Raw genomic sequence first — 288,358 nt, 5'->3', positions numbered from 1 at the left:
AAGTATTTAATGGGACGCCACGGTGGCTATGAGATGTTGGTTACCTCGCCTGGTACACAGGAGGTCGTGGGTTCGATCCAGACCCTGACGCCTGCTGCTGCTGTATATTTGGAGTCTGCGTCTCTCTCATCATCATCACCACGGTGGCTATGAAATGTTAACTACCACGCCTGGTACACAGGAGGTCGTGGGTTCGATTCCGACCCTGACGCCTGCTGCTGCTGCTGTATATTTGGAGTCTGCGTGTCTCTCTCTCCCCGTGGTCGCGTCGATTTCCCCCCGGGTTTTTCCCTCCACATTCACAAACACGCGTTACGAGTGTTTTGTGGCTGCTGTACATTGCCACGTGCTGATAAGCCGCGCTTCGTCGAGTTATCATTTGTGATAGCCAGGTCGATTCTGAAACCAAGCGACGTAGTAGCTCGGTGCGCCTTGGCTGGTAAAGTAGGAACAGCACTAATCGTCTAAGTTCATTGGCAGTGGGCTACGGTCGGCCTGGCGCCAGGCATGGAGGTTGGGGGAGAGAAGTGCGTCTATAGGTCGCGATGAGACATCGGTGTGGTTCTGCGGGGATGGTGTGTGTGTGAGGATGGTGTGTGTGTGTGTGTGAGGATGGTGTGTGTGTGTGTGAGGATGGTGTGTGTGTGAGGATGGTGTGTGTGGTGTGTGTGTGAGGATGGTGTGTGTGTGTGTGGTGTGTGTGTGAGGATGGTGTGAGTGAGGGTGGTGTGTGTGTGTATGTGAGGGTGGTGTGTGTGAGGATGGTGTGTGTGAGGATGCTGTGTGTGTGAGGATGGTGTGTGTGTGTGAGGATGGTGTGTGTGAGGATGGTGTGTGTGTGTGAGGATGGTGTGTGTGTGTGTGTGAGGATGGTGTGTGTGTGAGGATGGTGTGTGTGTGTGAGGATGGTGTGTGTGTGAGGATGGTGTGTGTGTGAGGATGGTGTGTGTGAGGATGGTGTGTGTGTGAAGATGGTGTGTGTGAGGATGGTGTGTGTGAAGATGATGTGTGTGAGGATGGTGTGTGTGTGAGGATGGTGTGTGAGGGGTGTGTGTGTGTGCAGGGAGGGTGTGCCTGTGTGTATGTGAGGGTGGTGTGTGTGTGTGAGGATGGTGTGTGTGAGGATGGTGTGTGTGTGTGAGGATGGTGTGTGTGTGTGAGGATGGTGTGTGTGTGTGAGGATGGTGTGTGTGAGGGGTGTGTGTGTGCAGGGAGGGTGTGCCTGTGTGTGTGTGTGTGCAGGGATGGTGTGTGTGTGTGTGTGTGTGCAGGGATGGTGTGTGTGTGTGTGTGCGGGGAGGGTGTGTGTCTGTGTGTGTGTGCGGGGTGTGTGCGTGGGGTGTGTGTGGGGTGTGTATGCAGGGAGGGTGTGTGTCTGTGTGTGTGTGTGCAGGGAGTGTGTGTCTGTGTGTGTGCGGGGAGGGTGTGTGTCTGTGTGTGTGTGTGCGTGCCGTGGCTCGTAGGGCCGGGGCACTGACGAGGGGGTGACATTGACTCATGTTTGACCTTGTGGTCAGGAAATATTTATCTCATGCATGTGGAGGACCCAGATGACTCAACTCAACTAAATTTTGTATGTTACCAGGTAAGGCCCATTGAGCTATGTAGATATTTTTCAGAAGCGACCTGACCGCAAATGATAGCCTCAACGTGGACATTTATGACGTGGAAATGTAAAGCAGACACATGCTTTAAACGCCGTGACGTTGATTCTAAATGTGGAGTGGAAAAATCGGAGGACCCGGAGAAAAATCCACGCGACCACAGGGAGAGAGACACCGCAGACTCCAAATATACAGACGTCAGGGTCGGGATCGAGCCCACGACATCTCATAGCCACCCACGACCTCCTGTGTACCAGGCGAGGGAGTTAACATCTCATAGCCACCCACGACCTCCTGTATACCAGGCGAGGGAGTAAACATCTCATAGCCACCGCGGCGCACACGATTTGTGGCATCACCAAGACGAGGGGGCTCGGGCAAGCCTCGTTAATCCAGCAGTGGAGAGATACAAGCCGACAACTTCCATTGCATTTATTATTTTATCACGTGCATCGTGACAACAACGGATACCTAAAGCACGACACGCACACACAACTGCCGATATCTTAACAAACACAACAACACCCGAACGTAAGAGTCAAAGAGCGTGCAAACATTTGCACCTTTGCGAATGGGAGCGTGCGTCAGCGATCCCGGGGCCATCTATCGGCAGCGCCAGATTCACGGAGTTGAACGCGCCGATTGTTTTCATTCTGCACGAGCCGCAAACACGAGACGGCGGGTAGAGGGGGGGGCTTGGGCAGGCGATGTGGAGGTGAAGCTGCAGCAGCAGCAGCAGCACGTGGATCTCTCTCGAGCGGCAGGAGGAGGAGGAGGCGGCGTCTCCGAACGGGCAAGAGTTTTGCGCGTAGCCGGGACACGTAAACTTTGTCCCAGGTGACGCTCAACCTCCCTTTTGCTTTCAGAAGCTGTTAACAGGCTGTAGAATAATGACACGTTTTCTTCTTAACCGATGCAAAATAAAGTTACGATTCATCGCCGCTCGTGAGCAAGCGCGCACGTGCGCAGCTGTTCTAACGGGATGTTTTAGTTTTTTTAAAGCCTCGGCACAGATTATGTTTGTCTTGATGTGTGTCTCGCTCGGCGTGTCTCTGCATGTGTGTCTGCCTACGTTGTTTCCGTGTCTGTGTTTTATCAGGAATTCTTACCCGATGATGGCTACTTGTGTTGCAACCGAAACGTCGTATTCTATTATTTAATTTGATTTTCTACGTGACTTTACCTAAAGAACCAAAGAGTGATTCGTTTACGACGCCAGACGTTCGGGAGTTGTTGTGTTTGTTAAGGTATCGGCAGTCGTGTTGCGCGTGTCGCGTTTTAGGAATCCGTTGCTTTGGATTGCGTAAAAAAAATACTTGATTATTTCCCTTCTACGTGACTTTACCGAAAGAACCAAGAATATGAATCCCTGCAGTCACGGAAGCTTTGAAACGAAATTTCGCGGCGGTTGTTGATCTCGACTGGGATTCGAGCGAGTCCTCGGTTGACATTTCTGGGCGGAAGCCGGAGTGGAGCAATGCGCGAGCCAACGTGGGTTTCATCGGCCGTGGGTTTCATCGGCCGTGGGTTTCATCGGCCGTGGGTTTCATCGGCCGTGGGTTTCATCGGCCGTGGGTTTCATCGGCCGTGGGTTTCATCGGCCGTGGGTTTCATCGGCCGTGGGTTTCATCGGCCGTGGGTTTCATCGGCCGTGGGTTTCATCGGCCGTGGGTTTCATCGGCCGTGGGTTTCATCGGCCGTGGGTTTCATCGGCCGTGGGTTTCATCGGCCGTGGGTTTCATCGGCCGTGGGTTTCATCGGCCGTGGGTTTCATCGGCCGTGGGTTTCATCGGCCGTGGGTTTCATCGGCCGTGGGTTTCATCGGCCGTGGGTTTCATCGGCCGTGGGTTTCATCGGCCGTGGGTTTCATCGGCCGTGGGTTTCATCGGCCGTGGGTTTCATCGGCCGTGGGTTTCATCGGCCGTGGGTTTCATCGGCCGTGGGTTTCATCGGCCTCGGGTTTCATCGGCCGTGGGATCCCGCCGCGTTTCACGCGCCATTTGGGTCGCTCGTGAAGTTGACGAAATCCACGCCAGTGCCGGATGAAGCTAGTGCGGCGCCTGTAGCATATGATGTTATAAAGGGGCCCTAAATAAAAAAAAAACATCAATATTAAAACACACATTTTTTACTTGCATAGTAAAGTAGTTGTATTTTTTCATTCGCCATACAGCCAGATAATACGACAAATCGCTAGCCTTAAACACCCAGTCGTTCATAAAAGTTGAAGGCGGTATAGTACTATAGTAATAGAGCAAGTGCAGAATCACTAAACCGGAATTGATAGCTTTAAAGTATTTAGCGCAGGGCCCTTGAAAGTGCGGGAACTGTAGCTACTACTACACGTGTAGCTACTACTTATGTAGCTACTACATGTGTAGCTACTACATGTGTAGCTGCTTTTGCTACTAGGCTCATCCGGCACTGGACCACGCGTCTCTCCGAAGCACCACGCGAGACGATCCACTCCCGAGAGCACCGTACGTCCATAGCCTACTCGGAATCACCGATACATCACCACCACCACCCCCACCACCCCCACCACCACCTCCACTACCACCACCTCCACCACCACCACCACCTCCACCACCACCACCACCTCCACCACCACCTCCACCACCACCACCACCACCATCTCCACCACCACCACCTCCACCACCACCACCACCACCTCCACCACCACCACCCCCACCACCCCCACCACCACCACCTCCACTACCACCACCACCACCTCCACCACCTCCACCACCTCCACCACCACCACCACCACCACCACCTCCACCACCACCTCCACCACCACCTCCACCACCACCTCCACCACCACCTCCCCCACCTCCACCCCTACCCAGCCGCCTAAAAGTGTAAGAACCCATTCTGGATCAACGCTTTTTGTCAGCTGGTAAAAAACGTTAACGGGATATCTGCCCAGCCGGCAATGTCCCGAAAACAAGACACGTATTGAAGGGCCAGCAGAGGAACCACCTGGGCTCTTGGCCTCACAGACACCGGATTTGCGCTCAGCCGTGATACGGAGCCGCACATCGGAGGTGCGGCCGCTTACTCCATAATTGGAGAGCTTAGAAGTGGCCGCGTAATCGTGACTGCTGTGAAGTGCGACCCCATCGCGCGCTTTCGCATCAGGTACAAAATGATTTTATTTTGGCGCCCCGACACTTCGCTGAACGGCTCCTCCAGACTCAACGTACATCGCCGCTCGACTCGTTTATTCATTCGCAATTGCCATCGGAGAGACCTGAAGGCAGCGTGCAAATGCCTGGTCGCGCACGAGAATGCATTGGAGGAGTCACGCTCTCTTCTGTTTCGCTTAACACGTTTTAGTGGGGAAAAGGATAAGATGGAAAGATGACCTTGGATTTTGACCTTCGTTTTTTTTTTGGGGGGGGGGGGGGCAGGTAAGAGCTCAACGGAGACGAGGCGTCTCATCTTTGATGGGACACCCACAAGCGCGGAACAGCAAAACGACCTCCTGTCAATGAACGTGAACAACCAGCTTGTTGTCCCGTGATGCACGTACAGCCGTAGACGAATCCTCTTTTAAAAAAATACCGCACGCGAGGAGGAGATGAGCGCAGTTGGCTACGTTCGGCGCGGAGCGAGACGAAGTTCAGCACACATTGTGACGTGCTCTCGTGCAGGACTCTAAACCGAGGGGGCACGTAAAGCGCAATTACAGCAAACACAATCCACGCTTCACCAACATCCAACTGCTCCTGCTCGCTTACAAGCAGCTGCCCCGGCTGTTTATTTAAGGGGAATGCTATCCGAGAATTCTCACGGCACGCCCAGGTCCCGCTGCCTACTGCTGGCACAATAAACGACGAGCTACCACCCCCCCCCCCTTCTTCCTGAATGCATGTTGGGAAGCGTGCTCACTGCCGGCTGTGACGGTGCTACAACAATGCCCGAAGGATGCGGCTGAGACTACAGTATTAAAAAACAAAGACAGATCTCTGTGTAATCAACTCCACCTCGCTTTGTTGACAAACCTGAAATTCTAGACACCGGCGAAATTATCTCCTCCCACTTGCACCTGCATGGCCATGCCTCTGGACCTAACTGTATACTGGACGTCTCTAAAAAAAAGCTTTATAGCTCATTGAATACCTCTGCGGTATAAATATTCTGGTTATTCTGATACAGGCGTCCCCCCCCCCCCGCATAACGCGCGACATGGGAGCCTATTTTATCGTACAAAAATAAAGTATTTTATTATTTTAGCACTGTATTTACAAAATACATGTAATCCTTAATGATAATACTAACATTACCAAAAAATACTTAATAAGGAGTTTAATAACAACAATTAAGATTCAAAAGATTGCTACTTACGAAGATGGCTTAATAAGGAGTGTAATGAGGAGTCACTTCGGGGTTTCTTGAACGCTTCCGTGAGCTGCAGCGAAGCCGGCCAGCGGCCAGCGATGCAAACCGAGAGACGGCAGCCCCTCGACCGACCACGACGACGACGGTGGTGGTGGTGGTGGTGGCTGCGCACAGCGCGTGACTCGGGGCGATGTCGTCCGGACACGATGACGCAATTAGAAAAAAAAATGCGTCTGTGTGTTTGTGTGTTGTGTCGGGGTTTTTTTTCTTTACTACTTTGAAGTTTGTATCGTTGGCAAAAAAAAATATGTTGAGAACAAAAATTAAGTGAGCAATTTAAATATATATATTTTCTCTCTTAAGCGCGTAACTGTGAAACGCAACGCTTAGGTGCGAAGTACGTCCCGAAAACATGCATCGCGTTACTGCTAATGTTTTTGTGATCATATTCCATTAAAATCTTGACTTAAGGCTTTCGTGACTGCAGGAATTCATATTCTTTGGGTCTTTCTGCAAAGTCACGCAGATAGGTTGTTATTTTGTTATTTTCTTTGAACCTATCTACGTGACTTTACCGAAAGATCCAAAGAATATATATGTAATTCCATTTATTCTGGCCTCTGGCCAAATGTCAATGTGACGGTGTTCTCGCCACGACGAGAGGGCCTCAGGAGAGAGAGTTCGTGTGGTTCCTCCTCCTCCCTTGACAGAGCGCAGACTCCAGTGGGTGACGATATCAGTTGCATGGCCACAATCGCACTCCTGTGCCTTGTGTTTCATTCCTCATTTGTGAAGAAGGTGTGCGTCTTTGTCTCTTGTATTATTAATCGTAATATTGTAATTTTATTTAGAAGTGAGTGGTGATGCAGTGACTAACGCACTCCACTATATAACCCACCAGGCGACTCGGGTTTGATTCCCTGCCACTGATAACATCGGTGTGGGAGAGTGATATCTGCACCCAACACACACTAACCAGTATGGTGAAGTATGGTCAAACAGCTCCCATGACCAACTTAGTATGGGGAGGCTTTCATCAGGCAGTGGATCGACAGGCACCTGTAAATATGAAATATTCACAGAATCATGTTCAATATTATCTTGATATTTTTTTTCCACAAGAGCCTCACTGAATCTCAAGAGTACATTTTCAGGGGGGCATACAATGGGATGTTTGGCCGATTCCATTAATGATCGCCTTGAAGGACAGAGTGGACAGGATTTACCCACCACGACAAACGATTGGATAATCTTATCTCAACATTAAAAATGCACCACCACCAAGTGGGAAACAAAAAGTGATCATTTTTCAATTTTGTTTTCATTATTCGGGGAGGGAGGGGGGGGGCGATGAGTCGACTAAAACGCCGGGATGAAATCCGCACCGTAAGGGAGTGGCCCTCTAAGTGGAGTCCGTGACACACGCGGGACTCACGAGGGCCTTGCACCCTGAGCGAGTCGGACCGCATTCACGGCCTGCGTGTGGCACGCCACGCGTCTCGGCCGACACGCCGAGCGCAACCAACAACGATGAGTATTGATACTCTTTGGTTTCATTCGGTAAAGTCACGTAGGTAAAATAAAAATAAAGCAATTAAATCACGACGTTTCGGAGGCAACACAAGCTTCCGTCTTCAGGTGGAACGCTGCATCAAGTGGGGAGGCTCTGAGAGCCTCGAGCTTAAATACAGGTTAAGGGGGGGTAGGAGCTAAGCAGGGGACATTGATGGGGTGCGGGGCTAAGTGAATTCGTCTTTTGTTATGTTGAGGGTGCGGGGGATGCGGTGGGTCACTGCACGGGGGCAATGGAAAAATGGAAACAAAAAATGGAAAAGTTCGGAAAGACAATGCTGTGTGCTTATGAGGTAGCTAAAGGTTTGACTTGGTTTATGACATATTTCCAGTGGTTGCTTAATTTAAAACCACCCTCTCGGTTGACTGACTGTTCCACCTGAAGACGGAAGCTTGTGTTGCCTCCGAAACGTCGTGATTTAATTGTTTTATTTTCTTTTATTTTATCTACGTGACTTTACCGAATAAAACCAAAGAGTATGAATCCTTGCAGTCACGAAAGCTTCAAATCTAGGATGAGTATTTAGTTTGTTATTCACACCGGGTAAGTGAGTGCCCACTGAGCTCCCTGGCTCTTTGTCAGATGCGACCCGGGCCTATCACGAATCATAACTCAACGAAGTCGCTTATCGCGTGGACATTTGTACCAGCCGAATACTCTGAACGCGGCGTGACGTTGGAAAAATCCACGCGACCGCGGGAAGAGAGAGACGCCGCAGACTCCAAATATGCAGCAGCAGGCGTCACGCCCAAGAGACGCAGCCGCGGGCGTCACTCCACTGCTGGATGAGGGTCCTCTCCCCCCCACACACACAACAACGGTCGTGGTGCGTGGGGAGGGTTCTTCCAATGATCACACTCCACGGAGCCGGTTGAATGCGGCTTGATGACAGCGGGGAGCGCAGTTCGGTACAAAAGTGGACTTTTTTTTCGTCTTTTTTTTTTCGTCTTGCACTGCCGCTCTGCTCATAGCGAACCCACCCCCCACAACCCCCGCAGTGACCGACTTCACCGTATTTGTTACGCGTTGTGGTCACCGCGCCCTCCACACTCAACCCTGCTGAGATTCGCAGATCGGAGGAGGATGTGGTTGTGCACGTTGTCGACGATGAGGGCATTAGGCCCACCACGTGGTGCATCCAGAGGGAGGGGAGATGTTGGTGGTCTCCGCCCTCCCCTCGAGACCCTGAGAATTTGTATTCATTGATACTTGCCAGGCACATACAATGAAAGTTATATTTGTTTTAAAGCTTTCGTGACTGCAATGATCAATCTTCTTTGGTTCTTTCGGTAAAGTCACGTAGAATGAGAATAAAATAATAAATTTATAAAATAAAATAACACTCCAGCGCTGTCCTACCAGACAGTCTCGTCCCTTCACCTGATGAAGGCCGCTTGTGTTGTGGCCGAAACGTCGTGAGAATATTATTGGGTTATTTTATTTTATCAATTTATTATTTTATTCTCATTCTACGTGACTTTACCGAAAGAACCAAAGAAGAGTTATATTTGTGTTAAGGTAGGGTTCGAGTTGAATTTTTTTTACGTTTCGGGACTGCCCCCACAACCCCCCTCCTCGCCCCTGACAAATGTCTCGATGTCTCGATCCGCCTCTGGGCCCACTTATGTGTGTGAATTGCGTGTTTCGGGCAACACTTGCCGGATCGGGCAGAGGGAAGGAGGCGACCGCGAGCCGTGTTGCTATTAAACTTCACGTTGGCCGTGAAAGTTTAAAAGCCTCGGCCGCTCGAGAGGTGAGTGTGAAGAGTGCCGGTTTTCGACGCTCACTTAATGTGCGTGATACACGGTTAAACATATCACAGATTTATCATCACAGCGCACGACAAAGTCTTAATGGCTGCGTATTTACGGAAAATGTTAAATCACCGCTTTGCCCCGGCATTAGCCCCTCCCCCCCCAAGCCAGCCCTCCGCTCAGTGTTGGCAGCCGAGAGTCGCCGCAACCGAGGGGATTAAAAAAAAAACCCCGAAGCAATCATCCTGATTACCCCAGCGTGCCCCTACCCCCAGCACCGCAAATTAGCAACAAAATGAGTGGAGCGGCATTCCGCGTTGATCCTCTCGGGCTTGCAGCGTTCGAAGCACCGGCACCATCTGTCACGGGTGCCACGCGCGGGGTTTACGGGGGGGCCGATCGCTCCTTTGCCCCCCACCCCCCCCCCCCGTAAACATTTGTCCGCAATTTGACTCATTTACCACCGACCTGTTGGGTAAACGTCCGTGGGAGGAGGGACGCAGCGTCTCGTCGTGCCACCACCGCGGATGGTTCCCGTGGCTGTCACCAGGGGGTGGGGTGGGTGGAGGGGACCCGGGGAGAGTTCTCAGCCGTCGACGATTTGACAACATACTCTTTGGTTCTATTCGGTAAAGTCACGTAGGTAAAAATAAAATAACAAAAATAAAAAAAATAACATCCAACGCTGTCCTCTGGACAGTCCGGTCCCTTCACCTGATGAAGGCCACTTGTGTTGTTGCCGAAACGTCGTGATTTTTTGTTGTTTTATTTTTTACCTACGTGACTTTACCCGATTAGAACTAATGAGTATGGATCCTTGCAGTCACGAAATCTTCAAATCTGGATTTGACAACACCGGCGAAGGGGGGGGGAGGGGGTGGTGGGGGCGGCGTCGTTCTCGACAAACGACGTCGCGGGCGTCGTCAACACGCGGACCGAGCTCGAGTCGATGACGCGTCGCCGGTTCGCCGCTTCAAGCGAGAACGTTCCGAGCCGCGAAGTCGCGGCACGAGGATTTCACGACATTCGCCAACGCGGAGTGACGTCACCTGACGGCTGTCCGTCTCCGGATTACGATCGGCGCTTTTGCTCGCTTGTTTTCCCTTCGCGTTTTTATTTTATTTTGTGTCAGCCCAGTGGGAATATGGGGGGGGGGGGGGGGGGCTAAACAGAACACGGCTGACTTGAGTATAAACAATATTATTCTTACTCTTGTGTGTAACTCCTAAGCCTAGCAATTCCTCAACTCTCTCTCTCTTGCGTAAGAACTTCACTGCCAATGGGTGGAATCTCACCTGGGTATAATGCACTGCGATGCCTGCCCATACTTGTCGTGGGAGTTATCTGACCATACTTCACCACGCTGGTAGGCCCAGGATCGGTTCAAATATCGCTCGCCACGGATGCAAATCGTGGACAGAAACATAAGTCAGGTGACCATACAATTTGGTTCTTTCGGTAGTCACGTAGGTATAAAATAAAATAAATCACGACGTGATTTAATTTGTGTTGCGCCCGAAACGTCGTGATTTATTTTATTCTATACCTACGTGACTTTACCGAAAGAACCAAAGAGTATGGATTCCTACAGTCACGAAAGCTTCAAATCAGGTGACCGTGTTCAGAGCACGGCACACTAACCACTGCACCACCAAATAAATAGAACTGTAATTCATATGTGACGGAGGGAGGCCTATCTATCCATAATATAGGGGGGGGGGGTTTGGCATTGAATGGCAAAACCAAATAAAATAACACGAGCATTGAAACTGCCCAAGTAATTAAAACGATCAACATACCGTGCATTGCGGGAGTAACTGATAAACTAGCCAGATGTTTGGAAAAACAAACATCCGAGTCAGATTTGGCACGGTAAACAAAATACAGGAATTAATGTCTGGTACAAAAGATGTCTTAGGGGCCATCCATTTAGTACGGGCGCAAAAATCTGTCAATACTTGACCCCACCTCCCCCTCCCTGTACGCACGCGGACTTTTTACACCCCCCCTCCCCACCTGCGTACGTACAGCCTGACGAAACCCAAACCCCCACACGTCCTACAGAACGGCCGATATTTAATCCACGCAGAAACGATCAAGGCTTAATAATATTAACGTGTTTAAGCAAACAGATAGTTCGCCGCCGGACTATCTAACTCATTTGAATGCCAATATAGACAAATTATTATCGAGGCTTCACCCCCCTCCCCCCCCCGTTTCCTATGTGTACATTGTCAGTAGACCCCCCATACACAAGCGAACGCGTTTGGGTTAACCCCCCCTCCCCCCTCCCCTCCATGCGCACGTACGAAATGAATGGCCCCTTACCGAAGCTATCAACACAAGGTGTGTACAGGATTAACTGCACGTGTGGCAAATGTTATGTTGGGCAAACAGGACGAATGTTCAGCACGAGACTAAAAGAACATCAGTGAAATATTAAATACTCCCAAACGCAACTGTCAGCAGTAGCAGAACACGCGTGCCAACAAGGACACTCAATTGATTTTGATAATGTTGAAGTTCTGTGCAAAACTAGCTGCTACTGGCCAAGACTAATTAGAGAATCTATCGAAATTGAAAGAAATCAAAATAACTTTAACCGTTCGGATAGCTACCGTCTTAGTGCTGCGTGGAAGCGAATCATCAAATAATACAAAGTTTAAATGCATGCCTTTGAAGGGCACCATACTTCACTAGAGATTACCGTTGCTAGGGCTACTTTAATAAACACAATAGACAGGCAGGACAAGTTCAAAGGGCTCACATAATGCACATGCATAATGTACGTTGCCTCAGTAATCCCCCCCCCCATCATTGTGCAAGAGCGCAGAAGCGTGGTCACCACATCTACGCCTCTATATAAGGAACAAAACAGTTAAGACTTCTCCACAAATCTGCTGTCGCCTGATGAAGCTAGTTGTAATCACTGGCGAAACGTCGTACTCAGATTGTAAATGTTGTGGCTTGGCTCTCCAATACACCGGTGTGCTTTACTAGTGACGAATTGGCCACGTTCTGTTTACGTGACAACCCTTACTAGTTGGGCTGTGTCGGGTGGTGGCGGATATAACGACACATTTATATATTTACGCGATCTAACCCCCAAAAAAACCCTCTATTATGGATGATATTGGTCGTGAAAGCCGACGTGTTACACTACGGCCTATCTATAGAGTTGGTTTTCTTTTAATGCCACAGTGTTATTGACGGACGTGTTGAGATAATGATTCGTGCGCACGATGTGTGCACTTTTATATGTATATTCGGTTTGTTCGGGTTTTGTGGCATGTTGGATGTTTCAGTGAGAGGTGTACGTGACCCTGGCGGAGGCGACCTTACGGGAAACTTCTTTTCCTTATTATTGATCTGTGCTCGCCGCGGCCGTCTCTGCTCTTAGTTTATCTTCGCTTCGTTTCCCTCTGCGTGGGTGTTTACTTCTTTAAACATTTCACTTTGCTTTTGTTCATTTTAGTTGTTGTTGTTGTTGTTGTTTTTTTCACCGAGGCCGTCCTGGCAAATGAGACTCGTCCCTGCCCTGTTGAGCTTCTCAACCGCGTAAAGAAAAACACGCACTCGATTTTTAGACAACGTCTCACAACAATGCCAACGGTAATTCCCCATAGCCCCCCCCCCCACCGCCGCCTTGCTATCCCCCACGCCACGTCCCCTCGTAGGGGGACCACGGGAGGCACCGCCGTCCGTTGCACGATGGGAGCTGTCGCTCTGACAGCAGCAGCGGCGGCAGCAGCAGCAGTAGCAGCAGTAGCAGTAGCAGCAGCAGCAGTAGCAGCAGTAGCAGCAGCAGTAGCAGCAGTAGCAGTAGCACCAGCAGTAGCAGCAGTAGCAGCAGCAGTAGCAGCAGTAGCAGCAGCAGCCAAGCTGCGTTCGCGTTGAGCTGGCGCCGGGTGCCTTCTCGGTGGACATCTGTGCAAAAAAAGAGAGATGCTCTGTAGCTCATCGACGGATTCCTCCTGCAGTGTGAATTCTGAGTCTTGATTCTTTCACGGCCCCCTTCTCGCCGCCCAGTGCCGGATGAGCCTAGCAGCAAAAGTAGCTACACGTGTAGTAGTAGTAGCTACGGGCCACGCACTTTCAAGGGCCCCGCGCTAAATGCTTTCGAGCTATCAATTCCGGTTCAGTGATTCTGCACTTGCTCTATTACTATAGTACTATACCGCCTTTAACCTTTTTTGAACGAGCGGGTTGTCTAAGGTTAGCGATTTGTCGTATTATCTGAGCTGTATAGCGAATAAAAAAAATACAATTACTTTACTATGCAAGTTTCAAATGTAATGTGTTTTAATAGCTACGTGTTTTTGTATGTATTTATTTAAGGCCCCTTTATAACATCATATGGTACAGCCCCCCCCCCCCCGCACGTGTCCCGCGTGGGGTCGCGACGTTTCGCTCTCACGTCGGTCTCGTGAGCCGCACCTTCCGATTAGCGTCGGTTGGGGGCCGTACATAAATGACGTCATGCACCTTGGGGGGGGGTGGGGGGGGGGTCAGACATTTGTGACGATGTGTGACGAGGTGGGGGGGGGGGGGGTTTGAGAAATGTGACGTCACATCAAAACGCGCAACTTTAAATAAATATAGACAACACGTTCTACTTAATTCAGTAGACTTTTTAATAAATGTTTTCTCCAATAACATCAGAGTGCGGCGCCACATTAAATACGCACTACAATGACAATAGTTTAAAGCGATTTGAAGCATGTTTTTTTTTTGGGGGGGGGGCAGAGCTTTGTGACGTCATATTTGAGGGGGGGGGGGTTCTGACATTTTGTTACGCCGTGTGACGAGGGGGGCGGGGTCAAAAATCGTCCAAAATCGCGTGACGTCATTTATGGACGCCCCCTTGGCTGCGTACGGTGCGAAAAATAAAAGGTTCCAACGTACGTACGCACAGGAAGGGACTTTAACAACCGAATCGAATTCACGTTCGTGTAGGGGCTCCCAGAGGCACGTGCAGAGAAACGTCGGACATCGTGCCAAAGAGCAACACGCGGTACAACCGGATAACACGCGCAGCAGCACAACGGCGAAAACCTATACAGCTGTGTCTACACCAGGAAGGCCACAAATGGGACGTGGATAGGTGCAGTGTGCAGGCCGTGAAACTGCACCAGGGCCCACGGGCCGGATCTGAGGGCCATCATTTAATTGCCATGCATCGTGGGCCCAACCCGAACCACGCGGCCCCACTGACGGAGAGGAACGAATCTAATTCATTATCTTACAGATGCACATGTTTTGCTGCGGCGGGACATAATATTCATCACAAATTAGGGAATATTTACTTTGAATTTTTTTTTTACCGTGGTCGGCCGCTTTGTTGGTGTGGTCGGTTGGCGGTCTCCATTTAAGCCAGATGAGAACCCCGCGAGACAGCAAAGACTCTTATTATATATTCTTAGCTCTTTAAAATAATATATAAATATATATTTTATTATTTTATTGTTTCCCTTCAACGTGACTTTACCGAAAGAGCTAAGAATATGAATTACTGCAGTCACGAAAGCTTTAAATCAAAATTTAAAGCAAAGTCTCTTGTTCGCCGAGCTCACGTGGACCAACAAAGTGAGCGCAGCGCAAAAGCGGGATAATTTTAAAATAAGTGATATTTAAAACAAAACTTTAAAAAAACACCGCTTTTATGAAATGTACTAGTAACGGAAGAACTCCACGACTCCAGGAAGTGGCCCCGAAGCTTGCCACAACGTAAGGGGACCGTGGCCAATTACAGCCAACGTTGGTTGAGCGTGGACAATTAGACCCAAGCCGAAACATAACATATAAAAAATAATGTTTAAAAATATATTTTTTATGCTAGAATGTAGTATTGTCATCAGTATGACATAAGTATACCAAGTTTACAGTCGATACCACATTGGGAAGTGGCTTAAAATTGAGTTACAAGATTTGAGGATACAACAACAACAGACAGAGTGAGTTCAATGAAAGCGTGGAATAAAAACGACAACAGAGAGAAGCAAAACGGCCTCATCGTCGAGCGGCCGACCTGCACGGAGCTCTCTCCGCTGCCACCAACGAGCGTCAAAGCACTCCGCCCGATAGGCCCCGAACCCGAGACCGCGCCCGCTGCCACCACCACCACCACCGCCGCCGCTCAACTGGAGCAGAGCTGCCCTGTGCAGCGCCTAATTGATTGGGTCCACCGCTGCTCACGCCTCGTACACACAGCGGGTCCGGCGCACTCCGCTCGGGTCTCGTCGGCTTCACGCGGTTCTCTCCCCCCCACCCACCCCTCTCCCAACCCGTGGAGGCCATCAGCAGCATGACCTCTTGAACTGCTGAGGACACGCAGGCGATTGTTGAGGAGCGTATTAAGGCCAAATGTGACGGTCGGTTGACAGACTGACATGGCAAACGCGGACGCGCGCGCGTGCGCATTGTCTGGAAATGAAGACGTGATGTCTGCGTTGTGCCCGTGTGTGTGTGTACACAGCCCGTGTGTGTGTGTGTGTACACGGCGTGTGTGTGTGTACACGGCGTGTGTGTGTGTCCACGGCGTGTGAGTGTGCGTTTGAGTGGGGATGCGCAGTGCAGCAGTTAGCGCGCTGAGCTATGGACGAGGTGTGTGTCCAGAGTTCGATTCCCGCACACGGCCACCAACAGCAGTTGACGATTATCTGAACCGGTCCTGGACCTCCCCGAGGTCAACTCAGCCTCAAAGTGAGTACCTGGTGTGCGATGTGTGAACATCGCCACTCGGGAGACAAAGGCGGCCGGGCCTCGTGCTGTAGACCCACCCCCCTCGCGTGCGGTGCGGGCCTTCATAGGTGCTCGCTAACAGCACTTGTCCTAAAAGTATGTTAAGGCTACACGGGGGATCTTTGTGTTTGTCTTTGTGCGATTGGGAGCGGTGGCGGTTTGGTTAGTGCGCTGCGCCACGAGCTCGTTCCCCACCCATCGATGGCAACGTCAGCGCTGAACATCGCCGGGCCTTCTCTCGGTCACATTTAGCCTTAAATGAGTTGACGAGGAGAGGTAAAGGAGACGGGGCGTTTTTGCTAGTCACGCTGCCATCCCCGTGCGCCGTGACGGCCTCAGTAGGTGATCGCTGACGGCACGTGTCCTCCGCAGTCTAAGCAGCGGAATGGAAGATCTTTGTCTTTACGTAAAACCGCTACGCGATGAAGTGACGGCACTCACGGAGACGGGGGCTGCGTTTGCGTCTTACAATTTTTTTTTCTTTCCCGGAACACCCTGCGAACATCACGAGCTTATTTTAGCATCAATTCAAGCGCCCAGAAGCCCCAGCGCAGATCGCAAACACTGGAGCGAGTAAGCCCTGCCAGCATCTCGTAGCTATAGTCCTGCGTTTACTATTCACCAAGCCACATCGCCGGAGGAACTAAATAGGCACTATACCCACGTGTTCATTTAACGAAACTGCATTGTTACTCTCCGGTTCTATTCACTCCAGCGCTGTCCTCGAGACAGTCTGCTCCCTTCACCTGATGAAGGCCGCTTGTGTTGTGGCCGAAACGTCGTGATTTTTGTTGTTTTATTTTTTACCTACGTGACTTTACCGAATAGAACCAGAGGGTATGGATCCTTGCAGTCACGAAAGCTTTAAATCTGAAACTGCATTGGTATATTGCGCATTAAATACTCATCAATCAAGAAATCTACACTGCTGGATGAACACCTCCGCCAAGCCATCGCCATCACACGTGGTCTTACAATGCGACAATCTGGTTCCTGCACATGAGCTGGACATCTGTGAAAAAGAGCTTTGTAGCTCATCGGGTTCCTCCTCGAGTATAACCTCACAGATTCCGGTGGCTTTATTTCACGCTCCATGTCCGTGGTAAAAATTCCCTCCACTGTTAGTCATCACCACCGGCCATCAGATGTGGCCGGCACAAGCCCACTTTTCTTCACGGTCGATACGATGTCAGCTGGCGTGCGTATTTCCTGTAATCCACGCGTTTATCATCCTCTGTAATTACAAACGTGCACGTGTCTTTCATTCAAATAAAATACTACACTCACCGTTTGCGCCAGTTTCCTTCCCCGTGCAAACACTCATTAATTGGCCGAGAGCACCTTCATGTGTAGAGGATCGCAGAGCTTTGGGCAATTGTTGGCGCCGGCTCACGAGGTGGCTGCCTTCCTGCTTGTCTGTGGTTTCCTCGCCGCTCTGAGAGCGAGCGAATACTGTGCATCTGTTCATCTACTGAGGACACACGCATTGGCATGCATGTGTGTAAGAGTTGTGTATAATTGGTTTACGTAACCCATGGAGCCACTCGAGGCTGCCGCATGCACGGCAATGGTCAATCAAATTTCGACCTGAATCGGGGGTGTGGGGAGCTCGTCACACCACGATTCATTATTAGGAGGCTCTAGAACAGGAGAGGCCAACCTGTAACAGACCAAGAGCCAAACAGTATTCGTGATTTCTGCAAAGAGCCAAGAGCGGTGGTGTAGCGGTTAGCGCAGTGACGATTATCAGAACCTGAGGTCGACTCAGCCTCAAATGAGTACCTGGTGCGGTGTGTAAACATCGCCACTGGGGAGACAAAGGCGGTCGGGCGTGGTGCTGGCCACCCACCCCCACGTGTACCGTTCCGGCCTTCACAGGTGCTCGCTAACAGCACTTGCCCCTATAGTCTGTCAAGGCTATACGGAGGATCTTCGTCTTTGTATGCATTGAGAGTTTTCGGCACAGCACGGGATACATTCACTATTTATTATTCGCTGATACTGTGAAAGTGCGTGCGACGTTATGCCCCTTCGGTAGAGCTGGATTTAAAGAACCGCATGCCGCTGCAGTCTAGAAGGTGGCCAGGTGACTCGGAGGTCACAGGGTCGAGCTGCAGGCATTTGCCCCAAAGGTCCAGGCAGCCACCTGTGATGAACCTGGGTTCTCGAGTGTAGCGAGTTGATGATTCCAGTCCAGTCACCGATGACTGACATAGAGAGACCCATAGACCTATACAGGGAAACACATACACTTACATAGAGGCCCCATAGGGTCAAACAGAGACTCATACATTCGTATATACTGATACAATTATTAAATCCGGTCGCCAATGCCAGCACCACGCCCGGCCGCCTTTGTCTCCCTCGTGGCGATGTTTACACACCGCACCAGATAATTATCATCACTCATCACATTAAAGTACACGAAAAAAAGACGCATCACATAAAATTGGGCTCTGCACAAAATTCGGCTAAACTCCAGGTCTGAGAATGAAAAAAATAATGTTTGTGAATGACAAACATGACTCTCGCGTGGCCAGGTGGGATAGAAAGTGCCGCTCCCTGCATGGTGAAGCAGGGAGCGGCACTTGAAGGTGTCTCAGAGGCAGCTCAACGGTATCCGCTTCCACGCGCCGTTTTCTTGACACGAAGAGATGCTGGCACCGATCTGCGAAAGATTCGGTTGGATGATTGGTCTCGGGACATCACACCGACAGCACGGTGGGGATAACATCGTGGGAAATTGACAAAATGATGAATAGCCCCTTGCACTCGCCATCCTTCAAAAGTGCCCCACCGCTCATCGCATCTCCAAAAGCGACGCAAAATTAAATCGCCAAATAATTCCACAATGCGTTGCACGCACGTGCTGCCCCTTTAGCGATGCTCTTCGCCGAAGACAACGTGATTTTAAAAAAAATGAAAACGAAAAGATACATTGTTGAGCAAGATGTAAAAGACACAGATCCCCGTGTAGCCTTAACAGTCTGTTGGGACAAGTGCTGTTAGCGAGCACCTACGAAGGCCGGCACGGCACACGAGGGGGTGGGTGGCCAGCACCACGCCCGGCTCGCCTTTCTCTCCATGGTTTAGATGTTTCCCCAGCGCACCAGGTACTCATGTGAGGCTGAGTCGACCTAGGGGAGGTCCAAGACCGGTGCTGGCCGCAAGGGGCGATCGAACTCGGGCCGCCGGGTCCGTATTGCAGCGCGCTAACCGCTACCCCACCGTTCCGCACAAGATGTAACCACCAGCGTCTTCCATCCTCCGGCACGTTACACAATTTGGTTAAGTCAGACTTTAGTGTTCCAAGGTACACAAGACGTAACCACCATCGTCTTCTCTCCTGCTTTAGCGAACCAACGGTCACAGGGTAATTGGTGTTGTTTTTTTGACGTAAGGCAAAAACTATTTCCTTGAGCACAATTAGGTAAGAAATGACGCTGCTCAGCGCTGCAGTATAATCGATTGCAATATTACACCCCCTGGCTCTGGCAAGCGAGAGGAGAGAGAGAATGAGAGAAGGGAGAAGGGAGCGTGCCGTTCGCAACATCTCCCCCTCTCCTCCTCCTCTTCCTGGCTCATTAATAATGCACGGCGGGTGTCTTAGAGGCTTTGGCGGCGGTGGGAATCCCCTGGGGAAAGACTCGGTTCTAATGGCTCAGCGCACTCAACTCCCGACACCAGAACGAGAGAGAGAGAGAGAAAAACATTCCCACTGCCCGGTCATTCAGAGGCGGCTTTTTTTTTAAAGCGCCCGGTGATTCAGATGTCAATGTTTTTTTTATTTTACGGTTCCAGATGTCACACAATGTCTCTCGTTTCGTACGCACAGCGATGTCCGCCAGGGATGTGCGCGTGAAGGACATGAACGCGGTCTTTGCGGATGCCAGGAATTGAGCGTCGGATCCGATGGGGAAAAAAAAAACACCCAACAGGCCACGATTATTTTTTTATTTTTTTTTATTACAAACCTCTTCGCCTTTCACGCGCATCTCGGAAGAGGTTGCGTTGGGGAGCGGCGGTGGCGTCAGCGGTCAGCGCTACGCTGCACTTACGAACCCGGCCATCCGAGTTCGATTCCCGCTCACGGCCACCAACACCGGTTACGATTATTTGAGCCGGTCCTGCGGGTCCTCCCCGCTTAGGTCCACTCGGCCTCAAATGGGCACCTGGTGCGGTGTGAAAAACATCGCCACTAGGGAGACAAAGGCGGCCCGGCGTGGTGCTTGCCACCCATCCGACCTTCATAGGCGCTACTCGCTTGCAGAACTTGCCCCAACAGTCTGTTAGGGCTACACGGGGGTCCTGTGTCTGTTCGGTATACTTTGGCCGGGTCATTGTGTTGAAGCTCTATTAGCGGTCACGCAAACGCGCTCGCCTTTATTTGTTGAGAAAAACAACAACAACAACAACGACGACGTTCTAATGAACATAATATCCTGATGATCAAATTGTCCAGATGAAAAACAGCCGCTGTAAATGAGACAGAGAGAGAGGAGGGGGGTGGAGGGGGGGGTAAACGCGGGATCCATTTAACCCACAGAAGCAGCAGCAGCAGCAGCGCCAGCGGTCGCGGCAACTAAATATTTAATGAACGCGACGATGATAGTTAATGCATCCATTAGAAATATGAAGACCACTGTACCGAGATAGACAATGCACAGAGACACGACTCTCGCTTGCTTTGTGCATACAATGTGTGTGTGTGTACAAGGTTAGATCACCCACCCCAACAACAAACCTCACCCCCCCTACCCATCGAGATGTAATTTTATTGTTCGGCTTGGCTCAGAGACGGAACAAGTGTGCAGGAACAAGTGTGCAGGAACAAGAGTGCAGGAACAAGTGTGCAGTACAAGTGTGCAGAACAAGTGTGCAGAACAAGTGTGCAGTACAAGTGTGCAGGATCATGTGTTCAGGAACAAGTGTGCAGAACAAGTGTGCAGAAACAAGTGTGCAGAACAAGTGTGAAGAACACGTGTGCAGAACAAGTGTGCAGAAACAAGTGTGCAGAACAAGTGTGCAGAACACGTGTGCAGAAACAAGTGTGCAGAACAAGTGTGCAGAACAAGTGTGAAGAACAAGTGTGCAGAACAAGTGTGAAGAACACGTGTGCAGAACAAGTGTGCAGAAACAAGTGTGCAGAACACGTGTGCAGAACACGTGTGCTGGAACAAGTGTGCTGGAACAAGTGTGCAGAACAAGTGTGCAGTACAAGTGTGCAGAACAAGTGTGCAGAACAAGTGTGCAGAACAAATGTGTAGAACAAGTGTGAAGAACAAGTGTGCAGTACAAGTGTGCAGTACAAGTGTGCAGAACAAGCGTGAAGAACACGTGTGCAGAAACAAGTGTGCAGGATCATGTGTTCAGGAACAACAGTGCAGAACAAGTGTGCAGGAACAAGTGTGCAGAACAAGTGTGCAGAACAAGTGTGAAGAACACGTGTGCAGAAACAAGTGTGCAGGAACAAGTGTGTAGAACAAGTGTGGAGAACACGGGTGCAGAAACAAGTGTGCAGAATAAGCGTGCAGAACAAGCGTGCAAAACACGTGTGCAGAACACGTATGCAGAACACGTGTGCAGAACAAGCGTGCAAAACACGTGTGCAGAACACGTGTGTAGAACACGTGTGCAGAACAAGTGTGCAGAACACGTGTGCAGAACACGTGTGCAGAAACAAGTGTGCAGTACAATTGTGCAGAACAAGTGTGCAGAACAAGTGTGCAGGAACAATCGTGCAGAACAAGTGTGCAGGATCAATTGTGCAGAACAAGTGTGCAGTACAAGTGTGCAGAACAAGTGTGCAGAACACGTGTGCAGGATCAATTTTGCAGAACAAGTGTGAAGAACACGCATGCAGAACAAGTGTGCAGAACAAGAGTGTTGAACACGTGTGCAGAACAAGTGTGCAGTACAAGTGTGCAGAACAAGTGTGCAGAACAAGTGTGCAGGAACAAGTGTGTATAATATAAGGATCGCTTTCACATTTTCTGGCAATAAACCAGGAGGTGTTAACGATGTTAAAACACCAAACAGAAACCTTTTTGCAGGGAATCGCGTCTGCATTAACCACACGGCACTTGTGCTGAGCACGCACACGTAAAACCATGCTCCTGGTAATTGAATGATCCTTCTGGCGGTCCCGCCATGAGGAGCGGTGCCACCCCGCACACGCACGGCGACCCAGCGACTCTCACTACTCACTCTCTGTGACACTGACGGCTGCTCTGTGCTGCTTCCAGTGTTCAGGGGCCTGCTCAAGGCGAGGCTCCGCCTGGAGCACGCCATGTACAGCGAGGGAAAAAAAAAGTATTTGATCCCCCTGATGATTTTGCACGTTTGCCCACTGACAAAGAAATGATCAGTCTATAATTTTAATGGTAGGTTTATTTGAACAGTGAGAGACAGAATAATAACAAAAAATTCCAGAAAAAACGCATGTCAAAAATGTTATAAATTTATTTGCATTTTAATTAGGGAAGTAAGTATTTGACCCCCTCTCAATCAGAAAGATTTCTGACTCCCAGGTGTCTTTTATACAGGTAACGAGCTGAGATTAGGAGCACACTCTTAAAGGGAGTGCTCCTAATCTCAGCTTGTTACCTGTATAAAAGACACCTGTCCACAGAAGCAATCCATCAATCAGATTCCAAACTCTCCACCATGGCCAAGACCAAAGAGCTCTCCAAGGATGTCAGGGACAAGATTGTAGACCTACACTAGGTTGGAATGGGCTACAAGACCATTGCCAAGCAGCTTGGTGAGAAGGTGACAACAGTTGGTGTGATTATTCGCAAATGGAAGAAACACAAAAGAACTGTCAATCTCCCTCGGCCTGGGGCTCCATGCAAGATCTCACCTCGTGGAGTTGCAATGATCATGATAACGGTGAGGAATCAGCCCAGAACTACACGGGAGGATCTTGTCAATGATCTCAAGGCAGCTGGGACCATAGTCACCAAGAACAATTGGTAACACAATACGCCGTGAAGGACTAAAATCCTGCAGCGCCCGCAAGGTCCCCCTGCTCAAGAAAGCACATATACATGCCCGTCTGAAGTTTGCCAATGAACATCTGAATGATTCAGAGGACAACTGGGTGAAAGTGTTGTGGTCAGATGAGACCAAAATGGAGCTCTTTGGCATCAACTCAACTCGCCGTGTTTGGAGGAGGAAGAATGCTGCCTATGACCCCAAGAACACCATCCCCACCGTCAAACATGGAGGTGGAAACATTATGCTTTGGGGGTGTTTTTCTGCTAAGAGGACAGGACAACTTCACCGCATCAAAGGGACAATGGACGGGGCCATGCACCGTCAAATCTTGGGTGAGAACCTCCTTACCTCAGCCAGGGCATTGAAAATGGGTCGTGGATGGGTATTCCAGCATGACAATGACCCAAAACACATGGCCAAGGCAACAAAGGAGTGGCTCAAGAAGAAGCACATTAAAGTCCTGGAGTGGCCTAGCCAGTCTCCAGACCTTAATCCCATAGAAAATCTGTGGTGGGAGCTGAAGGTTCGAGTTGCCAAACGTCAGCCTCGAAACCTTAATGACTTGGAGAAGATCTGCAAAGAGGAGTGGGACAAAATCCCTCCTGAGATGTGTGCAAACCTGGTGGCCAACTACAAGAAACGTCTGACCTCTATGATTGCCAACAAGGGTTTTGCCACCAAGTACTAAGTCATGTTTTGCAGAGGGGTCAAATACTTACTTCCCTCATTAAAATGCAAATCAATTTATAACATTTTTGACATGCGTTTTTCTGGATTTTGTTGTTATTCTGTCTCTCACCGTTCAAATAAACCTACCATTAAAATTATAGACTGATCATTTCTTTGTCAGTGGGCAAACGTACAAAATCAGCAGGGGATCAAATACTTTTTTCCCTCACTGTACCACACATGCCGGTGATGTGCAGCGCGTCTTCTTCGAACGCTGGGGAGCCGGAAAAGCCCCTCTCTGTACCAGCGTGGACGGCACCCCCCTCGTGTTCACGTTCTGAAGCGCTCGCTCGTCACCGTGGCGTGCGCGATCACAGCCACCACGACCACGTGGATTTCATTTTGAGTTGTGCGCAGTGCATTTAGCGCCACAGCACGCGGATGCACAGCGTTTGTTATTTGTTGCTGGTGACTTTGTGTGTTTCATATCGGAATCACCTCCAGTGCTGTTGCTGCTAGCGGCAATAAAAGTTGTTTAAAAGTCAAAAGTCTCGCTTATTCTCTCTCTATCTCTCTATCGCTTACTCTCACTTAGTCTCTCTCTGACTCTCTCTCTTAGTCTCTCACTTAGTCTCTCTCTGACTCTCTCTCTTAGTCTCTCTCTGACTCTCTCTCTTAGTCTCTCTCTGACTCTCTCTATCTCTCTATCGCTTACCCTCTCACTTAGTCTCTCTCTCTGACTCTCTCGCTTACTCTCACTCGCTTACTCTCTTACTTAGTCTCTCTCTATCTCGCCTACTCTCACTCGCTTACTCTCTTACTTAGTCTCTCTCTGACTCTCGCTTACTCTCTCTCGCTTACTCTCTTAGTCTCTCTCTGACGCTCTCGCTTACTCTCTTACTTAGTCTCTCGCTTACTCTCTCTCGCTTACCCTCTCACTTAGTCTCTCTCTATCTCTCTCGCTTACTCTCACTCGCTTACTCTCTGACTCTCTCTCTATCTCTCTCGCTTACTCTCTCACTTAGTCTCTCACTTAGTCTCTCTCGCTTACTCTCTCTCGCTGACTCTCTCACTTAGTCTCTCTCTGACTCTCTCGCTTACTCATTCACTTAGTCTCGCTCTGACTCTCTCGTTTACTCTCTCTCGCTTACTCTCTCACTTAGTCTCTCTCTGACTCTCTCGCTTACTCTCTTACTTAGTCTCTCGCTTACCCTCTCTCGCTTACACTCTCACTTAGTCTCTCTCTATCTCCTCGCTTACTCTCACTCGCTTACTCTCTGACTCTCTCTCTATCTCTCTCGCTTACTCTCTCACTTAGTCTCTCACTTAGTCTCTCTCTCTATCTCTCTCGCTTACTCTCTCACTTAGTCTCTCACTTAGTCTCTCTCTCTCTGACTCTCTCGCTGACTCTCTCACTTAGTCTCTCTCTGACTCTCTCGCTTACCCTCTCACTTAGCCTCTCTCTCGCTTACTCTCTCTCGCTTACTCTCTCACTTAGTCTCTCTCTATCTCTCTCACTTAGTCTCTCTCGCTTACTCTCACTCGCTTACTCTCTCACTTAGTCTCTCTCTGACTCTCTGACTCTCGCTTACTCTCTCTCGCTTACTCTCTGACTCTCTATCTCTCTCGCTTACTCTCTCACTTAGTCGCTCTCTGACACTCTCACTTAGTCTCTTTCTATCTCTCTCTCTATCTCTCTCTATCTCTCTCGCTTACTCTCTCACTTAGTCTCTCTCTGACTCTCTCGCTTACTCATTAACTTAGTCTCTCTCTGACTCTCTATCTCTCTCGCTTACTCTCTCTCGCTTACTCACTCTCGCTTACCCTCTCACTTAGTCTCTCTCTGACTCTCTCGCTTACTCTCTCACTTAGTCTCTCTCTGACTCTCTCTCTCTGACTCTCTCTCTATCTCTCTCACTTAGTCTCTCTCTATCTCTCTCACTTAGTCTCTCTCTGACTCTCTCTCTATCTCTCTCACTTAGTCTCTCTCTGACTCTCTCGCTTACTCTCTCTGACTCTCTCGCTTACTCTCTCACTTAGTCTCTCTCTGACTCTCTATCTCTCTCGCTTACTCTCTTACTTAGTCGCTCTCTGACTCTCTATCTCTCTCGCTTACTCTCACTCGCTTACTCTCTCACTTAGTCTCTCTCTGACTCTCTCGCTTACTCTCTCTGACTCTCTCGCTTACTCTCTCACTTAGTCTCTCTCTGACTCTCTATCTCTCTCTCTATCTCTCTCACTTAGTCTCTCTCTGACTCTCTCGCTTAGTCTCTCTCTGACTCTCTCACTTAGTCTCTCTCTGACTCTCTATCTCTCTCGCTTACTCTCTGACTTAGTCTCTCTCTGACTCTCTCGCTGCTCAGGCTCCCGCCGTGGCCACTTGCGCAGCGTGATCGGAGGAGTCAAAACTAACAGCGACCGATCATTGTTTTTTATTTATTAAATAAATTAAAGTTCCGTGTTCAAAGTCTTCACGGTCTATAACGAGATCCGGCCACCAGAGCTCGATGTTTTTTGTTTATCCCGGCGGCGAGGTTCATTGCTGGCTCCTGGCTGATCCGAGCCAGCAGAGCGGGTTATCGCGCTGCTGGCGATTATGACTCCGCCAGCGTTCAGATGTTACTGAATGTTGAACTTCTTTCGCACCGTACGTAGCCAGCCGTGCTACATCGGGGGTAGAGATGATGGAGGCGCTTTCACCCCAGCGACCACCTCTACTGTGGACGATGCACACACCACGCCGACACAAAGGCTTCCTGCAGCATCTGGCAAGCCAAGCACTGAAGGCGGATAATTAAGAGCACTTCTACAGCGATACGCACAAGACACTCACTTACCCACACACTCACTCATCCACAGATTCACCAACTCACTCACCCACACACTCACTCACCCACACACTCACTCACCCACAGACTCACCCACACACTCACTCACACACCAACTCTCTCACCCACACTCACCCACCAACTCTCTCACCCACACACTCATCCACAGACTCACCAACTCACTCACCCACACATGCGCACATTCACTGACTACCTCACCAATTCACTCACCCACACATGCACCCACTACCTCACCAATTCACTCACCCACTCACTCACCCACGCACCCACTCACTTACCCACGCATCCACTCACTCACCCACCAACTCACTCACCCACAGACTCACCCACCAACTCACTCACCCACAGACTCACCCACTCACTCATCCACACACTCACCCACACACTCACTCATCCACACTCACCAACTCACTCACCCACACGTGCACACATTCACCCACTACCTCACCAATTCACTCACTCACCCACTCACTTACCCACCAACTCACTCACCCACACACTCACCCACACACTCACTCATCCACAGACTCACCAACTCACTCACCCACACGTGCAGACATTCACCCACTCACTCACCCACTCACTCACCCACCAACTCACTCACCCACACACTCACTCATCCACACTCACCAACTCACTCACCCACACATGCACACATTCACCCACTACCTCACCAATTCACTCACCCACTCACCCACCAACTCACTCACCCACACTCACCCACTCATCCACAGACTCACCAACTCACTCACCCACACGTGCACACATTCACCCACTACCTCACCAATTCACTCACCCACTCACCCACCAACTCACTCACCCACACACTCACTCACGCACTCACTCATCCACAGACTCACCAACTCACTCACCCACCCACTCTCGCTTGTTGTTGTAACGTGGACATGTTTGTGGTTGTGCTGCGTAGCTCGCTCTCCGCCGTGTTTCCGGGTCGTGTTCCCGTGTTTGTTCGGCGCGATGTCCGACGTTTCGCACTACGTGGCTGCGTGGGGAGCTTATGCAGGAGTTGAATTAATTCGGCGAAGAAGCCAGTCGGAGTTCGCGAAGTAAGCCCAGGCGCGGCACAACCGGAACCCATCACCTTTATTTCGACTGCAATAGGAGGAATCCGATGAGCTATGAAGCTCTTTTTACACAGACGTCCAGTCACAGGGTGGGGCAGCAAGTTAGAACAACACAACAACAAACAACACAACAACACGACAGGAGTGCAAAATAGAGAAAAGCTCAGCAAGTCACGAAAAATATAAAAAATATATATGAGGACGAATTGCATAAATACATTCCTGCCGATTTATCAACACTAATTGCAAGCTTGGGCAAGTCAGCAAAACAACAACAACAACAACAGTCCTAGACCACACCAAGACAACAACAACAGTCCTAGACCACACCAAGACAACAACAACAACAGTCCCAGACCACACCAAGACAACAACAACAGTCCTAGACCACACCAAGACAACAACAACAACAGTCCTAGACCACACCAAGACAACAACAACAGTCCTAGACCACACCAAGACCACAACAACAACAGTCCTAGACCACACCAAGACAACAACAACAACAACAGTCCTAGACCACACCAAGACAACAACAACAATAGTTCTAGACCACACCAAGACAACAACAACAGTCCTAGACCACACCAAGACAACAACAACAACAATAGTTCTAGACCACACCAAGACAACAACAACAACAGTCCTAGACCACACCAAGACAACAACAACAGTCCTAGACCACACCAAGACAACAACAACAACAACAGTCCTAGACCACACCAAGACAACAACAACAACAACAGTCCTAGACCACACCAAGACAACAACAACAACAGTCCTAGACCACACCAAGACAACAACAACAACAGTCCTAGACCACACCAAGACAACAACAACAGTCCTAGACCACACCAAGACAACAACAACAACAACAGTCCTAGACCACACCAAGACAACAACAACAGTCCTAGACCACACCAAGACAACAACAACAGTCCTAGACCACACCAAGACAACAACAACAACAACAGTCCTAGACCACACCAAGACAACAACAACAGTCCTAGACCACACCAAGACAACAACAACAACAACAGTCCTAGACCACACCAAGACAACAACAACAACAATAGTTCTAGACCACACCAAGACAACAACAACAACAGTCCTAGACCACACCAAGACAACAACAACAACAGTCCTAGACCACACCAAGACAACAACAACAACAACAGTCCTAGACCACACCAAGACAACAACAACAGTCCTAGACCACACCAAGACCACAACAACAACAGTCCTAGACCACACCAAGACAACAACAACAACAACAGTCCTAGACCACACCAAGACAACAACAACAACAATAGTTCTAGACCACACCAAGACAACAACAACAACAGTCCTAGACCACACCAAGACAACAACAACAACAGTCCTAGACCACACCAAGACAACAACAACAACAACAGTCCTAGACCACACCAAGACAACAACAACAGTCCTAGACCACACCAAGACAACAACAACAACAGTCCTAGACCACACCAAGACAACAACAACAACAACAACAGTCCTAGACCACACCAAGACAACAACAACAGTCCTAGACCACACCAAGACAACAACAACAACAGTCCCAGACCACACCAAGACAACAACAACAACAGTCCTAGACCACACCAAGACAACAACAACAACAGTTCTAGAACACACCAAGACAACAACAACAACAACAACAGTCCTAGACCACACCAAGACAACAACAACAGTCCTAGACCACACCAAGACAACAACAACAGTCCTAGACCACACCAAGACAACAACAACAACAGTCCTAGACCACACCAAGACAACAACAACAACAGTCCTAGACCACACCAAGACAACAACAACAGTTCTAGACCACACCAAGACAACAACAACAGTCCCAGGCCACACCAAGACAACAACAACAACAGTCCTAGACCACACCAAGACAACAACAACAACAGTTCTAGACCACACCAAGACAACAACAACAACAACAGTCCTAGACCACACCAAGACAACAACAACAACAGTCCTAGACCACACCAAGACAACAACAACAACAGTCCTAGACCACACCAAGACAACAACAACAACAATAGTTCTAGACCACACCAAGACAACAACAACAGTCCTAGACCACACCAAGACAACAACAACAACAGTCCTAGACCACACCAAGACAACAACAACAACAGTCCTAGACCACACCAAGACAACAACAACAGTCCTAGACCACACCAAGACAACAACAACAGTCCTAGACCACACCAAGACAACAACAACAGTCCTAGACCACACCAAGACAACAACAACAACAGTCCTAGACCACACCAAGACAACAACAACAGTCCTAGACCACACCAAGACAACAACAACAACAGTCCTAGACCACACCAAGACAACAACAACAGTCCTAGACCACACCAAGACAACAACAACAGTCCTAGACCACACCAAGACAACAACAACAACAGTTCTAGAACACACCAAGACAACAACAACAACAGTCCTAGACCACACCAAGACAACAACAACAGTCCTAGACCACACCAAGACAACAACAACAGTCCTAGACCACACCAAGACAACAACAACAACAACAACAACAGTCCTAGACCACACCAAGACAACAACAACAACAGTCCTAGACCACACCAAGACAACAACAACAGTTCTAGACCACACCAAGACAACAACAACAGTCCCAGGCCACACCAAGACAACAACAACAACAGTCCTAGACCACACCAAGACAACAACAACAACAGTTCTAGACCACACCAAGACAACAACAACAACAACAACAGTCCTAGACCACACCAAGACAACAACAACAACAGTCCTAGACCACACCAAGACAACAACAACAACAGTCCTAGACCACACCAAGACAACAACAACAGTCCTAGACCACACCAAGACAACAACAACAACAACAGTTCTAGACCACACCAAGACAACAACAACAACAACAACAGTCCTAGACCACACCAAGACAACAACAACAGTTCTAGACCACACCAAGACAACAACAACAACAGTCCCAGGCCACACCAAGACAACAACAACAGTCCTAGACCACACCAAGACAACAACAACAGTTCTAGACCACACCAAGACAACAACAACAGTCCCAGGCCACACCAAGACAACAACAACAACAGTCCTAGACCACACCAAGACAACAACAACAACAGTCCTAGACCACACCAAAATACAGTTCCTCAATAAAATCGCACACCAACATTTAACCATCGATACACGAGGCAATGATCAAAGTAACATCCGTAAGCTACGCGCACACACTCCAGTCTGATCTGCTGTTTTTATTTAATATTTCAAGGGGTTTCTTTCGTCTTCAAATAAACACAATATATTGTTTATACATTCGAAGTGACGCAGCAGTTGGCACGCGTCATTCGCGATCCAGTCGAACCGGCCACCGCGGCTGACAGACCTTGGAATGAGTTTATTCATCCACCGTGGCCCTCCTCTTCCTCCTGTGGGTACAAAGGGCTTACAATTCGCTGGCAATTGTCGAGGGGAACATTCGTTTGTTCCAAAGCTCCCACTTCTAAATACACCGCACGCTGTGTAATTGGGCCGCTTGCGATCGGGGGGGTGTGGGGGGCCCATGGATAAGTGAAATCGCTCGCCGTGATTTGACATCGCCGAGAGAGAGAGTGCGCGCGCGCGTGTTTGCGTTTGCTGCGGTAATTTATGCAAATAATTAACCCCATTCGATGCGCTAAATAAAAAGGTGACATGCAACGCGTGTGTGCGTTGAACTTCTTTCGCACCGTACGTAGGCAACTGCGCTAATCGAAGGTGGGGGGGGGGGGGGGGACAACATGCTAGACAGAAAAGCAATTTTAAAGAAAATGGTGGTGGCGACCAACATTATGCGAAACTAAATCGGCAAAAGGGAAACTTTTAAAACCACTTTCGAAGGCACGAGAATAATGTTAAGTCGCTGGAATAACTTTTTAGTTTTTCTTCCGACGAATGCCTGCGACTTGACTTTCCAGATATCAGAGGGCAATCGTTTGTGGGTTTTAATGTTGGGAAACGCGACCACAATATTACGTCGCGAGATGTGTTGGGAGTCGATAATTTAAATTGTCTGCACTATTCTTAGCCCCCATTATAAATCGAAGCCTCTGGCTTTTTATTTATGGAGAGATGCCTCGCCCTATCTGTTGATAACGATGACATAAAAAAATATGTAAATCATAAACATTTAGTTTCAACAGTGGCTGTAAATGTTTTAAAAAAAAATAGGTACAGCGTGATAAAGTGACATGGCCCCGCGGAGAGGGGAGTGCGCCCGCCGCTCGCTATGGAGGTTCGTGGTTCGCAACCGAAAGGCTGCACTGGTTAACTGTGGGGTGTACTTAACTGGGCAAATACGCCCCGTCTGCTTCACGCAGTGGACGTTCAAGATACCGACGCCGTTGTAAATGAGAAGGCCATTATGTGCCGGCGTCTTTGTCCCAACAATTTGCTAAATTGGGGAGAGAAAAATAAATGCCCGAAAATGACTCAAGGATGGAATTAGACAGCGCCACGTCGCTTCCTGCCGGCAGACTAGCCCCGTCTGTTGTCAATACCAAAAGCACCTATTTATTATTATCATCACACTCTCCGATAATATCGGGTCGTACCTCGTGTTGTTAGGCAGTTGTCCGACGTTTCGCTGAACGCGCCGGAAGCTTCATAATGAGCGGGCGCACACGTTCACACGGCGCGTGGACGATGTTTATCCATTGCCTTCCCTTCCCGTAAAAATACCTTTGGCAGCTTCAGGAGGGGGTCGTTGGTGTAGTTTTGAGATTCCTCCTCCACCGTTGAGATTTAAGCGCAGACTGCTGTGGTTCACCGATTGGTCAACAGTTTGGGTCGCACGGCCACACTCGCACTACTTTGGATTTTGCCTTTCATTAATTTAGGGTCGCGTTTGAGAGGCGCTGAGCTGCTCTTAACGCGACAGCTCGCTCTCGCAAGTTTGCCGAATGCAGTCCGCGGTGGAACGCACGACAATACTTGGACAAAACCACCGCTGCTGGCTCGCCTCGACGGGTACAGGACAACGGGGGTCAGCTGTGCGCGTGTGCGAGCACGCTTTGCGGGTGGGTGTACACCTCGTGTTTGTTGAAGGAATAATAGAAATTACATAAATAAAAGCTTCCGCTAAACCAGTGGTTCTTCACCTTTCCTGCAGTCAACACCCCCCACACCACCCCCTTTGGTTCTCAGAAAGGGCATCTCGCCGCCTCACTTTCAGCCAATTCACACAATACAAAGGCGGCGACCACTTCCACACCGCCGGCCAATTCCATCGCACGGATGGACGTCGGCCAGGAAATATCGCTCCGCCAGTCTCCCCCGGCTGCTGCTGCTGAACCCAACTGAACCCTATGGGAGCCTGAACCTTGCTCTATGAGCCAATGATTAATATTGAACTCTATGAGAGCCATAATCTGGCCCTATGAGCCTGTGATTAACACTTCACTCTGGGAATCTAAGTCTGCTCTGTGAGCCTCTGAAACTAGCAATGCACCCTATGGCAACCATAGTCTGCCTCTGAGTCCCAGTGATCAACAATGAGCCATAATGGAGACCAGAGTTTGCTCAGTGCGCGTCGTGAGATAAATACTGAAGCCAGTGGGAGCCCGAGTCAGGCTCTCCTAGCCTCAATGATGAACACGGAGGTACCGCTCTGAAACTGACGGTCAATCCGATCGCGCAGATGGGACATCGGCCAGCGTGGAGCGCCGGTCTCCTCCCCGAACCTCCTTCCGCGTATCTCGCCCGCGCCCAGCGACATCGGCAGGCCGCCCGGAGCGGCGACTACTGCGGGGAGTGGTGGTGGTGGAGGCGCCCTGACCACCACTCCCGCACAGGAAAAGGCACCGCGAGAACGCCTTGGCGGCTGCCTCGATCCTCGCAACTGTCCCGCAAGTCCCCGCGCGCGCCGTCGCACCGCAGAAATACAGCGGAGAGGCCGCCACGCTCCCACGAGAGAATGGGCGACTGCGTCCGTGCGCGCGCACGGCCCTACGCTCGTTCGAGGCCGGGCAATTTGCCCGAAAAGCACTCGATACGCGCAACGGATCTGCATCATCCACTGCGCCGCGGAGTTATGCCGGTACAGTTAATCTCCCTCCGCGCTGCACGAGAGCCAATGGAAGAAGGTGGAGTGGGATTTTGTTGTCGTTGCCGCCGCTTTACATTGTTAATATTCCGGCTATTTTACGCTTGCCACGGTGCGGGTTAATCGACTCGCCGCCTGCTCGAGAGGGTGCCGGTTCCGATCAATATGTAAAACTCTGCTTAATGAGATTTTTTTCTTTAAAACGTAGCCCATTACGAGTGCGTCAGGGTCACGGTAGACAACATTTTTGTTGCTTTCGTGCTCGCACAGAGATGCACTCGCCGTAATCAGACCCACTGTGACCAGCACTCCACTGCCGAGAGGTTGCGGGCCGGCAGGAAGGGACGAGGTCAAAAGGGCAATTTTCCCCGGGGCCTCACACAAAAGAGTCCCCCTCCCCCCCCCCACACACCCCGTGCCTGGGGTTGGTGGAATGTAAGAGAGGGGGGCACCACGCGGCATTGCTGCCCCCAGTCCACCAGGGAAGCCGTGGGCAGCCCTGGCCTTCCCGAATGTTTTTTAGCCAACAACTCTCCCCCGCGAACGTGTCGTCGGGCTCGGTCGCCGATTGTTGGGCACCGTCGCATGATAGTTTCGCCGCAGGTGCCGGGAGCTTCTTCGGCAGTGACACAGCACAGCCGCTCAAACAAAAGCACAAAAACGCAACTGGTGTTCGTTCACTCGCGTTGCGAGCGCCTCCCATCGCGAAGGCGATGACAAAACAGCGGATCGCAGTGCTGAGCAAAGGGATCCGGGGTCGTTACTACTACTACATACAGTGCATTGCCCATTCCTCCCGCGTCACCCGGCGCTGTTTTTTTTAAAGATTATTGGGGTTGAGGTGCCTGAGGCAGAGTCCTAAGAAGGGGGCTTTCTGTGATAAGGGAACGCAGTCACCGAGGGGAATGGATCCAGGCTGGGCCAGACGAGCGACACAAACACAACCAAGGCAACAAGCGAAAGTTCTAAAAGTGCACAATGTATTACAGTATTATATACAGGGCTGTTTGTGTCTTTTATTCGGTAAACATTACTAGACACGGTATAATTAGCCGTCCATTTAAGAAAACCAGTAAAACACAAACGAGTACTGTACTGAGAGAAAAAAACCAACCCGCATCACGTTAAACAACAAACTGGGCAAACCAGTCCATTAAATATGGCCTTCACATTTGCATTTGCAAATAACAATTTTGCTGTACAAAAAAAACCAACGGGACAACGTTACAATTCATGCACCGCGTAAGACAAAGCGAGGCTGGGCCAGGATTCAAAATCCACGTCATATTTCCCCCCCCCCCCCCCCCGTTTTGCGGACAAATAAAATAATTAACCAAACCGGCTGCCACCGTCCACATCGGGAGGGCACGCAACGAGATAAGCCGATTGGGGGGGGGGGGCGCTTCCCAACGAATTTCCATCGCAGGCAACGGTGCAGCAACACCCACGGCGCGAGCCATCAGTGGCATCACCCGCAACAAACGCCGCCTGCACTCTCTGAACCCGCCGTGGCCGCGCACAAAACGGCGGGGCTCGGCATATAAAACAAAGCCGGCTGCTCCGCGGCATTCCCCTACGGGGGGGGGGGGGGGGGGGTCTCGCAATGCCGCCGGTGGAAGGGCGAATTGCACCACAAATCCGAGCACTTAAATATTTAACGCTTCCGCGACCGCGTGCGCTGGCTGGGGCGGGCGCCGTCGCATCCCAACCCGAAGGAGGAAGCCGGTTCATTGACCCGCCGAATCGAGGGGGAGCGTCACCGCCGCCCCGCCACCGTCCCGCACCCCCCTCTGTAATTAATCCGCGGCGGGGATGTGCGTGGTCAGACGAGGTACGGATGCGAAGAGCTACCAAAGTCTGAATATTTGTTATCGTGCGCCGATCACCGAGTCCATCCGCGACGATCATCGCCCGCTCGTGAACCCCCACAAGACGTTGATCATTAATATTAAAAAAGGCAACGGAGCGATCGTTCAAAGCTCACATCGGGATTGGAACTGGTCCTAGCGGGGCAGAAATCACTCACACCGGGGGTAAAAGCACAGCTGCTACCCCGCACCCCCCCCCCCCCAATCACGTCCAGGAGATGCCGACATGAAGAGCACAAGAGGTCTGTGTGTTAAATGTTCGCCACTGAAACCAGAGTAAGCACAGCTAGTGGGGCTCTCACACGGTACTGCACGCGCCCGCACGTCGTCGGCAAGAGGCTTGCGTTATTGAAAACGAGCGGACAACAATTGAAAACAAGCAGCCGTGCCGAGCTCTTAGCAGCGTTACGAAACGAGCAGCAACACGCGCCATGTAAACGTCATTTGGAAATAGCGCCGCAGAGAAATGACTCACCCATACCAATGTAAAAAAAAAACTATGTTTCTCAGAATGTATTTATAGCTATGATTTGATGATGTGCAGTTCAGTGATAGGCATGCCAGACCACAGGAAGGGTTTCCTGCATACTAAGCATCGCAAATTGTTTCTGTGCGTACCAGTAAAGCTGCGATCAACTTATCAAGGAACATTGCAATAGCCCAGAACAGAAATGCCCTCTGCTCTATAAACACCAAGAGCCGAGCCTTATACAGAGGTCACAATTATCGCGAAAAAAATATTTAACGGCCATCCACGTGTCTACGTTTGTCTCATCATGTGCCCATAAAAAATGTAACACAATTCAGGATTTACACACAAACGCTTGCAGTACTGGAACAAACATAAACGAATATTCTCCTGTGTTTACCAAGTGTTAAATACGGTTTATGTCAATTTGGGGCCGACTTTGTGCACAGCGCTAATGACTGCCTGCAGATATGCTCAACCGCGACGATGACAGGCCTCGGATCGCCCGGTCACGAATATAACACGTGGTGTGCGTACCACTGCCACATCTAAGTGCACCGCACGGCCATTTAAACTTATGTACACAAACACATTTATACGCAACTTCAGTATTTACAGATTCACCACCTGCGCTCAAAAAAGCGCTGGCCGTTCACAAGCTTTAATTTACACCAAGCCGCTTCCGTTGTGCATAAAACGCAAAACGTTCACAAAACATGATCGACGGTATACAAATAAAGTACTTTGAAAACACCCACATCATATATATAGTCTCTATAGTATGCAACACGGAGGGTTCTGTATTTAAATACACAATTGCTATCGGTATGACGAGTATAATAAGTTCTTGGTCCATAGTATGCCACTCTTTTAACGAATTCCGTCAAGTACAAACGGATCATACTCTCTGGTTCTTTCGGTAAAGTCACGTAGCTAGAAAAAAATAATAATTTACAGATTATTATTGCACGTGTCTACGTTTGTTTCACGCGTCCGTCATCAGGTCATCAGGTGATGACGGAAACTGGTGTTGCGACCGAAACGTGTCCTTTCATTTGATTTTTCTACCTACGTTGACTTGACCGAAAGAACCAGAGAGTATGGATTCCTGCAGTCACGAAAACTTCAAATCAAGATACAAACGGATTGCGTTGCAAAGATCCCGATATAAAACATCATAATGTATAAGTGCCATTCAGCTACATCGGTCAGGAAGGTTCAGGCCTCAACGCCGCAACTGGCGAAGCAATGCGAGCGGCAGGAAAGGGGGCGGGCGGGGCGGTTTGTGAAGTTTGGAGCTGTGCTCTATTTTAACTCGAACAACACGGACAACTTTCGCCGTAACCTCCCGCTGCTCTTGTCCCCATGCGCGACGCCTCTCCGCTGCACCTAATCACCTTCCGTGCCGTCACATGCGCCCGTCAGAAGCGGAACGCACCGCTAATGCCCGGGCCATCGCTGTCAGTCCCTCTTAACGACAGCAACAAAAAAACGCCATCGACAATAACGGCGCGGCGACCGACCACGTGCGAGCCCCGGCTCGGCGACAGGACGCAGCCAGTACCCCGGCACGCACCAACGGGGCCCACCACGGCCGCTGGAGGCGGCGGCGGATGCGGCGCCCGGCGATGAATCTCGCGTTGTCGCGGCGCGAAAGCTGCGCCCGTTGGTTGCTAACGCCAGCGCTCTGCCGCCGCACGGGACGCTTTCAGCCGGCGAGGGCTTTACGCTGTGCTCCACTTGGGATAGATGCCAGGAGATAGTTATCTCCAGTTTTTTTTGTTGTTGTTGTGCTTAGCGGTTACGCAACCGATTCTCACAATGGCACGGTGTATTTTGGAACCCGCAGCGAATACGCAGAAACCTGGCGTGCAAATGCCTTCCTTATTTTCACCGACGATTGCCCGCAGACTCGCGAGGAGGGGAGGAGGTGCAACGCTACCTTTGAGGTTCACATAAAACTCTGAACAAGAGTCCAAAAAACCTAAATAGGATTCCACCCGCAGGATCATATCAACAAAATATTAACCATTTACACCCCCCTCCCCGCCGCTTCAACCCCCCACCCCCCCCCCCCCCCCCCAAAATGTGAGACATCAGGAGGTACCCAACATGAGTCATCAAGTAGGCGTGAAATAAAGCACAGGGGTCTTTTTTTAGATCCATATCCATTATGCCTGTCTGCCTGTCTGCCTGTCCGACACCTGTGCATTACCTGCGAGTGGCAGCATGCAGGTTGCAAACTGCAACGGCCTCCTGCATCTGTGGGTGGTGCAACTTTCTCTCCCTCTGTCTCCTGGTGCTGTGCCAGGCGCTAGGATTCCCCCCCCCCCCCCCCCCCGAGGGTTGGGTGGAAATCGCAGCATGCGCGCGAGTGGGCGCCTGCTGGTGTCGCGAAGGAACCCGGCGATTTTAGAGCAAATTGCCGACCAAAATGGGGGGGGGGGGGGGGGGGGGAGGGAAAGGGAGAAAATTGTCCTTTGTGTGTAAGTCGATGGCTTTTTCTCGCTTTCGCGTCTCTCCAGCCCCCCGCTCCATCGCCGCTTGGCGTGCGCCGAATTTCTCAGGCTGAAAAAGGGAGACAGGGGGGTGGGGCAGGGAGGAGAACAAATATAGACTTTAAGTACCGCTCACGCGAGCACCGCAATTGCCAGTTAATGCACAAGCTTCACACGCAACTCGTCTCCTCCGCAAAGAAAAATACAGGTGGTCACAAACTTGAGCACGAGGCACAAAGAGGTCAGCTCACCTCACTGTTAGAAACCTCAGAGCATCGCCGATTTATAAGAGCAGCAGCATTAAAAGTCGGTGGCCTCTCCGCATTCTCCATCGAACGTCACATCCTATTGTTGAAATGCGTGGGCTTTATGAATCGTGGTTATTATTACGTCAAAAGGAAGTCTCTAAACAAAGAGTGGAGATTTGTCATTCTCATTTAATATCTCATTCTCAAAACGGTCTACCTGCCCCCTAGCCCTCTCCGATGTATTTACAGAACACCTTTTGCCTTCTCAAATCGGGAGACTTGCAGTCATCGAAAATGGTGCAATTAGTGACCGCAACTTTCAACACAGCATTACCGCGATGAGAGCACACGTCTGCAATGAAAGGTGTCGGGCGACGCAATGACCGGACGCTCACCGGTGTCTTCCCTACGCCTTGGAGGCAGAATCCTTGCAGTTGTTGATCGACGGCGTGACCATGGCGGAGGTGAAGGTCACGGCAGGGAAGATGGCAGAAGACACGGAAGAAACGGCGGCGACTTGAGAAATGAGACACGGCGTGACGGGGACGATGATTTGATCTGCCCTGTGACCGGCGGCACCAGGGAGCGCGGAGGCGACCGTCAGGGTCTTGGCGATGGGCGCCAACGACAAGGAACCGCGGGAGGTGGCAGCGCCGGGGAGGCCCACGGGAGCCGCGACGGGCGCGGCGGCCGGCAGGACGGACAAACGTGGGAGAGTGGTGGGGACGGTGGCGCCCGCGGCTTTGCCCGTCCAGTTGCTGACGTTGACGACCGGGTGAGCGACCGATAAGACCACGGGGTAAGCGAACGTGGGGACGGCCAGAGCGCCGGCCGGCACGGCGGGAAGCGGGGCGGCGGCGACGGTGGCGGTGTTGACGGCCACGGTGTTGACGGCCACGGTGTTGACGGCCACGGTGTTGACGGCCACGGTGATGGCGGCGAACGAGTCGGCCACGAGCGCCCGCTCCAGGCGGCGCCGTGCCTGCTTCACCCGCTCCTCCTGCTGCCTGCCGTGCACAACATCGGGGGCGTAAAGTTACGTCGACGCCCCGTCGGCGAGACGCCACCGTGCCCGCCTTCAACCCACAAGGAAAGCGGTGAACGCTGGCGGCGGAGTGCATACATCGGGCTGGCAGCGCCATCTACAGGGCTCGCGTGTTCTCCGGGGAACCAGAGCGCCGCTCCGCAGGCAAATTGGATGAATCGATTAATAGTTTACCAAGCAATCAAAGTGAAACTTAGGAGCCTCATTAACAACAATGCCCTTAAGTAGCCGTAATTACGTTGTTGCAGGTTGAGCATCCCTGCCCACGGGCACCGCGCCCGAGCAACGCTACGCGGACGCAACGGTACAAGCCGCCGAGCGCTCTCACTCGCCTGATGTCGTCCTCCGTGACGACGAAGGGCCAGTGGTCAGGGTGGCCGGAGTGGCCGGGTGGGGCCGCGCCGACCTGCGAGGGCGGGCGCGCTGGCGCCGCGAGACGGCAGTAGCACAGCGAGTTGATCACGACCACGAGCAGCGAGTCCAGAGAAGAAGCAGAGCTCACGCCTGTCCACGCGCCGGCACACGGTAACAGCGGCCACCGCTTTGTCATTCAACTCGTTTTCGAACCGAGACGTCAGCGAGTTGCTGGATGGATCCCGTTCACCCGTGAATGCGCAAGCGGTTCAGCGTTGATTTTATTTAGAGGCGAGCGCTGTTGTTTTTATAGACGTTGTACTCACCGCAGAGAACCGTAGCGACACGATCACACTACATGATAGCTGGCGCCAAACTGTGCCACATGGCAATGTGGCAGCCTCGGTACCGATAAAGTTATTTTATTTAACAGTTTTCTTCCGGAACAGGAAGAAAAACTGAACGGGAAAGGGTTAAACAGCGATGACGTTTAGTCTGTCGATGCATGCTCGTAATTACGCTGAGAGACAAAGAACAACCTAATTGTCAGACATTAACAGGTTAATTGCGTAATTAACTGGAAATATGAAAATTGGGTGGGTTAGGGCAGGTCACGTCGATAGACGGGACGATGGCCGAAGGTCAAGAATGTTGGAGTAGAAGCCAAGGAACGGAATACGTCTGAGATTTATTTCTAAATGGAGCAATGAAATCAGCTCATGCAAGGTGCTGGGGTGATTATTACATTGAAATCCACGAGAGATGGCCACGGCTTAGGGGAACCTTAATTCAGCAGTGGATTGATCATGGCCAATGATGACAATGATGATGTTCAGTCATTGGTAACCGGGCTGAGACCATCAACTGACTGCGCTAAAATTTCGGCTTTGGGAATTAAATAAGAATCTGTTTGACTGTCACGCGACAAACATTAGTCTTGGAGGCGGAGAAGGTGGGTCACTGCTGCCTATTACTGCGTGGATCAAAGGTCACTGGAAGCGATCTCAGAATTAGTTCTGCAATATCCATGGGCCATGATATTTTCGAAGGGTTGCTTTGCTCCGCGAAGATTCCCAACAAATACTTTGTCTCATTACATTAGGCGCCGATAACATTGGGGAAAATTATATATTTTTGAATTCGCGGTAATGTCATCAATACTTCTGTGCCAGGCTAGGTGCACTCTGAGACCATGCGACATCGTAACGAGTTGCTCAGCTCCACGAGTTTCCAAACAAATACTTTGTCTCATTACATCGAAGCTGACAACATCGGGTTAAATTATTTCTTTATTTTTGTCAATTAGCAGTAATGTAATCAACACTTGTGTGCCAGGCTAGGTGCACTTTGAGACCATGTGACAAAGCAAAGGCTCACTGGCAGCTCGTGGGGACAGAGCAAGGTGTTACAGGTTAATTGACGTGGATGACTGGCGCATTCACTACACGCACCCACCCCCACCCACCGTGCCAACTCATTGCTGGAGGGCAGCTGCAACCAGCTGCTCACGAATGCTTTCCACGAGTTGCCCCCAGAGAGAGGCCAATCTTGTCCTAACTGGTACCAGCCATTAGCAACTCCATTTGGCTTCAGGTCCACACCGTCCCACATCGGCCCATTGCTACATATTCTTATAATTACTATTACAGTGGTTTACGCAGGAGGGCCTCAAAGAGTCTCAAGACTCATTGTCTTACTGCCATGTGTTCGCGGTACGGGAGGTGGGGGTGGTGAATGCTGCCAAGTGTAATCCCAAATGAGTCATTTTCAGGTGATGTTTCAGTCTTGGGATGTTTGGCCAAAACCAGTTATAATTTACAGTTTTATTGTTTTAGCCATGGGAGGAAGCTGGAGAACTCAGTAAGAAAGCCATTCAGGACAGAGGAAGAACATGCAAACTCCAGACAGAAAGGTGCCCGAGTTGGGAATCCATTGGCGCCACGGTGGCAGGAAGTCATGGGTTCGATCCCGACCCCGACGCCTGCTGTATATTTGGAGTTTGCATGTTCTCCCCGTGGTCACGTAGATTTTTCTCTGGGTCCTCCGGTTTTCCCCTCCACGGTTAGAATCAACGTGCATTTAGAGTATTTGGCTGCTATAAATTTCCACATAAGCTACTTCGCGTTGAGCTATCACTTGTGAAAGCCAGGTGACTTCTGAAAAAGAGCTATACAGCTCAGTGAGCCTTACCTGGTAACATAAATTGATATATATTTTCTAAAGAACCCAGGCCCCGATTCCTGTGAGGCATGATCGTTACCAGAGTGCCAACCTGCCGCCTTCATCCAGCCCCCTCTGTTCGTTAAAAAAATAAGCGACGCTTGGGCACGCGGTGGCTGGGCGTGCAGGCTCCATGACCCAACCAAGACATTCTCATTAGCTGTAAGAGTCCACTGATAAGCATATAAAAGTGGCAGGCACTTGCCATTCGATACTAAGTGACGATGACATCGCTGCTAAGTAGCGGTGATGTCACCATGTCGCATAGGTCAGAATTGCTGCACTTTGAGACCACATGCAGTGGCAAAGGCTTCCTGGCAGGTCACAGGACCCAGATGTTATTGATTAACGGGCTCGGGTGACTTGCAGATGCAATACCCACAGTGCCGACTGGGCCAACTTACCCGAGCACGCACAAAGATCCCCCGAGTATCCTACATAGGCTGTCAGGGCAAGAGCTGCGTAACGAGCACGCACGCAGCACGCACGCACACACGCGCGCAACTGTTGGCGTGTGTGTGCGTACGGAAGACCGGACGCTCGCGTGCATGGCGTGAGCGATCGAACGTGCGACCGAGATCGGTCACGAGTGTATACAATCACCCCGAGCGTGAGCGGCCACAGCAGGGGCGTTAATGGTATGTGTTCAAGAGCGCAAGACAAATTACCGGGGGGGGCTGCGATGGCGGTGATTTATGGACAACCCAAAGCGAGACCCCCACCTTGTATTAACCAGGGGTTGTGCACGGCATTGATGACCTCGCCGACGATGTCCACCGTGCTCTTCCCCTCCATCTGGCCGCCTTGAAACAGCTGCAGCACCAAAGTTCACGTCAACAGTTCAAGACGATCAATACCCATTCTATTAGGTGAGAACGTTGACGCACAAGGGCAACAAAATAAATGTGGCCTCCTCGGACAGGAGAGACACTTTCACGAATGATGAGTTGCCTGCTCGCTCAGCTCAGCCGCTAATAGGCGCAGGAGCAATATCCCTCCAGCCGCCGGGTGTCCCAATATTTTGTGTCGAGTGCCGCATTGAGCGATAAGCATAGAACTGCAGGCCACAAACATGGAACAAATGTGGAGATAGGAGACAGATGTATTTGGAACTGACGTCAGCGATAGAAGGGATTCTTTCAGCGAAATAAAAAAGTATCTTCTCTTGAAGGGCACCGGTAAATATTTAGATGTGAAAGCGTAAGAGCAACAGGTTCTGGCTTGCCGAGCTCATCCATAGGAGAAGGCCCTGGTAGGTATCACGCAGAGGTCTCGTGCACAGGCAGTGAGACAGCCCGCCACCAGCATTCACTCGGTGCGGATGACTGGGAGGTCGACCGTGTAGGGCAAGGTTATGTGTGTGTGTGTTTTACCTGACAATTTGTGTGTGTGTGTTTTACCTGACAATTTGTGTGTGTGTTATGTGTTTTACCTGAAAATGTGTGTGTGTGTGTGTTGTGTGTGTGTTTGATCTGACAATTTGTGTGTGTGTGTTTTACCTGACAATTTGTGTTTGTGTTTTACCTGACAATTTCTGTGTATGTGTGTTATGTGTGTGTGTTTTAACTGACAATTTCTGTGTGTGTGTTGTGTGTTTTTTACCTGACAATTTGGCAATGGAATTTACAACGCTTTTCTCCACAAAACAGGTTGGTAAACGCAAAAAAAACAGTTCACAAGACAGCCGGCCAATTCACCTTGGAGAACACAGGAGAGGTTTTAGAGCTATAAATAGAAATGTGAAAAAAATTAATGCAATTATCGTTGTGCTGGCACAAGCACATAAAGCGGTCCGACTGGTTCGCCCGGCAAACGTTCGAGACTAAAACTCTTCTGAAATACATTCTGACGTGACGACGACCCATTAGCACGTGAAGGAAACGTAACTAACCCCGTTCAAATCAATCTTGCTATTTGTGGTGATCACAAGATGAGCAATCGCCCATTTTCCAGAATCAAATTATTTCTGCGCTCATAAAACAACCCCACCCCCGCTCTGGCGTAGCGTCCTGCGACTTAGGCCTCGTTTTTACAGCGGCGTCTGGACTTGCGCTGCCTGCGATTCGATGGAATGTTACACGTAGCTTATTTCTCATCCACTCTCATTCACTGCATCCAAATCGAATGTATTTTAAATGATGTTTACATGTGTGTGTTAAGCAACAAGTACATTTTTGTCCTGGTTATTAATAGTAATATGATTTGGGTTTTTTTTATTTTCTCCCATCTTATGAAATATACAATTCTATCCAGCCTATTCATTGTCCGTTAATGATTCCTTCGGGGTGAAGAACATTGGTACCAGTTCGTGGGGAAGTCATCAGCGGTTGCCCTACAGAGAGACTCGCCACCGCCTCGAGCCGTCCCTCTCTCTCTCAACCCCCCCTCCACGCACTCTCAGCTCCAGCAACCAAAGCACGTCTGCTAAAGGGCCCAGTCAACCATCTCTCCAATCACTCATTCTCCTCTGCTGCCCCCAATGTCTGGAACTCCTTTCCCCCAGCCTTCTGTGCTGTCGACTGCCTGCCCCCAGGCTCAAGACCTGCGCTTCACCTCGGCCTATGACTGCCTCTACAACAGTCGAAGGACCGTTTCTGTACAGCAACTTTAGGTGCGGTCACATTTGGATGCCAAATAAATCTTAATTGTGTTGCATTGCAAGTTGGCCACACATCCCAATAAAAGACCCTCCCGAAGAGCAGTCTTGGGATTCACTGAGGCTGAATCTGGCTAATAAAGGGTATTAATAATATAGCCAATGTCGTAACTGTTTTCAAAACCCCTTGAACCTGTGGTTAAATGACTCATAGGTCAGTTATTTCTTGCTCAAATAATCATTAAGATTCCACGTTCCTACAGTAAGGGAAAAAAGTATTTGATGCCCTGCTGATTTTGTACGTTTGCCCACTGACAAAGAAATGATCAGTCTATAATTTTAATGGTAGGTTTATTTGAACAGTGAGAGACAGAATAACAACAAAAAAATCCAGAAAAACGCACGTCAAAAATGTTATAAATTGATTTGCATTTTAATGAGGGAAATCAGTATTTGACCCCCTCTCAATCAGAAAGATTTCTGGCTCCCAGGTGTCTTTTATACAGGTAACGAGCTGAGATTAGGAGCACACTCTTAAAGGGAGTGCTCATAATCTCAGCTTATTACCTGTATAAAAGACACCTCTCCACAGAAGCAATCAATCAATCAGATTTCAAACTCTCTACCATGGCCAAAACCAAAGAGCTCTCCAAGGATGTCAGGGACAAGATTGTAGACCTACACAAAGCTGGAATGGGTTACAGGACCATTGCCAAGCAGCTTGGTGAGAAGGTGACAACAGTTGGCGCGATTATTCGCACATGGAAGAAACACAAAAGAACTGTCAATCTCCCTCGGCCTGGGGCTCCATGCAAGATCTCACCTCGTGGAGTTGCAATGATCATGAGAACGGTGAGGAATCAGCCCAGAACTACACGGGAGGATCTTGTCAATGATCTCAAGGCAGCTGGGACCATAGTCACCAAGAAAATAATTGTTAACACACTACGCCGTGAAGGACTGAAATCCTGCAGCACCCGCAAGGTCCCCCTGCTCAAGAAAGCACATATACATGCCCGTCTGAAGTTTGCCAATGAACATCTGAATGATTCAGAGGACAACTGGGTGAAAGTGTTGTGGTCAGATGAGACTAAAATGGAGCGCTTTGGCATCAACTCAACTCGCCGTGTTTGGAGGAGGAGGAATGCTGCCTATGAGCCCCAGAACACCATCCCCACCGTCAAACATGGAGGTGGAAACATTATGCTTTGGGGGTGTTTTTCTGCTAAGGGGATAGAACAACTTCATCACATCAAAGGGACGATTGACGGGGCCATGTACCGTCAAATCTTGGGTGAGAACCTCCTTCCCTCAGCCAGGGCATTGAAAATGGGTCGTGGATGGGTATTCCAGCATGACAATGACCCAAAACACAGGGCCAAGGCAACAAAGGAGTGGCTCAAGAAGAAGCACATTAAGGTCCTGGAGTGGCCTAGCCAGTCTGCAGACCTTAATTCCATAGAAAATCTGTGGAGGGAGCTGAAGGTTCGAGTTGCCAAACGTCAGCCTCGAAACCTTAATGACTTGGAGAAGATTTGCAAAGAGGAGTGGGACGAAATCCCTCCTGAGATGTGTGCAAACCTGGTGGCCAACTACAAGAAACGTCTGACCTGTGATTGCCAACAAGGGTTTTGCCACCAAGTACCAAGTCATGTTTTGCAGAGGGGTCAAATACGTATTTCCCTCATTAAAATGCAAATCAATTTATAACATTTTTGACATGCGTTTTTCTGGATTTTTGTTGTTGTTATTCTCTCACTGTTCAAATAAACCTACCATTAAAATTATAGACTGATCATTTATTTGTCAGTGGGCAAACGTACAAAATCAGCAGGGGATCAAATACTTTTTCCCTCACTGTATGACAGGGGGGCGAGTCCATCCAAAGGACAACCACTATAAGAGGTTTTTGTTGGGTTAGATCGCGTAAATATATAAATGTGTCGTTAATGCACATTCATATTGTATGCTGAATCAGTAATACCCCCCCCCAAACTTTGAGCGCAGAAGCGTGTGGTCACCACATCTACGCCTCTACATAAGGAACAAAACAGTTAAGACTTCACAAATCTGGCTGTCGCCTGATGAAGCTAGTTGTAATCACTGGCGAAACGTCGTACTCAGATTGTAAATGTTCTGGCTTGGCTCTCCAATACACCGGTGTGCTGTACTAGTATACTACATTATACACTACACTATACACGAGTGCTGTACTAGTGGCGGATTGGCACGTTCTGTTCACGTGACAACCCTTACTAGTTGGCTGTCGGGTGGTGGCGGGTTTTAACGACACATTTAGATATTTACGCGATCTAACCCAAAAAAAACCCTCTATTATGGATGACATTGGTCGCGAAAGCCTACGTGTTAAAAAGGACAACCACTGTTGACTTCTCTACAAATCGGTACAAATTTTATCGACCCCGGAAAGATGACGGGCCGAGTCAGCCCCCCGCAAGCAGGATGTGAACTCGCAAACCTCCGACTGCGAGCCTCCCACTCCACCGCCAAGCGACGCTAGCGGTGCGTAACAGCGAACACAAAAGGGCCCCCCCCCCCTCTCCTCCACCCACCCCACCTGTTTGATCTTGTCCAGGATGGGCACCTCCTTGAACACGATGATGCGGGCGAGCCTGGGCTGCACGAAGAACCTGGTGAACACCTGATAGGGCTGCTTCACCACCTCCTTCTGTATGCAACGAGACCACCACGATGTCATAACCCCAGCTGCCGAACGAACTTGTGCCAGCAAAGGGGAGATCGGGGGCGCTCGGTGAGCCCTGAGGATCCAACGCACGACGCCCCCCAACCGCGGGGCACTACAGGGCCCATTGCCTATTTCACGACTCTCACTCTACCTCTCTGGACTATCTATGTGCTCTGCAGAAGGGCCATTGACCGAAGTCACCTATTATATATACAGTAAAACCTTGGATTGTGAGTAACTTGGTGTGTGAGTGTTATGCAATACGAGTAGTACGTATACACGCTTTGTCTGCCGAGCGTCACGTGATCACAACTGATATACGAACGCTTTGGATTACAAACTGGTTTCCGAAACGAATTATGCTCGCAATCCAAGGTTTCACTGTATATAGTTTTTTTAAGGCCACAGTGTCATTGACGAATGTGTTCATTAATTCATTGTTATCTGTGCTTGTGCACCACTGCCGACACAGCTTCACCAAATAATTTGTATAAAGTCAGTCGCGTTCAAGCGAGTGTAAAGGAATGTAAGATTGACGTTCATCACCTTCTTCAACTGTTAATTCGTTCACATTCATTGGTCTGCCTCAGGCCGCCGCAGGCTGTAGTCACGCTACTAAATTATTCCAGTCCGCGTCTTCATACAGACTTGTTAATTTCGTCTCGTCAAAAGTCGATCGTGCTCCGGTCTCTGGTTGGCAGTAATCGTGGTCATCATCGCGCTTGGTCATTTTCATCCACTCACAGTCATCATCGACCAAATTAAAACACTGCTTTGACAAGTATTTTTGCTGTTAATTAATTCACAAAATTTACACTGGGGGGGGGGGGGGGGGCGAGGGGGGGGGGTGCAGTCATGACGAGACTGCACTTTGAGAAGCGATGCTCTGTCAAAGCACTGCCACAGCAGAAAACTGAAAGTTACAGACAGGGAGATCTTACCTTCACGGCCAAACCTGACTGCGAGTTGGTGTGTTGAGCGCCATGCTCCGTCTTCCTCAACTCGGCTGCAGCAGTTGTGTGTGTCTTGGTAGAGGTATATTTCCGGATGGAGTTTTTCTGTCCGGTGGGAGTGCGTTTGATGGCGGGCTTCTGCTTGGCGGGGGGTGTGCGCTTGGCGTGTGCGTGTTTGACGGCGTGCGCGTGTTTGACGGCGTGTGCGTGTTTGACGGCGTGTGCGCGTTTGACGGCGGGCGCGCGTTTGATGGGGGAGCTGGGCTTTTGGGCCGGAACCGGCTTGGTGGGTGAGTCAATAACTTTTAACTTCTTCTGCAAAGAAAACAAAAAATAAGTATTATTATTATTATTATTTTAACACCCAGCATCATTTTCAGAAGCGCAAATTGGTAGCAGGGACAGGTTATTGCTGGACTGTAAAAAAAAAAAAATTGCAAGAGCAGAGAGGTCAAGTTTAGGTTTCAAAGTTGGTGATTTAGACATGGGTCATGTGTCTCTGTTATTGCACAGGTCTGAGAGCCGTACTTGAAGAAGGAAACCAGAAAACGAGCTTCCTGTCTGTACAGGTTCACGCGGAGGATACTGGGAATCCATGAAAGGCTTGGGGGCAAGCAGCTTGGAAGTTCAGAACATAACAGGGCCAGCGAGAGTAGTAGATGTAGTCAGGAGGAGGTTGTGACGGGTGGGTACAGAACCGTGGATATTTCTGCACTGCCCTCTAATGCCCACAACGCGTACTACACCTATTGTTGGGTTCGGAGGACACCAATCAACTATCTAGGTTAAGCCCTGCTTAGAATCTGAGGTCTGATGGGATCGGGAGCATTACATGTCATCTGGTCACAGAGTGAAACAGCATCATCATCAGGATCCATGGGCAGAACCGTGAAGATGAAGAAGCAAAATCGTATGCGTGAAGATATAAACCAATTTCTAAACAGAGCAAAACACATGTCATGGCAATGGGCGACTTCACACCAATGGTAGGTGAAAGGTGCAGAGAAAAGCAGATCATTGGTGAAATTTGGTAGTGGAGTGAAAAGCGACACAGGAAAATGTCTACTAGGTTCCGTCGTTGCCAGCAGGGAAATTAAAATCATCAGCACCTTTTTTATAGAGACAAGTCTCGAAAATGAACATGCAGGAGCAAAAACAGAAAGAGTCCTAATTAAATGTAACACGTGTTGGCTATCGTGATCAATATTACGATTCGTAATGGATTTTTGGATCAGCGTGAGTAAAATAACAATGTGTGTCGTAGACTCTCCTCCACCCGACACAGCCAAATAGGTAACGTTGAAAACAATGAGATTGTTAAATGTTGCGGATCGCCTACAATGGCCTATAATGGCTCTTCTTCATAGCACACAGAGAGGCCAGACAGATGTAGTGAATGATAGTTGGAAACTGCACTATACACCATGGGGCCCTGATAAAATATATTTTTTAAATGTTGAAAGTTAATTGTGGCATCAATACGACTGCGAAAACCTCCTCTTTGAAAGATAAACGTTTAAAAAAATATGTTGAACTTTATGAGCAATGACAGACCCATTAGCCTCTTATCACACTTATATAAACTGCTCACAAAAGCCACAGAGAACTGAATAAGTCAATTTAGTGAGCAACCATACAGGACAACTGCCGCTGACCTCCCCACAAAGTGGTACTCATTTTGACACCAGGAGGATGACGAGCTGAGTCAAACCCCCCTACGATAATTTTATTTTTTATTGAACAAGAGCCGGCTACAGAGCGTGAGCGGTAAGGGGGGGGGGAGAGGTACAAATATTCTGCGGATGAAAGCCCGAGGCCAGGTGCTCACGGGCAGGAGGGAAGGAGGTTGGGCTCTCTGCCCTACTCACGAAGGGACAATGATCGGGAGCATGGTATATTTAGGGAGGGAAAGGCGAGGAAAGGGGGGGGGAGGAGGAGGGACCCCTACGAGGATTTTAACTCACGACCTTCCGACTGTGAGTCGCTCACTCCACCACTGAGCCACCGGGCCAGTGTGCAAATTACACAATGGGATCAACAAGTTACCTCCTGCTGGCAATTATAAATCATTGATTCGGAAGGATTTCCAGATACAAACACTGGTTCCAATATCACCGGTCAACATCCCAAAGCGGGGCTCCTCCTGAACATGTACTGTTATGTTTAGTTTCATAACGTGTCGTTCATGCAATTTGTTTCTCATAATCGAGGAGCAATCACAGACAACCTGGAAGGCAGCAGCAGTCCGGTGGTGAGCCAGCACTACCAATAATAGCCCAAGCTCTGCAGTCCTCTATATATACAAGATGAACTCTTGCTGCACACACACCGGTTGCTTGTGCTTGGCATCCGGCGTGAGAGGGCGCTTTCTGTAGTTGGGGCTGTTGTGCCAGGGTCCCGTCATCGTCCCTGTGCGAAAGTTGAAGTTGGAGAGGTCCATGACCTTTTCCGTCGCCTCCACGAGCTTCAGCTTGCTGCGGAATCGCTCCCCCGTGGGGCTGCGGGCCACGGGGAGGAGACGCAGAAACGGACAACGCGCGATTATTTAGATCATGATCTTGATTTAAAGCTTTCGTGACTGCAGTAATTCATATTCTTAGTTTTTTTCGGTAAAGTCACGTTGAAGGGAAACAACAAATTAATAAAATATATATAAAACAATAAAAAAAATCTCACGACGTTTCGACCATAACTCAAACGGTCGTCTTCAGGTGTGTTGGTTTGCATAAATTTATTTTTAAACGGTGCATTTGATAAACCATTTCAGGTCTTAATTGATTGCTCACGCTTACAGTGGCTTTCAGACAGCATACATTATAAAAAATGTCGTCTCCCCCCTCCTCTTTTCAGAATATAGATGGACTAGTCCTAAATAAACTGCCAAATCGTTGCGCGTGGCGCTAACGTTTTTGTAAATAAATAAATGCACCGTTTAAAAATAAATGTATGCAAACCAACACACCTGAAGACGACCGTTTGAGTTATGGTCGAAACGTCCTGAGAATTGTTTATTGTTTTATATATATTTTATTATTTTGTTGTTTCCCTTCAACGTGACTTTACCGAAAAAACTAAGTATATATATCATGATCGTTAACTAATTGGGGACGAGGTGATTTGTCTCTTTTTTAATACCACCCATTATTGTATTGTCAGGGGTGGAGCGGTGGCGCCGTGGTTCACGCACTAGACTGACTAGATATCGGTGAAAAAGTGCTTCATAGCTCATCGGATTTCTCCAGGATGAATAAAGATTTTGATTCTGAGACCTGGGGTCAGTCTGTTCACAAACTGGTACAATAATCATCTGAAACCTATTGTGATGTTTCTGTAAGTTAACTTTGCTATGAACAGTTTGTTTAATATGTGCGAGCTAACTTTTCTTCCAGGAAAATGTATTTAATTTTATATTGTATCTTTTTAAGCTCTGCTTTTTTACTTACTTTGTAAGGTGTTTTTTGTTTGCTTTCCTTTCTATTTGCGTCATTGATGCGCTTTTGTTTTTATGTTACCATTGCGAGAGTCATTTTGGGGACCCAGGTCGCTCTTGAAAATGAGACTGTCCTGGTCTCTTGAATTCTCATGTGGTTAAACAATATCACATTTTCATGATCTCCCACATCCGTATATCACGACTGCAATTAAAAAACTAAGGACCAAATTCAAATCTGGACGATCCCCTTTCATTTGATATTTTTGTTTGTCAAAAACAATTTTTGTTACATTAACGGAGAAATTGCAACAGAATTGTGTTTTGACTGCCTCACCGTCACGTGAATCTGGCCCGATATCCAAGTCGTAACTTGACCATGGTTAATTTGGGGTTATCAAGACAATTATTAGCAATAGGTGAAATTAATAGCCTCGTGACAAAAGCACGTGGAATACGCCCAATCTTGGAAGCTAAGCTTGCTTGAGCCTGCAAGCATGTACGGGCGCCACGGTGGCAAAATGTTAACTATATCTCCTAATATAGAGGTCGTAGGTTTGATCCCGACCCTGATGCCTGTATATTTCTAATTTCCATGTTCTCCCCGTGGTCGAGTACTATACATTTCCCCATAAGCCACTTTGTTGAGCTATCATTTGTGACCAGGTGACTTCTGAAAAAGAGCTATATAGCTCAATGGGCCTTACCTGATACATTTTTTTGAATTGTAAGTGCTTAAATGGGTGATCACAATGCATAAAACACGATCTTTTTTTATAAACTGTAACTTATGTTCTCCACAATGCAACAGTTTGTCATATATCTACGGGACTCTTTTTGCCAGTATCAAGAATAGCCTTTACCCTTTCCTTTCCAAAAATAATAGACTTTACCCTTTCCTTTCCAGAAAGGGTAAAGCCTATTATTCTTTCATCAGGCTGTCATATATAGTTGTGGGGATACATGGTGCTTCTTTTCTCTCCGCCTTCACCAACCCGCCCTGACCAGCGTGATGGAACGTGGTCAAATAAAGCTGGCCACCAGCACGGGGTGGCGAGGACCTCATCCAGCAGGGGATTGACATAAGTGGCCAAAAACATTAAGACAATGACTTTTACATTTAACGTGACTGATGTTGACCGTAAAACATCCCTCATACAAGCCTCGATAAAATACATAATGCACGCTTTTATTGGTCTTCTACTCATCGCAAAACGTTGTATAAAACTGAAAGCAGCCTGCCAATGAGTGCTGCCAACACGCAACGGGGCGATTTAAACACCTAATATTTGTGCGCTTGTCAAACGAGTGCCAACAGCAGGAGCGTAAAATGTTCAGAACACATTATGCCACTGTCTCTTCGATCGTGTCTTTTGCCATCAAATTTTAAAACCCAAACTATATGCATTTCTGCTGCATTGGCCTTATTTAGAACCGACCGTTCTCAGGGAGCTTGTAAAGTAATACAGTGATGTGTACACCACACAGCCCCATGGCAAACCGGCTGCGTGTTTGTGCACGGCATCGCGACGTGGTTGGCACGGCAGGGCGGTGCGACAAAATCCATAGCTGCTTCTGTACTTCAATGCCTCCACACGTCGATGCTCCAGACCCTGACTGAAAGGGATCGGGAGAACTTCATCCAGCAGTTGACACAAGCTAAGGGGTTGCACGTGGGAAAAAGGTTCACACGCACTCCAGCACGCCTGTCTCCATGTACTCCCTCCTTTCTCCTCTCTGTGGACCCTGTCCACTCAGGGTTAGGTGGTGGTGAGGGGCAAGTGATCTACCTCAGTGTTCTTCACTGTCAGGGGTGGGGGGGGGGGGCACTTTCGCCGATAAGACGTCATCGGTGTGAGCGCCACCATGCATGTGAAACCTTTGGGGGGTTTGACAGCAGCAGCACGATGATGATGATGGGGGGTGTGTTCACATCTGTGTATTGTCGGGGGCCGCAAGTCAGGGGTGGCACTAAAGGCCAACAGGGGTGGCACTAAAGGCCAACAGGGGTGGCACTAAAGGCCAACAGGGGTCGCACTAAAGGCCAACAGGGGTGGCACTAAAGGCCAACAGGGGTGGCACTAAAGGCCAACAGGGGTCGCACTAAAGGCCAACAGGGGTGGCACTAATGGCCAACAGGGGTCGCACTAAAGGCCAACAGGGGTCGCACTAAAGGCCAACAGGGGTCGCACTAAAGGCCAACAGGGGTCGCACTAAAGGCCAACAGGGGTCGCACTAAAGGCCAACAGGGGTCGCACTAAAGGCCAACAGGGGTCGCACTAAAGGCCAACAGGGGTCGCACTAAAGGCCAACAGGGGTCGCACTAAAGGCCAACAGGGGTCGCACTAAAGGCCAACAGGGGTCGCACTAAAGGCCAACAGGGGTCGCACTAAAGGCCAACAGGGGCCGCCAGTGGCCCGCGGCCCTTGCGATGAAGAAGAACCTTGCTATGCGGTCATGAAGAGTTGTTCAATGGAACTGGTAGATTCTTCTGGTCCCTGATGCCAAAGTGACATCACCAAAGCATTGGTTACTAGGCCCACGAGAACCTCAATACTGATGGAGAAAAAAATACGAAAAACTGGTGAACACTCGTGAATATGAACACTCATGACAACGAGATGGTACACGCCAGCCTACGTTTGAATTTCGGAGACATTTTGACGACAGCGAGGAGAATCACAGTCTTTGTCAGTCGCTCGTGTTTAAACCCGTCGCGACTGTGACATATTTTAGCCTGATGAAGACTAATCTAAACGTCTCATTTATGGAATTATAGGCTGACGTGCCACAACCTGTTGTCACGAGTGATGAATGAACGGATCAATGTGAAGTGATGGATTAACTGATGACCGATTAAGTAAATGAACAAATTGTAGTACAGTGATCCATTTCTTCACAACAGTTAACCGAGTATATAGAAATCAATGGATCCATATCTCAGAGGAGTGTTAAAAGATGTTATACGTGTGTTGAGATTGATGGGAGACTTGCAGAGGCTTGTAAATAAAATGTTTTTAATTTGAGTTGGGTATCTAAAATGGACCACCCTACATATCAATAGATCAAATCTTCCGTGAACTGATGCGAGCTGATGATGAAGAAACTGCTGCGTGGAGGCTAACAGCGAGAAGCAGCCATAGGTGGGGTGCTGACCCCGTGACCCTGATCCCCTTGACCGTGATCCTCCATGACCTTGAACCCAATGACCCAGATTCCCCTGTGACCCCTCTCCAATGCCGCTGATCCATCATGACCCTCACAGTCCCATCACCCCGAGCCCCATGACTCCCGATTTCCCACGGCCCTGACCCCGTATCTGGCGAGTTGAGTTCTCGGCCCCTCCTATGGAAGTGTCTCTCGGCGTGAGACGGCGCCACCACCGAGGGGCGGCTTCACTCGGCGCCCGCTTGGGGCATCGCGACCGCGGCTCCGTGCTGGGTGGGTGCGTGGGGTGGTGGTGGTGGTGAACTCTGGCGACTCGGCATTCAGTTGCGCCACATTCCACAATCAAATCATAGTTCCATAGTTCCATTTATTTTGGGTATAGCCCTGTGAGCCATTCGGCTCTTGAATCGGGTGCAACCGCAACAAACAAAAAACATGAACAAGAAAAACATCTTAAAGTGACCATGGTGTGACTGTGCAAACAGAAAATCCAGGAAAAAACATCAAAATATTCCTGAAATAGCACCGTGTACACCACCAACGCTGTGTGCAAAAATCCCAGTGGGATGCAAGTCAAATAACAACAAGACAACTAAGATTAAGGCCATCAGTCTAACTCCGTACCACAATAAACAAAAACATGGCCAAAAACATTCACGGCTCGTTTTGTCAATCCACTGCTGGATGAGGGGGGGCTTCCCCACGCCGTGCGGGCAATGGGCGGGGGTTTATTTGACCAAACTTCAGCACGGCCGGTCAGCAGTGCTGGGTTGAAGGCGGAAAGACATCGGCCCGGTGGAAGCTCCCAAGCACAGCGAGTGGACCTGACGACGACATCCTCGTCGCCGCCGCAGCTGCTGCTGCCTCCTTGCTACCCGTGGCCTCGCTCACCCAAGCCCCGAGCGACCCCTGGGCCCGGCTCCCTCAGAGAGCTTCACAATCGCCGCCCGCCCCAAAAATTTGTTTAAAAAAACACCCCCCCAACATTTTGTTGTTGTTGTTGTCAAAAACGCCTCCAGGCCGCCTCCATTGCCCAGCGCGGACTAGGCGCAGCCCTCTCGCCAACTGGCCGAGGGAACGTCCGGGCCCGGCTCGCGTCCGGGCCCGGCTCGCGTTCCCCACCGCCGGGGAGCGATGTCCGAGCGCGCCGCCGCCGCCTCACGACGACGGCGGCGGCGACTTTCGAGGGCCGGGGTTGAAAGCCGTGCGTCGCCTTCCTCACGCCCGGCTCTTTCCCCTCCCCTTTCAACGCCCGCCCGGCTGACTGCGCGAGGCGGCCGCACCTGTAGTAGTAGACGTCCGTCTTGCCGGCCGAGGCGCCCGACTTGCGGTACACCTCCTCGCGCGTCCATCCCGGCCCGAGCGCCGCGCACTCCGCCAGCTCCTTCGCCTTCATGGCCGCGGCGCCGCGGCTGCCTCCGGGAGTCTTCGTCGCGGACCCTCCACGCCGCCGTCGCCGCCATCAGGCGGCGCCTCATTGGCCGGAGCGCGGATTAGCGGGGCGAGGCACCGCGGCGAATGTCACCACTGTCTGTCTCGCGCGTGTGGCCGTCAGCACCACGCTTCGCTATCAACTCCCGTGACCACCCAAGGGTTGTCGCTCACGGCCGATTTATCTGGACCGGCACTGGGCCTCCCACTAGGTCGACTCGGCCTCGAATGAGTGGCTGGTGCGTTTGCGTAAACGTCGCCACTGGGGAGACAAAGGCGGTCGTGCGTGGTGCTCGCTAACACCATTTGCCCCTGCAGTCTACACGGGGATCTTTGAATGTTTACACGCTTGCTTGTAAGTCACTGTTGTTGTTGTGTCCTCAAATCTTGTAACTCAATTTTAACCTACTTCCCAATGTCGTATCGACTGCAAACTTGGTATACTTATGTCATACCGATGACAATACTATATTCTATCATTAAAACATATATTTTTAAACATTATTTTTTATATGTTCCGTTTCGGCTTCGGTCTAATTGTCCACAGTAAACTCACGTTGGCTGTAATTGGCCACGGTCCCTTACGTCGTGGCAAGCTTCGGGGCCACTTCCTGGAGTCGTGGAGTTCTTACATTACTAGCACGGTACATTTCATTAAAGCGTGGTTTTACAAAAGTATTTTTAAATATTACTTATTCTGTGTAGTGGTTGGCACAATAGGGGGCACAGGTGGTGCATCGGCCAGACATGGTCAGTCGACCCCCGTGGCACCTGCTGAGCCTCGACGTGCACCTAGCCTGGCACAAACACCGTGGTGACTTCACCGCCACTCAGCTGTTGTTGTTGTTGCTGTGTAGCGCGCTGCGCTGACAAACCTGGCGACCCGAGTTCGATTCCCGCTCACGGTCAACACCGGTGACGATTATTTGAACCGGCCCTGGGCCTCCCCTAGGTCGACTCAGCCTCGAACGAGTACCTGGTGCGGTGTGTAGTAAACACCGCCACTGGGGAGACAAAGGCGGCCGGGCGTGGTGCTGGCCAGCCACCCCCTTCGTGTTCCGAGCCGGCCTTGATAACAGCACTTGCCCCATCAGTCTGTTAAGGCTACACGGGGGAACTTTGTCTTTAGTTTTTTTTGTACGGGCACCACACTCACGAACGCCCGCACTCACGAACCCGGCTTCCATGGAAATTAAAACATAAACGCCTTTAAAAAATGTTTTTTTTAAACAGCGGTTTTTTAACTCTTGGTTCTTTCGGTAAAGTCACGTAGAAGGGAAACAATATATATATAAAAATATATATTTATTATTTTATTGTTTCCCTTCTACGTGGTGACTTTACCGAAAGAACCAAGACTATGAATCCCTGCAGTCACCAAAGCTTTAAATCAAAACGGTTTTCTTTTAATGTATTTAAAGCTTTCCACGGGAAGTGGACGAAATCTTGATGACAATATTTAACCACGACACACAAACAGAGGAATGAACTTTTAAGAACTTTTTTTTCCACAACTTCGTTGAACTCGCCTTCGAAAAGTGCGTCAATGATGCTGCTCCCACAACAACAACATGTGGCGCCCGCTTCTTGGGCGAGGCGATTTCAGAGTTTAGGGACCGCGGCGTTTTTCACCTACTCCAATTAATATTTAAATAAGAAGCCGTCCAAACAAATTTGTAATTGCTTTAAAACATTAATTGATGCCGATTTTGATGCAGGCATGCATTGTCAACGGATCTGAGTACGTGTGCAAAATGTGGAATTGATTGGACAGCGGGAAGTGGACGAAATTTTGATTACAAAATTTGACCACGACAAACAGAGGAATCCAGTTAAGTAAAACCGTTGAATAAAACAATTCCAATAAGAAATGGGACTTTTTACATCGAAAAAAATCGCAGCCTTTGCGATTTGCTAAGGGTCCGTCCATAAATGACGTCACGATGCGTGACGAGGGGGGGGTGTTTGAGAAATGTGACGTCACATCAAAATGCGCAACTTTAAATGAAAAATATAATTGTTATAACAACACTCCTACTACATCAGAGTGCAGCGCCACATTAAATACGCACTACAATGACAATAGTTTAAAGCGATTTGAAGCATGTTTTATTTGGGGGGGGGGGGGCAGAGCTTTGTGACGTCATATTCGAAGGGGGGTTTGACTTTTTGTGATGCCGTGACGAGGAGGGGGGGTCAAAAATAGTCCAAAATCGCGTGACGTCATTTATGGACGGCCCCTAATCGCATTGTTTCAAATTGCGATTTCGGTCGTCCCGAGTTCGGTTCCTGCTCACGGCCAACACCAGTGACGATTATCTTAATCGGTACTGGGCCTCTCCTAGGTAGACTCAGCCTCAAATGAGTACCTGGTGCGGTGTGTAAACATCGCCACCCGGGAGACAAAGGCGGTCGGGCGTGGAGTTGGCCACCCACTCCCTCGCGTGCCGTGCCTTGTCAGCCTTGCTAAGACTGTGTCCGTGTATAGTACAATTTATATTGCTGCACTGACCTCTACTGACGACATGGCCAACTACAAATGCATCGAGTATTGATAGCTCGTTACTGCACGGACATCTATCCGGATAAAGAAGAAATAAGTAATATTTAAAAATACTTTTATAAAAACGCGCTTTAATGAAATGTACCGTACGAGTATTGGCAGAACTCCACCACGACTCCAGGAAGTGGCCCCGAAGCTTGCCACAACGTACGGGCACCGTGGTGATTCACAGCCAACGTCAGTTGAGCGTGGACAATTAGAGCGAAACCGAAACATAACATATAAAAAAATATTGCTGATTTTTTTTATTTTTAATGATAGAATATAGTATTGCCATCAGTATGACATAAGCATACCGAGTTTGCAGTCGATACCACATTGGGAAGTGGGTTAAAATTGAGTTACAAGATTTGAGGATACAACAGAGTTGAGGATTCAACAGACAGAGTTAAATAAAATCGTTCTATAAAAATCATGCATACGCATGGAGTAGGTAATGATTTCCAACATGCGCTTGTCCTCGGAAGAATGTAGCGATAAAAAACACTCGGTAGGGCTCTCGCTCCAGGCACGCGGGCACAATAGTCGGCTGGGCGGAGACGACGTGGGGCCCAGATGGACCACGGATCTGCGGTGGATCTGTGGTGGATCGGTGGATCTGTAGATCTGTGGTGGATCTGCGGTGGATCTGTGGTGGATCGGTGGATCTGTAGATCTGTGGTGGATCTGTGGGGGATCTGTGGGGGATCTGTGGTGGATCTGTGGTGGATCTATGGTGGATCTGTGGATCTGTGGTGGATCTATGGTGGATCTATGGTGGATCTGTGGTGGATCGGTGGTGGATCTGTGGTGGATCTGTGGTGGATCTGCGGTGGATCTGCGGTGGATCTATGGTGGATCTGTGCATCTATGGTGGATGTGGATCTGTGGATCCGCGGTGGATCTATGGTGGATCTGCGGTGGATCTGCCCGGGAGCTCGGCTCGTTCGCTTTGCTCGCGTGGGGGCGTCCAGGATGCCGGTGCGGCTTCTTTAAGCGCCGATTGTTTTTAATCTCTCTTTAAATGTTGAGCCAGCCCTTTGATCAATGTTATCGCTGTTGCGTGGACCTCCGAAATATGCAGTGCTTGTTGAACTTCACACTCTTGGTTGAACTTCATATTCCTGCAGTCACAAAAGTTGTAAGCCTGTTGAACTTCTTTCGCACCGTAAGCCAACCGCGCTAATCAAAAATGCGGGGTGAAGGACAACGAACTCGACACAAAAAGCAGCTCTTAAGATTCGTATAAGTATGTATTGTAAGACCTTGGTGTGAAGGCCTTTCCCAACATGATGAACCCAGGAAAGCCTTACCGGGTTTCAGGACTCTTCGTGCTGCAAGGGAGCAGTGATTGCTGTGTCATGCCGATTCCAACGTCGTCATTTGTGGGTACTTTTTCAGATTTTACAAATTCGGAACGTAACGTCGGCACCCACGAATGCCGAATCTGGCGAACGTCGCGGGATCTTTAACGTCCACTCTGAAGCAAGCAGGCGGCGTGCAGAATGGTTGCGGGTCATAAACCCGAAGTGTTCGTCGATCTCTTATTCTACTCCACCTCCTCCTCCTCCTGATTCGATGGATTGTGACGATTAAATATTGTTTTTTTGTAACAAGGGGGCCGTCTATAAATGACGTCACGCGATTTTGGACGATTTTTGACCCCCCCCCTTCGTCACACGGCGTCACAAAAAGTCAGACCCCCCTCAAATATGACGTCACAAAGCTCTGCCCCCCCCCCGCCCCCCGAAAAAAACACATGCTTCAAATCGCTTTAAACTAGTCATTGTAGTGCGTTTTTAATGTGGCGCTGCACTCTGATGTTGTAGGAGAAATCATTTATTAAAAAAAAGTCTATTTAATTAAGTAGAACGTGTTGTCTATATTTATTTAAAGTTGCGCATTTTGATGTGACGTCACATTTCTCAAACCCCCCCCCCGTCACACATCGTCACAAATGTCTGACCCCCCCCCCCTAGCTGCGTGACGTCATTTATGGGCGGCCCCCTTGCTCAAAACAATGTGATCCAAACAATAGAACAGGAGTTGAGGTTGAGTGGAGAGCTTCTCGTCATTTACAGCAAGGGTCAGAATTGATTTGTGGCACTTCTTTCAGACGGCTGATGGAGATGGAGAGCAACAACTACAATTTCACATTCAGACAACCGCGCCAGGGGTCGCGGAGTTGGACATCGCTGCGATGTCTCCTTCATATTCGTGGACCGGGCACTGCGTCTTTTATACGCACGGTCTTTTCTGGATGACCACAGTCGCACCACTACTCTTGGAGAGTTTAAATTTGTGCATCAGGTATCCGCATCTGCCGTGGTTTGTGCAGTGGATGCGTTTTAGGGGTAAACCATTTTTTAAACAACGGTTTTTTAACTCTTGGTTCTTTCGGTAAAGTCACGTAGAAGGGAAACAATATATATAAAAATATATATTTTTATTATTTTATTGTTTCCCTTCTACGTGGTGACTTTACCGAAAGAACCAAGACTATGAATCCCTGCAGTCACCAAAGCTTTAAATCAAAACGGTTTTCTTTTAATGTATTTAAAGCTTTCCACGGGAAGTGGACGAAATCTTGATGACAATATTTAACCACGACACACAAACAGAGGAATGAACTTTTAAGAACTTTTTTTCCACAACTTCGTTGAACTCGCCTTCGAAAAGTGCGTCAATGATGCTGCTCCCACAACAACAACACGTGGCGCCCGCTTCTTGGGCGAGGCGATTTCAGAGTTTAGGGACCGCGGCGTTTTTCACCTACTCCAATTAATATTTAAATAAGAAGCCGTCCAAACAAATTTGTAATTGCTTTAAAACATTAATTGATGCCGATTTTGATGCAGGCATGCATTGTCAACGGATCTGAGTACGTGTGCAAAATGTGGAATTGATTGGACAGCGGGAAGTGGACGAAATTTTGATTAAAAAAATTGACCACGACAAACAGAGGTATCCAGTTAAGTAAAACCGTTGAATAAAACAATTCCAATAATAAATAGGACTTTTCAAATCGAAAAAAATCGCAGCCTTTGCGATTTGCTAAGGGTCCGTCCATAAATGACGTCACGTACCTAGGGGGGAGGTGGGTCAGACATTTGTGACGGTGTGACGAGGGGGGGGGTGTTTGAGAAATGTGACGTCACATCAAAATGCGCAACTTTAAATAAAAAATATAATTGTTATAACAACACTCCTACTACATCAGAGTGCAGCGCCACATTAAGTACGCACTACAATGACAATAGTTTAAAGCGATTTGAAGCATGTTTTATTTTTTTTGGGGGGGGCAGAGCTTTGTGACGTCATATTCGAAGGGGGGTTTGACTTTTTGTGATGCCGTGTGACGAGAAGGGGGGGGTCAAAAATAGTCCAAAATCGCGTGACGTCATTTATGGACGGCCCCTAATCGCATTGTTTCAAATTGCGATTTCGATTTGAAATCGATCAATCGTTCAGCCCTAGTGGGTGGTATGCTCCGAACCCGGTCGTCCCGAGTTCGGTTCCTGCTCACGGCCAACACCAGTGACGATTATCTTAATCGGTACTGGGCCTCTCCTAGGTAGACTCAGCCTCAAATGAGTACCTGGTGCGGTGTGTAAACATCGCCACCCGGGAGACAAATGCGGTCGGGCGTGGAGTTGGCCACCCACTCCCTCGCGTGCCGTGCCTTGTCAGCCTTGCTAAGACTTTGTGTCCGTGTATAGTACAATTTATATTGCTGCACTGACCTTTACTGACGACATGGCCAACTACAAATGCATCGAGTATTGATAGCTCGTTACTGCACGGACATCTATCCGGATAAAGAAGAAATAAGTAATATTTAAAAATACTTTTATAAAAACGCGCTTTAATTAAATGTACCGTACGAGTATTGGCAGAACTCCACCACGACTCCAGGAAGTGGCCCCGAAGCTTGCCACAACGTAAGGGCACCGTGGTGATTCACAGCCAACGTCAGTTGAGCGTGGACAATTAGAGCGAAACCGAAACATAACATATAAAAAAATATTGCTGATTTTTTTTATTTTTAATGATAGAATATAGTATTGCCATCAGTATGACATAAGCATACCGAGTTTGCAGTCGATACCACATTGGGAAGTGGGTTAAAATTGAGTTACAAGATTTGAGGATACAACAGAGTTGAGGATTCAACAGAGTTAAATAAAATCGTTCTATAAAAATCATGCATACGCATGGAGTAGGTAATGATTTCCAACATGCGCTTGTCCTCGGAAGAATGTAGCGATAAAAAACACTCGGTAGGGCTCTCGCTCCAGGCACGCGGGCACAATAGTCGGCTGGGCGGAGACGACGTGGGGCCCAGATGGACCACGGATCTGCGGTGGATCTGTGGTGGATCGGTGGATCTGTAGATCTGTGGTGGATCTGTGGTGGATCTGTGGGGGATCTGTGGTGGATCTGTGGTGGATCTATGGTGGATCTGTGGATCTGTGGTGGATCTATGGTGGATCTATGGTGGATCTGTGGTGGATCGGTGGATCTGTGGTGGATCTGTGGTGGATCTGTGGTGGATCTGCGGTGGATCTGCGGTGGATCTATGGTGGATCTGTGCATCTATGGTGGATGTGGATCTGTGGATCCGCGGTGGATCTATGGTGGATCTGCGGTGGATCTGCCCGGGAGCTCGGCTCGTTCGCTTTGCTCGAGTGGGGGCGTCCAGGATGCCGGTGCGGCTTCTTTAAGCGCCGATTGTTTTTAATCTCTCTTTAAATGTTGAGCCAGCCCTTTGATCAATGTTATCGCTGTTGCGTGGACCTCCGAAATATGCAGTGCTTGTTGAACTTCACACTCTTGGTTGAACTTCATATTCCTGCAGTCACAAAAGTTGTAAGCCTGTTGAACTTCTTTCGCACCGTAAGCCAACCGCGCTAATCAAAAATGCGGGGTGAAGGACAACGAACTCGACACAAAAAGCAGCTCTTAAGATTCGTATAAGTATGTATTGTAAGACCTTGGTGTGAAGGCCTTTCCCAACATGATGAACCCAGAAAAGCCTTACCGGGTTTCAGGACTCTTCGTGCTGCAAGGGAGCAGTGATTGCTGTGTCATGCCGATTCCAACGTCGTCATTTGTGGGTACTTTTTCAGATTTTACAAATTCGGAACGTAACGTCGGCACCCACGAATGCCGAATCTGGCGAACGTCGCGGGATCTTTAACGTCCACTCTGAAGCAAGCAGGCGGCGTGCAGAATGGTTGCGGGTCATAAACCCGAAGTGTTCGTCGATCTCTTATTCTACTCCACCTCCTCCTCCTCCTGATTCGATGGATTGTGACGATTAAATATTGTTTTTTTGTAACAAGGGGGCCGTCTATAAATGACGTCACGCGATTTTGGACGATTTTTGACCCCCCCCCCCTTCGTCACACGGCGTCACAAAAAGTCAGACCCCCCTCAAATATGACGTCACAAAGCTCTGCCCCCCCCCCGCCCCCCGAAAAAAACACATGCTTCAAATCGCTTTAAACTAGTCATTGTAGTGCGTTTTTAATGTGGCGCTGCACTCTGATGTTGTAGGAGAAATCATTTATTAAAAAAAGTCTATTTAATTAAGTAGAACGTGTTGTCTATATTTATTTAAAGTTGCGCATTTTGATGTGACGTCACATTTCTCAAACCCCCCCCCCCCGTCACACATCGTCACAAATGTCTGACCCCCCCCCCCCTAGCTGCGTGACGTCATTTATGGGCGGCCCCCTTGCTCAAAACAATGTGATCCAAACAATAGAACAGGAGTTGAGGTTGAGTGGAGAGCTTCTCGTCATTTACAGCAAGGGTCAGAATTGATTTGTGGCACTTCTTTCAGACGGCTGATGGAGATGGAGAGCAACAACTACAATTTCACATTCAGACAACCGCGCCAGGAGTCGCGGAGTTGGACATCGCTGCGATGTCTCCTTCACATTCGTGGACCGGGCATTGCGTCTTTTATACGCACGGTCTTTTCTGGATGACCACAGTCGCACCACTACTCTTGGAGAGTTTAAATTTGTGCATCAGGTATCCGCATCTGCCGTGGTTTGTGCAGTGGATGCGTTTTAGGGGTAAACCATGAGCTTCGTGGAAGGTCAAGCCCGGGGATCTTCTGCGTTGAGTCTTCTACATTTGTGGCACTGACAGCGGCCACGGGAGGACTTGTCCACACGAAGCCCCCTGGGACACAAGGCAGCAGTCGGAAACGATGCCTATACTGTACTGATGACTCCTAACAAGGGTGAAACCGGCAAAACGCAATTGTCTTGTCTAAATCGAGGCTGTGTGTCATGTATTCTACACCCAGTCTGGTGATGTCACGTGATACACAAAGCATGTTGCGAGGGCCCATCCGATGGTCATATCCAGATCCTATTGCCACCCAGAAAATCCCCGTGTGAATTCGTACTCATACGTGTAAAGCGTGCTGTTCCAGCACAGTGCGTACTTAATGTTTGGACTGCATTTATCAACTTGCTGCTATTTTATTCAAGCCACTGCCATGTGTATTTCAAACACGCAAATCCATTACACGGCAATTACCATTCATAGCTTAAATCTCACAAGTTCCATTCCTGAAATTTTAAGTGCAATATGCCCAATTTGACAGCCAAACATTGCCTTAGAGATACCACCCTTATTGATGTTGTTTTAATTGGATGTTCATACCATACATGGAATGCATGTATTCAAAATAAAGCAATCTGTGCATCTTTTACATATGGCAGATGTGGAGCTTCATACTGGCAATGCTTCATTTTCAGGGTCTTTAACGTCCACTTTTTAGCAGTGGGCTTTGGTAATGAATAATGCTCTAAACACAGTCGCAATTTAACAATGCATGACAATACAACAAATTTCGAAAAAAAAACCTTTGAGTCTCAAGAACCATTTTGAGGAGGGTCTTACATTCGGATGCTTGGGCCAATTCCTTTCTATCGAGTGTTTTGCGAGTAAGATGAAACCGGAGAACCTGGAGAAACCCCACGCATGCGGAAGGATAACACCCACAGGTCTACTGATGGGCTCATAAACCCACTTGCGTTGCTGCCACCGAGTCACCTTCTCAGTCCAGTGAGTTTTTGGAGCTTCCACAAATACACGTCACCCGCTGACACTCGTCTCCAAAGCGACAGATTCCAGGCACGAGCCGGTGACAATGCTCTCGGCTGACCTCCTCTGACGTTCCAACTTCAACACCCCTCGATTGCCACGAACAAACCACCGAACCAAGGGAGTGGCGGCTGACCTTCCGCGCCACCCCCGACACCTCTACAAGCAGTGGAAGCTCGGGTCCGGGCTCGTAAGCAACACTTTAATTCCGTTCACTTCGCTGCAGAGATGATGGCGACGATGAATACACGGGAGCAAAACCATGGCGATGGCACGGAACATTCGTGTTTTAAGGCAGTGCAAAACCACGCTACAACTGTGGCTCACTAAACTCAGATATCAGGTTCGCGAAGGAGTCACAAGCAACCGTCCGTTATTCAGCAGCGCACGCACAGCTGCAGGACCTCGCGGGCCGTCCGCACTCGGTAAGGTGCGTTCTCCTCTTTGGCTGCCTTGGGTTCGGCTGGATGCACGGGCAGGAGAGTAGCGGGGGGGGGGGGTGGAGGTTCCGTTTAATATGCCCGTCGTATAGTTCAGCTCGTCGCGTTACGCCGTTGCCTATTATCTTCCCATTCAAACGTATTTATATCAGCAGTCTGTGCATATACAGCATTGTAGATGTGTGTGTGGGAGAACAGTTGCGCAATAGTTAGTAAACCACATTGCGAACTTGCCGAGTCCGAGTTAAATTCCCGACCACGGATAAACGCAAGTGGCGAGTGGCATTCGAACCTGTTCTGGTCCCCCCCCCCCCCGATCCTTTCAGCAACCCACACTGACCTGCGTGGTGAAGTATGGTCAAACAAATAACCTCCAAGACTGACATGGCATGTGGAGGCCTTCATCCAAAAAATGTACTAACTGCTGGAAATTATTAAATTAGTTGTGATGTGTTGATAGAAGATGCGTGCACAAACGCACGTGCGCATTTGTTTAAATGTTCACGGCGCGAGCCGAGTGTAACGACTTGCTGGGGTGTGGACTCGCCGGCGGTCTAAGTAGGTGATGACGTTTGTCTCTTGCTCTAACACGACGCAGGCGAGCACACGAGATTGTTTACAATTGTATTTCTGTTTTAAATCGGTAGCTAAGTAAAACCTGTCATTCTGTTTCGTGGCATTTATGATTGTGTTAGAATTTTGTTCTCTAAAGTGCTCTAAGAAATCGACAATAAATCAAAATCTCTCAATAAATTCCTCCAGCCAGATGTACTGAAATATTTACGAGTTAAGAGTCGGCAGAGTAGTTGCAGTAATGCCTCGCCCGTTAGTCTCGTGTCAATTTTGAGGACTGGTCGACACGCTGACCTCACAGTGTATATGTTACTTCTCTAAAACAATGGTCAAGAAGAGTGCTTTGCACATACGGGGGATTGCTGCTGTGGCTACGAATTGTCCATCGAGATTTATCCGGTGTGAGTCGCTTCAATATCACGACGCCTCACTGAGCAGGGCAACACAGAGGAGGAGACGGGAAAGGGGGCGGCGGTGGTGGGGGAGGGAAAGGGGGGGGGGGTGCTAGTGCGGGCCGGCGGGCGGGCGGGCGACCGGCCGCTACAGTTCGCTGGCCACAGTCTCCTCCCTCCGTTCAGTCGGCCGCTCGGCACAGGAAGTACCGCACCGGTGGTCCGGGGAGGTCATCCTCCCCTGGCGTCTCCGGTGCAAAGGACAGCGTGAGGTCCACGTACCGTCGCTCCGTTTGCTTTAGCAGCTTGTTCATGCTGGGCACACACACACAAGACACACAGAGGCAAAGATCTCCCAAATAGCCTTTTAACGGGGCAAGTGCTGTTAGTGAGCACCTATGCAGGCCGACACGGCAAGTGAGGGGCGGGTGGCCAAAACCACACCCGGCTGCCATTGTCCCCCCCACTGCTGACGTCCACACACTGCACCAGGTCCTCATTCAAGGCTGAGTAGACCTAGCGGAGCACCAGGACCGGTTCAAATATTCGCCACAGCTTTTTGATCTTGCGAGTGGGAATTGTTCTCGGAGCCGAGTTCATAGCGTGGTGGGCTGACCGCTGCACCACCGCTAAGCACAACCGCTCCACTCTTGAGAATACTTAACCTTATATTAAATTGTTATATGTTGTGAATGAAGGGCCACTGACAAGCTGTGCATGAGCAAGAGTAGATTTTTTAAGGGCCTCGACATACCGCTGGTTTAGCTGTGAAAAAGAGCTTTATAGCTCATCGGATTCCTCCAGGATAAATACATATTCTTATTCTGAGACATGCAAGGATTCAATGATTAAAGTGATTCTTACAATCAACTTTTTCATGTTCAAATCATTCATTTCATTTATTTTTTACAATATATGCATGACAGGTTAATGGAGCAAACGATACTGTACGAAGAAAAATTATAAAAATAAGACACTCCAAAGCAGAGGAAAAAAAACACAAATCTTGAGACAACCCCACATCATGCCAATTATCCCGATTACAGCCGTGCGTTATTACGTCACCCTGCAGCCAGCCACTTCTCAAAATCTATCCCGTGAACTTGGTCATTTTTAATTGGTAAAAAATAAATAATCAGAATGGGTCCCTTACGTGAATATTTCCCCCCCCCCAATTCTGCCACTAGATGGCAGACAAATGACGTGTGTGGCTCGACGAACACATTCGGTCACGCGAAATATTTGGTACCGGCCACGGGAAGGGCACCGCTGAGTCCCGAGAACAGACGGGGACCGACTGATAAAGGATGGAATCACGGTTTGTGATCATGACACGGATCATGACGTCCCTGCTCGTACGAGTAACAACAGCCCCGTCAATCCCCTTTTGCCGTGCCAGGAAGCCTGGGGTAGGGCCACTCACGTCTGCTTGAGCCGCTTGCTGTGACCTGGCATGATAGGCACGTACACCATCTTAACTCCCTGCACCACCATGGTGGGCTCCACTCCATACTTCTCCTGCAGGGAGAGACGGTGGGGGGCGGGAGGGGCGGCACGTCAGCGGCACACACACACACACACAGGGATGTGTCGGGGAATAATCGTAAACACATGGGGACACATTTAGCACACGCAACAACACGTGGGGACAGACAAGGGAACACGCGAAATAAAACGCAAGGACAAATGGTTACACATGCGGACACACGGGGACATGTCAGGGACACGCGGGGGAGACGCGGGGGAGACGCGGGGGAGACGCGGGGGAGACGCACGGGGACATGTCAGGAAATATGAGGACACACGGGGACACTTACGGGGATGTCGGAAAATCGGCCAGACTGTACGCAACTTGGTGCAAAAGCAAGAGGCATGAAGCTGCCAAGAGCTCACCTTCACGGCCCTGATGAAGTCCTGCAGTGTGAAGTCCTCGCTGCCGTGGATCTCCCACTTGTCCCAGATGGTGAAGGAGAGGTCGCCCCTGGTGACAGCACAATTAGGCGAGGTGGGGGTTGGGGGGGAAGACGGTTATCTCAGAGTGAGAGCTGCTGCCCTGATTGGCACCGGAGCCCATGGCTGATGAGATTTAATGCGACTCCCCGGCACGTTTCATCATTTGCTTGTTATCATACAGATGGAAAAGGTGGAGTCGTCATTTGCTGCATGGCCTTCTCCTGGCAAGCCAGGGATTGGCAAGCTCGACACCCACAACATGTCATCCACCAACCCTCGCTGCCAACCAGGTGCTGGATTACAGGCGTGCGAAGCCACCACGGCCGGATTAAATCATCGTAACCCTCGACGGGTAAACAATCTTCACACGTAATTTAGTTCGCTGGACCCATTTCGCAGACACGCATGAAGGGGCTGCATTCGAAGGGGCTGCAAGCCATGTCGACCAGCGCTTAACTTGACACAGTGGGAATTTTACATCTCGAGTTAAATGGTTTGTAAACGAAACTTAATTTAATTTCATGCTTGCCTTCCCATACAAACAGAGTGCCACTGACCGGGGGGGGGCGGGGAGGCAATGTCAATTAAACGGCTTCGGCCCTTTAAGCCACGGCTGGGAGAACCTACAGCCCCAGAAGCTGCATCTGACCCGCAATGTCATTTCACATACGGCCGCCATATGAGACCTACCACTTCGAAAGAGCCTGCGAACGATATTTATCCGTCGCTTGCAAGAATATTACCCGCGTTAACTGGGAACTTGGGTGGATTATTTTGGACCTGGGCAACAACGCTGTGTTTTAGCATGCTCAAGTAATTTCTGTCACTCGAAGGTCCTCCTGCAGTAACTGTGGTGCGTATCAATACCTCGCCTGGTATACGGGAGGTCGTGGGTTCGATCCAGACCCTGACGCCTGCCTGCTGTATATTTGGAGTTTGCATGTTCACCCTGTAGTCATGTGGATTTTTCTCCAGTTCCTCCAGTTGTTCCTTCCACATTTAGAATCAAAGTGCGTTTTGAGTATTTGGCTACTATAAATGTCCACGTGAAAAGCCACTTCGTTGAGCTATCATGTGTGGCCAGGTCGCTCCTGAAAAAGAGCTACGTAGCTCAGTGGGCCTTGCCTGGTAAAACAAATATAGTTGAGTTTAGGTTGCCCACCTAAGGTATTTTGAATGCCGATTTAATTCTTAGCATGGGGAAATAAAACTCACATTCGTCAATAACACTTTGGCCTTAAAACATATATTTAGAGGTCGAGAAGACATTGTGGCCTGATGAGAATTACATTTAAAAAATGTGTTTTCTCATGAGCAGTGTTTAAATTGGCTGATGAATAACTACCTAATCGTAGCTATTGAGCAAATATATTTTTTATTTTAGAGTCACAGTGCTACTGACAAATGTGTTCAATTATTTCCGTTAATTAAAAACAATAATTTAGATTTATAAGGTGACCTTTAACAATGCATCTCAGACAGCCATGCATATGAATGAGGAAAATAAGTCACCAGGGAGAGAAAGATTGAAGAGACCAGATAGAGAACTCGAAAGAGAGGAGGCCTTGTTAAACAGATGGTGGGAGTCTTCGGCCGGGACTCAAGTCTCCATCCATTGCGAGCTTCTGACCTCCCAAGGGCAGGGAATCCCGGATGCCGCGCAGACAAAAGCCCGCTGGTCACTCCAGGCGCGAAGCATGGGGCGTGCTTACGCACCGAGTAGGCATCTCGGAGATCTCAGTGGAGCTTTTGGCTGAATCAACTCCTGGGTATATGGTGGAGCAAGCCGATGCGAAGCCTTGGCCACGAGGAGGAGAAGCGCAAACTCAACGAGGGTTTGAACTGGAAGCCAATGCAGAGGGATGAGCACTGGTGAGACGTGGCACCACCGCCAACGCAGCATCGCCAAACAATCAACAAGGATACGGTTCCCCGCCCGTGACCCAAAAGTCAATCGAGGGCCCCACGTGTGTCTCCCCACCGGATGGGCGTCCTCTTCACGGGCGCAGGCTCGGAGAGCAGCAGCACGGGGATGCCCAGGTTGAGGAAGCAGTTCTTGAGGTCCTCCAGTTTCACGCCCTGCGCGACCTTGATCAGCTCCAGCGCCACCTGGACGCACACACACACACACGCGGCGCTGTCACTCGCAGCTACGTCGAGGTCGCGCGACGTCAACATTGTCAAAAACAACCTCGGCCAATGTCGCCAATCTCTAAACTAAAAACGAAACTATGTAATTCGCCAGGTAAGGCCCACTGAGCTATATAGTTCTCTTTCAGAAGTGACCTGGCCACAAATGGCAGCTCAACCAAGTGGCTTATCACGTGGGAATTTAAAGCAGCACATTCATTCTAAATGCGGAGGGAAAACCCAGAAGAACAGGAGACAAATCCACACGACCACGGGGAGAACATGCAAACTCCAAATATACAGGCGTGAGGTCATGATTGAGAACCCACGACCTCCCGTATACCAGGCGAGGTAGTTAACATCTCGCCACCGTGGCGCGCCCATCTCTAGTGGGCGGGACGACGCAGGGGGACGAGCGCTCACCAGGCCGGACACGGCGGCGGTGGTGGTGGCGATGGCCGGGATGATGCGGCCTGCGATGCGCTTGGTCTGCGGGCGGTCGGCCAGGTCGATGCTGTACATGCACGCACGCAGGTTCGACGCCGCCAGGATGAAGTCCACGTGGGCGTTGCAGTCGTCGTCCTTCTCAAACTCCAGCGCCTTCAGGCGCAGGTTGGCTGTGCGAGTGGCGGGGCGACAGGGGGATGGTGTCAGGCATGGGGCGGCACAGCACGGCTTACTGTGTCGGTTCGTGTCGCCGGCTTATACAGCCAGCTCTTGGTTATCCAGGGTAATGTGGAAGAGTGGTGGCCCGGATTAAAAACCTAACAACAAAAAAAATTATTACGCAATACGTACGTGAATTTGGCCCATACAATTCTACCCATTGTTGACCTACACAGGATGTGTGTGCCGCTCTTCTTGTATTTTGTCAGAAATAAAGTATATATTTAAAAATATATGAACCACCAAAATGACGGCGATGACGATAGATTGCTAAGTAAAATATATGGTTATCGTTGACGCAATATCATATGATGTATTGTAGGATCACAGCAACATTCATGCGGGCACTGCTAGCTGGGCCCTATATGCAGGGGAAGTTGTGGTGGGGGGGGGGGGGGGAGGGAGCGGGCATCACCTTCTGAGATGGGGCCCTCCTTGATAGTGCGGTCCAGGAGCTGCCACACCTGGCTCTCCTCCTCTCCGCTCGGCGCCAGCTTGGCCAACTCCACCTTCTTGATGCCGTCGTCCGTCTCAATTTGCTGTCGGGGAAAATGAGCGGAGAAAAGTCAGCGGAAGAGACGTGGAGCCGCTGCTCGACACGAGTTTGCGGCGTCTCTCTCCCCATGGTCGTGTGGATTTCTCTCCGGGTCCTCCGGTTTTTCCCTCTACATTTAGATACATGCGTTTAGAGTATTTGGCTTCTATCAATTTCCACATAAGTCACTTAATTGGGCTATAATTTGTGACCAGGTTGCTTCTGAATAAAATCTATATAGCTCAGTGGACCAAGTAAAATAAAAAAAGATAGTTGAGTTTAATAGTTCGACATTCGAGCCAGCGCTCGACAGGAGCACCTGGGGAGACGGGGGACGTGGGAGAAAATGACAGCGGCCTTTGCTCTGCAGTGGCAAATTACAGGCAGACCAACACTACCAATATTCACTCACTTTACATTGTGAAATATTTCGTCTGAGTGCATTTCACTACGGAAAATCCAATGACAATGTATTATGATTGACAATGTATGATGGGTCACAATGCATGACGAGTCACAATGCATGAGATGTTCACCTTTTATTGACAGCCAATAGTCAGGACTGGTGATGGAGTGGCAGCGTTTGGAAGGATCACACACGAGAGGGCGGCTACGGCAGAGGTGGAGGAGCAAGTGGCGCAAATGTGTGGGAGTGAGCACGAGGAGCAAGGGGAGCTCGTGTGTGGGAGTGTGGGAGTGAGCAAGCGGAGCAAGGGGAGCAAGTGGAGCTCGTGTGTGGGAGTGAGCAAGTGGAGCTCGTGTGTGGGAGTGAGCAAGTGGAGCTCGTGTGTGGGAGTGAGCAAGAGGAGCTTGTGTGTGGGAGTGAGCATGGGGAGCAAGAGGAGCTTGTGTGTCAGAGTGAGCAAGCGGAGTTTGTGTGTGGGAGTGAGCACGAGGAGCAAGCGGAGCTTGTGTGTCGGAGTGAGCAAGTGGAGCAAGGGGAGCAAGTGGAGTTCGTGTGTGGGAGTGAGCAAGCGGAGCAAGGAGAGCTCGTGTGTGGGAGTGAGGGGGATCGTGGCATCGCAGGACCACGTGGGGTGGTTACGACAAAAGGGAGGGCCTTCGCGCAGCAGTAAAGTATGGTTGAAGATGATGATGACCATTTTATGTAACGAGTTGAAAAATGTTGTATCAGGCAATACTGCTGCTGCTCACCTTGGAGGAAGGTCTAAATTCAGGCACTGTGATGCTTTCCAGCTTTTCTAGGATAAATTCTTTGGACAGATTCTACAAAAACATACAAAAATGCATCAAGAACATTACACGGCTGGCAATGCTGTGAGAAGGGCAGCATTACATTTACGCTTGAATGGTGGTGGTGGCGAAAAAATAATTGAATTTGACATCGAGAGCGGTTTTTCGTTTTTTTTACTCACCTGTTCGGTGTATGGAATTCCACAAACCTCCGCAAAGAGGCGAGCCGTGCTCACAATGAAGCTAAAGTGCCTGCAACGTGACACCGCGCAATTAAACTCCGGGCGGGCGTCACGTGAACGCAACACAAATGCCATCAATCATCCCGGCCATCAATCATCCCGGCGCGCGTGGGCTGTGTAGTCATTACCGAGGCCGGAACCGGCGAGGCGAGCGCCGGTTAGCGGCCACGCGGCAAACTCCACAATTGCAAGGCTTCAATAAAATGCACGGGGGACATTAAGAGCTTTTACGAGGTGGTGAATTAGCGCACCGCGCTACAAAACCGGTGGCCCGAGTTCCATTCCCAGTCACGGTTAAAATTTTAGCGCCGAGGAGATATTTTAACTGATCCTTGGGCAACTCCAATTTTCAACAACCCGCACTGACCAGCATGGTGAAGTATAGTCGAACCATCCCCATGCCCGACATGGCATTTGTGGGTGTGGGATTTGACCAACAGTGGATTTACAAATGGCTGTGAGTTATAATTTTAAGAGCTTTGTAGGGGTATCACGACTTCAAAGAAGAGGGCCTCAAGACCAAGGCTTTGGGCTGCAGGAGACTACAAAATTCGTCTACTATGTGTGCTTACCCAGGAGCACCTCACAGAGTCTCAACACTCTTTTTCAGCAGGGTCCTGCCAAGCTTTCGCATCAGAAGGTGATGTTGTGAAGTGAAATTCCAACTGAGTAATTTGCAGGTCATTTTTCAGCGTGGGAAGTTTGGCCAATACTGGTGACATCGTAAGTTTACTTTTTTTTTGCCATGGGAGGAAACCGGAGGCATCCCACGCGGAACCCATGCAGAATAGGGGGAGAACAAACACAATCCACACAGCAAGGCACCCGAGCCTCAAAATTTAACTCAGGCCGTCATTGCTGTGAGGCTGCACCACCCAGCCTGCCACCTACTGCTGCCCGTGCCAACCCTCTAGCTCATTCACCCATGGTGCGGTGTTGATGCAACAGAGTGAACAACTGAACGTGCATTCCCAAGCCCCAAGCGTCTGCTAAGAGTCGTGGCCAAAGGCCGTGAATATTTACAACAGCAGCCGAGTCACCTTTACACAAATAAACAACCGTTCAAAATAATAAACGCTCATAAACTACGACGCAAGTCAACATTTCAGCAGATGTAAACTTACAGTTGGATGCTGGGATCAAAGATGATTGGGGTGGGTGGCCTCTTAGGAGACTGCCAAAACAATGCTGGGAGGAAAGACAAGGCGGGGGAGAGAAATCAAACAAACACTTTTTTTTTTTAATCGGAAAATATATTTTCTTGCGTTGGCAACAACACGTGCAGATGTCGTGCAGATGTTGCGTTGCGCTGCTGCCACACACTCACAGCCATCCTTCAGCCTCGTGTCCAATGGGAAGGCGTGCAGCAGCTGCTTAGCCTGCGGGCGGCAGAGGGAGAGACACCGGCGGCCGCGTGAGTCAATCCCCGCCGACTTGGCTGCGGGCACTCAACCAGTCGTGTGTGTTTAGAGGGGAGCGCTCTCTCTCTCTCTCTGAACGGGCACGACGAAACGGCACGGTGGTTCAATTCGACCACACTCGGCCGCAACGCCGCAAAACAAAGGGCCGCTCTTGCGAAGAGAGATTTTTCATTTGTTTTACGTCGCCGGGCTGTGGGAACGCGGCGCTCCACCATAGTCCTAGCGGCGGCCATCGGACGGAGGGAGTTGAAACTAACGCGGAGTATTTGTGCTCAAAACTACGAGGAGGCGCCCGGGCAGACTTAGCCACGAGAACGCGAGGGTTCCTGCAACTCCAATTACCACGATTGGCTACGTACGATGCGAAAGAAGTTCAACATATATACATGTCCATGGCGCGGCCAGCATGTGCTCGGGTAGCACCACACAGTGGCCTCTGACGGATCCCTCAAGGCACGATCGACAGGTCCCCTTGGGCCCCGACAGGATTGTGGAACAATAACCACTGTACTGCACTCCTGACTGGACCGTGATGGTGAATGATGTATATACATACAGTAAAACCTTGGATTGCGAGTAACTTGGTCTGCGAGTGTTTTGCAAGACGAGCAAAATTTTGTAACTAAATATTAATTTGATAAACGAGCGAGGGTCTTGCAATACGAGTAGTACATGTAGACGCTTTGTCTGCCGAGCGTCACATGATCACAATTGATATACGAGTGCTTTGATATACGAGTGCTTTGGATTACAAACACGTTTCCGGAACGAATTATGCTCGCAATGCAAGGTTTTACTGCATATGCTTTTATATATGTACATTTCAAAAATCGTGCCCAAATTCAACTTTGCCTTGGTTTGACAGCACTTTGATGACTGCAACAGTTTCCAACGAAACCAAATGCCTCATATGATCTACAAAAGGCAGGTAATATACAATGGTATTTTATATTAATGTATAGTTTATAGAGCGGAATCAAGCGTACGTGTGTGGTTTAAAATTAAAGCAATTTAGGGACATCATAATTACCGTTAAGATATATAACTGGGTGTGGGTAGCGCGCATCACGAGATAGGGTGATAGATAACGAGACTGGTGACACAAGGGAGGGAAACGTTCCACAAAGACACGACCACTGCGGATAAGGAGCAATGAGATTAGCTCATTGGCAGGAGTGAGATGGATCCTTGGCATCGCAAATGGCTGCCGAGGGAATGCCGAAGAGGGGAGGCCATCAACCAGCAGTGGGGGAGATGACGGGCGATAACAAAGCAGCCTTCATGGCAAGTGTCACCAAGGGACAAGAACATCAGGTGTAACTGTTTGTCTAAGTAATGACCTGTCAATGCCCTAATTGTCATTTTTGTACCTTGAAATGACTGAACTTGCTAAGGATATGAGAGGGTGACTTGAAACTTGCCACTGCCATTTTTTCACAGTGATAATTAGGAGCCAGTAAAAAGAAAAAATTAAAAAGGTGATGATTTGCAATTTTTTTTTACAATATAACCACGATATTTGAACAAAAATGCTCACGCACTGGTTAGCACACTGCGCTATGTAGCTGGTAACCTGGGTTTGTGATTACAAGTCACGTCTTACGTCCGTGGCGAGTGACATTTGAACTGGGTCCAGAGTAACCCTTGTCACCAAGCCGCACTGACCCACGTGGTGTATGTACGTACGTACGTTCAACCTCTTTCGCACCGTACGCAGACAACCGTGCTGATCGGAGGTGCGAGGTATGGTCAAACAACACCCGTGACCCATCAACGGCCTGGGGTGGTTAAGTTAAAACAATTATAATAAACTTCGCTTTATAAAAAATACCGCGACTCAATTTCATGTCGAGAGAGAGGGCTTGCAAAACGCTGAGGGTATGAGCGATCGTCTCTCCCCGCACACGCACACACACGCGTACGCACCTTGTGGTTGAAGTACTTCTCAAACTTGACCCTGGCAAGCGTCACGCACTCCTCCCAACAGGTGCAGCGACGACTCAGCAACTTGACGGGCTGGATGGCTCCCTCGGGGCTCTCCCCGGCGCGCAGGCGCTGCCACAGACGGAGACGATGCACGCGAGCGCCGCTAGTACCATCGCTGTTGAGCGAGCAGCTGCACGTGCGCTTACAGCTGGTGCAATTTGTCGATTGTACCGATTATCCGAATCATCATTCTCATCACGATCCATGGACAGATAGCCTGTGCAGTGTCCACTGCACTTTTTAATTTCTTTCCACTTTCACTACTACCAATCTCTTGTGTTGTATTGTCCGAATTTCTTTTCTAAAATGGGCCAATTTCACGTGGTCGATTACTTGGGCTCGTTTAAGAAACATGGCAACCACCCCGACAATCTGTCTCCCGTAGGTGGGAAAACCCTAACCAGCGGCAACAAGCGTGAAGGGGATTTTATGACGACGTTGAAGATGTCACCAAGCCCCGTCCATCACCTCCCGTCCAGCGGCACACGTGGGAACGGGAGGTGAGGCTTCCCTCCCCTCGACCATTCTGTGTTATCCGATTGGTTGAAGAGTTGAACTGATGACGTAAATAATCGGACAGCCCAGCTCCGCTAGTCTTTCACAAACGGTCGTTCGGATGTCACAGCAGGGATCACCACGGTCTAAGACAGCAGAGCGGATGCGCACCTCGAGCAAGCGCTTGGGGGACTGCTGACTCTCCCAGAACTTGGAGAAGATGGAGGGCTTGTAGGTGAAGGCACTCTCAAACTGCAACGCAAAAAAATAGCTCTCGGTCAGCTCCTCCCGACAGCATGGTCACATGACAAGCCCTTACCCAGGTTCTTATAGAGCCCTCACAATGAACAAACAAAAATCGTTTAATTATACAAAACAATGCCTCACTGAGTCGCAAGATTCTGTGTCAACAAGTTAACATCGACATTGAAATTCTCGGCCAATTCTTTTAATGGTCATTCGGCTTCAAGTGGAAGAACTGCGGAGAAACCAGAGAAAACCACGTGTACGAGGAGACAACATGCACAACTCCCCGCAGTTAGCTTCAATCCAGAGGCAGAACCGATTCAATGCGTCTCTACGATGACTTAGAACCATTGTCGTGCTGTCATCTCCTGGCCACCTCACAACACCTGGCATTGCCAGGCAGTCTCAGGTCCAAGTACGAAGCAGGCTCGGACCTGCTTAGCTTCCGAGATCTGGCTCGATCGGGAGCGTGCATTGTGAGGAATCAGACGCAGAGAGACCATGTCGTAGGCAGACCGTGAGCGGTGGTTCGCCACGACTGGGCGCGCTCCCCTGTGTCGTCACCATTAATTATAGAACGCGGCACAGCTGAGCCGAACACAGCCCATCTGTAATGTGACCCCCCCGTGCGCCCCGTGCCCTTTCCGAGCGAATTCATCGTTCCTCTCGTGGCCGACGTCACTCTGCTTCTCGTCGTCCGCCCGCTGTCATGGCGGGGAGCCGCTCCTGCATGATTTACGAGCGCCCCGCAACGCGACACGCAAGCCGGGAACGAGGGGACTTGGACAGGAGAGCGTTTTAAGGGCTTGCAAGTTGAGCACATTAAACGTGCCCCCCTCACCCGACCCCAGCCCCCACTCCCACCCCAGCCCCCCCCCCTACTCCGTCCTCCTCTCCCAGACGACACGGCTCAGTAAGAAGACACGCGTTCAAGGCCAGGCGGGTGGTCGCCACCCCGTTCAAACACGTAGGCTTCCGAGACCCATATTGCCCGCAATAAATGTTTTATTTTGGCGTGGGTTAACGACACATTGGCGTTCACCTCCCTGGAACCTCCGATTGGCGCGGCTGGCTACGTACGTATGGTGCGAAATAACTTCGACGTACACACCTTGTCACGAGCCCACTGGATGGTGTGCTCGATGACGTTCGGGAAGGACTTGAGCATGCAGAATGGAACCTCTTCGTCAAGCGGGTCCCTCTGCAACAAAAGAAGCACCTGTCGAGTGACTCGGCCCCCAGTGCATGAGCGTATGGCGCCAGCAAGCGAACGGAGGAGTCAAAGTGGTAAGGGTCAGCGGGAGGACTGGCACCGACGGCCGGGTGGGCGATTCGGGCTTAGGGGTTGCACCTGGCTGTTGTAGGACTCCGTCAGGTGAGGCACCACGACCTCCACGTGACCCTTGGTGCCCATGGTGCCCGAGTCGATGAGCGGCCTCTGATTGGAGACGCAGCGGCTGTGTGTGTGTGTGGGACAGACAGAGAGAGAGAGCCCTGGTTAAAGGGAAGTTAGCGCAAGGTCCATTGTGCGTCGTGGTGTTAGCCACGTCGGCAGTGGCTGGCAGTCTTCTCAACTAAACATTCAGCAACCAGGAATGCGTACAAGTCAGCGGTGGACGTCGACGAGTGAATAACATTGTAGTTATCACCGTCGTTATGCATTGTAACTGGATTTGGTGTAAATGTGTAGTATGTGCATTACGATGACTACGCACGGCAGCTATGGAATCACACTTCTTACTGATACCGACCCTACAGCCTCTTATGCCGACCCAGTAATAACACCAGTTCCACGTTACTGCTCTCCAATGCTATCAACCATCAGGTGTTGCGCAGTGTGCAGTGGCTTCATGAATACAAAGACTGGTCATCATGAAAAGACGGAACCGTGGTGGGGGTGGAGTTGAGAAAGACTCGTCGAGGTAAATGTTGCTGCTGCTGCTGCTGCTACACTCTAGGCTATTGCTGGAAAGAGGACCTGGTTTTATGCTGGCCCTACAGCCTTGGCTATTTCTGACGCTGGCCCTACAACCTGGGTTACTGTTGAACGTAGAACCTAGTCTGCTGCTGGTGCGATAGCCTCGGGGCGGTGCGGGCTACTGCTGGTGGTCACGGTCCAGACTTTTGCTGGTGCTGGCCCTGCACTTTGGGCTACGTGCGAGGGTGACAGGGAGGGGTGGGGGGGGGGGGCACAGGTGGGAAGGGGGGGAGATCGCGCACCTGTCCATGTATCGCCGGGCCTCCACGTTGTCCAGGGCGTTGAGCACCAGGCTCTGGCGGCACAGGAAGTCGTCGGAAAATTTGGCCTCCGTGGCGGGCCCCACGCGGTCCAGGCGGGGCTCCACGTGCAGCTGCGGGTTGATGTCGCGCGCCACCGTCGCGCCCGTCGTGCTCTTCGGCTTCTGCGGTTGGGAGCGCCGTCGTCGCGACGTCTCGCGGTCAGCGTGTTGTCATCGTCGCCCAACTCCCAATGCTTAACGCATAGGGGACTTCCAGCCGATATTGGGATTCGTAATAAGATTATTGGGTTAGGTCGCGCGATGAACCTGAGCAACTTTGTCTCCAAAGGCCCGATGCCGCCCGACACAGCCAAACAAATTCAGCCGTCACGTGGCGGTACAAGCGTTTGACGTGCCGGCTATTATTGTTGTTTCGCCGTAATCGTCATCGTCACCATTGCAATCATTGCCATGTGTAGCACGAGGGGTAAACTTTCATGTCCCCAGATGGGTAACAACTCGTGAAGACAACGCGAGTCATGTTCATGTTCACAAGGGAGTTTTGGATTCAGTCACAAGTTCAAATCCCGGTCTGGGGTCAGGCCGGGGTCAATTTACAATGAGTGCCGTATGTGGGAAGTCCACAGCAGTTGTACCGTGGATAGACCTGCCCCTCCCCTCCTCGACCACCCCCAGAAGGCGTGGTTACCTGTATGTGGCGAGACCTAAACAAGAACTGACGATTGAGGTTGGACTTCTCGATCAGGTCGGGGTCTGTAATGGTCACCTGCAAAAAAGTCACAATTCACAAGCATCGCACGTTCAGTCTCATGAAATGAGCATTTCGGTTTCATTTATTAGGTTATAGCCCTGTGAGCCATGAGGCTCTTGACTCGGGTGCAGCCGCAACAAACAAATCATGAACAAAGAACATCTTAGAGTGACGTTTCGCAACAGAAACATCCAGGTAAAGCCCAAAGTACGCGGCAGTAACGCATGCTCCCGCGCCGGTGTTGGCACAGGCTGACGAACGAAGCGGTCCGCTTCATTCATCAGTGGCAGAAAACCGAGAAGAAGTTCTTACCATGACTTAAAGCTTTCGTGACTGCAGGGATTCACATTCTTTGGGTCTTTCGGTAAGGTCACGTAGGTAGGTTCATGGGAAATAACAAAAAACTACGACGTTTCGATCGCAACACAAGCGATCGTCTGTGTTGTGATCGAAACGTCGCAGATTTTTTTAATTTTCTTTGAATCATCTACGTGACTTTATCGACAGACCCAAAGAATAAAGGTTCTTACCAGGCCACCGTGCTCCTGGTCGGTGCCGACACCCAGCAGGGCCATGTTCTTCAGCATCTCGCAGCCGATGGCACCGCACCCCACCTGCCGAACAACAATGTTCGCACCTTCACGCGTGGCAGCAGGCAGAACAAACGCATCAACCAGCCCCCGTACGTAGCTCCTTCACTCGTCTCTTTCATTATCATAAAAAATCCCTGTCATCACCATAAAATATTGTCAACCTCGTCAGCATCATTACTGTTGCCAGCATCATCATCATCATCCTTGTCATCATTTTAATCACCATCATTATCATTATTGGCATCATCACTGTTGTCATCATCATCATCATCAATGCCATCGCCATCTTCCTCATAACCGTTGTCATTGGCAATATCACCAATGTCCTAATCAATACTGTTGTCATCATCATCGGTATCATCACCGTCTTCATCACCACTGTTGTCAACGGCAACGTCATCATCATTGTCATGATCGTCGCTGTAATCATCATCAGCGTCTATCGACTGTGCCGAACTGTTTGCTGCCGAGACCTGCAGCAAGAATGACCGAACCCGAGGATCTCTGAAGCGTCGTTGTTGCGCGAGACCTCACCATGAAGACGGAGAGCTTGTGGAGCTTCTCGCACACCGCATCGCCCACGCAGAGACGCAGGGCGTCGTAGCGGTCCCCCCTGCGCCAGCAAGGATTTTCAAAAGGGAAAAACAACGTCATTTACACATCTGACAATTGACTTGGTGGGGCGCTGTAAATGCAATACTGTTGACACGAGTAAGTCTCAGCCTTTTCTCTACCACAATTCCACAGACAAAACAATCTCCGTTACCTCTGCGTGGCTCCCTGGTCATCAGAAGAAATGGCTATTTTAGTGGCCGATGTGGCCGGAGCCAGGCTTTTCGATTCACATGCAATGTAATACATACGTAATACGTTCATGTAAATTGATCGGACAGCAGACGCCGCTCCGCTGATTACAATGATAAACCGACCAGTTGGCTAAGCGGTCGAGCTATCGGCTCTCACAATCAGGAGGTTACGAGGTCACGTCACGGTCGGGGGTTCACAAAGCCCATAATCCCCCTGGGGTCAATAAAACGAGTACCGCTTTCTGTGGAAGTCAGGGGAGGTTGCTCTATTAATAGACTGGCCCCCGCCATAAGAAGGTGCAATTTCCACCACGGACTCAGGGCTGTAAAATGTGAGATGCGCCTCACTACGATGTTCGTTTGAGAGGATATCGCTTGAGAATCTTTGTTCAATACACACCGCAGTACCATTACGGTGAACGACGGTGGGCTCAAGGTGACCGACAAACCTTCAAACGTGAACAAGGAAACGGGCCAGCGCCCAGCTGGGTACAGAGGGGAGCTGGAAGGATCGAACTGCCCGGAGCAGGCAGCACACATGATACGCATTTCGTGCGTCACCCATTACAAAACTTTTTATTTTACCAGGTAGGGCCCACTGAGCCGCACACCTCTATGTCAGAAGCGACCTGGCTATCACAAATGACAGCCCAATGAAGTGGCTTATCACGTGGACATTTATAGCAGCCAAATACTCTGAAACGCAACCACTAAAACGGCGACAAGGCATTGCAGCGCAAGGGGAAGGGGCGAACCATGACACCACTGGCGAGGGATGTGGGAGAAAAGGTCCACGGCGACCGTGTCGGGTTCAGCCACTCCGACATATATGCGAACGACGGCTCCTCCCAACTCACCTTGCCTTGAACCCTTCGCTGTCGACATTCTCAAGGTTCCCAACCACCTCCATGGCATCGAAGTACAACTGGGAACAAAACAAAACGCAAGGCATTGAAAACAACAACGCAGACGCGCGTATTTTAGCCTAACGACAGGCACACGCAATGGCACAGCAAATTAATCGATTAATATCGATGCTAATGAAAGGTGGTCAGTGGGTGGACGGACACTTCTGGTCTGGTGAGTGGACACCGCTGGTGAGGTGAGTGGATACTGCTGGTCTGGTGAGTGGACACCGCTGGTGAGATGAGTGGATACTGCTGGTCTGGTGAGCGGACACTGCTGGTCTGGTGAGCGGACACTGCTGGTCTGGTGAGTGGACACTGCTGGTTGGGTGAGTGGACACTGCTGGTCTGGTGAGTGGACACTGCTGGTCTGGTGAGTGGACACTGCTGGTCAGGTGAGTGGACACTGCTGGTCAGGTGAGTGGACACTGCTGGTCTGGTGAGCGGACACTGCTGGTCTGGTGAGCGGACATTTACCCACTGCTGGATGGGGCCGAACTTTCCGGTGAGCGCCTTGAGAACCTCCTGTCCCACGACGCCGCCCAGCGCCGCGGTGAGCGCAGCCAGCTGCCCTCCCGCCACCAGCGCCGCACACTCCACGACCCGCCGCTCCACGCTCACCTGCACAACCGCAGCACCACCACAGGGGCTCCGGATAACCGCTCAGGCTAACCGCTCTGGATTACCGCTCCGGATACGGATAACCGCTCCAGATTATACAGTGGCACCACAAACCTAGCTGGCCAGAACGCAGTCACAATATGCGGCCGCATGCAACCACGCCGTGTGGCAACTTTTGAACGCAGGGAGATCCATTTATATAGCCCCGCTAAGATACTACAATCAGGAGAAATTATAAATGAAAGAAAAATGCCGGTTGATTAAAAAGCCTCGACGTGCCTCCCAGCAGCCGCAGTCCACTTAGTAAATCAACGCTGGTTCCATAAATCTGTTCGCCTGTGATATATGGAGCCATCGTTGAAACAAAAATGTTATCTTCTGTTGAGAGGAAAGCAAGAAGGGGTATTAGAAATGAGCAGGGCATCTACGAATAGATCACCCTGTACAGGTGAGAATGTTGTTGCCATCGCATTAACAGCGCCCGAGATGATAACGCTGAAAAAAAGCAGATGGAATTCAAATGCTTTGATATTTACAAGGGGGTGGGGGGGGGGGTGATACAATAAAATGCATCTCAGACATATAGGAAATTGGAACAGAAACAGCTAAAGGCCAAATGCGTTGAGTGGTATTTTGAGAAATTGGATTATTCAGACGCAGATTTGAGTGACAGCATCCCCATGGGCAGGAACTGGTGATGCAAGCACACACGGCACCCACTCTGGCATCCGGGACCACATCCTGAACAACTCTGGCTGTCGCCTGATGATGCTGGCTGTTGTAATTACCGGCGAAACGTCACAGTACTCGAAATGGAAATGTTGCGGTGGGTTTACTCTCCAACGCACCGGTGTGCCGTACTAGTCACTAATTGGCACGTTTTGTTAACATGACAAACCTTACTAATTGGCTGTGTCGGGTGGTGGCGGGTTTAACGACACTTCAATATTTACGCGATCGAACCCAAAAAAAGCTTTATTATGAATAATATTGGTCGCGAAAGCTGACTGCGTGCTAAACCGACCGTGAAAGGGAGTTTCTCCACTCGTGGCCGCCGCTCAGTTCCGCGAGCCACTGTCCTACAATTTATCTTTCAAGGACGCTGTGTTCCAGACTTACGGGAAGGGGAGGGGGGGGGGTCCAGGATAGGGCGTCCTCCCAATGAATGAGTCCTTATCGCAGGGAGGCCGGCACCATCGATAACGGGGACCGCCCAGAGCGTTCCCGGTGCTGTGTCCTAGTGCCAATCCCCCCTCTTTGACAATCTAATTCCGCGAGGCTGTTTCCCAGCGCGGGGTGCACGTGGGAGACCTTTGGTGCTAACACAAGCCCTCGTCCAAATCTCGAAAGCCATTGCAGGCACGGCGTCCGGTACGGAAATGTGCGTGGGACTCGCAAGCATGTTTTGCACACATTTAGATAGAGACGCCGAGGATTCCGTCTGACGGTTCTCAGCTGAACACTCCTCCAGACTCGATGCAGCCTTTGAACAGTGAGGGGATGGGTATGGTGGGTACATCCGTGTGATCGAGCCCTTCAGAGGTAAAGGTTGGTGGATCACGGGGATTTGTGAAACTCCAAAAGCTGCTGGGATATGAGGTGGCCAGGAGATGGCAGCACAGCGGTTTGGAGGCCAGTCCGTTCACACCTTTGGTTTTCTCTGGATACTCCAATTGCAAATTATAGTAAAAGATAAAAATGTACGGCAAACCCTCGCTTTATGCATGTTCACACAATACGTTTTTGCCATAACGTGGTTTTTCAATTGGTGAACACTTTTCACACAACGCGAAATACGCATCGTTACAACGATGAATGTTCACCGTTACAACGCTGAACGTGCACTGTTACAACGATGAACGCTCACCGTTACAATGCTGAACGTGCACCGTTACAACGATGAACGTGCACCGTTACAACGCTGAACGCGCACCGTTACAACGCTGAACGTGCACCGTTACAACGATGAACACGCACCATTACAACGATGAACGCTCACCGTTACAACGATGAACGCTCACCGTTACAACGACGAACGCGCACCGTTACAACGCGGTTCATGAGCGGTCGACGACAAACTACTTTCTTGAGCTGTGCAGCTGAGCAGTGCGGTACAGCACGCGGAACAGTAACGCGGCTGCGTACTCTCAGCTCTTTGTCCCACCAGCTCACTGAGTGTGCATCACATCGTAACTCGCCAAACTTTATCGCTACATGATTTATGTTTTCGCTTAGTGCGGCACTTCTCATGGAACGCATCTGCCGTGTTAAGCGAGGACTGACCTAAGAGCGCTTTGTTCATCTACTGCTGGACAAAGGCCTCCCCGTGCTGTATGGTCACACGGGGGTTGTGTGACCATACTGGGCCACGCTGGTCACAGCGAGTTGGTGCGGAGGTGGAAACCCACGACCGGTTCGAACATCGACCTCAGCTGATGTTACCGATGGCCGGGAATGGAACTCGGGTCGCCGAGTTCACGGCGCAATGGAATAGCCACTGCGTCACTGTCCCATAAAACTCCAAAAGACTTTGTAAAATGAAAGTGTCTAAGACATCCCACTGAAAAGGTCTTGAGGCTGAGTGCAACTTAAATGTGCGAATAAATGACATTATTTAGCTTCAGAAGGAGAGGCTGCGTGCTCTGTACACCGCTGCAATGAACCGCTCGTTGCGGTCACCCGGGGTTACCTTCCGGGTTCGAGTGAAGCTGATGCCCTACCTTGTCACAGAGACGTTCGCTCTCTGCTTCTGCCAAGCTGCACAGCTCCTTCACATCATCAGCGCACCTGTGAGCCACCCAGCCACAACACGAGCCCACACACACACCACATCCACATACACACACACACGTACACTCTTAAAAAGACTAAGCAATCCCCCACAGAGTCACGTGACTTTATAACGACTTGCGGGATTGACTGAAAACAATAAAGGAATACACTTGCTTTTAAATACATGAGTGAGCATGTGCACATGTGCGATAGTGCGTCTGCATGTTCGAGTGGGTGTACGAGTGTTATTCAGTACAAGTTCGCGAGAGTGCACTGGGCTTGTTTCGCCAGCGTGCTCTTGTGCGATTAGCTACGAGTGTGGACACAAGCGCGTGTACGTGAAGCAGAGCGCTGACCTTTAAATCACGCGCGGGGGTCACACGCAACGTGATGCAATACGCGTGGTCATTGTCACTTTGCAGTACCGTGGGCATATGTCTAATAGCGTTTAATGCAGCCCACATGCTGCTTTGCGAAGACACCGAGTGGGATTCCATACCCGGCTGTCGGCAATCTGCCATGCTGCTTCTCAAAGTGCTCCAAGGCCAACAGCGCCAAGTGAATCTGCAGAGGGGCCTGTAGGGACAGGGTGCAAGCAGTCGATGGCTCAAGTCGGTACACAGGACACTGTGGAAATATTCATGATTTTTCGTTTGGGTTGTCATTAAACAAATGCTGCTTGCTTGCGTTATCAATAAACTCGTGCAAAGGAAAATGTAAACATTTATCAGTTTCCCACGTATAAAAATGCATAGCGAAACAAATTCGAGTCCTCTGTGTGTCTTTGCATCTGCTGGAACGTACCACACGGTGACCGATGAGGCCTTCGGCAGGTGTCCTTACGACACGTGCCGCTGACCCCCATCGCACAGGAACGCCGCCGTGTGGTTTGAACGTTCGCGCGTGCCAACGGATTTAATCGTTACAAACATTAAATTGAACTCAATTCGTGATTACATGACTACTGGAATCGATCATCGATTGCAACAAAAGTTGACCAAAAGTTAGATCGTAGCTTAGCAACCTAATTTCTTTACTGTCCACAGTCAAGAGACTCGGGTGATGAACGGACTTTGCCTGGGTCGCCGTCTCGACAAGTGAAACTCACCTCTGGTTTGCTGTAGTCCACCACGAGACATGTAGGCTTCGCAAGCTGCTTTTCCAGCGATTCCTGCAATGGGCGATCGCATGCACAAGCAATGCACGCGCAGGACACACGCACTGGCCTTTTTTCATCACGCTCACGTGACCGAGGTTTAAAAGCCACACATCACCACTTAATTCGTAACATTATCAAGACGAACGCTGAAAAGAAAACACGACGTGGCTTTTTCAAACATACAATTGCAGCGCACTGGGTGTAAACACGCAGCCGGGGCTAAATCATCGTTTAGCAATATTCAAAGTCGTGGCCTTAAAAAATCTTCAAGACATAATATCCATCACTACAACTTAACAAGGGGGCAGTGCACACAGTGCGTTTTATATGTGGCTACATAACCAAATCATCCTGGATAGTGCTTGGGTGACCACCGTGCATAACAGGTGTTATAGGATACGGGGCTTTGCTATGGGCAGCAAAGGTTAGTACAGGAAAATCCATGGTTGTACTGTACTTAAAGGTTCCCACGTATATGGTTCCCACTTAACTTCATGTACACACACATGCGCCTACACACAAAGACAAAGATCCTCCATATAGCCTTAACAGACCGTTGGGGAAAGTGCTGTTCACGAGCACCTATGAAGGCCGGCACGGCACATGAGGGGGTGGGTGGCCAGCGCCACGCTTGGCCGCCTTTGTCTCCCAAGTAGCGATGTTTACACACCGCACCAGGTACTCATTTGACGCCGAGTCGACCTAGGGGAGGCCCAGAATGGGAACAGATAATCGTCAGTAGTGTTGGCCGTGAGCGGGAATCGAACTCGGGCCGCCGGGTTCGTAACGCAGCGTAGCGCTAACCTCTACACTACCGCTCCCCACCATCACCACTACATACGGCCACACGCACACACACAATTACACTCACACACAGACGGGTACTTACAAAGTGCACCATCTTGGGCACCTTGACCTGCTTGGCCATGCCGCCGTGCAGGTACGCGGGCAGGCTGGACGTGTCGCAGATGCTGAACATGTACGGGGAGAGCACTGCAACGCAGAGCGAGCAAGTCAGCGAGTGTCACGTGTCGCAGATGCTGAACATGTACGGGGAGAGCACTGCAACGCAGAGCGAGCAAGTCAGCGAGTGTCACGTGTCGCCAACCGCTCCTGCGGCCTTGCCGTCTCGTACAGCAACCATCACAGAACAAAGATCCCCCGTGTAGCCTTAACAGACTGTTGAGGCAAGTGCTGTTCGCGAGTAGCACCTATGAAGGCCGGCACGGCACACACGAGGGGGTGGGTGGCCAGCACCACACCCGCCCGCCCGTCTCCTGAGAGGCGATGTTTACACACCGCTACACCAGGTACTCGTTTGAGGCTGAGTCGACCTAGGGGATGCCCAGAACCGGTTCAGATAATCGTCACCGGTGTTGACCGTGAGCGGGACTCGAACCTGGGTGGCTGGGTTTGTAGCGCAGCGCTCTGACCGCGACACAAACATTCCCCACCATGACCACCACCACACCACAGAGGCAGAGCACACACGTGTGTGTTTGTGTGTCACTACTACATTCACATTGAAACTAAATTCTCTCTCTTCACTTCACACGTCGTAGGTTTGTGCAGCCAATGTTGTGATTCACAGTTAGACGTTTGGGTGAGGCATAATAATGACTTTTCAAGTGAAAAGTCAAGTAACCGCTAAAAAAATCGGTTTGTGAAAAACGTTCAACTCACCGGTGAGCTGAAACAAAAATAAATGGGACGTTCAATGCCTGTGTTTACATTTTGTTTGGCTATGTTGAGTGGTGAAGGGTCTTACAACACAAATTTGGCAAGATCATTACATGGCCCAACCAACGATGAATTACAAATTTCTCCCTCTCGCTTTTTACTTCTCCCAGGTATATTAAAATGAGCACTCGGGTGTACGTCTCCCGCAGAGATGGAGTGACGGAATCAGCTCACGTGAAGGTGCTACAAAGACGGGTGCATTGCAGGACCGTGATAAGCAACGAAGGCTTTGGCTGGCCTTCATCAGGCAGTGGAACTGCTCATGGTCGATGATGATGATGATGTTGCTGATCAAACCCTCCATCATAAGAAGAAGTTGCTGCTGCTGCTGCTGATGATATTATAATCGTGTTATCAGAATCATGACAAGAATACATATCCATTCCGAATCGTCAGAGAGAGCGGTGTACCACTTTGGGTCTGAGTGGATCCCCAGAGAAAGGCGTCACAGGATTAGTTTGTGAAGCTCTTTCACAGCGAGCCCGTTGCATCAACACGCCAGGGGCAAACCTCTTACATTGCCCTGCAAAATGTCCCTGACACGGCACTCGGTGTGAAGAGTTTCATTCCAATTTGTAGCATTAAGTACAAAATACAAACAACCTAAAAAACGAATTTAACATGTGTAGTCATTTTCTTAGTTTTTTCGGTAAAGTCACGTTGAAGAGAAACAACAAAATAACAAAATATATATAAAACAATAAAAATTCTCACGACGTTTCGACCATAACTCAAACGGTCATCATCAGGTGTGTCGGTTTGCATAAATTTATTTTGAAAACGGCATATTTATTTATTTATATAAAAAATAACGTTTGCGTCACGCGCAACGATTGGCTGTTTGCCAGGACTAGTCCATCTATTTTTTGAAAAGAGGAGGGGGGAGACGAAATTTGTTTTTATGTATGCTGTCTGAAAGCCACTGTAAGCGTGAACAATCAATCAAGAACTGAAATGATTTATCAAATCTTTCCAATGATTGCTAAGATAGAATCCATCTTCTCGGTTGAAATTGTCTCTGTGTTTGTATATGTGGATAGCCTCATGAACGAATCTCTCATGGAAGCCAGATGGCTTACAAAGAACCTCCGTCTTGGAAAAGTCAATGGCATGTGAGCCTACTGAATTAGAACAATGATCTGCTACGGCCGAGGTGTTGGTCCTACCGTGTTTAAGGTCTGCTTTATGTTCACGAATGCGGTCCGAGATATGGCGTTTGGTTTCTCCAATGTAACTACTACCACAGAGGCAACTTAGTTTGTAGACACCAGGGTATTGTATGTCCGGAATCACATCTTTTACAGACGGAACCAGATCACGGATTTTATGTAATGTGTTGAAACGGACCTGGATCTTGTGTTTATTCAAGATTTTGGAGATCTTTTTTTGTGATCCCAGCAATGTAGGGTAAAGTGATGGTTTTGAAAGGCTCCTCAAGAGGGTTCTTCTTCATGGTTTGAGTGATAGCTTTGCGGATTGTATAGTCGGAGTAACCATTAGCCCTAAGAGCTTGGTGTACGTACACCAAGCTCTTAGGGCTAATGGTTACTCCGACTATACAATCCGTAAAGCTATCACTCAAACCATGAAGAAGAACCCTCTTGAGGAGCCTTTCAAAACCATCACTTTACCCTACATTGCTGGGATCACAAAAAAGATCTCCAAAATCTTGAATAAACACAAGATCCAGGTCCGTTTCAACACATTACATAAAATCCGTGATCTGGTTCCGTCTGTAAAAGATGTGATTCCGGACATACAATACCCTGGTGTCTACAAACTAAGTTGCCTCTGTGGTAGTAGTTACATTGGAGAAACCAAACGCCATATCTCGGACCGCATTCGTGAACATAAAGCAGACCTTAAACACGGTAGGACCAACACCTCGGCCGTAGCAGATCATTGTTCTAATTCAGTAGGCTCACATGCCATTGACTTTTCCAAGACGGAGGTTCTTTGTAAGCCATCTGGCTTCCATGAGAGATTCGTTCATGAGGCTATCCACATATACAAACACAGAGACAATTTCAACCGAGAAGATGGATTCTATCTTAGCAATCATTGGAAAGATTTGATAAATCATTTCAGTTCTTGATTGATTGTTCACGCTTACAGTGGCTTTCAGACAGCATACATAAAAACAAATTTCGTCTCCCCCCTCCTCTTTTCAAAAAATAGATGGACTAGTCCTGGCAAACAGCCAATCGTTGCGCGTGACGCAAACGTTATTTTTTATATAAATAAATAAATATGCCGTTTTCAAAATAAATTTATGCAAACCGACACACCTGATGATGACCGTTTGAGTTATGGTCGAAACGTCGTGAGAATTTTTATTGTTTTATATATATTTTGTTATTTTGTTGTTTCTCTTCAACGTGACTTTACCGAAAAAACTAAGAATATGAATTACTGCAGTCACGAAAGCTTTAAATCAAAATTTATGTGTAGTCATTGTTGACCGGACTGACATGAACTTACTTCACTTGAGAACCCAGTTTAATCATGGGTGCGGGCTGCCTGGATTAAACTCTAGGATCTCAGCAGTGCCGGCTTGTAGCGTCCACTCAGAAGTAGCACTCGGAGCCACCTGGCCACCCCTCTGCCGTTACGATCACTTTAATTTTACAACGAACAACACTCAAGTGGGAAGTTGTCATCACTCGACAACAGGCGTATGTATCCGTGCGATTTTAACAGAGTTATAAATCGATGGCGTGGCAGTTAGCGTCCCATGATATCAGGCCACCTGAATTCAAATTCCAGCGATGGCTCACATCAGTGGCGAGTGATATCTGAAACCGGTTATCCCTTCAGCAAACCGCACTGACCAGCGGTTGTAAGCATCGTCAAGCAATCCCTGTAACTGACATGGCGAGGAGAGGCCTTGAGCCAGGAACAAAGGTCTGTACACCCCTGGTCATCTATTGAGGTCCCCTTGCATGATGGTAACGTTTTGCAGCATTGGGAGTACTGCTGGATGAGGGCCATGGGAGGTGTTTGGCCATTCTTCACCACGCTATATTAACCCGCACACCAAAAGGACAGGGGGTCATCATGATGTTGTAGAGAACTGGGTGCGTGCAGCATCACACGACCGCACGAGAGAAGGGCTGTTGATGTCTCCGTCCACAGGGGGCAGTCCTCGTACCTGTGACCGTGTGCGTGCAGCCGTTGAGAGAGGTCATCCCGTGAACCTCCTTAAATGTCAATCTGTCGCCGGTCTCGAGGCCGTGGGCACGGTTGTCCATCGTCACCACCACGCCCGGATTGGACTGCAGCACAGCAAGCGGATCAGACGCACCGCACCCACCCACAATCAAGGAGGCGGCAATGGTCGAAGCGTAGGTAATGAGTTGTAGTTTGATGTTATCCCAACCCCGTAACGCCTCGCTCGCTCTGCCAGCACACTTCACAGTCCTAGGCCATTTATCAAATCCTGACCAGCACCGTCGCCCACGTCACCCCCACTGCCCTCCATGACAAACCCCAAGAGCCCCCTTCATCCGTCTCCATCCGCCGCCGTTCACTTCACCCACACCGCCACAAAATAGCGCACCGCCCACTCACGCGGACAAGCTGCCGCCACACAACCTGGCGTTGCTGCAGGCGTTCATCGTTTGTTATGCCAAATACTGCCCTGCGCAGCTCCCCTTTGTGAAACCGTAATATTGATGCTATGCAATCACAGTTGAAGGTTATCATTAAAAAGTTCAACCTCAATTAGCACTGCGAAGTGTATTTAAAAACATACGTAGCGACGTTCCCAAACAACACAAAATACTCATTATCTTCTTCTTTGAAGCCTAAAGTCCCTTGATTGCATGGGGGCAGCTGGTCGGATTTGTGTGCATGTATGTATGTATGCTGAACTTCTTTCGCACCATACGTAGCCTACCGTGCTAATCGCAGGCGCGGGGGAAGGAAAACAAACTAAACACAAAAAGCAGCTCGAAATAACGAGTTTTCAATCCAGATTTAAAAGTGCAGAAGCGCATCTGAAAGCGCGCGATGCAGGGACCGTCTTTGTCCGATGGGCATTTCCTCCCTCCACGAATTTCTACTCCGTGCCTCTTCTCTCGTCACATCCACTGTCCCCGTATCTCGTACCACCGTATCCTCCCATCTCACCCTCGCTCTCCCTCTACTCATTCCGGTGGCATCTCTGTGCGAGTCCATGAGTCTCTATAGGGATTCATGTCTCTTTGTGAGTCTATGGATCTCTATGTGAATCTCTAGGTTTCTGTGTGAGTATGCATCTTATTTGTCTCTTCTCAACACACGCCCAGAACTCATATGTCTCGTCTCCCTTACAGCTTCTCAAGAATATCTGTAATCTCTTCCAAAGTTCCAAGTTCTTCATTATCATGAATTGTTACGTGCTCACAAAAAATACATACGAGGGATCAATCTACGTCTTCAGCCACCTGTGACACATATCAGTGAGCAGGAGTTCTGGAAGGCCCGAGGCCTAATGGCACGTGGGGCCCCCTTATTTATTAGCAACCAAAAATCAGCCCTGGTCTGAGGCCCCTCTTATGTGTGGGGTTATTTGCCCCCTTTGCAACACCCCCCCCCCCTCCCGTCCCTCTGAGCGGCCGTGTCGGTGTGACACCACGGGGCGGAGACTGACCTGCGAGATGCTCTGGATGAAGAATTCCTTGGGCGCCTCCCCAGTTGGGTCCAAAACCTCAAAACGCTCACCAAAGTCGCAGAAGGTGCGGCAGAATACGCCCCGCACGTCCGTGCTGATAAACTACGGCCGGCCCGCAAACAAAAAAACAATCGCGAAGCAACACGCTCAGCCCACCGGGCGTTCTCTCCAAACTTTCTCTCCGATACCGGTTCGGAGCGTCGCCGAGTCTGGGCGACGACGCAGCACGCTCTGCGTCACCGTCTCAGACGGACACGTCATTACGGCTTTTTTTATTTTCGTGCTCCGGGATGGGATGACCCGTTCACCCTTTCACAATCTTCTTCAAGCATTGTTGGTACCAGCAAGCAAGCATCTGACACAATTAATAAATTAGAGTTGACTCTCACTTTTACAATACATGTGTGTATATGTACAGTAGAACCTGGGAGATCCAACGCCCCAGAACTCGAACAATTCGGTGATCGAACAAAATTTTCTACCATTTTTTTGTCCCGGACATCGAACAAAAATTCGGAGGTCGAACAATTTGAAATAACCTGTGTGGGCCGAGACACGTAGCCAGGGCGACCGAGACACGTAACCAGGGCGACCGAGACGCATAACCAGGGCGACCGAGACGCGTAGCCAGGGCGACCGAGACGCGTAACCAGGGCGACCGAGACGCGTAACCAGGGCGACCGAGACGCGTAACCAGGGCGACCGAGACGCGTAACCAGGGCGACCGAGACGCGTAACCAGGGCGACCGAGACGTGTAACCAGGGCGACTGAGACGCGTAACCAGGGCGACCGAGACGTGTAACCAGGGCGACCGAGACGCGTAACCAGGGCGACCGAGACGCGTAACCAGGCCGACTGAGACGCGTAACCAGGGCGACCGAGACGCATAACCAAGGCGACCGAGACGCGTAACCACGGCGACCGAGATGCGTAACCAGGGCGACCGAGACAAAGGCGAATGACCCAGTTTACGCGTAGCTCTCGCCCAGTGCAGACCCGCAAAACATCGTTGCATAGTTAGTGCTAGAAAAAAGGCAAATAAAAGAAAGAACCCCAGAAGGGCAGTTACTCAACGTGTTTATGGAGGGGGACTCCCCTCCCAAGCAACACTGACACCTCCTCCCCTCCTAACCGCCTTCCACTCGAGCCATCCATTCTCCTTACTACAGGTAAAGTGAAGTTCAATGTCCATTTAATTAATTAATTATAACTGTGTTTCTTGCTTTCTGTATGCTTTTATGTACTGTACTGTATTTTAAAATTGTTAACTTTGTGTAAAAATGGCCCATAATAGGAGCATCCTTGGGTGGGGAACCAATTAATGCTATTTCCATTCATTCTTATGGGGAAAATGTATTCGGTGTTCGAACAAATCGGTGTTCAAATACGGTTTTGGAACGAATTAAGTTCCATCTCCGAGGTACCACTGTATAGCTATGTAAAATCGTTCAATTAATAATTGATAAAAAAAAATGTCACCGAATATTTTCTGGGTCTCTCCCGATAGAGACTGGAGCAGGCAAGTGACAGCCATAGCGAGCGGTATACTGGATGTAGTGTGCCAGGTGCGGAAATATGTTCATTATCGTTGTAATATTTTTTCATTTGTATAATGCCCTGAATGCAGTACATCTTGAGATACATCAAAACAGACCTGGTTCAAATAAAGATTATTTCTGATTCTTATACATTTTATATGATTGGTCTATTGGAAGCGTTCAGGCTCATGTAAAACTGGCAGCCACTATAGTCTCAACAGGCAGCACATGGGCCCAAAACAGCCTCAACGATTCTTGTCTTCAATCACAACCCTGAATCGTGATAATACATCAAACCATGAAGGGCACATGAGGATGAGTTGTAATGTGCTGTTTTGTCAAAGACAATTATTTAAGCTCACCATGTAAGTTATCAAACTAAAGCAAACTGTGCTTCATTTTACCAGATAAGGCCCACTGAGCTACACAGCTCTTTTTTTCAGACGTGACCTGGCCACAAATTATAGTTCAACGAAGTGGCTTATCATCATGTGGAAAAATATAGCAGCCAAAGAGAAATCCACGCGACCACGGACAGAACATGCCAACTCCAAATACACAGGTGCCAGGAGGAGTCGGGATCGAATCCACGACGTCCTGTATACCAGGCGAGGTAGTAAACATCTCACCACCGTGGCGCCCCAAAAAGGTAACTTGTGCTCGGAAATGGGAGATTGTTTTTGTTATTGCTGCCCAAAAAAGTAACACGGCGATGCATCGCTCGCTCTGCGTCAAAAAGGTAACGTGACCGCACGGATGGAACGGGATGGAATCCAGGCAAAACCTAACGGCCGCGAGCTCTATCGCGACGAGCGATTGCGTGCAGGCACCTCGTACCTTAATGGGGGGCTCCTGGGAGTGACAAAACGAGTCCAGCTTGCACTGCAGCGCGAGGGGGCAATCCGTCATGACCACGCACTGAGAGGAGGGGAGAGGAGAGGGTGGTAGGCATCACGCGAGACGGGAAAGCGGCGAACGCGACGGCTGCTGCGTTAATTACCCACAAGGCCACGAGGGTGGCTTATATGCTAACAACTGATAACGTATCGTGCGTCAAGATCATTGTGCCGTCAATTTTGCTCAGTTTCGTTACATCTTTGATTATTTTAAAGCGTTTTAAAGATATATTCTTAGCTCTTTCGGTAAAGTCACGCTGAAGGGAAACAATAAAATAATAAAATATATATAAAACAATAAAAATTCTCACGACGTTTTGACCATAACACAAACGGTCATCATCAGGTGTGAAAAACCAACGGCAAACAACATTTGAAAGAAGTGGCGGTCCGCATTTATTTATTTTCGAACGGTGTTTGCATTTATTTATTAAAAAAACGTTAGCACCACGGGCAGCGATTTGGCAGTTTGTTTAGAAGGACGAGTCCATCTATGTTCTGAAAAGAGGAGGGGGGAGACGAAAAATTAAAGTATGCTGTCTGAAAGCCACCGTAAGCGTGAACAATCAATTAAGACCTGAAATGGTTTATCAAATCCTTCCAATGATTTCTAAGCCAGAATCCATCTTCCTGGTTGAAATTGTCTCTGTGCTTGTATATGTGGATAGCCTCATGAACGAATCTCTCATGGTAGCCAGATGGCTGACAAAGAACCTCTGTCTTGGAGAAGTCAATGTCATGTGAGCCTACTGAATTATAACAGTGATCTGCCACGGCCGAGGTGTTGGTCCTACCGTGTTTAAGGTCTGCTTTGACACCTGTATATTTGCAGTTTGCGTGTTCTCCCCGTGGTCGCATGAATTTTTCTCCAGGTCCTCAAGTTTAACCCTCCACATTTAGAATCAACGTGCGTTGAGAGTTTTTTGGCAGAAATAAATTTGCACATGATAAGCCACTTTGTTGAGTTAACATATGCGGCCAGGTTGCTTCTGAAAAATTGCTGGAAAGCTCAGTGGGCTCTTACCCGGTAAAATAAAAAGTTTATTAGTTTAGAACGCTGATCAGCAAAACACGAGCGCACGTATCGCTTGTGTTTTACTGAGAGCCGTGAACGAGTGCCAAATCACGTCACGCCCCACTCTTTAATAATATATAATAACATTATATATTAGGGCTTCAAAAACATTAATTATCCCGCATCTGCTAAACATAACGGTGTTATGTAACCATCGCCAAGAGTCTTGAATGTGCACTATCCAGTCTGCACTATGCTAAGTCTGCTTGTATCAACCTCCAACTCACAAAATAATAATGTCGGGCTGCTTCTCAGCTGTGCAATGCTGGAAAATAATATCAAAAAAATATATGACACGTCAATTTCTAATGAGAATAAAATGTAGGAAATTCCATGATGAAGCTTACGAACGACGACTTTGAACCCACAATAATACTTAACAGCAAAAACGATTTTAAAGATTTTTGACATGCTTTCCAACTAAAGTAGAATATGCATGAACACTGTCCATCGCTCGTCTATAAAAGGGAGCATGATAAACCCTCACCAAGATGATCTAATAGCAACTAAACTTTGGCATTAAGTCATCTTGCTAGTCAGGACTTACTCTATGGATAACCAACAAAATGTATTTAAAGGGCTGCCCAAGACATTCCGAGGAGCTCCAGCGCTCGAAGGATTGGTCCTGCCTGGCCAGGATATGTGCCCCTTCCCTCCCAACCACGTCACACGTCACGTGCCATGGGACATCTTCTCGTTGTGCGGCTTGATAGGCGATGTGATTATTGGCAATTAAATACCCTTTGAGGACAGACTCGCGTTGGAAAGCATTACAGAATCCATGCGTTAGCATGGTTTTTATCAATCGGTTTACTTTTATTTTCTTCTTCTTTGGTTCTTTCGGTAAAGTCACGTAGAATGAGAATAAAAGAATAAAATAACACAATAAAATTCTCACGTTTCGGCCACAACGCAAGCGGCCGTCTTCAGGTGAAAGGTACACAACTGTCAGGACGACAGGGACGACAGTTCTGTACCTTTCACCTGAAGACGGCCGCTTGCGTTGTGGCCGAAACGTCGTGAGAATTTTATTGTCATTTTATTATTTTATTCTCATTCTACGTGACTTTACCGAAAGAACCAAAGAAGATGAATCCTTGCAGTCACGAAAGCTTTAAATCGAAATTTTGTTTTCTTATGAAACCCGTTTTTCTGAGCCGTTTGCGAACGCCGATGCTGTTACCTGGTACTCTTTGAGGAACACAAGGTCGGTGTCATAGTTCAGAGGATGGGTTGACGAGCTCACACTCACGTACGGATTCAGCTCCTTCAAGCGCTCAACAGATGCCACGGCCCTGTCCGACACACATCATCACAAATCAACAACAAAGCGTGGCCAAAGCCTTGCTGTGTACGTGGCACGGGGAGTCTGCATGACGGCTCGGCTCGCATAAAACACAAATGCTCCACAAATTAAAGAATATCATCATCAACAACTGGCCAAGCCATACTGTTAAGGGGTCTTCCATTGAGTTCAGGGATTCGACTGGACAAACACCCACATGGCACGCTTTTTAACACAATTGCAATATACATTGAGGGAAAAAAGTATTTGATCCCCTGGTGATTTTGTACGTTTGCCCACTGACAAAGAAATGATCAGTCTATAATTTTAATGGTAGGTTTATTTGAACAGTGAGAGACAGAATAACAAAATCTAGAAAAACGCATGTCAAAAATGTAATAAATTGATTTGCATTTTAATGAGGGAAATAAGTATTTGACCCCCTCTCAATCAGAACGATTTCTGGCTCCCAGGTGTCTTTTATACAGGTAACAAGCTGAGATTAGGAGCACACTCTTAAAGGGAGTGCTCCTAATCTCAGCTTGTTACCTGTATAAAAGACACCTGTCCACAGAAGCAATCAATCAATCAGATTCCAAACTCTCCACCATGACTAAAACCAAAGAGCTCTCCAAGGATGTCAGGGACAAGATTGTAGACCTACACAAGGCTGGAATGGGCTACAAGACCATTGCCAAGCAGCTTGGTGAGAAGGTGACAACAGTTGGTGAGATTATTCCCAAATGGAAGAAACACAAAAAAACTGTCAATCTCCCTCGGCCTGGGGCTCCATGCAAGATCTCACCTCGTGGAGTTGCAATGATCATGAGAACGGTGAGGAATCAGCCCAGAACTACACGGGAGGATCTTGTCAATGATCTCAAGGCAGCTGGGACCATAGTCACCAAGAAAACAATTGGTAACACACTACGCCGTGAAGGACTGAAATCCTGCAGAGCCCGCAAGGTCCCCCTGCTCAAGAAAAAACATATACATGCCCGTCTGAAGTTTGCCAATGAACATCTGAATAATTCAGAGGACAACTGGGTGAAAGTGTTGTGGTCAGATGAGACCAAAATAGAGCTTTTTGGCATCAACTCAACTCGCCGTGTTTGGAGGAGGAATGCTGCCTATGACCCCAAGAACACTATCCCCACCGTCAAACATGGAGGTGGAAACATTATGCTTTGGGGGTGTTTTTCTGCTAAGGGGACAGGACAACTTCACTGCATCAAAGGGACGATGGACGGGGCCATGTACCATCAAATCTTGGGTGAGAACCTCCTTCCCTCAGCCAGGGCATTGGAAATGAGTCGTGGATGGGTATTCCAGCATGACAATGATCCAAAACACATGGCCAAGGCAACAAAGGAGTGGCTCAAGAAGAAGCACATTAAGGTCATGGAGTGGCCTAGCCAGTCTCCAGACCTTAATCCCATAGAAAATCTGTGGAGGGAGCTGAAAGTTCGAGTTGCCAAACGTCAGCCTCGAAACCTTAATGACTTGGACAAAATCCCTCCTGAGATGTGTGCAAACCTGGTGGCCAACTACAAGAAACGTCTGACCTCTGTGGTTGCCAACAAGGGTTTTGCCACCAAGTACTAAGTCATGTTTTGCAGAGGGTCAAATACTTATTTCCCTCATTAAAATGCAAATCAATTTATAACATTTTTGACATGCGTTTTTCTGGATTTTGTTGTTGTTATTCTGTCTCTCACTGTTCAAATAAACCTACCATTAAAATTATAGACTGATCATTTCTTTGTCAGTGGGCAAACGTACAAAATCAGCAGGGGATCAAATACTTTTTTCCCTCACTGTATGCTACCTAACAATATTGCATAAGAACGATCTAAATCAAGACGTTGATGTTGGTCAACCGTGTGGTATAGGTTTTTTATGGTTGGTTAAAGGGTTTTGTGGTTTTGAGGCGTACAGACCGATGAACACATCCCCAGGCACAGCCAATAAGCAGGCAACTGAATCCCTTAAAACGTCACCTGTTCCGCCCAACATCATCTTCTCTGAGAAAGAACTGTGTTCCGAGGTCCGCGATGGTGGCCAGTCTCGTGTCGTGCACATTCAGCAACTGGCCGGACAGCGTGAAAAGGAGGTCGTTAGTGCAGCAATAAAACCAATTACAGCAGCATGCAGGTACACACTTAAGACAACCTTCACTCAGTGGGAAAGATCAATGGTTCTCCTTTGCTGCCCCCATAGGCTGGCGTTCCCTTACCCCAGACATCAAATTCAACCCTGATGAAGCTTGGAGAGCTGAATGGAGTTCAAAAGAACTCGCAAACACTGCTTGTGAAAGACCCAACAGAGAAGATCCCTGGGTTTAATGTTCCACAAAGCTCGTGATCCACCCTAAACCGCATCCACTGCACAACCCATGGCAGTAGATGCGGATACCTGATGCACAAATGAAACATTTTAAACTCTCCAGCAGTGTGCGACTGTGGTCATCCAGAACATACCGTACAATGTATAACGACGCAAATCCCCGATCCACAAATACGTTAGGACAGGGGTCCCCAAACCCCGGGCCGCGGACCGGTATCGGTCCGTGGCCTGTTAGGAACCGGGCCGCACAGCAGGTGAGCCGTGGGCGAGCGAGCGAAGCTTCATCTGTATTTACAGCTGCTCCCCATCACTCGCATTACCGCCTGAGCTCCGCCTCGTGTCAGATAAGCGGCGGCATTAGATTCTCATAGGAGCGCGAACCCTACCGTAAACTGCACATGCGAGGGATCTAGGTTGTGCGCTCCTTATGAGAAGAAGTCAGAATCCGACACTTATTTTAGTCCGCGCGTGGCCCGCCCATTCTTTTATTATTTACCACTTCCGTCCGCGCCTCTTTCCCGCACTGCGCACTTGTCTCAGTCACAGTGTTGGTAAGCCCACAAGCTAACCCTTAGTAGCCACAATAAGTCAAAAACAAACGTCGCTGGAGAGCTTCTTTGAAAAAGGGGGAAAGACCCAATGATGAACATCCCCCCCCCCCCCCGGGTCCGTGAAAAAAATGTCTTTCACGAAGCCAGTCCCTGATGCCAAAAAGGCTGGGGACCGCTGCGTTAGGAGACCTCACAGCGATGATAACACACTCCGCTACTGCTCCTGATGCGGTTATCTGGCTGGACCACCTGAAAGTGAAATTGTAGTTGTTGCTCTGCATCGACATCAGCGGCCGTACGACAACAACAAGAAGACCCCCAGACGTTTGTGACGTCGACACTCTGCCCCTTTTCCAGTCCCGGTGCAAGACTTTCTTTCCTCAACCCGTAACTGACTACCTCTCTTTACGAATTCATTCTGCCCACCTTTTCTGTACACTGTCCCTTGATGCGGTCACATTTGGACGATGTGTAAAGCAACATTTGTATTGTATCGTATGGCAGAGTAATTGATGCGATTACCTTCACACCGGCCAACACAATATTCTTGGCTGCAGGAAAACAAAATTACAGTCAATTAGCAAATTGCCATTCGTCGGTTTTCTGGTCAAAACATCGGTGCAAACACAATATTAACAAGTGCATAACTGGTTCTTGGTTGTAGACATGTCGAGGAAGAAACAACCAAAACACCCAAATAGCTTTTTTCTTGTAGCCTCGTGCCTACGCTGTACGTTCCAGGCTGTCTGATATGAATATTTGTTCATTAAAAAGCCACTACAGTCATGTGCTGGCACTCAATTACAGCATTCTAGTGATGTCACTGCACTGATGCATTAAAACGTACGAGAGCCAAGTTGCAGAGATGTCACCGGAGCGCCACAACGGAAGGCCTATTCGTAAATTAATGTCTCGGTAATGACGGAGCCTGTGTCAGGGGCAATCCAGACACACAGCCTGCGTGCATATTGACAAGAGGTGTTGAATGTGTTTTTTTCAGGATGCGTCTTCCGTTCGTCAATTTAGCGAAGACGCTAGGCTCACACGAATCGTTTAGCGGGGCGCCGCACGCCGCGGACGAACGGCGCCGTCGTTCCATTCTGAGAGCAGCGGAAAACTCGTGCGGAACGAACGTGCGTCGTGACGGGGAACACCCACCGATCTCGACGCCGAGCCCGCCCAGCCCGCTCAGGAACACACTGGAGCGTGCCATCTGCCGCATCGCATCGTCGTCCAGCACATAGCGCTGCCGGCTGCGGTCGCACACAATCACATCACACCATTACATCACTAGAATCACACACGGAGTCATGAACGTGACCGGCCCGGTGCAAGGGCGGGGGGGGGGGGGGTTCCCCAGTGGTGTTTTGTGTTTTTAACCCTTTCCCATTCTGATGACGTACACGTACGTCATTGTACACGTACGTTATTTGAACGGAAACAAAATAACAAATAACTCTTTCAGTACCGAGGCTCCCACAACGCCATGCAGGAGGGCGTGTGGCAGTTTGGCAGCAGCTATGATAGGTCGTGTCGCTATGTGGTGAGAAAAATGTCTTTAAGAACAACGACGCAGCGCCTCTCTAAATAAAATTAACGCTGAACTGCTCGCGCATTCTGAGATTCAGCGGTGAACGGGACACCCCACCCTGCAACTTGCAGACAGCGTTAACAAGCGATGTTGTTTGTTAGAGAACTCAAGAGCATATGGACACTAAAGGAATGCGCCTTCTCCACGTGTTGTGATTGCCCTGTGAAAGTTTAGGACTTAAGCTGTGGTTACTTTCTCCCGCCAATCTCCTTACACCGATATTTTGTAAAGTTGCTGCTTCTGTGAACTTACAAATAAGAGGTGTCTTTAATAGTCACTTCAAAAAGAATCAAAGTGATTCCCTGCTCGAATGAGCAGTGCGGCGGTGCACATCTCCCAATTACAGCCCTGAGCCCGTGATGGAAATTCCACATTCATATGGCAGGTGTGGGTTCATGTCCCACAACGTGATACTAACTTTACAGACCGAAGAGAGATGATGGGCTGAGGCAACCTACAATAATGATTTCAACTCGAAAAAAACTTCCGAACATCATCATCCATGATCTATCCACTGATAAATGATGGGCCTCGCCATACTGATCGCACATCGCGTAACGCAAAGTCAGTGTAGCTTTTCCATCTTCACAGTTATTTTAATATTTTCAATCGATATATTTTTTTTTATTAAAGCCTTAGTTTGTGAGAACTTGAATGAATGAATATATTACCACTGAATAACATGCATTTTTATGGTTTGCAAATTCCAGGCATTATGGTATTAGTTTCTGTTCTACAATCTGATTGACAGCATGTATGTGGTCCATAATAGACATTTGAAACCAGCTGTGCAAGTGGTTGATGCTTTGTAACCAAAAAAGGCCCAGTCAGCAAAAATAGAGAGCTTCCTTTCCTCCGAGTGACAGGATTAAAATCACCTCCATTTCTATGATTTTTAATTAGGCTGTAATTTTACACTAATATTTATCTCATTCGTACACACTGGTTTTATCCGTTTAACATGACAAGTGTAAAGTACCCATACGAGTCACAACAAAGCGAGGTTTGCGCGCTCAGCGATTTGCTACGTGCTGAGCTCACCTGTACAAAGAATCATCGATATCCATGTTGGCGGCATCCATCACTGATCCTCTTGATCGCACCTACACGGGTAGACACGGCACCAAAACAGCAAGTGCCAACAAATCAAAATGAAAGGCATTCAGTCCCATGGTGGACCTGTCGTCTGTTGACATTACCTAATTTATATTTGTAGAGCACCTTCACCCAAGGTGCTTGGCGTAGCTTACAAAACGATGACAGAATGAAATGATCAAGTCGGCAGGGGTGCAACAAAGCGTGGGGAATGAGTGACAGTGATAGAGGGGCGCTTAGGGAATCACGAAAGGCTAGGGGAGGGGCGGGAAGGAGTGGAGGGGCGAGGGGAGGATGGGCAAGAGAGAAGATGTGAGCTTTAAGAGGGGAAGGGAAGGAAGTTAAGGAGGGGAACTGCTCACGTGGACACTGCCCAGCAGCAAGAAACGGCCACCTCCCGTCGGTGCTACGGAATTCTGAGGCTCGGCAATGGAGGAGCGGGGATTCTTGGCCGGAGCTTCAATTGCATCACCTTGTTGCTGCAACAGCCTCTCCAGTTCTCCCTTAATGAGGACCGTCAACACAGCTTTCATTCACGCTACCAAGGCCTGCGCCTTTGCTATTAACGGCAATGCACCATTATTTTTCCGCTTTCCAACTCAGGTTGGAAGCAGTAATGCATGAGCTCTGTCCATTTGCCAGTCTGTAACGGGGCGGGGGAGAGCACGATAACTCCCGTGACGACGATCTAAGACGAATGACGCTTGAGTATAAAGTGGGACAAAGGCTTGTCCACAACTTGGAGAATAAGCCAGCGCCAAAACGCTCCAACTCCGCGTCCGCACCGGTGACCAAGGGACCAAGCATCACCCCTCCCTCTCCCGATGGCATCACTGCGTGTGACGCCACCTCACGACACCGTGCTCCGTGCAACGTCACCACCTCGTCATGCGCCTTGTAGGCGGTTACCATCATTATCGCTCTCGTTAACTACCTCCGAGGGGAAACACGTGGGACTTTATTTCAGCTGGTGAAGCCCGCCGAGAGCTAAGCGGCTCTGTTACAACGACGACCACGGCCCCGAGACGGCATCCATGGATATGCACGATTTTTCTTCCTCGTCCCAGTCACGCACCCTTACCAGAGAGTGCAGGATGCCAACGTGCTTAACCTCGCGATAACAGGTCCCTGCAGGGTGGGCTGGTAGGAACATTGGAATTTTTACACCCAACAGCACGAGATTTCACTTCGTTAAAGTATTGAAAGGGGACAGACGGACGGACACATTAATCTATTGCAGGCTGGTACACTCAGTTTACAAAATCGTTCCTACCAGTAACAGTGACTAATCTGTAAAGAATGCGCGTCACTTCCCCTCCAGTGAAGAATTAAGTTTTTGTGCAAGGATAAATCACGCTGCAGAGGTCACGGTCTTGGCACTTCCTACTGTACATCAGAGTGCACACCTGTGCAGACACCGGTCTGTGCCCTGCAGGTACGAACTGCACGGGGAGTCTTGCTTGACCTCGGGAGTGATTACAATGGTAACGGGCACGATATGTAACCAGGCTCATCTCTGGTTTATGGTCAAGCACGTCATCTTTGTTTTTTTACAAATACCGTATATAAAATCAAATAACAGTATACAAAACCGAAATAAATAGAGGATGCGCATCATCTGGTTGAACTAGCCATGGACAAATACACCGAAGAATGCGGCTCTTTATAATTAGACATAAACCCTGAAACCTCAGGGATGCTGAGAGACTCGTGCATTAACTATGAACACATTAATCTCGTGCGTGCCTTGCTCTGGGCTCAAGCATCAAGGTTGAAAATGGACCGCGATTATTCCGTGGCTATTTCCGAATCAAGAACTTCGTGCGGTAAAGGCGGTGTTAAAAGTTGTGTTGTAGAATTGTGGCCATATCGAGAGATTATACGGCTCCATAGATCTCTGTGACGGCTATGTAGATGCAACCTCTATATATATAGAGCAGACGTTTCTTAATAAATTTAAATCACCATACATCAGACAGCTATTTGTGCATCTCTGCGACAAGTTATGATGAACGTTTATTGATGTCTATGGATCTCTCCGATTCACAAATCGAATGTCTAGGAATCGATAAATAGCAACCTCTATGCGTCTCATTTTCTCCATGAGTCTGTAGTAATATCCGCGAGCATCTGAGTATCCGTGAATCTCTATGCATACATGTTCATCTCTGTGATTAACACGGGGTATTGTAATACGCGGCCTCTTGTTAATCCACTGCTGGATGAAGGCCTAACTGACCATACTTAACCACAATTGGTCAATACTAAGTTGGTGAAGAGGGGACCCCCCCCCCCATTCAGATATCTCTCACCAATCTGTCAATCTCTACAAGTCACACGGATCTCCGCGGGCCTGAACGAGACTCTAATAACCTCGATGAATGTTCCGAGTGTCGATAAATAACGCGCGCACCTCCACAAGCGTACATTGGGAGTCTCTGTGAATCGCCAGTCTCTCTGGATCACGCCGACGCCCGGCGATACTCAGATTCCTCACGGATCTCTCGAGTCTCGACGAATCTGGCAGACTTCTGCGAGTCTCCACACACACACCCACACACACACCCCGGCCGAGTATCTCTACGAACCGCGGCGACTGCCTCCCAAGTCTCCACGGCTCGCTCGGGATCCCGCGCGAGCCTCAAGCGAAGCCGACCCACGCGAAACCGACCCGCAGCCTCGTCCGACAACGAGCGACAGCTGCGACTGCGCTCACGACGGACACCACAACGGCAGCAGCAGCAACAACAACAGCAACAACAACAATAATAAACAAGAGAAACAAACACGGACCGAAACCACCGCAACTCGGCTCCCCAAGGCCGCGTCTCGCTTCCTGGTCGGAGCGCCGGACGGTGGCCGCGAGGGGTCACGCGACGTCAGCTGGGCCACCGACTCAGGCGCGCGACCATTCAAAAATAAATAAACAAAGACCAAAAAAAACGCGTTTCGTTTTAATGCGGCCTGGTCGAGGCAGGAGCCTTTCCCGGCGTCTGCCGCTGCGTAAAGGCGCGGCGCTGCAATCGTCTCGCTCGCCACGGCGCTGACGGAAGCGAGGTTGAGCCTAGAGCGGTTAGCGCGGTCGCCTACGTACGGCGCGAAAGAAGTTCGGCATAGTACGGTGCATACATACGAGCGAGTGTTAGTGTGTGAGTGTGTGTGCTGGCTGGCTGGCCCCACTAAATCGGTGTGATTTTGTTCGCTTTACTCTTCGGTTCTCTCGGTGAAGTCGCGTAGAAAGAGAAAATAATAAATAAAATAATAGCATAACGACGTTTCGATTGCAACACAAGCAATCGTCATCAGGTGCAAATGAAAGAGAAAGCTAGTAAACTTAGAAATATAATGCAATGCAACAGAGAGTCGGCTAACATAACAGTCAACAACCCTACCTGGTTGATTACGTTCTTCCAAAGATTGTTAAATTTGAGAGAGAGACAAAACACAGACACGGAGACAGACAGACAGACACACAAGCTGAGAGAGATAACAGAGACACACAGAGAGAGATACACAGAGACACAGAGAGAGACACACAGGCACACAGAGAAACAACGCCTCTGTGTCGAGGCCTTAGAGAAATTAGCATGTCAATTAGAGATTTGGAGCTTTCGTGACTGCAGGAAATAATAGAGCGACAACACGATGGCACAGAGAGAAAACACACTTAAACAAACTTAGCAAAATTTGGAAATGTAATGCAATGCAATACAGAAAGTCGGTCAACACACAACGAATAGCCTGGTTGATTATGTTCTTCCAAAGATTGCTAAATTTAAGTGTGAAATTTGAGAGAGAGACAAGACACAGACATGGAGACACAGACACACAAGCAGAGACAGACAACACAGACACACATAGAGAAAACAAACTTAAAACCTCCCGGTAGAGGTGGTTCACACTTGATTTGGAGCTTTCGTCACTGCAGGAATTACTCTTTGGTTTTTTCCTTTGTTTGGCTTTTGTCAAATTTGATGACCCCAAGGTCACTCTCGCACGTGGGAGCCCCCCAGTAAACATGCCACGTCGGGCCCAACGTTGATTGATTCACATTGGGCCAACCTGGGCCCAACCGTTGATCCACATTGGGCCAACCTGAACCCAACCGTTGATTCACGTTGGGCCAACCTGGGCCCAACCGTTGATTCACGTTGGGCCAACCTGGGCCCAACCGTTGATTCATGTTGGGCCAACCTGGGCCCAACCGTTGATTCACGTTGGGCCAACCTGGGCCCAACCGTTGATTCACGTTGGGCCAACCTGGGCCCAACCGTTGATTCACGTTGGGCCAACCTGGGCCCAACCGTTGATTCATGTTGGGCCAACCTGGGCCCAACCGTTGATTCACGTTGGGCCAACCTGGGCCCAACCGTTGATTCACGTTGGGCCAACCTGGGCCCAACCGTTGATTCACGTTGGCCCAACCTGGGCCCAACCGTTGATTCACGTTGGGCCAACCTGGGCCCAACCGTTGATTCACGTTGGGCCAACCTGGGCCCAACCGTTGGTTCACGTTGGGCCAACCTGGGCCCAACCGTTGATCCACGTTGGGCCAACCTGGGCCCAACCGTTGGTTCACGTTGGGCCAACCTGGGCCCAACCGTTGGTTCACGTTGAGCCAACCTGGGCCCAACCTTTGATTCACGTTGGGCCAACCTGGGCCCAACCGTTGATTCACGTTGGGCCAACCTGGGCCCAACCGTTGATTCACGTTGGGCCAACCTGGGCCCAACCGTTGATTCACGTTGGGCCAACCTGGGCCCAACCGTTGGTTCACGTTAAGCCAACCTGGGCCCAACCGTTGATTCACGTTGGGCCAACTTGGGCCCAACTGTTGGTTCACGTTGGGCCAACCTGGGCCCAACCGTTGATTCACGTTGGGCCAACCTGGGCCCAACCGTTGATTCACGTTGGGCCAACCTGGGCCCAATCGTTGATTCACGTTGGGCCAACCTGGGCCCAACCGTTGGTTTACGTTGGGCCAACCTGGGCCCAACCGTTGGTTCACGTTGGGCCAACTTGGGCCCAACCGTTGGTTCACGTTGGGCCAACCTGGGCCCAACCATTGAATCACGTTGGGCCAACCTGGGCCCAACCGTTGATTCACGTTGGGCCAACCTGGGCCCAACCGTTGATTCACGTTGGGCCAACCTGGGCCCAACCGTTGGTTTACGTTGGGCCAACCTGGGCCCAACCGTTGGTTCACGTTTGGCCAACTTGGGCCCAACCGTTGGTTCACATTGGGCCAACCTGGCCCCAACCGTTGATTCACGTTGGGCCAACCTGGGCCCAACCGTTGATTCACGTTGGGCCAACCTGGGCCCAACCATTGATTCACGTTGGGCCAACCTGGGCCCAACCGTTGATTCACGTTGGGCCAACCTGGGCCCAACCGTTGGTTCACGTTGGGCCAACCTGGGCCCAACCGTTGATTCACGTTGGGCCAACCTGGGCCCAACCGTTGGTTTACGTTGGGCCAACCTGGGCCCAACTGTTGATTCACGTTGGGCTAACCTGGGCCCAACCGTTGGTTCACGTTGGGCCAACTTGGGCCCAACCGTTGGTTCACGTTGGGCCAACCTGGGCCCAACCGTTGATTCACGTTGGGCTAACCTGGGCTCAACCGTTGATCCACGTTGGGCCAACCTGGGCCCAACCGTTGGTTCACATTGGGCCAACCTGGGCCCAACCGTTGATCCACGTTGGGCCAACCTGGGCCCAACCGTTGGTTCACGTTGGGCCAACCTGGGCCCAACCGTTGGTTCACGTTGGGCCAACCTGGGCCCAACCGTTGATCCACGTTGGGCCAACCTGGGCCCAACCGTTGATCCACGTTGAGCCAACCTGGGCCCAACCGTTGATCCACGTTGAGCCAACCTGGGCCCAACCGTTGGTTCACGTTGGGCCAACCTGGGCCCAACCATTGCATGTTTACTGGGACTCTCCTAGCCGCGCTGGGTTCTCACCCGCGCCTCCAGTTACCACAGAAAGCTACGTACGACGTGAAAGATGTTCAACGTACAAACCTAGCTAAACAATAGATTTGAAATGTGATCCTTGATTCGTTTTGTGTATGTGGAAATTCCACGTTACGGCGGCAGGGCCGAGTGCATTCTTTAGTTATACGTGTGTCGTGGGAATTCCACGTGTCTATATGTGATGGTAATGTGTTTACATAGAAGTCTTTAACAAATGAATCGATTGGCGGTAGCCCGGGTCACCGCAAAATATTGGTGGGCCGGGCATAGTTTAAGGTTTTTTTTCTGGGAGCATCGCTGGTACTACCACCCTGTCCTGCCGGAGGGCGACGCTGGGAGCGATGATGACGACGATGTCGATCCCGCCAGCACGACCATGACCGTCGGCCGTACCAAGAGAGCGCCTGGTGCGCCATTGCCTCTAAGTAGTCTCACTCCCAAAGACAAGGAGGTGGCCGCCCCCGTAAGAAGCAGAACGTACTGGGGAATGACCAGACCAGCATCCCGATGTACTTTCAAAACAAGCAATAAACAGCCGTTGCCACGCACAAATCCCCAGCAGCCCCCCTTTTTTAAGGGTGTTTTGCGTGTGTTTTTTATTTCCACATTTGGCGTACGTATCAGGCTCAGTGACATCTCCCGTCTTCATAGGCCTTCTGGTTTCGGAGTTATGGAGGTTTTGGCACCCCTGGGTCACTATGGTGACCCGGGTCACCGCCAATCGATTCAAATGAAGATGCTTAACCGCCACCGCTGGATGAGAATTTTTGGAGGTTAATTGGCCTTGCTTCACAACAGCAAAAAGTCAACATTCTTGAATAGCACTGTGACTTTAAAATGAAACAAATACAATAGGCGACGTTTTGGGCAACGACCCTTCTTCATAGCGCACAAATTCGCCACCAAGGGTGGACGTTACACACTGCCCACCAGGTTTCCCCGCAGCAGCCTAAAGCGCTTGTTATGCGTGATGGTAGCCCATCTAAGCTCTAGGCTCAACCCTGCTCAGCTGCTGAGATTAGACGAGATTGAGCACATGTCGCCGAACTCTCTCAGGCTACACTTTTAACTTCAAAGGCCCGGGGTGCCATTGTACCGCGCGGCCAATCGTGCGCTTAACTGCGGTTACCGCCCCCCCCCCCCCCCCCCCTGTTACCGTGTCCTCCCTCGAGTGCTGCGCAGCGGCGGCCACCCATTGTCCCTCGTTGCCCATTGTCTGGAAGGGCCCTTGCGCTTTTGCTTACTTAATATTTCGCCCTCCGTCCTCCCCCCAGTGTTGTGAGTAACTCATTGCATTTGGCCCAGGGAACCTTTTCTTTCTGCGCCCATACAGTTTTAAACCAAATTTTAAGGGCATCGCAATGTAACCTGTCCTGCGAGGGTCGGTCAAACTCCTGGCACCGGGAAACCGTGGGACTCTCCCTCTAGGGGCCCTTCGGATTAACACCCGATGTGTCAGGCAGGACACTACTACGTGGGTGTGCAAGTGCTGCGTGTGTGCGCGTGTGCTCAGGGTGGGGGGTAGCGGACAATCGCGGTGCTTGCGGAGTTGCTCCGTGGTCGTGGCACCACAGAATGACTGTCCGAAACACATCCCTCGTGTTTCCCATGAAATTAATGGGAAAAGCCATAAATGAAGTGCGAACGCATCCCTTCATAAATAGGATACCTGTATTGTTTAGGTTTGCCTAATCGGCGCTGGAGTACTTGCAGTAATCCAGTTAAATGATTATTCTCAACCACTGGAGTGGCAGCCAAGGGAGGAATCATGCCAAATCACGTGCCCACCCCAGAGATGTAGTGATGCAATCATGTGCGAGGCGGATTGTTCCACTGCAGGATCGTGAGAGATGGCAACAGCTTGGGAAGCCCTTCATCCAGAAGTGGATTTTTCACAGCTGACGATGAGTCATTTGGTTGTCTTTTGGAAATTCTGTCATAGGAACATGGAACATTCACCACTGGCTTCGAGCTGCCAACAGTGATGTAGGCAGCTCCACCTTTGTTTGTATGTATGTTGACCTTCGATCACACCGTATGTAGCCAACCGTGACAATCTCCCCGTTTCAACAGGGGGAACGTTTGTCTTCAGCTTAATAGTACGAAATGACAATGCTTCTGTGCAGCATGGAATAAAATACATATTTCTCAAATTGTGCGTGCCATTACAGTGGTGTATAGGTGGCATGAGGGTGGTGTCGGTGACGTGAAGATGCGATCCCCCACAAAGGATCCAGCCTCTGGAGTTGTCTTCACAAAGCTGTGCTTATTTTCTTTCATCAAAGGCACCGACCGAGAGGTCCTCGCAGCAGTCAGCCGTGACGGGCTTCGCAGAAAACATTTACAAACTCGGAGCCAGAGATGGCACGCGGAGATTCGGATATGAACAGCGCCCCTGCTATATGTCGTTGAAATAACTCACTTGCGCAAATCGTTGTTTTGAAATGAGAAGCAAACCCTTGGCAGATTTCACTTGGAAATTTGTGCAGTTTTTTTTCCCGCAGCGTGCTCCCCACTGAGTGTTCAAGGCTCAAGAAGAGGTCACGAAAAGCGAGGATTTTCCTTGAAATATTTGACGGTGCCGCCCTCAACTGTACAGGTGACAGCATTTGAGTAGCTCTGTTAGCAAGTTCCTCTTTAAAGCCAGAAGCCCCACTAAAAACAGTCCCACACTTAACGCCGACATACGAACATGCGCACTTACGAATGAGCTTCCATAAAGGTATTTATTTTTAACCATCTGACTTGCCAACGTGAGCTCGCACTTGCGAGGCGAACCGCCTATTTGTTCTTTTTAGTTGAACAATGCTTCCCTTTTTTGTTGCACACTGGCCGTATGTGCATTTAAATATATTGTGTTCCGACTTACGAAGGGGTCTCAGGAACGGAAGACCATTCACAAGTCGGGGACTGCCCGTATCGCATGGGGAGAGCTGCCCGAATTGTTTCTCTCCACGTGCTTCTAATTTGCGCCTCTTCTATCGTCAAACTGTCCTATGTCATTACATTGCAACCTCCCATCTCACGTTCAGTTTCCCTCTACCCCTGTTGCCCTGCACTGACATCTCCATCGTGTTAGAATGCCACAGTACGTATTGCATGAACTCAGGTTAAAGGCAGTCTGCCACAGTCACAGTGTGGTGGCAATGGTATTCTCAATGTGGCAGAGCTCACCACATGCCCATCACAATGCTACTGCCAACCACCTACAGCACAATGCCCTCTAAACACCCGCACAAAGCTCAACAAGAGCTACCATTCGCCACTAAGATGTCACCCCAGCGGTTATGCCAGGCTAGGTGCACTTTGAGGCCACGTTAAGTGATGGAAGGCTCGCTGGCAGGTCACGGGACATGCGGAGGCGTTAGTCGATTGACTGTGATGACAGATGTACCACTTGTGATCCCCACTGCGACAATTCACTGTTGAGTCACCCGGCGCTCTGCTCATTGTTGTGGGCGCTGCTCCTCTGCCCTCCGTTGTTGTTGAGTGGCCAGGAGCATCCTTTATGAGCCTCCACACACCTCGCCCACGGACTGTCACACATGCGTGCACCGGTTCGGTTTCTGAGAGCGGTGATGCACCAGGGTTAATCATCCCTGGAAACCTGGTTTAATTTGGCACGGCAGTGGCGTGGTGACCAGAGTTCGGTGCAGCCAATTAAAACGAGTTGTTGAAAAGTTACAAAATAATTCCCAATTGTTTCGCCAGGAAAACCTCAGCCTGGGGCGGCGATGCCGCTTGTTGCAGGGGTTCGAGGTTGGAATCGAGCTGCCGTCCCGGCAATTACTGTGGGGGCATTCACCATAGAAGCTGCGCCCCATATGCTTCACAGGGGGCATTAAAGATTCCACGACGTCTTTCACAAGTGACCCACATGGTATGATACGCACAGTTATTGCTCCCTGTTGGCAGACCACAAGCTTGGCCAGTTGTTGGTGCCGGTGCTTGTCTGTGGTATATGCTCTCCTTGTTCTGCATGGTGATAAATAAGTGACATTTATTAACTGCAACAGTTAATAAGCGGCATGGGGAGAAAAAAACTATCACACGTTTGCATTTATTGGTTTAATATTTTATGATAGACAAAGTGACAAAATAAAGACCACACATACTGATAATATATATATGCGTGTGTACACAGACACACAAACTCTCTCTATTATTTATTGACTTAAACCAGGAGTACAGTAACAGCAATTTGCTATGAAAAAAGCCGAAAGGAAAAAGCAAATCTAGGTGCAGCTTAAAACGGACACAATACAACTGTACACAATTTACACAGATTATAGCAACAAATAATTAAAATAAACTTTCTTCTTTCAGAATATACAAATTAAAACGCGCCCTACAACGTGACGTACGTGTTTTTTTTACACAAACCCTGGAAACATCTGAATCAGAATTCCCCATATTCACGCAAATTAATGTTTTGTCTTTATAAAAAAAAAAGGAGAAACGTTGAATATTTAGTCACGTTCCATAAATCGACAGGATGAGCGAGTACAATGTGGAACTCGCAGTGGCGTAAGCTGTCGGGGTGTGCAGGCGGTGCAACTGCAGACCCCTCCCGGGGGACCCCACGGGCCAGAGGGGCCCAGGCGCCGGGCGACAAAGGGGAGGGAGAGGTTGACCAGGGATGGATGGGGGGGGGGGGGCAGCTTCCCTTCCACAACCACCTCCGAGCCCCCCGCCCCATCCCCCTTTAATAGTTTGCGCCAGGGCCCCATTCCAACCACGCTACACCACTGGGCTCGAGCATGGCACGCAAAGGGAGACTGGGTCGTCAAACTTTGTCCTCTCTCCAAGCCCTCTCGAGGTGCTTCCCGACACAACCGGCTCAGCTGAAGGGACAACTTAGCGAGGGGCCTCTCGAAGCAGCTATGGGACTGTTCTGCACCATGTTTTTTTTAAATACTGTACTGAATCTAGAGACACGCTAGATTGTGCTTTCAAGATGGAACAAATTCCCGTTTTCAGTCCGTCTCAATAATTATCCCGGAGGTGACAGATTGGTCATTTTTTTTCTTCTAAATCTGCCAGACTTTCAGCCAAAATTACTACTACATTCACATGTGCTGTCCATTTTAAATTAAGTTAATTAACACATGTCACTGACAGTGCATCTGTATGCACACTAACGATGCATTTAAATACTGTTGATGCTCATGTCACCTCGCATATCAACACCTTTTTTTTTAAATAGCAGCACAATTCATTACGCAGGAGATTTAACGTTAGGTAAAAATAAAAGAGGATTTTTCTTTTTTTTACTACAAAGAACCAACGAAAGCAAGATTCCTTTCACGTCACCGGCCAATGCATAATAACATCACGGGTGGTTACATTTTGAAGCATCAGCAGAGCCACGTGCATGGGTCGAGAGCAATGCAAGCGCCACCGTCGACGGGGAAACGCTTCCGAAAAAAACCGCGGCCTGTCTGTCCACAGTTTCACCCCCAACGAGGGCATGCAGCAGCGTGTTTTGACCACCACCAACACCACCACCATCATCATCGCAGAGAAACCAGGATTCGGACACCTGTAATGATAAGCACTGCCAGACGCCCCCCCCCCCCGCCCGCCCCCGCCTCGCCATTCCATGAACCGTTTGCGATGATTCGGGGGCCACAATTAGACGATTGAGTTGAATCCATTCACCTTTGTTTTCCTATTGTGGTGAAGTTCACGGCATACAGTGGGCAGCGGCAGAAGTCCTACGATGAACCCATTACGAACAGGGAGTACAAACGTGGAACGGCCCTTTTGCCAATTCACGATGAGGAAGGATGACCTCGCCCCGCGTCGGTCACGGGCCGCGGATTGACTCTATTCACTGTGGGTCCCTGGAGGAAGAGACCCAGCAAGGAGCAATTCGAAGATCAACGCAACGTTGGTCGCGGTTGAGAATCAAACTCGGGTGGCCGGGTTCGTAGTGCAGTGTGTCAAACAATGCGCCAACGTCCCCCACACCCACCCGCTACGCGAAGTTAAAACGATCGATTTTTACCCTCGCGATTCGACGCCTGCTTCGCGGGGGTAAGAATCTTATTTTAGTCCATGGGCGCGTCGTTACTACCCGACAAAGACGCGTGGTGACAAATCGTTAAAGAGTTTCGACGGCTTTGGCGACGACGGATTAACAATCGGCGCGACTGAGGTGGGATTCGCACGCGAGACGAGGTGCGCCATCGATCGTTCGAGCGAGACTGGAATATTGGCAGGCGAATAACGCGCGGAGAGTGACGTTTCAGATAGAAGCGAGAGCGGCGTGAAATCGGCACAGGATTGACATGCAATTAGGACGCGTGAGATTGACATGCCACTTTGACGTGTGCTAGAGATATGTTGATCGACAAGCCAGATCAACGTGAACATGTGGGACTGACATGTGGGATTGAGATGTGGGAACGACATGTATATTACCGACGTGAGAATGAACATTTGAGATATGCAATTGACATTTGATGCACTGCCAAATCCGAGACCATGACCACACTCATGTTTCTGACACGTCACCTAATTAAGATGTTTCTGGCTCTGGGCCTTATTCATGTCCTCAACATCTATGAACGTTTTTTTTAACGATAAAACTTCCTTAAATGTCCAATTATTTTAAGCGACGGATCCATGCAAAGTTCCATTTATGGATCACCGCACACAAGCTGTAATTTAACCACGATCAAGAACTGATGCGAATATAAGGTGAATATTTTTTGGCACAGGGCTTCAATCGATCACTTTATATATTGTGTTCCTTGATGTAGCCAGTCGCCTCCTTATATGACAATAATTGCGTTACCCTTTATTTACACGGGAAAGCGTCGCTGACTCAAGCTTCCTTCAGGAGGGTCCTGCGTCCAGATGGTTGGCCAATTTTATGAACAAGTGCTCGGCATGTTTGAGGAATCCAGAGTGCCCGGAGAAAAAAAAACTCACGCATTTTAGGGGGATACACTATCAAAGCTCCGCCCGGACAGATCCAACCCTATTTCAGCTCTACCACCCGGCCACTGCAAAGTCCAACCTCACGTCCCCTCGTATTCACGGGGCAGGTTTCCCACCCACAACGAACCGGACTCAACCCCGCGTGGCCTTCCGAGATCCAATTAAAAGCCACCGAAATCGACTCGGGCGAGACTGCTGCCGCAGCGAGCTCGAAGTGGAGTGTGCAGACTTGGCAAGGCGCGGCGACCGTCAACCCCCTCCCCCCCCACCACTGCTACCGCGACTCCGGCTCCGACTCTGCGCACTCCACGCCCGATCCGAGCTGCGGCTTCGCCTGAACGGACCCAACTTGCGTCATCACGCACGCCGCCGCTAGCCGCCAGCCCTGCCACAAAATATGACACGGGTATGGGTAGCCGGTTGCATTTTAAAAAAAGACACACCTTTGGGTGAATTTTCTTACGCCCGGCGTCTAAATGAATGGTCCGGGTGAGGTGAAGTGTAAAGATTCGGCCGTATCAGCACGCGATTGGTTGTGTCGCGACTGCGGGGAATCGCAATTCTACTCCCCGAGAAACCGCCGTGGGGAAAATTATGCTTATTGTAGTGGCCTCTAGTGGCTGGAGGGGTGTGTGTGTGGGGGGGTCACACGAACCGTACAACGTTGCTAATATCAACTGAAAACGAACAAAGAACAACCCGACGCTCCCACGTGCGGCACGGCTGAGAGTTGAGACGCGTCCACGGTGCCCTTACAACCCCTGGCTCTCAGTGCCAAAGTGGAAAATTCCACTGAAGGTCGAGCGAGAGAGCCGTCATTTGCAACTTGTCGCAAATCTCCACAAGGGACGCTGTTTGAAAGGGATTTTCAGAGGGGGTTTTGCTTGCCGGGTCGGGAGGGGCGAGCGGTGAGGGATAAGGGTGGGTGGGGGGAGGCGCTAATGTTTTCCTCATGTCGCCTTCATTAACCAAATCCCTTTAATTTTGTTTTCACTTTGTCGGCGTACTGAAACGTGGATCCGAGTCGCACCGGCGCTGCAACGAGGGGACTGTGTCGTCGTCTCTCACACCGCAATCGACGGGGCGGGCAACGGGCCCCACCGACGAGCGAGTTAATAATAATGATAATCATCGTTGTTGTTGTTGTTGTTGAAAATAACGCTTCGTCAACCGAGGTTGAAGCCGTCGAGGGCATCGGCTCTGTCCACCTGCAACGGACAGGGGAAGATGCGACCTCTGCACGACTGACACAAAGCAGCCCCAAACAACATCCTCCTTACGCACTCCCTCGGCAGGAGGGGTTCCTGCTGCTCTCCCGTGCCCCCAGCTGTCGACGTAGCGCCACGGGACGCGACGCTTCCTCTGCTGCGCGCCTCTATGGCCCGAGCCACCGCTGCTAATTGTTACTAACACGAATCACACTTCCGAGGGGGGCCGAAATCGCGGCGTTGGCGAGTGTTAACAGAAACCCGCGAGAGTCCTCTTCGCTGTCGCCATTATTCCTCTAGCACGGGCTAGAGGAAGGTGGTTCTTGTGTTCGCACAGTGAATGTATTTTGTTTTACGGGCAGCCTTAAAACATGCAGGAGTTGCACTCCACGCGCACAACCCCCAGCTCCCGAAGCGGTGGACATTCGAACGGAGGGGGGGGGGAGCAGCTCCTTCAATGCTTTCAAATAGCACCGTTCCCCGTGGTCAAGTCAATCGATTCTCTTGCCCTGCAACCAAAGAGGGCTCCGTGTGGCCGCATAAAACGCGCGCAGACTTACGCGTGTTCGTATACAAGCAAAGACGACTCCGTACAGAAGCTGGATTTTTTTTTTCTTACAGAGTAAGGCAAGGGCTCAGACAGCAAACGCGTAAGGCAAACATTTAACTACAAAACACATTCAGAAAAAAATAAATACAATTAACAGGAAATGTCTTCTCCTCGGCATGACAATATAGGTGTCATCGATTAATCACACCAAATAAAGATTTCTAGTTCTTTTTAGAGTTTTTTTGTTTGTTTTTAATATATATCGTCATCTCTGACTTAGCGTGATTATGTTACAATTTACAGTTTCTTGTGGAAAACAGTATGCGATGTCATGATTTAAAAATAAAATCTGGCGTCTGACGAGTTTCACGGCCGACTGCACAATCGCGCGCGGGTTCCCCTCTCGACACAAAGTGCCGTGGGGGGGAGGGGAGGGGGTCGGAGGGGGTCAAACGCGCGGATGAACGGGGGGCCAGCAGGTCACGATCACGACATCACGACACGGGAACTGGCACGTCGTCGTTTTCTTAGAAGATTGCAGGTAGAGTGTTTCACGTGCCGATATAGCCAGCTGGGTGCGCCGTTGTGCGAGGACATTTGTTTCGAGACAACGCAAGCCCGCTGAAAACGGGGCCCAGTCTCAAACGTGGAAACAAACAGACCCCCGGGGTTGGTTAGTCCGTGTACTGACAAAAGGCACTTTGCCCAAAACCTCAACTTGCCGAGGTCGAGTGTGACATGTGACTGACGCAATTGTGCTGGAACGTCGACGCCCGGCATTGCCTGTGACGGAAGTCCCTTGATAGGTGAACGTCTGGGTCAAAACACGGTCAAAATTTAGAACTGCATACGCACGGCTGTTTACTTACGCAGGAGGGCTAAGGCATTTTCAGTGAGTTGGGATTTTTTTTTAAGTTCTCGTAGTTTTTTTGTTCGTGGAAAACGGTTGTAACGTTTCGGAAAATGTTCACGAGTGTTTGAGTCGGGCAAACGATGCCGCATTTTTGAAGTACAAGCTGCACACACGTTGCTACGGAGTCGGATGAAGACCCAGGATGCATTAAAAACCGGTCACTCAAAAGTGGAGGTGGGTGGGTGGTGTTCGCAGCGGGGATAAGAGCTGGCACCGACTCCGAATTGAAGGGAGACGATGTCGCCGGGCGCGAGCGAGCGTTGCCGATTATAATCGATTATAATTATCGATGGGCCCAGGGAAGTCCTGGCTGCCACACGGGGCCACGCATGCCTCCGTCACCGCGTCAGGACAGGCCCACGATCGCGCACTGCCCACACCCCTTCGCCGCTCGCCCCTCCAAACGCAGAGCCGCAAGGTTCCGACCAATGTCTCTCGGCACGCTTGTCGTCCTCCAAAACGAGACCAAAAATGACGGGAAAGTTAAGTCCTAAACGCGAACTTCACAAAAAACACCAACAGCAACAACAACAAAAAGTGGCCGTGCGAGACCGCGGAGACGCCACAACGCGGCTGGGCAAAGTGGACCGACGGCCGCCGCCAGTGGGCACGTCCCGCCGAGGAGATGGAGCGCGCGCACGCGCGTGGGAATGGCGGATCCCCCTCCCCCCCCCGCCCCCGCGGAATCCGCTCGCGGCGAGCCGAGCTTCGCGCGAACGAAGAAGAGTCGCCGCTTTGTTACGGCCTGACGAGGCGAGGAGCGGCGAACACTCTGGGCTAAGCGGTGCGTCGCGTCGGGCCGCGTGGCCTTAAGATTTCGCGAGCTGCCAGCTTGTGCGAGGGCACCGATGTGAAGTCGATTTAAGTTTCACCTTTTATTCTTGTCGCGAGCCGCATTGTACGCAACCCCGTCGGGTTTCACGCAGTGTTTTGTAACTGTGTTTTCTCTTTTGTCCGAGTCCCACGCAGGTGACCTCCACCTGCCGGAACCCCGCCCGACCCGCCCAGTTCCGGCCCCCCTCTGGGCCCTGTGGAGCGCCAGGTGCCGTCTCGCGCCAAGGGATCGAAGCGAGGGCCGTAGTCCCTCACTGGAAACCGGTGTTGAGCAGCTTGGAGTGAGTTGAGGTAATAAAAGACCACACCGTGAGTGGTCCAGAGACATTGCAACGAACATGAGAACCGCAACGCAGTGCTGCTGCTGGGGGTAAGGGGTTTGGTTTGTTTTTCTATCTTTTTTTTTTTACGTTTACCGTCAACACAAAAGAAAACATTTATTTGAAAAGCGACTAGGGAGATGGTTGAAGACAACTTGTAGCAAGATGGACTCTCACTGTAAACTAACTGAACAGCAAAATAATAACTTTTGTTTTGTTATCAACGACATGCATTTCTTAAAATCTTCAACAGCGCGATTCCTTTTTCACGGTCACACGACAGCGCACTTTCCTCTTTCTTCCCCCTCGTTTCTCTCGATAATATCACAAAATAAATAACATAGCAAATGCTCTCTTTTCAAATATATGAAAATCTTTAGAATTACAAAAGGTTCGGTGAGGAATTGATTAAAACGCTACAGGAAAAAAACAAAAACAGTCGGAAAGACTACGAAAGTTACGCAACGATTCAAAGTCCGGCGAGGGCCGACCAACGTCTTCCCGTCCAGCTTCATTTGCCCCCCTTTCCTCCCACAATCCTCAGCTCCCAAAGTACTCCCGTAATGAATATATACAACCGGTAATTGAATGTAACGGAACTGGTTTACACCTGAGTTTGCAGAGATGCTTCTTTGTAGTGTTTACCGATGAGAATATAAACGGTTAAAACAGATATCTGAAATGCACCATGATGATGATGAAGACGACGACGACGACGACAGTGGTCGCGGTTTCAACTGAAACGAAATGAGGAATAGAAGCGCAACCCTGACGAAAGGGCGCGAGATCTGAAATAACAAAAACGGTGGCGGCAGAAGCAGCAGAGGGTCGAAACGAGTTGGTGGGTCTGCTGCTGCGGCGTGCGGGCCGGAGGGCAGACGTGCGGGCAGACGTGCGAGCGTGCCGGCCGGACCCTACAGTCGCAGGAGGGGGCACGGCCACGTGCGAAGCTTGAGAGTAAGCGCAGGCGATGGATTGGGCGACGGACGCACGGACTGCAACCGTTGCCCTCCGTCCCTTCGGAACTAAACTCCATCGTGATTAGGCGTGAACACTGCAGAGAGCATCCTGGGCACGAGGGGGAAACATTTATGAAATAAAACGGCCTCTTAAAATTATACCTCAGATTTTTTCTTTTTTCCTAAAAGGTAATGATCATCATTATTATTGGTTGCGCAAATTTGAAATAAAAAACCATTTTATTTTGTTGAGGCAATTCCTGCCACTTGGGTGAACCACTCTGCTTTCACGAAGTAAAAAAGAAACCCCAGCAGATTAACGAGAAAAAACAATTACTTTGTTTTTCAAACGCTAAATGCCTATCACAGTTAATCAGGAAAATGCAAAGCACAAGCGACAGACGCACCCCCGAGCTCCCTCCAACATTCCTTATGTACAGCCGCGGATCACGGCGCTTATTTGCACGTGCGCGATTTTCGGATGAGGAACAAACGTCGAAGCAAATGTTCCTGTTTGTAATGTGTAAGCACTGTTTAGCAGCAGTTGTCAGTACTGTAAGTGTAGGCTCAGAGAATAAGAAAAACGCATAACGAAGAGAGTAAAACAAAAATACAAAATCCCCTGTAAGGGATCTGCAAACATATTGAGTTAAGTGCTGTTAGCTTTCTCCCAGAACACCTGCCACCCCTCTCTTCACCATTACACACTGCTTTTGAAACATTCGAAAAGCACAAAACTTGACCCACGCACAGACGCAAGCCCGGTCACGAGATCGGAACGACGAGACGGAAACGGCGGCCAACGCACAAGCTCGTGAAAATGGTGCCCGATATGCCGTTCCGTTGGGGACAACGGAAGATCTTGAGGAACGCAGCAGATGCAGCAGCAGCAGCAGCAGCACTGGGGCCACAAAGGTCACCAACACGAGACAAAATAACAAACCCTCCGAAAAAAACTAATGAAAAGCGTTTTCGTGTATTCCACCAACGTCGTGTACATTTGGCATCTTAAGATTCCGCAGCTGAATCGGGGGGGGGGGTGGGGGTGGGGAAATCAAAACCCACAAAGGAACCTTCCTCCCTCGGGGTCCTCTCAAAAGTCTTCACAAATTCGTCGTCAGTCGCTCTCCGTGCCCCAGGAAAGTTCTGCTTTCTTATCGACAGTGCTGGAACTGTAGTGAGAATAAAGCTACGCACAGTTCTGCCGAGCGGGTGCACTTCTTGATAGTAGTGTGTAGCTGGGTCAACAGAGGCCGGCACAAACACTGCTTGTCGCCTCTTTAACAAACAAAAAAAACTTCCTCCTTTGAAAAACCAAGAGGTGCTGCTCTTTGCTCCAAAAGCTGTCCCGTGGATTGGTTCGCTGCCAACAGAATGAAATTAAAAAGGTAGTTAAAGTGGAGACTCGGAACTCTTCCTCCTACACGATGGCTTTTCAAAGCGGACCGATCGGATTCAGGGTCCCGCGGCGACGTCGCCCCGACTCTCAAGATGCCGGGCGACTCCGTAGCCCGCTTCACGGCGGGCGCCGGAGGGACACCGGCTTCAAGACGGAGGGACAATCGCAAACGGCTTTTCCTGCCGTCCCCTAAACCCGGCCGCTCCGCCGTCTCGTCACAAACCAATGGGAACGAACAAGCAACAACAACGAAACAATTAAAAACCACTTTGGTGGAAGGGCCGCCTCAACTCCCTCTCATCCCCCTGCTGAAACCGCATCGTCGCGTCGAGGCCGGAGGTTACAGGGCGCGCACAAACGGCGGAGGGTCCCCTACGGCGGCCGCGCCGGCGTTATGACGGCGACGACCTGAGCGGCGGGCTGCTGTAGCGAGGGTCGTTGGCTCGGTTGGACACGCCGAACGGCTGGTGCGCTTCGTAGTTGCTGCAGCCGCCGCTGCCCGCGCAGCCGCCCGGCACGGCCGCGACCGCCGCCGCCGCCGCCGCCGCCGCCGGCCCGGCCGCGGGGCTCGCCTGGCTGCCGCCGCGGAAGTGCAGCGAGAGCGGTCCGTTCTCGCGGCACCGCGCCCCGCCCGCAGCCTGCGCGGAGGCCGCGCCGCCGCCGCCGCCGCTGCCGCCGTGTAGGCTGGCCCCGTTGGGCTCGCCGACTCCCGAGCCGGAGCTGGATGGGTCGAGCGGCGAGCACTCTGTGTTCTCGCCGTCCTGGTCGCTCTCCTCGGGCTCGGCGTGCTGCCGGTTCTCCTCGCTGTAGAAGAATGACATTTCGCGGAAGGATGCGTCCAGTTCGTCCTTCAGTATGGAGATGAAGTCCACGAAGTTGGGCCGCATCTTGGGGTTGTACTGCCAGCAGAGCGACATCAGCTCAAACCTGGCGGGCACACACGGGCACGGGCGGGGAGGGCGAGAGGACGGGCGGGACGGGTCGCACGCGAGACCGGGGAAAGGGAGCAGGGGGGACACACAGGTAGGAAGGACATAGGTCACATCGTCATTGTCAGCCGTGATCCATCCACGACTGGATGCTTTCCATCCACGACTGGATGCTTTCATCGCTCTAATTTCTGTAGTTGCCGTCTTCTCGGGCGTGTTCCCTTCTATTGGCTGCCATTCCGTCGTTAGTCTTGACCACCAGCCATCATCCCTGCTCGTGATGCGTCCTGCCCAAGCACACTTAAAAAAATGTCTTAGTGGTCAAAGAGCTGACAGAGCGCTTATGTTCTCAGATCCATGTGTTCCTCTTTCTGTTTCTCGGTATAATTCCAAGAGGTCATAAGGACAAAACAACAACATACATTTTTACTGCGTACTAATCATAAACACTACACGATCCAAAGCCAGTGAGCAATGCAAGGAGCGGCCAAAGAGTTGACGAACTGGACAGCAGCGCGAAAGCGGAACCAGCCACGCATTCCTGCGCGAAACATCTTGCGCAATAATCCACCAACTGCGGTTGATGTGGACGCACGGGCCCCGTTGTTCCCGAGGACCTCGCGTCAGAACGACCGCCGTCAATACCGCCACACACCCCCCCCCCCTCCCCGCACTGCGAATCCGGTCCAATTGTTCGTAGTGAATCCAGGCGTATGCCTATATAAAGACACAGGACTGCGTAGCCGCTCTCTGGGATAGGGGGCGGGCGGGCGGGCGGGCGGGCGGGCGGAGGGGGGGAGGTGGAATTGCGGCCAGTTTGGCGAAGTCGCGTCTTGGCATGCACGGTCGACCTGCGGTCAACTTACAATGCGTGCCCAGTCGCCAACGGCAACAGTCGCTCGCAAACACGAGCGAGCGTCGGGCCAACTCTGCTGTCGAGCAACGCGATGCGACGATCCGTCCCCACGGTTGATTGACGAATGGTCGCGATTCAGGCCTGCGATTATTTTTTTGTCTCCTTTTTTTTGCCGTCCCATTTGTAACTTTTCCATTTTTTACGTCTCGTTTGCCACGCTTGCGTTTGGTCCATTCGGATACATCTTGCACATAATTCACACTGCCGCTACAAACCAATATGTTCTCACACCTACGATTTGATGTATCGTGAGCTAGTGGCGCGGGCATCGAGTACGCAGGCGGCGCAACTGCACCCAGGACCCACGGGCCGGAGGGACCGAGGTGCCAGGCTAATGAGAAGGCCCCATTTTATTCCTTGCAGCAGGTGCCCATGCGAACCACGCTGCATCATTACAGCCGTGAGCACTTTGTCCATTATAATGGAAGCCTATTTAAAAGCACACGCCCCCGCTGCCACGGGGCAGGAAAAAGGCAGTGCCCACCCCTCTACTGGACAACTGTGAAAAAGAGCTTCGCAGCTCATCGGATTCGTCCAGTCTAAATAAAACATTCTGATTCTAACGCAGGAGCGTCGGCGCGTGAGCGAGGTCCGAGAGAGGGGGGGGGGAACTCACAACCGATCCTCGCAGTTCTCCGGCCGTTCCAGGAGGCCGCCGTCCATGACGAACTTGAGCACCTGCTCGTTGGACATCCCCTGGTAGGGCTGCTCGGCCAGCGTGGAAATCTCCCACAGCACCACGCCAAACGACCTGCACGCGTCGCGACGGCCGTCACACGGATCGTCACGAGAACCGCCGCAACCACTCTCACAGTTGTTGATTCAGGTCAAACGACCATGACAAGGACCGTCACAACGACCGTCATAACCGCCATCATAACCACCGTCATAACCTCCGTATCAACGGCCGTCACAACGACCGTCACAACCGCCGGCACAACGGCCGTCACAACGACCGTCACAACCGCCGTCACAAACGCCGTCACAACAACCATCATAACCGCCATCACAACGACCGTCACAACAACCGTCATAACCGCCATCACAACGACTGTCACAACGACCGTCATAACCACCGTCATAACCGCCGTCACAACGACCGTCATAACCGCCGTCACAACGACCGTCACAAACGCCGTCACAACCGCCGTCACAACGGCCGTCACAACGACCGTCACAACTGCCGTCACAACGACCGTAAAAACGGCCGTCACAAGGACAGTCACAGCCACCATTACAACGACCGTCACAACAACGGCCGTCACAACAACGGCCGTCACAACAACGGCCGTCTCAAACGCCCGTCACAACAACCGGGGGGGTCGCCGAGGCTTGGCGGTGGCGATGGCCGCTGGGAACGACCGAGCAACTAGCGCGGTGGAGGCGGAGGAGGGCGGTCGCCGCTCGCACTTACCACACGTCCGAGTGCGTCGTGAAGACGCCGTCCTTGAGGGACTCGGGCGCCATCCAGCGCACCGGGAGCAGCCCCTTGCCGCCCTTGCGGTAGTAGTCCGTCTCGTAGATGTCGCGTGTCATGCCGAAGTCTGCACACCGCAAGCACACCGGCGGTTCGCCCCCATTCCGGCATCAGCGCCCTCGCCGTTCGCACGGTGTGTCCGATCGGGCAAAGTGTCCCCATGCTGTACTCAGTTTCGGTGGTGGCCTTCACCGTGGGTCCTAGACCAGTGCTGAACATTGTAAATTAAACGATGTTATTTTACCAGGTAAAGCCCACTAAGATATATAACTCTTGTTCAAAAGCGACGTGGCCACAAATGAGAGCTCAACGAAGTGGCTTATCAAGTGGAAATTTATAGCAGCCAAATACTCTAAACGCATGTTTCTAAATATGGAGGGAAAAAACAGGAGGATCCGGAGAAAAATCCAAGCAATCACGGGGAGAACATGTAAACTCCAAATATACAGCAGGCGTCAGGGTCGGGTTCGAACCCACGACCTCCTGTCACATCTCGTCACAGTGGCGTCCATGGCAGAGAGACCACACTCAAACCGCTGTTGACTTCCCACCAATGTGGTTATAATATTTTGGTGACATTAATAATCAGTTGCTTCTCTCATTCCACTGCTAGATGAAGGCCTCTACACAATAAGTACATTTAGAAACACGCCACCCTTGTAAACCTTTGTCACGAGTGGAGTGGCAGTAATGGGGGTTGTTTGACCATACTTCGGCACGCTGGTCAGTGCAGACTGGTGAAGGGGGCAGGACCGGTGGGTTCAGATGTCACTCGCCACTGATGTTAGCCATGGCTGTGGGAAGCAGGCTGCACCACCGCTCCCCCCATTGTTTTAGTATCTTGTCTTTGTAGTAAAAAAAAAAAGTTCCATGCTATATATTTTTCCCAATTTTAAAAGGCACTACAGACACTATTTATCATCACCAGGCTGCCTGTGAGGGCACACGTAAGGACTTGTAAAGCACTGGCAGAGTGAAACATTCATTACTTTGAATAGCAACATGGGAACACGTGTAAAACACAGTTACAGAAGAAATGCATTGTGGTTCTCTGGTCTTAGGTCACCGTCAAAATAAATTTGATGGTTATCTAAAACAACGGGAGCACTTCTTCAGGTAACTAAGCGTTTTTTTGTTGCATATGCACTGGATCCGTGCGTTTTTGACAGCTTTCAGTGTGTTGCTTGACACTCACGGCTATACAGCCCGCAACTATTTACATTCCGTTACGGTTGGGTTTATCTCGGCGTGAACAAGGTGCGACTCCTCGTAGCCTCTTCCTAGAAACGAGGATCCGGAGCACGGATCACACGCACGAGTCGCGGTGGTATACCGCCCGGCGCCTTACCCCCGATCTTGACCGTGTAGTCCTCGGCCACCATGCAGTTGCGAGCGGCGAGATCGCGGTGCACGTATTTCTTGGCGTTTAGGTAGGCCATGCCATCGGCAATCTCTCCGGCCATCTGCACGATCTTCTTGAGCGTGGGTGGCGGCTTCCCCGGGTTGTTCTGCGGCACACAGTCGGGCGAAGCGCGCTCGCGATTGCCGCTTCGGCTGGCGCGCGTGCAAGCACAACCTCTCACGCTTGCCTCCCAAAGGCGGCTTTATCACGAATCAGCAACGGAATAACGCAGCTCGGCGGGGTAACAATGCCAACCCGTAGTGAACTCGCGATTATCTACGGTAATCAGTGTGGGGTGGGGGGGGAGTGGTAGGAAGAATGGCCCAAATAATTAGACCATAATATATTTCGGGTTTCACTATCATCAACATCAACACGATGCATGGGCAGATAGCCCATAAGTGGCCACTGCACGTTTCGTCATTAGTTTACAAAAGGGTTTTCGCGACATAAAGTGGGGGGCGAGATGTAGAACACGTTTCGTCATTAGTTTACAAAAGGGTTTTCGCGACATAAAGTGGGGGGCGAGATGTAGAACACGTCACCCGTTTGTGTCGACGACCCCCAACGAGCAAGGAGCAGCTAACGGTGAAACCAGGCGTGCGCGTAAAGGCAGCGACTATTTTGTTCGCGTGCGATAATCCTAGAGTTCAGCGCAAATGTCTCCGGCGCGACGTACAGCGGGCGTGACCCCGGGCCGACGCCTGCGCTGTCGAGAGCGCCGCTCCCGCGAGGAGAACCCCGCACTTCGGCCGTGCCAGGGCTCCCAGATTTTCACCGAATCCAAAGTTGCGGTCTTTGCAGGTTTAGGCCGCACGCCGAGAGCCTTTACCCGTCGAACTTTAGGCGCTCGGCAAACGCTATCAACGCCGCGTGCAGTGCGTGGCAAATGCGCTCAATATAAATAAATGCTCGGCACGGGGGCCTCCACCAACCGAGAAGACCGCAGTTGGATTACGAGCGGCCGCGGGAAAACCTACGGGCGAGGTTTCAACTTCGCAGATATCCATGGCGGCGGGTCGTACGCGGAGATGCCGCCGCCCGCTCACCTCGGCGTCGGGACGGAGGGAGCGCAGGTAGCTCTTGAGGTCGCCGTGGGTCATGAGCTCCATGACCACCAGGGTCGGCTGCCCCTGCGACACCACCCCCAGCAGACGGACCTGCGGGCGGGGGACACGCGCGGCCATTCAGTTCCCCCCCCTGAAGGTGCCCCCGGCACGTGGAGCAAAACGTCGGTCACCGTGCCGAACGACACGCGGTGCACGACCCGAAAACATGGCGGAGGGCGTGAGAAGTTGATTAGAGGCGACGTTGACAACAGCGGCAACGCCGTGGCGCTGTAATGCGGCAATAACGGACGGCGAGCACATCAACGATCATGCAGATATTACCTAATCACATGACACTAGACTCACCAATGAGACTACTCTATCCATGGATCGCTTGCCAATGAACCGACGCAGTAATTAACCCTCGATGAATAGATACTGTAGACATGGCTGTCAGATCGACTGTGAACAGAATCGATACAATTAGACACCACGATTCAGGCTTCATGAGGACCGTATACGGGCAGAGACACGCCCACCCTCTTCCATACACGGACCGATCGCCGATTTGGTCGCATGTCCGATTTGATTCCATACCGATGCCGATAATTACACGACCGCGCCGGCGCGAGCCTCTTGGACTCCGCGACGGCGGCGCTTGCTCGCGTTGCAGCGGCGGCGGGAGGTGGGGGTGGACGTGGGGAGGATGGTGGGGGAGGCAGGGGGCACACGTACCACGTGGTGGCAGCTGAAGGACTTCATGACGGAGGCCTCGTTGAGGAACTCGATACGCTCGCGCAGGCTCGCGCCCTCGTTCACCGTCTTGACGGCGACGCGCGTCTCCGTCTCGTCCTTGATAACGCCACGCGCCATGCCCTCGTAGACCATCCCGAACGAGCCCTGGCCCAGCTCGCGCAGCAGCAGGATCTTATCGCGCCCCACCTCCCACTCGTCGGGGATGTACACTGTGGAGGGGGGGGGGTGTGCACCTCTGTTTAACTGGACGTCTGTGAGAAAGAGGTTCATAGCTTGTCGTATTCCTCCAGTGTAAATAAAGATTCTGATTGATTTTGATAAACGGGCACGCGAAACGGTTCACGGTGCACTGTTGGGAATTGAGGCCACGATTTGGTTTACTTGACAATCAATTTAGTTTGTCTCCTGTTTACCTTCCGTTTTTCTTTGTTTCTCAATTGTATTCTGCCCGGTAATTTATATAAATGCAAATAATGGATCCGTACACACACACACAATTTGATGCATGTATCATCAAGTTGTGTACTTGTGAATCGATGCACCGCTAACTATTATTTAACCTTTACTTAATCCAGTTTCCATCGTAGTTTGACATTCTAGGTTTATAATTCTAGGTTAAAAATGCTTTTCGGTCGTAATTTTTTTTTTACATTTCAGTTCCAGCTCTGCACGATCCTCCCCACTGCTGGCGACAGAGACATCTCAGCCAAACGGCCGGTGGTGGCAGCGGCCATCGCTGGTCAGGACGCGGCCTCTGGCCACCAGCGTTTGGTCAAGGCACGGCGACGCGCGAGCGGTTTCCCACAACTCCTTTTTTGCGTTTAGTTGTCCTTCCCCCGCACCTCCGATCGGCACGGTTGACTACATACGGTGCAAAGGAAGTTCAACATACACGCGCACGTGCAATAACTCCACGCGGCAGCGTGTCGCCCCCCCCGTTGACGGTGCCTCCCTACGCGTCTGCACGTCCCACCGCGGAATTCCTTGCTCCCGTATCTGGAGCCGCCCGCGGAACGCGATCCTGAAGGACAGCGCGTGTCGCTACGTCGAACGAAAGGTATTTGTCCGTCATCTAAAACCATTTTTGTATCGACTGACGCTGCGTTTCTGAAATTTGCGAATCTCATCCAAGTGAATAATTCTTAAACTCTAACTTGCATTTCACTCCGACGTGGACAGCGCTGATGAATATTAGCAGCGCACTTCACGTCAAGTCGGACTCGTATGTATGCATGCACATAAGGCCTCTATTACTTGACATCTGTGAAAAAGAGCTTCATAGCTCATCTCTCCACGTGGGTGTGCGTGTGGCGCATGCTCGTCAATTCTTTTTCCGGCGGTGTCTCGTTTTCATTCTCGACTTTTCCCCCAATTCTTTCATTTCATGGGTGTCGTGGTCTGAATTTTACACATTGTGCTTTGAGATGCTGAATAAATGTCGAACCTTTTACTTAACGTATATAAAACATGACTGCGGAGGTGGAAAAATGGCACGGAGAGGGCACGGGAGGTTAAAAAATACAGGGGGGGCATCCGTGGGCTTTTGGCATTGGGCTTGTCGTCTGCGGAACATCTGTACCGGGCTCCTGTTTAATAAATAAATGAAATAATACAGGGGGCGTTGGTGTAACGTTGGCACTGGGGTCATAGGTCAAAAAATAAGCAGGCAGAGACGAAAAGGGTGCAATGGCGTGAAGAGACGGAGATAGGACATGCTGACAGCTTCTGTGAAGGGCTGACGGGCCTGCAGGCACGGATATCACAGCCACGGGATGCCACAACTAAAGGTCGACTATTCCAGTGCTTCCCAACTCCAGTCCTCGATACTCTCCCACCGCGGGCCATTCGTCTTTTCGTGATTACCCAACCTTTTATGTTCGTACGCAAATGAAGCCACTGCCATACTGCACGCGGCTGAAGGTTGGCAGTGGTAGCGGACGGGTGTCGAGGTGGGGCACGCACGGATAGTGGGAGGGAGGAGGGAGGGAATGAGAGAGGGCGAGTGGGGTACAGAAGGGGAGTGAGAGGAGACTTGTGGTGTTTATAAACTATATAATGAGAAGCTAATGGGTTGTTTTTGCCCACCAGGCCCCGCCAGGCATCACGAGGCCCTACCACAGTTAGATGCACTGTGAGGACTGGAGTTGAGAAACGCCGGGGGGAGGAGGGGGGGGTGGGAACGGGTTTGGGGGGTCAAAGTGCTTCACGATGCACCCTCACGCAGCTTACATCGGACTGCCCCCCGGTATAAACCTCGGCTCTTTCGGTCGCAATTTTTGCGGACCGTGGCAAAAATGCCCAATTATAATTGTCTATCAGCCCAACGCCCCTCGCCATCACAAATGGCTTACCAGTGTCTATTAAAGTGAGTGAGTATAATGCAGGCCGATCGATATGGCACGAGATGTTAACGTTTGATGTTTTAAATGTTGCACCGACCTTCGTTGGTGCTGATGTACTCGGGGTTCACAGACGCGTACAAAATCCCGTTGGGCAGACGAGCCTCATTCCTGCACCAGGGAATAAAGAAAGGCGACAATCAACCCAGCGTTTCATCCAAACAGCCCAAGTCTCCCCAGACATTTTTGGAAAATTAATTTTGTCATCTGTCTTTTCAACCGCGCAACAGTCATGGGAGTTTTGATTTAAAGCTTTCGTGGCTGCAGGGATTCATATTCTTGGTTCTTTCGGTAAAGCCACGTAGAAGGGAGTGCCAATGAAGGGAGTGCCAATGAAGCCTCCTTGGCTGTCAAAACTCTCTTCACGTTTGCTTTGCCCATCAGAGTATTTGTCCGGTGTTGTACCGGCTCATCCATCAGCCCACGTGAACACACATTGTCACGTCACTTATCTTTGGTCATCCTTGCCTTCATTTTCGCTCTACCATCCCCTGCAAGATGATGTTGGGGGGTTGTCTCCCTTTTCATGTTACGTCTTCATATCACCCATTGCAGTTCACTTTTATTCTTTGCTGTTGCCAGAAGTGATTTGTATTCTTCCATCTTTTCACACTAAATTTCATTACATTTTCCGTTTCAAATGCACACACACACACACACACGGACGCAACGCACACACGGACGTTGCGCAACGCACACACGGACGCACCGCTTCTTGACGAAGAAGAACAGCAGGCCAGCGCCGATGGCGACTAATACGAGCAGTAGGGAGACCACGATGACCACCACGGGGATCACCTGGCTGGGCTGGGCCACGGCTGCACGCACACACACAAGTGGGGGGAGGGAGGGGGGTGAGTCAGTGTGCACGACGCTCGCTCTCGCCCATGTTTTTGGACAACGTGGCAGCCAATTCCTCGCAGCCGAAGGTGAACCTTTTGCCATTGCTGCGTTGAGTATTCACACTACGGAGAGAGGGTCGAGGCCGGACGTCTGGTTGGGCCAGCGTGCAAGCTGCGGGCTCGCTTGCGCCGTGGGAATGAGGAATGAGCGGTGGCGGCGACGCTTACAGGGTGTGGGCACGACGAAGCTGATGGGCTCGCTCCAGGACCCGTTCCCGGTGAGCGAGGTGGCGCGCACGCGCGCCGTCAAGTTGCCGGGCAGCAGGCCGTGGATCTTCCTGCCGTGGCCCTCTCTGCGGTAGGCGGTGCGCGACACGCACTCCAGCCGCTCCACCTGCTGCTGCCGCGACACCAAACGTGAGCACAATCGGGCCGCTCGCCCGCACTCGCACCGCTCACACCCGCGGCTACACCGTTCACTCATCGTGTGTACAAGGGCGATGCCGTGCGTACGTGTGTAACGCCGTGCGCGCCTGTGTAACGCCAAGTGTGCATGAGCAATGGAGCATACAACAAGAGAGTGAACCAGGAGTAACAGCATCTGCTCATATAATCTGCGTATAGCTGTCTGCTGCCTATGAGGTGTCTAGTAAATATTTATGTATATATTTATTTATAAACACATATGTGCACTGAGGTAATGGTGCTCAGCTCCTGTTCACAGCCCTGAGCCAGCGGTGGAAATTTCTCATTCCTATGTCAGGGGCGAGTCTCCCCATAGGACAACCACCACTGACTTCCCAACAAGGTTGTAACTCACTTTAACAACCCCAGCGGGATGATGGGCTGAGTCAACCCAAAATCAGGATTTGAATTCACAACCTTCGGACAGCGAGCAGGACGCTCTGCCGCCGAGCCAGCTGGCCACATTCTAGAGATGCGTGTGTGGGTGTGTATATATGTGTATCAATATGCAAGATGTGGCTGCACTGAAGCAGTGCGTGAATCTAATTTGCTTTATCTGCATGAATAATTATCAATCAACAGGCAAGCGAAGTGAGTTCAGAATCTGGCAAAGGGAACAAAATGCCGTCGCCCGCTTTCAGCGGCTGCGGTGAGCGGGGGTGGGGTCGCGGGGTCATGGGTCATGGGGTCGTGGGGTCATGGGGTCACGGGGTCGCGGGGTCATGGGGCGGCCTGACCTGCTCTCGCCAGACGGTGATCTCGTAGAGGATGATGAGCCCGTTGGGATTGGTGGGCTCGGGCCACGACAGGAAGACAATGTTGCTGTTGAGCAGCTTGGCCGCCATGGAGCCCGGGATATCATCGGCGTGGGCTGAGGGGCAGGTGCACACAAAGATAAAGATGGCTACCCCCCTGCGTAGCCTTCACAGACTATTGTGGCAAGTGCTTACGAAGCACGGCACGGTGCTCGAGGGCGTGGTGTGGTCGACATCACTTTTGTATACATGTTGTCAAGAATTGGTTTACGTGACCTATGCAGGCACCGGAGGAAGCTGCATTTTTGGCCCCCGAATCATCATTACAAGGCCGATAGTCTTCACCACACCGGACGAATGCCTCATATAAAGAGCGTAAATAATGGGGTAACGCTCCCCCGGCGTCACATGACGAATGGTTCTTGACAGCAAATGACTGGGCGACTATCTGACGATTAAATTTAAGGACTAATAATATTCTTTGCTGGGCGGGGTGGAGGTGGTGGGAAGGGTGTGGTGCCTCACGCTCTGGCATGGTCCTGGCGAAGACGTAGTTCTGCATGCTGCAGCCGAGGTCGGCGGCGGCGTGGTTGCACGCCTGGATGTCGATGCGGTACACCGTGAAGTGGCGCAGGCCTTCGATCACCGCAAACTCGCGCTGCCGCACGACCTTGTCCATCGTGGGGAAGTTGTCACGGGGGGCCGCGGTGGTGCGCGCTCCTCCGCCGCCGCCCGCGGGGCCGTCCGTCGTCCGGCCGAAGAAGGGCGGCTCGTCGCCACCTCTGCCGCCGTCGAGCATCACCACGCTGGCGTTGCTGAACGGGGAGGTGGGGGCGGCCGGAGCCTCGCGCCGCCGTCTTGACGGCCTGCGCGCGGCCATGGGCGGGGGGGGGCGAGACACGCTTGGATGGGAACACGTGACAACGCGGGCGGGGACCCCCGAGGGCGAAGGCGAATCACCTGCGCCATCCGCTAAACCTACGGCGGATACGCCTAGAACACAGCCCCAGGCTAAAGCTGGGCTCGTGGAGAAGGAGGCAGCAGAAGAGGAGGCCTCAAATGGCGACTTCTCTCATAAAATGATGAGTTCTTGCTAACCGCTCCGATGAATGAGCGTTGTAAGCATGTGACGATGTCTGGATATATCAGTGCATGGACTAAAATCGATTCTCATGTGTTGTAAGTGTTTGGTTCGCATAAATCCTGCAGCCAGTAGAGGCACTCTATGTACCAGAATGGCAAAACAAACTCTGTCCTAGAATGTAATTGGCAACAACTCTGACGATTCTTCAACTCAACGATAGGGCGAATGTGAGACGCCTCGTACGCACGCAAGCCTGGTCGCTCTTTCACGTGTTGGGTGAATCAATGGGACACCTACATCCGCGTCGACTAACGCGGGAACGACGACTGTGGCGGATTTGTGAAAAAAAAAATACCCTGGTCAAACCCAGGTTCCTTTGGGCACACAGACATTCAAAGTACACTTCCCCTGTGTCCAACCCTAACAACGCACCTCCACCACCTTCCCCCCACCCCCCAGTGTTAGCAATCACACTCAGCTTGTTGTTGTTATCGTAAGATTGATGTTGGTTCAGCGTGCGCATCCAGTTCTGTGTCTGTGTGCGTACGTGAGCTGACGCAGCTTTGCAGCGGAACGTCATGAGAGAATTTGCGACGTCACTTTTAAATATAATGAAAGTGTGTCTTTTTGCTGTTGTTCTCTTCGCACGAGCGCGAATGTGTCGGGGTCTCTCAACGGAAACTACGCAAAATGATTTGTTGGTTAATGCTGCATTAACGCATTGGTGACGCATCGCCCCGGCAACAAACCCTCAGCGGAGCCGATTTACAGGACCGGCTGAGTCACCGAAGGGGACGCGAGGCGGTGACGCACGCCGGCCATTACACCCCCAGCACAGGAGAAGTCGCAAAAATAAAAGTACCGATCGCTCTGACTGCACACGCGCGTAACACCCCACCTACAAATATACACCCACCAATACCTACAAATATCCACCCACCAATATCCACCCACACCAACCCACCCAACGCGGTTCCACCTAACGAGACGTCCTCTCTCGGCGTTTGGAGGGATGGGAGTCTTAACTGACGAGATGCGTACGGCGCCGTAAAGAGGTGGGGTGCGGCGTCGCCTCATTACCAAGCGGGAAACGCTTCCAGTGGACGTGACTCCAAATTAGGAGGAGCGATCTTGACGGTTTTTCCTGATGCATTAAGCTCAAGACAAATGCGTTTCGCCATCAGCCACCGTGGGTTCAGCCCGTCCATCCAGACGTGCATTTCAACCTCGCGCTGTCAAGACGCACGTGCGCCATAACCCTCTCGTGCACCGTGTCCACTTTGGCGGAACCCTTACGGTCTTTACCACGGTTATTCAAATCGTACAAAACGTATTTGACAGATTTGAGGTTGTTAATCCGGGTTCGTAGTGCGGTGCGCTAACCGCTGCGCCGCCGCTCCATTCAATGCAAGTTGCATCGCCGCGAGGTTAACGATCAGAATTCTCGGGTGAACCGATTCGTCGTTCCCCACGTGCTAGCAAACGCGGTTTGATGCTGGGAATCAAACATGCCGTTTTTAAACAGGAAACGGAGGAGCGGTCTGGTTTTGGGGAATGAGAAACACACACGCGCTCACACGTGGCGTCCGTACGAAGCCACGTGAAACCAGATTTCATCCAAGGTAATTAATCTCTCCACCGTCCGCAGCAATAACAACGTCATGTGCCTCTGTCACAACAACATCACGCCATACTTAAGTACCCTGCGTGCGGAGCCGACGCTTTTCCCCGTGGTAATTCCGGACAAAGACGACAGCTAAAAATAGCGACGGTCAAGTGACCTCTGAAGCGTACACCGCGCTGCTGCTGCTGCCTCAAGCACGGTCGGCCGATGGGGAAAAGGGTCGAGTCAATTTGTGGCGTTCGGAAAACTGTTTTCTGAAGACGAAAATAACACTGCAGTTAAAGATTGCCTTGCGCGGTATACCTGCCGCTAACGTTGGATGGCGATTTCGATGCGTGTGGAAACAATGTCTCCTCGTGCTCTCATTCCGTGAAAACAAAACTGACGGAGGGCTTCTGCTGAGCAGCATTTTTTTTACAAAGGAAGGTGAGAAACCACACATTCAAGCTTACAAATCATCGGAGTGTTAGAGCGCCCGATGTCGGCAATAGATCACGGTAGCCTGGGTTGTGGATTGGAAGCCGAATCAACGGTCTGTCTGAGGAACCAACGCTTTCTGGGAGTGTCGCTCACACGATTTAATTAAGCAACTGTCAATTGTCCCCAAAGCCAGAAGTACAATGGCCATCCCTGCGCTTTACAATGGGCCCAGCGGCAAGGAATAAGGGGCATGCAGTTGAACACCACGAGATCTCGGGCGGAGAAACCCGGTGCTTCATTGGCCACGTGAAGTGGTCACCGGGACTGCTGTGGGGAGGAATGAGCCGGCTAAACGTGTACGCGGCCACCGCCAGTCGTGGTGAACATGACTGCGTCGAGCTCGGATCAATCGGTAAACGCGTGGCTCCTCTAAGAAGCCAGGCGGTCCCTGAGCATGGTAACGGGGCGGCTGCTCGGGAGAGGGGGCTCTCGTGCGCTTGTCCCTCGGAAGGCCTCGAGAACATCCGCGTACGTTGCCCATGCGCAGTTTACGACGAAATCGCAGAGCCGCGGTTTTGTTCCCGCCACGCCCACGCAGGAGCGGTTTAATAGGCGGGGAAGAGGCACCAAAGGAACTCTCCACCGCGACAATTATTCATTTATTTATTGATTGCAATAGGGAATCAGCCAGGTGCATGGTTCCTCTGACAGACGAATAGCAGCAAAAATCACATCTCCGTTTTGATTGAGCCTCTGTAGCAATGTCATCACCTTACCTACTGTCGCCAATCTCCCCAGACTTACTGCCCGGCGGTCTGAAAACGCAAGACATGCAAACTTTGTCCTTGAATCTCAGCACATGGCACTCCCCATCACTCACACCGCCGCACCTCTCTCCACTCGCTGTCGCAGGTGACGGTTGTGTGAACTTCACAGCGCCACTTCAACTAGGTCATTTTTTCCTGCCAGCATGATGCACACGGCCAAGTTGTGGCATGCCCAAAAGTCAATATTGCCAAAATGAACAAAGAAAGGCTTTTATTTTAAACGTTTAAGAGATTAAATTCCATCCCCCTGCTGCAATAATTTGTATTATGCAGGTAACATTATTATTTGAGTAATAATGACCCAGGAACACCTCGCTGAGTCTCAAGACTCTTTTTCAGGAGGGTCCTGCCAAGTATTCGCAGTCGGGAGGCAATGTTACTGCTGAATGTAATCCCAATTGAGTAATTTGCAGGAAATGTTTCAGCATTGGGATGTTAGACCAACACCAGTTACAATGTTTTTTATTCTTGGTTCTTTCGGTAAAGTCACGTAGAAGGGAAACAATAAAATAATAAAAATATAAAACAATAAAATTCTCACGACGTTTCGTGAGAAAACCACACCTGACAATGATTGCTTGTGTTGCAGTCAAAACGTCGTGAGAATTTTATTGTTTAATATTTTTAAATTTCATTGTTTCCCTTCTACGTGACTTGACCGAAAGAACCAAGAATATGAATCCCTGCAGTCACGAAAGCTTTAAATCAAAATGTTTTTTTTTTGTATGGGATGAAATCGGAGAACCCTGAGGAAACCCGTGCAGGACAAGGGAAGAGAACAGACAAACGCCACTCAGAAAGGCGCCCGAGTCGGGAATCAAACCGAGGCGCTTCTTACTGTAAGCCACAGGTGTGACCAATGCGCCACCACCTTGCCTGTCCTGTCCTTGTTCACAGATGAATCCTCCCAAACCTGAACCTTAAAGATTATCGACCCGCCCCCTCCCCCCCAGTGATTGGGTTTGGGACCGTTTCAATAACCATTGACAAAACCAGCTTCCAAGTCATTATTTTCTCCTGGAGGTTGTAGTCACACAACCCCTCGTTTAAAAATGGGTTTACAAAATCATCGCCGGCGTAACCAAAGACGCCACACCCTCCCGCTAGCGCCCAGCTAACGAGCCTCAAAGTGCCGGGGGGCCTACGGGACAGGCGCCATCGTCGGCCGCGAGCTTCAGGCCGAGGTCGAGCCAGCGTCGCCTGCTCGGGGGTCGCGACCTCGCCTACATCACGAGGCTGACCCACCAAACCAAACCGCCGTCACGTTGCCACTGCCGCCGCCGCCGCGCACCTGGGTATGAAGATGGTGTTGTGCAAGAAGTTCTCAAACGCCTTTTGGAAAGCTGCCTGCTCCTTCTCCTTCTCGATCTCGCTCTCCGGCTTGGGGCAGGCGCAGCAGGTAGTGGAGTGGCCATCGCCGGCCGTTGAGTTGCCCTTGCCGGGGACGTCGTCGGAGTCTATCGTGCCGGGCGAGTGGTCCGGCGACGGGATTTTGAGGCCTAGCGGTGCACCGGGGTACAGAACAGGCGGCAAAATGAGTATACGCGAGATCCACCGCTACGTTGCTTTTAACAGGCAAGTCTGTTAGTGAGCACCTTTAAACTAAAAACTATTTTTTATTTTACCAGGTAAGGCCCACTGAGCTATATAACTTTTTTTCAGAAGCGACTTGGCTACAAATGATAACCCAGTGAAGTGGCTTATCGTGTGGAAGTTTATGGCCGCCAAATACTCGAAACATATGTTTATAAAATGTGGAGAAAAATTCACGCGGCCACGGAGAGAACATGCAAACTCCAAATATACAGGCGTCAGGGTCGGGATGGAACCCACGTCCTCCTGTATACCAGGTGAGGTAGTTAACATCTCGTCAGCACGACGTCCGAATGATGACACTTATGAAGGTTGGGACAACGTACGAGAGAGCAGCCAGCAACATGCCGGGCTGTCTTTGTCCCCTAACTGTCTTTGGCTACTCAGCACTGTACCACTCGGTCTCACTGTACCGGAGCACTCAGCGTCACTGTGCGAGCTGGGAATACTCAGTCTGACTACTCAGTTTAGAGTGCTGGAGTACTACCCACAATGCAGCGTGACCCGGGCGACCCCACGCACCTTGCTGGCAGTAGTTGAGCTCGAAGAGTTTGCTGTTCTCAGGCTGGCGCTGCCAGTAGAGGCGGTAGTAAGAGAGGTTCCCGTTGGGGCTCATGGGCGGATTCCACTTGATCTTGATCGTTGTGTTGGAGGCGAAGACGGAGACCACGTCGCGTGGGATGGACGGCACTGAGACAGCAACGCAGAAGCAAAACAACAGAATTACATGGCAGTACGGCAGGCGATGATCAACTGATAACGATTCTCGTGCTCACAGCAACGACATAAACACGCCGCAGTCTGCTTCCCCGGACTGTTAAAGATTACGTGATGTTCACAGAAAGAGAGAATGCTGCATGTGCTGTCATCATTGTACAAATTTGTAAAAATTACACCGCTAACAAGTGAAGTGCGAAACTACTGCAGACTACACTGGTCTGTGAAACACAGCACGTGTTCCCTCGAGGTCGAGTATGATGATCGTACATGGAGAGCGATCATGGTCAGGGTTTGTGGAATCACAACATCTTGGGAAATACTCCATGCTCTCTTATAACGTATCCTGGACCCTCATTAAAGGTGCAGTTGATGGAACGCTGAAATATTACTTTGTTTCTGGTGTTGAGTGTAAACCCCATCCTGCCATATGTGTCAGCAAAGACATCAACAATGGCCTAAATATAATAATAGTGGCGTGGATTTCAAACGCACTGATTTGATGCGTAACACCCAGAAGTCCTACTGTAGCGTACAGTCCGCAGGTCCCCTGCCACGCCTTGAGCGTTACGCACGCACATGAAATATTACAAATGTCCCTCGAAAAGTCAGACTTTTGGGGCAAGTGATGTTCATGTGCATTTATGAGGGCTGGCACGGGACATGAGGGACGGGGTGGGTGGCCAGCACCATGCTCGACTGCCTTTGCCTCCCCAGTGGCGATGTTTACACACCGCACCAGCTACTTGTTTGCGTCGACCTAGGGCAGGGGTCGGCAACCTGTGGCGCCGGAGCCGCGTGCGGCTCTTTGACAACTGCTTCGTCACGTTATTATTTATTATTCACGCGTAATTGCGGCCCTTGAAATATTGAGTTTTATTACAGAATTCGAAAAAATGGCTCTTCTTGTTATTTTGGTCGCCGACCCCTGACTTAGGGGGAGGCTCAGGACCGTTTTCGTCACTGGCGTCGGTGGTCAACGGGAATCAAGCTCTTAGCACAGCGCGCTAACCGCTACATTACCGCTCCCCGCACGTGCGCGCGTGCGGCTCGGCACATCTCACCGCTGGCATTGGTGCGCACGTAGATGATGTTGCTCTTGGCGCCGTGGTTTCGGCCCTCGTTGGAAGTGGTGAGCATGTAGGCCTTGACGAAGATGGCGTACTGCGTCCAGGGCTTGAGCCCCGCGAGCATCGCGCGCGGCTGGCTCTGCTGAGCCGTCTGGTTCGTTCCCTTGTTGGAGGGCAGTGAAGGCGGCTCGTGGTCCTGGAACATCCAGCTGTTGGAGCCGCACGCGTCCTGCCCCTCGTACTCCGTCACGTTCTGGTATATCCTGCGTGGTGTGCACCCCGAGGAGGAGAAGGGCAGCCGATGGGGGGGAGGGGGGCAGTGGTTAAGGCAGTGGGCCGGCCAAGGACCGGTTTGGATATCGTTCGTCCCCGTGGTCAGGATTCGAATTCAGGTCGTCAGATTCCATTACACAACGCTAACATTGGCGGTGAGATATATCTAAACTGGTCCTGGGCACCTCCTGCACCAACCCACACTGACCAGCATGGTCAAGTATGATCAAACAACACAGCATGGAAAGGCCTTCATCCAGCAGTGGATGGAGAAGGGCTGTTAATCTATAAACATTTTTTTGGTTAGATACGGGCTTGGAACATGGCTGTGGTGGAACACTCTTTGTGTTGCACTGCGGCAGCGGTTAAATGTGGGCCTGGCCTCCCGCCGACGTCGCCCCGGGCGAGCCCCATCGACGTTCACGCCGAGGGCAATGGCCGCCCGCCCGACGACCGAATGACGGCACATTGTCTCCCGATCGCCGGAGCTCGGCCGCGCACAACGGAATTGGCGCTTTCTGTAGCCGCAAATTACGGGGCTCATGCACAAGGCGCGAGGCCGGCACCGACAGTCAACGAAGCCGGGGCCGCTCGTCGCTGAAGACGGACGGCGCTCGTCTTGTCTTCAGCGAAGCAAAAGGGCCGTTTCAGTTGAAGATCTTTGAGGCTGGAGTCCACGGCGCGAGCTTCCATTTTGCTCCGCGCCTCCCGCTGAGGTGGCGGAGACGTTGTGACGCGACTTGAATGTGGGCGCATAAGCCACGAATGAGAATGAGTTTGTTATTTTTTTCATGAAGGATGTATAAAATATAACATTTTAAAAATCTGAAAGTGAATTATTAAGTCACACATGACCTGACACCAATGAGCGAGGCAGAGGTCACAGGACCCACAATTCGACATAGGTGGCTGCGTAGCATGCCCAAGTGCCTGCGCTCTTTACACTGCAAGAAAGCAACCATCCTGCGCCTGGCAGAGTCGTAACGGTGCATTTGGGAATTTCGGACGGAATTCCAAGAGCAGGAATTCAAGACTAAAACTGTCATCGCGAGACACTAAATGTGAACTCCTCCAAAAGGTTCTCAGGATGTTTGGTATGCAGGCACGACACCGGGCACACCTCCCCTTCACCCACCCGCCCTCACCCACCCACCCCCCCTCACCCACCCCCCCTCACCCACCCCCCCCACCACCACCCTCCCCAACACGTCACGCAACGACAAAAGGTTCCCACGATTCCACAGGAGCTCGAGTCACGATGCGGAATTTCTCCTGCGCCGGAAGCCTCGGGGTAACGTTGGCGCAGCGACTTCCGGTCCAACTACGGCGACGGTGGCGGCTGGACGAGCCGGCTAGCGCCAACGGATGCGGAGGCACCGGAGCGGAGACCTTCGCGCCCCTGGCCGAGCGGCACCGACCACCGCGTGAGCACGGGCAGAGGGCACTCACGTCTCCTTGTAGTAGATGACGAATCCCAGGAGGTCCCGGTAGTCCGGGGGCCGGTAGTTTGTCCACGTGGCTATGATCATGGTCTGGCTCGTCTTGAGGGTCGTGAGTTCCAGCAGGGTGCTCTCGCCTGAGATGCGGCGGCGGCGGCGGCGGCGGCGGCGGTGGCGGCGGTGCACGGCAAGCGCAGGGGGGTGGTGGGGGGTTGGCGAGAGAAGGGAGCCGGGAGCGGGAAACATTTACTCGCGGAATGAGGAGCTCCCAACAGGAAGCATCGTTATCCTTCGACATTTCCTTGGTATCGTGAACAACAACAAAAATAAGTTGGCAAGGCAGCCCACTGATAAATGTGCAAAACACACCATCTTGCATTAAAAAAAAATCCACGTTTGGTGCGTTAAGCCGATCACCGTGATGCCGTACGTACAATATTCGTACCAGTATTCAGCTTCACGTCAATGTTTTAATAATACTCCCGAGTATCGGCGTTGGTGAGTTGCGTAGGAATTGGTTGAGATTTGTAGTGTTCCTTAATTCATGTAAAACCGCCTTCCTGCCCGTGCCTCACAACACAACCAGGGCGACAACGACTAAAGGAAGTTGCGTCTCTACACCTTGGTCTGAGAGTAGCCATGAAACCTGCGCCTCCCCCTAGGGAGGGGAGGGGGGGAGCCCCGGTCCAGTACGCAGGGTTAAATTATTAAATAATGGATGAGTTTCTGTGTGCCCAGCACAGGAAAGAGTTTAACTAGCACCTAATCGCAGCGTCGGTGACCAATGTACGAAGAACGGCATTCTGGTTCCCATAAAAACAATGCGGTTGCACAACGGCAAAATGGCAGGGTGGGCAGCACATTTGCCGCTTTGGTTCGAGCAGCAGCGGCTTCCCTCGTGAACGCTGCAGATGCGTTTACCAAAAATGCATGCAACCTGCTTCACAGTGCATGTCACAAGGTCCTGTGGGGCAAGAGGAGTCCACGTGTGCCGGGCGTCACGTGACTTAATTTGGTAAAACCACGTCGCCAAGTCGCCCCGTTCGCTGGCAGAGTGCATTCGCCTGCGACACCATCACACCTTTGTGACAGCTACGTTAATGGCACGAATAACTAAATGTGCTAATCGAGTGAAGGGCAGCAGGGGTGGCTTGCGTACAGGAAGCCTGGTTTCCGTTGGTCTTTCCCGAGATTTCGCTCTCGTCCTGACGGCCCCAAGTTCCCGTCTTGTTCGCCATCTGGTGGATCTCAGCGGGGCAAAGCTTGGGGTTGGAGTGAAAGAACATCTTGCCCCTCTCGATGGTCAGGCTGTGACGGTCCCAGTCCCAGAGCTGCTGGAGGTTTTGGTTGTCCAGGACGTAGAACGAGTAGTTTCTGTTTGCGGGAGAGAAAATGTCAAAACCAAAGAAACGCCAACGGGAAAACACCTCCACCCACCCCGCTGCCGTTCACGCCGGCCGACAACGGAACGTTCTGCTTCAGACAATGGCTGCGAGTGCAGAGCACGAGGAAGAGGGGCATCCGCCCCCCCCCCACACTGTTTTGTGACGGGCGACACGCGGACGCGCCTCACCCTGTCTCGAGCGTCTCGCCCTTGATGAGGCGCAGGTTGCGGAAGAAGGAGAGCGAGATGAGCGCGTACGAGTGCTTAATCTTCACGTAGGCCGTCACCTCCTCAATGCGTCCCAGGTTCGCCTCCAGCTCGGCCGCGATGTTGTCTGCAGGAGAGACGGACGGAGGGGCAGACGAGGAGAGGGTGAGGCGGGCGGAGGGGGGGAAGAAGGATCGGGATGCGGAAGTTGGCAGGAGAGGATGGAATTTTTGGCTGGCCATCGAACAAAGACGGCCACCGCATCGCGCGCTTTCAGATGCGCTTCTGCGGCCGTCTGGAATGCTCTTCCTTCCGATATTAGGAAGCCACTGGAGCTATGTACTTTTAAATCTAGATTGAAAACTCATTTCTTTAAAACTGCTTTTTGTGTTTAGTATGTTGTCCCTTCCCCGCGTCTCCGATTATAACGGTTGGCTACGTATGGTGCGAAAAAAGTTTAATATACATACATACAAGGCATGAATGTTTAAAAGAAGACCAGGGACAGAAAGACAGAGGCACTAATGGGAGGCAGGGAACCCAGGAAATGTCTTAAAGCTTGTAAGCATTTTCAGCGCTTTGAGGCCTTGTGCGAATTGCACTACAGAAAAGAGTTTATTATTATAATCATCAATCATGATTTAAAGCCGTTGATATAATCAACGATCTTAAACAATGCATGCAAGTTATATTCTATCCATCGGACGTGCCAAACGATGAATATGGATTGTGCGTTGGTCATTATTAATACACTGTGCAGACGGATGAACGCAAGTCAAAGATTTAATTCCAGTGCGAAAATGGACTTCAACCAAACCACGACTTTGGCAGGATTCTGCTGCTTCTGCTGCTGCTGCTGTGGGGTTCTGGTAAAATCCTCATTTGGAATTCAAGCCCTGGGCAATCGATTTTACACTGAAACCCAATCTTGACACCCAATTGTCTATCCACGGAAGGGACTGTCGCATTACATGCGGCGATGCAGATATGTTACCTGACTGGATTTGAATGTAAGTTGAACTTAGTATAGTACGTAGCCAACCCTGCTAATTGGAAGTGCGGGGGAAGGACAACAAACTAAACACAAAAAGCATTTCAAAAGAACTGAGTTTTAAATCTGAAATGGTAAAAATGTGCAAAAAAATTACACTCGAGTAGTAAGACTGTTTAATGAGGGTTCTTCAATTGGGATGATTGGCCAATGAATAATAATAATAATGTCTTGTATATAGGAGGAAGCTAGAGTAGCCAGAGAAAATCCCATGCATACAGGATGAGGAGAACACTCAACTTGGTCCACACGGATGGGATCTGTGCTGCCATGTCCTGGTCACCTCACAGCCCAGGGGGATTGCGGAGTTTCACAAATCTGCGTGACCCACCAACCCTTACCTCCAAAGCGCTGGACCGCAGGCAGCGGGCCACAAGATACAAAGGCCTATTGCTTAACCAGGAAAATAAAAAGAGTACAGTAACAATGCCCCTTGCTGGCAGACGATACCCGTTTGCAGGCCGGTGCTGTGTGCACCTGGTAGCACGCAGGGACGATTTCTACTGTGGGTCCCCCCTAGGGGAGACCGGCGGAGCGCAACAGAGCGGCCGAGATGCGATGTGACGCAGGGCGCTTTGAGATGCCGAGGCATTTAAGCAAGCGCCACTACGCATGCAAATCCTTATCCTTCGTCGTTAAGATAAACGCGTTCTACAAACACGGCGGAGCACTCTGTGAGCCTCCGCCCGCTCAGCGAGCGCCGTGTCACCGCTACGATGACACTGTGATACGCACTGCCTCCTCGGATGTTGATGTCCAGGCTGCCATTGATGATGGTGCAGCCGTTGAGGTCTTGGGCGGCCGTTACGGAGTCGATGATCTTCTTGTTTACGTGGCACACCTTGGGGCAGAGCCCATCGCACTTTTTGCAGGTCATGCTATGGGGAAGAAGGACAGATGGGATATACGGAGGGAGGGAGGGAGATTTGAGGTCATTTTGTGAGACTTCACTTGAACAGGAATGCAGTTCATTGGCGCGCGCAACAGAGTTATTATACCCAGTAACAATTGGCCAATGTTAATTTCTGGAGCCTTAATGAGAGTCAAAATTGCTCACTCGTTAGTTTGTTGTCCTTCCCCCCGCGCCTCCGATTAGCACAGTTGTCGACGTACAGTGCGTAAGAAGCTCAACGTACGCACGTACAAACATGAGTCCAGCGGTAGGCGACACGGACGGCCGCAAAGCCTGACGGGGGTGCGTGTCTCCTTTACGAGACCGCGGAAAGTGGATCAGTGAAATATTGGATGTCATGCATTCAGCGTTGCACAGCACGGTGTCTTAGCAGCACGGCGAGTGACGATGTGAAACTAAACTCCAGTGTCATCATCATCATCTTCACCGTCATCGTCATGATCGTAAATTGTCGCTCGCTAAAAACCTGACACTGTCACTTAGGTTCTCAACGCACGCTCAGACCGCAATCGAAATATCCAGCGTTTAAACATTGCTGATTTAATTCTAGATTTAAACCTTTCGTGACTGCAAGGATCCATACTCTTTGGTTCTACGTGACTTTACCGAATAGAACCAAAGAGTATTGCTGATTTAGTGGTGAAAATTACACGGTGCATCCCACCGGTGCGGCTGAAATAATAAAACTTGTAATGGCTCGTTAAACGCTTGTACATCAAATGTCAGGTGGTGGAGGATCTTAACGGCACAAAATATCATGTTGCGTGGCCTAACCCCAAACGTCTATTATGACTCTTGGGGCAGGTGCTGTTGGCGAGCACCCAGTAGGGGTGGCACGGCACACGACCGGGGGTGGTGTTGCCAGCACCACGCTTGGCCACCTTCGTCTCCTCACTGCATGTGTTTACACACCACGCCAGGTACTCGTTTAAGACTGAGTCGACCTACAGGAGGCCCATAGTGGAGTGCTAACCACACCATCTCACTCCCAGTCGTTTGATTCACACGCATGCATAGCACACCCATTACCTATTTGATACAAACACATTCGAAATATCAGCATTATTACCATGACATAAATCACCGCTGTTTTTGTTATGCAGTAAAACACGAATTATGTACAACTTGAAAAAAAAAAGAATGTCTCTCGGGTCTCTACAAGCGCACTGAACGTTTGAACGTCTAAATCCAGGTGAGGTACCAGACATCACAAGGAGACTTCAAAGAACCTAAAAATAACATTGGCGATAACAAAACACGAAAAATATCGCACCCCGAAGAGCTAAGCTAGAGTTACTGGCACCGGTGTTACGGGCACAATCGTGGCCTGCCCTGGATGTTCATGGTTTTCCATTCCTGTATTTTATGGAGGCAGTGGCAGCGTAGTGGAAAAAACACTGGTGCCTCGCAACAAGAACGTCTGGGGTTCGACTCCCGGCTCGGGTGCTTCCCTCTCTGTGTAGGGGTTTGTGTGTTCTCTCTTCCTGTTCTTCACGGGTTTCCCACGGGTTCTCCGGTTTCCGTCCCTAGCTAAAAAAAAATCCACTGCAATGGAACCGGTGTTGGCCAAACATCGCAATGCTAAAAATTATCTGCAAATGATTCAATTTGGGTTGCAAATATCAACATCGCACTCTACTGCGATAACTTGGCAGCACCCTCCTGAACAAAGAGTCTTGAGACTCGGTGACGCTTTCCTGGGTGAACAAGCGGAATAGTAATGATCCCTTTGCTTGGTTAGTTATTAATTTCACAGCGCACGGTGTATCACTAAAACTCTCTCTAACCAAACGCATCCCCCTGTGTCGGAACCAACAGTCAACCTTTGCCCGGTGGGAGGTCGCTCGTTTTCCTCTGTTGCCCCCATCGTCTGCGACTCTCTTACCCTAGCCTACTGTGAACTGCCCCTGTTCAAGTCCAGGATCAAGGCCATTTATGAAATCTCATCTCTCCCTGCGATTGACCGCCACTCTCTTACGATAAAACAAACATGCCCACTCGTTCTGCACAGCATCTTGAGATGCAGTCGCATGCAGCCCTTATATAAATTCACATTGTAGGGTATTGAACCAGTCTCGCCTAGAAGCCTATGACTAACTGTCTCTATAAAATAAAAATGTGCTCATTGTTTCTGGAAAGCGTTTTGAGATGTGGTTGCATTTAGACGCGATATAAATGGACGTTGTATATCAATGCATTGTGTCGCATGCGATGGGAGCCTTTGTGGGTTTTTGCTGCCGTATACTTCACTCTGCCCCCTCAGCCCCGCTGGTGCTGCCCTCCTGCGAAGCCCATAAACTCTGCTCCACTGACCGCCAACCATGCCGGCTGGCAAGGCCCTGGGTAGGTGGGCGCACAGAGCTACTCGGCGCAGGCACCCGTTCTCCGCGGGGCCTCGTGGCGTGTTCGCGTGTTCACGTTTAAAGCCTCTCACGAAACCGGCGACTCGCGTTCCCTCCTGCAGTTGGCCCGGTCACAGAGAGCCGGCCGCGTTTTTCGCCGAGTTACACAAATGGCAAACAGACATCCTGGGGGTGAAGTTCGCGGAGCAAAGGGCACCATGGAGGGCCCCCTCACCCGGTGGTGACCTCCATCGAGTCGCCCCTGCACGTGCGGCACGCGTGCTCCGAGCGAACGGCGGTGTTTTTTGTAACATTTAAGACGTTGGGTTTTTAACGCTCCTAACCGCCTCCAGGCCTCTAATGAAAGTTTTACGGCTTTTAACGACGTATTACGCGGCCGTTCGGCGAGGACTCGTAAAATAAATATTTTTACACAATTGATTTCCATCGTTTCTCTTCATCTGACTGTTGTTTTGTTGCTCGAAAGTAGTAGAGTGTAATTAAAATATTAAACTACTCAGGTGGCTGAGTAACCCCTTGCACTTCCGCTTGTGTGCAGATAAGAAGTGAATGCCGAGTAGGGGGGGGGGTCCTGGTTGTGGAGATAGGTGGCAGGGCGGACACTCGGTGCCTGTCTCAAAGCTCTCTCTGCACTACAGTTCCCGTACAGAAATGAATAAGACGAGTTCTGTGGATGCCAACACCGATAAATGAAAACAATATAACAATATTTTTACAACATTGAATTGAATTCGGGGGGAGGAGGTTTCTTCACCCGACACCTCTTTTTCGTGCCTCATCACACGGCATAAAGGGAACGCAACGGCGAGAGGTCGAGGGGGCATCTGAGGCGGGGAGATGGGCGCTGGGTCGTCCGGGTGCGTCTGGGCGCCGCTCCCACCCCACGCAGGACTGCGACGGGCTTGTGTCAAGAGAAAGATGTATACGAGCGCCCGGAATGTATTAATGCATTTGCGAAATGTATCAAATAAAAGATCACGCATCGGGCTATGCTGGGAATGTGCAGTGCACGATCGGCCAGGGCAGCTTGATGAGGCTGGCCGGCTCGCCAGAACAAATACCCAAAGCTCAGCACGCGATGTGAGAACGGCGGACGGCGGTCAAGCACACACGATAGCAGTTGCATTTCGGCAGCAGATGGTGCCAGGGGAAATACAAAAGCGAGATTTATTTATCGATACCTCGCTAACATAGCGGGGAGGGAATCAGAGAAAAAGCACCGTGGTTAAAAAAAAAAACCTCGGCTCTCAGTGCCCCCCTGAAACCTCTCCGCACTGCGGTACCCCCGCCCGCAAGGGAAGCGCGTGACGTTATGAACGAGTGGGACGGGCGCCATCGCCCGACGCGTAAAAATGACGGTGTGAAGCTGTGGAGTGTGTGGCCGTGTTCTGGTTACTCCGCCCGTACCCATCGTCTGGAAAACCTGCGGGTATTTGCCGGCGAGAGAGCGCGGCGGCTGTGGGTAAACACGAGGCACAGCGCAGGTGTTCCGCCCGTCCCTCGCTCGCCGCAGCGCCATCTATTTATGGCGGCACAGGAAGCGTTTCACGCCATCAATCGATGGTCCGTGCACGCCATGTCCTTTATCGGTGATCACCATCGGCTGTGGCGCAGTGCAAAAAAAAGCACACAAAACGTTTCCTATTTCCAAAATTAAATAAACAGTCGAGCTAATTCATCGACTCGGGAGGGGTTCCGTGAAAAAACAAGTGCAGCGCCGCCGCCGCCGCCGCCGCCAGTGTGTTTTGATGTCCGTCGAAAAGTGTTAAAGCGCCGGGTGTTTGCTGCGTCTCGGAGACGCATTTCCGAGTGCCCAGAGAGCAAAATGTAAACACGCGACGCGCTCTCGAGCGTTCTAACCGGTGCACCCACCGAGTTGGCCATTCGCCGCGGCTTCTGCGGATCGAACCTGTTACCACCCGGGGACACTGCAGCAACGTGGCTCTGCCATCGAGGTTTCCACTTGGAGAAGAGAGAGAAGGTGGACCGGGGTGGACCGGGGTGGCTCAGGGGTCAGCGACACCAAACCGGCATCGTTGAGACCCTGGGTTTTGGGTATTAGCCTCCGATGACTTAACCAACTATATTCACAAGTGGGGTGATTTGAAGGTCCCAGCTCAGTCACCATGACTGTACACAAAAAATACTCGATAATACATTGTTTTTTCACCTCATGTGGCCAACTTCCAGGGCACACACATGAAAGTGCAGCGCCCCCGAGCGTGAATAAGAGGTCACTTTGAAAGAGCTCTCGGAAGTAGTTCGGTTACGTCTCCTTCCACAGTCCGTCCACTAACACACGGGGGGGTGCGAGGCAAAGCTCCGAGTCAGCTCCGGCCGGACACGTTCTCTCTCGTGGCACGACGCCAACAGTACGAGGAGGATAACAAAGAAAAAGTGACATTTGACTGGTTTTTTGTTTTGTATGTTTTAGGGGCGGCACTCAGTGCCCATCTCGAACCTCTCCTCCTCCGCACTGCGGCTTCTCCCCTGGCCCGTAGGGGGAATCGCGTGACGTTACAAAAACCAACACCGACGCGTAAAAAAACGATGGGCCTGAAGCTGCACGAGCGTGGCGGTGTTCCCGTTACTCCGCGAGTACACAAAGGAGAAGAGAGAGAGAGAATGTGTGGTGGTGGAGTTGGGGGGAGCGACGGGCGGAACACGCACCTGCTCTCGTCCGTCATGTAGCCGGAGGGGCAGCCCGTGACGCACTCCCCGTCGTGGATCACGTACTCGGCGCAGATTTTGTCGCCGCGGCACTTGCGGTTCTCCTCGCGGCAGAACTCGAAGCTCACGCACCGCCAGTTCTTGAAACGGTATGTGCCCAAGGGGCAGGAGGCCACGCACTCCACGGGGCCCGTGCCCTGGTACGCGCTCTGACCCTGGCCTTGGGCGCCCGGAGAGCTGGTGACGGCGCCGGCGGAGGCGGCGGCCGCGGCGGGCCAGTGGTAGAAGTGGCGGCAGGAGGTGCAGGCGGTGGGGTCGTTGAGGCGGTAGCAGCCGCCCAGGCACTCCATGTGGCAGCACCCGCCGCCGTTGGCGCAGGCGCGCCGCCCGCAGTCCGACCGGCAATCTGCTCGCAACGGAACGGCGGACACGGGGGAGGAAGGTGAAGAGTCGTCATTAGTGCCGTCGTCGCCACTGCGCCGGAGAACGTCCAACAGGAGCATCAATGTCATCGTCGTCTCCATCATTATCACCGTTATTCGTTTTAACATCTTAAGGACAAACTAAAGGTGTGTCCGTGCCAGAGAGGACGTCCACCACAAAGATGGAGCGATGAAAACAGCTCGTGTGCAAGTGCTTGGTGGATTTCTGCATCCCCGGATGGCTTGTGGAGGCCTTCGTTCAGCATTTGATGGATGACGGCTGACAATGATGACGGTAACACGTACGTCCCCTTTCCCTTGTTGGGACTTCACGGCACTGTGAGATTCTTTACGCATGATCCTGCGCGGTCCAAACACCGTTCACCCTGCCGTATGCACCTTCATCAAACAAGCGGCAAATTCACGATCGCCACTTATTATCGTCACCATCGCCACCGTCGGGAGTCGTTAACGTGCGACAAGCGGGCGGCGGTGCATGCTGGGAAGGCGGTGCAGCCGCGCCAGCGACGCGCAGGAACTCATCGCACGAGCGTTCACGCGGCGACAATCGGCAGAAAGCCGGCGGTGAAACGCCAGTTGGCATTACAGGCTCCGTGCCACGGAGGCGACAGGAAAAAAAACAACAGGAATCGATTGGCTTAACAGTTTGCCAGCGAAAACGTAGGCTCGCCAGGTGCAAATCCACGCACAGTAATTGAGAAAGGGCGACTCGGGAAGAATCGCCTACGAGCCAGGCAAAGGTGACACGAAGCCTGCTAGCCTGCTGGTTTGTTTTCAAGTGGCAGCACCGCGGACCAGCAGCCCGGCTGCCCCTCCACGCCAGGGCCGAGCAATGGGCGAGGAGCACCACGCAACGTGACGAGAGAGCAACCTGCTCGTGCTCGCTGGCACACACGCAGGCAAGGCAGGGTACGCAGTTTACAGCCCAAGCCGCTTAGAGGGGGGTTCGTGGTCGGGGGGGGGGGTGGGGCGGGTTACGTGTTGTTGTTTTTGCACGCGTTGTTAATAAAATTAATAAATTAATTTACATGCCCAACACAGGAGAGAAAACAGAGAGAGAGGGAGAAGAGTTGCAGCAATGCAAACCGCTGCTGCCTGGGCGCAATATGCCAGGAATGCTGCCGGGCGGGCGGGCGCGCGGCTGCGGCACAACAATCCTGCCACCCCACTCCGCCGACGCCGTTCGTTCGTCAACTCAAACGAGGAGCAAATTTAATCGGGGAGGAGGGGGAGAGGCGTGGGGTTTTCTGGGCCGCAAACAACCCCGCGACGGTGTCACGCTTCTCAAGCGGCACGCTTGATAAAACGATGTCAGTTTGCAACAGCACCAAATTCGGACCTCCGCGGTCAGTCAGTCGGTCGGTCGGTCAGTCGCTTTAAATAAACAGCATCGCTTCGACGTTCTTAGACCCAATTTCAAATTCCAAAAGTTAAAGGGTGATAAACACGGCCGCTTGGAGGCACAAACAACGCTCGGCGTCGAAGGAATGCCACGCTTGTCGCGGTTCACGTCACAAATGCGTGCCCTCGCGCACGCACGCACGCACGGGGCAGCCGGAGAAAAAACACCCCCAATCGGCTCATGCATGATCACACGCTGTCACACACGCTCTCTCACACTCACTCTCTCTCACACTCACTCTCTCTCACACGCTCACACTCACCGTCTCTCACACGCTCGCTCACACGCTCTGTCACACGCTCCCACGCATGCTCCCATCCATGCTCCCATCCATGCTCTCACGCTCGTTTGCCCCCATGCATGCAATATAAGCATTCCACCACGGAGAGCGTCACCCACGCGCCAATTCAGCGATATACTAGCGGTGGACGATGCGGGTGCCGGCAGGTGACGCGTGAAAAACGATCGGCATTACCGTGGCGTCAATTATCAGCATGGCCCGCGAGCGGCGGTGTTGTGACGGCACTGGCTCGTTCGCCCACTCACCCCGCCCGCTCATTCGCACGCCGGCGCGGCGCGCGGCGCACAAGGCCGTGACGACCCGCGGTTTGCGCAAAATTTTGGCGAAGCGAACGTCGACAACCGCTGCACGGCACGGTCGGCGGTTTTGTTTTTGTTTTTATGCGGACAGCAAGCCGAGGCAGGGGGGGGGGGGGGGGGCGCAGAGTGACGAGACAAAGGGAATCATCGCAGGAAGCTGGCACCACCCCAGCTGGTGCAACCGAATACCACAGCCACGCTGACGGAAGGCTGTCACGAGCGCCACTTACGGTTCACAGAAAATAAATGGGTGACATAAGAAAATACTTTTGGGCTGGAGGTTGGGCCAGCCTAAGGCATATACAGTAATTGAAGCGGGGAGCTAAGTTTAGGTCTTTGACGCGTTCAAAGTCTTTATTTAAAGCCTGGTGAGTATCCTGGTGACATGCTAAATAACTTTGAAAAGGTAGGCCTCGTTTATGACTTACAGAGTTTGGCAAATCTAAATTATGGATTGTTTCATTTTTGCAAAGGCCATGATGTTCTTTTATTGATCGTCTGTATGTGAATGTCATCGAATCTGTCACTGATTATTGCACTATTTCATATTGTTACTTATCAAATTTGAGGTCATTGGTCACTAAATTATATATTCCCTGCGCTGCCACTTGAATATGCATCACAGTTATAAAAGAGACTAAAAACACTCAAGGGAAAAAAATAAGCTTTAACAGCTCAATATATTTTTGATATTCGTATTTTGCAGAAGTAAAGTTGATTTGCTGTAAAGTTGATTTGCTGTAATGCCGCGGTCATCGTCGTCTTCGGGTGGTTCGTCCCAAGCCAGTGTCCTCACCACTGCATTCCGAGTTCGTCGCACCAATTGTTACAAAGCCTCCCATACGTGCAGGTACACGCACGTGGCGAAATCACTTCAACCATTATAATACACGCGGCGTAATTGGGTTTCGAGAACATGGGAGTTGATATTCCCGTTTCTTATTATAAACGCAGGGCGCATCACGACCACCACTCGTATTGTGTGTATGTTGAACTTATTTCGCACCGTACGTAAACAACCGCGGGGAATAAAATAGTTAACAACGGGAGATACACGCGAGCCCCGGGAAAACAGCATCAAGCGCCAACCTGCCGCCAATTTATCTCCCAAAGTCCACCCAGAGGGCCATTGTGTATTGAGCGATTAAAAGCGCCCAGGTCGTTTCACGCATTCATTCTGCCGAACCGGGCAGCCAGGGGCTCGCGTCACGGCTGCCAAAGCGGGAAAAGCAACTGGGCTTGAGATCCCGACGGCTTCTTCTGCAGAGACGGCGAACACTCGGCCATTCATGCGGGGCGGAAGTGGCAAAGTGGGGGAGAAAAAAAAACACAAGCCGCGACAAGGCGGCCTGTGAAAGATTTACAGGTTATCGTCACAGGGAGGGAGAGGGGAGCGGAGGGGAGGGAGGGAACCAGCCACAGGCGCTGGGCAAGGCCAAGGCTAAACAACAGGAAATTAAGAACCACAGGGCGACCCCGCAAACAGCGTGAGTCACTCCAGGGTACGTGGCGACGTGGCAGGCAGGTGACAAACAGCACCCAGCGCACCTGGTGACTCCTGGCTCGGTGTCAACGCCCCTCGCCGTGTGATTTTCCCCCCTGCCACACTCCCCCCCACCCTCGGCTCGTGGGAGGGGGGGGGGACGCGAACTCCGCTCATCCTCGCAGTAGCGGATTTTGGCTGCTAGCCATCGAACAAAGACGCTCACCACATCGCGCACTTTCAGATGCGCTTCTGCGGCCATCTGGAACACACTTTTACAACTAGACTGAAAACGGAATTCATTTAGAACTCCTTTTTGTGTTTAGTTCAATGCCCTTCCCCCGCACTTTCGATTAGCTCGGTGGCTACATACTGGTGCCCAAAGAAGTTCTACAAACATACAGCAGCGGAGATGCTTCCGGTTAGGCGCCGGCTCCTTTGCTCGTTTGCTTCACGGCTGACCGTGGCAAAATTTACTTGTCTTGATCCCTCTCGCGTTCACTGTCAATTAACGTGATCCAGGTCTCCCGTGGACTGGAAAGTCTCAATGGGATCTCACCTGGTTTTAAATACAGCACTGTGTTTTATTGCTATTTAGTTTTCCTGGTTTGTTTTCTTAGTCCTGCTTTCTGGGCTCACCGTAATTTTTGTACCGAGTGCAGGCGATGGTCTGACAGCTCTTGCGAGACAGGACTCTTTGTAAACAAACCGGGTTTTATAGTACTCACGTTAAACCCAGCTTCCTTAGTTGGTCACCAATGCCAGGGCAGAGGTAAAATAAGTGTTGCTCCAAATTCAGGCAGCTCGCTGCCCCTTGTACACAGCTCTGCATCATCTCATCCGATCCACCAGCTTGCCTTTTACATCTGAGTGGCTAAATCAAATATAGTAAAACCTTGGATTGCGAGCATAATTTGTTCCGGAAACGTGTTTGTAATCCTAAGCACTCGTATATCAAAGCACTCGTATATCAGTTGTGATCACGTGACGCTCGGCAGACAAAGCGTATACGTACTACTCGTATTGCAAGACCTCGCTCGTTTATCAAATTAATATTTATTTGCAAAAATGTGCTCGTCTTGCAAAACACTCGCAGACCAAGTTACTCGCAATCCAAGGTTTTACTGTACGTCTCAAAATGCTGTGCAGAACGAGGGGGTATACTCATTTTATAGAGGGAGGCTCAGTCATAGATATCTATGCGAGTCTTATGAGTATCCGTATTGGAATATGGGTCTCTGTGCGAGTCTATGGGTCTTCTGTGCAAGTCATTACAGTACTAGAATGTAGATTCACGTGGCATCTGAATGCAACCGCATCTCAAGATGCTGTACAGAAACAGTGGGCACATTTATTTTACAGACAGAAAGGCAGTAGTCAGTCACAGACATAGGGGAAAAGGAATGTATTGAGCCTGAATTTGAACAGGGCAGCGAGTTGACAGCAGCAGAAGAGAATGAGCGACCCTCCCACTGAACAAAGGTTGACCGGGGAAAGTCTTGGTTTCTGCGGCGGAAAGCGTGTAGAGGGTAGTGAGTTGAAAATAGGAGAGGTAGGAGAGTGCGTAGAGGTGAGTATGGTGAGATGACGGGAGAGGTAGCAGAGTACATGGGAGTAGAGTGAGATGGTCGGCAAGTATTGTCTCCCCATTGTCTTTGGCCGTGCAACTGGCGACTGGGTCACGGCTCTCAAATGACGTCGTACCCCAATGTCAATGGGGGGGGGGCAGCAGGAAACACTCAGCAGGTAGGGCCCCGCCGTGTGTGGTCTCACAGCGCAGCGGCGATCGCAGAGACAAGAAGAGCAACAACAACAACAACGCTGTCCCTGCAGGTCCACTGGAGATAACCAGCACCCCTCCCCCCCCACTGCACTACCAGCCCGAGATAATCTCCATGGCACATGCTGCTGACTCGCTGTGCTGTGTCCCGGTTTCATGTTCCAAATTAACCATGTGCACTTAATAAGCGACGCTCTCCGAGAATCAACAGAGTCCCCTTGTAAACGGCATCAACGGAGCCCGGCGATGCTGCCCCTTCATAGCAATATTGATGACATTACTGCGTTGTTGTTATTATTGTGATCGTGACTATGATTAGGGGTGCTATAAATGTACCGACACAGCAGTCCCCCAGAGTCAAAACATAGCGTGAAATCATTAAAAAGGGGCTAAATAATTTAGAACGCTAAAGTCGCATGGTCTGCAACGTTTACCTTATACCGGCTCATGTCCCTTAAAGATTTACCAATGACATCCATTAAGATGGATGCATTACCCAAATGATATGGGTATCAAATCGCTTAACCGAGAATCTATTTTGGTTACGTAAATACACCGACCATCAAATGTAAGTGTTACACTAATTTTATGTGAATGCGTATACCAACAGGGTACGCCACGTACGGAACGAGGTGTACAAAAATAGACGTAAGAAGTAATATATATTAAAAACTTTTTTTAAAACACGCTTTGATGAAATGTACTTGTCACGGAAGAACTCCACGACTCCAGGAAGTGGCCTCGAAGCTTGCCACAACGTAAGGGGACCGTGGCCAATTACAGCCAACGTCAGTTGACCGTGGACAATTAGACCCAAGCCGAAACATAACATATAAAAAAGAATGTTTACAAATATTTTATTTTTATGATAGAATATAGTATTGTCATCAGTATGACATAAGTATACCAAGTTTGCAGTCGATACACCACATTGGGAAGTGGGTTACAATTGAGTTACAAGATTTGAAGATACGACAACAACAACAGAGTGAGTTAAATAAAAGCGTGTAAAATACAGCGTGCATGAACGAATGATAAACATGGTACAGTCCACACAGTACTGAACAGGCAGCACCACAAGCTATGACAGTGAATATATTTGTCATTAAACATTTTCTTGAAAGAAAATTCAAGTGCAATGAGTTTTGTTTTAATCCATTATTGCGATGAATTGTCATAAAACTCTGAACAAAAAATACGTTAAAATCTGAACGTAAAAAAAAACAACGGAAACAAGAAATGAACATCCAGCACCTCATGGACGCGATGCACGAAGACCCCCGAGGCGGGGGTCGAATCGCTCGGACCGTCCACGTGACTACAACAGAGCTGAACCGAGGCCCCGTGGCGTGCGCTGCAGCAGCAGCCTGCGCTCGTGAGCCTTGCTGCTCAGCGCGCATCTCCCGAGTTACCGTCGTCGCCCACCACGGGGGGAACACGACAGAGCGCGTCGCCACGCAAAACGATCACATTGCCTCCGGTTTGCATACCGCTTGGGTGAGGCCTGTTTAGCGCTCACATTCGTACTGCGGTATTATACTTTCGGCTGGCGTGACAAGACACCGGACAATGTTGAACGAGGATTTTTAAATTCGGACGACCGCGAAACAACGAGGCTGCGTCGCCCGCGGCGCACACGTGAGGCGCGCGTGGGCGTCTTTGCCGAAGGCGAGCGCGGCCGCGGCGCAAACAGCGGCCGCGGCCGGGCCTTTGAAGGCAACCCGAGATGTATTTTTGAAAGGAGCCGGAGGGCTAAGAGGCGCGTCACGATGCGTAAAAGAGCTATTTATCTGAGCGCTGACCCCGGCATCCCGGCGAGAGCACGGGCGAGAGCGCGCTCACCCACACCACTGTTTACATTTCTCAACTGTAGATCTACAAAAGTGGCATGCCCCGCTGTAAAAACACATCTCTTTTGGAGTGGGGATTGTATGGAAGGGTAAGGCTTAGGAGCAGGAGGGTGCGTGTTGGGATGAGATGGAATTTGGGGGGGGCCCAGGGTCTGCTGAATTTGAGTTTGTGATCAACAATGAGCGGTGTCAGCCCGCCAGCCAATTCTTTAGTTTACCCTCTCATTTCCTTGAGCCTCGTTTATGTAGTCTTTTCTTTGCTTGTCTCATTCGTACAGCTTTTGGCTGCTTCCAATATCCTGAATGTTGACATGACCGCAAATAATTTTCTCGGATTGAAACAAACACGGGAGTCCCCACACGCAATTCGATACGCGTATCGTGAGCCCGAAGAATCGACTTTGACGGTTCAGCGCTGCGTCACGACGCCCCAAGGGAACGCGAGAGCGGGTCAACGAGCCGACGTGCCCGCTAGGAAATGGCCCTCAATGTGGGGCCTCACCTGGTACAATAAAAAATAGCTTGGTGGTTTTAATGCGCCTCACCAATCACACCTTGGTGGCTAAACGGGCATAAACGCGGCGAGTACTTGGGACGGGAGACCACAAGCGCCTGCCAGGTGTCATAGGTATGTGGTTGCAGGCCGGCAGTGCCACCTTCTTGTAAACGGGCTGCGAGTGTTACCACCGGCACGTGTGTGTGGATTTTCTCCGGTTTCTCCGATTTCCTCCCACATGCAGCCAAAACACTCATTTGCGAAGAACTGACCAAACATCCCAGGAAAGCTCCTGGTAAAGAGCCTTGAAACTCACTTGAGCCTTCCTGCATAACCAACCGGATTGATCATCGCCATTATTATTATTAGTACTGCTGTCTCACCATTTCCGCCTGTCATTGGCGAGCGAGCGAGCCAGGGGGCAGCCGAGTGTCCAGAACGTGGCGCTGCATTCCAGGGTAGCCATGACGCCATGATAACCTTCAAACCGTACCGCGTGTGTGGGCCCTGCCGTGGTAGCACTGGCCTCCGACCACCCCTCCACCTACCACTCCACCCTCGCCGCTCCCCCCCCAGCACCCGCTCACCCCAGAGGCCGAAACCAAATGACCTGTATGGCATGCGCAGCCATAAAAAAACAAGTACAGGGCCTCCCCCCGGAGAAAGAGCCACCCGTCCCATCAGCCCAGTGTTTCTCCACTCCAGTCCTCGTGGCCCCCCAACCAGCCCTGCCCCCCCCCCCCCGCCACTTTCGCGCTCCCGATCACTGATATTTTTTCTACCCATGCGCAAATGAAGTCGCCAACGCACACACCACACGCGCCTGATAGATAGTGGTCACGAAAAGATGTACCCGTGGGGGGTTGCGAGAACAGACTAGAGTTGAGAGAACACCGACCTCGCGGCTATTCGGTGTCGGCGCCGACACCGACGCTTGGCGGCGGCCCTGCCGAAATGTGGCTCCAACTCTGAGAGCACGTTCGTAACAAAGTTGGCAAGACAGGTCGTGATGGGGAGCCTCCTCCATTTCGTTGAGAGGGGAGCTGACCAAACGAACGCGCGTACAAATAGCCAGGCATATGAAGAGCGAGGGCTTATGCCCACGTGCTCACTTTCTTGTGCATGTTTTAACACAACAAATATTTTTCTAAGTATTTTTCTGCCAATCTTGCCAATTTTTTTTTTATCAAGATCTGGCCATTGGTGCTGGCGAGCTTTGTGGCGAGTTCCGTAGCAGTTAGTTTTTAGGGATTTTGCGGTTTTCATGTAAACACGAGAAGTGTCTCCTACGTATTTTAAGGACGGACAAAATATTTCCCCAACTTGTTTACTCTAATAGCCTGTGAGCCATTTTAAAAATGAAACGGGCAATCAAAGTCAGCCACAACTTTTCTGAAAACATCTTCACACTCCGTGCTCGTCGGTAAATAAATGCTATTTTTATACATTTGTTTGTTCACTGATTCATTTCCAGACGTCACCCTCTCGCCTGCACCAGGCCCACTTCAGGCCTCTCAGGTGGCGCCGGGCCTCGCGATCAAGACACTCAAACTCTTGACCGGCTTAAAATTCCAGGTCAGTTTTCATATTTTTCCCTTAAATTAAAAAATTGTAAACCTCTTTATCCATCCGCAACTCTTAATCCCACGCACTGCGGAACAAACGCCGGCGGGATTAAGTGAAGGTGCTACGTGGCAACTGTAAACGCGACGAAACTATGGCGAAGGTGGCGCGGACGTGGCGACGACGGAGGGGAGCGGGCGCGGCTGCCACCGCGTTGCAGTTGACGGCGAGTTCACCGTTGGCTTTTTATCTCCCGAGACAAAATAACCCGCCCCCCCCCCCCGTCACGGAAATCACAGCGAAGGCTTTTGTGCACGTTTCAAGTCACGTTACGGCCGCCTCCTCAAGGGCGCCGTGCGAGCAGAAAAACAGGGTTAAAAAAAAAACCACCCACCGCCACCACGTGCTAAATGCGTTGGCCAAACAAAAACAATTGTCGTACGTTTCCAAAAGAAAGCGAGAGACATTCAGTGGCCGTGACAACACACCGAATATTTGTTCCTAGTTGTAGAATCTGAAATCCACCGAGGCGGCGGCGTCCACCGAGCTCGTTTCCCGGGAACCCCTGCACTGTCTGAGAGTGGCGGCAAGTCACCCACCCGCTGGGGTTGTTCGTTTTTCCCCCATCGCAGCCTCGCCATTCCCCAGCTCAACCCCAGCAGTTTCAGTCAGCCTCTCAGATAAGACGGGCAAGTTCCGCGAATCGAGATGTACATGTCATACTCATTAAAAATGCAGATATAATAATTAGTTACGATCACAAAGTGTCCTCTTACTTGGGCACAGTGCATCAAACAATTAGCACTGTAATTCAAATAGGAATCATTAGTCCCCCTTTCCTGACAAGGGAAGAACGCTCTTCAAACACTACGGTGACGGGAGTACTCAAGACCGATTTTTTTCCCTTCCACGCAATAATGAAGGTGCATTGTTTGTTACATTTTTTTTATGAATTAAAATATTTTATCTGGATAATCACTTGAGAGGGGAACACACCTCGTTTGCAGGGGTGTCCAATGGTCAAACCATCGAATGATTACACAAATAAGCCACACATACTACTGATATCAGCACCTTCAAAATTAACAGCCCATATCAGCAGCGTAGCATGGTTCGCATTTGGAGCCCCGGTGCAAGGAATGCAATGGGCCCCTTCCCCCACTTCGACTCCCCCCCCCCCCCCCACTGCTTCGTAAACCCGGCACCTGCACCCCTCGGGGCCCGTGGGTCCCCCCGGTGCAACCGCACAGCCTGCTCCCCCGACAGCCACTCCCCCCGCTGCCCAATATGCATCGGCGGGCAGATAACGACGCCGCTGATTGCGCGGCAGCCTCAACGGCGCAAGCGGAGCCGCCAACACGGCGATCTGCGCTAACAGATGCGACGGGGGCCCGTCGCGGGTTGAAGGGGCCACGCGCGGCCGCGGAGAGAAAAGCGTGGCGGGCCGGGGGAAGAAAAAAAAAATACCGCAGCGCGAGGAGGCGAGCGCGCGCAACGTAAACAAGGGGCCAGCACAGGGGCACTTGGGTTGGCGAACCTTGGACCAGGAGACCACGGCGGCGGCGGCGGCGGTGCCCCCGACCAGCCGCCGCGTCCACCCAACGCACCACCGCTCGCATTCGTACTGTGCCACCTGCGTCAAGCGGCCCTATTGTCGCTCCGCTGCTGGACGAGGGCCTCCCCCGGACCCCGCGGGTCGCGCCGGTTAATCGACCGCACTCTGCCGTGCCGGTCGGCGCACGGGTTGCTGGAGGCAGGGAGCGTAGATACGGGAGCATAGAAGTACAGCGCAACGATGGATTGGGCTGGACAGCCCTCTGCTGACAACCACGTGGCACGGTCCCAGGGACCGCCTCTGACCACCCGGTCCTGCGTGAGCAAGTTGGGGCATTGTCATTCACGAGAGGTTTGACCTCGCGTCGGACGAAACCAGAGGACAGAGACAAAACCCATCACCATCGCGCAAGAGGGAGTGGGGGCACCCAGCGCTGCCGACATCCATCCAAGCACGAATCGGGGCTCAATCCTGGCTCACCCTGAGAGGGGTCACAGGCCGCTTAGTCAACAAGGCGGGGAAACATTACGTCAATCCACCCATACGTTCAAGACACTTCTCATGTTTACATGAAAACCACAGAACCCCTAAACCAACGGCTACTAAACTAAGCGGCACAGCTTGCCAACATCAATGCTTCGATCTTGATGGCGTATTGCCATGCGTTTGTATACAGCAGTCTAGACGCATGCATTTATGCACGGATGCGTGCATGTATAACGGATGATGCTGGTGTGTACTCATGCATATATTGAATGTACTTAATATACACAGGTGGCTTGGTGGGAATGTCAGCGGCTCAAAATCGGAAGGCGATGAGTTCAAGTCCTGGTCAGGAGTTGACTTGGAAAATCATGCTTTCTGTAGTCGATAAAATGAGTCGACTGCGGTTGCCCTATGAATAGATTCGTCCCAGTCATAGGAATGTGGAATTCTCACCGCTGGCTCAGGGCTGTAAAATGGGAGATGCGCCTCGCCTCGATGTTCGTTTGAGAGGATATCGCTTGAGAATCATTGTTCAATACACACCGCAGTACCATTACGGTGAACGACGGTGGGCTCAAGGTGGCCGACAAACCTTCAAACGTGAACAAGGAAACGGGCCAGCGCCCAGCTGGGTACAGAGGGGAGCTGGAAGGATCGAACTGCCCGGAGCAGGCAGCACACATGATACGCATTTCGTGCGTCACCCATTACAAAGCACAACTCCAACCCCGAACCCAAAGCCCGCGCAAAGGGAAATAAATAACACGCTCAGGCGGGGCGGGCGGGCAGACGCACCGCGGGCTGACACGGGGTGCACACGAGCTTGTTTGTATGGGGGTGGGGGCGGCAGTGGGGTCAATCATGTGACCAGTCAGTCAGTTTGGCGAGTCCACAAACAAGGAGGACCCCGCCAAAGAGGGGGGGGGAGGGGGGTGCCGACGGCTGGCCTGCGCAGACGCCCGATTGAAATGCCACCGGACGAGGCCCCGTCTCAAACGCGACGCGGCTTTATTCAAAACGGGGTTCCGTCACACAGCGTCTCCTCACGTACACGCGCCCGAGCCCAACTAGACCTGCCCCGTCATCCCGACGAGCGCGAGAATGAACGTTCCCAATCCAGGATCCGGCGGCGCCGCGGTCCGTGCCGTACGTTCGCTGCGGCCGCAGACTGGGACGTGGCCAGTGCCGGAGCGCCACTGGGGCGCCACCCACGATGGGATTGCGCGCCTGCCCCCTGCCTGGAGCGGGGGGCCGGCGTGCGGGCAGCGCGGACACCGTAGCCCCACCCAGCCAGCATACAGCACGCCCTGCTTCCCCATAGCACGCCCCCCCCCCATCTTCCTATGCGTAGCATGCGCTGCCTCCCTATGGCATTCCCAGCCTTCCTGTCCCACACAGTGTCTTCACACAGCATTCTGTCTCCCCCAACCTTCGCGCAGCACGCCCCCATCTTCCCATAGGGCGCGCCCTGCCTTTCCATACACTCAAAAGCCCTGCAAGGGTTCACGAATGAAATGGGAATAACAAGTCGGAATCTAAGCACCGTGTTATTTTGATTTGTTATCTGTTGGATAACCCATGTGAAATACTCTTGACTGCCAAGAAAACGAGAGACATTAAAAAAAAATATATAAACCTACTTCATGCCACGACCGGGATGGCCCTCAAACCACAGCGATTCTTCCACATGTACCCGGGCTGTGCTTAAGACGTCGCCGGCAGTGGGATGTTTCATCAACAGCATTTGTTAGGAACCGCGTGGGGGAAACGTTAATCTTTCCCATAGTTTTGCGGTGCGCAGATGCCGTGCTGCCTCACAACCGTGGAGCGGTTCGGGTAAACGAGCCCTCGTCGAGCACCCTGCCCGCCACGCGCGCGCACGCACGCGCACACGGAGAAGTTTCACTCTTACATTGAACACTTAACTAAACTATTCTTATTTTACCAGGTAAGGCCCACTGATCTATATAGCTTTTTCAGAAGCGACCTGGCTTTCAAAAATGATAGCTCAACGAAGTGGCTTATCACGTGGAAATTTATAGCGGCCAAATACTCTAAAACGCGTCATGTTGAGTCTAAATGTGGAAGAAAAAAAAACCAAGGACCCCGAGAAAAACCCATGCAACCAGGGGGAGAGAGCGAGACACGCAAACTCCAAATATACAGGCGTCAGGGTAGGGATCGAACCCACGACCTCTTGTATACCAGGCGAGGTAGTGAACATCTCTTCACCGTTGTGGCCCTGTAACGATGACGCGGGGTAGGAAGAACGAGTGACAGCATTCATCAGTTGACAGGTGTGGTGTCCGGCGACTCTGGAGCAGATGCCGGGGTAGGTGGGAAGGTGAAACGGATTCACCGGTAACTACATTCGCGAATGAACACGCGCAGAGGAACGAGGACCTCGATGCGGACGCGAGAGGTGGCACTGGGTGGGACGATGCGACAGGCCAGCGTGGTCGCCGCTGATGTTTTAATTCACCAGGGCACGAGCGATGGCGGGAAGCGTCCGCGATGAGGAAGCAGCATTGGCGCTTAGCGTCGTTGATGTGCTCCACCCGTGGCTTCAACCGTCGGGAGCTTTTTTTGTATTTCTCTCACCCTCTCTCTCCTTTTGTTTTGCTTCCGTTCATCTCCATTTGTTTCTCAAATTCAACGACTCCATTCATGGGGGGGAGGTGGGGGTGGGATGAGAATTCTGAACGGAACAGCCGAGAGCTGGCTCCAAGCCACCACTCAACAGCCCCGAGCGCAGGACGCACAAAGATCTCCCGTGTAGCCTTAACGGACCGTCCAGGCAAGTGCTGTTAGCGAGCAACTATGAAGGCCGGGCACGGCACACGAGGGGGTGCGTGGCCAACACCACGCCCTGGCCGCCTGAGTCAATTGAGCACCAGGTACTCGTTGGAGGCTGAGTCGCCGGAGGGGGGGGGCAGGACCGGTTCAGATATTCGTTTCCGATGTAGGTCGTGAGCAGGAATCTAACTCGGGTCGCCGGATTCACAGTGCAGCGCGCGCTAAACGCTACTCCACCGCTCACCCCGTAGGACGCGCACACACTCACTCCAACACTCCCGCACACGCGCATTTACAAACAACTACAACGGATCCCCCGTGTAGCCTACATAGGCTGCTAGGTAAAGTGCTGCTAGTGAGCACCAATAAAAGGCCAACTTCATGCATGAATTAGGGGGTGGTGTGGCCACTACCACAAGCCAGCCACTGATGTTTAGACCCCGCACCGGATACTGAGTGACCGAATGGACCTCAGGGAAGCCCAGGACCAGGGTGGATGAACACCACTCATGTTATATTCTTGGTCCTTTTGGTAAGTCACGTAGAAGGGAAACAATAAAATAATAAAAATATAAAACAATAAAATTCTCACGACGTTACGGACTGCAACACAAGCACTCATCATCAGGTGTGAAAACCACAGCAAGAAAATTTGAAAAATGTGGCAGTTATTTTTAACGTTAGCACCACGGAGAGCGATTTGACAGTTTGTTCAGATGGACGAGTCCATCTATGTTCGGAAAAGAGGAGGAGGGAGATGAAAATAATGGATGCGGTCTGAAAGCCACCGTAAGCGTGAACAATCAATTAAGACCCGAAATGGTTTATCAAATCCTTCCAATGATTGCTAAGCCAGAATACATTTTCTAGTATGAAATTGTCTCTGTTTGTATATGTGGATAGCCTCATGAACGAATCTCTGATGGCAGCCAGATGGCTTGCAAAGAACCTCTGTCTTGGAGAAGTCAATGTCATGTGAACCTACTGAATTATAACAATGATCTGCCACGGCCGAGGTGTTGGTCCTACCATGTTTAAGGTCTGCGTTGTGTTCACGAATGCGGTCCGAGACATGTCGTTTGGTTTCTCCAATGTAACTACTACCACAGAGGCAACTTACTTTGTAGACGCCAGGGTACTGTATGTCCGGAATCACATCTTTTACAGACGGAACCAGATCAGGGATTTTATGTAATGCTGTGGTTTTCACACCTGATGATGATTGCTTGTGTTGCAGTCGAAACGTCGTGAGAATTTTATTGTTTTATATTTGTATTATTTTATTGTTTCCCTTCTACGTGACTTTACCGAAAGAACCAAGAATATGAATCCCTGCAGTCACGAAAGCTTCAAATCAAAATTTAAAACCACTTGTGTTATCCGTGGCCAGGAATCGAACTCAAGCCACCGGGTTTGTAGCGCGGCGCGCTAACCATTACACCTCCTCCACTGGTGGACGGTCACAGTATAGTCCGCTCAAACACACACACAGGAACACACACACACGAACACAAACGCTGTTTACGCCCCACATTCATAAAACAAAGACCGAGACAACGCATTTAGTCCGTGGGAGCAAATGCTGCCGTCGCTGATTAAGCCAGCCATGCACGGGCTTAGTACAGCAAGTAGGTTACTGACAGAATGTACAACAATGAGCTTATAGTGTTTTTTCTCTCTCCAGGCATTGTGTTTACATATATGTGTGTGTATATGCAAAGGATGGTCCAAAAGTCAGGACACAGGTTTATTATATTGACAAAAGTTTATTATATTGTTTTAAACCACACAGGGTTATTTAAACTGACAACCATTAACATTACGACTGCATTAATTATTATTTGAAATATTCAGGATTGTTGTTTAAGATTGCAGTTAATCATGAAACATTCATCACTTGTCTCAATTCACTTGGGGTTCCTGGTCGAGTTTTGTAAAAAACGGATTTGAGGTGACCCCAGAGGCAGAAAAAATGATATTCATGATAATAGAACGAAAATATTAACTTTAGAGAATAAAAAATAAAACGTTTTAATGCCAGCGTTCAAGTAAATGAAATAACCTGACGGGGGTGGGGGGGGGGGGGCGAACTCCCGTGACTCTCCCACGCTCGCACGAGCGGCAACAAGTGCGGCAGGGAAGTTCGTCGGGCACTAGGAGAGACGCCCGAATACTTAATGGTAATGGTAACGTATAAAAACCGACGTCCCTGCTCAAATTTCTGTACCCCTCTCTTTCCTTGCCGCGGTTTGCGCCGTGTACCGGGGCTGGTGTTGAATGAAAGGAATAAACAATCGGTTAAAAAAATCACAAAAACTTAGAACCCTTCGCCAACGCATTAGGATGAAGGCCTCAACCACGGCGTGTTTTGGCCGTGGGTACATTTTTTTACCGCACTTCCTCAGTGAGCGTTGGTGGTCAATGAGTGCCGGAGATGCCCAGGACCGATTTAGACATCGCTTGCCACTGATATTTGCCGTCGCCGAGAATTGAATTCGGGTTGCCGGCTTCATAGCGCATTGCGCTAACCACCGAGCCAGCGCTCCACCCCATGTTCTTCACGTTACGTTTATGAGAGTTGGGTGGCATGGCGTGGGATGGGCAACTCCTGGTTCTAACGGCGCTCTTATGGGACGAGTGCCGGCACTCGCACTACGGCACGGCCCACCGCACGCCTCTTTGCCGATCGTTACATCACCGACATCGTCGATATGACCACCCTCGTCGCCAGGCCTCATCCCCAATGACAGCGTGGGTCAGGCAGAGCGGCCAACACGCTGTAGATTTGTCAACCAAACCCGGCTGGGGCTCGGCGTCAAAAGCGGTAACGGTGCCGTGGCGGGCGAAGCTACGGACGGGATCGACAGGGGCAGCTCCGCGTGAACGCCGCTCCGAGGGACATGGCCCAGGGGCGGCTTAGGCGGAGATGGAACCGTGCTGTTGGCATCGAGGTTTTTCTAAAAAAAAAAAAAAACTATTTTTATTTTACCAGGTAAGGCCCACTGAGAGCTCTTTTTTTCAGAAGCGACCTGGTCACAAAGGATAGCTCAACGAAAGTGGCTTACAATGTGGAACTCTATAACAGCAGCCAAAAACTCTTAAAGGCGTGTTGATTTTAAATGTGAAGGGAAAAATCGGCGGACCCGGTGAAAAATCCACGCGACCACGGGGAGAGACATGCAAACTCCAAGTATACAGGCATCGTCAGGGTCGGGATCGAACCCACGACTTCCTGCACACCGTGGGGTCACTCACTCGCAAACCGCGGCCAGCACCCCCGACAGCTCAAGGCCGGTGTCTCAGATCGCGGCCCCCCACTCCTCCCCACTGACCACCTTATCTTGGCGCGCCTTTCATTGTTCTCTCGCTCTCTTCATTTCCTCTTCAATTACAGCGCGAAACACATTACAGGTAAATATGAATTCCCCAAGCACGGCTCTTGCGTAACAAACCAGCGGCCGTTTGTTTTGTTGACATTAACGGTCGTTTTCCCGAGGTTAGGTGTGTTGCGCGCGAGTTCAATGTTACCACACAGTCGTGTGGATTTTTCTCCCGAGTCCGTTTTTTTCCTCCGTATTTAGAATCAACAATGCGCTTCGAATATTTGGCTGCTATAAATTTCCACATTATAATATGCACTTCATTGGGTTATCATTTGTAGCCGGGTCACTTCTGAAAAAGAGCTATGCAGCTCAGGTGGGCCTTACCTGGTAAAATAAAAAAAGAGTTTAGTTTAAACAGCAAATAGTCAATCCGCTGCTGGACGAAGGCCTCCCCACATCTAGCAGAATGTGGCTGGGGGGATGGGAGCGGAGGTTTAAACTGACCAGATTTCACCAAGCTGATCGGCGCAGATTACTGAAGATTAGGGCCCAGGAATGGTTCAAATATCACTCGCCATATAGACGCTGGCAGTGGCGGCTTTCAGGTCGTATTATCGTCATTACGATTACGGGCGTGCATAGTTTGTCCAGTTACACGCGTTACGCAAGTCGAAAAGCAGGTCGCGTGAGAATCGTGTCCCCAGGGGAAACGACTGCTGCCCCTTCCCGCGCCTCTCCCCCAACGCGAGGGCAGGCGGTCCAAAGGACGCGGCGAGGAAGTAGCCACACCGGACACTGTGTACAGCCCTTTGCCAGTCCATTGCGGGATGAAGGCCTCCCCATGCTGTTGTGGCGATGGCGTACCAAACGGTCTCTCGTTTGGTACGGTATCCGAAATGCAACTGGCAAAAACACGCCAACTGCACGTCGTAGGTCTGGCGGCAGCATCGACGTACAGATTGTCTATGTTCAGTTTGGTAATCTATTCGACGGCACCAGGAGCCGCTTGATGTATCCTATTCCTTTGCCTTCTGTGCGAGCCCCTAATGGGGGGGGGGGGGGGGGCGGTGGCCGGTTAAGTGACACCACACAGATTGCACTTCCACACATTCGCAATTAGGCGACTGTGCCGGTCGGTACGTACACCCACCGCCGCTTTAGATCTCCCTTGCCGCCCATGTCAGACGTGGCCGGGAATCACATTTGTGTTCTTGACAGGTTCATAGCGTTGGGCGCTACCGTACGGTAGCAGTAGAAGGGTCCTCTATTTAACCAAATTAACCCACGGTGGCAGCGTGTAAACGTCTCCTCCGGCACGTTTCCTCTCTGCCGCGGCCGAAGCGCGTAACGTTTATATTTAAATCCAAACGGTGTGCGCGCACAATGGAAATAGGGGGGGGCGGGCATGCGTGCCCTGTTCGTGATCGCGCACAGAGATAGCGGTGGGGGGGGGGGCCGGCACGTGTACCACGCCACTCGTTGTAGAGGTTCGCGGCTCGACTCCGGCCGCAGCGGACGGTAATGATCCCCGTGATGTCATCCGAAACGAGCAGGCCATTCGCGTGCCGGCGTCACGGTCCAAATTGACCGAATTTGATGAATTCCACTGCTTCCCCACTGTCAGACTATAACACGTCCGTGAAACACAGCCGCCTGCGTGAAGCGCTACAAGAATCGCTCAAATATACCAAATGCACGACGTGATCATAACGTCTCTTCCTTGTGCGGCAACAACAGAAGCCGTAGCTGGGCGAGTCCGCGACTCCGCGTGTTCGTAGCGCGCATGCGTAGCAGCCCGTGTACCAACGGTCCCCCTCCCCACCCTCCCCCTCCGTGTTTATCTCGTGTTCTTTGAGCATGATGACACTGTCCCAAGTTACGATCAGTTAGTGGACTCTGCCAAGGTTCAATGACTGCGTTAAAAACAAGCGCGCGCTCGCTCGCTGTGACAAGCGCGTGCAGGCGCGCACTCGCACAGGAACGCGCGCACACGGAGGACGTGCACACAAACACTGGTGGGGCGGGCTGGCGGGTTATGCAAGCGTGCCGGTTAAAGGTTGTTATTCAACTCTCCCGAGCCGCCACCATTTTGAGTGGGAACAGCGCAACGCGTTAGCTCACAGCGACGAGTCCTCGCCGAGTTCGCCGTCCCTGCCGCAACCCCAATCTGCGTGGTGGCCGCAAGAGACAAAGTAGTAATAATAATAATAGCGTATATAAAAGCAATGACAGTTAATAATCATTACCATCGTTATCATTAGCCATAGTGAAGCCACTGCTGGATGAAGGCCTCCTCTCCTCCTAGCACCTCTGACAATCTCGCCATGTATTAATCTGCCACGCACCGGCACGTGAGATTATTGTCGCTCCATCTCCCCCGTTCCTTGTTTCCCACCCCGTTTCTTCCAGCGACGTGTTTGAGCGATGTCATTAACGTGCGTAAGTTCTCGAAACCATGTCCTCTTTTTTATTGAAAACTTTCGTTAATATAAATACAAGAACATGTCCTCCTCTTTATATCTCACAATGCAAGGCCGTAGTAATAATAATATATATTGGGGGGGAGACATCCCCCGCCAATATTAAAATATGCTCAAAATGTCCCCCCCAATATATTGCTATAAAATAGATTCATGTTCATATGATTGTGGTTATGGTTGTACTTTATTAATCCCGAATCTCTGCCATTACATACAATCAAACAAGAAATGGTAAAAAAGAAAAAAACAGAGCAATGTAATACAATACTCTATTAGACATTGTTGTAAAAAAGAAATAAAAAGTCCATCCTATGTGTTCGTGAATTTTTTTTATATTTTAGGCAGGAAATTCGTTTTAAAATTTAGATTTTTTTCTGGGGGGGGGACCCCCAGACCCCCTGGAAGATTTGGTCCCCCACAATGTTGACTCCATGGCTACGGCCGTGTCACAATGCATTTGCAAGCTTGCATGTCTCCCTCGCTTCTTTGCGGACTTTTCAGGTTTCATTCCGCCCGCCCGCGAGATAGCAAAACACTTTTTAAACATCACCCTTTGGTTTTTTCGGTAAAGTCACGTAGAAATAATAAAAAATAAAATTATATAATAGCATACGACGTTTCGATTGCAACACAAGCAATCATCATCAGGTACAGAAGAGCTAAATTTAAGAGAGAGAGGAAACACATAACCGCAGATATATATACAGATCTTAAGTAGAGGGAATTAACACAGACACACCAGGGGACACAGAGAGAGAGACGGAGCACACTAAATCAAACAGGGTTTAGCAAAATTTGGAAACTACATAAAGCAACACAGACGGTCGGTTAAAACACAATTAACACATGGTCTGGTAGATTACGCTATTTCAAAGATTGCTAAATTGTAAGTTAAGTGTGAAATTTAAAAGATCGATAGAACACAGACCGAAAAGAGACATATGGGGAGAGACAGGCACACAACGAAGAAGTAAAGCCGCATCTCTGTGACGACGCCTTAAATAAATTTTAGCTCTTCTGTACCTGATGATGATTGCTTGTGTTGCAATCGAAACGTCGTATGCTATTATATAATTTATTTTTTTATTATTTCTACGTGACTTTACCGAAAAAACCGAAGAGTAATTCCTGCACCTAATCAAGTTCGAACTTTTTAAACATGTTTATCGTATGACAATCATGTTTCTGATCTATGTCACAGCAGCAAGTTCTATGCACTGATTAAGAACTTTCTCTCGATGGCACATTTTGGCGAGTCACTTATCATTTGCAAGCTCACGTTTTCAAAAGCACTCCAGGCTGCTCCCACCTGCCTCTTTAGTTCAACATTTTTATTTCAGTCCACTATTAATCGCTGCCCCAAGGTACACACGCGCGTGTATATTTGGTTGTTGCATATTACGCTTGTTTAGCCAGGAAAGCCTCGCTGAGCCTTGAGATTCATTTTCAGGAGGGTCCTGCCAAGTTTTCCACCGAGGGGAGGCGTGGGACATAATTGCTACGCTTCCCAATGAAGTAATGCGCGAGTCATTTTTAAATGTGGGAGATTTGGACCACGACGCCGACGCACAACGGCCTAAATCTTTATCGAATGACGTCACGGCATCTTTGACGTCCACTCTGCAGCAGAAGGACCGTAGTATTTTATGGCTTATGCACCACAAATATTAACCAGGGCAGCCTGTCGGATTCGAACCGTGAACCTGGGTCATGTCAACCGTAGTGCTCCGTTGAAGAAGAAACGATTTTGCCGAGTGTAAAACAGTGGGGGCAGAGTGTTTGTTCCCCGTCCCGTCTCATCTCGCTCGTCCACTTGAACCCCCTCCCCCCGCTATCTTCGTGCGTCTCTTGATGCCACCCAGAGTAGGTGGCGGGCAGTGGAGGGGGCGGCGACGCGCGGGGGGGGGGTGTCAGTTTGTTTTGGGTCAAGTGTCAGTGTAGGTCGTGTGCCTCGAGCTGCTACGGAACTCTTGACCCCGTGACCTCTGGGAAGTGCCAGGCCCACCGCCTCCGGGCGCTACTCGACAGCGCTGCCCATGCCCGAGGGGGGGGCGTGGCACGAGGTAAACGGGCGCGCAAATATCCGGCAAAGCCACGGTCGCCATCCAATTAAACGCGGAGCGTTCCCAAGTTCCCAAGGCGCCGCGGCCAGAGTTTTCTGACACAGCCAAGTTTCCTCCAAAGTAGAGCTGGGATATCTGATCATGGGGTGCTGCGGTGGCAAGATGTTAACACCTTCACCTGGCCTACAGGAGGTCGTGGGTTCGATTCCAACCCAGATGTCTGCTGCTGTATATTTGGAGTTTGCATGTCTTAGCCCCCGCGGTGGTGTCGATTTTTCTCCAAGCCCTCTGGTTTTTCCCTCCACATTTAGAGTATTTGGCTGCTATAAATTTCCACATAAGCCACTTTTGATGATCTATCATTTGTGACCTAATCACCCTGCACAATGGTCCCACTAAAGGCCTCCAACTTTCAGCGAGCTGTAGTAGACCGTCTCATTTGTTTATATTGCCAACAACAATGCCATAGTGACAGAACCGGGGTACAACGATATCCATCTCTTTAACAGCACAATGTACGACGCGTGTACGCAGGATTTAACGACACTGAGAGCGGGGCGGGGAACGGGGGTGGCGGCCCAAGAGGGGTCGTGCAGCCAGTGCATCCTGGGAGCGAGTTGACTACACCGCACCACGCCTCCGTCAAATGTGGGATTTGACTCTCGGCCGCATTCTCACGGCCGGCGGCAACAATCGCCCACTTTATAAAGAGCGCGAGCCTCCCATTCCGTCGAATTTCTATTGCTCAGGCCCGTCTTGTTGCTGTTGCTGCGATTCTTGCAAACCCATTATTTCAAATTATTTTACTGCCCCTATATTTTACAAGGGGAGTGGGGGGGGGGATGGGTGGAGTGGTGGTGCAGAGGTTCGTATGTTGTACTCCGAACCAGGCGACTTGGTGTTCATTCCCAGCCACGGCCAACGTCGGTGGCAAGGGATATCTCGACTGATCATATGGCCACCCCCTTCACCGACCCTGCATTGTTATCGATAGCCTTGTAATTCAGCAATCACGATTACGTTTCCGCACTTGGAATTCAGAGCCTTGAGTCTCGAACGCAATAGCAGTGGTTAGCTCGCTTGCGCTGTGTGCTTCAATCACCGCCGTGGTGAAGTATCGTCAAACAATCCCCACGACTGACATGGTATTAGGAGCAGTGGACTGATACACTTCTGTACATGTGTACGTGTTCCACTTTGCTGTAGTGGCACCTCCTGCACAGGGAAAGTACAGACGCTTGAGGAATTACAAACAGTTTGGATCGCTGCAACTCTATGTGATGTGGGGCGACTGCTCCTCCTCAACAGATCAAAGAATCCAGTTACACTGGTTCCATCATCATCATCATCCGCCCCGATCAATCAACTGCTGGATGAAGGGATCCCCGAGTTGGCCGCCGCAGCTTGCTGACGAGGCGCGGTCAAGTCAAAACCAGTTCAAGGCCACCACACTTCAGCCGCCAGATGTAAATATTTATTTCTTTCTTTGCATTTATGTCCGCTGTGAACAATCGGGGAAGTGCCCACGCTTTGTCTTATCCGATTGCTTTGACTCTGACAGCGTTCGAGCCGCGTATCGACGGCCGTCCCAGGCAGCCGCAGGAAACGGGGAAAATGTGGGGCTCGCTTCCAAACCGAATAACTTGCCCGCCTCGACGGGACGAGCGCCGACACTTCCTCGATCAGCGGCGGCGAAACCCTTCGCAACCGGATGCCGGCTAGGTACGATGACAATTCTGATGGCACAACAAACACGGTCGGGAACGGAGGGGGTGGGGGTAGGCTTCCGCGGATGAACTGGTCGACGCCCAATCTGCATTGGAAACGCCGCCCAGGCCCGCGATTGCGCTAGAGAGGAAGCGGAAGGGAAGGGGTCAGATTGAGCGCGCCTCAAAGAGCAAAGTGGCGGTGCGGAGAACGTTCGTGTTTATATTCTAACCACCCCCTCCCCTCACCATACACAAGCTCGATGTGCTGTAGGAGCATGTGACATCACTCGCGAAAGTAGGTCATCGCTGTGCGCAAGGCCCTTTCACAAGGCTCCCACGGCGAGTGTCAAAAAGTGGCGGTATTTACAAAAATTGCAACGCCGCTAATATGCACGTCGTCAACAAACACAATAAATGTCTCTTGTGTGAGACGCCGCCCCCGGGGGCAGAGCGAGCGAGCATTGTGAGAAAAGGCTCACCCACAAGTCCCACGCCGGCACAAAACAATAACCGACGTGCGGGCTTCAAGGATGTACAAAGACAAAGGTCCCGCCTCTCCGTAGCCTTTAACAGATCCTTGGGGACAAGTGCTGTTTAGCGAGCGGCTACGAAGGCCGCTCGAGGGGGGTGGGTGTGGCCAGCATCGTGCTCGGCCGCCACCGCTCTCTCTCTCTCCAGTGTTGGTGTTTTGAATCTCTTGGAATTATGGACATGTTCAGGAGAAGGTGCACACCAGGATTTTCCGCAATTATACCCGATTTTGAACGCGCCCCCCCGAGAAAGCTTCCACAGTGGAGATGGCGCAATGGACTGGTGTTCCTGTGCGAGGGCTCGATGGACCGAAGCATTGCGAGGCTGTGAGACGTGGTTAAGGCAGCGGATAGGTCATGGCTGGCGATGATGACGACGACGACGACGACGTCGACGTTCAATTGTGTCCGCAACAGCTAATCACCGCTGGGCGCGGGGAGAGAAGGGGCGACTCGTGACGTCACGCGTGGCCGTTCATTACTTCCAGGACCAACGCGAAACACAAAGATAGGAAATTGCATTCGGGACGGAATAAATAAACTTGTAAAAATTATTTTCAATGCCCCGGGATTTTTAATGTGGCGCCGGTCCGGCGAATTCAACAACGGAGCCCGCAACAGCTGATCATTCCCACCGCGGCAGCCAGCATCTCCTGGTTACCCCGGCAAGCGCTTACCGGCGCTCAGGAAACGGGCTGGACTACCTGCCAGCTCGTGGCCATATGCCCCAACGCACGTGCACGCACACACGTCCGCGGCTGCCTATGTGCGCGCGCATCAAGTGTGGCAGTTAGCGGCACTGCGCTATGACCCCAGCAACCCGAGTTCGAATCCTGCTCACAGCCAGTATCGGTGGAGAATATGTGAACTGGTCCTGGGCCTCCCCCCACCTAGGCGACTCAGCCTTAAATGAGTACATGGTGTGGAGCGCAAACGTCTGGAAAGACAAAGGCGGCCGGGCATGGTGCTGGTAACAACCAACACCTGGTGTACTGTGCCGTTCTATCTTGGTGACCGTTAACAGCACTTGCCCCAAAAATCTGTTCAGGCGAAAGGGGGACACAATTTGTCCGCGTTTGTGCATGCGTCACACAATCCCGCGCGGACCGACGACGGCGATTTCCACTCATGTGTGGAGGTGCGTGCGTGCGCACGAACACGTGCTAGATGTACGTGCGTAAGTAGGCTGTGACCCACGGGAGCCCTTCGTCAGGAGCCACCGCCCAAGTCCCTTTTTAATTTTATTCCTGTGTATTTTTTGTTTGTTTGTTAGGAACCGCAAAATCTGAAAATGTGTTTGGAGGTACAAACGTTGCCAGCCGGCAAAATATTTTCAGAAAAACACACCCCCACAAACAGGCACGCATGCGCACCCACCCACACGTACACACGCATTCACACACGCTTGCAGACATGCACGCACGGACAAACTCAAAAGGGAAATTGCCGCCCCACTCTGCCAGATCAGATCCAGTCAAGAGCCATGCGGAGATTCCATTCTGGCGCAGCAACCAGCAAACAGCAATTTTAGTTAGTGAAATGTCTACTCGTGAACTCAAGACTCACACAAGCTCCCCCCCCCCACCGTGTAGCCTCATAGACTGCTGGAGCAGGTTCTGTTAGCAACAGCCTATTAAGGCCGGCACGGCACAGGAGTGGTGTGTCCAGAAGCCCACCACCGCGCTTGACAGCATTTTGTCTCCCCGGTGCATATGCATATTTAACACACGGAGCAAAGTCCCAGGACTCGGTTTAAATATCACTCGTCAGTGCTGTCAGCCGTAGCTGGGCATCATAATTAAGTGCTGGGTTTGTAGCACGGGTGTACGAACCACAAGCTAGCATCACCATTCCGACACACAGACACAGATCCCCTGTAAAGTATTGATGAGACTGTTGGGGCAAGTGCTGTTAGCGAGCGCCTATGAAGGCTGGCATGGCACACGGGCAGGAGGGTGGCGGTTTTTGTCTCTCCACTGATGATGTGTTGCGCACACCACACCAGGTACTCATTGAAGGCTGTGGCGACCTAGGGGAGGCACAGGGACCGGTTCAAATATTCACCACTGTTAATGGCCGTGAGTGGGAAGTGAACTCAGGAGGCCGGGTTCCTAGCTCAGTGCCCTAAGCATTGCGCCACCGCTCCTCACATTCCCACAAACACATTCAACTCTCCTACACACAGCCATTACAGCAAACTCTCCCCAGAACTCCTGCAGTATTAATGCGTCTTTATTTTATAATCGACCCCTTAAGGAATGTAGAAATGCATTTGCAGTGCATTGCCGGAGGGCCTCCTGCAGCCAGACTGCTGCAGTAATGGGTTATTCCGCCCTCAGCTCATCAATAAGGCAAACTGGGAAACGCAGCACCTTCAATCCTTCGCACTCGCGCAGCACAAACAACCGTATCGCGAAATCTCTTAAGGCACAGAGTTATAGTTGGCTACGATGATCGTCGGGTGTAAATTGTGGACAGCAGGGCCTCTTTGGGAGACGTGGATCATTAGCCCGTCCAGTGACATACGGCTCTCCAAAACTAAACTATTTTCACAGCTGTTGAAAGTGCGCTGTGCAAGGTAAATGTTTGACTTTGGCTCTCCACCCCAGCACCCACGTCCCCGCCGAGCCACTACTGGCCGCTGCCAAGGTGGCGAGATGTTAACTACCTCACTGGTATACAGGAGGTCGTAGGTTCGATCCAAATCCTGGCATCTGTATTATTTCAAGTTTGCATGTTCTCCCCGTGCTCGTTTTTGATTTTTCTCCAGGTTCTCTGGTTTTTCTCTCCACATTTAGAATCATGTGTTTAGAGTATTTGGCTGCAATAAATTTCCACACGATAAGCCACATCGCTGGGCTATCAACAGTAGCCAGGTCGCTTTTGAAAAATAGCTTCATAGCTCAGTGGGCCTTACCTGGTAAAATAAAAATAGTTCAGCGTTATAGCTCAAGACCCCTTGTCATCGGTCAAGACCGCATGCCGCAACAACGCAACGCACACCTGTCTAAAAACAAGAAAAACATCAAGCGTGCGATTCGGATATCTGCGGGGAGATGAAATGAGATGGCAGTGAGCAAGCAAGGCTCACGCTGGGCAGTGGCGTTCGGCTCCTTGTCGGTCACAGATGCACTCGGTGTGTTCACCGGACTGGCAGAAGAAAAGAGAGGCGGGAAGAGAAAGAAAACCCAAGACGAGATGGCGTGAAGTTGTCAGTGAGGACGCGAGAACACGCGGCGGTGTTGCTGTGGAGATGTTGCTGTGGAGGTGGCGATGGATCGAAGACGGTGGAGAGAGGGAGGACTTCGGAAAGCGGACCCCCACCTTGCGGGACCAACGCCCCCGACAGAATTAACGCGACAACGATCTTTCCCGCGATTCCATTTCTCAAAGAGTTGTGTTTATGGGGAATTGCCATAGCTCTGCGTGTCACCTTCCCTCCTTGTCCGCTGGGAATTTTAACGAGTGCAACTTAACACGTGCCCTGCAGCGTGCCGACAGCGCTTTCACTGCTGCTGCGGGTTTTTCAGAATCGAGATCATGCACAATTATCTGTGCTCCACGCAGCACTGTCGTAATTAAAAGCCTCCGCCCCCTCCCCACACCGCAAAGCTGTCGCCATCTCCAACGGCGTCGCGACGTAACAATCCACACCCAGCGCCCGCAAGCAGGGAGCCGATTTCATCGTGGAATCGACGCGACGTCGCTCCTCTCCGTCGCGTTCATTCCCTCAGCGGCCGCACACCGTTCTCAAGTCTCGACCAATGGTCATTATCCATTCTGCATCACCACCACCACCACCACCCCCGTGTATTTTTCTTTTTCTTTCCGCAGCCCAGCTGCACCTTACAGAATCAGAATCTTTATTTCGACTGCAGGAGGAATCCGACGAGCTTCGAAGCTCTTTTTCACACGTGTCCAATACGAGCGGGTCAGCGAGTTAACATCTCCACCGCCACCGCTTGTGAACGCATCCTTAAGCCTTTCCAAATGCACGCTCGGTTCAAATGCTGGAGCGCGGTTATTTTTGTGAGGGGGGTGGGGTGCGGGGCAGGGTGAGAGGGGTGGTGGTGGTGGCTTGAGCCTGGCTTTGAGCCGGCTTAAGGATCCAGCACTGCACCGTGGGGAGCTCGCGTGTCGGCGCGCTCCGAGCACCGCCAAGGTCCCCGGCGCTGCCAAGCGGCGTCACCCCTCCGCCTCTCGCTGGGTGGCCAACCATCAACCGCGTCGCCGTTTCGTCGTCTCTGCAGCTCAGGCCGCGGCCGGACGATCGCCGGGGTCCGTCATCGGACAGCGCGCCCATTGCACGACTGCCGGTATCCTGTGATGTCGTTCTCAGGAGGCGACATAGCCCAAGCGATGAGTTAATATACTCGCAAATCTCTCGCCGGACTGAAATTCATAATATTCATCGTTTTCATCATCAATTATCATCATCAGCCATGATGGTGTTGAATGGACTGCTTGATGGAAGTCTTCCCAAGCTGTCAGCCGCGATCCTGCGTTGCAACAATTCAACTAGCTCCTGCAAATGAGCCGATTAAATCGCTCCATCTCCACGGTGCATGTCCTCCTCCCGGCCATGTTCTCTCCTTTGGCCACCACTCCGATGTGTTTGTTTTGACCATCTAAAGTTAGAAAGGCGCCATGCTGCCTGTTAATAAAAAAACACTAAATAAGCTCTGTGGACAGGGCACGTCGCTAGTAGAAGTGGACGGTGGCCGGTGGCGAAAACGAACAAATAATTAAAGAATATAATCATAATAATAAACGCTCACCACGTGCTGGTAGCAGCGGACTGTGAATGGTAACGCAGGGTGAATTAAGCAAGTATTTAAGGCGGCGCCCGCTGACAACACTGGCGCAGTCATATGCAACCCGTGTCATATGAGATACGATCACGTGCATGCTTTGCGTCAGCGATCGGCCTTGTGACCTTAATCCGCGCGTCCCCCCCGCGTGCCCGCGCGCGCCACAGCAGCACCTGCGCGTGCATGCGCGTGCACGGCCAACATTCGGTGACGAATATCTGAACCGGTCCTGGACATTCCCTGAGTTGCTTCGGCCTTAAGTTGAGTACCTGATGCAGTGGGTACCCATCAGCACTGGGGAGACAAAGGCAGCCGGACGTGATGCGGCCACACCACCGGCTCGTGTGCCAAGCCGGCCCTTTATTCAGTGCTCGCTAACAGCACTTGCCCTAACAGCCTGTGCAAGCTACATGGGTGCTCTTTGCCTTTGTCTTTCATTTGCATGTCCAATAGGTGTGCGTGAGCAACTGTATCTCTCCATGCTGGCACTCCACCATCGCTACGACGTTAATTCTCTTCCCCCATACATATTATTATATATTATTATCATCGTCATCGTAAATGTGCAGTCGGCCGTTCATGAAATGACGAAATAAATGACGAAATAAAGGATTAAATAAATGATTAAATAAATGATTAAATAAATGATTAAATAAATGATTAAATAAATGACGACTTTTCATTCAACTTATAAGACCAAAGGGGGTCACCAGAGCCAAGTATCTTGTAGAATCGCACCTGACCTCTATGTCAAGCGTGAAGCTTCATTGACTGGAAAAAAATATTTATACAACAAAAAATTTTGATTTCCTGCTCAAATGAGCATTGAGGCGGTGCTCATATCCTGTTCACAGCCCTGATGCAGTGGGGAACATTCCACATTCCTTTGGTGGGGATGAGTCTGTACATCAGACAACCACTGCTGATACTTTGTTTTTTTCGGTAAAGTCACGTAGGTAAAACAAAATTAAAATAAAAGAAAACTAAATCAAATCACGACGTTTCGGAGGCAACACAAGCTTCCGTCTTCAGGTGGAACAGTCACAGCAAGATAGCTGCATCAAGTGGGGAGCTCTGAGACCCTTGAGCTTATATACTGGTTAAGGTGGGGGGGAGGAGCCAAGCAGGGAGCCACGACGGCGTTTGGGGCTAAGGTTAAGGTGGGGGGGAGGAGCCAAGCAGGGAGCCACGACGGCGTGCGGGGCTAAGGTTAAGGTGAGGGGGAGGAGCCAAGCGAGGAGCCACGACAGCGTGCGGGGCTAAGGTTAAGGTGGGGGGGGAGGAGCCAAGCGAGGAGCCACGACGGCGTGCGGGGCTAAGGTTAAGGTGGGGGGGGAGGAGCCAAGCTGCGTGCGGGGCTAAGGTTAAGGTGAGGGGGAGGAGCCAAGCGAGGAGCCACGACAGCGTGCGGGGCTAAGGTTAAGGTGGGGGGGGGAGGAGCCAAGCTGCGTGCGGGGCTAAGGTTAAGGTGAGGGGGAGGAGTCAAGCGAGGAGCCACGACAGCGTGCGGGGCTAAGGTTAAGGTGGGGGGGAGGGGCCAAGCGGGGAGCCACGACGGCGTGCGGGGCTAAGGTTAAGGTGGGGGGGAGGAGCCAAGCAGGGAGCCACGACAGCGTGCGGGGCTAAGGTTAAGGGGGGAGGAGGAGCCAAGCAGGGAGCCACGACGGCGTGCGGGGCTAAGGTTAAGGTGGGGGGGAGGAGCCAAGCGAGGAGCCACGACAGCGTGCGGGGCTAAGGTTAAGGGGGGAGGAGGAGCCAAGCAGGGAGCCACGACGGCGTGCGGGGCTAAGGTTAAGGTGGGGGGGAGGAGCCAAGCTAGGAGCCACGACGAGGCTAAGTTAATCTGTATTTTGTTATGTTGAGGGTTCGGGGGAAGCGGTGGTTCACTGCACGGGGGCAATGAAAAAATGGTAAAAAAAAGGGCTGTGCGCTTATAAGGTAGCTGAAGTTTTGACTTGGTTAATGACATCTTTCCAGTGGTTGCTTAATTTAAAACCATCCTCTCGGTTGAAGTTGTGTCTATGTTTGTTTATCTGGATGGCTTCATGGACAAATCTTTGGTAATAACCGGGAGGTTTGCATAGTACTTTGGTATCGGAGAAAACAATGTCATGAGCACCCGCTGTGTTGAGACAATGATCAGCCACGGCCGAAGAATTCGTTCTGCCGTGTTTCAAATCTGATTTGTGCTCGCGAATTCGGTCAGAAATGTCGTTACGTCTTCCCGATATAGCAGCCACTGCAGATACAACTCAATTTGTAAACACCAGGGGTACTGTAAGTCAGGAATGACATCCTTTACGGATGGGATCAGATCACGGATTTTGTGTACTGTATTGAACCGAACCTGGATCTTGTGTTTGTTTAGAATTTTGGTGACGCCTGCTATGTATGGCAGTGTGATGATTTTGATCGGAGTGTCAAGTGGTTGTTTCTGTATGGTAGGAGAAACAGCTTGGCGGATGATACGGTCAGAGTAACCGTTCATCTTGAGGGCTAGATGTACATGTTTTTAGTCACTGGTCAGGTGGTGTTGGTCAGAAATGCAATGAGCTCTATGGTATAATGTTTTGATGGGAGAATTATTTTGAGCTGGGTTGTGGTGGGAATCAGGCTTCAAGTAGGAATCTGTGTGGGTGGACTTCCTGTAAACAGAATGTCCCAAAGAGCCATCAGTCCTCCCCTCAAACAGAACATCCAAGAATGGCAGCTTGCCATCTTTCTCCACTTCCATGGTGAATTTGATGGATGGGTGTCTGGAATTGGTGTGGTCAAGGAAATGGATCAAAGCTGGGAGGCCATGTGGCCAAATGACGAAAGTGTCATCCACATATCTCTTCCACAGGGAAGGACGAAGGGTGGATGTCTGTATGGCGTCTGATTCAAATTTCTCCCTGAAAACATTGGCTATCACTGGTGACAAGGGGGAACCCATAGGGGTACCCTCATTTTGTTTGTAGAAGGTGCCATTCCAGGTAAAGTAAGTGTTGGTGAGGCAGTGCCGAACCAGCGCGGGTACATCAGGGTTCAGTCCACTGTTGACTTCCCAACAACAGTGGTAGGTAATTTCTCGTCTCCTTGAGAGACACTGGGGCAGAGTCAACCCCCAGCCAGGATTTGAATTTGCAAAACTTCCGCTCGCTCTTTCGCCAATAAGGCACGTTCTAAACCACTGGGTTTGACAGCACGATGATGATGATGGGGGGTGTTGTCACAATTGTGTATTGTTGGGGGCCGCATGTTAGGGGCAGTACTAAAGGTCGCCAGTGGCCCATGGGTCTCGCAATGAAGAACACCGCTCTACCTCCACGGAGCCACCTTGCCGGATGAGACGCGTCATGGCTACACTCGAGTGACGTTCCCCGCAACGTCGCCGTTGCGCATTTGGACATTAACATGAGCACTATATGGCAAAAACGTTTAGTTTCGGCGACCGTCCCTTCCCGGGGGGGGGGGTGGGGTGCCGGGGAGGACCCCTGGGCAGGGGCGACGGCGTGGCGCTGGCGACGCAGGCAACGCGCGCGTCTTGTTTTGCCTTTGGCATCGCGGTTGCATCACCGCTGCTCCCTCGGCTTTCGGAGAAACCCTTCCGCCCTCATGCATGATAAACAGAGCTTTTGCAACAATTCATTTGCCACTTAATCTTGTGAAACCATGCGGGGGCGAGGGGGGGCAAGTAAGTGAATCGACATTCGTGTTCGTGGCTCCCACCGCGCCCCACCCCACCCACTCCTTGAAGGAAAACATCGCTTGCCATAACGCGTGACACAATCCCATCTCGGCTTCCTTAAGTGAGCGAGCGATGATGCGAGCAACGCGAGGCCTGGGCAGCGTTAGCGACACCGCACTACGCGCGACTGACAACGATGAGCAGCCGCGCGCATCAGCGCCGAGTTCGGCCCACACCGGGCTTGGAGGTTCGATCACCGTTGCGCACGGCAGTACGGAATTGCCGCGATACGCGTTGGTCGCCGTGACGTGGAACTGCGTCGCGATCGTCACGGTAACCATCAGCCACGGTCAATCCACTGCTGGATGCTTCTAAAAGCCGTCCCTCATCCCTCACTATCTCAATCCCACATTGTAAAACAAAAATTGGCAGCAACGAAAGTGAAGTGAACGTTTATTGATTCCGTACATTATCGCGGTTGAACAAAGTTAATAATGGTTCCCCTCTCATCACAAGTTATCTTGGAGAGACGGATGAGCCTCGCTGATGGCCAGGTTAAGGGCCAAGGAGACCCAGGCTTCAACAACATCCATCAAAATGGCAACATATTTTCGCGTTGAAACAAGTCGACGCGTAGTATAAAAAAAATAGACGCAATTAAGATCAAATATTACTACCATCTCTGCATCACAAACGGGAACTGTGCTAATTGTTAAGATTAACTAAGCGACCAGTGGATGGCGGCATGGACTCAAATAAATATTACATCATAAACCTTGTCGTTATTATTAAACAATTGACAATCTGGCCAGGTGACGTAGCGGCTAAGCACAGTAAATGAGCGCTGAACCACTCTCAACAGAGAGGAGCACCATGTTTCACTTTTCTAGATCACGCGCCTAAAAATTTGCTTTATTGCATGGCTGCAGTGAGTGGCAGGTGCATCACACAGTGAACCAAGTGAAACCGAGTTAAATTCCCAGCCCCAGTTATATTCAGCGGCGAGTGATATTTGAACCGGCCCTGGGCACCCCCCTCCACCAACTCGCACTGACCAGCACGTTGAAGTATGGTCAAACAACCGCCATGACAAATATTGCGTGCGGAGGCTTCCATTCAGAAGTGGATTGACAAAGGGTTGCAAATGATTCGTATTTCTACTTGTACACAGGAAGAGCGAGAGCAAAATGTGCCGGATCGGGGGGTCGGCAAACCAAAATAATAAGAACAGCCATTTTTTTTCGAATTTGGTAAACAACTCAATATTTCAAGAGCCGCAATGAAATTTGAATACAAGAGGGCGGTCCCTAATAAACAACGTCACGAAGCAGTCCTTAAAGAGTCGCGGCGCCGGAGCCGCGGGTTGCCGACCCCCGCGCTGGACAGACGGCACCGGAGAAGGTTCATCGTGGATGGAGCAGAAAGTTTTAAGACAGGAACAGTGCAGGAGAATTAGCGCAGGAGAGACACGAGGAGAGGGCGCTCGTTTGGCCCCATCGTCGCAGAAGCTGGAAGCGGCCACAGCGAGAAGAAGTCGCTATAAACAGGAAAGAGAAATACAGAGCATGGTAGCGCAATGCTGCGATTGCTACGGCCTTCGGGGCATTTGCTTGAGCCTGTGGTGAAGAGCGAGCCGGCAAGTGCAACGCGCGCCTCTCCGCGCACACCACGTTGTTTCGCCGGACACACTTCGGCACGACGGACAGCGGCCCAACCCGCTCGCTCACTCTCGCCGTTACCTCCCTTCAGCTCCGAGGTTAAATTTAGCCATGGAGAGGTACACTCGTGCTGGCAGCATTAATTATATATTTCGAGTTTAACCGAGAATACAATGATGATGATGATGAACTCACACCAGCTCCTATTTTTTGCTCAGTGGGAGAAAGGGCAGACGGGCGAACTGCAGGGTGAAGTGTCGGCGATATGCACAGGCGGACAGGGGCACTCCAACCGCTCGAGAAGATCACCGCCGCTGTCCGAGCACCTGACGCTTTGGTGTAAATATATTTTGCGACCAAGAAGTTTTACCGACCCACGCACGGCAGCCTCGTGGTGTTTTCAATCTGCCACAAGCTTAAGAGATGGGGGGTGCGGGTGGGGGGGGGGCGTCACCGTCCGTGCCAATGCAGATGCCTGGTCGGCGCACAGCGGCGCCGCTACTGGGTGAAAGAGACATCCACGCGCGGTGTTGTTGACCACGCGCGGGGTGCCCCACGTGGTACTCTCGCTCCGCTGCTTACGCATCCTGTGGCGCGATTGGACTGACCTCGCCGGCGTGACTGTTCTCGTTACGTTAATGTCTAAACCGGCGCTCGGCGGGAGCGTGGCGGAGTGCCGCCACTCGTTGCCGTGAGCCGACGAGCGAGCGCCGTTTGTCCCCAGGCCTCGTGAACTTCCCTCCACGATCGGGGACCCCCGGCCCGCCCTTACTCTTCCCCCGTGCCTCCAGACACGATGGCGAGAGATCGTTTTGTAATTTCGTTTACATTGAGTTGATGGGCTAATACATTAAACACCAGGGATGAGTTTCAAATAAAAAATTACTTTTGTTTACCGTGAACGAAGACGGACATTCGGATCGCTCACTGAGCAGTGGCAACCCTTTGTGTTAAGAGACTGGCCCACTGAAGTGGATACTTCTGAGCCACACAATAATAGGTGGCAGCACTTTCCCACCTTCCCTACCACTGAGAGTAATGTTTATTGCATGATAGTCAAATCCATATTTTAATTCTCAGAGCTGGAAATTAACCAACTTAAGTCTTCTTCTGAGCCAAAAGTCCCAAAAGTCCGATGACTGCATGGGGACCACCTGTTTAGGTTTCCTCCATCCACGCGCTTCTCTCCTCCGTGCCTCTTCCCTCGTCACATCTACTGTCCCCGTATCTCGTTCCACCGCATCCTCCCATTTCACCCTCGCTCTCCCTCTACTCCCCGTGTCCTGCACTCAGTTCCGATTGGTTCTTTTAACTTAGCGGCGAATTTCAGTGTCGAACCGAATTTAACGCGATTGTTCAATTCCACTAGATTGAATGCATTAAGTGGGAACGCGCGGCCGTGTGGACTGGCGCGTACACGCACACCCGGGAATGGAAACGCCGTCCCGTTGTCAACGTCGCGGGAAGCCGCCCTCGCCAAACAAGCCACGAATCGACGCTGGTTACGCCCGCTCCGACCGGGAAACACGATTGTCCGAAACGCAAACATGCGGGTGACTCGCGCACAATGGCGTGGACGACAATTTTTTTTTGGGGGTGGGGGGTGGGGGGTGGAGGGGGGGGCCGCAGGGGGGGCATGCGAGCCAGCCGCAATCTTCGATCCGCCGTGCCGCCGTGGACCAAAGTCTTCACCAACAATAAAATATCACGGTGCCCAATTTAATTCTTTTGACATGCCCTACAGTGACGGGAAGTCGAGAGAAATGGTGAAAACATTCCACGATGACGCGAGACAGCAACAATGCGGCGTTGCATCCTAACCCCCTATATTCAATAGAGGTTGGTGTGATCATTCTCCGGCCTGAACAATTAATTGAATGCTTGTGCTTCTGGGTCACAACTGGTCGGACAATTCATTATATATTTTTGACAATGCAGCGAGTGAATGGCAGGGCCTCTTAGCTGCTTTAGAGGTGACACGACCCCATCACACGAGCCGCTGTGTACAGCGGTGACGACGATGCTGAACGTCGTCGTGACGACGGCCAATTAAAAGTGCACTACGGGGAAACGATTACAGAAATGAATGAAAGACGTCTGCAAATTTGGCTTCAAGATAAAAAAAAAATCTGAGAAAAGCAAACGCTGCATGCAACAAGTTGACTAAACCTAACAAAATACTCTTTGGTTTAATTCGGTAAAGTCACGTAGATAACATAAAACAAAATAAAAGAAAATAATGAAATCTGTGACACAGATATTCTGCGTTGACTTTTCCACCTGAAGGCGGAAGCTTGTGTTGCCTCCGAAACGTCGTGATTTAATTATTTTCTTTTATTTTGTTTTATTTTATCTACGTGACTTTACCGAATAAAAGCAATGAGTATGAATCCTTGCAGTCACGAAAACTTCAAATCTAGAATTAACAAAATACGTTTTGGAGGCGTAAAGCTGGAAAACAAATCACAGTATATACATTTAAAATTAGGTAAATTATTAAAGGCAGCCCGCGATTAGTTTATTAAATAAATAGATGAGCGAGAGCAGGTTGGAGTTCTTTTGGAACAGAGTGGCAGGAAGCACTGATGTGAGACAGCGGGAAAGTCTCAGGCAGAGGGGAGGCAAGGATGAGATGGGATAATGGAGTGGGGGAGACTTAAATATGTTATTACAAAATGAAAGCGATGAGAGACAAATCAATAAATAATATGGGAGGATGAGAGGGAATGAGTGTAAAAATTTCAGAATGTCCATATATTTTTTGTGAAATAAATCCAAGTGAAACAGAATAGAGACACATGGCAGGCAGATATGAGCCTGTGATGGCAGGAAGCTGCCTCTCCGACGCATTTCCGTGTCGTACCGCGCGCCGTTCGGCATGACGCCTAATGCTTCTCTCCACTTCCTTGTTTGTTTAGCTACTCATGAATTATTATGCTTTATTCCTATTATTGTATATCCAGAGGGCGATGGTTGCGACGTAGAACTCTTAAGTCTGCTGACGCCAGTACATGATGGCCTGCTCTTGGGAAAGATGTCACGGGGATCTTAATGTCCACTCTGCAGCTGACAGCGTGTAGTATTATGGTTAATACACCTGCAGTAATGCACCGCAGTGTTAACAAGGGAGGCCGCTGGATTTGAAACCGTGAATCTCTGCAAAAAGCGGCGAGCGTTCTCCCGCTAAGCCGCGTGACTGCCCCGTAACCGTAAGTTTGTAGCAAACTCCAGACTCACCTTCCCCACCGAGAGGAAACAAATTCAACTTTTGCAGTCAATAATTATTGGGACTCAAAAGTCCAAAATATTTTTTTTTAATTTTGGAATAAAAAAAAGCACAGACTCAACTATATATGTGCCACATTCTGCTTCATATCCCTCCTGGAACACCATTATAATTTACATCACTCACTCAGTAATGTGTGTTGAACTTCCTTAGCAATGCAGGTAGCCCACCATGCTAATAGGAAGTGCGGGGGAAGGACATCAAACTAAACACAAAAAGCAGTTCTACAGAAATGAGTTGTAAGTTAGTCACGACCATCTGCACGTATTCGATATGTCGACGCAAATTAAAATAAAACAAACCATCCATGACGGCTGAAGCCCATCATCGGGAAAAGCGGCGGCTGGTGCCCTGAGCGGGGCTGCTCTGAACCCCCGAGCGGCAAGCACTCGACCGTCGCGGTGTTAAAAGGCCAACGTCGACACGAATTCCCAAGGCATCAACCTCAAAACGAGTGGGGCCCCCGTGACCTGAGGGGCCGTGCCAGCGGCTGGGATGCCGTCAAACCCCAGCTTTGTACACCCAATTTAATTTGAAACTGAAACCAGGCGCGTGTGCATCTGCACTTGGGCCGCTGCCTGACATCTCAATAAGACAAATTACATACGACTACTTACATTTCGAATGGCAGCACGCTGGGGGGTTATTGGCATCCAATAAAGCCGAGTTCAATGTCCAGCCTTGCTTAACGATTTAAAGGGAGGTCAACCAGTGTGCTTGGCAGCATGGACCCGCGCCGCAGCCCGCCAGGTGCTCCTCGGATTGGAGTGGGGGCGAGCGAGCGAGCGAGAGAGAAGTGGCCCCAGCACTGCCCCGCCAGCACCGCTCCGTGAGCACAGCGCCGGCGTCAACGCGGCACTAGCACCACGCCGCCGCCGGCACAGCTCAGCCAGCATCGCCAGCACCGCGCCGTTAACGCCGCCCCCGCCAGCACAGCACCGTGCGCCTCCCAGTGGCCTAGTTGTCTGCTGATTGTCAACCCGGTCAGCCGATCGATCACAACACATGGAGGCAGATTCAGCAAAACAATAGTCTGTGTCTCCATGTATTAAAATACATCAAATAAAAATTCAAGTCATCAGCCCTGTGGGCCGATCTCCACTGATGTTTCCTGGCAGAGTTCGCTTAAGTGTGCGAACTCTGGCCCAGTTCTGGCTTCTTCAGTCTCATCAGCAGTCACACTTGTCAAACAAATGCTGCCAAGTTGCCTGCTGTTACTAAGACAAACGTTTCCGTGTATTCCGTTTAAACATTTTGCGTATCTTTATAGTTTCCCGAGTTTGCGAAACTCTTTTTTTTTCCGAGGAGTGCCCTTCGCTGGCTTTAATTCCGCCCATTTTTGTGCTCGTGCATTGACGGGTAGAGCAGGAAAGAAAAGGGTGCCCAGCAAAAACCGAGCACGCGCGAGGAAAGCGCATAAACACGTAAAGAGCCGTGACCAAAAATCTACCTGGCTTGCCCCGCTCGACCCGCTCTGCGCATTGGCCGCTTAACAAGTGGCGATGTACGGCTAGCGGGTTGCTGGGGCCGTGCGAGCTTAGGTATATACGCCAGCTAAGGAGCTTCAAATAAAAAATAATAAACACCCCCTCCCCTCTCTCCTTCCCCAACCAGCACCCGAATGTGTACGCAACCCATATTAGCTCAAAACGGACCGCCGGAGCCCTTTCACTGTAGGGGCATCGTCACGTGCGTACAATGCATCAGGAATAACTTGCGCGGCTGCACTCGAACGACCCCCTCCCCCCCACTCCGCCCCCCCCCCTCCCCTTCGCATCCCCCGCCTGCCCCCCAACCGCCACCCGCTCGCGGGCCGCTTTCCACTCCCGGGCCGCTTTCCACTCCCACGTCCACCACTGCTCAGGGCGGTGTGTGGACACCCTCCCCCCCCCTCCGTCCCGGCCCGTGTTTGTTGTTTATCGTCAGACGGAGCGGTTGGTAAGGCGAGGTGGTGGGGGTGCGCTTGAGCTCCCCCCCTCCCACCGCCGACGGTGGTGGTGGCGGAAGCGGAGACTTTTGGCGACCGCTGTGTATTGAGCGCGGGTGCCGGTCTTGCGACGTACCGTAAGAAGGGCCCTCGGGTGGCGTGCCCGCTGTGGGTACCCAGAGGTCAATTTGGTGGCGGGATCGCTCGCTGAACGCGCCCAAGCGGAAGCCGGTCCGCGGAGACGGAGAGATGGGATTGGTCTGTCTACAGGTGCTCGGTGGATCGATGCACTGTGGGGACCATGTGGGATGGTAGCAGTGATGGGAAGCCTTTATCTAGCGGTGGATAGCTCACGTCCGAAGGTGATGATTTATTTTTGTGGTTCTAACGCAGTGTTTCTTCGTATTCTATACACAGTACCCTAGTATGTGTGTGTGTAGGATGTGGTGGCAGTGTAGCGGCTAGTGCATCGCGCTATGAACAGAATGACCAGGAGCTCGATTCCCGGCCACGGCCAACATCGATGGCCGTGTCTTAGCCGGTTCTGCCCACTCTTAACACCTTTCAACGATCCGTACCGATCAGAGCGGTGAAGTATGGTCAAGAATCCCCCCATGACAGGCACGATTAGGGGAAGACTTCACTCGGCAATGGGTTGGCATAGGGCAACGTGCAGTGGTTAGCACGTTGTGCTAAAAACCTAGTGACCTGAATTCAATTCCATAACAGAGGACAATAGTGTCTAAACCTGTCCTGGCCCAACCAACTTGGTAGATTAAATATTAAATGAGTATATGGTAGCGTGTGTAAACATAAATAGTGGGGTCATGGTTCTGGCAAGACCGGTCCTCTGAACGTGCCGACCTACACATTTGCTCACAAACAGCACTTGTCCCAACGGTCCGTACGTGCACACATCGGTGACCTTTTTGCGTGCGAATTTAATCTGCACTGTTGCTGCTTCTGACGCCTGCAAATCACGCAAAGTTCGAGTGTCTCGGTGAAAAAAATTGAACGGCAATCGTGGATGTTTTTAAAGGACAAAGATTACAGCAAGATGTTGCCGGGGCCACGGCAGGACCACTGCTGGGCCGGCAGAGCACACGCTGACCGGCGCCACGTGGCCGGCCCCATTCAAAAAAGGGCCCTGCATTTGTTTTTATTCCGCCGGGAGAATGCGGAGAGGGGGAGTGTGAGATTGCGCGGCATCAAAAACAAAGACAAAAGTCCCCCGTGTAGCCAGAACACACTGTTTGGGCAAGTGCTGTTAGCGAGTACCTACGAATGCCAGAACGGCACACGATGGGGTGGGTGGCCAGTACCACGCCCGACCGCCTTTGTCTTCCTAGTGCCGATGTTTATACGCATCGCAACAGGTACTCATTTGAGGCCGAGTCGACCTAGGAGAGGACAAGGACCTGGTCAGATAATCGTCACTGATGTTGGCCGTGAGCGGGACTCGAACTCGGGTCGCCAGGTTCGTAGCACAGCGCGCGAACCGTTACACTACCGCACACGCACGCACGCACGCACACACGCATGTACACATACACGAGCGCGCACGCGTGGCTTGGCTGCAAGTTTCATTTTCTCCTGTGCGCCCGCCCGGCTGCTTGTGAAAAAGCAGCACCATTTTGGGGCGAGTCAACCTTGGGGAGGCCCTCTCTGGGTACAGAGGCCAAAGCAAACCGCCTGCAGAAACCCAGGGGCTCCAGACTATAAATGAACGGGGAGGGGGGGGGGGGAGTCATCGGGGGCAGTCGACGGGCAGCGGGATGCAGCGCCACTCCTGACGTGCAGCCGTAATTAATATAGCACAATCACAAAATGTGTATTAAACGCATGAAACAATTAATGACTAACACATTGTGACAAACGGCGCTTAAATAAAAAACATACGCGAATGCATCGCGGCTCTAAAATCGCTGGCTGGCGGCGATGCCTGCACAGATACCGTGCCAAACTACGCACACGCTTACTGTACGAAACACGCATGCGTGCGTGGGCCAATGGACACATATGCTTGAAAATGCTGCACCGCGATTTACGACGACACTGAACGCGAATGAAAAAAAACACGGCGATGGTTGACGAGGAAGACACGAGCCGCTGCACAAACACCTTCGCCGTGCGAGCTACGTGAAAGCCGGTGCAAACCCACATGCGCACACACACACGGGCGCCTACGCGTGCGCGCACACGCACGCACGCACGCACGCAACAAAACACAAAGATCCCCCCCCGTGTAGCCTTAACAGACTCCTGGGGTAAGTGTTGTTAGCGAATAGCAGCACCTATGAGTGCCGGCACGGTACACAAAGAGGTGTGTGGTGGTCAGCAACCACGTCCGACCTCAGTGGCAATGATTTTTTACACGATGCATTCGGTACTGATTTGAGGCTGAGAAGACCTAGGGGAGGCCCAGGACCAGTTCAAATAACACGTATCCTCACACACACACACACACGCACGGATGCTCACACGCGCACACATCCACACAGAGATGCCTACGCGCACACATGCGCACACACACAATCATATGCACGCGCGCACACACACACACACACACATGCCCACGCGCGCACACACACGCACACACATGCCCACGCACGCACACACACGCACACACATGCCCACGCACGCACACACACGCACACACATGCCCACGCGCGCGCACACACACGCACACACATGCCCACGCACGCACACGCATGCACGTTCACACACGCGCGCAGAGACGTCCACGCACAGACACGCGCACACGCAGACACCCGCGCACATACACACACACACACGCGCACGCTCTCACGCGCAGGCTGCGTGGCGGCGCGTCAAATGGAAGGCATTTGAGATCGCTCCAGCGCCACGGCGGCACATCGTGAGTTATGGGCGTCTGCATCGAATGCAAATGGAGTGCGAGGCAGACACAACAAACGCAGGGGACTGCCACGAGCGCCGGGGCGAGCGAGCGACAAGCGGAGGGGGGGGGGCCACTCGCCACCCAGCGCTAAAACCTCCTCTCTCCCCACGGATCGTTTATCCGCCTCATACTCCGTGTCTTTAAGAATGCGTGTCACCACAGGCTCATTAGGCACTCATTTGCTTACATAATCAATTCGGTTTTAATGCTTTTCAACCGAAGTGGAAAGCGTTTATTCCCGAATTCTCTCCGTCCATCTGTAATGGGGAAGGGGGGGGGGGCACAGCATAACTCTCTGAAAGATGACCAAATATTTGTTTAAATGGTCGTATAATGTTGTGTTACTGTCACGAACTTGCCCGATTAACATCCTGACAATTAAAAAACACAAACCAGAGCAAAGAGGACTGTTTGCAAAAATGAAAATGCATTTTATCCCAACAGCCATCCGTTAGCTTCGATCGTGCCAATTTAAAAAAGTTGTGGATGTTTTACATGACTTGCTATTTTGTTTACGTTCCGGTAAACGAGGATTTCTCGAAAGGCAGGATTTTACGCGGACTAATTTAGTGGCGGACGCGATTGAGAAAACGTGCAGCAAAAGAAGTGAGTCACAGTGATGCCCCAGCACTGCCCAGGAGAACTTTGAAAATCTCGCGAGCAGATCTCACTTGAGCCCTCTAGTCGAAGAAACGCAACAACAACAACCCGAGACTGGGTTTGTCCCAGTGTGGGCCCTGACCTCCGTCGTTCTCTTTGAGCCGCGTCTCTGCCGCCACCCTGGCCCAGCGGCCTTGCCTAAGGAAGCACACCGCTCTTGGAAGCACACCGTTCTTGGAAGCACACCACAAGGAAGCACACCGCTCTCAAGTCGCCAAACCCATGGAAAAGTCACAATGTAGCGACTACACTGAATCGGAACGAAAAAAAGTTCATTCATGCTACTTTTTACCTACAAAAAGCTAAAAAGAACTCGGTACAGGATAGAGAAAGGAAAAACAGAGACTGTACATGCAGTTATACACCTCTCTCTGTACTTCTAAATCACTTTCCATAGCCTCGCTAGCTACAATGGCTGTCTCCGTCTCTACCTGCACCTGCTCAGGATGCAGAAAAATAAAACGCTGAGGATTGTGGGTAGCAGGCTGGAGGAAAGCGAGGTGCCGCACAGCACCCTGCTTCAAAACACTCTCTCTGCACCACACTCCGTGCCCCAACGGGAAACTGAATGACTACCAGGGCATGGCACCATCGATGGATACAATTGTATGAAAACAAAAACAACAAAACGATTTCCCCTTTTGACCACGGCTGCGACTACGGAATTTATAGACGAGGCCGATGCGTGACGCAGGGCAACTGCACAGACGCGAGTTGGTAAAGGCGTTCTCCCGTTTTGCCGTCAACACCGATAAAAGTGCGTAATAAGTGCGTAATAAATGCGCACATGGCAGAATTTGAAATGAGGCGAACTTGAAAAATGAGCGGAGGTTTTAGCTGCACGTCAGAATACCGTGTGCAGGAGGTGGCAAACCTTTACTTAACGAGTACATTGCTTGAATTGATTCACTGGCAAAACATAAACCGGTCCAGCCCGGCAGCTAAGTAGCCGACTGCAATAAGTGACAAAGTAAGCGCTCGGTGGAATAATATTAACGCATGGTAAGACGTAGACAATCTTGAAATTGCTGAACGAAATTTTAGGTAGGTCCCTCAAGCAAAAAAAATAAAGCAACTGATACAGCAAATGGACAAACTGTGAAGTCAAGAGAACAATGCAGACGTTACACTCTGCTGCCCCTTGGCAGTATGAAAACGGGGAAGAGCTCCACATGGTAGATCTGTGGACATCATCATCATCAAAGAAGCGGTACCAGCTCTGGAACAAAATGAGTGGACTTTAAATTAAGTAATTTGCGACTAATTTATCAGAGGGCACACATTTGGACGGTGATGACGGTGTCCATACATATCCTGCTGTTTTTCCCAATATAAACACATTCCAATAATTGTTACATGGTACAATTACTTGGATCCCCCAGTAATCTGGTTGAATAGCTGCACAAAGAACAGGAAATACAAAACATGCCAAGAGAAATTGCGGCGACGTATTCATGCGGCTGAAATTCTGTAAATGGAACGGCGGAAACATTTCACGCTATTTTACAGTGATTCTTTTTGCTTACCATAATCACGCTTGTTTGCCCAGTAAAGCCTCACCGAGTCTCGAGATTCATTTTCAGGAGGGCCCTGCCAAGTTTTCACGCAGTGAAAGCTGACGTTGCTGCCGCTTGCTGCCGCTGCGTGTAATCCCAACTGAGTAATTTTCTAGATAATTTCTCACCATTGGGATGTTTGGGCCGGTTACATTGTACGGTTTGTTTGTTTTTTAGCCATGAGAGGAAACTGGAGAACCTGGAGGAAACCCATCCAGAATACTAAAAACTCCACTCAGAACGGAAATCGAACCGAGGCCCCTTCCCGCTGTGAGACACGAGCATCACCACTGCACTGCCGCCACCCCGGCACACCAAAGTAAAGCACTACACTGACAAGCATCAGAACACACTCGGCGTGTCATAAAAATCAAAGTTAATCAACTCCGCGGCTCTCATTCAGATGAATACGTTTTATGACTTGTGGCAAATATTAGCGAGCAAGTGAAAATTATCTATGGCAGCATGGAGACATGCTCAGAGTGGGACCTGAGAATTGACTCAACCAAAATGTAAGCGGTTTACTACGTTAAAAAAAAAAACACAACTGCCATGACTCGCACAAGCGAGTCGCACGATACGGAGCGGTCGAGCGAACCTCGCCGAAATATCCGATCGATGAACAGAACTGTGCAACTTGATGCCGAAACGATCGACTGCGGCCCGTGAGCTCCACTGCTGAAGCGTGCGCGGCCGCCCGACCGCACCGACGCAGCGATCGGGTGTCCGGGCCTCAGACCAGAGGGGAGAAACCGTGCAGGGGAAGCGTGCGACCGCGCTGCACTCAACGGCTGCAATCTTTCCCCACCCCCCAGCCCGCAACACCCGTTATCTTTCTCGTCTCCTCACACCACGGACTGCCGGCAGTCGCCGGGCATGACGGAGTTCCTCGCTCAGCTTTGTCGGTGACCCCATGGTGCAGGGGTGGCCCTTTGTTGTGCGGTGGTTTCCTGTGGCCGTCTGGATCTCAATGTAGATGCGCAGCATCGGCGCTCCCCCCCCTCCGCTTTCAAGAAGCAACCGGAGCCGCCTCGCTACCGCGCCTCGACGTTGCGTTTGAACATCGATTTTTCCCATTTAGTTAAATCCGCGAGAGTTACAAGACTTATTATTGGTACTATTTGGCAAATCCAACTCAGAAGGGAGGGACTGAGCTGTAGGCGGATACGTGAAAACGACGGGTGCTTGAACACAAATAGAAAACGACAGTTACACCACCGTGCACAAATAGGTTACTGGGCAAAAAAAAGCGCAAGCCACCTTAAACGTGCGCAAATGCCTTACTACAGTGTTTAAGAAGTAAGCTCAAGTACACGAGTTAAAATAAAAATACTGCACATGCCTGTGTGTGACAAGGTCGGATTTGCGAACATCTACGGAAGAGCCAGGATTTGGCGCTTGCCGTTCACAGCTGGTGGCCAGCGCACTCCAACTCGTAGCCCTGTGAACGCCACCCTGTGCTGGGCACCGAGAAAACTTCCGTTTTTTTTTTATAATTCACTGAGCCGGTGCGGGGCTCATCCCCCCCCCCCTCCCTCCTCTCTGGGGGGAAAGTTGGAGGGGGCAGGAGCCAGGTCACCACATGACCCTCCGCCTCATTTCAAAGTGATGGCCAACTTTCCATCAAAATCTTAATACGGAGGGGACACCATCTCCTGCATACCACAGGCAAGCGAAAAGGTCCAATTTGAGCAACATTAACATCACCAACTGGCAAGTACCGGCAGTTTTCCCCCCCAACATATATACAAAAATACACAAACCCACAGTCACAACAGAGATACTCTCGCGGGGAACGGCGGACACCGATTAGAATCGGGATTCACATCGTTCCCAAACATCCCTCTCGCTTGATACGGCCGTCTCCGACACGCTCCCACTCAGAACGTGAGAACCTGAGACAGAGGCCGACAAGTGGCTTAACAAGGGGGGGGGGAGCTCCCATGGTGTAATGGTGAAGCGATTCAATCTCCCGGCGCGGCAATGGTGAAAAAAGTTTCTTAAACCACTCCCGACCGCCTCTCTCCACACAGCCGTATGAACGGGTAACGCCGCAGTTCGTCAATCGTCCGGTGGGGCATAGTGTGGGTAACTCCCACTTATTTCAAGGTGTCTGGGCAGCCTTGAACAGTAGGCCAATTAACCTCTTTAGAAGGACTCTCTAGAGGTCCTTCTAAGGGAGGCCCTTCCGCCAGCAGTGGCGTGACCAAGCAAATTGCAGGCCCGCGTCTTTGCCAATTTTGCCATTTAAACGCAAGCCCATCGAGCCGGCCGTGGGATGGATGGTGCAGCGACTCTGCCAATGGAGGTTCGGGCGTGCCGCTGTGGCTGCGAGCTGCCCAGCAGGTTCACACGACGCAGGTCCATTGACCACGCTCACCGAATGCTTGAATCACATCGCGCGTGCGTCACCTGGACCCGATCGCCTACGTGCGGTGTGGCTCGCAAACAACGGGGTGGAACAAGTCACGATGTACCGCGCACGGAATGGTGGGTGGGTTTGCACGCCTAACCAAATGCAACCGCATCTCCAGACGCGGCGTAGAAACATTGGACGTATTCATTTTATCGAGAGCGGCAGTCAGTCACGGGTAGAGGAGTAGAGACCGTTCTTAAGCCTGAAGTTGTCATCCCACCGGCTTAAGTGACGCCCAAACAACAACAAAAACAATAGGGGCAGGTAGTGGAAGTCACAGAAAGCTGAGGGAGGGGAGTTTCAAACTATGGGGGTTCGCAGGGGAGGATGAGTGACCCCCCCCCCTCCCCTCCCCAATGATCAAAGGTTGGCTGGGGAAGTCGACAGAAATATACATCTCCACAATATAAGGTCACGGACAGATTGCCGGTGCAAAGAGAACACGGAAATTTGGTAAATAAAAGTGAAACCCCAGGGGCAATGGCTGACTCGCATGAAGCAGCGGCGCGTGCGACCCTCGCTGCACATCCGTGTGGCCGCACGGCATGAGCCTGACAAAAGGCGCCGCCTCTCGCTTCCCCTGTACTTCGCAGCGCGGACCCAGCCGGTGCATACCCGGTGAACACGTGCCTAATGAGCACGTACCCGTTAAGCGCGTAGTCGGCGAGCACGTATCGGGTGAGCACCTACCAAGTGAGCATCGACCAGGTCAGCACGTACCCGGCCAGTTCTATCTAGTGTCATCCTCATAGATGAGGGATGATGTCCATGACACACGCATTCCTCCAAGCATCTCTCGTGGTCAGTCCTGCCGTGACCGCTCACAATGTCCCACCAGCCAATCGGTTTCCTTCCTCTTCCCCTCCTCCCCCTTCTTCTTCCATGTTCCCCTGCAGCAGCACCTTTTGCCATTTCTCTAGCTGCGACCCTGGCCTCGGACCTCTCGGTCATTCCTGCTTGGAATGATTAACTCCCCCCATTGCTTCTTGTTGTCGCACCAACTCACTCTTTACATTTTCCCGCAGCGTTACACGTCTCAAATTAATCTCATCCTTCCACGGTGTCCACGCACCATCTACGTATCCTACCACACTCCACACCGACCAAAACCTCCAATATCATCATCCTCACCAATCTCTTCAGTGTCCGACATGTTACTATTTCAGTGACCCATGTCAATAGCCGTCTTGGCCACTCCTGAATCTTCTCCTGATCTGTAGTCCACGCCGGCCACCTTCAGCGACTCTCCTCGCAAGGCACTCAGATGTTCTCACCCTCTCTGACAGTTTCTGTTGCCCCAGCACCACGATAGTTGGAGCCGCTCCCCATGATGATGATGACTTTGCAGAATTATCAAGTTTGAGTGAATTACGGACACTGCCCTTGTTGCTGCCAGATTAGCTCCGACAAGCCAGATTATCCTTACTTGAGAAAAACCTTTCACCGATATAGAAAAGCACCCGACGGTTTTGTAGGACCTTGCCCATCAAGCAAAAGAAAAACAAGTTCCCCCGTCTGCAACACGTGGGTCGTATTTAGCACCGAAATAAATCGTAGCTAAGAGGCCTCGTAAATACGCCACCCAAATCTTGACCATTACATTCGCGCTGCGCTCTCTCTGCAAGCTGACAAAAACCAGCCAGCGCCCATCCGGAGAAAATATTAACTCTGAGTAACGGAAACTATAAACGAAACTATAAAACGTTTTTTTTTATTTTACCAGGTAAGGCCCATTGAGCTATGGAGCTCTTTTTCAGAAGTGACCTGGCTATCACAAATGATAGCTCAATGAAGTGGCTTCTCATGTGGCAATTTATAGCAGCCAAACACTGTAAACGCACGTTGATTCTAAACCAGAACACTCAGAGAAAAATCCACGTGACCATGGAGAGAACATGCACACTGCAAATATACAGGCTTCAGGGTTCCGGATCGAACCCACGACCTCGTGAATACCAGGCGAGGTAGTTAACATCTCGCCATCGTGCAGAAATGAACGGTGCCTGCTGCTCGTAGAGATTGCCACGATGCTATGTCGTGCTGCAAGGTGGTCTCGGGCGTGGGTATTCTCATCCCCGTGCAAAACGTGATGAACGTACGCGCCGCACACAGCACAAACGTTTAAGTTATCCCCTCCCTGGGGCTTTCCTTTCCTGCAGCTCCTCTCTGGTTTCCCGTTGCTCTGAGCCACACACACCGGCGGGCCGCGTGAGCTGGACGCACTAAGTGCACTTGATTTTATGAGCAATTAAAGAGAGGGGCAACAACGCGGCACGCGCACTTTGCGCATGTTTACAAAATGTTTGGATGCACGTAAAGCGGCGTTCCGATCCGTGGGCGCGTTGGTTTGAGGTCTTGGCCGTGTCAGGTGGCCACCGGCTGGGACTGGGAACCGCTCTGCTAGAGGCAACGAGAGACGCAACCCACGTGCCCCACGGTGACCTCCGCTCGTGACTCACCACCATGTGGTTATGAAAATAACAACCTCAGCTTCAGGAGGAGCCTTCACCGACAAACACCGGTGCGTACGTTTACACAATAGACGGTGTGTGGGGTCATGCCTGGTGCAGCCTCGGAGCATCAGCAGGATCACATGATCAGTGGGGGAGCTGAGAAGAAGACCGATAACTGGAAGGGAAGGAGATGAAAAGTAGTGAGAGAGTCCTCGGAGGGAGCTGAGAGAGGAAGAAACCTGAGCGGGTGGGCAGGCCAAGAAGGAGAGGGTTATCTTAGAGAGTGAGCTGGCAGTGTGCTGGACCTGGGAGGGAGTGGGCAAGAGCCAGTGTGGACATGGGGGAGCCGGGAGAGAGCGGAGGCAACGACGGCCGTGGGCGCTCAAACTTCAAAGGGCGGTCACCGGAGTTTGCGCTGCGGTGCGAAGCGCAGAGCTCGCACTGCGCAAATAAATCGGGACAAACATTCTACTCGGCACGGCGAGAGGAATCGGGGTTTCGATCAGCATCTCAGTAGTATCATAAAGCGCGTGTGTAGCTCGTCGCAGTGGTTTGTCAAAGATACATCCGAAAAAAAACAGCTCTTACGGTCAAGATGTGCGAAGTCTGCATTCGGCATTAGGCATGAATCGAAGAATTGTCATAATTGACGGTGGCCATTTGATTCGAGAAAAGTGATTCCTTTCGTGTCTCGTTAGGAGCATGTCTCGTTTTTTGCGGCTGGATTATTGCAGTTTTGCTCACCCCCGTTACCCTTGAATGTAACAACAGGTGGTAAAGGTGCTGCCTTGCAATTTGATTGCTCTTGCAACTGCTGGCATAAGGGCCTCCACTAGAGGGTAATGAGTGACACAGACTTTAAAGTACCTTCCAGTGATACCGCCAAAGCGGCCCAATGTAGCCAAGTCTACGACACGACACACTGCAACTTTTCAAATGAAGCCAGTGCAGGGAAAGTTACTCGAAAGTTCTTGCCCTCGTTACGGAGGCCTCAAAGCACGCGGGGGGACCAGGCTGGGCGCCGCACAGCACCGGCGTGCACGGTAGCTACAAGGTAAGGGCTGTGTGTCGTTGGGCTGTCTACTTCAAGCAGACGGCCAGACAGCAGGGCAAGCCGACGGCGCTGCCAGAACCACATGGGTGGTACGTCGCACTGCGAGTCTACATTCCGGTGTCAGGCCGCGTCGGGAGGAGGGATTCGTGCAACAAGGCAACAAACGCATGGAAACCAGAGACTCGTGATAGGCACACATTTACATGTCAACAAGATAGTCACGAGTCAATGGGAGCTCCCATTCAATTAAGCATTGGGGAATTGCTGCTCACTTCCGATTAGCACGGGTTGGCAACATACATACCCACCTCCTGTTTGCAGGCTTGCAGAGCTAGCGATGGCAATTCCACATTCGTATAGCAGGGCAGAGTCTATCCAAACGACAACCGCTGTTGACTTCCTCACAAAGTGGTTTCGATTGTATCAACCCCGAATGAATGAGTGGCCTAACCAACCCCCTTTTCGTCAACCCCCATCTGGGTCGTGGGGGTGACATGTCCATAATTCACCGTGCTGGTCAGTTCGGGATGGTGAAGTTAGAGAAGCATAGGTCTGCGAGCAAAGAAGTACAATACAACAATGGATTTTGCTACACTGCCCCCTGCAGTCCTGCAGGCACAATGGCAACCTGTTCATGCATGGTGGTCGCACATCTAAGCACCGTCCACGCTCGTCGTTGCTTCGTAGCGAGCTTCTGAGATCTGATGTAATCGGCCATATTCCCAGTGGTTTGGTCACAGGCTTTCTTACCACGTGCCCACCGACATCATTTCGCCACGAGGTCACAAGCCGTGACCCAGACGCCAGTGGGGGGAGAGCACGACGTGTCCACGTACACGTGAATTTGTCATCCAGCCCAAACACCGTCCAAACAAAGAGGACGACAACAACAACAGCAGCAAAGTGTTCCCGCCTTTGCATGTAAGCATCTTTCAGAAACTCTGCCACGGGCCAATTTATCCTTGAAAACAAACATTGTTTGCCACCGCTATATAGCACAAGGCCAGCCATGTTTCAATACAAACGTGTGTGCGTGTGTACCAGCTAGCACGCTAACCTCGACACTAATGAGTACCTAGCGCGGTATGTAAACATCGTCACTGGGGAGACAATGGCGGCCGGGCGTGGTGTTGGCCACCCACCCCCTCCTGTGCCATGACGGCCTTCATAGGTGCTCGCGAACAGCACTTGCCCCAAAAGTCTATTAAGGCTATACGAGAGGATTTTTGTCATTGTGAGCCACCAGTCAGGTTATACAATGTGGCACAATTCCAGTTCGTCAAACTCAACACACGGAATGCTTGCTCTTGACGTAAAGGTGGCAAGAGGACAAGAAACCCTGGAGAAAAAAGACTCGGCATAGCAGAAACCCGCGCGGGCGCTTCCTCCAGATCGTTTGCTCACGTCACTCTTCGCAGGACAGATGACGACGACTCGCGGCTCACTAGACGTTTGAGCCTCCTTGGCTTTGCACCGCCTCGGCAACGGTGGACGACCATCACGAGCCGCGTCAGAACCATCACGAGGACACTCCACAGAGCGTGTGATCTGAACAGTTTCTAATAACAAATCATCTGGGTGAACACAACTGTCCACTGTTGAAATTCACTCCGCACCACCTTCTCAAGCACTTGACTCAAGACCAAAAATGAACTTCATTGCGAAAAAATGTTCTATTCCTCCATACGGCACCATTGTCATCATTATCATCAGCAGCAGCATGTGCTAAGCAGCTAAGGGCAAGATTGAAGCGTGGTGAAGCGACCGTGTCTGACGTTATGAAAGCCAACTCAGGAACGGCATGACCTGGACTACTCACACTAACCCCCACGGTTCCTGCACGGTGAGGCAAATTTAGCTGTCCCTTCCGAGGATTTCCACAGCGACTGTGCAATCGCCATCTTCATGGCGACACAATGGGCAGACACATCGAGCTCGGAACCACATCCGTGAGCAATTACGTCTCGTTAGTCCCGACATTACTGGCGCAGCGGGCACACTGGCATGCAAACAATCCCATCGCAATTTTCCCTTTTGTTATCTTCCCATGCTTCAAGTTAAAACATCTCAATAACATAAACACTCCCGTGGTTTGTAAAAAAAGAAAATCTCGCAAGGGCTGCATAGGCAATGAAATTCCAGTGCCGCTGGTTAGAGTCTGTCTTTGCTTTTTATGCGACTGGACCAAAAACTTACACCCGTGTGGCTCATGTTTTTTTATTGATTTATTTTTGCCAATCTTTTCAAGGAGAAGCTACCAGAATATTATTGAAAAGCACGGCGGCGGACGGCCCGCCCGCCCGATGCATAATCTCCACCATATCTTTATTTTTATAGACAGAGTTTAGGCCTTGGCAGCTGCATGCAAGGTCCCCCCCCCCACAGCCCTCACTGCCACCGCTGCATTACGCGGGCGGTGGGGAGACGGTATAAATTGTCACTGCTACTACGCGACTATCAAAAGGCCCACCCTCACTCCAATAAGTGTTTACACTCTGCCGGCAATCACTACGGAGCCACACGAATAAACAACAAGCGTCCGTCTCCACAAACAAACGGGGACTTTCTGTCTGTTTATTGTTGACTTTCTTCCCATGACCCGGTCCAATGACGCATTAGTTTGTAAAATGCTATGCGGATATTTGCAAAATATTAAGCACAAATATGCCACTGCACATTTTTGCCCGGCATACCCCAGCGACGTGGGTTATCTATTGAAAATAGATTTAAACTTTCAAAAGGTAGGAATGACAGTTATGGAGCAATTCTATTGTCACGATTCACAGTCAGGATTTGATTTTTTAAAAATCTATTCTTTTTGTCTCGTTTTTTCCTGTACAATTTGCATCATGTGCTTTTCTTAATTTTTGTTCTTCCATCTATCTGCTTACTCAGACGCAATGTACAATTGTCATATAATTGTCAGGAAATAAAATTAAGCAATTCTAGCACACGTCGTTTGGTGGACATATCATCGGTGTAGGAATCATTTTGAATTGACAAATTGATGCATTCATGCATTCTGTGTAAGCCACCGTTTTCTTTACTCTCCGAGCCATACTTCAAGTGCCATGCCGCAGGCAAATAGCACGGGGGAGGGGGGGGGGTCATCCTGAAATTTTAAGATTTTGCTAATAGGGCCCTTCCTTAATAAAATAAATAAGTACAACTCAGAGGTGGGGGGGGAGGGGAAGCTGGGCGAATGTCTTTAATGGCTCCGCTGAATTTCCACGTTCCACAGAAATAGCGCCAGCGGTCTGTCAGCCACAATGCCAAAGTGAGCAAACTCCATACCGCCACCCCCACCGCTGCTTTCAAAGGATAACCCCAAAGACAGGCCCTTTAACAATATTTAACTTGTTGTTTTACAAGCTCACATATTCACGGTGATGTTGTGCGCAGTCGTTGCCACGAATAACCCCGAGTCACCAGGCAGCAAGGGAGGGAGGGGACGGCGTCCAGAGCAATGCTCCGCTCTCCCTCCCGCAGAGAATCGCAGAGCCACGAACTGGCAGCGGAGGAACCGGCTTTTTTCAACGCCGTTGTAGGAAGACACCGCCACGATGCAGATATGAGACGGATAAATCACTCGCTCCCACGAGAGCAGTCTCCAACCGGCCCCATAGCCCCTGCAACTGCATTCATCAGAGCTGCCTGCGTGGTATTCATTCAAATAAAAACGCTACAAGGAGAGACGGGGCGCAATGACTGCCGAGCAGGCGGGCGGTGATGAACGCGTGAGGTACCAGATGTGAAAGATAAATAAAGGAGCAAATAAATAGAATTCGAGACACAAGACGCTCACTCCCACTTTGCCGCTTTGGGATCTTAACCATTTTCCGACGTGCCCTTGAGATTGGGGATTAATCTCCAAAGGGATGAATTCAGGCCGAGCGGACCTGGATGTGGGCCCGCCTGGACCAGGGCCGTGCCGTGGGGAGGGAGAGAGAAAAATGAAGGGGAAACCTCGCCGAGTACAAACAGAGCCGCCTCCGCGGTCCTCGTTTCACAGACAACGATCCCAACCACGTACGCAAGGGCAGGCCACGGCATAGAGGCCGTGGGCTAGGTATAGAACGCGTGGCCGGGTCGAGAGGGCGAGGAACCCAGGTAGACGGAGCATGGCAAGGTACAGATTTAGTGGCGAGAATGAGTGCGGAATTCGAGGCCGAGTGCGCAGGGCACGGCCATGCTACACAACGGTGCCCGTCAGCTCAGGATGAGAGTCTCAGCCCCCGAGACCGAGTCGAGTTCGCGACAGTGCCAGAGGCCCTGCAGCGCGCGCAAAACGGACTCGCAGCACGCGTGGCCCATAACTATGGGCCCTTACACTTTACCAAAAATCCTCTGGACAGCACAGCGTAAGACGTCTCTCTGTGCAGCACAGGGTAACTCATCTTTCGTAGTTTGAGGCAATGTTCTCTCCGTTGGTTTTTGTGTTAAGCTTGTTGTCCTCCCCCAGCACCTACAATTCGCACGATTGGCTAGATACAGTGCGAAAGAAGTTCAACATACGTGCAGAGGTTTGCTTTCTAACATTGCCGCCCCGCTTCCACTGCACGGTCCATTACTATGCCGGTTGTATCCGTATTTTCCGACGTGGCACTCAAGAACAGCGCACGCGAGAGTGGCACGTTGGGGATGCATTGGGGGCACGTTGGGGGCGAGCGTGCGGGCCCCTCTCGTTATGGCCGTGCGCTGCCGCTCGTGGTGTTTTTACAGCAGAGATGTCATTGGTGTCGAGCCAAAAGCGCCGGCGACGGTTCTCATGGAGAGAACGTTTTGAAACAAACACGCCGCAGCCCTCTGTAACCAAATACAATAACACACACAAGCTGGAATAGCATCTTGTTTACGCCCCCGTAAAAAAAAACACACCAGCGATCACCCGCACAGTGAACCACAAAGGCTTTTGGGATAGTTTAGTGACTCGGATACCAAGTTGACACAAAAGGCCCATTAATAACAGTGATACCGATCTTGCCATATTTTTTTGCACCGATGATAATATTCTTGTTTTCTCTTGTGGTGGCGAAGGGGAAAATCTGACAAATAATTTATTTGTCACGGTCCCAACCCAATTTGTTGTCCTTCCCCCGCACCTCCGATTAGCACGGTTGGCTACGTACGGTGTGAAAGAAGTTCAACGTACAGTAAAATCTTGGATTGCGAGTATAATTCGTTCCGGAAACGTGTTTGTAATCCAAAGCACTCGTATATCAGTTGTGATCACGTGACGCTCGGCAGACAAAGCGTATACGTACTACTCGTATTGCAAGACATCGCTCGTTTATCAAATTAATATTTAGTAAAAATATTTGCTCGTCTTGCAAAACACTCGCAGACCAAGTTACTCGCAATCCAAGGTTTTACTGTACATACTTACCAGGAAGTACAAGTTCTAGTTTAGGGTTTCCCAGATTCCAGTCCTCGTGGCCCACCGCAGTCCGCCTTTCCACGTCTACCAATTTATTCTGCTCCAAGATGAACAAAGTGGTTTAAGGCTGCATGCTCCTTAACCCCGACAAATCTCATTTGCAGTATGGCTTTTTGATGGCTGGGAAGCACAAAGACACACACGATACCTCCATCTTAACATAAATTGGCACCCTCTGTGTGTCGCGAGGGGCATGTTTACCGATCACCAGGCACGTGTTGCGTGCAACAATTTAGTTTGCATTTCACTGGGGTAGGCTGGAAGCCGTGGAGAGGTGGACCGTGGTGGGCGAGTCCTGAAAAGCGGCTGGGAAACTCTTCTTTAAATGTTGGAAAAAAACACAACAAAACGAATTCACCAAATAATGTTTCTACCAAAACCGGAAGGATCATCACCGAATGCAGAAGACACTTACAGTCGGCCGGACCGACTAGGTCAGCTCCCTCTCGCCAGGGCGCGTGAACCACCGCGTATTTATAGCGCCCGTCACTGACCGCGTGACTGCGTTACCCCAGCCGGGTGCCAACGCGGGTCACCGCCACAAGTGCCGTGATGCGGGCTGCAACCCCGACATTAGATCTGCAACCACCGCTCTCTCCGAGCCCTACACACGCGCATTGACACTTTGTTTCCTGCAGTCTAAATACGGGACGACGTTGTCCGGAAAGCTCCGTATGCACACAGATACGTGGGGGATTGCGTACGCAGTGATTATTTAAGAACTCCTGTGGACGCCAATACCGACGTATAAGCACAGCGGGTTAGTGCCGGGGGTGGAGTGCCCTGGTGTTATCGGTTGTATTAACAAGGCTGTTATTTGCATACAGACCAAATTTAGGCCATTTACAGCTTTTTTGCTGAAGTGGGAGAGAGATGCCGTGGTAAGAGGTTCTATAGGTAATAGAGGGGGGAGGGGCAAGGGAGGAGAGACAGGGGGGGGAAGAGCGCTGCGTAGGCACGAGGAGAGGGACGTGAAGCTGGCCTCCCATTTTCTTGCTGTGGTTTTCCCACCTGATGATGATTACTTGTGTTGCAATCGAAACGTCGTGATTTGTTTTTATTTTATTTTATTTCTAACTCCGTGACTTTACCGAAAGAACCAAAGATTATGGATTCCTGCAGTCACGAAAGCTTCAAATCAAAATCATTTACAGCTTGTAATGATAGTTACATTTGGTTTGTATTAAAAAAAAATTAAATGTAAATGCATATTTAAGAAAGGTAAAGAAAATGCCAATGAAAACTACGAGTCTATTCTAGACTTCACCATGCATTCAATACTTCTGTAGTTACTGTACAGCACAGCACTGAACTGGGGCAGGCCCTGGACACGTGCCGTTGATGTGCAGAGTGGAGACAGCCAACGACAGTGCTGCATCGTGTTCCATTAATGAGCTTTGAGAACGCGAGTCTCTTCCAAAACATATTTTAACGACAAAAAAATTAGGGGTCCCCACACACCTACCTCCCCAAAAAAAATGTGTGGGGCAGACTCACATCCTCCTACGTGTTCCAGAACAAAGTAATATGCTGTGCTCCCTCTCTCACGAGGTCGCCCCGAAAGCTCAAGGAAGGGTTCGACCAAGAGGTATGAAATTTGCATTGAATATTCCTCACGTGCCAGGACGCGGTCTTACGGAAACGTTCGTTTCCGCAGAGTTACGTGCAACTCTGCGTGACCGCAAGAGCGTAAACCGCCAGCACTGCAGAAAATACAGAAACAACGAAGGATAAACACGACGAGAAGACGCCCACGACGGGAAGAATAGAAACTGACGAGACGAGAGTGGCGGGCGAGAGGCGCCGCGAGGAATCCAGGCGCACACTCAGCGAGTGCGTCCACCCGCATTATAAATAACCTCAATTATTGACGGCCATCGACGGTCCCTTGCTAGACAGGCGCGTCCGCGTCCGCGGCCCCGGGGCCCGAGGGCCCAATGCTTCAGGTCGGGTTACTTAGGCCAGCACTTACGAGACGCGATGGGAGGTCGTGGAACCGCCCCCCCCCCTGCCGCCTCGCCACCCCTGACAGCGTCGCTACCGTCCGTGCAAGCAGTGCGCGCGAGTGACAGAGTTCCCGCGCGGGGCTTGGCCCAGCTCAGGAGATTGCCGGAGCCAGATTGTTCATTAGACAGATAGTTCATTACCGGCCACCAGACAAACGGACGGACGGACGGCGCGTAGCCGGGGACCGGAGCCAGTTCCCCTCCAACCGCCCGTTGAGGGACATCCCACGGTGTCGCCATGTCCGGACGTGCTGCTCGCAATCGCTTCTCCTCTAGTTACCGAGTTGCAAATATCGAGAGCTCTCTCTGCACGGCCATGAAAAGCCACCAATATGAAACAATTTCATTATGTCAAGAGTCCTGCCCTGAAGAGGAACAAAAAAAATCAACATTTCAGACAGTGGCTCTCCTTCATAGCAAAGAAAATCAGGGACTAAGAGTCGGAGGCGGTACGATACAACTGGGCACCCTGACAGACATTAAATGTTTCCGATTTAAATGTGTATATGCCCCTTAATTACCATGCAGGCTTCCACTGATAGCGCTGAAGTTCCCCCGTTGCCACCAGGCAGCCGCTAGCTGGAGCGCCGGCACGGTCTCAGCCGAGCAGGATTCGCAGTCGCATCACGGCCAAGTTACACGCGCGCCGGCTTGGCACCGGTGCGGCCAGAGCTGGCTCCGCGGTGAAACCGGCCATCGGCAGCGGCTTCAGAACCGCGCCGCGCTCCGCTCGTTTGGCCGGAACGCCCGCGGTGGCCTCGGCTCAGGGAAAGAAACCCTGGGAACGGTCCGGCAACGTCCGCCCGTGCCAACGCTCGGCGGAAAACTCTAAAAGGCTTGGACAGCGCGGGCCCTCGGAGAGTCTCGGCGGGCGCCGTGCCTTCGCAACATCAAAACAGATCACTCAGTGCATCGCAACAGTTGCCTTCTAGCGGAAGCATGTCGATAACAATGCCCCGGGTGAAGTGCGTCAGCTGCCCGGGAAAAGATGGGAAGCCCCACTTTGTGCCGCACAACTGATATAGCGTGGACGCGTTTAGACAAAGAGAAGCCCGATAAAAAAAAATTGGACCGGTTTTGGCCACACACTCCGGCAAAGTTTACCTTTTCAAAACAAACACGGGGCAAGGCTCCTCTGCTTTTAGCTCCGCGAACTCTCGTAGATCCCAACAGCGGAAATCCTCCCGTGAAGGTTTTTATTTTTGAGGCGAGGGGTGGTAGGAGGAAGGAAGCTTGCGATTGGGGCGACAGCTTTCGTGAATCAAATTGTGTTTCCGAGTGCACACGTCGTGGGAAACGATAAATGCTCTCCAGCACCGCTTGGTTCCTGCATTGTGTGCTTTGGATTCATTTACTTTTTTCCCCTCTTTCCTACAATTGTTTTGAATATTGGGAACGGACGTGTTATTACAACACAAACGATCAGTCAACACGCTGTGGCTCAGATGTCCTTTGTTCCGCGTGCGAGTTCTGGAACCGACAGGTGCACGCGCGTGCGCGTGTGCGCGTGTGCGCCTGTGGTTTTGTGTCTTGTTGTGACCAGCATGGACCACGCCGCCTGCCCATGGGTAATTTTCCAACATCGATAGCTCTGCCACCTGGTACACGGCGCCTAACGCGGCTCCCGTGCGGAGCCGCACGCCCGTGGAGATGCAAACTGCGTCACATCCTGGGCTAAATGGGTTTATGCTCTTGGCCCGTGTTAAGAGCCCGGCTGCTGATATACGGGGGGCTTTTGGTGCTAAAGAAATTACATTCCAGCACAGGTAGGTGTTATAATGTGAATGATCTACGTAGGAAAGCCTCACCAAGTCTCCGGTGTTTTTTTGTGGAATGGAACTGCATTGGGGTGTTTGGCGAGTTCTGCTCACGAGAGTGTTTGGCTTCATGTGCAAAGCAAACGAGGTACCCGAATGAAACTCATACATACAAGGGGGTAACACTCAACACTTCTGTCTCCCGGCCACACCTCCGAGCCTCATGCCACCAACACCTGGCAAGCCCTGGTGGTTTGAACAGTTTATTTAGAATTGCCCTGTGAGCTAAGAAGCTCTTGAATCGGGTTTCATCAACAAAACAAAAAAACTTAAAATTTAAAACACGTTTAGCAACAAGTCGCATAAAAATTATAAAAACAATAAATAAAGAAATGAAAAAAGTCACATGTTTTTTACAATATATTACTTAGTTATAAATTTAATATTTAACTCAAGTGAACATTAATATTAGAGAAACATATTGCAAAATAGTGCCTCTAGAGTGAGGAATAAGATTCGAAAAAATATTGCAAAACAAGGAATAGAAACGCCTTTGGTAAAGTAGTTTTCCCGTGCAAACAACAAATTTCAAGTAACACTAGTAATCATAACAATCATCCATCCAAGTACTAACCAAGCAGAATAATCCTACTTAGCTCCCAAGCCCTGATGAAATTGATCACACTCACGGTGATTTTGTCATGTTGACAAATATCAATAACGGTAATAACCTTGTAATGTATGGATGATTATTCTTTCCGCATGACGGCTGAAAACTGCAATTCACCAGAAAGAGGATTTGTCCCTGCATGCATTGCTGCTCGGCTCCGTTGAGCAGAATCTTAGAGCGTCCGCTTCATCGGCCCGGTTACCATGGAAATCCAAAGCTAGCCAATTAGTGGCACGCACGTGCACAAGTCGCCCGGCGCTGTAAAACCTAAACCACCGGTACCGCGTCAGTTTTCCTCGTCAACAACAACAAGGGATTTAAAATTACGTTAAGATGGAAAAGGTAGGGAGAGCCGCTGTTGAGGCCAATAAGCCGTGTCAACTCTAGAGTGAGGCGCAAGGGGGTCACAACTGGATTACTGCCCTTTCCGATGGTCTGGCAAACGTAATACCTGTCCATTAATAAGATCACGGCACGCCCCCCCTAAAACAAATCCTAAATCCCTTTTTGACATTCATCCTCGCGTGCAAGCCGATCGGCCACGCGCGAAGCTGCCGGACTCGAGGGCGCCCGCGCGGATTGTTTTGCTGGCGCCGTTCGTGTTTTCCAAAAGATTGCGAAACAAAAACAAAAGCGAACACGCGCGGCTGAAACGAAGGACGCCTCTCCAAACGGCGCGGAAAAAGAATCACCGCTCCGCTGACCTCGGTGCCGAGAATTCTGAGATCGAGGCGGGGAACCTACAAGCACGTGAGCTAGAACCAACCCGATACTTAATTTCACACGGCCTGTGGTAAACACGAGGCCCACATTGTGTCCTGCTTGGGGCAGGAAACGATGTTAGAAGGTCGGCGGGTCGAGACTAATGATGGAGTGGCAGCCAAAGGAGGGAACGTGCCTTGAAGGACACCCGCTGTGAAGATGGAGCCGTGAAATTAGCTCGTGTTTAGGTGCCCGTTGGATTGTTACATCCCGAAACTGCGAGAGACGGAGATTGTCCATGGAGGGCTTCAACCAGCAGCGGCTGACGACGATGATGACGGTGTACCTTGAATGTAATGTAAAGTTCATCTCGTGAAACATCACGCGAAGGAGAAGGGGTCACAACACATTCCGCGCACTCACTCGGGCACGCGGTGCGCTCACGCACGTTACTCAATGTCGCACGCTTTCATTACCTTGGTCTTCACTTCAAAACATGTTTCCCCCCCCCCTCCCCTTCACGTAACTTGCTGCAACTGGTTTCACCGGAAACGGTGAAACCAGTTTGATTCCAGAATCGGTGGAATCTGATGAACAACAGGTTTGTCTCCGGCCAAACAGGGATTGCACGAATCTCTGCGGTCCATTTATGACAAAAACACATTTTTGCCATCCTATATTTAGCGTCACCTAAAGGCTTGAAGCCTTCCTACCATCCCACGCAGCTCCCACGAGACCGAGAGAATGAGAGACGACGTCATGAGATGACTACGCACGCGCACTGGGCGGCACCTGACAGTGTTTACGGCAGCAGAAAGGCTGCTCATATCTGTGCCTGGGAAATAATCAGTTTGTTCTTCTGTTAGTCCGTGTGATGCGATTGACACTTCAAAGTTTTTCACGAAATATTTTCACCGAAACTAACAAACCATGATTCCAATCGCTAAGATAGCCATTGCCCAGATCTGTAGCTTTGGGCAGGCAACGGTGTAGCCCTACAATTTCTTGCTCACTCCACTGCTGGTGGAAGGGTCTCCATTCGAGGGAGCTCTAGAAAGCCCCCTGTAGTGGGTATAAAATTCAAATTCAAACACGCAACACTCAAAACATTGTGGTGATGACATCCCAGAGCTCGCCCCAATTCAAGCAAACTCGGTTTTAGAATTTTTCCATTCTCTTAACACGAAAGCACGTCATGTATTCCCACCACGGTGGTTACTAAACACGTTCGTCCCAACTCGGCCGGTGTTTGGAAGGTGCACCTGTAAACACGGTGTACCTGTTGTACGCACGCGTACCTGCTGAACACGCGTGTACTTAACACAAAGGACCTCTCTGACCGAGGGGGTGACCGGGGTAAACGCTGCTGCTCCTGCTGCCGCCGCGTCGTGCCTGGAAGCTGCGCAAGGGCCCCCACCCTTCGCCCGGCGATAACCCCCTGCTCGGAGATGCCACCACGCTGCCGGGAAAGGGCACTGTGTTTGCCGTTAGGTAACCCGGCACGCCGGCCAGCATCAGCAGCCTTCGTCTGACGTATGAGTCACCGTTGGATGCGGCGGTGGCGCCGGGTCCAAGGTGGTGGTGGCAGTGACAAGGGGAGGGCATCCAACCCCGTGATGCCCCCCGCCGCGAGAGTGGTACGTCCCGGGGCCGTCACATGCCTAAATAAAGGCTGGTGCGGCGCAACACAAGTGGAAAGCTCCACGTGGATGTGCTGCGGGGGTGAGTTGGGGAATGTAACCGTATTTTAAAGAGTGTCACAGCCTCTTTGTTGCCATGCCAGCCGCTGGCAAGGGACACGTTTCACATGATCCAGGCGGAGGGGCGGCTGCCAAGGCAGCAGGTAGGTGGCGACGGGTTCGCACCACGTGGCAAGTCAAGCCTCTGCGGCAGGCTGCCCGCGGGTGTGAGTCATCGGGCGGGCGCTCGTTAACAAAAGGCGCAGACAGGTGCATGCATCGCGGCGCTCAACGTAAAGGCAGCGTGCCACTGCCGCCGCCACCCGAAGGTTTTCCAAAGCAAGCACCTCAACGGTAACGCGTGGAGGGATTTTCTCCGAAGTTTATATTCAAATGTGCGGCAATCCTAGAAATCACGTTCGACTCCATTCCTCCGCCACCCGACCATTGAGGGACGACCGTTCCGCTCCATGGCCACATGAGGCAGAGAGCTTTGCTCGAATTAAAAACGCGACCGCGTGACCCTCCGTGACCTTGCGCTGCACCGTTCACCTCCAGTCAAGGAGGAGGAATTCCTCCCAAGACAAAGACGATTTAGCTCGCATCCACGTGCTAAGCAGAGGCCGTCGTGCGCGGGGGCGGCGAGGAGGAAGTTAACGTTACTGGTGGCAAAGCATTATGGAGCGTCGAAAACACGGGCGCGCAGTTTATTATTTGAGAAAAAAATGTGTTTTCGTGCAAAGACCCAATCCAGGTGCAATACGTGTACCTGGACCGGGTTTATTAACTTGTTTTGTTGGTGAGGTCACGAACCCAGAAGAACGACCATGCTTTCCTATAACAACCGCTCTTACCCAACCTCTCTCCCTATGCTGCAGTGAATAACCTTATGCTGTCTACACGTCATCATCAGTCAATCCACTGCTGGATGAAGGCCTCCTTATACTGTCGCCATCTCTGACGATCCTGCGATGTAGCAATCCGCTTGGCAACTGCGCGCAAACTGAATTCATGGTTCAATCTCCTTGGTGCAAGTCATCTCGGACGTATGGGTTCCTACCACACTTTAAATTCACAGCCCTGGGTCATTCCACTGCTGGATGTAGGCCTCCCCACCCCGTGTCGGTCTTGCTGATCCATTTCACCATACTTCACCATGCCGGTCAGTGTAGGTTAGTATGCTTGAATGCTTGACAGCAACTTATCCTCTAAAACGGCATAGTTGCTGTTGCTAACACACGACGGGCGCTGAATAACGAGCCAGAGAACGGCGCTTAAAAACAAACAGTATAAATAAAACAAACACTGACAAACTGCCAAAAAAATTATAAAAATACCGCATCGCTTACACCCCAACTTAAATAAAGATCTAACAAGGGGGGACGTGTTGGGGCTTTACAATTACATAATGCTGTTAAAATAGAGGCTCTTATGGACACGGTCTCAATGGGAACACACGTGTGTGTGTGTGTGAGCGCCACTGTCAGGGCCACTCACCCACCCACTCGCCCACCTCCCTCCCTGCCTGCCAAGCACCAGCCCCACGCATTCCTCACGCTTCAGCAGGGGGACTGCGTCGTCGTCGTCGTCGCCGCCGCTCTCCCAGCGACGCGCAGCCGCCCCTTTCACGCCGCGTCCGTTATTTTTAACTCTTTAACACTGCCACCACCGCTTCTTAGGCACAAGTGCGTGTGCGTTGGTCAAGCAACCGCTGGACGAGGGCATTCCCGTGCTGTGGCTTGCTATGAACGCTCTTACAATCCAGGCCCCTTTGGTGTGTATTATTTATACCAACAAACACGCACAGTCGAAAGTTAAAACGGGCTCCCTCCTTGCTCATGAGCACTTGGCAGTTATCGTTTTTCATCGGCAATGGAAATTCCACATCCTTATGATGGGGGCCAGTCTCCGTCATATCCCACGACACAAATGTTGTGCCCAAGCTGATACGATTTATTTTATATTTAAAAAAAAAATCGCTCTCATAAGCTGCATCCTGTTTGTACCGTGTTATTACTCAAGATACTCCCACCCTGCAGGCCATTGCCGCCACTGTCATTCTCACAAGGCAATCTGAGTGGGGGTTTTTGTTCGACTTGACGTCACTAAATGATCACCTATTGGGCAATCGACGCCGCATTAAACCAGACAGAAGAAAATGCAAGTGTCGCACGCCACCCACTTTTTCATCCCGCGGGTCGTGGCATCGCACCCCCAACAAACAGAACTCGGAGTCAAGCCGATACATCAGACTTGCCGACCCAGTCAAGCCGACCCATGAGAAAAGCAGAGCCACCAGAGGACAGGCTGACCCATCAGTAACCATATTGACAGATCAGAGACTACGTGACCTATCCTAGACTACAGGCAGTCCCCCGCACCGATTTAATGGATGGTGACTATTCGATTCAAGACTCATGCTGTCTTGATTGTACTTTCTCTCTCGTATATACTGGGGTTGCCTCGTTTGCATTTCCTATCTTGTACGTTGTCTCGTTCATACGGTCTCAACTGTACTCGATGCCCCAACTAGCTACAGTCGGAACAAATGAGAAGCAACACAAACGATTCAATAAAAAAAAACCGCAACAATTAATGTGTTCTTTGATCGAATTTCCAACCTGCGAATCGCGAGAATTCATGAATCGCGCTGGATTGATACTTGTATCTTGTAACTAAGGCCCCATGCAAAAACATTTTGTGTGGCTGCCAACGGAGGCTGTGCGAGTTAGAAGGTGCGGTGCCAGAAAGCAGAACAAGTCATCGCCATCGTCATCAGACTTGATGTATGTTGAAATTATTTCGCCCTGTACGTAGCCAGAGGACAAACTAAACATAAAGAGCATTTCTCACGAAATTAGTTATCAATTTAGAAGCGAGTTCTCAATTGATCCATCCACTGCTGGATGAAAGCCTCCCCAAGCCACCGCTTCCTGCACATTCCCCCCTTCGCATCCACCTCTCTGATTTCATTGCTCCACATCCACAGTGGTGTACTTCCACGCAGGCGCGTTCGCACCTTTGGCTGTCATTCCGTCATTAGTCTCGACGAATGGCAATAATCCCTTCAAGTGACGTGCCTCTGATGCCTGTGTTCTCTAATCCATGACTTTGTGCCTCTCAGCTTTTGTTCCATTTTCTCTGTCAACGTTTCTGAGCCATGTGTCATAGCATGAAGTATGCAATTTACTACTATAATGAGCCTAGAATGCCTGTGTGTCCCGCGCGTGACGTCACTCCACATCGAACAGCCCCACCCAAATTAATAATCGTGAACAAGTGACGTCGTCCAATAGCGGGTGATGTCACCCCACATGGGGGGGCGAGGCGCCTCCTCCCCCCTCCTCGGCGTCAACTTACAACCCTCACTACAAAAGCAGAACCCTCATCACGTCACGTGATCTCCGTAACGCTGTTGAGACATAGAAGTAAAAAGGACGTCTTGATGAAGAAGGGATTATAACCTTTAAATGAAATAAGTCTGTGTCACCGCGGCCTTACAAATTGCACACGGATTGATGCAATTATTATATCACGTCGCGGTCTGCTTTTCGGTTGCAAGTTTCAGATTTACTGCAATACACCCGTCGTCCTTGAACGGGCAAAAGGCTAGTGACGATTAAGAATGTCGCTGTCCGGGCACATTCATATGTTGCTTTTCATGATAAATTGTAGGCAAAGAAAACAAGAATGTTAACATCGAAATCTAGGTCAGGACGTAGTTGAATTTAGATTAACTCTGAGCAACAGCACGGGTAAACAAGACTCATTTTCAGCGCATTAGCAGCCACCCGCGAGTCACGGATGGCACCGTCGCGTTCTCCATTGCCTTGCAAGCTGCTGTCAGGACATGTCGGCGTTTTCACCTTCCCGCCCACGTTTTCAACGTAACAATTAATTTCGGGGAATTAAACCGGCTTCGCGAGTTACGCGCCGCCAAGCGAAAGACACCCCCACCAAGATTTTCAGGATGTGAACGGGGTCGAGATGCACCGCAGGAACGCGGGGCGGCCGCTCTGCGAGTGTTTAATCTCACGAGTTTTTCCTTTCACGCCGTCGGGGGCGGCTCGACCTCGCCGATATTATTTCCAGCGCCGGAAGATCCCGTTTTTCTACCGAGTCAAAACAAATATGATGGGTACCCCCACCCCCCGCCGCACCCCGCCCCCCCCCCAGTCGAGATGGCGGCGTGCGCCCGCACGACGTGTCATTGCACGGGGTGCGGCGACTAGTTCCTTGTGTGCGGTCATTGACGAGCGGGCCCGAGCCCCGTCGACTCGCCGAGCTTGGGGTGCGGTCGATGTCTCGCAGCAGAGGTGGCCGCCGCCACCGCCGCGCCTGCTCGTAGCGTCACGTCAAATCCCAGGCAGGGTCGGCGGCCTCGGTTAATCGACACAACTTTGTGGTGTCTGATGTGCGGGTTTGTTTAATGCATTAATGCATGTTTTTAAAATATCTATTTTGTTAACACGCATACCCACAGGAAGAAAAAAATTACACTTCGCAAGAAAGGCACGGGGCGTTACGTGCCGTCGTGTGGGGGGGGGGGGGCTGGGGGATATAATCACACAATTGCCGATTCGCGAGTAAAATAACTCCGTGGAATTTCTGGCACGCTCCTAACCCGCGCCACCTTTCCGCGTGTCCGAGACGCGTCTGTCAGAAACAAAGCCCTCATCGTAAGGATTTCTCCGGCTTGTTATCAGCTTAAAAGGATCTCACGTGGCCTTGGGCGCACACAAGGCAGATATCCGATACAAGTACTGCGAGCAGCCGTAGCCGAAGGGCAAGCCAAGCAGCAGGAGGGCATGATGCACCGCCAAACGGCCCTGCGTCGAGCCTAGCTGCGCCGATTCGGAAACTCTGCACCGCACGCGGTTCACGCCAAACTGAGAGACGCACGCACACACGCACGAAAGTAAAATACACTCGGAACAAATTCTGAACTGATGATTTAAATAGTGAAAGAGGAGAGGTAAACATTACCGCGGAGTAGGGGTGTAAAATTATCCACCCCCCACCCAGCCCCGCCAAAGGCGATCCGATGGATTTCTCCGATTCCAAGTCGTGAAATGATTAAGGAATATATTTTTTTGGGTTTGTGGTAATTATAGTGGCCACTAGTGGCTGGCAGGGTCACATGAACCAATAACATACAACATATACGATTCATATAACCTCTCTCATTGAGAGCGATCGACTACTGCGCAGAGGAGCGTCACAAGTTGAAATTATTATCGAACCTAGACTGCACAGCCTTTGTGTTCGTGACACTTTCCTTGGTCGATTAAGGACTTTGGGGGACTACCTTTATTACTCTGAAGCACTGTACATTTTAAGTGGACTTTGCTGCGGTCGGACATTATCTCTTCTGCGCACCAATGTCACCGCTCCAACACAAAAAAGTGAAACATTCAGCGCGACCAGTTAAGGAGGCGACTGGAGGGTGCAACAGTGGTGTGCGCGCACCAGCCATGCCAGCTGCTTGTCACACGCTGTCCAGCTCAAGAGACGCTGACCCGTCGAGAGAGGGTGGAGTGTCAATGTGACCGCGTCGATTGTTTCGATGTGCTTCGTCGTGACTTGCACGATGGAAGCGGAGGCACTTTCAAAATTATTTCGCTTCACCAGGTGAGACCTCGGGACACGGATATAATAAGTCTCGGTAGACATTTACAACCGCCGATCGTCACGATCGGAACACGCATGTGCACGTGACGACCTCGAGTAAACAGCACAGCAGCAGGTGGGTGGGGGTCATGAAAAGCACCAAGGAGAAAGATGCATTCGTACAGGATGCACGAGAGCCCGGGTTCCCACGAGAGCGACGTCCGTTACACGGGGACGGGACGGATGCGCAAACGTTGGAACTCCGCGTCACGCGGAGTTCAACCAACCATGCTTGCGCTGGGAAACGTTCGCAGCCCATCCCATGTCCACCCGATGTTCCCTGCGCGGCTCAAATTCCACCAAGGGCCCTGGGGAGGATGCGGGATTGTTTTGCGAGCACGTTTAAAGGAAGACCTTTCCACGTTTATCGACGATGCCGATAAAAAGCGCTTGTGAAAACACGTGGAAACGAGGCGGCAGGAAGCCGGGCTCCGTCACTGTCGCCAGCCACACGAGGCAGAATCCCCGAGAGGGTTGGTGGCTCGAAGCCAATTTCGGCGCCGGCGGGACCCGCCCCCCGCCACGTGGCTGAGCGGACTAGCCCCCGGAAGGGACGGCAAGCCGGCAGTTTCCCTTCACCTGCTTTGAGAGCTCAGCGGACCCGCGACAGTTTTGGGTACGCGAAAAGAGGGGGGGGTTAGGGAGGGGGGGTTCCAATCTCGCGGTCACTTATGCCTCCTCGTTGTGCGCCCCACATCCGAACAAGAGACGACGCGGCACCCCGCATTCTCGCCACGACGCCGCACCCGGGTCGTGCCAACAGGGCACGGACAGAGCTTAACGGCGCTTCCACTAGAGCCCAGCGGAGCGGGGCACGGCGCTGCCCTGGAGGAAGCGGCCGTACAAAACGAGCCTTCCCGCGGAAAGCCATTGTGTAAGGTCACAGCTGCGAGCGCCGTATAATCCGGCCTCCGCCCGCCACAGTCCGGGACGCTCGATAGCGTTACCCGTCACCGGCATCCTCCGCCACCGTCGGCGTCGCCCACCGCGCCGAGATTAGCGAAACCCTCTGCTCTGATTCAACAGATCCCTCCACCGCCCCTCTGCCCCTGCACCCCACCCACGTTATTTTTTTTATTCTTACGAGCCACTGCCAACGCAGAGCGTTGTGACAACACGGCAAATGGGAGTCAGCTGCGGCTACCGTTCCGTGAGTTTTGGCGGAAATGGAACAGTGACCATGTCGCTCGGCAAGGAGGTGCCGGTTTTTGGCGATGCCCCGCATGGATTCACAATTTGATGTTAAATTGTCAATTCTTTACGATAACTTCAGTTGCAATTGGGTTTGACTCGTATATCCATGGCTGTGTACATATTAGTTAAATAATCACCCCGCATCTGTTTCATGTTTCAGTATATACACGTTTTAATTGTACTCTGGTCAGTCGGAATATAATCTGCTCCAGCTGAGCTGTGCTACAGGAAATTAATTATTGAACATTGATTTGTGTTTGTGCAATATTTGAGATGATCTCGAGTGACATAGTTGTTTTCGTCTATTCGTTTCATTGCTGTACTTTATTTTGTTTGTTTAGCTTCTGTCAATTTGGTGACCCAGGTTAGCCTAGCCAATGAGGTCGTCCTACTTTGTTGAGCTCTCACCTGGATAAATAAGAGCAACTTTAAACTTGAAGGTATTTTTCTGGGCTAATCGCACTTGGGCCAGAACCAACTCCGTGGCTGCGTTTCACCAAGCACGCACCAAACTCCAAAACAATTCTGAAATAGCCACTGCAAAGCACTCATTAATCCCCACACTCTCTCCCTCATGTGCTTTTTAGGAACCAATACTAACCCATTGTTTTACCTACACATCATAAAATACTTCTTTAAAAAAACAAACGCGCAAATAAATTATTTGCTACGTATAAACACGAGTGAGCACGCGCATGCGCGCGGCTTAAATCACGCGATGTCCGTGCGGCCTTGCCAGGCCAAGCCGGACGCGCAAACGTAGCGGCGAAGCGGCCACAAACAACGCACGATCCTCTGCTCGCGACGCAGCCACCGCCAGAACTCGCAATCGCACCCCCGTTTCGCGCGACCCAGCACGGAATTTCGCTCACGGAAACGGCGACCTCATCGACGTCACCCACGATGAGGGTCTTCCACACAGCCCGGCGCTCTGCGTTGTTGCACGCGGGTAACGAGCGTTCATTCATTTGTTAATCGCTCGGCTCACAGCGGCGCCCACGTGTGACGTACAGGTGACGTACAGGTGAGCTTCAGAACTCGAGGTGATCTACACGGCAGGGCTTAAACTTTAGTCAGGTCTGTCCTGGGTCAGTGACCCGGAAAGTGTTTTGCTATCCAGAACACTACGGGCCCGTATGCCTCTCGCTATGGATGTGGCTACTCGTTCGATGCCACTTACTCCGGTCGACCAGCAAGTCGGATAATATTCAGTCACATATTAAGCCCTGGGCTACACCTGAGCTACAGGTAAGCTACAAGTGAGCTGTATGTAAAATGTAAGTGAACTGCAGGTGAGCTACAGGTGAGCTATGGGGGCGAGTGGCAGGCGGGCACTCCGAGCAGGAGACGGCGCGCTGTGTGGCGTACCTGTCTGGCAGTGCTGGGAGTTCCAGCAGCGGAAGGAGATCTGGCCGTTGAAGCTGGTGCGGGGGCACTTGCAGTCGTTAATGAGCAGGTCAGGGCAGATGTCGGAGCACTCGCTCACGGGCTTGTTGCCCTGGATGTAGTTGTTCTCCACCGAGTCGAGGATGAGCGTCCAGTCGAGGCTGGACACGTAGCACAGGTCCTCGTTCTTCTCCAGACGCACGGCGCCACGCGTGATGTTGCGCAGCCCGTACAGGCCCAGCTCCTGCGTGGACGGAGCGACAATGACGCGATGAGAGGTCAGAGAGCGCGCGGGGGTGGGGGTGGTCAGTCAGAGCCGCGTGGTTCAGAAGATGTTAAAACACCAAACTGAAACCTTTAGCAAGGAATCATGTCTGCATTAACCACAATAGTATTATCAAAGTATGTTTTTTGTTTGCATTCTGACCACAAGTGTTGTGGTTAATGCAGACATGATTCCCTGTAAAAGGTTTAAGTTTGGTGTTTTAACATCTTAACACCTGTTTTGTTGCCAGAAAAAAGGGGAAAATCAAATTATATTATAATTGCGAACACATAATTACGTGTTTGCAATTTTACAAATATGAAAACATTGTCGGTGACATACAACGGTCATCTAAAAGTATTGGGGTTGAGTTGAGGGATGGAGAAAGGTGGAGCATTTTCCCCTTTGGCCCGTCCACTTCAGCCGTGTCTCCGAGCACGCGACCTACGCACACCGTCGCACGAAAGCGCACACGCCAGCGCGCATTGCAAGCCGGTGCGCACAAGCGTGCACGCAAGCAGCCGTGCTCCTCACACACGGACACACGCGCCTGCGAGCAGACACGAAAACACGCGCGTGCACCAAAAGCCACCAGCGCTCACACACACGCGCGGCGCGCGTTCGTCTGCGCACCAACAAGCCTCGTCAGTGTCTCGGCGGAGAGGTAACGGGGCACCTGAAACCGCCCCCCGATGAGGCAAATGCGGTTATGAAAACATCGCGACACGCACACACGCACACATACACACATACACGCACACGCACGCGCGCGCGCGCGGGGGCGGGGTGTACAGATGCACGAGCTGAACACGTCCCATCACAGAGCCAACTCTGTGGGCCGGCCAAGTCCATGAAAAAAAAACACACGCGGCCCGTTGCACAGATCGGTGCACACCGGCGGGTTTGCAACGCTACCGCCGCCATGCATCATCAACATCGTCGTCCGTGGTCAATCCACTGCTGGATAATGACCTCTCCCCACCCCCCGCCCCCCCGCCCCCCGCCGGATCGCAAGGTTCCGCCGCAATCTCTCATGATCCTGCGACGTAACGGTCCACCCTAGCAGCTGTGTACAAGCTGAATGCGCCGCTCCATCTCCTCGGATGCGTTGCCTTCTCTGACTGCCGATCCGTCGCTTATGCCCGACCATCGGCCATCGTCCCCCTTCGAGCAACGCGCCGTGCCCAAGCCCACTTAAGTTTTCCAAACAGTGTGAATGGTGCCATTAACCCAACTCCAAGTGTGTCCCTCTCACGGTCTCTGCATGAAAATTCCAAGCATGCATCTCTTCATTGCTCTTTAGCAAACTTTTTTTACTTTTTGTTCCGTTGTTTTATCGTTAATGATCACGTTTCTGACTCACAGCAAGTAGTGTGCGATCCACTAACGTTGCCACTGCCGTCAAATATTGACTACTCGCGAGGGTAAAAAATTCTAGCAGGGCACAAATACAAACAAACACAAAGTTCTGTACACGGACGCTACATATACTAGCCATGAATCAGCTCGTGTGCAGCAGATTGATGAATTGCTGATTCACGGAACTGTGAGAGGTGGTGACAGCCTGCAGAGGTCTTCATCAGGCAGTGCATTGATCACGGCTGATGATGATAACGGTGTACAATCCAGAATTCTGTTTGTTTTTGGCTGTGACCGACGCACATCATTGGACAACGCACATTGCATCTAAAGCCCACACCTGACATTGTCTGTCGAAAGCCAAGGTGACCTCACTGTTGGTCCCAAAACTGACCCAAGAACCTGTGCATTACAAAGACAACAAAGATCGCCCGTGTAGCCTACACAGGCTGTTGGGGCAAGTGCTGTTAGCGAGCAGCACCTATGGAGGCCGGCACGGCGCATGAAGGGGCAGTGTGGTCAGCACCACGCCCAGCCGCCTTCGTTGGTGCTGGTGTTTTTTTACACGTCGCACCAGGAATCAACACAAGGCCAAGTTAACCAACACACAGAGCATCACATGCAGGCAATGATGCTGAATAATGGGAAGATCTGATGGAACAAAAAAAATCACCCGTGGCTCTCCTTCCCTCTATCAATAATAATTTAGGGGCATTGTTTGTATCTTCTTTGCAGCACTGAGCCAGGGGTGGAGGTTCCACATTCCTATGGCAGAAGCGAGGCATTCCATACGGCAACTGCTGTGGACTCCTCCACCCCATGTGGTTCTCATTCCGTCGACCACTCCCCCCCCCACCCGGGCACGGTTCAGACGTTGCTCACGGCCACCGATGTTAGCCATGGCTGGGAATTAAACTCAGTGCAGTGCACTTACTACCCAATCTCCATATATATAAAAAGGCAAAGGTGCGAATATGCGTGTCCGTTCAAAATGTTTAGCGTACTTCCCGACATGCAACAAACTTGTAGTGGTTAGCGCGCCGCGCTACGAACCCGTCGACCCGAGTTCGATTCCCGCTCACGGCCACCACCGGTGACGATTATTTGAACCGGTCCTGGGCCTCCCCTAGGTCGACTCAGCCTCAAACAATTAACTGGTGTGGGGAGACAAAGGCGGCAGGGCGTGGTGAATCCAAGTCCCGGGCGAAGCCGCGTAGTAAAGCTAGTGCTTAATAAACAACACCAGGAGGAATCACAGGGAAGGAAGGAACCAAGATGCGTCTTTGACAGGATTTCACGGACAGGTGCCGCACGGCACGCAGACACAGATCACACCGCACAACCAGCCAACCCAGGCAGCGCAGTGGTGCCAGTCTATCACAGCACGGGGAGACACGGCACAGTGAGACACGGACCACACGCCCTCGGCCACGTGGAACAAGGGGCGAAGCGACTTCTGCTCCACCTTGAGGCTGAGCATCTCAAAGACGACGAGGGCGTAGTTGTAGAAGAGGCGGTTGCCACGGATGACGGCGAGGTTCGGGAAGAGGTCCTTGAGGCTCTCGAGACCGTAGACACGGAAGAGGAGCAGGTAGTCGGTGATCATGGTGAGGTTGGGGAAGCTGATCCCACGGAAGTAGCTGGGGCTGGGGTCGCGGATGAGCAGGATCTGCAGGTAGCCCTCGATGATGGTGCAGTTCTCAAGCTGCTTCAGCTGAGACACGGTGTTCCGCACGTCCATGCTCGAGCAGACTGCGCGAGTGGGAGAGGGAGACAGAGACAGCCGAGCGCGAGAGAGTCAAGGATTGGCAGGTTGCAGCTCGCTTACTCGCTCACCCGCTTGCTCAAAACGCATCCTGTAGCAGTGACGCACCGTTATCACCAGTGTCATCATCACGACCAGCATCATCTCTTCATGATCAGCAATATCATCAGTCATCTTCACCAGCATTATCACTGACACTCAGATCAATGTCATCATCATCATCATCACAGGCATCATCAACATCATCGTCGTCCTCGCCATATCTAAAATCAACCTCATCATCGTACTGTTTTTGTTCTCGTAGTTTTATGTGTGTAGCTTTGTGTATTCTCACACACACATAAACCAAATAAACACATCTGCATTGAATGGAAAGAACTTATGTTTCTGCCAACTAACCTTCTTCTGTAAGGGTGACATATGCCCGCAAGTGTGTGTAAACTATTGTCATTGATACATTTCAATTTTTTTTCACATACTTGCATTTATCAACTGCAATATAAAAATAAGTATAATGAAACAAAACAAGCACTGGTGTTTCGCTGCATGGGTATCCAGATGTGAGCAGAAAGTCCCTCCGTGTTTGTTTGCTACAGGTGCTGGCCCCGGATTGTATCGGAGGTGGAGGAAATGCTGTACTCTCCAGATGAGGGATGGCTTCCGAGTGGAGACGGACATCGGCAGAACCCAACAACAACAAGTGCCACAGCCTACACCTGCAGCAGCAACAGTCATAGCCGCAGCAACAGCAGCTGCAGTTCAGGCTGCAAAGAGACCCATTTTTTTTCCCCCAGGGATTGAATTGTGTTGCGTGTGTGTGTAAAGCTTGTTGTGAATCCGCTACGGGATGCAGGCCTCTCCACGCCGTTGTTATTGCCCGTACTTCACCACGCTGGTCACTGCGAGCGTTGGTGAAGGGCGGGTGGGGGACCGGGGGAGGGGTGAGACCAGGGACGGTTCGGATATCGCTCGCCACTGAAAACAGCCGTGGCCAGGAATCAAACTCGGGTGTGTGGCATGGGCAGCACACCAACGCCTGTGCCACCACTTTGCAATCGCCGCTCGGAGAATTGTGAGACAGAAAACACGGAAACGGGATCGTGGGCGATGTCGCTTTTTCTCATAACTGTTCTTTGAAGTCGCACAGCCATAGGGATTTCAGTCATTTACATAACCCTCGGTGCATGCTCGCATCGACATTAATAACTTATAAGCCAAACGTTTGAGGCATTGCTAACATTGTTGATGCTGTGGCACGGTATGGCAGTTGCAGCTGTCAGCTGAGTGTGCGCTCGGAAGATCCCTTTTCAACCAAGGGCTGTGTTAAACTCTCCGTGTTAACGTATTGTTATGTTAACATTGTTTCACGATGTTCGTTTTTACCTGAAAACAAAGGTTATTCTCTGTAATCGCCGTTGCACTTCCTCCAAGTGATATTTTGGGCAACTGCCGCAAATATATACAGTCATCGTTATTTAACCTCAAGTCTACGCTAATGTGTAATTTGGGGGCCAAAGTAGGGGAAGCAAAAACAATTACTTTGCAGTTTTGTTGTTTTGGCTATATTTGCGCAAAATTAGAGTTTTCTAGCTCTTCTGAAAGTCAAGTGAACTCATCCTTCCATTTTGGGAGACCCAAATGGGGGGAGGGGCAAATATAAAATTTAAGTTTTCAGATTGTGCTCGTTGTAGGCATCAACTTGACCATGTTTGTGACAATTCAGAGCCTTCTAGCACGTCTAGAAGTGCAAGTTCACTCACCCTCACTCGTTTTTTGGGGTGGACAAAAATGGCCACCATTTTATTTCAAGATGGCGGATTTGTTTTTCCTCTCTCTTCCCGACAACAGGGACCAACAACCCGTCCTCCCCGTTGCCTGACAAATGATTTGGTTCATGTCCCATTAAAATCTGTTGAGGATTACGCCAATAGAATGCCGAGTGACAGAGAAGACAAAAATAAATAAAAAAGGAGATTCCATTCATTACCTTCACCGTTTTCAATGAAAGAGCAAAAGAACAAAAATCATTTAAGGCCGAAAAAAAGGCAGGCAACAACAATAAAAAACGAGCGTACGTAAGTTATCTTCACGAAGCGTTAATGGCGCGTGTCGGCGCGCGAGGTCGCCGGGGTTTATGGGATATTAAACGTGGGCACGCGAACTTCGGGAGTCCACAGCTGTTGACCTGTGGCACCATGCCGTAAATCAATCACCGGCGCAGTCTGCCCGTCACACACACTCAACCCCTCCCCCAAAAAATCCCTGCCTACCCACTTCATTACCACAGGTTAAGTATTTCCCTTTCTATCTGTTGCTGTGGCGCTTCAAGCCGTCCGCATATATATTATAAATAATCCACTCCTGGGTGAAGGCCTTCCTATGCCGTGTCAGTCATGAAGGTGGTTTGAGCATACTTCACCGTACTGCTCAGTGATGGCTAAAGGATGAATGACCAGGACCGGTTCACATACTACTCTCTACTGATGGCAGCCGTGACCCAGAGTCGAACTCAGGCAGCCTGAGTTCGAAGTGTGGTGCGCTAACCTGTGCACCACCGCTCCCACCCAATTTGAATATTAAGTTGTCAATCGACTGCGGAATTAAGGTATACCCCAGAAGTGTAAGTTGTGGGGGTCTTGTTTGACTATACTTCACCACACTGGCCGGTGCAGGTTGGTCAAAGGGAGCAGGGGGCCAGGACCGGCCGAGATACCACTCACCACTGGTGTGTGCTGTGACCGGGAATCGAACTCGGGTCACCAGGTTCACAGTGCAGTACGCTTTCAACCACTGCTTACCCCGTGCGCGCACATATATGCATAAACAAACGCACAAGCCAAGCGCATTAAGTACTTCAAGCTGGGGAAAGTTAATTTTAAACAGACACGGTTGCCTGCGTTTCAAGTAAAATAATCGTGATTTTGCTTCAGCGCTAACACAGCGCGTGCACACCACACAGATGTGAGAGACACACACCGTCCAATCTCTCCCGTGGGGCACACAGCAAGGCCAAGGAGGTGACCTACCACGGACATGCCACATCCCTGTGGCAACATTTCGTAAAACTCGTGCTGTTGGCGGCTTGCACCAGGTTACATTGCTAAACACCCCAGAATTCTCAGGCTCGCTCGACAATCACTGCGTCGCCTACAACTGGAATGCTTGAATTGTAAATCAACTACTTTTTTTGTAGCCGATTATTCAGGCCCGTTTAAAAATGACGGGCGCCCTGACATCTCTGCCGCCCGAAGGTGGGGAACCCTCCCCCCTCTACAACCCACACCCAGCGAGCCATGGCTGATGATGCCCATGGCGTCGGTAAGCCCCACCGCCGCCCGTCCAGCGACACACGCGACATGATTTTTCACCCCAACTATTTTCGCGTTGTCCGACTGGTCGAGTCATGGACACCGATAAATATATAATCGGTGGAGTGATCGGGGACTCCTGGAGATGTGGAGCGTTGAGATCTGTTCGTGTGCAGGAGTGAGATGGATGGTAAACAGCACTGGACGACAATGTCAGAAGGCTTTCATCCAGCAGCAGATAGAGAAATAACGGGATGATGACAAAAATTGTGGTTGAAGAGTAGATAGAGACAGGGATACGGAGAAGTATATATATAGCTCACCATGACCAAAATTAGCAGTTTGCATCTATGGGAGACACCAATAAAAGTGGGCAGATTAACACCTTTGGGCAGAGAGACTTTACTTCCCGTTAAGTATTTTCAAGCCATGGGACAGAAATGCCGACGCCCCCATATGCGATTGATTTAAATAAAAAGTTGGAAAACCGAACTTGTAACTTATATAACACGCGCGTGAATAAGTGCGGAGCATTGGCAGCCAAACAATGTTAAGCAGGTCCGAAACCATTAATGCTTTCGGCAAAGAGTGCATTCGGAGGATGCCGATGTCACAAGAGCGTCTGCTCAAAAGTCTCCACCGTCCACGCAAAGTTTTTCAATAACAAATGGGGCGGGCGTTTGTAACGAACATCACAGCGGTCGCGTTACTCAAAACAGATCAAACAAGAACCTCTTTGCTGCGTTTCACAGTGAATATTCCCGCTGCGAGTCAAACAGGAGGGGGGATTGCCAACAACAAACTGGCCAAAAACATCTGGCGGTGCCCTCTATCATCACCAATGGATACAATGACGGGGTGGAAAGGGCACGGTGAGTTCGGTGGTATTTCGTCGGAGCTTCGTGATATTAAGAACCCCGTCGGGCCACATTTCCCAATGCATGGGGCAGGGAATTGAACTTGGGCGGCTGGGATTGTAGGCGCACGGTTGAGGAACCGCTTCGCTACATGCGCACAAAAAATCGATCCCCTCCACCGTAAAAAAGCTTCCTCCACGTTAACCGCACTACCTCATACAACGCAACCACATACTACACAGACGCGCGGTCAACTATCGATGCTCTGCATGTGGGTTATCCGTGGTTGCTACAAAAGGAAAATAATATAACGTACGATATTTCACGCTCGCCCAATCCTCTGCTGGGTATTATTAGTCGCTCATCAGTCGTGACTCAGTGACTGATCACCTTAATAAATAATAAAAACAGACGAAACATTCCACGGGTCTTTAACCCTATTCCACAAAAGTAAACAATACGGAATTACAGCCTCGCTGAAATGTTTTACAATACGTAGGCAAAATTTTGATTTAAAGCTTTCATGACTGCAGGGATTCATATTATTGGTTCTTTCGGTAAAGTCACGTAGAAGGGAAACAATAAAATAATAAAAATATAAAACAATAAAATTTGCCACTTTTTTCAAAATTTTAACTTTTTTCAAAATTTTCTTGCTGTGGTTTTCACACCTGATGATGATTGCTTGTGTTGCAGTCGAAACGTCGTGAGAATTTTATTGTTTTATATTTTTATTGTTTCCCTTCTACGTGACTTTACCGAAAGAACCAAGCATAATAATACGTAGGTTGTTTTGGTTTTATACAGGCCATATCTCCACCCCCAGTACCCAGGATAAAACAAGAGTTCACCGTGTATTAGGCTCATGTTTCATGCAATGACCCTTCATCTCACTCGCCCTTCTTCGTCTCACTCAAGGCTGGGTATCTCATTTGCCAGGGAGACCCAACGAACCCAACAATGGACATCAACATCAGGAGTTATCGGGACCTTACAGAGCGGCGGTGATAGAGTGATTATCGCAATGAATGGTGAAACCAGCGATCCATGTTCAAATTTGGGCCACGGCTAAAAAATAAAAGTGACGAGCCATATCCGAACCAATGCCACTGTTCAACTTCACAAAGACAATTCATCCCTCATATAGCCTTTAACAGATTGTTGGGGCAAGTGCCGTTAATGAGCACCTATGAAAGCAAGCACGGTACACGTGTCTCCCCAGTGGTAATGTTTACACGCCATACCAGGTATTCATGTAAGGCTGAATCGACCTAGGGGAGGCCCAATAGTGGTTCAAATATTCGCCACTATTATTGGTCGTGAGCGGGAATTGAACTCGGTTCGCCGGGTCCGTAATGTGGTGTGCCAACCACTACGCTGCCGCTCCTCTTCCCAACCCGCACCGACTCGCGTGGTGAAGAATGGTCAAACAAATGGGAAACGTAAGTTATTTTTTCTTATCAATTCTTACCATGCAAAAGAAGTTCAACATACACAGTACGTACATTTATCTGAAGGGACATAATCGCGCCCGAGAGGCCGCGCACTGCGGAGATGGTGCAATAAAATAATTTTGTTTACAGATGTAAGGTGGATTGTTACATTGCCGAATGGTGAGAAATGGCGAAAGGGGAGGCCTTAATCCAACAGTGGATTGATCTTGAATCAATGATGATGATGGTGGTGATTTCAGTGGGTTATTTAAAGTCTCAATTGGTGGACTGTGCATTCATGGTTTAGGAGCGCTACGTTGAGTGTGTGTTTTGTTCTCCTGTGCAGTTGTTATTGGACGACTCCTGCAGGGTTAAACATTGCTCCCTTCGTGGCGGAAGCTTTACACTGCCCAGTGTATTGACTCAGCCTCTATCAACAACATACAGTACAAATGCACATAAGCTACGTCGAACAACCTATTAATATATTGATTATGCTTATGATACACCGTGCACCTATCGACGCAATGTAATCGATGTGGGTTGTTGTCTTTTGGCGTTGTGTCTGTGTGAACTGTGCAGCTACTAGAGGCCGCTACAATTCACAACGTTGGATAAAAATACATTTATTCTTGAGTATAAGTGTGAGAGAGTTGCCAGATGGGCAGGGTTTGAGTCTTTACACCCCCAATAGTAAACACATCTAATGCACACAGCACACATACACGTGATCACGACTGATGACGTTCTATCTGGCCAAACAAAATTAGAAATTTGGCAAAACAATAATTGAAATATGGGCTATGCTTATATCACGATAAAAATCCCAAAAGCCTCTCGTTGCGCTGCGAAATGTAAGGCTCAGGAAGTTGACTGGCTTCACTCATTTGGGAAGGCTCAGTCTATGGTTCTACATTTGCTTTGAGTCCTGTGATAAACAACTCACAAACGATTCCCATCATCAGTGAACCAAATGATCCGATTCCCATGAAGTGTGAAAATGAAGCCATTAAAAAGCGGTCAGAGCACTTACTACAACACTTAGCGCACATAAGTTCAACTCCTTGCCACAGCTAAGATCAGCGGAGAGTGATAGCTGCACTGGGCCTGGGCCCCCTGCCTTCATCAACCCGTACTGACCAGCATGGTGAAGTATCGTGAAACAACCCCCATGACTGATACATCAGGGCGTGGGCAGGGAGCAGCCTTCATCCAGCAGTGGATTGACAAAGAGCTGTAAACTAAACTGTCTGCCTGGCTGTGTACAAGCACCGTGTACATAAATACAATCCACGTGTATGGCCCACATGAAAAGGCTCACAGCACTGACACTTGCATTGTTAGTCCCATGCCCCCGTGTATTTGCATCCACTGACATTACGAAATGCCTTACAATAGCTCTTTCCAAAATCAGAATATTTATTTAGACTGCAGGAGGAATCCCAAAAAGCAATGAAGCTCTTTTCACAGGTCTTCAGTAGGGGCGGGTCACAAAGTTATGACAACAAACAATACGAAAAAACGATAAGAGTGGAAAGTATAGCAAAGGTAAACAAATCACGAAAACATTATCTATTTTTATTTTACCAGGTAAGGCCTACCGAGCTATTGGCTTTTTTTTGTCAGAAGCGACCTGGCCACAGATGATAGCTAAACGAAGTGGCTTATAAGAGGCCAATTTGTATATAAATAATCTCAACGCATGTTTCTTAACCGGGGAAGGGGGAAAAGCGGACTGTTGAGGCGGGTGCTATTAGCGAGCACCCATCCCAGCAGTCTCCAGGCCTGTGTGGGTTCAGGGAGCGAGGGCAATGGAGGAGGTCAAAGGCGGCGGGGGTGTTGTGGTCGACCACACCACCCCGCTCCCCCTTGGGTGCCGTTCCGGCCTTAACAGAGTGTGAGTTAACAAGCACTTTGGCCCCGCGGTTTAGGTGTTTTCACAGTTTACACGACTAAACTTGGGTCACTATCGTCGTATCTTTTGGTGTAAATGTGGGGCTCCTGTCGGTGGCTTGGGTTCTCCTCTAGGTCGACTCGGACTACAATGACGAGCCGGTGTGTTAGAAACAATGGCAGTGAGGCGCGCACGTTGTTGACGCTGCCAACCTTTATGCAGTGACGACCTTTATAGGCGCTTGCTTAAAGCAGTGTGTGTGGGTAAGTCGGGTGTGTGTATGGGGGATAAGGAAGGGGAATGGTCGTGGTGCCGTTGTTTGCACACTGCGCTACGAACCTGGCGACCCGAGTTCGATTCTCGCTCACATCCGACATCAGTGACGAATGTAAAAACCGGTCTAGCGCCTCCCCTAAGTCGACTCTGCCTTACATAAGTACCTGGTGCGATGTGTAAACATTAGCAGCGGGAAGACAAAAGCGACCGGGGGCGGGCGCTGGCCACCGAGCCCCTCGTGTGCCGTGTTGACCTTCAATAGGGTGCTCGCTAACAGCACTTGCCCCAAAACAATCTGCTGAGGCTAAACACACGGGGGGGATCTTTGACTTTGGTAAGGAGGGTGTGTGTGTGTGCTCGCTTAGCGAACACAAATCACCCGACAAGTCACGTGACCTGGACTCTCGCCGTCAAAGAGATGTAAACTTGATAAGCGACTGCGGAGTGGAAAAATAACATCGCCTAAACTACCGTCTTCGTTTTGATCATCATCATCATCGTTATTACCATTAACATCAAAAAATAATCAAGGAAATTCAATTGGCCGAGCACTGCTCAGTGAAAAGGGCTTCAATGTGTATATAAAAAAACTAACGATTATGTAATGTATTTACACAGGAAAGTCTCTCTAAGGCTCAAAACTGTATTTAGGCTTGTCCTGCTTTGGGATTTTGGCCAATTCCTTTCTAAATAAAGTTTTGCATATCGTAGGAAACCAGGGTGCCTGGAGAAAACCTGCCATGCATATGAAGCAATAACATTCACTACAGGTCAGTTCGGATGGGGTTCACAACCCCACTTGCTGTACTTTCCATTTCCTTGCCATTTGGCGAGAGCCCAAACACCTTTGGTGGCTCTCGTAAATCTCACCGTGATCCACCAACCCTTGCCTAAAAAACCCGACGGATCGCTGTCGTGATCTACTGCGCCTGCGATCCAAGGGCAGGAACTCAATGCAGTTCTTGAAAAATCTACCATGCACGTGGGGCCAAACTGAATCAGAATATTTTGTTTATTTATACTGGAGGAATCTGATGATGTATAAAGCTATTTTCACAGATGTCCAGTAGGGGCACGGGGTAAGAACGTTACAACAAACAAAACAAAAACACGATAGGAGTGCAAGGTACAAGAAAGGTAAACAATCATCCAAACACATACAAATAAAACTAAACCCCATCCTACCAGACAAAGCCCACCGAGGTATTAACTTATTGTTCAAAAGCGAACTGCCCACAAATGATAGCTCAACAAAGTGGCTCATCATTTGGACATTTATAGCAACATATAAAAAATCCACGCAACCATGGGGAGAATACGCAAACTCCAAATATACAGCAGGCATCAGGGTCGGGCTCGAACCCCCGACCTCCTGCAAAGGAAGCGAGGTAGTTAACATTTCCTCGCCACGGTGGGCCCCTTAAACAAAGGGGCGTGCCAAACATCAATCACACACGAGACAACTAAAAGGAATAACTACTGTAAACAAGCACAATAATACACGGACACTTCCTTTAACCAAGGGCACCCTCGCTGAAGGAAAAACACATTTGCTATTATAAAAATAAAAACTTTACTTTGTATTTCAGTTAGGGGGTTGGGTAGGGGTAGGCAAGAGTCATCACAAGCATCATACCCAGCCTAATTGTGAATGGCCGTGGTCATATCACGTGCGGGTAATTGTTTGACTGGGATTGAAAGAGTGTCCTGAGCCACACAGCTCTCCTCCCTCCCACTTTCATGATGAAATCAATCAGAGTGGCGAGCTATTTCACCTGCAGGGCTTGCTGGTGAGTCTGCCCGATGCGAGTCTTACATGTCACCGTGACAGGGGTGCACACACACCCACTTCCTGTACACGCACTCACCCATTTCAATTCCCTTTTTCCTCCCTTAACCCCTCAATAAACAAAGTTGCATAACCCGTCCTTAACAGAATAACAAGCAGGAAGCAACAGAAATCTTATCTCGACTCCTTGGCCACACCTGTTGGGCTTCACGTTCGTCCCCCTAAAGGGCACGATGACTTAACAAGGGCAGTAAAGCAACGAGTCAAAGTCAGCCTCTCCCTCTGCTCAATGAATCAACAGCAAGTATTGATAATTCCACTGCTGGATGACGGCCTCCCAAAGCTGTCACAATCTCTCACGGTCGTATAACGCAACGACCTATATAGCGCTCTGTACAATGGCCGATTCCATCGTTCCATCTCTCCGTGGTGGGTGTCCTTCTTAGGTGCGTTTCATTCCTTGGCTGCCACTTCGCCGTAATGCTTGAGCATCGGTGGTTAATATCCTTGCTGCAGAAGGCTAACAAGCATTTCAACAGGCCCTCACACCTCTTTTCAGCGCAACTATATATGGTATATATAAGGAGCCAATATCTAAGGTCTCTTACCTGCGTAAATGACATTAGTCAATGAATAATGATGAAATCCAACAGCAGCAGCAACTAAGGAATTCCATCCAAACGGCTCAAACGAGCCCTACCCGCATCAGGTTTCCAGAACACTTCACCATCCACACTAGACCACCACTGTCTGGATGGACCGACGTTTAAGACAATGGTCCTCCCAAAGTGACCGAATGGATACATTCTAATATGCCTGGAAAAGATTGGGCAAGTCATACTGAGATGGTAAAACTGTGTTGCAACATATTTAGGTAACGCTGTGTACGAACTGTTATAAACATGTGGACGGATATGGCCGAGTGTGTAACACTTAACTGGTAATGTCTTGAATTTCCTTACGTTGGTATGGAAATTCAAGACACAAAACAACGATCTTATATTCCAATCAGACGTAATGGGCAGCCTTGTCAATCGACTGCTGGATAGAAGCCTTGCCACACCGTGTCAGTCACGGGGTTTGCCTGACCACACTTTACCATGATGATCGGTGAGCTTTGGTGAATTGAAGGGTGTGGGGGGTTTGGGACCCAGGTCCGGTTCAGATATCCCTCACCACTGAGATTAGTCATGGCCCGGAATGTAAAGTGAAGTGCATCAACTACTGCACTACCGCTCCACCCCACAAAAATATATTTTAAAAATATATAAATGACATCAGGAATATCACTCACTTATCCAGGATAAAATGAGCCTCAAAGATTTGTGAACTGTTGACCCAGGCCACTCTTGAAAACTAGACTTGTAAGGCTCAATGCATTCTCACCTGGATACACTAAAGAGTGTTTTTCAGGCAGGCCCTGCATTTGGGATATTTGGCCAATGCCTTGTTAATACTGTCGTGTCTAGCATGCATAAGGGAGTCAATTACTATACTGAACATTACAATGCATTACTGTTTTTTTTAAATCAAATCCTCAATCGTGGGCGTGTAAAGGTTTACACAGACGGGTTCACGAACTCACTGAGCTGCACTGCCATCCCTGGCCAACTGGCAGCGAGGATGGTTTGGGAAGCTCACAAATCTCGACGTGATCCATCAACCTTTTCCTCCAAAGCGCTGGATCACACGCGACCAAGACGTGCGCACACACTGACGCAGCACTCTCGCGCTCATGCGGAGCACGGCAACAACACTGTTCGTGTGCACGGGACACCTTTAATCCCCACCTCCATCCTTCTCTCCCCGTCCTTGCATCCCTAATTAGTGATCGCATTAGTCACCGATGAGACCTAGGTGGGTTGATGCGGTCAGAACACACACACAGCCAGCCCTCTCGCGTGTGCCTAGGGGCTCCTCAAACACGTGTGACACCACCAATCTCCACCTCCATCCGGTTAGCTCTCTCTGAATTCCGAATTAGTAATTACTCACTGATGGCCGAGGTGGGTTCATGGGGCAAAGGCCACACATACGAAGCGTGTGTGTGTGTGATGCGGCGAGGCCACACACACACAATCAATCGCGTGTACGTGGAGGCTAACAACAACAACAACGCGTGTTCGCGCCACTGACAGACCAACCAATCTCCGGCTCCCATCTCCCTCCCCCCCACACTGGGCCCCCCACGCCGTTACTCACTGATGGCCGAGGTGGGTGATACGGCCAGCACCGCGAGCAGCCACGCCACGGTGAAGGCGGCCACGATGCAGCGGCCCTGTGTGCCGGGCTTCATGCTCGCATCCAGCCGAGGAGGCTCCCACAGCCCTCCGTGCGCAGGCCCACGACGACGAGGAAAGCTCGGTGTAGCGGTGTAGCTGTTGTCGATGATGTCTCCACCGATGGGGCCCCCCTCCTCAATCACTCCACCGTGTTCCAGCCACAGCAGAGCCGCCGCCGCCACCGCCACCACCGCGGCCTCCTCCTGCTGCTGGTGTCGTCCGTTGCCCCCCTCCTGACTCTCTTAGGCAATGGGGGGGGGGGGGGGGGGGGTCCTCCCTGAATCACTTCTACTTCAAATGGCAGGGGGGCTCGTAACGAACCTCCTCCTCCTTGGCAATGTCCACACACAGACGGGTCCCACGCTCGTTCACCTTCACGAAGGCTCCTCGTGTCAAAAGACCCGCGTTGTACGTCCAGGCGAGGCAGATGAACGAACCGAGTATCTCTCTCTCTCCACCACCACCACCCACCCACCAGTCCTAGAGTCGTAGTAGTAGCAGTAACTCCATCGCGATGGACTACTTCACACTTCACCACGACCTCAGCGCTGGTGCGATATCCTTCCTCCGTTCAAGGCTTGCTCGAGTATCGATGAGTGTCCCCCTGTGCAACACGCACGCCGCTCGCCTGGGGGCTGCGTGTGACCAAATGGCCGAACCAGAGGCTGTAGCACTGCAGAGACCAACCAAGACCACGACCACAGCCACCGCCAACCACAACCTACGAAAAAAATAAAATTTTAAATCCACAGCGGCTGCTCCGAGTTTTCACCCGGGAGCTGAATCGGGCCTTCCCTTGCGGTCACAATCGCGGTTACGGCCGCGGTCACGATGAAGGAACAAGAAGATGAAGCAGCGGGGAAATGAGGTGAGAAGATAAGAAGAATGAAAGAGGAGGAGGAAGACCTTCCGATGATGATGATGAACAACCCCCCCCCCCCACAAGTCGTGGCCTCCACCTCCCGGCAGCCGAGTGTCTCTTCACCGTTGCGGCTCACGAATGATGATTACAGATCCCGTGGACGCTGGGGTAATTCTTCTCGACGGGCGATGCTGCTGATGATGATGATAACGACGTCGAAGGCAGAAGAAGATGATGATAGCGGTGGGGAGAGGAGGAGGAGGAGGAGAGGGGGGTAGCGCGCTGGGCCAGACCGACTCCGGCGTGCCCGCGAGCGGCGTCAACTTCGCCTTCAGCGCGGGGCTCATAAACAACGACGAGCAATGGCGATTGGTTTGCGCGGAGGGAAGAGCGCGGCGCCACGGAAGGCGCGGAGCGGAGCGCGGCGCGCCGGAGCCGGAGCCGCGGAGCCGGAACGCGACCGTGGACGTGACGCGGCGCGCACGGGGGTGGTGGTGGTGGGGGGGGGGTGTGGGGGTGGTGGGGGGGTGGTGGGGGGGGGGTGGGGGGGTGGTGGGGGGGGTGGTGGTGGGGGGGTGGTGGGGGATGTGGGGGGGAACTCACGGGGCGAGGGAGGGTGGAGGACGGCGTCTGCCCTCTAACGTTGCAAGCGCGCGCGTGTTGGGAGGCTTGTGATGATGACTGCTCCCAAACAGCACTAGCCCCAATCGTCTGCTCTAAGGCTATAACTTGGTGTCTTTGTGTGTGGGGGGGGGGCAAATAGCGGTGGCGCAGTGGTTAGCGCACTGAGCTACGAACCCCCCCCCCCTGCCCACCCGAGTTCGATTCCCGCTCACGGCCAACATTGGTGACGATTATCTGAACTGGGCTTCCCCTAGCCTCAAATAAGTGCCCGGGTGCAGTGTGTAAACATTTCCGTTGGGAAGACAAAGGCGGTCGGGCGTGGTACTACCACACTCCCTGCCTTCGTAGGTACTCGCGAACAGCACTTGCCCCGAAAGTATGTGAAGGCTTATAAGGCGGATAATTACCTTGTTGGTATTTGTGGATGTAACTCTGTATGTGAAGGCTTATAAGGCGGATAATTACCTTGTTGGTATTTGTGGATGTAACTCTGTATTTTTTTATGGTTCTGTATGTATGTACGGAGGTTGTTCGTGCTTTTGGAGTCCCTGACTTCTCGGCTTACAATCATTAAGGGCCTTCATGATGGTGGATAAGCTCGGGTACAGCTGCGTGACCGGGAGTCAGAGTCATTTCCTGTTCACCTTGGGGTGTGACAGGTATGTCCTCTGGCAACTACACTATTCAACATCTTTTTTTATCACGTAGTTCAAGAAACTCCCAATAGTTTTACCGGAGGAACTTCCATCTGGTAGAGATATGGGAGGCTGATTGATGCCCAAAGGATGGCTCCCTATTGGTCATCCATTGTATGCTTGTTGATGATCTGGTAAATGCTGCTCACTTTGAAATGCGGTTAGAGACTTCTGTACTTCTGTATACTGTTGTGCCACAGAGGTGGGGCCTTACCATCAGACTCACAAAACAATGTAGAGTACCTGCCTCTGAATTTTATGTCATCAAATACTTCCCCTCCATCAACTCTCCCATGAGCGATGGGGCAGTTTTGGAGATAGTGTAGGAGTTTCTATGTCCGTGCAGTGTGATGAAAAGTAGCTCCAATTTGGCAGTGGTCTCACTCCAAATCATTCAAGCGGCATTATCTTTTTCATCAGTTACGTAATCATGTGTGGAGCGACCTGGCCTGTTGCTCCATACGAAGCGTATTTGCCAGTTATTCTTTCCCATATTTATGCTTGTGAAACGTGGACCCCTTTAAAGAAACATCTGTGTCAGTTTTAAACATTCAGGTTGGCCTGCCTACGGTCTTTTTAACCAGAGACTGGATTGTGTTAGGATCCTTGAATGATGTGGACACAATCCAATCAGTGAACTCCGGCTTGAAAGGCTGCGTTGACTGGGTCATGCAACCTGAATGCCCAACCATCTCATGCCTATCTGGCTTCTGTTTGGCCAGATAGGTGTAGCTAAACGGGCTCGGTACATAGATTTGAAGCTTTCGTGACTGCAAGGATTCATACGCTTTGGTTTTATTCGGTAAAGTCACGTAGATGAAATAAAATAAAATAATTAAATCACAACGTTTCGGAGGCAACACAAGCCTCCGAAACGTCGTGATTTCATTATTTCTTTTACTTTGTTTTATTTTATCTACGTGACTTTACCGAATAAAACCAAAGAGTAGGACTCGGTACTGGCTAGAGAAGAGATGGGCCGATGTGGTACTGGAGGAGCAGAGCTGAGTGAACTTGCCGATGACTGATACCAGCGGTGTCAAGATCGGCCTCTGTGGTGGAGGCTCGTGACGGACGCCGCTGGGCAGTTGGAGGCAGTCGCCCTCCAACAACAAAAGAGGGCGGAGGAGCGACGCAAAAAAAACAACAACAAGCAGAACGTCGGGCGACTAAAACTCTGAAATTTTGCACAGTGGGGAGCACGCATGTTGTGCATCTGTCAGTCATTTCAGTCGCTTAACTCACAACACCTTTGGTCTGTCCCGTGACCTACCACCGAGCCATCCACACTTCTTCACCTGGCCTCAACTTGCACCCAGCGCTGTGGGGACGTCACCGCCACTTAGCGGCGAATGGTGACTGCTGCTGTTGTGTATGGCGGTGTGTGTGTGTAGTGCTACCGTTAGTGCGCTGACCTACGAACCCGGCCACCCCAGGTCGATTCCCGCTCACGGCCAACACCCAGTGACGATTATCTGATCCGTTCCTGGGACTCATCTAGGTCGACTCAGCCTCAAACGAATACCTGGGTGCGGTGTGTAAACATCGCCACTGGGGAGTCAAAGGAAGCCGGGCGTTGTGCGCTGGTCACCCACCCCCTCGTGCGCGGTGACGGCCTTCATAGCTGCTCGCTAACCGCACTTTCCCCCAACGGTGCGCTCAGGCTACACGGGGAGTCTTTGTCTTTGTGTTGTGGGTGTGTGTTTGGGGGCGTGGATGGGCCAGGGGGGAGGAGACGGCTTCCGTCATATTGTGTGCTGGGAGTGGCGGCTCAAAGCGGAATTCATTGCGCTGCGCTACGAACCCACCCATCCCAGTTCGATTCCCGCTCACAGCCAACATATCTGAACCGGTCCTGGGCCTCCCCTAGGTCGACTCCGCCTCAAACGAGTACCTGGTGCGGTGTGTAAACATCGCCACTGGGGAGACAAAGGTGGCCGGGCGTGGTTCTGGCCACCCACCGCCTCGCGTGCCGTGTCGGCATTCATAGGTGGTCGTCAACAGCACTTTCCCCAAAAGTATGTTAAGGCTATATGGGGGATATTTGTCTTTATACCATAGGGCTGTGTGTGGCGGAGGTGAGCGTGTATTGTTCTGTGCGTTCGTGTTGTTAATCGCCTGCGTGCATTTTATGGTTCTCCGTGAGTATGTAGGTGCGCGTGAGTGAGTTTGTGTTTGCGAATACGTGAGTTTGTGTATTTATGGGTTTGTGCGAGTGCGTGAGTGAGATTGTGTGCTTATGCGTACGTGCCAGCCTTTGCGTTACACGTGCTGTGACAGACACGCAGACACATCAGCGTTGGCCAATGCCCCAAACCAGCATTACCGGCGCAGTTAATCTGTCCCAACACGTTTATCAACCTGGTCTCTATCGCGAACCTACAATGAACCTCCGTGTTTAAGAATTACAAACGCCAGAGATGGAGGTCGTTTGAAGGAACGAGGGCTTTACGATTGTACAAGTGTACAGCCATTCAATCCACCACCCCTACATGCGAACGTTGGGTCAGCAACGTTGGTTGACGTTGGCCCAAGGTTTGCATGTCTACTAGGTAGTGGATACAGACCACCCCTGCCAAACCCCACGTGTAGTTGGACGGTACACAATTTCTGGTCGTCGGTTGGCCAAAAGATGGACGCGAAACGCCACGCGACCATCATGCCCTGTTAAGGTCCCCCGTGACGGGCCAGGAGGCACCGGGAATCCATGCTCCGTGCGTGCGCGTGCGCCACTTACTCCGGATTTTGCGGACGCACATTCCAAACGCATGACGCCGCGAGCCGCGCGCAAAACGCGGAGCTGGATTTCCGACGGCTACACCCTCGGCGGATCCGGAGCCAGTAGTGGAGGAGCCACGTACTCCAGCAGCAGATGGGAGATCAATGCTTGACTGCTTGTGCACGTGTGCGTGCTTACGCACGTGTGTTTACATGTGTGTGTGTGCACGTGTTTATATCCATGCAGTACGTGCATGCGTGCGCGTGCATGTGTGCAATGCTGTTGGCACGTGTTGTGTGTGTACGTGCGTGTACACGTGTGTATGTGGTTGCACGTGTACCCACGTGTGTGTTTAAATGTGTATTAAAGTGTGTGTGTGCGAGTACACACGTGTGCATTGGTGTACACGTGTGTTTATATGTGTGCATGGCTGTACACGTGTGTTTATATGTATGCATGGGTGTACACGCGTGTTTATATGTGTCCCATCGGTGAGCGTCTCCGTTAGGCAAGACTGCGTTGGCTGTGCCATGTCGTCCGTCTGCCCAGCCACCGCATGGCCAATAGCCTCTGCTTGGCCGGATAGAGGGGGCTAAACGGGCGCGGAAAAGGCTGGAGAAGAGATGGAGTGATGTGGTACAGGAGGACGTGGAGCCGAGTGGACTTGCTTGATGGCTGGTACCAGCGGTGTTAAGATCGGCCTCTGTGGAGGAGGCTCGTGAAGGACGCTGCTGGGCAGTTGGAGGCAGTCGTCCTGCAACAACAACGGAGGGCGGAGGAGCGACGCTCACAACAACGAGCGGAGCGCCGGGCAGCTAAAATGTAGCAAGTTGGCACAATCGGGGACACAGCTGGTGGTGCATCTGCCAGTCATCTCAGTCGACCCATGGCACCTGCTGGGTCCGTCCCATGACCTCCTGTCAGCGACACATCACGTGGCCTCAAAGTGCACCTCTCCTGGCACAGGCACCGTGGTGACGTCACCGCCACTTAGTGGCGGGTGTTGTTGTTGTTGTTGTTGTTCATAAGTGTATATGCGTGTATTTACGTGTGCAGATGTTGCACGTGTGTGTATGTGCATGCGCCTTGCACGTGTGTGCAAATACGGGTAAGTGTGTGGGGAGCAGTGGCGCAGGGGTTAGCGCGCTGCTCTACGAACGCGGCGACCCGGGTTAGATTCCCGCCCAGGGCCAACACGGGTGACGATTATCTGAGCCGATCCTCGGCGTCCCCTAGGTCGACTCAGCCTCAAATGAGTACCAAGTGCGACGTGTAAACATCGCCCGTTGAGAGACGAAGGTGGCAGGGCGTTGCACTTGCCTCAAGAGTATGTTAAGGCTATACGGAGGATCCTTGTCTTTTGTTTGTGTGTACGAGTGCGTGGGTGCAAATGATGATTTCAGGCCGTGGAATGAAAGGTGTGCATTGTATTCCGTGTGCGTGTGGGTGTCGACACGTCGCATAGTGTTTTGCACCACTGCACGACAAACCTGAGACACTGAATTGGATTCCCGGCCAAGGAACGCATCGGTATCACGGACTGCCTGAGGTCTACTTGGCCAAAGACGAGTGCCTAGTGCGCTGTGCAAACATCAGCACCGTGCGGGCCACCGCCACCAGCGCGCGACTGGCTCTCGTGCGAGTCGCCCGTGCGGCCAATTGTGGACTCACGTGGCCCATGGTCTGGCCCTGGTGGCCACAGGCAGAGGGGCCCCGAGCCTTTGGAGGGCCCCGCGCTTCGGTCGTAATACTCACGCCAGTTTAACACGGAGGCTTTCGCGAATATATCATCCATAATGCAGGCTTTTTGGGTTAGGTCGCGTAAATATAATTGGCTGTGTCGGGTGGTGGCGGGTTTCACGACACATTTGCCCGATCTAACCCAAAAAAAACTGTATTATGGGTAATACTTTTGGTTTAGTTTGAAGGCGTCGGGATTTGCTCCGCAACCCCCCACGGGCAGTCCCTGACCACAGCAATCACATTGCCAACTGTTTTTCATTTTCTATCGATGAAGGAGGTGACCGCATCTGTCAGGCCCTGTTCTGCAGTGATTTAGCGCTGCCCACTGTTTCCTATGTGGCAATGACCCGTCTGCATGGCATAAATGTGCTATGAAGGACCATGGATTGAAACGTCATCTGTTGCATATTTATCATTTTAGCGCAGTGTTATGGATGAATGTGTTGAGCGTTTACGATATACAGTATGTGCTTGTCCACCACTGCAAACGCAGCATTACCAAATAATCACTTTAATAGGTGCTCGCTAACAGCACTCGGCCCAGTAGTCAATACACAGTCGCCTTGTCTCTCTGTGTAACAATTATTTGCGCGCAGCCTGAGTGCATAATCAGCTGTTCCAGTGACTCCGGTGAATATAAAGGGACAACCCTTTGTCGCTTCTTCTCCTCTGCTGCTCTCCTAGTCGAGAACTCCCTCTCCCCAGACATCCGTGCTGTCGACTCGTTGCCCAGTTCGAGTCCAGGATCAAAACCTTCCTTGTTTCCCCGCTCTGCCAGTGAGACACCGTGCGTCGAAACCAGTCCAGAGTGTCGCTTGTCGACACTCAATGCTGCTAAAATGATGCACTCACGGAAGGTCGTGCGGCTGGCGGGCTGTGTAAGGAATACGTGACTTTACCGAAAGGACCAAAGAGTAATTCCTTCAGTCACGAAAGCTTCAAATCAAGTTTGAATACGGGACGGTACTTTAAGTTTCTCACGTGGTGAGACGGGTATGGATATTTAAAGAGACGCAGTCTTCTGATTTATTTAGTCAAAAGGGCTGTAATGTGCATTGTCAACATATTATTATTATTTGGTCTCAAAATATATATTAACTATAAACAAAGCGTTTTCTTTGTGATATGAGTGGAGCCGGTGGTCGAGTGGTTACCCGAGTTCGATTCCCGTTTATGGTGGGGTGGTGGATTGATAACGGCTGGAATAACAACTATATATAAATCAAGCGACGTAATCACTCGAGGTTTGCGAATGCAAACCGGTCGCTCGTCAGTCGCGTTGCTCCTGCACCAGCGTGTTGAGCGGGAGGAGGAGTGATTTGCCCTAAGCCGCGGAGAAATGAACGAGGCCTTAACGCAGGGAAGGCCACCCAAGCAAACAAGAAGAGACCACGTGTGTTTCGAATTCGGCGACAACTCAACATTGCAAGAGCCGCAATGCTCGTGGTGAACACGAGACGGTGGCTCTTTAATAAAAACGACCTCACCGAGCAATCCTTCAGGAGCCGCATGAGGTTGTCGATCCCTGCCTTGACGCAACCTGATCACGGCGGTGGCCAGGTCAATGACGGGCCCCTTAAAGTGAAACTGCTGGGACTGGACTCGTGTACATCGCCGGCGACATAAACCGTGTGGCTGGAGACCATCTTAATTTTATTTTGAACGTTACGATCATCATCTTCTTCGTCTTCCTTTGCGCGGGGAGTGACGCCAACCTACAGCTGCGGCAGTACCGGGGTAGTGGGCAGTGGGCGGCGCTAGGCAGAAGCAAACCAAGGTCACGCTCAGTGCCCCCAAGTGACTCAAGGGGGCCCCCGGATTCAAATGCTGTCATCAGCTGAATTTCAGATCATAAATAAGCATAACACGTAAATTAACGTTTATTAACACAGAAAGCCAATACATCTCTCTTCGCTCATCTTTATTTTTTGCCTACATTCCCTTATCGCACTACATATTTAAGTTCGGAGTGTTGCTTGGAGGGCACTCAAAGGAATTTTTTTTTTATTTTAAAGCGATGTCAACTTTTTTCTTGCAACAACAAAAAATCTACACGACCCTTGTTTACCAAGGAAAGCCTCGGTGAGTCTTGTAGACTCTTTTTCAGGTGCGTCCTGCCAAATGTTGACAGTCGGGGGTTTGCGATGATTTGCAGTGTTATTTTTTCTAATGTGGACCGTGACACTGGCACACGATGGCCTGCCTCTTGCGAACGATGCCGCGGGATCTTTAACGTAAATGCTGCGTGGCGATTACTGTACCGTCGAGAAAATCATCGTGCGGAGATGAGAGTGGCGGTGCAGATTTTTGCGCTCTGTGCTGTAAACCTGGCAAACTGAGTTAGATTCCCAGCCACGGCTAATATTAGTGGCGAGTGATATCTGAACCAATTCTGCCCCCCCCCCCTACCCCCTGCCACCGCCTTCCACCAACCCCCACTGACCACCGTGGTGAAGTATGGTCAAACAACCCTCGTGACCGACTTGCTGTTGGGAGGAGGCTTTCATCCAACAGTGGACAGACCAAGAGCCGTACTGCACTGTGGCGTCACACAAAAAATGATGAAGATGATGATTATGATGTCCTTTATTTACCTGGAAAAGCCTTACCGAGTCTCAGGATCCTTTTCCAGGAGGCTCCATTCTTTTTTTTAAAGGGGTATTTTTCCTGCGGGTAGAAACTGAATCACACAGGGGATTAACACTCCAAAGTTCCATACAGATGGGTTTCCTGCTAGATTCGGGCCACCGTGCAGCCTTAAGCGCACACAAACCTCAATCAAATTATTATTAACACTGGCTTACAACAGAAAATATGTTCGATAGTGGTCTGGAATTGTGTACAATACTGTTTATTGTATAAATGCATACCATATGCGTTATACATTTAGAATGTTTTGAATACACGCGTCATTACGTGTTTGTCATTTGTCACTTGACATCCTGGACACCCTTGCAGACGAGATGTTCCATTGCCAAGGGATGTTCCACGTGAATTATTTAAACAAATAACTCGATGAGAAATGTCCTTCGTTTGAGCAGAAAGAGAGCGATTGACTAACTTAGCAGGAGATTATATCTTACACTGTCGTGTCCTTATAACGTTGCAGTTGATAAATGGACAGTTGTGTTCCTTGGTTCTTTCGGTAAAGTCACGTAGAATGAGAATAAAATAATAAAATAAAACAACACAATAAAATTCTCACGACGTTTCGGCCACAACACAAGTGTCCCGACAGGTCTGTTCCTTTCACCTGAAGAAGGCCACTTGTGTTGTGGCCGAAACGTCGTGAGAGTTTTATTGTGTTGTTTTATTATTTTATTATTTTATTCTCATTCTACGTGACTTTACCGAAAGAACCAAAGAAGATGAATCCTTGCAGTCACGAAAGCTTTAAATCGAAATTTGGACAGTTCTGATTTGACAGATGAACACATTTTTCCATTAACCCGCCCCTCCATAAGCAGTCAGGTGTTGAGCATCTCCCTGTCCCCGCATCTGTGTATCCCATAACAAATCAAGGGCCAGCTGAATCATTATTGGTTCATAATTCTGATGTGGTCACACTCAAAGGACCTCCTGCCCCCACCCCTCAACCCAGCTGAAGGAAGATTCACATTGATTTTCTGTTAATAGCACATTACAATGCTTTGCCTTATAAACTATATATGTATACTCTTTTAATTCAGAGAACCTGTTTAATGAGTAAATATGTAATGACAGACAATGACAGGGGTGTTTGATAATGAGATATTCCATCTCAAGAGATTATCCAGGTGACCTCTGTTGTATTTTTCCCAAGAGTGCCATCCGATTCAGGTAACGAGACGAAGAATCCATTTGGGACTTGCACAGAGCAGTCCAACCCTTTGCGCTGAGAGAACAAATCGAAGAAATGGATCTCACAGAGCTACCTCTGCAATCCCTTCAAGTGACTTTTGATCCACACAAGAGTAGGGTGGCAGCAGCCACCCTGCTACTGAGTAATAATTGTCACATGTCAGTGAAATTGATATTATTAGCCATATTAAGTGCAAAAACCAACCGATGGATTTTTTTGTACAGTCATTTGTGACCAGGCTGACACCATCATCAACTCACTGCGTTTGAGAATGCAACATAATCACTGACAGATGAAACAACAGATTCAAACTCAAACATCTCAGCGGTGCCAGCTAAGCACCCTGACGACCTCCCAGTCACCCGGCTACCAGGAAGTGACTTCTTAAAATATGAGTTGTGGCCGCTGTAATCGCGCGTACACATTGCGCGTTTGTGTAAACCGCTGCGACGCCTCGGAGAGAGGGGTCTGGCTGACACGAGCTCTCGCCGTATCGTGTTTAGCTTCCTCAGCACAAATCGATCCCTCACATCTGCACGGCGCGGTGTGCAGTCTTTGCCACTCGTGACCCGGCGGCAGTGGCCATGCACGTGGCCAGTGAACCAGCACCGTGAAGGCAGCAGCGAGGGTTGGTGGATGATCACATTACTGTCGTGAAACTCCCTTGCTGTGGGCGTGGAAGAGTAATCGCATACCCTGGCTCACTAGGAGAAGGCAGTACAGCAAAGTGTGGACGAATATCATCTGTACCTAAGATACATTTTTGCCAGTATCAAATTCATGAAAAAAATAAGAATAGGCTTTACCCTTTCTGGCAATAAAAGAGGTGTTAAAATGTTCAAACACCAAATAGATACAGTAAAACCTTGGATTGCGAGCATAATTCATTCCGGAAATGTGTTTGTAATCCAAAGCACTCGTATATCAAAGCACTCGTATATCAATTGTGATCACGTGACGGTCGGCAGACAAAGCGTATACGTACTACTCGTATTGCAAGACCTCGCTCGTTTATCAAATTAATATTTATTTAAAAATGTTGCTCTTCTTGCAAAACACTCGCAGACCAAGTTACTCGCAATCCGAGGTTTTACTGTACCAAATTGCAAGGCATCAAGTCTGCATTAACCACACATACTTGTGGCAAAACACGAACCTCTTAACGCCTGTTTTATTACCAGGAAGGATAAAGCCTATTCTTATTTTTTCATATCATCAACTGCCCTTTCTGAGTGTTGCCCCTTCGCACTTGTGGGCTTTTTTTCCGGGTGCTCCGGTTTCCTCCGAAATAAACACTGATCAATTAGCCTGCCGTGTGTTGTGGATCGTGCAGTGTAGTGCGATCCAGTTATATACATGACGCGATTGTAAAAAAAAACTACAAATTAAGTAAATATTGCTCTTATTATACCTGTACACTTCGACCTTCGGGTGGAACTAATGCGTGGACATGCCACAAAAGCCGAACGAACTGACTGACGGACTAATGTCCACAGCCTCATACCTGAATCGCGCCTGACATTTTCCACACAGGGCTGAATTGGCCATTGAGTTCCACGAAAAAAGAGTGGCAGTATCCACTCTATTTGGAGGCATGGAGCAAATGTCAAGTAGTTTGGGTATTGTGCTATAAAACTGGCAACCAGGATTCGATTCCTGTCAATGGCTAACATAAGTGGCAAGTGACATCTAAACTGGCCCTGCCTCTCCCTTCACCAACCAGCACTGACCAGTGTGGTGAAGTATGGTTAAATAATCCACATTATTCAACCGGAGTGTAGAGGTCTTCATCCAGCAGTGGATCGACACAGCACCGTAAATTTATTAAAATATTTAACATTTATTTTGCAGATTGTGAGCAAGTCACACTGATTGGCTGATCACGCAAAGTGGCTTTTAAACCGAACCATCGTTACACAAATTACAGTGTGCACGTCTGCATGAGTGCACGCCACGAAAACACCCTTGTATTTCTATTCCGCCCGTGAATACGATACACCTTACACATAACACACAACAGTTAAAACTGTCATTACGCTGGAGAATTGTTAATCCAAAAACGTCACCATGGGTTCATCATAAAAACGTCAACTCACTCATAATAACTCGGCTCTGAATCATCAGTGACCACTAACTGCTGTCATAGACCACGATGTGTGGTGTGCCTTTCTGGAAGTGGCCTGATAAAAAAAAATATGATGACCATTGTTTTCAAGCCCCTGAGCTGCATCCCTTAATGACCCCCCAGTGCAGCCGTGATTGAGTCTAATTGCCCCTATTAGCGTTACCGCCGCTCTCAAATCGCCTCGATCACTGCTACATTGTTTCCGCACGCCCAGGTGTAATGGCTTTTATTGGTTCATGGGAGGCCAGGTCTTAATGGGTAACTGGTTATGACCAAACTGAGAGGCCCAAACATGCGCACATTAGGCCAGAAGCGTCCATGAGAGCGCCTTCTTCTTCTTCACAGATCTACTGATGTTGCTCTTCCATGGGCATTGTCAGCCACGAGTCACGCTTGGGCACGTTCTGGAATGGCCCGGCCCGGCTGTGGTGTTTGTCCTGCCATGAGACTCCGTGAGATTGGCCCTTCCCCTCTGTATCTGCAGGTAATCAACAGTGATTTTTTTAAAAAAATTCTAACAAGGTTTAACATACGCTTTGGTTAGCTTGATCCGTTCCGAGCGATAATCAGATTTTTGTAACTCTCTCCCGTGTTTTTATAGCAACAACAAAAACTCTTCCGTACTCTTTGGTTCTTTCGGTAAAGTCACGTAGGTATAAAATAAAATAGATCACGAAAGCTTCAAATCAAGGTTGAACCCCTCCGTGTTGACCTATGTCGACGATGGCGCGTCTCTTTTCTTTACGATTGAACCCCTTCAATGTCCCGACTGTTTCTGAGGGCTGGCTGGCTGGCTAACAGCCGGTAGCCCCCTCGGCAAAGCGGACCACTTGGCCCCAAAAAAAAGAAGCTGGGCCGCATGGCTCAGTTACAGCTTGCTTGGCCGGATAATTATGCCGCGTTGGGAATATACGCCAAACACGCATTTCAGCTTCATTCGGGAGCGACTGCGTGTGCCACTTCTTCACCTCCACCTGTTGTCGCTGAAGTCGCCCTTCTTCCAGCCCCGGTCTTCAATCGGCCACGAGTGCCCAACGGCGAACGATGAGCGTGAATGCAACGTGCGATGGTGAGCGTGACCGGTGAGTGCAAGCTGTAACGCTCACAGATTGCGACTCCGTATGAACCGCTTTGCTATACATCAGGCGGCTTGTGTAACGGCGGCAAAACATGCAGCCAGCGGCACGCACGAAAAAAAACCCAGCCAACATTAGAATGCACTGCAGCATCAGGCTGTACAGAAACAGCAGCAGCAATCTGGTTTAAGGAACCTCGTGTGGCATCAGCTTCACCAGAGATGCTTCAGGCGTCTTAGAGACGAGTGGGGCTTTGTGATGATAGGGGAGCTTGTGTGTGACCCATATAAATATAGACTCGGTGAGTGACCCAAGATTTGATTACACATCTGTGACATCTATTATGAAATCACATCCTGGTCACTCGCAGAACATTTGACTTAAAGCTGTTAGAAACCACAAATCTTAAGTTTGCCAAACTCATTTGCCCAGTGCATGAACGCGCCCAGGCCAGGTTTCAGCGTCCGTGGGAATGCAGCATGGGAGCCCAGTGGAAATGGCTCTCCTTGAGATAAAGGAAAGAGGCAGAGGTGCAGCCGCCCAAATCGCTTACTCAAACCAATGCTGACGGAAGGACCTCAACCAGAGGAAGCCATCGAGTGCTCCTCCACGCTGGCCAGATAGAATCAGAATCTTTATTTAGACTGGAAGAAGCCGATGAGCTCTGAAGTTAATTTTCACAGATGTCCAATATCTTTATAGACATCAATTTACTGATACTCCTGAGGGGTGGACAGAGGCGGGGGTGGGGGGGGGGTTACGAAGACGCAGGGCTGTGCGGCCAGGGGAGGCAGAGGAAGCAGAGCCTCACCTGTCACACTCCAATGAAAATAGCTGTTATGAAAAGTAACAAAAAACATTAATAAAATAAAAATTTAGATTTTTACACTGATCTGTGTTATAAATGTCATTTCTGTACGATTACAATCATTTTTGTAGTCAAAATCGCTAAATTTGCGGAGCTCCACTGCAAATACAGGAAGAGACGAGAGGTGAGGCAGCGACGAGCTCAGCCTCCCCTCTGATTGTGCAACCCCTCAGTAACTGGATGGAGCGCGGGCAATAAGCGCATGCCTGTTACTATCTCAGTATGTCACCAATGTAATGTTTGTAGACCCCTTCATTGCATGTTCTCGCCTTCAATACTCCAGGTAACTTATTTCACGTATGTGTATAAAGATGGTCTCGTCATGAAACTGCAATGAAAAAGCACCAGGGGAGGCAGCTATCACATCTGCCTCACTGATGGGGACGTGTCGAACACGCCCCCCTCAGTGAGGCCAGGCCCCCTCAGTGTTGGACACGCCCCCCTCCGTGAGGCCACGCCCCTCTCAGTGTGTGAATCTTTGCTCTGACACTAGCCAGTGCCTCCCCAGCCATTGACCTCACCGCACGTCACTGAGAAGACGTACCCACTTTTTCAACTGTGGTGCCAGGATGAAGACTATTACATCAAGGCAGCATCCGTGGCGTATAATCTGCATGTCATCTGTCTCAGTATTTACTCTGCACACAACATGCCTTGTCAAGCTAAAGATATGTAGACATACTCCTGGTGACCACAGGTAAATGCTGTTCAAATAATCGTGGAGGAATGTTGAGACGGTCTTTTTTTCTCTATTTTGAACGTCGACGCGTGTGTAGTTACGGTTCATGCAATTTTATATTTATTATGGCGATAAGTTTAGATGTAATTTGCATAAATACTGTGCAAATACACACCGCAAACACTTGTGGGACTTGCGAACATTATAGAAAGGATTTTATTTAAACAAATGACTCATTAACACAAATAATGAAATCCCAGCTCAGCTATTATTCTTGGCACAAATCATTGAGCCTTAATTAGATATCGCAAATATTACGACTGATATGTTTGGCCGCGCAAGTTTGTTTGAATTAAGTATGTAAACTGTTGGGTAATTTTAACAGTACGATTGAAATTCGTTATTTTTATATCAGCAGTTACGAGAAGAAACAGCTGTATTGGCAGCTCACTATGCTACGAACCCAGTAACCTGGGACTCGATTCCCGGACACTGGTAAATCGAGTGGCGAGTGGTATCCAAACGGGTTCCTGGGTTCTCCCTTCACCCACCTGAGCTGACCAGCGTGATGAAGTATGGTCACACTCCCATGACCGGGATGGCTTGCCGGGAGGCCTACATAGAGCGCTGAACAAATTATTTGGTCATGTTGCTGCTACTGCTGCTTTGGCAGTGGTGCACTAGCGCAATTAACAACAAACACTCAACACATTCGTCAATAACTCTGTGGCCTTAACAGTAACCTTATATAACAGGCGACATTACGGGCAACGACCCTTCATCCTAGCATATTGGTAATACAGTACTGCGTTCATCCAGTGTTGGATTACGGCGGTAGTGTGCGTGGCGTGCCACTAGCCGGCACGGGTGATTAAAAGTAAATCATTTAAACTAAAATACATTAACATTGCTACGCTTTCGGCTGTCATTAAATTACCCAGTTGGAAATCCATTGGTATTCCTATAAAAAAAAATGTGTGATGGAAGCCCACGCACTTCCCGACAACCTTTCTGCCTTCTTGCCCGCAAGCTCTGGGCCATGACGTGGGCACACGACGTGGGCACACGACGTCGTTAGGCGCGCCCGGTGATGTCGCGAGACTCTTACATCCCAATTTGTGGCGCTCATCGTCTTTATCAGCTGTCCCCTGCTAACGTTAGCTCATTAGCGACGGAGGGGGCTGAACAAGTTTCCACCGCGGTTGGCCTTCTCGACCCCACGATTACGGCTCCGTTCGGTTTTGCACTCCTTTATCTTCTGTGCAGTGGCTTAATTTGCACGCACCGGTAAAGATCGGTAATTACGAATAAGGTGGCCCCTTGGGTGGTCGTGTGGACGGGATGCGTTTGGATGACAAGATGCGGTTTAACTTTCTACTACTCGGGATGGAATGGATTGGCCATCTGGGTGGAATTGAACCGTTACCATCATACAAACTGGCCCTGTCATGATCACTCGATCCCCATGATCAGGAAGTTCCCCCCCCTCCACCCTTCAAGGCAGTCAAATATTAGTTACAGGGAGAAGATGGCATAGCTGCAGGTGAGTCCACCTTTTCACGCTGACAATACTCCCGATCTTGATTTGAAGCTTTCGTGACTGCAGGAATCCATACTTTTTGGTACTTTCGGTAAAGTCAACGTAGGTAGAAAATAAAAATAAATCACGACTTTTCTGGCGCCGCACAAGCGTCCGTCATCAGGTGGGAAAGCTGTTTTTTTGTGCTTTTTGTGCAGTGCTTTTCCGCCTGATGACGGACGCTTGTGTTGCGCCCGAAACGTCGTGATTTTAATTTATGTTATACCTACGTGCCTTTACCGAAAGAACCAAAGAGTAATACTTCCGATATCTGTGTGCAGCGGATGAGTGTTGCCACCTGATCTGGTTTTTCCAGTATCGTCCTCTCTCTCTTTTTTTTTATAGAGCTGTACTGGGAAATATGAAACGTCTTCTTACAATCAGTAAATGTCCCCGCTATTGTAAGTTGATTGATAATGATAATAATAGTACACAAAACAAGGCGATGCGTTTACAAGCAATTCTCCCCTGTGCCGGCAATTGTGAGATGTTGTACCTCAGCGGTGGCAACCCTTAAGCGGGCAGCACACGACGTTGTGTTCAGCTTGTTGTCCTTACCTCGCACCTCCGATTAGCACGGCTGGATACGTACGGTGCGAAAGAAGTTCAGCATACGTACACACACAGGGGACGGTGGTCGTGAATAACGACCGAATGGCAGCGAAATGTGGGACAAGAACAGACTGTTGGGGCAAGTGTTGGTAGCGAGTAGCACCTGTGAAGGTGGGCACGGCCGTGATTGGGGTGGGTGGCCAACTCCACGCCCGGACGCATTTGTTTCCCCAATGGTGATGTTTATACACCACACCAGGTACTCGTTTATTGCTGAGTCGACTTAGAGGAAGCCCAGGACCGGTTCAGCTAATCGTTACTCATGGCGTTGGCCGTGAGAGGGAATCTAAACTCGGGTCGCCGGGTTCATAGCGCAGCGCGCTAACCGCTACACCACCGCTCCCCACGTATCGAGGCCGTGCGACGCGTAGATGGAGCCATGGATTGTGCTCACGTGGAGTAGTGGCTAGATTTGTAACACCGGAGGTGGAAACCCTCGCGAATAGCACCAAGCTTTGGCACGTTCCGTGACCCTCCCGCCTGTGCGCAGCACGAGAACGGCCGCCGCTGTTGATGCACTTTAGAAAGCGGTGGTTTTAATTTCGATTTAAAGCTTTTGCGACTGCAATGATTCATCTTCTTTGGTTCTTTCGGTAAAGTCACGTAGAATGAGGCCGAAACGTCGTGAGAATATTATTGTTATTTTATTTTATCAATTTATTATTTTATTCTCATTCTACGTGACTTTACCGAAAGAACCCAAGAAGAAAAAAGCGGTGGTTATTTGATGACCGCCCGACCATCGGGGGCCGTTCCTTGAGTTCGGCAGGTGGTGCTTGAGGATCTCGGCTGGGTTCTGTCAAAGCTGCTGCTTGCTGCTACTGCTGCTTGCTACTGCTGCTGCTGCTACTGCTGCTGCTTGCTGCTGCTACTGCTGCTACTGCTGCTGCTTGCTGCTGCTTGCTGCTGCTACTGCTGCTGCTACTGCTGCTTGCTGCTGCTACTGCTGCTGCTATTGCTGCTACTGCTGCTGCTACTGCTGCTACTGCTGCTGCTACTGCTGCTATTGCTACTGCTGCTACTGCTACTACTACTGCTGCTTGCTGCTGCTGCTACTGCTGCTGCTACTGCTGCTATTGCTACTGCTGCTACTGCTGCTGCTACTGCTGCTTGCTGCTGCTGCTTGCTGCTGCTTGCTGCTGCTGCTACTGCTGCTGCTTGCTACTGCTGCTTGCTGCTACTGCTGCTACTGCTGCTGCTACTGCTGCTTGCTGCTGCTGCTTGCTGCTACTGCTGCTGCTTGCTGCTGCTGCTTGCTGCTGCTGCTACTGCTGCTGCTGCTACTGCTGCTGCTTGCTGCTTTGCTGCTGCTGCTGCTACTGCTGCTACTGCTGCTGCTGCTACTGCTGCTGCTACTGCTGCTACTGCTACTGCTGCTACTGCTGCTGCTACTGCTGCTTGCTGCTACTGCTTGCTGCTACTACTGCTGCTACTGCTGCTACTGCTGCAGCTGCTACTGCTGCTGCTACTGCTGCTTGCTGCTACTGCTACTGCTTGCTGCTACTGCTACTACTGCTGCTGCTGCTACTGTTGCTTTCTGCCCTCGCCGTACCCTTTAGACGCATTAGACATCGGCACGGCACGACGTACGGCGCTTGCAATTTTCCAGGAATACGTGGACAAAAAAAAACCGATCACATGACGCATTTGTGAATGAAACCGAAGAGTACACGAACAACAACAACAACATCAAAAACAAGGCGCGAGAAGCCACGATTTGGAGAACGAGCTCTCCGGCTGTGCGTCCGGCTTCGGCTGATTTTGGACGTCGCTCACGATGGCCCTGGAGACAAACGGGTCGTTACATAATGTCTGAGCTTCCTCAGATTTCGCGTTGCTCCGTTTTTTGTGTGTGTGTGTTTGAGGCGCAATGGAAGAGTGAATGCGGTTGCTTGGCAACGCAAATGTGGTCATCTTATCAGCTCATTGTGGAGTCTGTTTTCAATGGCAGCAGGACACTGCAAGTGCCCACAGTGTGTATTTAATAATCCTTTATGGTCCTTCCTGGAGCTTGGCCATTCACAGCTGTCCAATCTTACGGCTGGAATAAAGGGACCGACCCTGTTCCACACGAACAAATATCCTCTCCGGGATCACCGTATACCGGTTGTTGTGGCAAGTGCTTGGGAGCGGGCTCCTAGTGAGAGCGGTACGGCGCACGAGGGGGTCATTTGGTCAGCACCACACCCAGCCACCTTTGTATCCCCAGTGGCAGTGTTTAGACAAATTCACCAGGTACGCATTTATGGCTGAGTCGGCATAGGGGAAGCCCATGACCGGTTCAGATATTCGTCATAGATGTTGGCCGTGAGTGACAATCAAACTCTGGTCGCCAGCACAGTTCGCTAACTACTACGCCACCGCTCCCCACTACGCGTTTAATACACATGGACATACGCACTTAAATACTCGTTCGACAAAGATGAAAAACAAAGATTCCCCTTATAGCTTTTAACAAAGTTTTGGGGCAAATGCAATTAGGGGAGCACCTATGAAGGCTGGCACGGCACGCGAGTAAGGTGGGTGGGCACCACCACGCCCGGCCGCCTTTGCCTCCCTAGTGGCGATGTATACAGACACCACACCAGGTACTCATTTGAGGCTGAGTCGACCTAAGGGAGACCCAGCGCGCTAACCGCTGCACTAATGCACACACATACGCACGACAAAGACAAACGCATGCAAGTGCAGCGATCCCATTTGGAAACTCAATGCCTTCGTGGAGCTACAGGTTTTTTTTTTGGTGAAATTTTTGTTTTTGTTTATCAAGCGTGAAATACAACACACCGCGATAAACATTTCAGAGGGCGAAAAACAATGAAATCCCCCCGGAAATGTCGAGGTTGGATTTCAAATGAATATAACAGCCAAGACTCGGCGAGTTTACTGGAATACGGTGGAACTGGAGGAACCATAGAAAGCGCGAGTATAGAGTGGGGTTTCTCCCACCAAGAAAATGGTGAATTAGCATCATGCATATTTGATGGTGCACGTTGATTAATAGAGTGCCGTGCGTAATAGCGCGTGCTGCCTCCACACTGCACGCTGTGATTAACAGGTACCATGCGGAGATCGCTCAAACCTCAGAGGCCCCCGCTAAAGTCTCATGCCGCGTTCCCGCAGTACACTTTGTGGCGAGCTGGCCTTTTCCATCAGTCGGGCAAGTGGGCCTAGCCCCAGTATCGCAGCGGGGCTGGTATGAGCCTCGGTGCAATGAATGCAATGGGTGCCACTCTGTTAGGTGCTCGCCTCCCAACCTTCCACCCCCTTTTACTTCGAAGCCTGGCGCCTGGGCGCCTCTGGCCTTACGGGCCCTGATGCAGTCGTGATGTTAAGAGGGCTAACGTGCAGGAGCCACGCGTTGTGAAATAGTAGATCAACCTCAGAAAAAAAATACGGGTGGAATATTATGCATTGAATAAAACACGATTTTAGCTTGCGATAGCGTTGGAATACGATGGCTTCCCCCCTCAGGCTGCTGAGGAAAGGGAGTGGCAGGGATAAACGTTGGGGCCACATCGAGAACGGTCGTGCATGGCTTGGGCCCGCTTTCTAATGCAAGCTATAGAAACGCAGCATACAGCTGAGGCTTGTGTAAATAATGGCTGTCTTCGGGGGCAGGCATAGGCACAAGAGGCCATTGGTCAATTATTAATTAGAGCCTGCGCACACGTAAAAATGATTGCGTCTCTCAAATGAAATGCATAAAATATTGAACCTAAAATGGCTCACTTGCACGAATGCTGGCTCGAGGCTCCGGGTAAATAAGGCTACACAACTCAACCTCGGGGTGTTCCGTCTCAGATGATGACGCTTGAAAGTGGATTATTTGATGACATTGAAAATGATTTCCTGCTCAAATGAGCATTGAGGCGGTGCACACCCTCAGTTTACAGGCCTCGACCACTGGTGGAAATTCCTCATGCTGATGCCAGGGGTGAGTATTCATTGGACAACCACTGTTGACTTCCCACAGGGTGACATTCATTTTGCCGACCAAGGATGAATGATGCGAGTTAAAATCCCAACCAGGATTTGAAGTCACAACAACCTTTAAATTACGAGCCGCTCGCTCTACTCACTGAGCAACGTGACTAGAATGGGCAGGCATCGTGAGATGATGTAGTTGTCGATGAGTTGGATTCCAAGCCCCGGCTTGCATCAGCAGCGAGCGATATTTGAACCGGTCCTGGGCAGCCCTGTTTACCGCATTGACCATCGTAGTAAAGTATCGATATACAACCCTCATGACCGAAAGGCATGGGGAGGCCATCATCCAGCAGTGGAACGACAAAAGGCCTGGTACAGACAATGCACCAGAAAAAAATACTGTACTCAAATTTTCCGCACGTCGAACAGTCACATAAGCTGTAACAACACGACGTCCCACGTGCCGCTATATTGTTGCCGACAGATTCCACCTTTGATTTGAAGCTTTCGTGACTGCAGGAATCCATACTCTTTGGTTCTTTCGGTGAAGTCACGTAGCTAGAAATAAAACAAATCACGACGTTTCGATCGCAACACAAGCGGTCGTCACTACGTGACTTTACCGAAAGAACCAGAGTATAGATTCCACCTCTTGAAATCGACGCAACTACAATCACCCACGATCGGTGAATCGCTTTAATGACTAACATTTACCGTTAATCTAAGCATACCCTTAGCAATATGCTCTATATGCTGACCCTAAGCCTAACCCCTAGCCGACTAGCTGTAAGTCATCTATTTTCTAGACCGTGACGCTATTTTGAGGAGCGCTGATATTTCTGGGCATGGCTCGCTGAGCCAAGATGGGCCCACGGGGTCAGCGACTCGGCCGCCGCTCGTTCCATCTCCTCCGTAAACACCCAGCACCATCACCACTGGCAGTGTCACCATTTTACAAGTTGGGGGGGGGGGGGCGTGGGAACAAGGATGAGAAGACGCCGCTGACGTCAAGCAGGTGAGGGTCGGCGTCTGGAGGAGCTGTAGCTGGCGGATTGTACGTAAGGCGGCTTCGTTTAATAGGCAAGGCTGCCTCGGATTTAGTTTCCTTTTCTTTTTAACTCACCACCTCAGCTGCAGTATCTCGAATAAGCGAAGCTGTTTTTAATTCCTTTAAGACAAAATCTATGTATTCCGATTGTACCGTTGGTGTCACGGCACGAGACGGAGAATCGATGTCTCCCAGAGTGCGAAGGTGATTTTTTGTTCGCGTAAAAAGAACCGGGGCTTATGCAACGCCGATGCGACAAAGCGATGAGCGTCGATGCCAAGTTTGCGATCCAGCAAAAAAGAAAGCGTTCGCATGGAACACGGATAACGAATCAACGTCCCCTGGTATCGCAGAAGTGCTTCTCCGCACCCAGGAATTGACACCCGTGGACATCTCTCCATCACCCGGCCTGGAACGACGCGTCGGTGGTTCTCTGGCGGACGGGCGTTCTCACTCTCTCACGCACGCACGAACGGCGGCGGATCCAGACTCCACTTACAGTGAGCAGATCGATCTGCCACATGTGTTTGAGATGGCCCATTCCAGCTGCCTGGACAGACCGAATAACGGTTGTTGTATTGCGCCAACGAGGCCTCCGCTGCAGGAGAACAGCCTTTGTTGCACACTCCCTGTACTAAAGAGCCAAGGAAATAATATTCGAAGTGCATCGGCTGCATGTGTATTGCTGTTGTGAGTGGGCTAGCGTGCGTGCATGTGCGCACCGTGCTGATGCAATGTATTTCTGCAGCAGCCCGGCTTCGGTGAGCACTCCTAGCCTTCCTCCTCTCGCTCCTCTCCTCTCTCCCTGCACCGATATGGATACCGGGGCGTGCCAATCACGCACGACAGTGTGGGCTCCTTGACGATCAGTCACGGATGGTTTTGGGGGTGGGTGTCCCATTTAACAGCGGTGAGACAGCGTTCCACCGCTCCTTGCCACCCCTGTTCACTTCCACAGCACACACTTACAGGCACTCTTGCAGGCCTCTACCAGCGCGACGTCGTCCTCAGCCACAATCTCTATCCGCTGCTGCATGAAGCAGGCGTCCGCAAGCCACCCCATTCCATCACGGTCACCAAATACAATGATCCATCTCTCGCCTACACACGAGCTGATCTCAATGCCCCATCTGTGCAGTAAACTTTGCCTTGGGTGTGAGCCTTGCTTTTGGCTGCCACTCCGTCATTAGTCTCGACCACCGGTTATCATCTACTCGAGCGATGTGTCCTGCCCAAGCCCAATAACTTTAACGAATGACGCAACACATGTCCGCAGAGTTGCTCTCGTACATTCATTGACATTGGCTTCAACAAAGTACATCGTATAATGCATCATCTAGCCCATAACTGGCAGTGGTCCCTGCCATCAGAACCTATATTTCCCATGACTCAGTCAGGACCACCAATGGAAATGGGCACCACACAGCGATTATTGCAGCATGGGAACAACCTGGGTGCATGGGCCCCAGGAGTAATTATACTGGAGTGTCTGAATTCAGAAGATATTTTACTGGCCACAGCTACAAGCGTGTCATAGTGTGATTAAAAATGCTGAAGGGAGTTATCGCTGTCATTTAAAAACTAGCATATGAACTATAGCTTGCAGTGTAATCACCCAATGGGACGTCACTCCGCTCACAAAACTCCGCTGCCCGCGGAGTCTTTTACCCCCTACACTCAATCATCCTGGCAACCACGCAGTGAGCCGGTCCCACAATCCCCCCTCCCCCCAAGCTCTGCGATCCACTACACGTGAAGGTGTTCTCGGCCAATTCATGAGAGTTTAAGAGTGGGTGAAAAACGGCGCACGCCAGGTAAACCCACACGTGCGAGGGGGCAACACTCTATCCCGTACACATGGGAGTTCACTCAGTTTTATGTATGAGCCTGTTGCTGCTACGCAAATTCGTTTAGAACTCCCTGCCGCAACCCACGCCTTCTTTCCTCCAAACGTTCGCTCGCCTTCGCCTGTCCCAACGTAGTTTGGCCTCGGTTGCTTGGGGTTCCCGAAGGTTGTTCAGTCGGGGGTCTTCGCCGATTTTTGAACTCGTTGGGGTCGACGTGGATGAAAAATAATAATTATAGTAATTTCATGAGCGCGTGTGAAAGATTAAGCCTTGTGTGTAAACATTGAACAAGAACAAAATAACAATTCAACGACAAATAAACGTGAAATGTTCAGTTGAATTTAAAAAAAATGTATTCGCCAGTTTCTAGCTACTGTTTGCTCTGTGTTGTTGTTATACACTGTTAATGTTGTGTGCTGTGTATGCGTCTGTTTGTCTATACTGTGCCGTTTTTGTCGTATACGTTGTTTTTATTCGTCATGCATGTTAATGTGTTGTACATTGCGTGTACTCTGCGTGTGCGTGGACGTGTTGAATTCGCTGTGTATGTTGGACGCTGTGTATAAGTTGTGTGTGGTGCAGGGGCGGAGCCACAGGGGGGGCTGGGGGGGGGCAAAGCCTCCCCCCTGAAATTTTGGGAAAGTTGGTAATCGGGATAACCGGATATCCGGCTGCTGTAAAATACTGCAGGCTGCCACCTTGTACTGCCTTGCAGGCTGCCACCTTGTGTGCTGCCCTGCAGGCTGCTACCTTGCGTGCTGCCCTGCTGGCTGCCACCTTGTGCTGCCCTGCAGGCTGCCACCTTGTGCTGCCCTGCTGGCTGCCACCTTGTGCTGCCCTGCAGGCTGCCACCTTGTGCTGCCCTGCAGGCTGCCACCTTGTGCTGCTCTGCAGGCTGCCCCCTTGTGCTGCCCTGCAGGCTGCCGCCTTGTGCTGCTCTTCAGGCTGCCACCTTGTGCTGCCCTGCAGGCTGCCACCTCGTGCTGCCCTGCAGGCTGCCACCTTGTGCTGCCCTGCAGGCTGCCCCTTGTGCTGCTCTGCAGGCTGCCCCCTTGTGCTGCCCTGCAGGCTGCCACCTCGTGCTGCCCTGCAGGCTGCCACCTTGTGCTGCCCTGCAGGCTGCTTGAGCGGCAGCCTTGCTTATCAAACTTATCAAACTTATTAGCCACATCAGCGGCTCCGACCTATTAATAAACTCCGCGTTCAAATCCAATACAATTAGTTTTATACATTTGTGGCGCCCATTGGAAAACATACACTGGATGTCTCAGAATATTGAAGTTAGCCCCCCCCCCCAAAGTCAAAATCCTGGCTCCGCTACTGGTGTGGTGTAAATCAGTCTGACGTGTTATGTAAGCCGTGTGCAATAACGTTTTACACACACGTAATTATCCGAGAGACGCGAGGCAGTGGCACTGCGTGAGCGATAGCGTCCTCTAGTGGCAACTACCACACAGCCACCAGCACAAAGATACCCCTCCATCTACAGCCTGAATAGACTTGTTGGGGAGAAAGTTCCTGTTTGGGAGTAGAACCTACGAAGGCCGGCACGGCACACGAGGGGGTGGATGGCCGACACCACATGCGGCACCACGCCCGGCCGCCTTTGTCTCCCCGGTGGCGATGTTCACACACCGCACCAGATCCTCATTCGAGGCTAAGTCGATCTAAGGAGGCCCAGAAAGGGTTCAGATATAATCGTCGCTGGTGTTGGCCGTGACGCTGGAATCGAACTCGGGACGCCGAGTTCGTAGCGCGCCACCACAACCACCACCGGCCACCACCATCCCATGTGCCCGCGTGGGCCAGGAGAACATTGCCACCAGGGTTAACAATAATACACATTATTATTCATTACGCCGGGCCCGTCCCGGGCCGGTGACCTGGGAAGTAAAATCCGCGCCCGGCACACCACATCAAGTATCACGTCTCGCCAGAGCTGTGGCCGCAACCTTGCAGACGAGCCGGCGACCCGGGCATGTTCCCAGGAATGCATTCACAGAGACCACTGCCGAAGTACCAATCCACTGCTTGACGAGTGCCTCTCCACGCCCTGTGGGGGTCGTGGGAGTTGTTTGACCATACTTCACCACTTTGGTCAGCGCGAGCTGCTGAAGGCGGAGGACCGATTCAGACATCGCTCGCCGCTGCTGGTTGCCGTGGTGTGGGAGTCGAACTGTATTTAGGACTCAATCCACATACATAACTCGCCGTGTGTTCCCGTGGAGCCATACGGACTAAATAAAATATAAGATCTCAATTTCCTATTCATACCAACAGTGTAAATAAAACACATTTAGTTTAACATCAAACTAAATTGGCTTTCCAGATCAATATGTTCAAAGCAGCGTTTAAGTAGTCAGCAAGCAGGCTCTGGACCGGTTTCAACCTTTTGGGTCTCATCAGCAAAGTCAGGCTTGCCACAAGCGACGCTCGTCCTCGTGCATTCGACGGCAGAACATTGCTCACCCGCAGCGTTCACACTCGACTGAGTTATCGACACGCACCTGAACATCGCGATGCATGCCATCCGGTGGGGGCACGCTGAAAGTTGACCCCAGTGCTCACCCCAACATCGCTGCGCCGCAAATCCGTCCGGGAGTAACCAACAAAACCAAGGCCGTAGCCATGGAGTCAACATTTGGGGGGGACCAAATCTTCCAGGGTGTCTGGGGGTCCCCCAACCCAGAAAAATTATCTACATTTTGAAAAGTAATTTCCTGCCTAAAATATTAAAAAAGTCACTAACACATGGGATGGACTTTTTATTTATTTTTTTACAATAATGTCTAATAGTGTATTGTATTACATTGCTCTGTTTTTTACTTTTTTACCATTTCTTGTTTCATTGTAATGGCAGAGATTAGGGATTAATAAAGTACAACAATAATCATATAAACAGAAATCTATGCATTGATTTATATGAAGACAAGTCCAGATATTGTGGCCAAGGTTTAGCAAATTGTTGTTTTTATTTACATAGCTTAGCAATTCTTTTTATAGCAATATATTGGGGGGGGGACATTTTGAGCATATTTGAATATTGGGGGGGGGGGGGGGGGGAGGTGTGTGTGTGTCCCCAATATATATTATTACGGCCTTGAACAAAACACATTCTCGTCAACCCGCGCCGTCCTCCCGATGAGGCATAGCGAGGACGTAAACCCAGCGCCGTCTGTTCGCCCAAATTCACGGCATCCCTCCTGGATCACAGCAGCAGCAGCGGCGGCATCTCGCCACGCCACAAATACAAAGGAGGGCGCGAGCTGGAGGCGAGTCTGGACAAGTCAACATCTCGCACGAGGGACCCTGTAACGTCGAACCTCCCGGATTGAACCCTCCACGCTTGACAGTGGTCGACCACCAACCCAATCACGGACGATGGTGGCCACCCGATGCACAAAACGACGGCGGCGTTCAAAGATCGGGTAGCCTGCGAAGTTGCGGCCACGAATGCCAAAACCATCGACCGGCGTCGTGAAACACTCCGCCGCCGCTTGCTTCACTTCTTTAAAGGGGCGGGGGGGGGGGGAGAATGGACGAGACCCACTCTGCTTCTGAACAGACAATTGAGTGGGATAACAACATCGAAAATGACACCTTTAATCTGCTGCTTTTAATCCATACGAATAAGAAGACTGGTAAGAGAGCTTCATAAAAAACCATGGGACCCCCCCCCCCCCGCTCAATACGCAAAGCAACGCCCGTCAAACACAAACGCATCACGCGTTGCCACGGATCATTATGTGGTAAACGTCAAATATAATCAGCGCTCCATTCTGTCTCTCCATGTACTGCGAATAAACATGTTGCGGAGTCCGTTGACCTGTTGACCTTCACAATGTTATCCAGAATTGAAACCGGTGGCTTTGTCGATGACAAGAGGGCAGTTCGAGATGCCCCCTCTCATGGCAAGTTTCCGTAGTGTAGTGGTTATCACGTTCGCCTCACACGCGAAAGGTCCCCGGTTCGAAACCGGGCGGAAACATTTTATATATTTTTTTTAATTTGAAATTAAGGCTTAAACAACAAAAACTCGAGAAGAAATGCTAACTTTGTTTTGAACCGCACGATAATCACATCTCCACGTGGTGTGATGTTAAATTTTAACAAAGCTCGCTGCTCATTCATAACTAACGAATTTTCGTTAACTTCAGGAACAAAAAAACGCGTTGTGTAATTTATCGACACAAGCACAAGTTCTGTCGTGCCTGTGATGTGTTTGATGCACAGTAATATCAGTCTTTTATTCCGTACATGCTTATTATACACTGAACGGTAAAAAAAAACATGTTTATGATCACAAATTATGGAGAGGTATATCCCTTAGTCGCTACCGTCAAACTTTGAGGATCACCGCACTGCTTCAGCGATTCTCAAAATGTTTAGAACGATGCTCCCACCCCCCCCACCACTGGTCCACGAGCATTCAACCCAGCAGTGAATAGATCGTGGCTGGTGATGATGATGTGCGCACATTGGGAGATGGAGTTCGCGCTACGAATGAATGTAAGAGACGGGCGATAGCCACCCCGTTTTTATACTAAAGCAATGCCGTCACACAAACTCATCGCACGCGTTGCCACGCGGAAAAAAATATATAATAATGTGAAAGTGGAATACAATCAGAGCTCCATTCTGTATCTCTATTTATAAATGAACGTTCAGCAGTCCATCGATCCGTTGACTTTCAAATATCATCCAAGATTGATGCCCATCATGGCTTTGTCGATGACAAGAGGGCACCTCGAGATGGCCCTCTCACGGCAAGTTTCCGTAGTGTAGTGGTTATCACGTTCGCCTCACACGCGAAAGGTCCCCGGTTCGAAACCGGGCGGAAACACGAATTTTTTTTGTCCAGTTGTTAAATCTTAAATATAAAGACGTAAACACAAAAGTCAATAACACATGGCAATATTTTGAACCGTACGCAATCACGTCCACACGTGATGTTAAATTATTACAAAGCTCCCTGCTCGTTCATCATAACGAATTTTCCTTCACAAGCTGATCTTCAGCAAAAAAAAATATGCGCAATGTATCGACACTGACCCTTCCTAAGCACAGTTCTTTAGTAACTGTAATGTGTTTCATGTACAGTATATCAGTGTTTGTTCCGTACATGATGATACACTGAACGTTATATAAACCACAGCTGGGAGGCTTTTGGAACACGCCTGAATCTTGGTGCCTAGGACGTAGCCTGCCACGAGAGGTCGCTATAGTGAAGCATTGCGGTCAGAGACACAGCAGTGATGCAATTGTGAGATGGCTGAAGACAGAAGCTTGTGTTGCCTCCGAAACGTCGTGATTTAATTGTTTTACTTTATTTTATCTACGTGACTTTACCGAATAAAACCAAAGAGTATGAATCCTTGCAGTCACGAAAGCTTCAAATCTAGAATAGTTGATGTTGATGTACAGGAAGTGTTCTTCATTGCAAGGCCCGCGGGCTACTGGCGGCTCCTGGTGGCCTTTCGTGGCCTTTAGTGGGGCCCCCTGACGTCCTGTCAAACCCAATGGTTTCAAACGTGTGGCGGAGCTCACACTGATGGTGTCTTCTTCTGGGTTCTTTCGGTAGAGGCACGTAGAATGGAGATAAAATAATAAAATAATAACATAATTAAAATTCTCACGACGTTTCGGCCACAACACAAGTAGCCTACTTACCGAAAGAACCCAAAAGATGAATCCCTGCAGTCACGAAAGCTTTAAATTGACGATGTCTTATTGGCAAAAGTGCCCCCCTCCTGAAAGTTAGTGAAGAACACTGATGTAGAGCAACAATTATAAGCTTACACTGAGGTGGTTGTGCCAGATGATTTCATGAGGAGTAGCTCAGCGTATCGCTGCCTCATCCTTTGTATTTGTGCATCGGGAATTGGGTGGCCGAAAAATTCCATGGTTCTATTCTGGGCGAGCTTTTCATTTGCCATTTGTCTGTCATGAAGTGTACGCATCTGCCGCCGTGGTTTGTGAGCGGATGCGATTGAAGGTTGCGGCCCGTGATCTTCACAGGCGATCAAAGTCTCCCGTGTTCGTATACTCACAAGGAGGTGTTTCGTGACTTATTGTGAATGCTGTGTGTTCAAATCTCTCTCAAAATGTACATATTCACCAGCCAGAAGTGGCGCCACCTCTTTCTCATTGCAATGGAATCATAATGACGTATTTTAAAATGTACTATGAAGAAGGGACATTGCCCAAAATGTCACCTATTATATATTATTTTGTTGTCTGTTATGACCACGGTGTTATTGGTGAACGTGTTGAGTGTTTTGTTAGTAGCTGTGCTTCGTGCATCACTGTCGATGCAGCAGCATCATCTTATAAGAACGTGTTGAATTGTTTCGTCATTGCTTGTTCTGCGCCCTTGGAAAAGGCTTGTCATTTTATGGCGTGATAGAAAAAAAAATCTTTATTATTATTATTAACCATATAAACCAAATAAATGTCCCAGGTAAGGCCCACTGAACTATATGGTTATTTTTCAGAAGCGATGTGGTCAGAAATGATCGCTCAATGAAGTGGCTTATGACGTGGAAATGTATAGAAGCCAAATACTCTAAACACACGTTTCTAAATACTTGACGCTAACTCCATCTACCAATGTGCTCACTTCATCATCAGCTGCCATTATCTATCTACTGCTGGGTTATATGCTAGGGACCAGTGGTATTGATGGGGGGGGGGGGGCACCATTCTAAAAACGATGAGAGCTACTGAATCAGTGCGATGTGTGATCCTCATAATTGAGGGGTGATGTCTAAGACAAATCCTCGCCATCATTTGTGATCATCAGCATCTCTTTCACAAATTTTAATGTTGTTCCACCCACTTATCTGCCTCCGACCTCTTCCCCTTTCCCTTCAACTGAACCTTGTCCCCTGCGCATTCATCATCACAATTACACCAGGGGACCCACTTGTGATAGGACCTCGCGTGGGAGGGAAAATTCCATGATTTTGCGCTGTATGTTAGGGACACTCAACAGATGTGGGCAATCATTCGAATAATCGTGAAGTGGCTTATTACCCGACTTGAGTGCAGTGCACCACCAAATGAGCACTCTAATAATTCAAATATAAAGAATTTGTCCACCTTTCTTGATAAGGGAGAAATGCTCATAAAATACGATGGCGTCGGACGTTGTATCCAGCCTGGAATGGTGAGTTCAGGTTCATGTTTGTCCAACCATGGCCTTTTTCCATAAAAATGCTATATTTTCTCACACTATAGGTAATTGCCTTCAAAATTACACCCTATATGTACGATTAGCATGATTATGAAAATCTGACCGAGGTTGCCTGTTTCGTGGCACTGCTCATATGCACCTTCCTGATCAGATTACCCAGCACTTCCTCTCTCAGCAACCCTTCTCTCATATTTCTATAGCACCAGCTGTTTCCTTTCTACTGTAACCCCACACCCCAATCATATTTAATCTATTCATTTCGTTTTCTCACGTCCACCCGGGTTTCACTTGTGCATACCACACCAACTCCACACCACAGCCCTCTGTATCTCCCTCCCCACTTCGCTCGTTTAAATAAAGAAAATTAGTCAATTCACACCGGCGACCTCTTGCAAAGCAACGTGACGCTGCACATGGGGCATTCTAGTAAGGCGTCGAATTACACAACACAATCGACTTACATCACCAAAAACATTGTGTCACTCTCAACAGAGACATTGACTCTGAGCCACGAGGAACCAAAGATAAGCAGTAAGGGCAGGCGGCATGCTTGCCGAGCTGGTAGAAAATTTCCCCCCAAGCCCTGCGGCCTTCTATATTACTGTATTAAGGTGTTATCGGCCAATGTGTTACTGCTTATACACGTGGGGGTAAAGTGGAGCACTGGGGAAAAACCCACGTGTGCGTGGGGAAACACTCTATCCCATACGCATGAAACTGATGTTGTCTGCACTTTGCTGCTACCCTGGTGAGCCAGGATATGACACCTCCTGGGCGCCCACAGGAAGCGAGTTTTGCATCATTTGTGAGATCCACCAACCCTCGCTGCCTCCACAGTTGCAGGTTACAGGCCTGTGCCACCATCTTCTGGCTGCCCAGTGGGTATACCGCGCGTGTTCACTCCACGTCATCGTAGCGTCGGGGGGCGCTGATGATGATTGTGAGCCAAGTCGTGGCAGGGGCTTGATCACACAACCTTGAGAACGGCGAACCTGTTGCTTTACAAGCCAAGCTAAATCCTGGCCCTTAATGACACGCCATGTGCTTATACGTATAATTTCAGTAAATCGGTGCCGCTCGTTTGAATAATTTCGACCCACGCTACGTCGCGCGCGGGCGCAGTGAGGCCGTTATTGTTTTGCGTAAAGTGCCCGTGATAAGCTACAATTATGGAAGCTAACCGCCGCAGCCGGCACGAGACCAGGCCGCGTTCACCCAATCCGAACCTCCAAAACAAATTGCCTTCATTTTCAGCAATCGCTCACGTAACTTCTTACTCCTCGGGGGAGAGGCTGGGGGGGTGGGGGGGAGAATAGACTTCGTATCTTTGCGATCTTTTTTGGTTTTTAGCCGGACAGAATCCTCGCGAGCGTCTCGCAGAGAGGAAATGACCGAAATATCTTCCCAAAAAATGGCCGGAGACAAACCGCCACTGTTGGCTTTGTGTGCACGCAAAATGCATTAAAGCAAATTAGTCCATTAAGAGAGCGGAATTACAAGAGCATTTTATTTTATGGTTGATCCTTTTAACCTTCTAAGCGGAAATTATGAATATTTGTCTCTACTGTGTGCACACTCACACGCGTATATTTTTGGGGAATGTGGCTGCCTTGCCTTGAACAGCGTCCGCCTTAAAACAGCCACATTCTGAATGTGCATTGCATAGTAAAAATAATCATGTTTAATATTCTTTAGTCCATATAATTAAAACGAGCTCCCAAATAGATCCTTTAGCCCGTATAATTTAAACAAACTCACAAATAAACCCACCGATTGATGAACAGTGAGGGGAAAAAAAGTATTTGATCCCCTGCTGATTTTGTACGTTTGCCCACTGACAAAGAAATGATCAGACTATAATTTTAATGATAGGTTTATTTGAACAGTGAGAGACAGAATAACAACAAAAAAATACAGAAAAACGCATGTCAAAAATGTTATGAATTGATTTGCATTTTAATGAGGGAAATAAGTATTTGACCCCTCTGCAAAACATGACTTAGTACTTGGTGGCAAAACCCTTGTTGGCAATAAAGAGGTCAGACGTTTCTTGTAGTTGGCCACCAGGTTTGCACACATCTCAGGAGGGATTTTGTCCCACTCCTCTTTGCAGATCTTCTCCAAGTCATTAAGGCTTCGAGGCTGACGTTTGGCAACTCGAACCTTCAGCTCCCTCCATAGATTTTCTATGGGATTAAGGTCTGGAGACTGGCGAGGCCACTCCAGGATCTTAATGTGCTTCTTCTTGAGCCACTCCATGTCTTTTGGGTCATTGTCATGCTGGAATACCTATCCACGACCCCTTTTCAATGCCTTGGCTGAGGGAAGGAGGTTCTCACCCAAGATTTGACGGTACATGGCCCCGTCCATCATCCCTTTGATGCGGTGAAGTTGTCCTGTCCCCTTAGCAGAAAAAAACACCCCCAAAGCATAATGTTTCTACCTCCATGTTTGACGGTGGGGATGGTGTTCTTGGGGTCATAGGCAGCATTCCTCCTCCTTCAAACACAGCGAGTTGAGTTGATGCCAAAGAGCTCCATTTTGGTCTCATCTGACCACAACACTTTCACCCAGTTCTCCTCTGAATCATTCAGATGTTCATTTGGCAAATTTCAGACGGACATGTATATATGCTTTCTTGAGCAGGGGGACCTTGTGGGCGCTGCAGGATTTCAGTCCTTCACGGCGTAGTGTGTTATCAATTGTTTTCTTGGTGACTATGGTCCCAGCTGCCTTGAGATAATTGACAAGATCCTCCCGTGTAGTTCTGGGCTGATTCCTCACCGTTCTCATGATCATTGCAACTCCACGAGGTGAGATCTTGCATGGAGCCCCAGGCCGAGGGAGATTGACAGTTCTTTTGTATTTCTGCCATTTGCGAATAATCGCACCAACTGTTGTCACCTTCTCATCAAGCTGCTTGGCAATGGTCTTGTAGCCCATTCCAGCCTTGTGTAGGTCTACAATCTTGTCCCTGACATCCTTGAAAAGCTCTTTGGTCTTGGCCATTCATAACATTTTTGACATGCGTTTTTCTGGATTTTGTTGTTGTTATTCTGTCTCTCACTGTTCAAATAAACCTATCATTAAAATTATAGACTGATCATTTCTTTGTCAGTGGGCAAACGTACAAAATCAGCAGGGGATCAAATACTTGTTTTCCCTCGCTGTAAATATCAGGCTGAAATGAATGTGGCTCTGCTGACTGATCAGCAGCCAGTTTATGTGCGAAAGAAGTTCAACATACATATCACATCATCCCTGATCATCATCGTCGTCATAAACATTGTCTTCATAATTATTGTTGTCATCATCATTGTCATCATCATAATTGTCACCATCATTAATTTTATCTGCAGGTTTTCATGACCGATATTATGATTGATCATTATTATAATTAGTTTGTTGAGGTACAATGACAATTTCCCCTCAGCCACCCGATAAAGCCAATCAAATCTAATTGTCAAATCATGGGCAAATATGCCAATTCATTAGTTGTTTAAGCAAAAACGGAGGAATGTTGAAAAGCAGGCAAGATCTTGACAGCTTTATGCGACATCATCAGGCGTTAACAGCAGCCCAGCTCTCCTCGTGTGTCATTGAAGTGATAGTTCTGGCATAATGTGATCTAGAGTTCTGAATTGTAACGTCGTCGTGACAACACAACAGGAACATCACTGGGCGAAAACAATAACAAGGCACAGTGATGGCGAGGCTTCCACAGTTGCAGCAAGGTCACTCTGTGGGTTTCCTTTTGAGAATATTGAAATGTTCAGAAGCACCGAATGACATTAGAACCAGCCAGGGCCCCTCTAGGCCGGTGACCATATGAGTTGGTCAGCTGGCGCCACAGTGGCGAGATGTTAACTACCTCGCCTCGAATACAGAAGGTCGTGGTCTCAATCCCGACCCTGACTCCTTTATATTTGGAGTTTGCATGTTCTCACCGTGGCCACGTGGATTTTTCTCCGGGTCCTCCAGTTGTTTTCCTCCAAATTTAGAATCAACGTACGTTTAGAGTTATTTGTCTGCTGAACATTTCCACGTGGTAAGTCAACTATATAGCTCAGTGGATCTTACCTGGTAAAATAAATAAAAAAATACAGTTCATGGACTTTCGTAGTCCACGCTGTGCAAAAAGGTCGTCGCAGTTAAACGCACGGGGGTGTGCTTTGCGATTGTTCGCTCCTGCCTCCCCTGGCAGAACAGCCAGCAGAGGCGGTGGTGGCCACACACGTGGCTGCCTGTAACTGAGCGCTGTGGCAGTAGTGAGGCTTGACGGATCGCCGCACAGATGCTGTGAGACTCCCTTCCTGTGGGCATCGAGGTGCCATGCCTTGGCTCGCCAGGAGACTGGTGCGGCCAATACGCGACTCTATCTGCTCCGTCTGTATGGGATAGAGTGCTGCTCCCTCGCACTTGCGGGGTTTTTTTTCCGGGTGCTCTGGTTTCCTCCCGCATGTAAACACTTCCTTGAATGACTGAAAAGGTCTTAACATTTAAAAAGCAAGACCCTTCTGAAAAAAAGGACTTTCCCGCACAAATAATTTAATAATATGGATAAATAGAGCTCCCTCTTGAGGGCTTCTCTGGAGGGTATTTTGCCTACTCTTTCACACGAAACCACACAACCCTGCAGGCGCAAAGACAAAGAACCCCGTCAAAGCCTTAATATAGATTTGGAGCAAGTGCTGTTAGCGAGCACAGTACCTTTGAAGGCTGGCATGGCACACGAGGGGCTGGGTGACCAGCACCACACCCAGCCGCCGCATCTCCCCGGTGGCGATGTTTACGCACCCGCACCGGGATACTGATTTGAGGCTGAGTCGAGCCAGGTGAGGCTCAGGGACCGGTTCAAATATTCATCGCTGGTGTCGGTGGCCACGATGCGGGCATCGAACTGGGCTCTCTGCCGGGACCGTGGCGCTGCGGCGGCCACCCGCCCGGCTAAGCCGCCTTCACGCACCGACGGCCGCACAAGCCATGTGTAAAATGAAGTCGGCGGCGCAAGAGGGGGAGGAGGGGGCTCTTGCCGTGCGACGCCCCGTGTCACCTCCCATGGGATTTGCGCGCATCTAACAAGATACGGGGCCGGGAGACTCAGACCGGAGAAAGGGGAGAGACGTGTCCAGGCACATGGCCGCTAACCCGGTCTGGGGCAGAGCCCGGCCGGGGTGCACGGCGATGAATGATTTTGGGAATTTGGGCGTCCGCGCCTTTCGTACGGCGCACGGCGATTTCGTGATAGGCGCCGGAAAATCTACAGACGGGGTGCGGTGTGCGGGGGAGAGATTCCCTCTCGATAATTTTGACACGTAGTATTTTGCGGGCCGCTCGTTACTCAAAAGTTTGGAACGTCTGCGGCTCCAGGCACCATTGATCATAAGTCGAATCACACGCTACTGGCGGGCATCTTCAGAAAGTTGAAGATATTCAGTAGTCGAAGATGCCCGCAGTAGTGCGTGGCAAAAGCTCTCGAGATAAGAAATTTTCAACACGCGGCCTAACCCTGAAAATTGCGCTTCTCTCTGACTGTTCTCATCATCGTTGTCGGCCATGATCAATCCACCGTTGCAGGAGGCGTCCCCTCCACACCGTCGCCACCTCTCACGACCCTGCGACACAGAAAATCCACCGGTCACCCGCCTACACACGAGCCGATTCCATCGCTCCACGTCCGCCATGTGTGAACTCTCCAATAACAAAAAGGGAGAATACTCTGCAAAAAAAAAAGTGCTTATCATTCGCTAAACATCGGAGGGGAAAACAGAGGCTCTCTCCTCCCGAAACCCATGCCACAATAATTGGAACATTTGCAGCCTCGGCAATGCACGGACAAAAACGACTGCGAATCACGAGTGCGGTGGAGCCACGGGTGCCGAGTGCCTGCGTGACTGCCATGACAGAAATCTCGTTTTACTTCGCGTCTGAATTAATCCTTTTAAAAAAAAAAACCCCACTCACTCACTCACTCAGGAGCGACTGTTTTGAATATTAACCGCGCTCGCCGCCATCGCAAAGAATCCGTGCGGAGGAGACACGAATCGAACCCGGATCGTCAGGGGCCGGTGGCATAGCCGATCGAATGTGCAGGCGGTGCAGCTGCACACCATGAAGAGGGGGGGAAGATAGAAATGGGCAGGGGGGGGGTAGTGCCCGAGCCAAGCGTTCTTCGCCACACGGGAAACGCACACGAGCTGAGAAAGGAGACAATAAAGGAGACAATTTCAAATCAGCGTCGAGATCGTTTTTGTGTTTTATCAGCATAACGGTTTTCTATTATCCACGCGGGTGGGGTGGTTTTGTTGAGAGCGTACAGGACATTTCTCTTAAGTCTACCCCCTAATAATAAATAATAAATAGCTGTAAAAAGATAGACGCTGGGACAATAAGGTGACAAGACAAGGAGGTTACAAGACAATAAGGTGACACGACAATAAAGTGACAAGACAATAAGGTGACAGGACAATAAGGTGACAAGACAATGAGGTGACAAGACAATGAGGTGACAAGACAATGAGGTGACAAGACAATGAGGTGATAAGACAATGAGGTGACAAGACAATAAGGTGACAAAACAATGAGGTGACAAGACAACGAGGTGACAAGACAATGAGGTGACAAGACAATAAGGTGACAACACAATGAGGTGACAAGACAATGAGGTGACAAGACCATAAGGTGACAAGACAATGAGGTGACAAAACAATGAGGTGATAAAACAATGAGGTGACAAGACAATGAGGTGATAAGACAATGAGGTGACAAGACAATAAGGTGACAATACAATAAGGTGACAAGACAATGAGGTGACAAGACAATAAAGTGACAAGACAATAAAGTGACAGGACAATGAGGTGACAAGACAATAAGGTGATAAGACAATGAGGTGACAAGACAATAAGGTGACAAGACAATGAGGTGACAAGACAATGAGGTGACAAGACAATGAGGTGACAACACAATGAGGTGACAACACAATGAGGTGACAACACAATGAGGTGACAAGACAATAAGGTGACACGACAATAAAGTGACAAGACAATGAGGTGACAAGACAATGAGGTGACAAGACAATGAGGTGACACGACAATAAAGTGATAAGACAATGAGGTGACAAGACCATAAGGTGACAAGACAATGAGGTGACAACACAATGAGGTGATAAGACAATGAGGTGACAAGACAATAAGGTGACAAGACAATGAGGTGACAACACAATGAGGTGACAAGACAATGAGGTGACAAGACCATAGGGTGACAAGACAATGAGGTGACAACACAATGAGGTGATAAGACAATGAGGTGACAAGACAATAAGGTGACAAGACAATGAGGTGACAAGACAATGAGGTGACAAGACAATGATGTGATAAGACAATGAGGTGACAAGACAATAAGGTGACAAGACAATAAGGTGACAAGACAATAAAGTGACAAGACAATAAGGTGACAAGACAATGAGGTGACAAGACAATAAAGTGACAAGACAATAAGGTGACAAGACAATGAGGTGACAAGACAATAAGGTGAAAAGACAATAAGGTGACAGGACAATAATGTGATAAGACAATGAGGTGACAAGACAATGAGGTGACAAGACAATGAGGTGACAACACAATGAGGTGACAAGACAATGAGGTGACAAGACAATGAGGTGACAAGACCATGAGGTGACAAGACAATAAGGTGACAAGACAATAAAGTGACAAGACAATAAGGTGACAACACAATGAGGTGACAAGACAATGAGGTGACAAGACAAGACAGTGACAAGACAATGAGGTGACAAGACAATGAGGTGACAAGACAATGAGGTGATAAGACAATGAGGTGACAAGACAATGAGGTGACAAGACAATGAGGTGACAAGACAATGAGGTGACAAGACAATGAGGTGACAAGACAATAAGGTGACAAGACAATGAGGTGACAAGACAATGAGGTGACAAGACAATGAGGTGACAAGACAATGAGGTGACAAGACAATGAGGTGACAAGACAATGAGGTGACAAGACAATAAGGTGACAAGACAATGAGGTGACAAGACAATGAGGTGATAAGACAATGAGGTGACAAGACAATAAGGTGACACGACAATGAGGTGACAAGACAATGAGGTGACAAGACAATGAGGTGACAAGACAATGAGGTGACAAGCCAATAAGGTGACAAGACAATAAGGTGACAAGACAATGAGGTGACAAGACAATAAAGTGACAAGACAATGAGGTGACAAGATAATGAGGTGACAAGACAATGAGGTGACAAGACAATGAGGTGACAAGACAATGAGGTGACACCAAATGGCAGACAGAACAAAGCACGGATCAAAGAAACAAACAGAAATTCGGGACATCGTCCATAATATAGCGTTTTGAGGGAATATTATGGATGAATATTGGTCGTGAAAGCCTACGTGCTGAACTGTCGAGACATCGTGAAGATCGTTAAGATCAGTGGGCTCGGGCCGGACGAATCAACATCAGCAACGGCAGACGGTGGCTGAGACTGGTGATGAAATCACAGTCAAACGAGGTATCACGGTTGGGATGACCACCTCGGAGTCGGAGCGATGGGATAGGCTCGTGCGTTGGAGCGACGTGGATTGTGGCGTTGCAAGCTAGCGATGGCGACGACGCAGAGCCTTCATCCAGCAGTGGATAAATAACACCGGCTGATGATCATGAGCGTGATGATGATGATCGTGTGGATTTCCTCCCACGTGATGCCAAACACTCGCAGGGTGGAATTGTTCAAACATACCAACAATGCAGGAAAAGAGTCTCAAGGCTCTTCATGGTTAAATCGGTATTATTATGCTGTAATATATTGCTAGCATATGATCAAATCACCTGGAGGACGCCTGATCTTGTCAGGTATCGTAAGCAATCAATGCAGAGCTGACAGCCTGGACAGTGGCTGGTTGGGCAAGCACCATGTACAAACAGGTTGTCATAGGGTTCTTGCGACCTGCGAGCAGTTCGGAAAACCCATTGTTGTACTGTACATTTATGTCCCCCCCCCCTCCACGCCCATGCTACCCGCCTCCACCAACCGCACTGACTAGCGCGGTGAAATATGGTTTAAAAATAAAAAAACCCCATCATGACTCTTGCGGCATGGGAAGGCGTTCATCCAGCAGTAGATTGACAACAATGGCCTTACATGCATGTGAATATTTTATGAAGGGTGATCCGTTTTCAGATACCCCACTAATATTATAGGGAGTAATGTATAGAGAAATCAACATTTAATTCTAACAGCCTCCACACATCTCCCATCAATCTCAACACATGTTCAATATTTCAACACTCTCCCCCTGTAAGATACGAAGCCATCGCATTCGCGATATTCAATCGGTTGTTGAGAAGGCAGAATAAGTGGGGCATTAGACATCATTGAGGTATTTATAATAATCATCACGATCCATGGGCAGATAGCCGGTCGGTGTCCACTGGACATTTCGTCATTTGTTGCCACTTTTATCTGTCTTGTGCCAATATGTTTAAGTAGTGGCCACGTCTTTCTGGCCCCGATCTCTTGTGATGTCGTCAAGCCATTCACTGTGAGGTCTTCCTCTCTTTCCGGTTCCTTCCATTTTTCCGAACAACAACGCTTTCTATGTTCCTGTTGTTGTTGTTGTTATTGTTGTCCATCCCACTACATGTCTGTGTTCCAATCGTGCCAGTTTCCTTCTCATCACCGCCTGCATCATCAGGTTGTCTTACTTCTATGTGTAACCTTGTTCTTACTTCAACATTGATGGCTCTTTGAGTCCAGTTTAGATGCAGCTGTACCCTTCTATAGGAATATATTTTGAAGGCCAATGTCTTATCTCTGTCAGGTCTATAAACATGGATGTCTACAAAGACGTCTTGCCAGCGTGGAAGCGTAGGCCAAAAATACGCTCTGTGAGATGCTCTCCGTTGCTCCCTCTGGTAGGGATCCTTCCACCAGCGGTGGCATGCGCAAGCAATTGCAGGGCTGCGCCTGTACCTCTCTAAAATGCAAACCCCAATAAAAGCACGAAGCGTCCTTGTGGAGAATGTTAATAATAAAATAAGTAATGCTTCCTTCCCGCATATAAAAAAACTACATTTCCATATCTGTCTCTCCACATAATATAAAAAAATACAAAGTATTTATGACACAACCCATCGGCCGCACATCCTTGTGGGACTGCATCTTATGAGCAGCATCGGATTAATACAAACAGCAGTTGGCGACATTCAGTGTATCATCAGCAGAGTCGGCCTTTCCTTGAACCGACGCTGGTGAAATACTCGATACGGGTAGTGGATTGGACCCATCCTATAAGAAATGGCTCCGAGTTCGATGCAAAATTATACGATGCATACCACAAATCTATAAATGGATCACTTTGTGTTTTAGCTCTGGAGGGTTAAACAAAAAAATCCTCTCTGCGGCACAAAAAAAAAGAAGGGTTAGCGCCACGGTGGCGAGATGTTAACTAGTTCGCCTGGTACACAGGAAGTCGTTGGTTCCATCCCGAACCCTGACGCCTGTATATTCGGAGTTTGCGTGTTTCTCTCTCCGTGATCGCGTGGATTTTTCTCCGGGTCCTCCGGTTTTTCCCCTCCACATTTAGAATGAGCATGCATTTAGAGTGTTTGGCTACTATAACTTTCCACATGATAGGACACTTTGTTGAGCTATCATTTGTGGCCAGGTGGCGTCTGAAAAAAAAGAGCTATATAGCTCAGTGGGTTTCACCTGCTAAAATAGAAATAGTCGGTCGGTGCTGGTGGGTGGGGGACAAGCTGATCCGCATCGCTCGGGCACATCACGTCGCGGTCATCCGACCTCAACCTCCACCACCCCCCCCCAACCCCTGCTGTGGGATTCCAGGAATCATGACCGCTCAACGGAGCCCGCGAATCCAGGCCTCGGGTCCGTGCTCGAGGCGTGAGCTCGTGAATCTTCCATCCCCGCGCGTCTTATTTGCAGACTCCCCAGGGAGGCACGCGTTCACAATTTGCACTTCCATCGAGATCCCAGGAACTCCGCCGCCCCCGTGGCATCGCGCGGCTTAAATTTTTTTTTTAAATCTCCGGCCTGACACGTACTCGGCGTCGTTACAACGCTAAGTGGCGGCGCAGGGACACAGCGGTCAATGCTTGGTAATCAATGGGGGGGATGAAACCCCCCCCCACTCCCCCCCAAAAAAGCAACCCGATATTTACGACCCTCGCACAAAATGTAGCGGGCGGAGGGGTGGCGGTGGCAAACTTTCAAGAATTTTAATGAGGCCCCCTACGTTAATAATTAATACAATAAACACAGGTTTTTGTGTCTCAGCAGATAAAATAGAATTTGTTTTTATTCATTTATATCTAAACAAATTAACATTTACCATTGCATATATCAATATACTTAAATTCACCGTGGTAAATATCAATGAAATGACATTTATTGGGGTTTCAAAGGTTGGGGGCGGGGGGGCGAGTTCCTCCATTGTGCCCCCCCCCACCCCCCGTTTGGATGTCTCTGATCCAACCCAGACAAAATACGCGGTATTAACTTTTAGCGTGTCTCGACATTCACGACACACGCACCACTACACACACACCACACAATCAGCACAAATCCAGCCGCAACAATTTATTCGGCTGTAATTGATATCGATTGTATGTATCTATATACTGTAAAAATAAAATGTATTCCCATTCAATGATGTACACGGCCATGTCCTATCCTGTTTCTGTTGCAGTATTTGTATTGAATATATTTAATATAGCCGCCTATGATCGCCGAAGGGCGCACAGCGTTAATATATAATTGGCATTGATTCCACGCGCGTGTTCCTACCCCTGTCGGTATCGAGCAGCCTGGGCCGTCTAACACCAACTCAGTTGGACGTGCCGAACTGAGGATGTCACCTCTTCCGTTCCTCCACCGTGGCTCGCTCGCCCGCTCACAGCCAGGACCTCGTTTTGCGTGGGTCGTTTGACCCCGAGTATATTTCCGTGCCCGGAACGCCGCTCGCTTTACACTTCTCGCTGTGGCTGCTGGCGACTAGTCACGTGCCACCGACTCCGTTCAACAAGCGATCCGGAAAATATTCGTGGAGGAATGATTTAAGCCACGTGCAGTGGCTTCTTCACACAACTCCGCTGGGAGAGACGGACGCAGTCGCGGCCGCGCCCCGTGTTTCTGTGTTTGAGAGACGCGTTGAAACTACTAAAAACGATGTTTTGTTTCACCAGATGAGACCCACTGAGCTACGTAGCTCTGTTTCTGAAGCAACCTGGCTATCACAAATGATAGCTCAACAAAGTGGCTTATCACCGTGAAATGTAGAGCAGCCAAATACTCTGAACGCACGTTTCTAAATGTGGAGGTAAAAACTGGAGGACCCGGAGAAAAATCCACGCGACCACGGGGAGAACATGCAAACTCCAAATATACAGCAGGCGTCAGGGTTGGGATTGAACCCACAACGTCCTGTATACCAGGCGAGGTAACTAACATCTCGCCACAAGAATACAGAGAGAGAGAGAGAGACAAGGAAACAGGCACACACAGAGAAGAACAGCGATACGGCAAGAGAAACAAAGAGTGCACAGCGCATCACCGCAAATTGTTTGATTATCTGCTCCGTTTAGGGGGACATTCCCCAGGCATAGGTTGTTTAGGAGGGGCACCTGCGACAATTTGCAGTGCCGGGTGCTGCACCGCTGCCTTCCTGCCTCCGATCCTTGCGCATTCGGCTGAAGGACTCAACCACACAAAGCCACCTTACTACCCACACTCCACCACAACGGCTATTGTTGTTGTACTGTTGTTGTAATGTTGTTCTATTGTTGTTCAATTATTGTACTATTGTTGTACTTTTGTTGTTCTAATGTTGTACTGTTGTTGTTCTTCTATTGTTGTACTGTTGTTGTACTAGTATACTGTTGTACTATTATTGCACTGTTTTAATGTTGTACTAATGTTGTACTATTGCTGTACTATTCTTGCACTTTCTTCATCTGCTGCCCATTGCATCTGGAGATTCAGCAGCATTTTATTAACAGGCCTGACTGCTGATGAGACCCAGAAAGTCAACATCCTTCCGGAGATTACTCAGTGAGGGTTTATTTAGTTCAACCAGGTGAGAACTCGTGGGAGCTGGATGATTGTTGTAATCGTTGGAATACAGACAGAAAAAGGCTTCTCTCAGTCCCTTTACTGAGATATTTAAAAAAAAAAGTTTTGCCCGGAGTAGGCGATCATTAAGACATTTGAATAACGCCGCGAGGGAGCGACGGATTGAGAGTCGAGTTTCCCGATTTAAGTTATTTACATTCAAGAAAAAGTGCCGGAGGGTTTCTGAATTATTATTTTTTGTTGTTGTTAAAAGTATCCACGGGCACCGTGCAGATGAGCCGGATTTATTTATTTGCTTAATTTGCATTCACTATGAAAATCAATTTAGCGAGAACGCTATCTTCGGGGACTTGAAGAATACGGTTGTGTACGGCTTCGGCTGAGGATTAAAATAATTGTATTTTACGTCTCCTCGCATTAAGTGAAACTAAATGCGGATTTAACAGGCAGATACGGCGTCCGTACGCTCGCTTTAAACTTCTCTCCTGCAAAAAAAAAACAACAATACACAAACGAATCCTATTTCCTGTTTAATCCTACCTTTATTCTCGCAATTCGCAGCGGCGTTTCAACCAAAATATTCCGTGGGCGGAGGTTTGAAGCATTGATTGGATCTTCCACACAAGACTAATTTGCGGGCCCATTTGCCGAACCCAGCTGAGGGTTGATCAGTCGAGTATTGTTGCTGTTGTTGTTGTTATTATTATCCCGCTTGTTTAACCACGAAAGCCACACTCTGCCTCGTGACTCTCTTTCAGCAGGGTCCTGCCAAGATCATCGCGGGAGGGCGGCAAAGATTGCTACGTCTATAGCAATCGCAAATGAATCGTTTCTCAAGAAGAGTCCACGCAGTTCCCGAAGAAGTGAGCAGGGACATGTACAGTATGTACGTATGTTTACTTTATTTCGCATCGTACGTATACAAACTGTGTTAATCGGAGGTGCGGGGGGAAGGACAACAAACTAAACACGAAACTCTGTTTTTGTAATGCGACACGTTGGAGGGCGAGCGGTCGGTGGGTCGCGTAGGTTTATGAAACTTCCAAACCCACGGGATGCACGGTGGCTACGAGACGGTGGTACAGATAATTGGATTGTGGAAGTGCCTTGTCCCCTGTGCCCTCTGTCGTGTTCACCCACGTGCAGCAGGACGCACGTTCATGAAATTGCCCAACATCTCAATGCAACAGGACCCTTGTGAAACGAGGGTCTTGAGGATTCACCACAGCATCCCTGGGTAAACAAAGGGCTTTGTTGTTGTTATTGGTATCTTTGCTATTGACGGGAGCTTGTGACGTAGTCGTTGGCGCACTGCGATATGAACCTGGAAAATGAAGTTTGATTCCTGGCCACGGCTAATACAACTGGCAAGTGATATCTGGAACGCGTCCTGGCCCCCCTGCCTCAAGTTGATTTTGTTTAACCAGGCGAAAAGCCACCTGGTTCCACTCACGAGAATGTTGAAGAATGGATTCTACAGTCTACCTGCTGTGTGTTCAACTGTGCTGCAGTTTTGAACTATTTTTGGAACCACCTACTAAATTGTTTTATGAACCTTCCTGCTGTTTACAGTAGTAATCCTAGGAAACAGCCAATGGGTCGCTGGTGGACTGCAGAAGGTGGCACGTGACTAGTAGTATCCACAGCAAGAGATACTGGATGTGGTGTGCCGGGCACGGAAATATCAAGATATCAGTGTAAAGCTCCACGATTGGGATGAGATGAAGAGCTGCCCTTGGAGGTCACGAATTGTCTGCGGAATTTGGCAGCAGGAGGAAAGCGACGGCGAGGTGTCGTGGCATTCATGCATTTTATGTAATGAACTGGAATATCTCCAGTCACCGCGAGGAGCTGCCTTTAAATGCGGGGGCGGGGGGGGGGCACTGCTGTTCATTCGGGGGGCACGGCAACCTCCCCACCATGGCCACTGCTTGTGCAAGCAATCTTTCTCTAAGAGGAGGAGCGAGTGATGCGAAGCGGTCGCCCACAGAGGTAGCTGCAGTTTAGCATTTTAGTCCTGGAGAGACACAAAATTCATACTCCGGTGAGTGTCGCTTTTAAACCTATTCGAGAGAAAAATGTGCAGACCTCTCTCCTCTACCATCGACTCGGCTGATCCGCGGTGCACTGCATTTCGGTGGCATCCTCTGTCTGTGAGAATCTGGCGCCAGAGCTACTCGCGGAGGCTTCCGCGATCGTGCCGCGCAGCAGCTGATGAAGCCGCCGGCACGTGGAGCGAAACGTCGGACATGGCGCCGAACAACAAGCTATGGCGGTGCGAGCTGAAAATGCAGCGGAGCGAGCTGCAACTTAGAATGGAAAAAAAGAAAGTTCATGACCTCCCAAGCGGGCGCCGGTGTCCGTGCGCGACACGCCGGGCTCCTTGTTGAACGGCAGACCCCACGTTTCCGGAGGTCGCTCACATTGATGTCCACCGCGGGACCTCGTGCACGTCCCCCAGCCTGGGTCCAGATTCACAAAACTCACCGAGCGTGCAAGAAAGCCACCTCTGGCGGCAGTCTTGGATTGTTAATTGCATCGGGTCTGAACGTTTACTGCTTCGCGTTACGGAACGTGCGATCTCTCCTGACAGGGCCGCGCGTGAGCCCGCACGGCCCTTTCACCAATCGACTGCCGCAAGAGGGCCTGCCCACGCCGTGCGGGTCTAGGAGGTTACGTGACCATACTTCACCACGCTGGTCAGTGCAGGTTGATGAAGCCGGGGAGCACAGAGACGTGGGTGAATAGTACTATACAATGGATTTTTCTCCAGCAGCTTATAGTTTCTATTCTTTAGGTTTATACAAGGACCCATATCTAATAGAGAGGATCCTTGCTGATGAACATGGCACAGGCCACCAACATCGGTTAAAGAAAGGCCCACTCTGTTGACGAGACGATGAACGTCAACACCTGTCCAGCGTGTTGCTTGTGTAGTGACTGAATCGGAGACACAAAGAGTTGGAGGCACTCTGTTTATTAACACGCACCAACGGGTTAACACTTCCAAATAATCCGTCTATAGTCGACAACGGTTCCCAGTCAGGACAGCTTGTAGACTGCCTGACTGGCGACGCCGGGATGGTGAAGACAGAGACGATGAGAAGAACGCCGAAGACTCCAGCAGCAGCACGACGGGGATCGCACTCCACACGACAGCCCAGACGTCCCCTCTCGAGGCCCCTCTTATACTGTCAACGTGGCCTGGCTCCGTCGCCCGGCCACGCCCCCTTTCTAGAACCTACCCGCGGGTTCTTGGTGTGTCCCTTCCGTGAACTTTCCCCTAGATCCCCCTCTGGTGTATCACGTGGCCTGCTGCTGTCAGGGCTGCTGTAAGCTGCAGATCCCCTTCCTCGCCAGCAGCCAGCTCTATGCTGTTGCACAGCTAATTCTATGTCACTACACTTGTATTCAACCAATGCTGCTGGGGGGGAAATAAAAACCCTCACAGAAGGCTGTGTGGCTGGTGGGATGTGTTAACGAAAAAAGCTTTTAAATTCGCACGCGCAGGTTGGGGGCGAATTGTCAGCTTACTTATTTTGTAGAATGAGGAGGCGGTCGTCCATCCTGGCACTAGCCAGGCTCAGCCCCAATTGGCATCTTAGGTCTGACAAGATCGGACGCACGTCCCGGGTGACGTGGCCGTATGCGTACGTGCCACATGTGGTGGAGAAGTGCATTGTGAGGTTCTTTACAGGGGGTCAAAGGTCAACGGGTAATAAATAAATGCATGGCAATGGTGGATTGACGTCCGAGTTGACAATGCATGTACATAAATAGACATTTTCAGCCAACAAAGCCTCGTTCAGCCCATAGGAATGTTTTCCTACGATCAGAAACGCAAGAACGTATGAGGTGTTATTCACTACTGATTTTTGGTCGGGAATCGAACTCGGATGGCAGGGTTTACAGCGCAGTGCGCTAATTACCGTGCCGCTGCTACACCCACTATAACAACAGTAATCACATTTAGTATTAATTTAGCGCCGAAATACAACTACATCTCAAGAGGCTCAATTATTATCCAATTATATTTTACTGCATTACTATTAAACTTTGCCATCCATC

At 50.4% G+C, this 288,358-nt stretch overlaps 3 protein-coding genes, 1 long non-coding RNA gene and 2 other non-coding genes across 9 annotated transcripts; 2 read left to right on the top strand and 4 right to left on the bottom strand.

Moving 5' to 3' along the window:
• Positions 1-2,021: 2,021 nt before the first annotated feature.
• Positions 2,022-6,142, bottom strand: LOC142930518 (uncharacterized). Its single transcript, XR_012946464.1, has 2 exons — positions 5,955-6,142; positions 2,022-3,692 (listed from the first exon to the last, which is right to left on the bottom strand). It is a non-coding gene; the product is annotated as an uncharacterized LOC142930518 (long non-coding RNA).
• Positions 6,143-34,706: 28,564 nt separating this feature from the next.
• Positions 34,707-57,922, bottom strand: LOC116950705 (uncharacterized). The gene is made up of 8 exons (XM_076073037.1): positions 56,588-57,922; positions 51,036-51,204; positions 48,695-49,021; positions 47,625-47,735; positions 43,173-43,263; positions 40,205-40,380; positions 39,227-39,834; positions 34,707-38,653 (listed from the first exon to the last, which is right to left on the bottom strand). The coding sequence occupies exons 1-7, from the start codon at positions 56,698-56,700 to the stop codon at positions 39,238-39,240; spliced, it is 1,584 nt and encodes a 527-aa protein (XP_075929152.1). The 5' UTR covers positions 56,701-57,922; the 3' UTR covers positions 34,707-38,653; positions 39,227-39,237.
• Positions 57,923-66,593: 8,671 nt separating this feature from the next.
• UBA6 (ubiquitin like modifier activating enzyme 6) lies at positions 66,594-108,894 on the bottom strand. 2 transcript variants are annotated; one of them, XM_076073036.1, is made up of 33 exons: positions 108,690-108,894; positions 105,244-105,305; positions 103,770-103,864; positions 103,134-103,162; positions 101,715-101,803; positions 99,613-99,724; positions 97,296-97,376; positions 94,899-95,021; positions 93,417-93,540; positions 89,415-89,518; positions 88,475-88,537; positions 87,866-87,942; positions 87,315-87,381; positions 84,451-84,594; positions 83,926-83,993; positions 82,797-82,875; positions 82,200-82,283; positions 81,607-81,684; positions 80,899-81,080; positions 80,030-80,135; positions 79,790-79,879; positions 78,604-78,684; positions 77,878-78,006; positions 75,858-75,909; positions 75,655-75,718; positions 74,471-74,540; positions 74,250-74,321; positions 72,975-73,098; positions 72,317-72,510; positions 71,745-71,872; positions 69,704-69,791; positions 69,234-69,328; positions 66,594-68,125 (listed from the first exon to the last, which is right to left on the bottom strand). In XM_076073036.1, the coding sequence occupies exons 2-33, from the start codon at positions 105,282-105,284 to the stop codon at positions 67,993-67,995; spliced, it is 3,066 nt and encodes a 1,021-aa protein (XP_075929151.1). In that variant the 5' UTR covers positions 105,285-105,305; positions 108,690-108,894; the 3' UTR covers positions 66,594-67,992. The 2 variants fall into 2 exon arrangements, with proteins under 2 accessions (XP_075929151.1, XP_032824409.2); XM_032968518.2 differs by lacking the exon at positions 108,690-108,894 and adding an exon at positions 108,091-108,197.
• Positions 108,895-115,328: 6,434 nt separating this feature from the next.
• LOC116950613 (insulin-like growth factor 1 receptor) lies at positions 115,329-241,033 on the bottom strand. 3 transcript variants are annotated; one of them, XM_032968519.2, is made up of 23 exons: positions 239,651-241,033; positions 227,592-227,878; positions 224,485-224,746; positions 153,032-153,437; positions 147,821-147,963; positions 146,017-146,161; positions 145,603-145,817; positions 144,454-144,580; positions 142,726-142,994; positions 141,467-141,634; positions 140,643-140,850; positions 139,301-139,339; positions 135,922-136,262; positions 135,379-135,512; positions 134,405-134,573; positions 134,044-134,152; positions 133,375-133,445; positions 130,915-131,144; positions 130,180-130,290; positions 129,077-129,236; positions 127,666-127,795; positions 126,868-127,002; positions 115,329-125,333 (listed from the first exon to the last, which is right to left on the bottom strand). In XM_032968519.2, the coding sequence occupies exons 1-23, from the start codon at positions 239,742-239,744 to the stop codon at positions 124,799-124,801; spliced, it is 4,488 nt and encodes a 1,495-aa protein (XP_032824410.2). In that variant the 5' UTR covers positions 239,745-241,033; the 3' UTR covers positions 115,329-124,798. The 3 variants fall into 3 exon arrangements, with proteins under 3 accessions (XP_032824410.2, XP_075929149.1, XP_075929150.1); XM_076073034.1 differs by lacking the exon at positions 239,651-241,033 and adding an exon at positions 239,444-239,638; XM_076073035.1 differs by lacking the exons at positions 139,301-139,339; positions 239,651-241,033 and adding an exon at positions 239,444-239,638.
• Positions 241,034-267,893: 26,860 nt separating this feature from the next.
• Positions 267,894-267,966, top strand: TRNAV-CAC (transfer RNA valine (anticodon CAC)). The gene has a single exon. It is a non-coding gene; the product is annotated as a tRNA-Val (tRNA).
• A 782-nt stretch (positions 267,967-268,748) lies between these two features.
• TRNAV-CAC (transfer RNA valine (anticodon CAC)) lies at positions 268,749-268,821 on the top strand. The gene has a single exon. It is a non-coding gene; the product is annotated as a tRNA-Val (tRNA).
• Positions 268,822-288,358: the final 19,537 nt, after the last annotated feature.

This window comes from Petromyzon marinus, chromosome 40 (assembly GCF_048934315.1).
Source record: "Petromyzon marinus isolate PM22_M1 ecotype Great Lakes invasive population chromosome 40, UKy_Petmar_22M1.pri1.0, whole genome shotgun sequence".
NCBI lineage: Eukaryota > Metazoa > Chordata > Hyperoartia > Petromyzontiformes > Petromyzontidae > Petromyzon > Petromyzon marinus.
The sequence above is the reverse complement of the archived record's forward strand: the minus strand, read 5'-3'. Positions and strand labels throughout refer to the sequence as shown.

Coding starts and splice junctions, on each gene's coding strand:
- UBA6 (XM_076073036.1), bottom strand. CDS start 105,284: ATGGATGCCGCCAACATGGATATCGATGATTCTTTGTACAG. Junction 101,804..103,133: donor TTGTGTTGGCCGGTGTGAAG/GTAATCGCATCA, acceptor CTGTCCGGCCAG/TTGCTGAATGTGCACGACAC. Junction 83,994..84,450: donor TCGGCCCCATCCAGCAGTGG/GTAAATGTCCGC, acceptor TTTTGTTCCCAG/TTGTACTTCGATGCCATGGA.
- LOC116950613 (XM_076073034.1), bottom strand. CDS start 239,609: ATGGGAGCCGGAGATTGGTTGGTCTGTCAGTGGCGCGAACACGCGTTG. Junction 147,964..153,031: donor TACATGACGGACGAGAGCAG/GTGCGTGTTCCG, acceptor TCTTCCCCATAG/CATGACCTGCAAAAAGTGCG. Junction 130,291..130,914: donor CCTTCAGCTGCCACCACGTG/GTACGTGTGCCC, acceptor CCCCGCCCGCAG/GTCCGTCTGCTGGGGGTGGT.
- LOC116950705 (XM_076073037.1), bottom strand. CDS start 56,700: ATGAAGGCGAAGGAGCTGGCGGAGTGCGCGGCGCTCGGGCCGGGATGG. Junction 51,205..56,587: donor ACGGACGTCTACTACTACAG/GTGCGGCCGCCT, acceptor CGTGGCCCGCAG/CCCCACGGGGGAGCGATTCC. Junction 40,381..43,172: donor CAACCCCTGGTTAATACAAG/GTGGGGGTCTCG, acceptor GCGCGTGGACAG/GCGTGAGCTCTGCTTCTTCT.